Genomic DNA, 215,375 nt, shown 5'->3' with positions numbered 1-215,375 from the left:
CATAGTTCGGTCTTTCTGGTGCCCAGCCCCCATCCAGGAGCCCACCAATAGTTGCCTCATTAGAATAAAGGATGCTTTTATCACCCAGGAAATTCCAGGGAATTTATGAGCTCTGGGTCAGACAATCCTACTGCTAAGGAAATTACAAGGATTTTAGAAGCTCCGAGCCAAAAAACAAACATTAGCAGAAACCAGGGGCAACAACCAAGGTATACATTTCTTATTCTTTTACACAAGTGAATACAGAGAATGACAGCCAAGATCTGCTTACCTGGAGAAGCCGCTAGAGCCGTAAGCTGGCAGCAGCAAGCACTGAAATGGTAACTCTGAGGGACGGCTTGAGGCTGAGTGTGGGCTAAGCGGGAGACACTGCTGAGGCCAGCTGTGTCATGAGGGGGCAGAAGTAGGTGGCTGCAACTGGGGGGGGGGGGGGGACAAAGACTGTAAGCTACATCTACTGCTTGAGATCCGACACTAAAACAGGGGTAGGAGGCGAGAAAGCCTCTGGTCTCTCTCTTCCATGCTCCCATCTCTTGTTGCTACTTCCTATTAGACTAGTCAAGCCAACTGGAAGCCAACCATCAAAGAACGGAACTGTGATGCCAACCACAGTCGACCTTTTCAGGTCAGCCTCCCCTGAAAAGGGTATGTCAGGAAAATAGAGAACAAAAGCTGCACGAGATCTGCCGACAATAGATTTAGAGATGGTACAGACTTTCCACCCTTTGTAAAGCATCCCTTCCTCTGTTTTATTCTGATCACCTTCTCTTTTGGTAGTGATTCACCTGCTCTTGAACATAATCCTAATAAAAACACAAGTTAATAGTTTCAAAAACTATATTATGATAGTTTTAGCAAACTATATTGTCCAGATTAATCTTTTAAAGATTTCATAGTACTATATTTGATACTGGTTATTCGGTACTTTGTAAAACATATGTCTATAATAATTAAGAAAATATATAGTTTATAAAGAATACAAGCAAAAATTTCATCATTCGTTATGTAAAATGTTTATATATGTTGTGATGTTATACAGTTGAGCAAAACAGTATTATTTATTGCTTGAGTTTTAGAAATAATTAAATTCAACTCTCATTATGATATGGAATTACTTTTATAGGCCACTAAGGGCTCCTGAGTAAACAATTAACTATAGATCATTTATCATAGATTTGGAAATGCAATGCTCCAGATATAATTATGATATATATAAAATATTTCACTATATAAAAAGCTTATAAAGTGGCTAAGAAACAGTTAAAATACAAAGATAAATGAACAGAGTACAAATAATTAAAACAAAATAAAATGCAAACATATAAAGCTGCAACCTCACCATAAATTTAAAAGTAAATTAAAACCATTGTTATATCAGTAACTATGCATATTATTTAATCAGAAAATTATATGTACTATCATGATTCTATGTAAAAAATGAACAAAGAAAAGAAAGGAAGAAACTAAAGAAAAAAAGGAAATAGTTGACTTTGGGAGGACAGTATAGAGAAAGGGTGATGACTCTTATTCATTTTATTCAATTTCTTTTTTTTTTTTTCTATTATAGAAATTTTCTTCTCTGAGCACAACAATTTGTTTTTAAAGTTATGTAACATATCACCCTCAAAAAGCAGCAAGAATACTGCTTGGCCTTGAAAACTTTTACTGGTGATATTCAAAACAAAATAGCTTATTGTTTAAGGAGAAAATGAAATACTATGTAAAGCTGGCACAGATTTTTTAAATTGAATAATACAAAAGATATCTGCACGTGTGTGTACATAAGATACATAAGAGAGAAATAATCTCAAAGCAGCAGTAAAAATACGAAAGAACTATTGATCATATGATGAGGGAAATCAGTGCCCACCACAAACGTAAGAACTTAATACAACATAGTCAAATTTTTAAAAATCTGAACAAATACTGCTGTGACTCCCACTGTTTTCAAAAGGTATATTTGAAGTGCTTTTCCAATGCACGTGCTTGTTCACTTGTGAATACAAGGGACTCCTAATCCCACGAGTTTTAAAACAATTTCTGAAAAGGTTTCAGAGGAAGACCCTTGGGTGGTATTTGTGTATTAAAGCGAACTCATGTATCCAATGAATCACAAACTGTTGTGCAACAATCATGCAGCTATAGCTGTTGAATACATCCCTCACACAGGTGAGCAGCAAAGTTTAATAAATGTCATATTTCTTAAAAAGTCGTATTTAAAAAAACTTCAACTTTGTGGAGTTATTTTCACAACCCCCTATGCCTGGCTCCTCAGGTATATTTACTAGCACTTTGTGCTACTGCCTTTATCACAGATCGTCCATCACCGCTAAATTTGAGGGGAAGCATAATTTTTAAATTTATTCGTTTATTGATTAAACATACAAATATACTAATATTGGTGTTCATAATTTTCTAACTACAATTCTGCTAATTATTGCACATGACACAGGCTTATACGACATCCGCAAAGAAGTATCAGGCTTGAAGTGCTAAGGGTCCTCTGAATGAGGGAGGAGTTTCCATCTCACTGTTGTATCCACCTCTCTATCAAAATCTCCTGGCTCTTGCTCCTTAGAAAGCTCCAAGAATACCTAAACAGGAGACAAATAGGAAGGAAAAAGGATTATCAAGGTGCTGATTGTCTTCCACATAAACAGGAGAAATGCAGTTACTTTCACGTGAAATTTACAGGGATGATACAAAACCATACTGGCTGACTCACCTTTTCCAATGTGCAGTGAGAGAGGTTGTATTCTTCCAGGTTAAAGTTACATTTCACTGGAAAAAACAGACTAGTAGTAGGTGCTTACAATTTACTTAGATTTTTTTCCAAAGTCATCCAAGATAACAATTCAAATAATTAACATAAATAGAATTTAAAGCTGAGGAAACAAAAGCTTGGTGAAAGAATGAAATAATGAAAAGTCATAGTGTTAATATAAATACATACTAAATTCACCTTCATATTAGAATTCTCTCACATAACTTTTTGATAATATGTGTTTTACTACTTAGTATATGTGTCTTGGGGAGATATGTCAGTTCCTTGAGGAACTGCATAAGTGATCGATGTAGTCCTCCACATGAGGAAGATTTCAATTCCATCCCATTCCCTTTAAAAGGACACACTAGTTTTGTGTGACTGTACTTCAGCCAGCTCATCTTCCGTGCCAGCTCTCTACCAGGAAATCTGCATGAGACTGGTCATCAGATTTACAAATTCATGCTTCCACCATCCACCATTTGTACAAAGAGAATTTTCTATGTGTGAGCCACCCTTAGGTGTCAAGGATAGAGCAGGAGAGAAATAAGGCCAAACCCCAAATTCCTGCCTTCATGTAGTTTGCATTATAGTGTGGAGGAATATGGGCATTGAATAAATAAGCACTTAAATATATAATAAAGTAAATGATGATAGTTACTACAGAGAAACATCCAAAAAATAAACAACTCGACTGAAAAGTAGGCAGAAGACTTGAATAGGCATTTTTCCAAAGAAAACATACAGATGACCAACAGGCACATGAAAAGATGCTCACCATTGCTAATCATCAGAGAAATGCAAATCAAAATCACAGTGAGCTATGAACTCACACATGTCAGAATGGCCATCATCAAAAAGAACACAAGTAACAAATGTTGGAGAGGAGGTGAAGAGAAGGGAACCCTTGTACACTATTGGTAGGAATGTAAATTGGTGTAGCTACCAGGCAAAACAGTTTTTGAGGTTCCTCAAAACTCTAAAAATAAAACTACTGTATGATACAGCAATTCTACTCCTGGGTATATAGCTGAAGAAAATGAAAACACTAATTCAAAGAGATATATGCATCCCATTGTTCATAGCAGCATTATTTATGATAGCAGAGATACAGAAGCAACCTAAGTGTCTATCAACAGATAAATGGATAAAGAAGATGTGGTGTATGTATATATATACACACACATATACATACAATGGAATACTACTCAGCCATAAAAAGAATGAAAATCTTGCCATTTGCAACAACATGGATGAACCTGGAGGGTATTATTCCTAATAAAATAAGTCAGACAGAGGAAGACAAATGCTGTATGTTATCACTTATATGTAGACTTTAAAAAATAAAACAAGCAAATAAATATAACAAAACAGAGAAAGACTCACAGATATGGAGAACAAACTAGTGGTTACCAGTGGGGAGAGGGAAGCGGGGAAGGGCAGCATAAGGGCAGGGGCTGAAGAGGTACAAACTACTATGTGTAAAATAAATAAGCTGTTGTACAGCATAGGAAATACAGCCAATATTTTATAATAACCTTAAATGAAGCATAATCTATAAAAATTTTGAATCACTACGTTGTACACCTGAAACTAATACAATATTGCAAATCAACTATACCTCAGTTTAAAAATGAAAAAAAAAGTTAAATACAAAAAAAAAAAAACCTATCTAATTCTGGATTAACTCTTCTAAAGTTTTATTTAAAAATGGTCATTCTTACCCGCCTCTAATTTGTGAAAGGCCTGAGAAAGAGGGTGAGCGTCCTCCACGGGCAGTTTATAGGTCAAGAAGGAGGAATACCTGGAAAGAGAGAAATGTCATACTTGACCTTGAGTTTCAAGGGGAAAAATGACCATTAAAATAAATGATATTAACAGTAATTTCCTTTTTTAAGATAAAAGTAATGCAAATTAATCCACAGCTTAAATACGAAATAGCTAATTTATCAAGGACAATTCTTTCAGTGGCTTTGGTGGCTGGCTGCTAGAGATCATTCTCCTAGAAATGATCCAGTTTAATTACATTTATGCTCAGTTTAGGCAAACCTTTTTCTTGCTGAGCACAGATATTCTGAATGAGTCCCTTTGATTAGTTCAAATTAGTCTAGGAATAGGACTGAGTTATATGCCCTGACATATATATGTATCTCAGATAATTCCACCACACCTGTACTGTGCTAAAAGGAAAACAGCTGTTGTCATGTCCTGCTTCTTTGGTGTGCTTTTCCCTCCAAGAAACTTCAGATTCAGTTCCTGCTCCACCTCGCTGCCCTCCCCTTAATAACACACAGACATACACAACACACGCAGACATATATGCACACACATGCACCTTTCTAGTCTTTGTTTTGAGGCATGAAAACTGTTAAAGGGACACTCCTGGATTATCTCAATTGCTGTTTGTTTCCAATGAGGTAGATTTACCCTAAAGAGTTACATCTTTAAAACTGCCAATGTTTATATCTTTTAAATATTCATAGGGATGTCTAGGGAAGGCAGCATGGCCCCGGCTGCAGTCCTGTGTCGATCCAAGTCGTCAGAAGTTCCTTACTCCAGTTTTCCCAAGTCCTCCTCCAGAGCTGGGGACCAACCCTGGACAGCCAAGGAGACCCATGCAGGGTGTCTCCAGGCCTCCCTGTGGGAACATAGCTTTCTGGATAGCTCCCAAATACCTTATAAGCTGGAAGACTCAACAAATCAGTTCTCAAGGTCCCTAACTTGACTGTGAAGTCAAATTGCCCTGAAGTCCTCACAGAGCAGAAGAGGAGCCGCTGAGTGCATAGGGCCAACCTCGTTCTCCACAATCAAAAGCCCTTTTCACCTTTCCTGCGTTGCAGCCTGTGGGAAAAGCCTCAGAATCTCAGTGTGGACCAAAGCCGCCTGAGAAGTTTCCTTCACTTTTAGTTCAAGAATGTAATCTTTGCCAAGTTTGTTTTTCAGGTGTTGGATGGAGCCGATGAATCTACGAAGGAAAGAAAGAAAGACATGTTGGGAAAAATCTTGCCCATTAAATTTTTTCATGTTATTCTTAAATTTCAGAAGTAGGAAAAGAGGCGTCCCGAGGGAGATGAAGTGCTCTAGCTGCTCATAATGATTTTGCCCTCTTCATGGGGAATCTTGTTTTGAAGGTCAAGTTCAGGCTCTGGAAAGACACCCACCTCAGCCTTCCAGACACCAGGATGGCCACGCGGTCACAGATGGCCTCGGCCTCTGCCATGTGATGGGTAGTCAGGAGGGCGCCCCTCTCCGTGTTTTTAATGGCTGTCTGGATCGTCTGCCTGAAGTGAGCCCCCAAATTAACACCATTTTTTAAAGAGCAGGGAAAAAAAGAAGTGGAGGGGAAAAAAAGAAGTGGAGGGGAAATCTTATAGATAAAACATAGTTTATGAATTATATTTAAATCCTAATTTAAAAAAAAAACAGGGAAATGTGAGTACCAAGTAAGTTTTTGATAACATAAAGAAAAGTTACAATATTTTTAGGTATGCTAATGGTGTTCTGGTTAAGTTTAAAAAAAGAAAACTTCATATCTTTTGGAAAAACTAACTGGAATGTTCATAAGTAAAGGATACACTACCTAGTATTTGGTTCAAAATAATTAGCGAATAGGGAGAGGAAGTGGGGGAAGGTAAAGATGAAGAAAGATTGGCCTTACATAAATAATTATTGGTTTAATAGGTTCATAAATTATTCTCTTTTCATTTGTATAAAATTTCCATAACAAAGTTCTTTTTAAAAAGTTCAGAATATATTGGATAGTCACAATTATGAAACTGAATTAAGAGAATTTTATAATTCTAAATGGAAAATCCTAGATAGGAAAGTAAAAAGAATTTAAAAACAAACAAACAAAAAAAAACTAGATTGGTAAATTTGACAGATTAGGTAAAAATAGGGAAAAAGGAAATGAGAAAAATATATCAGCGAGTTAATTGTTTCGAAGGAAACAGCTATCGACATTTCAGTAATTAAAAGGCAAAATTAAAATACACTCCAAATTGCAAGACCTGAAACTCCAACAAAACACTTGGAGAGTTTTTTCCAATGTGAATACCACACGAACATGATGCAATATTAGAGAATCTACTTGTTAAATATTTGTTTTCCTAATAATCTGGATTATCTCCAGGATTAGGAACAAGTGGATTCGATTTTCCAAGATCAGTTTAAAAATGCTACCGTTACATATGGCTTGTACTCCTGGCACTGAGGGTTATGATAATTCTCACCACATTTGCTGCTGCTCTGTTGGATCCATGCCGGTAGACGGTTCATCCAGAAGCAGGATGGGTGGATTTCCCAGGATGCTCAGCACAAAGCACAACTGGAATGCAGAGAAACGCCCCATTTGCTGCCATCACCCATCAGCCCTCAGAGTAACCCCACACACCACACATACCTTTCTAGTGGCTCCTGTCATTAATTTCTGCACTGGAACATTCAGCTGTTCATGCAGTTTGAAAGCTTCCACCAATCTGACAGAAAATAGGATGAGACCATGTGACCAAGAGAGGATTTGAAGGAAAGGTAACCACACACAAGAGTAAGAGCATTATTCTAAAAACTCTAGTGATTAAAGAAAAAAAGTTTATTTTGGAACACAAAAGATTTTTCACCTCATAAAAAGTTTTTAAAAATGTCTAGAAATCTGAGTTTGGAAGTGAAATGGGTGATTATGCATGATTACTCATCTATTTAACACTGTCAACGATTTCATGCAATTATTTTTTTTAAAGATCCTCAATCAGAGATGCAGGAAACAGCTCCTGTCCTCCATCTCTGCTCTACCACTGACACTCCCTGAAAAAGTGGAGATGTCATTTCTACTCTCCACTCTCGACGAGTGAATTCGTCATTGATGGTACAGCCTCCCTGACTCTTGGCACAAAGGAATCCCATGACCACGCTGTACCGTGAAATAGTAACGGTGGCGTCCGCTTTCCTCAGCCCTTTCACGGCAGCAAACACCTCCAGATGTTCCCTCGCTGTCAGCGTGGGCCACAGCACGTTCTCCTGAGGGCAGTATCCCAGGAACTTGACACTGCCGTCCCCCCGATGATCCAAAACTGAATCATATCCTGTCAGTTCCACCTAAGAAAGTAAGCTGGTTTTAGAAATGTGTAGCCTTTTCCCTAACCACATGATTACTAAAGACCTGATATACAGCTAGTAAATTTTTAATTTTTGAGCATCAAAGAAATATTACAGAAATTACTTCATATATTTATTATAGAAAACTTTTTAACTACTAAAAATAAGTCATAAAGATACAAACTATACATATTAGGATACTTCTATTTTGGGAATAGACACCATTTCTTCATTTTCACTACCTCTCCAGCTGTGGGCTTCATGATCCCAGACACCATTCTAATAGACGAACTTTTACCAGCACCATTAGGTCCTAGTAATCCCAAAATTTCACCTGAAAAGGAATCACCAACTATCAGTGTTGGAAGTAAAATAATAATATAAACCTGTTCCTTCAATAACCTTCTGAGATACAGGTGCACCCCGTCAGTACCATTTTGAAATTTATAACGTATATGTAATCCATGTCTCCAAAACATGTTCTGTAACTCCTATAATTACATAAAATATTTTTGAAAGAGCTTGCGGATTTGTTATCAATACATGGGTCTTATTTTTTCCAGATTACTTTTTCACTGATTTTTTTTTTTTTAATAGCAGATGGCTAATGTGCTGAGTACATAAGTGATTCCTGAGCCTGGGGAGTCAGGGACATTTTTTCCATCCCAAATTCCACCACCTGTGTCTGAGTCACCATAATCATTCATCTGAACTGAATAAAAGCCTCTTAGCTTGTCCAGCACACAAATTCATGAGCAAACAATAGCCAGGGTGTAATTTTTTTCCAAAATATAAATTAAATGGTAACAAAAAGCCTCTAAAAGCCCTCCGGTGGCATTCCACTAACTTGGTATAAAATGTAAACTCTTCTGTATTCCTCAATGCAGTACCCTATCTGGCCCTGCTCATCTCTTTGACTTCATCCCTTCCATTCACAGATGCCCGCTGACCTCTCTGTTTGTGCCTTAATCATCCCAAAGACCTCCTTATGTCTCAGTCCCTGCCCTCGCTATTTCCTCTGCCTGGGGTTCCCTTATCTCTTTAACCCCACAGAGCCAGCAACTTATCACCCAAATCTTGGCTTAAATGTCACTGCTCAAGAAAAGTCTTCCCTAATCCTAAGTGAATGCAGCCCCAAGTCATTCATGTCACTTCACGTATTTGAATGCTCCACACAGAACTTGTCAATGTGACATCTGAAACTTCTCTTGATAAGCTATTTTTGTTTATTGACCCCTCTTAGGATGTAAAGTCCATGAGGTCAGTAACTTGTCTACTTTTTATGTAATATTTCCAGATCCTAAAACAGTCCCTGGCACACTCAAAAAATGTATTTTGAATGAATGAATGACTGCTTCAGCAAGTACAACAGTGCCTATAACATAGATGTTTCGTGGGCATTTCTAAAAAATAACGGTGAATAAAAAAGTGATTCTTTCAAACCTTTTTTAACACAGAAGGAGATATTTCTCACTGCTATTTTCTTCTTCCTCTTTGAACAGCAACTTTTCTTCTGGCCTGCATATTCTTTGTGCAGACAGCTAGCAATGATGACTGGTTTCTGGAATAGATGACAGCATAATTTTCCTCTTGAACTTCAGAGAGTTTACGTTTCTCTGTTCTCCCTACTGGACCATTTCTTGCCCTATATCATGAACTAAACCATATTTTGAGTTGAGGGTAACCCGTATTGCTTGTTTCAAATGTAACATGCATTCAGTGATGTCGATAATATTTATTGCTTCTAAATGGACTCAGAAAATAGCATAGTTTCATGGAAGCCGACTCCTTGTCTTCCCAGCAGTTTCTAAGCTCATGGAAACACCACAACAGCAAAGTCAAATGAAAGAATAAGCCTTGAAATCTTAATCTTCACTTGTCATTTTAAAAACAAATCTCACATAAATTCTTCAACTCATGAAATTTAAGGTTTTGAAATTATAGCTCTGCTTATCCAAGCCCATTTTTCTCAAAAAAATAAAACCATTATGATTTGTGCTCTCCTTTGAGCTTCCAGAGAGCTCCAAAGAAGTGCCTGCATGTGTAAGAATCACATAATGCCCCAAACTGTAAACTTTCAAAACAACAACCAGCCCATCAACCTCTGTTCTTCACAGTTCTTAAATAGTTCCATTAACACCCGTTTTGTCACTTGCTTTCCTACCTCCTCTATTGAAGTGGTCAGGGCAGTGGCTGTTCTTATTCTTTCTGTTTGAACGTCTTCATCTTCATCTACAGGTTCTTCTGGATTTGGTCGAGCATCTCTACTTTTAGGGGAAATTCTGCAGAGAAAATGAAATGTCCAATGTGTGGTTTTTCTGGGTGTAAAAGACGTATCAAAAACCAGCTTCTCTGTGACTCTACCTCGGTCCTCACTCTCAGTAAACAGGATGGTGATGGCTGTATGAGTACTGCCTCTGCTCTTGCCAAGAACTTCCATCCCAGTAGCCAAATCCCTTTCTTGATGTTGTTGCCATACTCCTAATGAGCATCTTTGACCTTTTCTAATGTGTCAGTAAGCACTGCTGCTTCTTTAAAAATCAGGTCACCTACAGTTTCTCTGTTAACTCTGAGCCAATGTTAATCACAACCAACATCTTTTACTGTTTACCCTTTCTAGAACTTGTAAACTCTGAACTATTTTGCTGAACCAATTCCACCCCATCTCTTCGGTTTAAGCATGTACAATCCTCTTGAATGGGAGAATGGCATATTTGAGTACTCATTAAATTTTTAAGAGACTAAGAGCTTCCTTCAGTTGATTCGTGGCAGAACTCTGCCTGGGTGTCCTATTCCTGGCAGTTAAGCCAGAAATCCACTGACCATCATGAAAATCGTCATGCTGTTTACACCATAAATATAAATTCTTATTAACGGATTGATAGTGCAGCCACTATCTATGAATATTAAAATATGATATAAAGTGTGAAATTAAGTTTTATCCCAACCTGAAAACAGGATCCTTTTGCATTATTTTATTTCCACACTTTATTTCCAAGCATCTTAGAACAAAAATGAACAGCAAAGCCTGAAAGTAAGGCTAGGAAAAAAGAAAAACAGTTACATTTAGGCCTAAGTTCAGAAATATTATTTAAACATTTGAATCAAATTTGTGGTCTTTTGTGTTCAGATAAAATAGATGTGAACCATCCTTACAAATGAGGGGAGGAATCCAGCTCTACAGTGACAATCCAGCTTTGTGGAACCTGCCTCCTGTCTTCCTCTTATATGATCTACATCCAGTCTGTCAGCAAAGTCTATCTGTTCCTACCTTCAAAACTGTCCAGAACCCAGCTACTTCTCACCCCTGCTTATGCTGCTGCCACCCCGGCCCAGGTCACTGTAGTTGCTCATTGTAACATGACAACACCTTGCTACCTGGTTTCCCTCTTCTTCCCTTGCCCCAAGCATCTATTGTCAACACAGTAAATAGAGTTATTTTTTAAAAAGCGTAAGTCTGATCATATCACTTTGCTTAAAACCCTCCAGTGACTCCTTGATTACTCAAAGCAAAGTCAAAGTCCTTAAAGTGACGCAGAACATTCTGTCACCCCTCTGTCCACCCCGCACTTAAGTAACCCTCTTACTTCTGTGACCCCCTCTCGTAGCACTCTCCCCTTGGGTTGCTCCACCACAACCACTCTGGCCACACTGGCCTCCTGGCTGACCCTGGAACAAGCCAGGGTCACTCTTGCCCCTGCTACTAGAAAGTTCCTCCCCACGCTATTCCTACAGCTTGCTTCCTTGCCTCTTTCAGGTCTTTGCTTTTAAAGTCAGTCTTTTCCTGACCACCCATCTGACACAGCATATGTTATGCTGTCTCTTTATAAGCCCCATGAGGGCAAGGACTTCTGTCTACTTTTGCTCTATGCCTAGAAAAGTACTGAAATGTATTCAAAGACAGTAGCTTTCTTCAGCCTAAATATACCAGTATAATCATTTCCCCCCTCGCATTCTTATTTTTTGACTTTTGCCTTTTATCTCTAATGCGAAGGATTGAAGTTATATTGCATGTTTTTTTTCTCTTTTAACAAGCTCTCAAATTTGGAGGGGCAGTAGACAGGGTAAATAAACATGAAAAATTATTTTTATATTGAATTCTGGACTTACGGAATCCATTCAGGCATATTAAAAGTAACTAGGATTTAGAATCATGTTTGAACTTAATTGCTTTATCTAAGCCTATATTAGAAACACTTTCAAAGTTGGCACCCAGACAAGATCACACAGTTATTACAATAAATGATAACCATCAACAAAAGTAGCTGATGAGGTAGAGAGGCAGTCTTACTATTAGGCATAGTAGAAGATCAGCTGCATTCAGATCATAATTTGGGTCTGGATAATTTATTTCGCTTTTGTGGGCTCTCTGCAAAGACAAAAAAAAAAGGCTAGAGGGAAATTCATCAATTTTCCAGTCTGCATTTACATAATAGGGAATTTCACACACTGAACACTTCTCTCATTAAGCTTGACTCCCCTATGTGCAACGGTGATAAGCTATTCCCTGCAGACGAAAGAGGGTACCCTACTTAACCCCAAACACCTCTCAGTGAGAAGGGAACCTATATCTGTTTGTCTCTTCTTTTATTTTTCTGTAATATTTTGGTTTAATGTTTGCGAAGTTTACAAAAGCACAACAGAGAGAGGTGCCTGCACTGTGGAAGATTCTAGGGGTCCACCATATTTGTCAAAATGCCCCTGATGAGTCTTCCTACCCCGATGGTTAATGTTTCCCACCACATTAATTAGCCCCATCATGGTGTTCTTTCTTCATCAATCAGTGTATTAAAAAAAATAACTCATTCCTCCTAAATAATGCATGACAGAGTCAGGTTAGTGTATTTTACCTTACAAGTCTACTCACATTTTAGGAGAGGAATGTTTAGGGAAAGGAATGAATTTCTAACCAGGAATTCCAGGCATTGCTCAATGAAGGGAAAAGAATTTTTGCAGCTGACTTCCTAGGTCCCCAAGAGCACAAATGACTGGGAAGCCCTCTCTACTTTCCTTAAAGCCATTTCAACCAGGATGAGGCAGGGCCCAAAAATGTATGTCCCAACTGAGCTGTTCTGCTCATCTCATCATCCACTTCTTTCCAACTGAAGCAGTTGGAAAGTTTCTTTAATGCCTCCCAGACTTTCCTGCATCAATGCCTTTGCTTCCCTCTACAGAACACGCTTCCCTCCTGCCCCACTTTCCCACTCATAAATTCTTACTTTTTCTTCAGGTTTCTGTTTAAACACTGCTTCCCCAGAAGAATTCTCTGACTCTCCAGAGTGCGTCAGCTAAGCTTTGAACCTTACCCTTGGCATTTTGCCCTTCTCCTTTGTAACCTTTAGGCCCCTTGCATTGACTTGCCTGAGGCTGGCCTGTCTTTGTCTCCACTAAGCTCTGTGAAAGGAAGGCCTGCGCTACCTTGTTCATCATGTGTCCCCAGTTACTGGTACAGCATCTAACACAGAATAACGTTTAATATATATTTTTGAATGAATGAATGTTATTGTATATCAGAATATCCTCTCAATGGATAATAAAGACCCATTAAATTAGGCAATGTTTTTCATTCTGGCATTACTTTTGACTAGCATTCGACAATGTTCATGTTTTGTAAAGTGCATACAGCAAAGCTTTTTAAATAGCTTTACTGAGGTTATATTTTCATGCCATAAAATTCACTTATTTTAAGTGTTTGATTCAAGGATTTTCAGTAAATTTACAGAGTTGTGAGAGCATCACCACAATTCACTTAAGAACATTTCCATCAACCCCAAAGAGACACCTTGGATGCATTTCTTGTCACTCCTCACAGCCACCCAAGCCCTGGGAAACACCTGCCTCCTTTTGTCCTTATAGACTGATGCACAGTGCTTTAACAGGCTGCATATTCAAAGTTAATGACACAATTGATAACATTTCTTACCTCTTCCAAGAAAACTACAAATCCGCCCAAGGTCATTGAGGGCACTAATATCATGCCAACAATCCAGATAGGCAGTGAGTCAAATTCAGCCAGGATGCTAAACGTGATGACTGAGCTCTACAAGGCAAGGTGAAATACATTACATGTCATACATATTCAGGTCATTGATATTTGATAAACTATTTAAGATGTGTAGGTGTTTCTCATCATATACATGAGAATTTTCCCATATGCAGAAATACCCCTTTCAAAGGGAGAAGGGAAGGGAGGAGCTTTTGTTAATGAGAACATAAGTGATCTTCAGCACCTCAACAGGAAATTCTTGGATAAAAAAATCTGGAGATTAATGTGAAAGCTAAAATGACCAAATAGACTTCCTGAAACCTCAATTTTATTCCTGAGTCTGTCACTAATTTTTGCGTTACTTTTAACAGGTTACTTATTTTTTTTCCCCTCTGTAAAATGAGGTAAATTATACTAGATAATCTTGACTTGTTTTCAAATCTGACATTCCAGTATTCCATAACTATGCAGCTTCTTTTCAATAGTGTAAAAATAAAATAGACAAGTTAATTTGAAATAGATAAGGATGAGAAATAAAAAGGGAAAATAATCAGAAATTATAAACGAGTATTGTACTGTAACACTATGATGTATTTTTTTACATTTTGAACAAAGATGTTTTTATTTTACAAAATTTAGCTTGCTTCTGCAATACTACTTTGTCTTATTTTAATTGGTAATAATTCAAAAAATAGTTGGCAACAAAGGATAAAACAGTATCCAATCATTTGTAGATAAATTTCCATTTGAAAAATGCAGTGTTTCAGAGTCAAATGTTCAGTTCTCTGCTGTGGTGCTTTTCTTGCTATAGTTTGTTAATATCACAGAGAGAACATCTTAATAATCACATTAATCCACAAACCTCATAGTAAAAGTGTCTGTATTATCATGACTTTCCTTAGAAATAACAAAGTCAAATTTCTTCATTTCATTTGTTCATTTATTCACTTGCAGTTGAGGAATTATACAAGAGGAATTCACAATAAGATAAGCAGATTCGATTCTGCCTTCTCCCACGTATTAAAGGAACTTTGCTCTCATTAGACTTTCAAGCTCTGTTACGTAAAGATTAGGAAAACAGTGGTCTCCTCTCTCTATGCCAAGAGGTGAAAGCTATTGCTCTAGCAGGTTCTGGTGTATCAAGTTCTGGAAGGTCTGTCATATCCTGTGGAACTGATACACTGAAATCCTAGAACTTGGCTGAAACAATTCTTTCCACATTTTTTCCAATCCAAAACACCACTCCAGAGTCTGCATCCCTGAGAAGAGCTCCACCCCTCTTCTGCTTCTCACTGAAAGCTGAAGGATCAGGGGCTGAGGTCCGGTCTGCTGCTGATGTTGAGCTGCCCTCATCTGAGAGACTGTCAAGTCTGTACAAGCCAGGATGAACTGTGAGTACACGGTAAACCAGGAGCTGGCTTTTCACTTGACACACAGCAAACATGCATTCATCTAGACATGCATTTATCTCAGTCTGGAATGGTTTCTGTTTAAGGAAAGCCAACATAAAGAGTGGGAAAAGACATTAAGAAAAAGGAACCATGACTTAGGACTGAAGACCAACAAGCTTAAAGAGTGTCTCTGAGGTCACTCACGGGATATTTCGAGCCTCGGTCAGGCTGACAGTCACAGAACTGTCAACAGCCATAGTGGCCAATAACCCTGACATTGCTTGACCATCAGCTCTGAAAAAGACTTTGTTCAGAGTTGAAACTACTAGAAGACACAAAGTGTGGACACGAATTCTTTGTTCACCTTTGCTAGACATGCACAAAAGTACTGACTGAAAAGAAATCAATGATTAATCAGACTGACATCTGTACTGTGGACCCAGGATGTGAATTTACATTGGGCAAAAGGAGTAAGTCTTTTGACCTAACCAAAAAAAGTTTCCAATGCAAAGCATGAATTTGGAAAGACTTTTGGTGCACCAAATCTTTGTGATTGCCTCAAAGCCAGTCTTCCAAATAAGGTAACTCTATAGTTTTTTTCTCTAACTTCTATGCTTGGAATGGGTTGTGCTGATGGTGGCTAAGAGGAATAATAATAGACACTACCTGCTGAATACAGAGAAATATACTCTAGAGAAGCCAAATCAGAATACTGTCCACTGAGAAGGGAAAAATCTCAGTGACCAGAGCAGCCCAAGGCTGATTTCTTATAGAAGTCAATGGATGATGTTAAACATATTTTCTTAGCAGATGGAATTTGGCTGGGGTCCTCTCATGTTTCAGGACTCCCACTCCAACAGGTACGAGCTGTGTTTGCAAGACAGACATTCAGCCACCAGTTGGGGTATCAGCTAATAGGCAGCTGACGTGCTGAGATTAGACACTCTGGGTCTCCTGAGCCTTGGGAATGATTTCTGTCTGAGTTTTCAGTAATCGTGGGCTTTCAGTAATCTTTCATTTATATTTACTAACAAGTCTTTTGGCACAAGTATGAAAACATCTTTGATCTCTTAAATGATGAGCATCTGATGTTAAAAGTGGCCTTCTTAAAGACCACAGGAATGGACTGTACTGTCAAACGTTATAAAGCCGTGTTTTGTTCTAGAATTACCAGAAGCCCTATATTCTGAAAGGTCCAGTAACTCAATAATAGCATCGTGAATTCCAGATCTTCTGTAAGGTTCTCCATAGATTCTAGTCAAGGGTTATACACGAATTCTCCAGGAACTTCATTGACTCAACAACATGTTACATTCCCTCTCCTTTCTAGTGTGGAATTTTAAGGTATTAATTTTCCCCACTGCACAAAGTATATGTGACTATTTTTAATGGTATATTAAAAGTTTAAAAAAGAACTCTATGTGTTTGTATAAGTACTTACAATATAGAAGCAAAATGACCAAAGGCCACTATTTTTTCTCCTCTCACGAAGGATAAATGATATCACATATGTCAGGAAGACAAGAGAAGCCGCATAACCAAATGTAATCACAGCCTGAAGATAATACAAATAAATGACATAGTCAGAAAAAGAAGTATTAACTGAGGGCAAGATTATAAATATTTTTTATGTTTCTCATTACACATGTACTTTGCATGTTTTTTTGTGTTGGTTAATGACAAAATGAAGATGAAGACATCATGATTATATAAAATATAAATACTAAAATGTATTCTGAATTACTTTATAAGATGCTGTCTATATAATGTGTTACTTACGAAAGCAAACACAATTCGACTTGTGAGATAAATGGGCAGCAGGTTTACTATGTAGAAAGTTAAATACATTGAAAGGAGAATAAAATTGTAGAGGTTGACATCCACCAGTGCCTGCCCACACCAGTAAGCAGAAGCGTGGAGGCCGGAAATCCACAGCTGGGACTTTGTTCTCCTCTGATGGGAAAACACAAGATACACATAGATTTGATTGAAATCCAAATCCAAAACAAACACGTTGGAAGATTTTTAAATATAAGCATAATCTCATATTCTAATATTTTTAAATCTTCTAATAATTTTAATTAGGTATATGCTGTTAATTAGGTATATTTGAAAATGAGTACTGTTTCATTTGACAGATTTGAGTCACAACGCTACTTTAACTCATGAAGAATGAATAGAAAAGTAGGCCTCATAATGATCAAGGCATTAATCTCCTTCAAAAAAATGTTATTTTGTGATCTGAAGGACAATAAATTCTCCATTATACGAATATGCTCTAGGAGAGTTAACTGACTCAGAATGCTGAGGGATGAGTTATTTAAATCTGATGTAACTGTTTTGCCTGGATAATAGGCATAACTCAATACAAATATAACCCCCCAAATTTTATTCTCCACAGTAGAAAGTATTCAAGTCTTAAATATTGTCCTCAATGTTCTTCCCTGTAGTTAGGAAATAATGTAGTTGAAAGTTTTGTAATACTCCCCTTTGAAGGTTTAGATTAATTTGAGTCCCTGCAAGATTACTGAACTTTTCCTGTAATTTTGGAGTAAAAAGTATTTTGTGTTTTGAGAAGTAAATTTTCTGACTTGATAGAGATAATGCTTAACTACATCATCTATTTCAAGTATATCATAAAATGTTTTCCTGTGAGGAAACAGATAGCATTTAAAACGCAATCTCTGAGGGCTCCTTCCCCTTTACTTACTTTGTAATCACTGACACTGTGCATGGCGATGTAAGGAGACAGGCTGCACACAACAAAAAACAAGAAAAAGGAGCCCTCTGGCAGCCCAGTCCAGAACGGTGCATAAATCTGCAAACATAAAAGGTACTTTATTTTGTAGGGTATATAGAAGTGGAAACATGTCACACGCATGAACCTTATCTAATGTCACAAATCAAAGTTAGCTTTAAACAAATTAATTACTCAATTAAATATATCTAATTAATTAATTAAAATAATTTAAACTAGGAATTTGACACAACATTGTAAAATGATTATAAATCAATAAACTAGGAAATATTTTTTAAATGAAACAAATACTAATCATCATAAACAAATGTGCTTCTTGAAATACTGAAAAGTCAAAAGAAAAGTGTATATATAGTTCATCAACAGCTACGCATGGAGGTAGGTGGGAAAATCATTTCTGATCATCTAGCATGAGGCTTCAACTCCTAGGGAGAAAGAGAAGTGAAAAACAACTCAGGACCCACCTCAGGGTGTATACCAAAAAGAACTGAAAGCAAGGTCTCAGAGAGGTACCTGCACACACAGGTTCACAGCAGTATTATTCACAACAGCCAAGAAATGGAAGCAACCAAATGTCCGTGGACAAACAGAAAGAAAATGTGGTATGCACATGCAATGGAATATTACTCACCCTTAAAAAGGAAGGAAATCCTGCCACATGCTACAACATGGATGAACTGTGAGGACATGATTCTAAGGGAAGTAAGCTCATCACCAAAAGACAGATACAAGTATATGATCCCACTTAGATGAAGTAACAAAAGTAGTCAAATTCATAGAAACAGCAAGGAGAAAGGTGATTGCTGGGGGCTGGCTCCTATCACTGCTACCTGTTGTCTAGATCCATCTTACAGCCAGCTGACAAAGATCCTGAAAATCCAGCCTGTGGGTATCACAGACGTAATGTAAAGAAACTGTGGGTGAGTGGAGCAGTTAATCAGAAGGCAGACAGCCCGAGGACTGGCAAATTCTTCTTCACTTCAGTGTGTCTACTACCCATTCAGTCAACGAGGGGTCCACCAACAAATTATATTGGATTTGTAGGTCCTCAAGCTGAGTGATAAGTGCTCCTGATTTCCAATTCAGTGTACAGACAGACAGACACACACACATACACACACACACACACACACACACACTCTCTCTCTCTCTCTCTCTCTCTTTCTCTCCAATACACTTCAGCAATCAAGTATGTATTTTTTCAGAAGATTCCCTAGGAAGACTATGACATAATAAAAAATATTCCCCCATGGGACTTCTCTGGTAATAACAAGTCAAAAATCATCTTTTGTTACATATAGTCTGTTTATAATGTTAGGACAAAATAATAACTTTAAGGATGAACAATCAATTATTAAGTATTTAAAGGCTAAAGAGGGAAAACAGGTTGCTTCTCAAATTCCTAATTGTTCAGAATGAGTAAATCCAATACTTACAAAAGGAAATGAGCTTCTCTCGGTTCGAATACATTGTGTATGATTAAACATTCGAAGTAGCCCATTGCTGATAACATTCATAAGAATAGGAAAACAGTGTAGTCTCTTGGTATTGCACACAACTGAAAATCTATATGCCTTCATACAAAACAAAGACAAATAAAATAATGTTAATTCTAAATCATTAGAGAACAAAGAAAAAGGTTTTGTATATAAAATCTTAACAGTGCCATATTCCTGATGTGTGACCACTTTTAACTGGCCTTTCTGAGCTACAGCTTCCACTTCTGTGAAAGAGGAAGATAAATGGGCTGTTACACTTTAAATGTGATCACATCTATTACACTCTAGCACAGTGGACAGCACAGTCAGCAATATGAGTTTTTATTAGTATTGCTAATTTTAGATCACTTTGTCCTCATTTTGTTGATGAAGAAATTTCAACTAACAGAACTTGAATGTGGCCCTGCCAAGGGGACACTGTGTAAGTTTACGGTGAGCCAGCAAAGGAACCTTGATTTTATGGGTAGGAGATAAGCATGAAATTCATAAAATATTCATGGTTACACTGTTAATGAAGCATTTTCACACTTTCTAAGATAATGGTCTTCATGTTGATGACAATGTTTCTGTGCCCATCAAGAGGCTCAATACTGTTTAAATATTACCAGTAGCTCATGTAATAAATACGTTAGATAAGTGTCAGGGGAAGCAATGCCAAGCAACGTGGTTTCCTAAAGTTTTCATAGAGATGACGTTTTTCACGACATACTAACTTCAGGTAGAACTGAACTCACTGTCCATCGTCAAAGGCTTTTGCTTTTGTTTTTATTTCCCTTGTAGCAAGAAATAAAGAGGAAGCGTCACTTAATTTGGCTTCCAGCCTTCCGCGGGGACATAGGACTCAGAGTCTTCCTTAAGGTTGGGATGTATTTTCAATAGTCTCGTTCCTTACAGGATCTCTATTGCTTGTACTCTTCTATCCAAATTGAAACATACTAAATGATAAACTGAGAACACATTTTTCTCAGAGGCTTCATGTGGCTATTATAATATTTAATGTATTTTCTCTCTATATAAAAATATTATTTGGGTAATTAGTCATTAAATAGGATTTCTTAAATTCATAACTGCATTGGTTGGTAGTTATAACATCTAATATTTTACTGAGTCTGTATAATGCAACTACATTTAGCTACTTTCAAAATGTAAAAAAAAAAATCATCTAATTCAAAAGTTAAAATACAAAATGTTTTCCAACAAGTTATTGTTTAAACTTCACAGTTTATTCAATAATAACCCCAAATGTTTTGGGGTCAGGTTGTTGTATACTAGCTGGGATGACTTTCTGCAGTTTTTAAAACTGTTAAAATGTTGCACTTTATTAATTTTTTTCATAAAAGCAAAAACAAGAGGCAAGTAGCAAGCGTACTTTTTGTTTACCAGAAACTATGATAGCTCCATTGTAAGATGGGTCATCAGTGCCATTTCTATTTTCAAAGTCATCTATTTCCAAAAGGATATTTTGATGCTTCAGTGATTGTATAAAATCTTCAATGTCTGATTCTGGTATTAAATCAATAACAGAAGACCAATTTAAAAAAATAAATCACAAACACAATTTAAAGTCAATATTTATAGAATATTAATGTAAAGGCATGTCTCTTTGGGCATCAAAATAATATTGGCCCATGAAAGAGAACCCATTTTATCATCTTATATTTATCAAATCTTATGCTGTGATAACTTTATAATTATATTTAATGCAAGTTAACATGTGACCATTAAAACAAGATAACACTATTTTCTGATTTGTGGTTAAAAAAATACATTTGAACTCAATAATTTGTGGAAATATAATAATTGCATGAGAATTACTTTAGATTGGGCAGCCTAAAATGTCCAATAATAATGCTTCCCCCTCCCTTATTCGAAATAATAGAAAAATAAATATACGTATGTGTATGTATAACTCACACATCTATTTTACGCCTATTTTACATATTGACATATGCTACATTAATATATTTTTGCTCTTAGGAAGTAGGAAGTGAAGAGGAACACTGTCCAACCACAGTTTTTGATATGCCCTTCAAGAAGCAAGCAGCTGAGACTGGTTTGATAGAGAAGAACGAGCTGAGAAAGACCTGCAGCCTAGAGCGCCCAGGAGCAGACAGCTACAAGGTAGACCAGCTTCCAGGAGATCTAGACTCAGAGTGGGCAAATTCAGGCGGCAAAGCGGGCTCTGAAGCCACGGTCAGGCTCACTGACTGGTTAACCACGCCTTGAGCAAGGCGACCACATGCCGCTTCTCATGTTCCCCACAGAGGAGGCAGCAGCTGCAGTGGTCCCCCAGGATACAGGTCCCCAAATTTACTTTCTAAGAGACATTATCTGGGGAAAACATCAGGGCAGGACCTAAGGTAACTCCAGACAATTAAAAGGACAGGGTGGAATGAGAAGGAAAAAGGAGGACTCTCATCTTTTGCTCATTTAAATTTTGAACTGGGAGGCATTCTGGGGCAGCCACACATCCCACTGCAGTCACTTTACCTTAATGGTGGCCCACATTCACCTAGGCAACCAGGGATTCTCCAATTTAAAGATGAATATTTAACCAATATTCAACAGATTTTGAGAAAAGAGGAACAAGATGGCATAGAAGCTCCAAACTTAAATCACAGAACAGCTAACAGCTAAGTAAAGAGAAGAAAAAAATAAGTAAACACAAGTATGTTGATCTCAGAGTGACTGGAGAGGAAAATGTGAGATGAAAGACTGAAAGGTGAACAATTCTAGATATTGGAAATCCACTATGCAATTAGCAAGACTTTCAGTTTTAGGGTAGCAGAGTGAATAAAATTTATTTTCTAAAACTCAAACAGAAAACAAAGAGATCAAGAATTAGAAACAAAAAGACCACCTTGGTTTAAAGATGTGAACTCTGAGTCACAAATGGATATAAAAATTGGAACATGCAGGGGGAAGTCATCAAGAGAAGACTTGTACTCTGAACATACTTTTTGACATCTTAGGGAGAAACATAAAAGCTTCTTTTTCACAATTTAATGAACAGTTAGGCAAAACCAGTTACCCATCATTTAGGATAACAAGATCATGGGTTCCAAACGGTCTTAAAAGGAATCTTCCCAGATCTTGTTGGAGGGACTTAGGGTATAAAAATGCCATCTTTATATATCAGTCAGTGAGTACAATATTTATGGACTAGGTTGGGCTGCTGTAACAAAGAGATCTAAAAATGGGGAGGTTCAGTAAATACAGTAGTCTACGTCCCTCTCACATAAGACCTTAGGATAATCAGGGAGATGCGCAGCTCTACTCTACCAGGTTACACAGTGACTCAGGCTCCTTCTAGTTGTCCCATCATGCCCACCAGGTCACAGCAAATATGCATTGTTCCTCATAAGTAGTTTTCTATAAATGAGGTTTAAATACACACATTTTCATATCTTATATTTGCCTCCCTCCCAACAAATGTTATTTAGAAATAAAAATAAATTATTTCCAGATTTAAGTGTTTGTTTTTCTGTTTACCAGTGTTATTGATGATCAATAAGCTGGTACGAAGGTCTTGGGGAAGTTGTCCAGGAGAGAGGAAATACAATTCAGGTTTAAACTCCCAAGAAGTCTTCTGACTTAATATAACATAATGTATCCTTTCCGCAATCAAAGGGAGCATTGCAATCCCAAATACGAACAGTCTACCAACAAAGAAAAGTTACCGTGTGAATCTATAACAATGTTACTCATTCAGCCAGACATTGCACAAATATTTGTCGAGTTCCATCTATAGGTGCTAGAATTTTGCAAGTCATACCTTAGTAGGCCACACAGTGCTGAGAGGCATTGCTATATAAGCACCAGGCTATCAATCTGTGAATATTAAACAGACCTCTGAGTAAGGCTTATAAGGTCCAACGTATGGTATTCCCATTGCTGGGAAAATCAAGCACTGCCTTTATCCGTCCTCTGGCAGGAGTGTTGGTTGGGTATTGTGTTCTAGTTTTAAATTTACTTCTAGTTTAACCCTCTCTTGACACTCATTATCTAACAAACCACAGTGCTCTGATACTCACAGGGTCAAAAGTGCTTTCTTTCCATGTTTTAACTTTAAGAAACGGAGTCGTGCAATTGCACAGAACTGCATCCTCCAGAGACGCATGCCACTCACAGCCTTCTGCGTTTCAGGGAGAGAAAAGCACGCTGGCTCCATTTCATGTCGGCTTCCTGTGTCCCTTATCATCTCTGCCTGTTCAAAATCTGCACACACACACACACACACACACAATATGAATGTCATCTCTGGGCATCATAGCTTCCTCTTCTTAGTAATATTAAAAATTGCTTTAGAATGTTTGTGGTTACAAAGCAAAGAATATAAGAATTATGTTTATGATGGCCACATTCAATAAACTCAGTGGTAAAATATACTGAATTCACACCAAAAGAATAATTCAGGAAAGGGTGATCTCATTATGCCCAGTCTTTGAAGAGGCATGGAAGGTTCCATATGTAACAATGTTCTGAGGGATTTCAAGAAATCTTCTCCAAAGGAAGAGCCAGTCATTGATGCCTAAATGCCCACTATTAAGCTATCAATAATTCCGACCTGTCGGTGAAAGAGTGCCAGCTCTGGAACCAGAAGATCTGTACCTGATTCCCAAATATATGACTTACAAGCAGCATGATTTGGGACAAATCACTTAAGTGCTCTCAGGTCTGAATTTCTAACATGTAAAATGGTGTCCAAAGCATTTGCTGGAAAGGTTATTAGAAAAAGATAATGCAGTAGCTACACATTGATCAAACAGACACTCCATTGTTGACAACTCATTCTTATTGTTCATTAAAATACATCTTGGGAGATTAGCTAATCCTTCTCCCCATTAAGCCTTAAGTGGAATTTTGTATTTGAACAAGCTAAGGGCATTTTTTAACCCTTAGCAGAAATATCTGGTCAGACCTCATGACCCTGACTGAGAGCCTTTCACATCCTCAAAATATCCAAGAAGCAGTGAGCATCTGGGGACAGGAGAAAACTGCTGAAATAGGAAGAAAACAGTTTCCCTACAGAAATTTGGGATATTCCAAGAAGGGATCTGTGTTCAGTCCTAGTAATGATGTGAGGAAACAATGACAGTCCCTCCCAAATGGCAGAGTCAGATCTGGAATTTGTCACGTTCCTTAGTGTGAATCATGCATAAGACATTATAAATACTAAGCTGATACATGATCATGTGGAAATTGATCTTCTATGAATTATACAAATAGATTTACCTTGTTCGGTAGTTGATTTTCCTTCAAGTTTCATAAAGACTTCATTCAGAGTTGACATGGAAATGTCATAACTCATCACACCCTGGCCAGAACCCTTATCAAGATCACTGAACAGGTCTAAGGCAACAGAAGGGAATAGATACATGTGAAATACCACATCTATAACCAAACCGAGTAGATTAAAATTTATTTAAAAGATGATGCCGACTATTGTTCAGAAGATGTATGTCTTTGGAATACCACAGTAGGCAAAAGCAAGATTTTAGTAGAATGTTCTCCCTCCTTGAAATGAGTGTGTCAGGCTTCTCCCTCCATCCTCACACTGCCTACATGCTGTCTTCTGTTCCCTGCTCATGAACTGCCTGCAAAGTCTCTGATGAAAGATGAGCAATCAGAAGGAGCATCGTCTTCTCACCTCCACATCATAAATTAGCATATATGTCTCCTGATTTTCCTTCTGTATGATTTGTAGCTGCTCCCACCAAAGACGACCTCTCTGACTTGTGTCCTGAATTCCATTCCTTTTGGGCATCTCAAGGACTTCCCCAAATAATCTCCTCTTTCTCTCCTGCATCATCAATTTCTCCTACCTGAACTGGGTCACCCCAAACGCAAAAGTGCTGTGAGGTTGCCCACTGAACAAAGACAAGCAACAGCAAACAAAACAAAACAACCTACTCCCCACATGCCCCCCTACGCACAGATGGCTTCAAAGATTTGTCTACTGTGCTGTCTTTCATTAATCACATCCGATGCACACTTACCCTACTCAAATCCTAATGCTACCCTTATCCCTCCACAGAAGCTACTCTTTTCAACGTCATCAGTGAGTCCAGGTTTTTAAATGTAATGGCCAGGTATGGTGGGGGGGTGCTTTTATTCAAAGCTGTTGACTCTTCCCTCCTTCTAGAAACATTTTCTCCCTTGAGAACACATTCTCTTGCTTTTCCTTCAGCTTCACAGGGGGCTTCTGATTTCCACTACACTCTGACTCTACTCTCTCCTGAGGATTCAGTCCTAGATCACTTCTCTTTCCATACACTGTAATCCAATCCCTTTTCATTAAATCCATCTATATGCCAATGATTCCCAAATTCAATTCTCACTTCGTTCTCTGATTTCCAGTGTCCTATAACCAACTATATACTTGGCCATTTGACGTCTCCACTTGGAAGTCTAAAAGGATCTCAGAGTAAACATTTCCAAAACAGAGCATTAATTCCTCCTTCGCCATTCTACCCAATTGTCCCTCCCATCATTTCACAATAAATGACACCACCTTCCACCTAGTAATTCAAGTCAAAATGCTGCAGGTCGTCCTTGATTTTCCACTTTCCTTGTGCGCCACAGACTGGCCATTAGCCAGATTCTTTGGCTTTATCTCCAAGTATGTTTCAAATCTACCCATTTTCAACCATCTTTCAGCTGGTACCATAGTAACCCAATCACCATCACCTTCTACCTACACCTCTGTAATGGTCCATGGCTGGTCTCCTAGTGTCCATTCATGTCCTCTATATCTGGTGTGATCTTTTATACCCAGAGAATGAAAATATACGTCACATCACATCAAGCCCCAGTGATGACTTTCAGTGGTTTCTCAATGCATTTAAAATAAAGTTCAAAGACCACACCACAGCTTCCAAAGCTCCATACGTGCAAGTCTCTATCCCCACAACCTTGCCCATCCCCACTTGCCACTCTGCCCTCTCCCTCACTACAGTCCAGACATCCTGTTTCCCTCTCTGCTTGGAATGCTTCAAACATTTTCCTCTTGTAGTTTTCAGTGACTACTCCATATAAACCCCAGCCTAACACCAGTCAAGCCCATATGTTTATTATTTTATTATACAGTTGTAATATCATTTGGGTTATTGTGTATGTCCGCTTCTCCCCACCCAATGGAATGTAGGCTTCTTGAGGGTAGGGACATATATGTCTTATTTAATCCCTAGCACGTTAAGCAGTGCCTTTTATACAACAGGTTCCCGATAAACATTCATTATGTACCTCTTTCATGGTGGGTACTTGGACGAGGATGCAAGCTTCTTTGAGAAGACTCTCACCTACCACTTTCTACAAATGGTTGCCAGATAGGCCAGCAACATTACTGAGAGGAACTAGACGAGGCCTGAGGTTGGAGAGGCACTGTGTTTCCCCACGGCCTGCACATCACATGCAGAGGCTCTGGGATGTTCTAGCAAGGACGTAAGTATGCCATGGACTGGCAGAGGCCTGGGGTCTGCATCTGAGGCTGCCATGGCTCACAAATCAACACCAGGGACTCTGGCTAAGTGACATATTCTAGTGGTGATTTCAGCATATAACTTACTATTCCTCTTCCCCAACCAAAAAAGAAGGTAAGCTAGTTGCACCTCATTGGACGTTAGTCCAAGAACAGAAGAACATAGTACAGCCCGAGGACCTGAGGACACCATCTTCCATGCTACTCTAAGGAAGACAGAAAGCCACCCTATTTGCAGGTTGAGACTAAATCTGAATTCCTGAGTACTTGTCTAATGAGAGTGAATCATCCACATGAGCCTGTTTGATCAGGCCTGCAGAAAGTTAAACCTTTAATGAAAGTAAATGTTTAAGCAAAAAGAAAGCTGTTTAAATCAGAAAAGACTGGGGCACATTTCCTCACTTTTAAGACAAGGAGAATTAGAGCACCATCCTCACCGAACTGCTGTGAGGGCTAAAGGAGTTGACATATGTGAAGCTATCAGAACAGGGCCTGACTGATGGGTAAGTACTGTGCCAAGAGCTAGTGATTATTAGAATTACTTAATCAAAGAGATCCTAGTTGGGTGGTGCTACCCAGCAGACTGGGAACCCATGGTAAATACTTGGGTAGAATAAATAAACTATGTTTTTCTCTGCAAAATAATTACATACACAATTAAATTAAAATACAAAAGGGAACCTATAGCAGCGGCCTTGATGCTCCACCCCCACCTCTTCTGCACTCACCTAAACACAGCAAATCTGCTCATTAAGAACACCTGCCTGGAGGCATTTTTACCCCCTGGGCTGTGCAGCATGCTAAGTTCATGGTGGGCACAAGCCAGAAGGGTCAGAAAACTAATACTCCTGGAAGCCCCTCTTAACCAGTGACGAATAAGGAGTAATTAAATACCCCGGCTTTCTCACCCCTCTGGTGACATACCTCTGAGCCCCTCATTCATTTATTTCTCTCAGTGGCTTCATATCTCAGTGGCTTATTGCAATAACCTGCCTGAAAATGCAAACTTCCCTGGCTTCCTCCCCTTCCCTCTCTCTTGTCCCCATTCCTTATGGTGCTTCTAAGTATCAATTACCAAACAAATCAGTTCCACTAAATCCTTCATCTCAAGTTCAGCTTCTTAAGAAACCCAACCCAAAACAAGATCCAAATCCATTAAACAATGAAAACTAATAATGATGTGAACACTGTTCCCAAATTTCACTCCATTGTGTTCATATTTGTTACCTGGAAAGTTATTTGTCCTTTCCACAGGCAAAGCATACACAAGCTTTTCTTTGCTTTCTGCCTTCAGTTTAGCATCGGGGATGTGATGCTTAATGAAGGATGTTATTTTTTCTGGATCACATGTTTCATTTCTGCACAAACTAATATGTAAAAGAAAAGACAATTCATTTGTATTTTCTCTACTGCTACCAGAAAAAAAGAGCTTTTATTGGATTTCTAGCTTTTGAGTACTACCTTACTTGGCTTTAGGGAACAAACAAAATGAGTAAATAACAATAACAATGCCATCGGTTTGAAAAATCTTATGATCTAAACGGAAAAGGTGTATAAACTCAAAACTACAGATACGTAATGTAATTAAAACTACATATTAAGCACGAAGATAAACAGAAGGAGGTAAGAACATTAGGCAGAAGAGATTTCTTAGGGAAAATAATTGTGTAGATAACAGAAAATTAGTGTCTAATAGGGAACTTTGCCCTTCATGTATGTTTTGTTTGGCCATCAGGTTTTGTTTTGCTTTTTAATTTTTTTAGCCTGGACATACTTTCTTGTTAGACACAGTCCTCTCTCTGCCACCAGATTTACTTGGTTGATACTAGCTTCTGAAAGCATTGGACCTTGTGCCCTAGGAAAGAATGAGAACACACTGCAGGATTCTACGGATCAGCTGAGGAGAACTGAGGGTGGGGAGAAGGTGGAGGTTGAGGCTGCACAGGGCGGCAACCTGGAAAGTGGTCCGGAAGAAGCCCTGCTGTGACCAGTCAGCCTAGGCTTCCCCTTTGGGATTCTGCCTACCGTTGGTCAGTGAAGATACAGGAGGCAGGAATGTGGGGAAAAAAAGCTTTTGGGAAACACTGATTAATCCAGTTCAGCAGCGATGGAGCATGAGGCCAATTCTCTCTCAGAATGGTCTCCCTTTTTGCTATACCAGTATCAGAAATACATCTACATGTCCAATCTTCCCTTAAAGTCTTTACCTTAAGTGATATCCAAGACCCCATCTTCTCTTCAAAAAGACAGAGGAGCCTGCACACTTCAGTCTCCCGCTGGACATGATCACTTTTCTATCTGAGTAACAAGAAGTAAGAGAGAGAAAAGGATAGGAGCCACTTCTCCCAACTCTAGAAAGTGTGGGTGGAGGAGCACAGCTCTGATTTCCAAAGGAGAAGAGTTCTGTGGGCATAACTACATCTAAGGTGCATTTAAAAATTGGAAACATGCATTAAAATAGATGCATTTAAAATGAGCTTATGCATTCCAGTCTTCTTCAGTGGCCCTCAACACTTCTTAAAAAAACCATAAATTATACAGGCATATTTCCTACTCTTTATGGTAAAGAATGAATGGATATTTTCAATCAAATATACATGAAAGAAGATCTGGATGTTGAAATTAAGCTGATCTGAAAAATACCACTTTTCTCATTAGCAGTCACAGTCTCGCACATGTACAGTTGCTGAGGGATTCTACAGTGGGATTAGATGCCTGTCATCCCTCAGATTCCTATGGAATAGACACACCAAGGTGATGAAAGCAGGCATCTTGGCCTGGGAATAAATATTTCCCAAGGTCTTTACCATCATGTTGGAGAAAACCAACAATTACCAGCCAGAACATCAGCTTCATCTATGAAATGTGTACTCAAGAGGATCACGCGGTCTGCTTTGCGCTCTTTGAGGAAGCTCCATACTCGATGTCTTGAAAAGGGATCCAATCCTGCAGTTGGTTCATCTAACAGTAAAATCTACAGAGGATGAAGATATATAAAGTGTGTGTCTCTTCCACGTTAATTATTTCCACAATATAATATAAGAAACAATAAAAATCAAAAAATAATAATGACTATCCAACAACTTATGTCCTATATACTTATATTCATGGCTAAACATAGTAGGTTCTCTCTTGATCCACTACAATGAAAACTCCACTACTACCAGTGGTAAAAGGAGAGCCTGACTTCTTTGATATTAATCTTAGCAATATTTTTTGGATATGTCTCCTCAGGCAAGGGAAACAAAAGCAAAAATAAACAAATGGGACTACATCAAACTACAAAGCTTTTGCAGAGGGAAGGAAATTATCAATGAAACAAAAAGTTTGACTACTGAATGGGAGAAGATATTGTCAAATGATATGACTGATTAGGGGTTAGTATCCAAAATATACAAAGAACTTACACAACTCAACATCCAAAAAAAAAAAGTTATAAAATGTTCAGGGGACTTGAAAAGACATTCCTCCAAAGACATACTGATGGCCAACAGACACATGAAAAGATACTCAACATCACCAATCATCAGGGAAATGCACATCAAAACCACAATGATATATCATCTCATATCTGTCAGAATGGCTGTTATCCAAAGGGCAACAAATAACAAGCATTGGTGAGGATGTGGAAAAAAGCAAACACTCGTGCACTGTCGGTGGGAATGTAAATTGGTACAGCTACTATGGAAAACAGCACGGAGTTTCCCTAAAAATTTAAAAATAGAACTACCATATGATCTAGCAATTCCACTTCTGGACATTTCCCCCCCCAAAAAACCAAGAACACTAATTCAAAAAGATATATGCACCCCTATGTTCATTGCAGTATTATTTATAACAGCCAAGATATGGAAGCAACCTAAGTGTCCATCAATATAGGAATGTATAAAGAAGATGTGAGATACATATACAATGGAATATTACTTGGCCATAAAAAGAATTAAATCTTGCCATTTGCGAAAACATGGTGGACCTAGAGGGTATTATGCTAAGTGAAATAAGCCAGAGAAAGACAAATACTGTATGATCTCTTTTATATGTGGAATCTAAGCAATAAAACAAACAGAACAAATAAAACAAAACAGAAACATACTCATTGATACAGAGAACAAACAAGTGGTTGGCAGAAGGGAGGAGGGTGGATGAGTGAAATAGGTGAGGGAGATTAAGAGGTATAAACCTCCAGTTACAAAATAAATGAGTCATGAGGATGCAACATACAGCATAGAGAATATAGTCAATAATATTTTAAGAAGTTTGTATGGTAACAGATGGTAACTAGACGCATTGTGGTGATCATTTGTAATGTACAGAAATACTGAATCACTATGTTGCACACCTGGAACTAACATTGTGTTGTGGGTCAATTATACTCCAAGTAAATAAATAAAGTAAAATGTAGTTTCATCATCTGTGTATACAATAAAATGTCTTTACCACACACACACACAAAAGAGCATGACTTGTTCCTGATACTCAGTCTGCATTCCTCCACACTTACTTGAGGATCTCCTAAAATGGCAATCCCAAGGGTCAGCTTTCTTTTCTGACCTTCACTTAATTGTACAGCAAGACTATCCTGAATGTTCTGTATGTCCAATTCCAATAAAATTCTTTGAACCTAGACAAGAAAATATACAAAGCTTAAAATCCAAGATGATTAACCATCCATTAAAGTTATATATATACACACACACATACACACACACACACACACACACACACATATATATAAACACACACACATACATATATTTTTTTTAAAGGGCCACATTGTCTAAATTTTATTCATAACAGGGCAGTAAATCACTGGCAGGAATTCTGTGGTCATGATTTAACTTGGCAAATGGGTGGCAGTTTTGATCAATTTGAGCATGACCATCTACCTCTTGTTCCACTTCCTGCGGCTGAATCCCTTTTATTTTAGCAAACAGCCTGAGGTTTTCCTTCACAGTGAGTGTGTCAAATTGAACATTGCGTTGAGGACAAACACCAGTTATCATTTGGATTTCCTCCAAGTCTTGCATTTCAGAGGGATTTTTATTATAGATGGTCACTGACCCTAAGAATAGAAGTTAAAAATAATTGAACATTGGTGAGATAATATATTTTATTAGTGTTTGGAGATCTTATTCAGGCAAATATTGGCATATATTCAGAAATACCTAAAATGATGACCTTATAATTTATTAGCAACTACTAATTATTCGTAACGTAAGTACATGCTCAGAATAGTGTATATTTTCCCTGGAGTATCACACAGCAATGGAATAAAGATAATGAATTTCATGAAAATCTGGGAAATATAAAATACATACAAAATCATGTAGTTCTGATAAACAACTTTAGATAAACAAACATTATTTTCTCTTAAGCAGTTAAATTTAAATCCTAAAATGAGAAGGGCATTCACATGACCTCATTCGATTATCAGACATCTTGCCTTCGGGAGATTTCTTTTTGCTTACCTTCTGTTGGAACAGACAATCCATTAAGGATGTTTAGCAACGAAGATTTGCCAGCTCCACTGCGACCCAGAATTGCTGTGATTTGACCTTCATATATGTCAAAGAACAAGCCTGTTTTCAGAATAAAATATAAACATTGTAAATAAGAAGGCATTAGACAGGGCTGGTTCTAAAAACAGAACAAGAACATTTAAATGTGTGTTCTCAAGCATCTCAATAGTTTACAAAATGTAAAATTCAGTATTTTCCTGTTTGCTAAAATAACATGCTTATTGTAGAATATTTGAGATATAAATTCAATCACTTAAGAAGATAAAAATCAATCATAATTCCAAACATTAACATTGTAATACACTTGCATCTAGTGCATATGTATTTGCATATATGAATTTGTAAATGTATCTTTACAAACTTTGATCATCCTCTTTTTTTTCTAGCCAGCCTTTTTAAATATTAAATCGTAAGTACTTTTCATGGCATTAATTACCTTCTAAAATATAGTCGTCAAAAATTTATATTTTTCCCTGTGCCCATTTTTCTATTCTTGAGTTATAAACTTTTTGCATTTATATGTCATAGAAAAATCATTTAGCTGAGAATCTTTTGAAGTATTATTTTTTGCTTTTTTGCCTTACCACCAAGTGAAAATCAAACTTTGTTATGGAAAGTTGTTAAACAAAGTAAGATGAAATTCTTAAGAATCTTATAATACATTATATTGAAAAGATAGTTCCCTTAAGCAACTTACTTTCAAACATTATTGAAATTACTTAATAGCTGGGCTGAAATTTCAGTTAATCTATTTTCTATCTGGATGATCTTGAATAAACTAAACTCTATAAGGTTCGGTTTACTCAGATATTAAATGTGCTAGTAATAATAATTATAAATAAAGAGAAAATTCTTTCTGTTGTAATCCAAACCATTAAAACCCTCGCTTACAATTTGACTGAAAGATTCTAAAGATCATTGGAAGAATAAACTCAAATAATTAAGAAAAATTAAACAGTAAGGAAATCAGCCTTGGCTATAAGATATTGAAATATACTAGAGAACTATAATAATTAAAATATTAGTAATACAGTAACACCAGTAGAGCAAACATAATAATTAAAATATTACTGTTCCACGATACACTGACCAATAGAACAGAAACTTAAAATGGACTAACGACAAGAAATAAAGATTAATGAAACAACTTTTCAAATTCATCAAAAAGGTGAGTTAATTAATAAACAGTATTGGGACAACTACACAAGACATTAACAAATTTCATGCCTGTTGTTTTTAAATGGGAAAAAAGGTGTTTTCAAGGATAAGAGAAAAGTAATGCTAGCTATCCTGGAACTGACACATATTAACTGAAAAAAGAAATATAAGTCTCAGTTTCCTCATGTGCGAAATGGGAGGCATGTTATGGATTTCATCAGATTAAAGGGAATTACCATGCACATCACTTAGCATGGTTCCCAGCACACACTCAGTAAGTACTCAATAAACTTTAAATGTGTGTTGCTATTATTACTGTTACTGATGTTGTGGTCAACTACTGCTCTTGGGAGGATGAATTTTCATAACTTTGGAGGAGAATGATTTCATGTATGAAACAGGAATCTTTTAAAAAAATGCCCAATTTGAATAATTCTGCTTCTAGAAATTTTTATTTAGGAAATAATTAATGATCCTTACAAAGATTGAGCAAGAATGTTCATTATAGCATCTTTTACGATAGTGAAAAAGTTGGAAACAAACTAAATTTCATACACTAGTGTGTTAGTTAAGTAAATCATGGTACCCATACAATGGAATGTTATCTAGCCATCGAAAAACAGGCTGTAGACAAAGGACTTCAAAAGCATATTTCCTAAAGTGTTCCAAGTTGCCACAGGAACCAGTTTCCTGGGCAGAAGGATGAGAGGGTAAAAGTCCCACCCCTGCTTCCCAAAGAACAACTCCAATTGGTTGTTTCCTATATTTTTTTAATATATTGATCCTTGATGTTTTAATTTTTTTTAAGTCCTACTACTTTTAAAAATAGAAGAAATCCTTGCAGAAGTTGAAACTGTTCACAGACATGGATGAGTGCAAAAGTAGTTCATAATGTGTTCTAGAAATTGAAATGATATATTTAAAAATATTTCCACGTATCTTTGGCTAAAACTAAATCTAGATCTAGATGGTATCTGTTAAGAATAAACTTGCTTACATAAGTACATTAAATTCTCAAAGATATAATCTCAAAGGAATAATAAGTAAGATTAAGTTAAGGTTTGCTACATTTATTAGAAAATAAATACAATATAAGTAAATTGGACCAAGAACCCTCAATTTTTGGGAGGGTCTATGGCTCTTCGTTTTTCAACTTTAAGGCTTTTGTCTCTTCTAAAAATAATTCACATTCCTCCTAAAAATCATTATTCATAAAAGCAAACTGTTTTTTATGAAATGTAACCACTAAGTTTGATGCTTGCTTAAATGTTTAGTATAAAATATGTTGGTTAACTAAAAATTATGAACCGTATTTGTCATAGGATATTGACCTGTGAAATTTAATTCGTGGTCAATGGTGTTACTCACCTTGTTTTTAGACAACCTCACCAGTACCTATAAACTATGTAAATTCCCTGGCTAGCATAAAAAAAATGATCAATTTTAAGTATAGATGTTCTTTCCTCATTGTGCAAATAAAATATTGTTTATATACCAAATTCATCTTTTAAAATGAAGTGAAATGGCATTTTTCATTGTATAATTCCATTTTTGTAGATTAATAGATCCATGAAACATTGGAAGGATTTTATATCCAGTTCTTAATCATCGTCAGTTTTCAGGTGGTGGGGCTAGATTGTTTATATATTTTTCTGTTTGGCTTTCTCTAATTTTTCACATTGAATTTTCCCCCATTTTTGCTACAGAGAAGTCAATTAAACTATGAAATATTTTTCCTTACCTTTCAATACTTCCACTTTTCCAGTCTTTCCTTTATACTCTTTTTTAACATTTCTGATTCTGAAATAAAAGAGGTGCTTAGTTAACCAACAGAAAAGTAAAAACAGTACAGATCATGAACAACCCTATTTAGAGTGACAGATGCGATCAACTTCATGAGAAATAAGGGCTGGCATAACAGTCTACTCAAAAAGACCAAGACTTTCTTCTGATCGATCACTTCCCCTGAGGGAGAAAACTAAGAGTCTCTTTAGAAAGTTACAATTAAATTACTAGTGTTTTGCTTAGACAAGTAGAATGCTGTATTGTTACCCTCACTTTCTTACTCCAGTCTTCGAACATCTGTTGCTTTGCTCTGTACAGGATGAGCTCATTCATCTGCACTCTTTAACCATCATCTCCCATCCCCTTTAGTCTTGCTCATTAACCAGACCTCTGTCACCTGCATTTTCCATAGTTTCCTCTCTGAGACCTTCTGTTTGAGTTCTAACTCTGCTTTAGATACAATCAAATTTCTCTCTTCCCCTTACCTTAAAAATTTTTTCAAAATAAAAGTGTAAATTTGCCATCAAAACTTCCTCACATCTCACTTCTTCCTCAGTCACTCTGGCTTCTGAAACCACTATCCTAGCAAATCTCTTCATACTGAAATCATTAGTGTCCTCCTAATTACCAAACGCAACAAATACTTCTCCATCCTTACTTATTGGATTGTGGGTCACTACTGAGGACTCTGTCTTTGTTGAAAGTGTCTATTTTCAAGGTAACGTTCAAGTTTGTTGCTTTTTTCTTCCTGTTTTTCAAAATGCTCTTTCTGTCTCCTTGTAGAGTCCTCTTCATTCACCAGCCCTGACCCTGGTGTTCCACGGGGCTTTCTCTATGCACATTATGGGTCTTCTCATTCTAGGCTCTGTCAGTGCATTATTTCATTGATTCTCATTGTTTCAGCACCAACACAACATTGACCTCATTCTCTGCCCTGAGCTTTAGGCTCACCATCTAAAGGTTTGCTGTTATTGCTTCATCCCAATATCTCTCTCTCTCTCACACACACACACACACACACACACCTCTAAATCAATGATTACCAAACCTGAATGCACACTGGAATTTCAAAGGAAGCAGATACAGGACAAAGCAGGAACCAGGCTCAGACAGATTATAGATGTCTTGACTATGTATGATCACGACTTTCCTTTCCTGGCTTGTCAGTGGCCCCAGACCTCCACATTAGTGAAGAATCCAGACAAAGCGAAAGGGATGCCCAGAATCAATGCAACATAGCTTTGTCAGGGCTGCAGGGTAAGGGGGACCGGGGCAGGTCGGTGAGGACATTTCACTTTTCTCTCCTTCACAGAAGTCAAAGAACAAGCATTTTTTGAACTATATAAGTAACCTTATGACTTTCTTAGGAGATTGAATCTTATTATAATTTGAATAGTAATACAATTTTTATATTTTGTGTTCTCAACTGGTAAAGAGGGAATGATGACACTGAATTTGGGGGGATTATTCGTCACTTGGCTTTGCTTTTTTGGGTAGAAGCTTTCTATGGAGCTGGGGTTGGGAGGGGCTGTAGCTTAACAGACAATAGGGCAGAATTAGAAGTCTGCTGCTTAGGTACATAAGTTCACCCTATGCTCTTCGTCTTACAGAGAAATATTTTACTTCATAGCACTTCATAGCTACAGTTTCATTTTATTCACCTTCCTTTGCCTCCTGACAGCTTCTCAGTAAGAGTATAGATCCTGAAACCAGACTGGATTCCAATATCAGTTCCTCTTTTACGAGTATGTGACACTGGACAAGAGACAACATCTCAGGACTTCACTTTTCTCATCTGTAAAATGGGAAAATAGAAGTATCTGCCTTGTAAGCTTTTTGTGAGAATTAAATGAGTGTCCAGTACATAGTAAGCACTATGTGAATATCTGCTGCATAAATGCTTAATGTTTAAAACTCTCTAATTCTTCAACTTGAGTACACATTAGGAAAATCTACAGAGCTCTTTAAAATCCACAGGTACTGGGGTTCAAGCCCACAGTCCTTGAATTAGAATCACTGGAGGTAGGGTGTGAGAGCAGAGAGATTTTTAAAGCTCCTCATGTAAGTCTGTTACAAACAGCCCTACAAAGTAGATGTTACTCTTGTTTCACAGAGGACACTGAGACTCAGAGAAACTTCTTCACTTGTTCAAGATAAAACAACAGATGAGAGGAAAGGATGGTATTAACTGCTAAGAAATTCTGATTCCAAACTTCCTGCTTCTTCTATTATACCATATAAGCCAGACAAAACCATGGAGGAAGGGATTCAGAGAAAGAAAAGAGCAGTAATAAAAGAGAGGTGGGGGACAAGAGACAGAAACAAGCGGGAGACAAGACAGAGGGTGATGCAGTAACATTTTATGGAGCTGAGCAAAGGGAATTTTCAAGTATCAGTAGGAGACGCTGATGCTGATGATAGTGAAAGACTTCAAAGTGATGCTCACAAAAACAAACTTCTTTTTCAATATTCTGCTTCAGGTTCACTCTATTCTTGGTTAGTAATCCATTCACCTCGCACCCGTGTATTAGTACACATGCGGTTACCTGATGGCTTCTCTCCCTTGGAATTCTGGAGGAACTGGTTCAAAATAATCGTCAGAAGGGTGCTCAGGATCTATTTCTTTCTCGATGATTTTGTTACTAGTCCTTTGGTGTTGGAAACAAGATGATGAGCTCAGGAAAAATAATGGAGAGTAACGGCGCTCATTTCCATCTAATTAACCAAGAGGCAATACGATACTTGTTCAGTAACAAAAAACAATAAGCAAAGAAGCCTTGTTCAGAACAGTGCAGAATATCTTGGACTTCCAAGCATCATAAAAAAATATATTTGCTTTCTACCTTCCTATTATTGAGAAGAAAATTTGAGAGTGAAGAAAACAAGGAAAATGAAAAAGAAATAACATATTATTACTAAAGTTAAACAATATAATAGAAAATTTGATGAAGTATAAATCAAAGGTTGGAGTAAAATTGTTCTAAAAGGTATTTGAAATAATGAATTAAATCAAATATTGGAGGGGGAAGACTTAATATGGCACATAAAAATGTTTGTGAACTTAAGAAATTACATGACCACAGCAATATGATTGAACATCATACTGAAATCTATATGGTACCTGAATAAAAACTACATGAAGAAATTAATTTGTTTAGGATGAATATATGGTCATTCTCCAGATTTTAAGAAATGAAATCATATTTGTTATTAAAGGTCTTTGGATATTAACCAGAAGTGATAAAAAGACAGAAATACATACAAATAAATATATGGGAACATACAAGACAAACAAATACAGTCAAATAGAAGGAACATAAAAAATAAGATAAATGAGACTGTACAAGAAAAAAAGGCATTCTGATTCTAATATGTGTGCAGGAAATCTAGCCTTTTTGAAATTTTTGGTTGTTTTCAAGATACATAAAATCTAACTGGGCAATATACTCTGTAAATATGAGCACTATATGAACAGTTTAATGCTGAAATCATCCTCTCCAATTTTCATTTGCTATCTCCTTAAATGACAGACATCTCAAATGGTCCTCCCATAAACAGGGGCAGTGAGGAAAACACTGGTTATTTCCCACCTAGGTCCTATCTAGCTGTGTTTAGTTTACAATCTACCCCCATTCTCGTAAAAATACTTATCAGGAAGCACTTCCACTGCACAATGGCTCTACACTAACCAAAACCATCTTAAGAACTAATTTATTTCCTCTTGTTCTGATACAAATCCTAAATATCACCCTTTGAAAACACTTTCAGGGATCCTTGAAAAGAGTAACATTATTTAATACTATATTACATACATTATTGTATGTTTATAATGTGTTTCACTATATTACATTCAGGAGAACAATTATTTTTATGTAATAACTCCTTCAGGCCATTAAAACTACTAAGCAGAGATAAAGAACTCATTCAACCTGTGATGGGAAATATTTCATTCTTCATTTCTTAAAATATATTTATATAACCTTAAGGAAAAAAAATCTTCAATGTGATCAGTATTTGTGGAGGTGAGAGGAAAACTCATTACTACTTACAGGGTAAGATTTTGTCCAAGTATAACGCCAACACCAAGTAGAAAAAAGCATCAAAAGCCAATATGGAAAAAGTTGCTATCATTATATACGAGTCTCCTGAAGCATCAGGAAAAATCATACCATACATATTATAATCCAGGCGGATAATCTAAGATTCAGACAAAAATAGTAATAAATATTTAAATTAAATAAATAAAAATAATTCAATGTAGCAGCAAAAATGATCATTTTATTAAGTAGCTTTTCCAAGAAGCCTTCATTATGAAGCTATTAGTGAAACTATTTCTATTTTACAGCAATCAAAGGAATGTTAGAAGAAAATACTGATTTTTTAAAAATACAATGTTTTAATAACAGGAATTTAGATTATAATTCCTTTGGTTCTTTCATAATGCCATTGCAATACTGCAAAATATCTACTACATGCAACAAAGGAATACAAATTTTGGAAAGAATATGAAGGATTCTTCGAAGTTTCTTATTAGGATAATGATAAGAGAACTTATCTCTTCCTAGTTTTCACTGTAAATAAAGATTTCTGTTTATAATTTTGCCACGTAATAAGAGCTACCATGTTCTAGGCACTGTTCTAAGTGTTTTTTGTATGATTTCGCTTAATCTTCATCATAACCCTATGAAGTAGGACTTACTGTTTTCAATCTGTATTTACACATGATGAAACAGAGGCACAGAGAAGTTGAGTAGCTTAACTAGATGAAGTCAAAATCACATAGGAGTCACAAAGCTGTAATCAGAATACCGGAAGCCCAGCTCCCAAGTCCAGTTCCTCACCCTAGACACTCCACAATTTTTCAATTTATGTTAAAATGTTAACAATTCATGACAACATTGAGTTTATTCTAGGAATTGAAAGCTGGGTCGATATACGAAGATCAATCAATGTAATTCAACTCAAAGCAGACTGAAGCAGAAATAATGTAATTAATCTAATAGATGTAGAAAAAGCATTTGATAAAATGCAGTGCACACTTATAACAAAGAAAGTCTCTACAAACTAAGAAGATAAGAGGTCTTCCTTAATCTGGTGAATTCAGTGTAGGCAGATCAACACCACAAATCATGCTTAATTGGGAAATGTTGAACTTTTTTAGCCTGCATTTCTATTCAACATTGTCCCAAAGGTCCTGATCTGTGCAGTAAGGCAAGCAAAATAAATAAATGACATAAGGACTACAAAAGGAAAAAATAAATCATCATTAATTTTAAACAACAACATTATACATAAGGAAATCCCACAAAAAAGCTCAGAAAAAGACTAGATTTAACCAAAAAATATAGCAAGAATACTGGATTCAACACCAATGTACAGAAATCAGCTGCACCTCTCTACATTAGCAACGTTTAGAAATAAGAATTTAAACATAAATGCTACTTTTAATGGCATCAAAAGTATCAAAAACTCTGGGATAAATCAAACAAAAATGTGCAGGATACTATACAGAAAACTAAAACAGTTATTAAAGGAAAATGTATGTGAAAATAAATTATGTTCTGACCAAAAAAAGGTATCAGTTTTCCCACAAACTGACTGACAAATTCAACTGCACCAAAAATCTCAACAGCTTTGAGCTCATGTACTGTGTATGTATATAACTTAAGTTAATTCTAAAATTTACATTATTTCAAAGAACCTAGAATAGAAAAGACTCTCTTACAAAAGAAAAAGTGGTAAAATTGTTTGTGCCAGATATCAAGACATATTATAAGGCAAAACAAAACCAATGTGGCAACAGTGCCAGGATAGACAGACGCGTCAGTACATGATTGGTTCAGTTGTGACATAGGAAATACTGGAATTCATTTGGGGAAAGGATGGTTTTCAATAAATGGAACTGAAGCAACTGAATATGTAGAGAAATTAATACTGCCTCTACCTATAGGTACACAAAAGTTATTTTGAAATGGATTTTATATCTAAATATAAAAGCTGAATTGATCCAGCTTTCAGAATAAAACACAGGAGACTATCTTTATAATCTTGGGGTATATGATGCTTTCTTAAAAATACAAAGCACTCTACATAAAAGCTTGACAAAATGGACTTTATCAGTAAGAACCTCTGGTCATTGAAAGCACCATTAGGGCACCAAGAGTAAAAATGCCAGCAGCAAATAACTGAAAAATGCCTCATATCCAGCATGTGTGAGTACAAAGTCATAAGGAAAAGATAGAAAACTCATTTTAAAAGTGGGGAATCCGGACTTGGATAGGCAATTTATAAAACAGAAAATCTAAAAAGCCATTAAGCTGCCATTTGCAGCAACATGGATGTTCCTAGAGAATGTCATTCTAAGTGAAGTAAGCCAGAAAGAGAGAGAAAAATACCATATGAGATCACTCATATGTGGAATCCAAAAAAAAGAACACAAATACAAAACAGAAACAGACTCATGGACAGAATACAAACTTGTGGTTGCCAAGGGGGCAGGGGGTGGGAAGGGACAGACTGGGATTTCAAAATTTGTAGATAGTGACAGGTATATGCAGAATAGATAAACAAGATTATACTGTAGAGCACAAGGAAATATATACAAGACTTTGTGGTAGCTCACAGCGAAAAAAATGTGACAATGAATATATGTATATTCATGTACAACTGAAAAATTGTGCTCTACACTGGAATTTGACACAACATTGTAAAATGTAATTAAATAAAAACTATGATATTACCTGCTTAATTCCAGCAGTGAAGGCAAAGGGGCTACAAATACTGAAAATCCACTCCCAAGGTGAAGGAAGTTCTTCATAAAATGCAGTGATTCCCACACCTCCCCAGAAGAGAGTGAGGAGAAACACGACCAAACTGGTGAGGACAGTTTTCTTTAACAACACACTCATCAGGAATGCCAAAGCTATCTGAAAGAGAGAGATGACATCTAGCTGTTACACAGATTGAGTTCTCTGAGAGTCACTGGTAGTGTGATAAAATAAGGATCTTGATACCATAACATAAATATTTATAAGGGAGACAATGATGAACAATATTAAGGTATGATTACGCTCAGTCTTCTCTCAACCTCGTTGTAAAGAGAATCCTTATTTACCCTACTCATATGGTGGGCTTTCGTTATTGAGGAAAGAGTGGGGGAAAAACTGCAGGGAGAGCTGAGGAACGATAGAAATGCAGACTTGGAAGGATTGACAGAAACTAAATTAATGTATTACCAAAGAGCAGAAAACGCCCTGCAAAGTGGGAGAAATCAGAGGGTCTTGGTCAGAGAACGAAGTGGTGGGTGACATGGGAAGTCAGAGCAAAGTGCGATGTTAGAGGGAAAAGAGATGTGAAAAGCTACCATGTGACCAGGAACCTTTGGGGAAAAAAGATGAGTCCAGCCCTTAAAAACATCCATATGAATCATCTAGAAAAGCCTTGGATATTTTTAGCGTTAAAATAGTTTGTTTCTTTTTGATGCATTATTTCATTAATTCAGACCTTTATGCAAAAAGAAGTCCAATTTTATTTAAATTACATCATTTTCTCATAAAGACTTTCTCAAGCAAACACACACACCACACGAAAGAAGCTGTTGTAGCAGCCTGCTGAGACATTACTTTTTGCAACACATGACTAAGACCTAAAGCGGAGAAAATGGCAATAAATGCATGAACTTACCAAAGATAAGCCATATGTGAAAAACAGAGCAAATATAACCATGAAGCCCGTCATGACTATAATTTGGGTGGATGTTATGGTGAGTGCAATGACTATGGAAGTAATGAAGATGAAGCCTGCATACAGTAAACCCCAGGAGAGCCTAAACAAAGACAAAAATTATTTCAGTTATTTTAACTTTCATCATAGAATATTTAAAACATAAAACACTATCTAAAGTATAATTCAGTGATTATCTTTGTACCTGCTACCTAGATAAACAACTAAAATGTTACTAATATTACACTGGCATGGCTGTGCTGGTGCCATGGCTAGGTATCAGCTCTGTATTCATACATCGTACAAACAATATGAACACTGCATAAACAGTATACTCTCGTATATATTCTTCTGCAAATTGCCTTTATCAGCAACATATACAATATTATACACTGCTGTACAGTATTTCATTGTATGAATAAAACACAGTGTTCTCCTGCCCATGGACAATTAGGTGGTTTCCATTTTTTATTTCTAATGCAACGTTGCTAAGAATATTCTTGTACTTACGTTTTTGGGGGGAGAGTATAAGAAAATTTCTCTAGGGTGAAATTGCCAAATTAAAGGGGATAAGCATTTTGCATGTTCAGCTTAACTATATATTACATATTACCAAAGTGTTCTAATTACAGAATTAGAAGAAACTTAACAGCTGCTGATCAATCAAACACCTGTGGACTGGGGGCAGGTAATAATTTGACCACTCTTGAGGATCTCAGCCAGAAGCACCTCCACTCTTCCTAGCAGTAGAGAATTAAAATCCCATTACTGCACTGAGCCCATTCCATTCTTGCTATTCCTAGTCATGATTTCTTTATTTAAACTGGTATGCACTATGGTACACCCGTAAGTGCTCACACTGTTCTGCTTTAAATGTGCTAGAGTTCACATTTTTATGAAGTGGTTATTAGAAATACCAGTCAATCTTAGATCTAACAAGCGTAGAGGGTGTTTTAGCCCAGCTTCTCATTTTACAGGTGAGTAAACTGCAGTTCCTATTACTAGGTAATGGGCCTACTCAGGGTCAACAAAGTACACCACCAACAAAGCTAACACAGCAGCTGCAGCTTTTCGCTCAGTCCAGAGCTGTTTCCTCTGCATAAAATTGCCAAATTAGAATTCAACAGCTGAAGAAAACAGCAGAAGTATTAAAACTAGGAACTTGCATCAATATGTTTCCATAGAACATGTTTAATTATTGCTTATTTGACTTTTTAAATTTTTATGTAGTTACAACTATTCAGATTGTTAGAACATCTGCGTTTTTGGAAAATAATACCACATTCTGCAGAATTCACTTCCTGAGCACAAAAGGGAACTACCATACGTCAGAACTGAAAAACCATAGGATAGTGGAACTACAAATGAAGGAAATTAAACTATTACTTAGAAAAAGGAACTCACTGCAGGGAGTTGGGGGTGTGATGGGGAAGATAAAACCATGAGAACCTTCATGATAAAAAGAAAGCAATTCAGACATCACACTTGAATAAATACTGATTACATTTCACATTTATTGCATTAGGGAAAAAAAAGGGGGGAGGTGCCATAAAACTTATTTCCAGCAGACACTCTGCTCTTACAAGAACATTTCAGAATTTTTTTCCTTCTTCGTTTTAATGACATATATTCATTTTGCTAAATTTCAGGTTAATGCATACTAAGAAGCATTTATCCTGAGAATGAACACACATCTAAATGTCCAGTGCCTTTCTGATTTTAATCTAGAGTTGGCTTGTGCCTACATGGTCTGAAGTGACTGACTGCAGGGATACTGTTCCACAGAACAAGCCTTGGTCGTTTTTACGTAGTTCCTCTCTTCCCTCCTGACAAACTTTATCCATTTCTTTGTAATTCCCAAGGTTCCACTGTTTTTTTTTTTTCTTAATCTCAAGACTCAGTTCCTCTTTTTCTATTTCACAATTCAGGTATATTAGAATTAAAACTCTCTCTGTTAATAAAATATACTTTATAGAAAATTTTAAATTTCCTAGACCATAATTTTATTTCGGGGAACATGTGTCTTGCAAAGGATTGTTTAATAAATAGTTCCTCATCCATTCCAGATAGTACCACATCCATAAAGAGAATTGTCTTGACATGGAGAGTATATGGAGAAATATCTTCCAGGATTCAACATTAGAAAAATGCTAGTTTTCTTTCCAGGTAAAACAAACAGACTATTTTTCTTTTCTTTTCCTAGACAGTACAAGAATTCTCTGCCTCTTGGAAACTTAGAGCTTATATGACTTGCATATTTATCTGTTAATCTTACCCATTTGTTAGTTTGCTAAATCTTTGTTTCTACTCCTCAATTATTTGTTTTTATTATAATACAAATATACACAGATACATATATACATACATAGTAAATATTTAAATATATGTTTATTTCAAAATCACTTTAAATTTAAATCATTTGTGGAATGGGGCAAGATATGATATAAATATATCAATATAAAATGCTCTTATTAAGTCTTTCCTATATGCCAGCCTATGTATTGCACAAGCTGGTCACATTATATAGGCTATGTGAACTCCAACATATGGTATTTAGTTGCTCCAAAAAATATATCCCTGGCGATCTAATCGCTGAACGTAAGCTAGCTAATACAGGATCATACTTTTTCAATATGAGGAAGTATGGAGAAATCAAGTGATAACTATGGGCAGACCAAGCAGGAGAGCTGCAATCAAGGGACCTGGAGTGGAGTCCCCACTCTAGCACACAGCATCCATTTGACATTAGGTCACTCTTATTCTCTGTGATTTTAATGGTACCTCTATCACAGCATTAGCTTAACACACTTATGGTGCAGAAAAAATGTGCAGCAAATTATAGTCGCTATTTTGCATAGCAAAGTTTAACAAAGACTGAATCAAAAAGTCAGAATAACAACAAAGCAGTCATCACAGCAAGTTTAAATCATGATGTTCTGAAACAGAAACACTTTTTTACTGCTTCTGAATTTCTCTGTTTATTCGTTTGCACTACTTGAATCAGTCACTCACCAGAATGCTGAATCTTGTAGACCCATCATTTTCATCGAATCCTTATACTTTTTTCTCTCTTTTGTAACATTGAGTGATAAAAAATATATAAATGGGGAGAAGTAAACCAAGCAATAGAAAATAAACATCTCATTGTGAAGGTTCTCTTTAAAAATAAAGGGTAATGTCTTCATATTTATAGCAGTAACTGACATCAACTCCTCCATCACATAGTGATCTGTTGTGATCTAAAGAAAGGTTTAAACAAACAAAATCATTAAATTATAGAAACTGGTGAAATCTGAATAAGCTCTGAAGATCATACCAAAGTTCATTTCCCGGTTTTAATCCTGTTCTGTTGTTGTGCAAGATGTTACTTTTACGAGAAACTAGATGAAGGGCACATGGACCTCCCTGTACATTGTTTTTGTAACTTTCTGACATTCTATAATTACTTAAAATTTTTAAGTTTTTTTTTAAAAAGTAATGTGCTCCTTTGCCTAAATTTCAATTTCAGCATTTGGATGCCTACTTCATTATGTAAACATAATAAAACCTGAGTAGACACTATCTTTTATCAAAATCTTGATGCCTCTGGAATTAGTTCACATTAATTATTAGAACTTTTCTTACTTGTATAATAGCAGCATTAATCGCAGTTTGCAAAGTCAGGAATCCGGTAGCCCAGTATTTGGCCAGTGAACATGAAAATTCATTAGCTATATCCCCACACTGAGCTATAAGCACAAAGAAAAGCATAACCAATATTATGGGATGAAGGCAACTGGAAAATAAGACACAAGAATCCAAGAGAAAAATATCTAGAGGATGCTCCACCAGGAAGAACTTCAACCACACAGAAAAAAAGAGGCAAATGAAAGTTCTTAATACAACAATTTTATTTGTGGAAAACATGGCATGCATAGAAAGTCTTAGAAAATAAAAGAAGATGAAAGCAAACACTCTGCTTGTACTACACTGGACTCCTTGCTGTGCCTCAAAACACCAAACACACTAGAGTACTAGCACTTTCTTTGTGTTCAAATGCTCTTCCTCCAGATGGATCTATGGCTTACTCCTTCCCTCCATCCTGATCTCTTTTCACAAATTAACTCATCACAAAGGTCTTCCCTTGCCATCATAATTAAAAGCATCTCCCCTCTGGTTTAAGCCACCATCAGCTCACTAGTACTTTTCACTGCCTGACTCCTCTGCAATCCATTCTCTGGGCTATATCTAGAGTGCTCCCTTAGGCTTAGAAATCTAACCATGTCTCTGCCATGATTAAAGTACCTTGATGGCTCTCCATTGCCTTGGGTTTTCAAGACATCGCAGGATCTAGCCCTTGAGTAACTTCAACCTCATTCTTCCAGCATGTTCCTCTCTGTATGCCCTGTTCTGCTATACCGTACAGCTCTTCTTCCATATCTACTAACAGATGCCCCTCTTCACCTCAGGGTCCCCCACCCTGGCCCTTCTGCTATCTGAAATGCAATGCCCTCTGTACCTCACACATGCTATCCCTTCCAGTGTTCATTCAAACACCACTTCTCCAGGCAGGACTTCTCTAATCCCACAGTTCATTAGAAACCCCTCGTCTAAGACCCCAAGCACTTTTCCTTGCATTGGTCATTAACTATTTGTTCACTGCTTGCCTTTCCTGCTAAACTGGAATCTCACTTGAGGCTGGGACCTATCTGTCTTCATCAACCCTGCATCCTTTGAAAATGCACTTGTGAATTCACTGTATATCTGTTGGATGGCACAATGGTTGTTTAAGAGCATCCTTTAGTGGGAAGATATGATTGACCTTGGAATAAGTTCAGCAATAAAATGTTTATTTTCTCATGCCATCAAAAGTATCTCTGTTGCCCATCCCAACCTACTCCTTATGTTAAGAACATGAAAAATGCCATAATGATATTTCATATGGAAAGTCACCTGGGTAAAGATCTTCCTTCAAAATTGTAAGGCCATATCCCTGATAAAATTCTAACTTATAAGAGAAAGTGTCATTAAAGATGACTCCCACTGCATATGGGAAATCGTCTAGAAGCATTTTATCCATATATTTTTGATTTGGTACCCCAGTGATTCTTCTTCCTGAGAATTGCAAGGTAAAAAACAGACACAGAGGACTGTTAGCATTTCACCAAAACAGAATATAACATCCAACTTTGTCATCACATATTTTCCATTGGAATTAAACTAAAATTGTTTTCCCTTTAAACTAAACTTATCCCAAAAGGGAAAAAAAGTAACTTTATTTGTTTCAGATTCAAAATCAGGAGACATTCATGAGAATTGAGTGTTTTATTTTAATAACAACAAGTATTAAGGCAAGTTTTAGGTATAAAAAAAATATGCCATGATAAATCTGTTAAGAGAATTAGGGTATAAAAATAGAGGTAATTGTAGTAGTTATTTTGCAGTCAGAGGACTCCAGATTTTAGATTTATGAAAGCAAAGGCACTTCATGTGGAATTTATCTTATGCAGGAACCAAGATCACAAAGTGACTATTTTTAACAGCCACAATTTTACCTGTTAGAAATCAAGGATTAAAGAGTAGATAGTTAGACTGCACCCATCCTGTGCATGAGGGAAATACATATTTTGGTTTTATCAGTTAAAGGCCTCATTTAGAATGAAGACTTTTAAAAATGTTTATAAATTATATGATATGCAGACAGAAAACCTTAGATTATCTATCCTTACTTTTCATAGCTCTGAAATTATTGTTTTTATAACCATGACCTACTTTCTTTTATTTATATGGTTTTCCTGTGTTGTAAATCTTAATCATTATATTTCCCTGTTAAAAATGCCCACAGCCACCAGTGGCATATTCCTAGACAATATATTGTTTTAGTTAAACTTCAATAGATATGTAGGCTTCCCTAAGTTGGAACCCCATCAAGCTAAAAGGGCTTAAAAGGCTAATTGTCATGAGAGAAAGAAAAAGCTAACTAAATTTGTATGCTATGTTAATGCCTAGATAATCAGCACAATGGATAGCTATAACTTCAAATTAAACATTTTATCAAAAATATATAAAATACAATCACTAATACTTTTTTGCCATTAGCACACCTACCTTTCAAAAAGGGAGCAAATGCCGTTTTATTCATAATCTGCTGGGTTATATTAGAGATCGGTGTATATAGAAGGTTCATAGAAGAGCTATTAAATTTATCTACCCTTCCCAGATCCTGGGAAGGTATTTCAGGAAAATGCACATTTTCTTTGAAAAATAAAAATGTGCCCATATAAAGTCCTACAAGTATTGGGAACCCCCATTCCTATAGAAAAAGAGAACAAAGTTAGGTTGTATTCCCTTAAAGAGCTCAGTCAACATCAAAGAACTATTGAAGACAAATTCCAGTTTTGCCATATGGTTGGCTTCTCTGTGCTCTCCACTCTTCAAAGCAAAGGAAGCCAATGAAAGATACACACTGAGATAGTTGTCACATATGTCATTCTCTAATATTAGAACTAACCTTTTGTACTAAATCATGAACTACTGCAGAAGCCGTAAAAGAAACTAACAGTCTGACAATCTCTGTATGCATGGGCATCTGACTCCAGGGTCTATAAGACATGGAGTATCCCAGATAGAGCTCATGGTGGCAAAAAGCAACATTTTTGTCAGTGGTTATATCTTTGTATTGGAAGTCTAAGAAAATGAGAAGGCACTGAGTGGTAGAGACAGTCTAGTGATTCACCAATATTAGTAATACATTCCTGCTTGGCACAATGCTAGACTACATTCTGAGCCTCCGGAAATTAACTGGGACCAAATGCTTGTGTTCTGGCTAACGGGATGTGGGGAGAAATGATATGCACCATTTCCAGGCCTGGCTAATGGAACCCTGCGAAACCTTCCATATTCTCTCTATCTCAGTCTTTCTACTTCCTGATCTGACTGGATGCAGAGGATCCAAAGATTGTCCCCAAAGTCTAGTTAGATGGCATAGTCTCTAGATGAGCCTGGGTCCCTCAATGACTATATGGAGAAGATTCCTCCACCTACCCAATCCACGTCACTTTTACTGTCAACCTTACTTAGACAGTGAAGAATGAAAAATAAATGGCTGTTCTATGTTAAGCCATTGAGACTAGTGGCTTTAATGCAAGCTGACAATCAGTGGTGTTGCTTAGTCATTATTCTTGGAAATAATCTCTGTGCAGAAAATGTATGGCCTTGATAATAAATTTCCCAAATTAAAATTCCTCTATTTCTGCCAGACACTATTTTTAATAGTTCTTGACTCCACTGCCCATGATAGTAGCTTTAATAGTTGCTATAACATACCATATAATTAAATTTTCAGTTACTCTCCTTTTTACAGAAATATGAGTACTACTTTGTCTTTGCAATTCTACATTATTTTTTCAAAGATTGCCGTGAGTCTCTTAATTCAACAAGCATAGCTAGAGACATTTAAAATCAATAAATGCAGTCTTCTACTTAAAATATAAAATAAGAGAATCATTAGGCAATGAAATAAAAACATACTGCTAACTATGGAAAGAGGCAAACTTTTGAACATACCAATGAGCTCTCTCTTTTCATCCTCCATTTCTTAAGAAAATTCTTGCACAAAAGTGCTTGAGTTTGTTGATACACACTCTTCTGTTTCATATGCATTTAGCCTGTTAGTTAAACAAAGACAAAGTAAACATGTGGGAGCATAAGCTAGCAATAAGAAAAACCCTGATCATATTTTGAGGAAAGATTGGGAGTTCAAGATTTACAGATACTAACTACTATATACAATAGATAAACAACAAGTTTATACTGTAGAGCACAGGGAACTATATTCAATACCTTGTAGTAACCTCTAATGAAAAAAATATGAAAATAAATATACGTATGTATGTGTATGATGGTAATATGCTGTACACCATAAGCTGACTGTACATGAACATTATAAAATGACTATACTTCAATTTTGAAAAAGAAATACAAAGAGAACTTCAAAAAATGGATTTAAAATATTATTTTACTAATCATGATTGTAAAATTTTACATCAGATATACTCACTGTGAGCTATCTGGGAGATAAGTAATGCTGGGGAAGTAGAGTGAACTATTATCACAGTTTTACAATAAGAGTTTTTCAATGGGAAAGATATAATTACAGAACCTGTAATATATTTCTCATTTTTGACATTTTATAAGAGGAATTCAACTACATAAATAGAGTAATTGAATTATATCTCATATAGTTAATAATAATTTTTGTTCTTTACACTTAAATAGAAATCCCAGAGCAAATCAAATTAACATAAAAATTCTGATCACTTAATTTTATCTAAGTAATTAATTATGTCCATTAGAAGCAATCTCAATGAAGTATTTTCTTTTGGTATGTACCTTCCAGATTGAATTGAACAACTTTTATCAAAAAAGTTAGGACATAGGATAACAATCCAGACTTAAACGACTTGAAACTTGATTCTAATACACAGAAAGAATGAAACAATTTATATGAGTTTTCTGAATTCAGAAGTCCCTGAATAACTGAGGAAACAAACTGCAAATAGAAAGAAAGAAAGAAAGAAAGAAAGAAAGAAAGAAAGAAAGAAAGAAAGAGAAATCACATGGGAAAGTAATTTTGCCCAAATGTTTGCAAATAAACAGACAATTTTTTCCGTTTTTATCATCGCAAAATTAAATTCTTTAAGATTTGAATATCAAAATCTTCAGACAATTCTCCCTCAGCTAGTACAGAAGCAAATTTTACTATTTTCCTATATTTTGTTGTTGTATCTACACAATAAAAATTGGTTGGGAAAAAGCAGAAACATTTTGTCATTAGGTCTTCAATACAAAACACAGAAGTATTTGGAAACATCTGAAAAATAGATAGATCTTAGCAGTGTCCACCCACATATTTGGCATAGCACAACAAAACAGAGCTTTACTTACTGTTAGGAAAATGAGGGGAAAAAAGCACTCTGGAAACACTGTCAAAGCACAGTTCTTTTGTATAAGGCAACAAATTAAAATTTCTTTATTGCCACTTCCTAATTTATTCCTTAAAAGAACGCTTACTCTCAACAGTTCTTACCCAGGCTAGTTTCTGAGAAGGGGTGTAGCCAGACCAAGCTGCACATGATGAACTTGTTTTGTTTTCTGTCTTTTCTTCCCTGAGCCAATTATTCTGCAGGAAAATGACTGGTCCGTGGCTGATTGGGAATAAAACAAACCCTGTGTTTGTTCACTTGGCCTTTCAACTCCAGGGATAAGAGGGGAAATAGTAAACAAGGAAAATGGAACTAGCCCTTCAGACATGATGAGACCAAGATGGGGAAAGGGCAGTAAATGAGTAACTAACCAAACAAAGCAGTTAAATTTGCACGAGAAATCTTTAACTATGTATTTTTTTCCACTACTAATGCCTAAACACAACTGCCATTGAGATATCTGAGTAACTTACACACACTCTAGAATGTGCTGGAGCTGAACTTTTTTGGCCTAACAAAAGCTAAGTAATCAATAGTCTGCCTCGGAGAAACACCTAAATTGGACAAGTAAAGAATTATGAAAAAAATTCCTTTCTCCTGCTCCTTGCATTGTGGATGTAGGATTTCATAAGGCATTTGAACAAAATAAAAGTAAGCGAATTATAAGGACTAAAAAAACGTTGAAAAAGATTCAAGTCAATTTTTATATGGGAACACTGGGGAAAAAACTGAAATGTATTCAATTCCCACTACATCGTCTATCTCTGTAAAGAGTTACGAATTTTTCGTGACCTGCCAAAGTAAATCGCTAAACAAGAAACCAAAGTCCATGAATTGGGAAATCTCAAATATTTGACATGGCTCCCAATCCACACATGTTAATAATCATAAAGCTGAGACATGTTCTGAAGAAAAGAGTATAATTAAAGAGAAAAAACTTTAACACCATGATATTTTGTATATACAGTTCTCTCTTTGGTAATTAGTTCTGTTTTTTAAAACAGTCAACAGTGAAATAGGACGTGTCTTTACATTAAAATTGGAAAAAAAAGAAAAAGTAATAAAGATGTCCTAAGTGTCTCATGGAGCAGGGTGGAAGGTCATAAACATTGTTAAAATTTTGTATTAATGAAAGGTCAATGGTCTAAACAAAAGTTCTAAGTTTCTTTTAAATCACCTGAAATACGATTCAGGTTTTTATTAATTTTATTCTCACAGTTGTTTTAGACCCTGTATACTGTATTTTAGGAATAATTTTCACTCTGCCTTTCCTACAATTGCATTAAGAGTCACAACTACAATATCAATAATTAGATTAAACATATCTTACTAGTTCTACTTCTTACTGCTATTCCTTGCATCTTCTTTGTGTTCCTCTTCCTTACTTAATTCTGATTTGGTCATTTTTCTTATTTAAACATGAGGAAACATGAGGATTTCCCCACAAATATGACCTAATGTGGTGAGTAAATGGCCAACCTCCAGCTAGAAGCACATCAGAACAGTGGGTAAAATATATCTAACACAGATGTTTAGGGGCAAAACCGAACTTAAAGAGGAAGATGAAAACAATAAAGAATCACACAAATGAACTTAGTTACAAAACAGAAACAGACTCACAGATGTAGAAAACAAACTTATGGTTACTGATAGGAAAAGAGATGGGAAGGGATAAATTGGGAGTTCAAGTTTTGCAAATATTAACTACTGTATATACAATAGGTAAACAACAAGTTTATACTGTACAGTACAGGAAACTATATTCAATACCTTATAGTAATCTATAATGAAAAAATTATGAAAATGAATATATGTATGTATATGTATGACTGAAACATTATGCTGTACACCAGGAAAAAAAAAAGAATCAATAGAAGAAATAAAGAGAAATGAAAGCACATCCCCAGGTGTTAAAAATAAAAATGGAAATTAAAGTCAAAATTGTGAATGCTATGTTAGAAATACAGCAGTTCAAAGAGGTGTTTCAATACCCGTGACCTGGATTTGATCCCTCGCAAGGTATAAAGCCAAACTTCATATCTCTGCATGAATCCAGAAGTGCCACAGTACTATTCAGTGCTGGAAATAGAGACTAGAAAAACTTTACCTACTACCTAAAGGAAAATTAAAAATACATAGTCTTTGCCCAATCTCTGGCTTGAAAAAAAAATTCTCCATAGAAAATGAAAATCCCAACTATACATAGCACAAGGCAGGTACAGAACACAGGAGAGGAATCTGAATCTATTCTCCCCCCACAGCAATGTGTCTAAGAAATGTCATAGCACTTAGCATTATGCACTCTGGAACCAAATTGAGGTTCTAATTCTGGCTCTGCTATAGCTTTGTGACCTTGCATAATCTATTTAACCTCCCCACCCCTCAGTTTTTTAATCAGTAAAAATGGAGATAACAAGTGTGTCTGTGTGTGTGTATGTATGTATTATAGTACACTGTTATACTGTTAATATTACATGTATAGTTATTGGGGGTATCAGATTCATTAAAATAAGTAAAGTTTATAGATCAATGCCTGATCCAGAAATTCCACTCCTGGCTATATAACTGAAGAAAATGAAACACGAATTCAAAAAGATACATGCAATCAAATGGTCACAACAGCATGATTTACAATAGATATGGAAGCAACCTAAGTGTCCAACAACAGGTGATTGCATAAAGATGTGGGGTGTGTGTGTGTGTGTGTGTGTGTGTTTGTGTATAACACACAATGGAATACTACTCAGCCATAAAAAGAATGAAATTTTGCCATTTTCAACAACATGGATTGACCTGGAGGATATTATGCTTAGGGAAATAAGTCAGACAGAGAAAGACAAATATTACATGGTATCACTTACACGTGGAATCTAAAAAACAGAACAAATGAATGAAAAAAACAATGTCTGGAAAATTATAAAAGCTCAAAAAATGTTCCTTGTTGTTGCTAATACCCCTTCTCCTCCTCTTCTTCCTACTATTATTATCCCGGAGCCTCGTGGAGAAGATATAAACAATTCTGTAGCAATATGTCCAGAATTCAGGGTTCAAGGCAACACAGTTTAAAAATAAACATACCTTCTGGAAGCTAAGCTCATAATTAAAAGTCTATCATGAAGGAGAAGTAGTAGACCAAAAAATGAGATTAGCAATCTCAAGAATTGACGATAATAAAAATTATGACAGAAACTGTAAAATATGTAACTAAAATGTTAAAGAATATGTTAGTTAAAATAGATGGTGAAAAGGAAGACTAAAAAGAAAATAACCCAATTGAATTTATAGACATTTAAAGAGATTAATAACAGTTAAGATTAAAAACTTAATGGATAGGTTTTATAGCAGATTAGACACAGCTGAAAAGAAAATCAGTAAACCAGAAACACCTCTGAAGAAATCATACAGAAATTAGTGCAAAGATAGAACATGTTGGAAAAATAATGAAGGGAGACTAAAGACATGAAAGACAGAATAAGGGTGTCCAGCACATGCCTAATAGGTACATTATAATCAGGAAAAGAAAAGAAATAAGTAAGAGGAATATTCAAAATGCAGGAGATTTTTGAAGAATTAAAGACATAACTCCTTGGATTAGAAAAATCAGTATGTCCTGTGCAGAGTTAAAAACAAACTATTTTAGTTCCAACGACTGTTTCACAGTGACCTACCAAGAGATGGGAAAGAAAGAGAGAGAAGAAAGGGAAATATTAAAAAAAAAAAAAACAATAAAATAGAAAAGCTAGATGGTCAATCCAGGATCAACAGGCAAAAGATGTCAGAAAACCATGATATAATACCCTCGAAGAGCTGAGAGAAAATTCTATACCCAGCTAAATGTGCATGAAATAGAGATAACTCCAGAAAGAATTATCTTACACAGCCAGGCCAAAAGAACACTAAAGGATGTACTTCAGTAAAAAAATAAATAAATAAAACAGTAGTTTTAAAAAAGGAAATTGAACTCAGACAGGGCCGAGTGCCAGAAGAGTTTGGCAAATAAGTTGCCAAAACTAAGTATTCATTGACTGTAAATAATTTTGTGGAAGAGGAAGCAGAACTTCCCATCAACCCACACATTTCTTCAGTCTCTGATGATGGAAACTTAAGAGATTTCTATGATTTTATGGAGCTTTAATTGCTAGTTAAAAACACAGATGTGGCATAGGAGTGATAATGGTAGGGTTTTTACATGTGTACTATGCCATTGTTTTCCTCTGTTTCTTGTGGGGGCCCAAAGTTATCTGAATTACTATTCTATGACTCTCCCACTTCACTTAAGCAGCAGCACTTATGAGCCCTTGTGGGGGTGAGCATTTGACAAAATATGTTCTTAACCAAGGGGGGAGGAGCTGATGACGGGATCAGGCACATAGTGCGGATGCTGGCCTCACGGAGAGGAATGCTATTTATTCACACTAACAAGGAGAAAGCCAGAGTGTATGGGTACAATGAAACCTGGCTGGTTGCTGAGGTGGTGAAAACTTGTGAAGACATTCTCTTTTAAACGCTTCCATTTTTACAGTCAAGTGGAAAGAAAGGTCTTCTGCTGAGAGCGAAAGAAGGGGTAAGAGATGTTAGAGTCTCAGAAGCAATATATAGGACTAAGTCATTTAATTAGTTATCCAATTCAGTGAAAGAGTGAAGAGGGGGATGGAGTGGAGTTGGCAGGCAGAACTATGGTGCCACTTGAAGGCAATGGTCATTCGTTTAAAGTGAGACCAGTGATTTTGTTCATGTGTATCTTTTATCAACATTCATCTCCCTCATACAGGTTTAACCAAGATTGGCATATTGTCAGGCAATTATGATGAAGCTTAAGAGGGTCGAGTACTGATGGTGTATATGCGGAAGTGGCTACTGGCTGAAATAAGCCTCTCCCCTGATGGGCTGAGGACTGCTAAGTGGAGATAGTTGATGCCTCTTCTTTCTGGCCAACTTGATTTCGTCCACCAGATCCTACGTAATGCTTTCAAGTACATGGTAGAGTGTTCTCCCTGTGTTCAGAAAGATGGTGAACTTTGGATGGGTTGGCTATCTGCGATTATATCTAAGTTTTACTGAAGTAAAACAAAGTATGTGGTCATGACTCATTGTCTAAATAAAGAAACTTTCAAGTCAACTGGAACTTAGCAGTTTGGCAGCTTATTAGAGCTAAGCACAAGTTTTCTGGAATTTTAGCTGCAGCAGGAATTTTAGCCATCTATTTCTTCTCCTTTTGCATGTTTTTCTCTTACAGCCTCTGTATTTTGCCCATCTGCTTTACAAAGGACATGTACAGACCTCCATTTGTGGCCAGAGTGACTAGGATCCAATATCAGGATTATACCAGCACTACCCTAGGACAAAATTTCAGCACCAAGAGTCTGTAGATCTCTCTGCAGAGCTACCCCAGCTGCCAGTATGTTGGTATTCACTCACACCTCTGGGACAGAGTTCAAAAGATCCTGTCTGGATTTGGCACCACTCCCGCTCCAATCTGTTGTATCCTTAGTTTGGAGTCACATGAGGCAGATGCAGCTGCTACAGGCCCATCCCGTGAGCCTGCCAAGTGGAGACAAAGCTGTCCCCGGAAAAGGGGACATAGTTGTGAGTTCAGCAAGCACTTTCAAAGGCGACTAAGAAATCTAAATACTCTGTTTAAGATCGTCCCTGTTTCTGTAATTAATTGTGTTACTTTCTTTAGAGAACTTTGCTGGTTGGTCTACTAAGGTTCAATTTCTCCTCAACAGACCAGTGATTTTTCCCATGAATGGCCCGTATTACAGAGATCTAGATTGCCCAGCATGATGGTTAGTTGTTGCAGATGCTCTTGACAACTGATCAGGTCAATGTTACTTTTTTTCCCCTTGTACGCAGTGTCCATAATGTACTGTGTGGTTATCACAGTGATGGTGTTAACCAGGCCACAGGGCCTGGTGAGACACTTTTTTCTCTGCTACAGGGATAAACCTGCCAAGCAGATGATGCAGCATAAGCAGACCAGTCTCCCCAGGCCCAGAAGACAAACATAGCCAAGTTCTAACAATCCAGCTACTCATTTCACGTGGCTACTATCAACCTGCTCGCACGTTATCATTTCTGTCTCAGGACTTTCATTACAACTTCAGTTCAGGTTGAAGTTTGCAGTCTGGCTTATACTGAATGCCTTTCAGGCAAGCTCTTCCCTAATGACATTAGGAAAAACAGAATAATCAGATGGATAAGCTGCCTCCAGATCCAACTTCAAGAAGTTGGCCTGAAGACTGAAACACCACTGATAGAAGTTAAGCTCTAATGACCTTTAATTCCAAAGGGCCTGGGTATCCTTCTCCTTATCTTCTTGATCCCTTCCTTCCAGTACTATGTTGGTACTCATCTTATTAAGTCTGCAGTGCTGTCCACTAAACACAAAAAAGTAGACATAAACATTTTTTAGTTGCATTATGCACAGATGCTCATAGGGTAGGTGGCTCAATATTTGATCAAATGAAGTAAATTTTAAAATATATCTGCTTCATCAAAATGGTGTATTTTATAAGAAATAAGACAAAAAGAAAAAGCTAAAAAAATACACACACATAAGGAAATTATAGGAACAGTCTCTAAACCTGATGATCAGTTCAAAAGTTCACGACCGCCTTAGGTTGTAACATAATTGGTAAGTGTTCCCGCTCAGATCTCTGATAGCCTCTGTCAGTGTCATAAAAAATTCAGTATCACATGAGCCCTCTTGTTAATCTTCAAAGCTGTGAACACCTTTACATCAGCTTCCACTATAAAATAATGACCTTTGGTATCCTTTATTTCTTTATCAATAAATACATGATAAGAGATTTCTGGCCACAGAACTCATAGACTTTTTTAGTTAATACGGGCTCTTCTGTTTACCAACTACTGCCTTGTTGATTTCTTTAACAGCATCATTAATTTGACAACAGGTTAAGCAAGATTTCATATATGCAGGAATACCGCTGAACTTGTTAGAAGTGACATGTGGCTTTTCTTTAGCACAATATTCCTTTGTTCTTTGGGGAACTTCTTTGTGACACTGCAGATTCCTCAGTTTTACTTCATCTGGGTCAAGTTTCTCTTCCCTTAATGAACGTTTAGGTTACTCTTACTTGAGGCAAAAGGGAGGACTGTTTTCCCTGAGATGTTCCGTATCTTTATAATTGTCTTCCAGAGTCAGTGTTCCTTGAGTAAACTGTTAATTTTTAATACTGAACTTCCAATTCCAATTTATTTAGCAGTTCATTTGCTAAAACAATCTCATTTCCTATTTTATTTCATACAGTCTTCAAGGTAAGTTCTTGGCCACAGTTTCTTACTAACAGACTTTAAAAAAAAAATACTATCAATCTTGTCATTAATATGAGAGCATAATTGTTCCAGATCTAAGGAGTCTGTTCTCTATGCCTCTCATAAAGTCTGGGAGCAAAGGCTAATGCTACTTTAAAAAAAAAAAAAAACTTTTTCCTTTTCATTTTTCTTTTCTTCCCTTTTTTGGGGGGTTGGTAAGCTAACCCTTCTCTTTGCCTTCCCCTGCCTTTCTCTCTTAAAATGAGTAAACATAAGATTCCTCAAAACAAAGGCCCTTTTCACTTAAATTGTAACCTCATCCTGGGGATGGCTTTAGCTGAGTAACCAAAGTCCTTCCTAAAATTTTTTTTACTCCGTATGACCCTCAAGTTGGCTCTGAGGAAGGAAAAGTATAACACAGTGGTCCTGGGCAGAATGAACATTTAGCTGAACATTTTCTTCCTCATCTTCCCATCTCTTCCACCACTCGCATCTCTTTGGTGATAGAACAGGCTTTCCCCTAGTTTGATCATGCTGTCAGGACTCTCCCCACTGAGGAGGGAGAACAGAATAGGGGTTTTCAAATTCTGCTTCACTTTCCACTGACCACGTTGTTCATGCATCGGCAAGGTGATTATTTGCTGACTCCTGGCATTTTCCTTTAGTTTAGCAAACAATTGTTTGGGGTGCTAACAAAGTTATTTGAGGGTTATAATAAGAGTCTAGGGCCTTTCTGAGTTCCAGTATAGATGTGTATTTCTGCTATCTTTTTTGGTTTGGGGTTTTTTTTTTCACTTTAGTAGACAGAGTAAGGGTATTATATAAATGGGCACTTGACTCGGCATAATTGCCTGCAGCTTCTAATTCCGTCCTTTCTTGGGAGATCTCTGCTTTAGAGGAGCTGACTTTCATGTGAAGTCAGGGAACTGGTTGCACTGTACAGATGAAACTCCTAGGAGATTCTTGTGTTGAAAGCGTACGCACACACAGAACCTTTGAGCCAGGCTTTCTCGGAATATACTCCAAGTGATTAAACAGAGGATCGCCAAAGATCTGCATGCAACATTCTTAGTTGCACCACTGTTTATAACAGGAAAGTTTAGAAAGAACCTATATATCTTTCAATCAATTTTCAACTAAAAATTTTTGGTACATCCAAACACTGAAATAACACAACAGACATTACAAACAATGACACAAATACATAATCAACTGGGAAGATGTGATGTTCATAGTATGTTGTTAAATAAAACAATTACCTAACAGTAGATATGCTATTATCCTGTGTATATGACAGAAAAATGTATTAGCTAAGCAAAAACATTTTCAAATTTTAGACTGATATACACTATGTGACTTTTTACAGCAGTCTTGTGTAATGTCATAATTATTTTAAATTATATATTTTTAAAAAGTGGATTAACATTGCCATTGTAATTAATCATTTTAAGTGTACAATTCAGTGACATTAATTACATTCCCAGTATTGTGCAACCATTATCACTATCTAGCTCCAAAACTGTTTCATTATCCAAAACAGGAAATCTGTAACTATTAAGCAATAACTGCTCATTCAGCCCTCCACTAGCCCCTTTTGACCTCTAACATTCTTTCCACTTCCATGAACTTGCCTATTCTAGACATTTAATTAAGTGTTCCTATTCCTACAATACTTGTGTCCGGTTTATTTCAAACCAATTTTATGTTATACATATATTTTACAGCAAATTAAAAAAATCGAAAGGAATGAGACAATGAGAATTTCTGGGTAATAAATGCCCATTCATTTTATTTGTAACTATTGGTATTTTAAAAATGTAATCCGGAGCCATCCTGCCAGATGTCCCAGGGCACTCGCTTCTATATTCATCCCATGAGCATTTTGCACTGCTCTGCTTCAAACGCTGCATGTTGCAAACATGTGGAAGTCAGTAACTACCTAAGAGCTCTGCCTCCAGCCAACCCACCAGCTCCTGCTGCCTCTGGCTCTCCTTTCAGGGTGGCTTCTGTGTCAGTGGCTTCTCCTGCCACTTCTGGACAAGCCACAGCTTGCATAGATGCTGTTTGCTTGACCTGCTGTTCCTCCTAGATGTTCCATAGGTCATTGTTAGGCTTTTTTCCTCCCAGCATTATTGAGATGTATTTGACATACAACATTGTATAAGTTTAAGGCATGCGAAGTGTTGATTTGACACATTTCTATATTGCAAAATGATCAGTTAGCTAACACCTCCATCACATCACATAATTACCATTTCTTTTCTGTGCTGAGAACATTCAGAATTTACTCTTAGCAACTTTCAGGTATATAATACGATAATGTTAACAACATTATAATCATTGTGCTGAACATTAGATCCCCAGAACTATTCATCTTATAACTGAAAGCTTATACCCTTGGACCAGTATCTCCCCATTTCTCCCACCACACCCTTTGCCCCTGGAAACCACTGCTCTGTTTCTATGAGTTTGAATTTTTTAGATTCTATATAATAAGTGAGCTCATACAGTTGTCTTTCTCTGACTTACTTTACTTAGTATATCCTTATGTTCCATTTATACTGTAACAAATGGCAGAATTCCCTGCTTTCTTGTGGTTGAATAATATTCGTGTGTGTGCGTGTATGTGCATGCACATGTGCACAACTGTGATCTTTATCCATTCATCTGCCAAAGGACACTTAGAAGTGGTTTCCACACCTTGGCTACTGTGAATAATGCTGCAATGAACATGGGAGGGCAGGTATCTTTCCAATAGCCTGTTTTCAATTCCTTCGGAATACACCCACTGGTGGGGATCGTATGATTGTTCTAACTTTTTGAGGAATCTCCGTACTGTTTCCCTAGTGGCTACACCAGGTTACATTCCCATCAGCAGTGCACAGGTGTTCCCGTTCTCCACGTCCTCACCGCTTGTTATCTGTTGTCTATTTGATGGTACAGGCTGGCTTTGTCAGGTGGGTTTCCTGGACCACATGGATAGTATAAATTCTTGTGGCGCTGTCACATAAGCATAGCTCAGAGTTTTTTTTCCATCTCTTGTCTGGAACAGCTTCTCCAGATGGCGGGCACTGTACATCAAGTCCTCTGTCCCAGCCTGGGTAGTTTTTTTGTAGAAGCTGGCTTTACACCGCAATCATCGTTCTAAGTCTTCACTTCTCATCGACTATAAACCACTTTCAGATCCTCACATGGCCACAAAAATCCCAGTCTCATGTTTGGGGGTTGAGATTCAGGCTCATTATGATGCTGCGCCACAGGTAATACAAGCTGAAGCTTACTGCTCTGATGGTATTAAAGTGGTTTTTGTCATATTTTACCCAGAATTTCAGGTATTTGCCATGGGAGGAGGGTCTGTGTAAAAGGAAATAAACTGTATGTGAGAGTTAAACTCTATATGGGTTTTATTGAATATGATAAGCATGGTTCTTACCAGCTTCATAGCTCCCTCATGGGAAACTGCTCTCCTGAGGGATGAGGCCAGGGCTGTTCTTAATATAAGGCTGACCATAATTTGTATCATGGACCCAAGACCACAGCACATTTAACCCACATGTTGTTGGTTGTAAAAAAAAAAGTCTTAGTTCAAATAGAGGCAAAGCAAATCACAAACTTTGGCTCTCTGGAAATTAAACTGGGAAATACAGAGGAAACTAAAAGTACGCACAGAGAGAGGCAATAAGGCCGAAGGGATAATGGAGGCCATTGGGTAAGTTAATGTTGATGTAAACAAAAACTCTGAGCAAGCAGAAGGGGGAGGGTGAGAAAAGACCGACTGAGCACTGGGTGCTGGAGCCACGCACCTGGGGGAAGAAGACAGACCGCACATGGCAACGAGCACAGCGAGGAGCCGGGTCTCTGGCGTGGGCTGAGAACACTCCAGTGACGTTTCACCAACTCTGGCCCACGGACGTTCCTGAGGCGGCCTTGAATCCACAAGGACTTCCAAGCAGGCTCTTTCAATCCTGTTCTTACCCTTGGATGTGCCTTGGATCACAACAAACCCCTCCTCACCTGAGTTAGCATGTGTGAATCTGTTTCTTGCAACCAGAGAAACTCCAGGAACAGAGAAATTACTACCAGGAATTGAGATTTGTGAAATATGAAATCACCAAGGATGTGGAGATTTTGAAATTAGTTAAGACATAACGGCTGAAAGCACTGGAAATGTTCTACCTATTCTAAAACTGTGTTTTCTTGGTAGACATACTATGACTTCTTTGTGGCTATGGGCAAAAGCTGCAAAGAAGCAGTTTTAAGGGTAGAAGGAAAGAAACTGGGCAGAGTTGAATGACTTTAATAGCAATAGGAAGTTTACAATGTTAAAGTCTAGGATGCCCTACTCAAAGCAGCTAGAGAAATCTCCTAGAGGAAGGGGCTTTTATCTGATAGCTGAGTGTCCACTGGCCAATAGCTGCATCAGAAAAAAATCACAGAACCTTGCTGCATATTTTTTGGTCACGGCCAATCTCTGTTTGACAGGAATGAGAACATCTGTAGAAAGTAGAAGGTATTACTTTTTACTGAGCTCTTCTTTTTGACCAATTGTGATAATCCATCACAAATATGAAGCAAACTCTCCCCCTAATATTCTCCCATGCCACCTCTGCCCCCACCTACATCAACTGATTTGTATTAATGTGGAGTTAATTGCAAATGCTAGATGTTTTATTTTCATTTCTGTTCATTGACGTTCTTATATATAACTTTGTCCAGTATTTCAAGGGCTACTAAGGATGTCTTAGTTCTCTGTATCTTCAAGGGCATACTCTATTCATGAGAAAATGTGTAATGTATATGAAACAATATTCAGCTTGAAATATATGTCAAATTTTTATTCGCATTTTAAGCATTCCTACAAGTTAGGAGGACTTGCTTCTTTTACAAATTACCTGTGGAAATAGCTGTTTGTAAGAATCAAGGTAAGGAGCCAAGCTTTACCTTAAATCAGTGCCAAGGCAGAGATAAAGGAACTGACCGCAGAGCAGAGAGTAAGTTCAGCAAATAAGCGAAGTCCGAGTCAGGAATGAGTCTGAGATTAAAAGTTCTCGGGGGAGTTTCAGAAGCTTATGATGGACACTGAATTTTTCTATGGATCAGACAACAAAGTTACCAAAATCTCATACAGCAAACGGCCAATAGTTGATATGTGAGCTACTTACCCTAAGACTGTAACAAAGAAGACTTAAGAGAAGTCCACCGCAGCTTTATTTATAAGAGATATATTTGCATGTAACCAAAATGTCAGATAACAGTAAAAAGTTAAATAAAAACCATGATAGCACATCAAAGGAATGTGATGGAGCCATTACAAAACACAAAAGGTTTATAATGACATGAGAAATGTTCATGCATGTTAAGTGAAAAAATATAAAAAATTCCTATGCTCACTGGGATATTAACTTTGGAAAAGTACTCTTTAAAAGCACATTACATACAGGTAGGCCCAAATATTTACTGTGATGTTTTACTGTGGTGATTACTGTTACCTTCATCCACATAATTTTTATACCCTAAAATGAGCATATGTTTATTTTATAATCAGAATATATAATTATATCTAAATGTTATACCACATAATTTCATCTATCAACTTACTAGATCTTCTGACAGTTCATGTCACATTGTTGGTACTTAGTAAATAATGATTTAAAAATGATTTATGTAAAAATGATTTAAAAAGCTTATATATTTAAAGTTTAGGTTTTAAAAAGCCTACAATGTTTTATTTGTAAAATGTGCTCAGTGGTCAGCCTTATTGATAGCAACAAAATACTAGTCTAACATTCTGTGGTTTCTGAATTAATATTAAGCACAAAATAGGCCTATATTAATGATTCCTATATGTCTGGTTACGTTAATTTTGTCTGCTACCTTTCCTTATCCTTGCCTCTTCCCTCCATTCTAAAATTTTAAAAAACATTTAAAACCTTAAATCATTATTGAATGCTTAAACTACTGAATGTTTTGTTTCATTAACTGCAGTAATATGAAAGATTCTTCCAGAATTATGGAAACTAATAATGTAGTAAGACCTAAAATCTAGTATTAGGAGGTTCAGGGTTTTAAGGCTCTTCCTTCAGGAGGAGTTTCCATCTAACTGTTGTATCAACTTCATCATCAAAATTTCCCAGCTCCTGCTCTTTGGAGAGTTCTAAGAACACCTAAGTAGGAGGAAATAAATAAGGAAATGAAAATGTCAGGGTACTTCTGAAAGATAGATGCACACAGAGCTCACACAAAGGTTACCCAGATGACGGGTTTGAAGAAAACTCACCTGTTCCAAGGTAGCCTGAGAGAGACTGTATTCTTCCACGTCAAAGGTCTGTTTCACTGCATTTAAAGGGACTGACTTCAGTGGCTTACAAATTTTTCACCAAAAGTATTTTCAAAATGTGCAACATAAGCAGCAACTTCAAATCCATGAGATACTATACAGGCCAAGTAATTAAATTTTCTTGAAGGATAAATTAAAGAAGAGGGCCAATATGGCTAATCCAAAGATAGCAACGGCTGCACCGAACTACACTCCCTCCTCCCAGTGTAGGAGGGCTCCCTTCTCTCCACACCCTCTCCAGCATTTACTGTTTATGGACTTTTTAATGATGGCCATTCTGACTGGTGTGAGATGATACCTCACTGTAGTTTTTATTTCTATTTCTCTAAAGTTAGCGATATTGAGCATTTTTTCATGTGCCTATTGACCATTTGCATGTCTTCACTGGAGAAATGTTTAAGTCTTCTGTCCATTTTTTTAACATTTTTTATTGATTTATAATCACTTTACAATGTTGTGTCAAATTCCAGTGTTCAGCACAATTTTTCAGTCATTCATGGGCATATACACACTCATTGTCACATTTTTTTCTCTGAGTTATCAAAACATTTTGTGTATATTTCCCTGTGCTATACAGTGTAATCTTGTACCATTTTTTGATTAGGGTTTTTTGTTTGTTATTGAGTTGTATGAGCTGTTTGTTTACTCTGGAAATTAAGCCATTGTCAGTCCCATCATTTGCAAACATTTTCTCCCACTCTGTAGGTTCTGTTTCCTTTGTTTCATAGTTTCCTCTGCTGTGTAAAAGCTTGTAAGTTTAATTAGGTTCCATTTGTTTATTTTTGCTTTTATTTCTATTGCCTTGGTAGAATGCCCTAGGAGAACATTGCTAAGATTCATGTCGGAGGATGTTTCACCTGTGTTTTCTTCTAGGATGTTTGTAGCGTCTTATGTTTAAGTGTTTAAGGCATTTTGAGTTTATTTTTTGTGTATGGTGTGAGGGAGTGCTCTAACTTCAATGGTTTACACGCAGCTGTCCAGCTTTCCTAACTTCACTTGCTGAAGAGGCTATCTTTCCTCCACCATCTTTTCTCCACATAAAATTCTTTATTAAACATATTGGAAAGGATGGTACAACGCCTAGAGGGATTCTGCATTGGGGACCCTGGAGAAAATGGATTTTCTACAGAATCTAATCATTTCAAACAAAATATCATGTTTCCACGGAGGGCACAGAATATTCTGCAACAATGTGCTTTATATGATTCTTACTTTTTTGACATTTGTTTCAGAGCAATTGCCTGAATACATTCTATTTTCTGCAGAATGTGGAAAAAACAAATGTTGGAAAAGTAAAAAAATTGTGATTATTTAAAAAAAAAAATAGCAATGCATTAATGTACAAATTACCTGTAAACCTCTTTAAATGGTTCCTTGTGTCCTGTTTCAGTATTTAGCCTTTTGATTCTTCGCATATGCATATTTTGGACTCCAAATCAACTGTGGAGTATTACTTTAGTCTATATTTATGAGTCCATGGCAGAGTATACTCTATGCTGGTTCCTTTTCAGTGAATCCCATGTTTCTTATACGTCATAGCCTCATAAATACCCAGTGTGAGCTCTGGTCAGTGTCTCTGGAACTAGTTCAGAAACCCCTCTCCGATCCTGACTTGCCACATTTCATCCCTGTGTATTTTCCAACGTAGTCATGTCACTAGTGTAAACAACCAGATCAGTGGGGTAAGAGAGAGTGCCGGCGCAGTTAGATTCAGTCATTGGCTCCATATTCTTGCTCCTCGTGCCTCTGACTTTGATGAATATGGAGATATGAGAAGCTCAACTTGCTGTTGTGTGGGATATCGTGCAGAAAGTCATCCTTCAGTAATATGCACTGGAACCAGGACAGAACATTCTGACTTATTGTATTTATTTGGGCTTCCTTGTGAGCAGAGGGAGAATCAGGTGGAGCAAACCCAAGCCTAAGGCCACCGATTCATTCCCTTCACGATTCTTAAGCCTGTTCTAGGAAACTGTCCAAGGTTTGACTAGTTATATAATTTTTCTGCTTGAAGTTATAAAAAATGTACACAATACATAAAGTCTTAAGTGTATCTAAACTTACCTGCCTCTAATTTGGAAAAGGCCTGCGATAAAGGGTGAACATCTTCCATAGGTAATTTATACGCCGTCATGGAGGAATACCTGGGGTGAGTAAAGAGTAAGATTTACTGTGTTTCAATGTTATAATACTGAGAAGGAAGTGATAACTAAAATAATCAAAGAATTTTTCGAAGTTTTCATAAATAAAAAGGTAGTTTAATTTGATAAAGCATGAATATGAGCCAAATAATTTATCTTTACTCATAAATTTGATAACAACAAAAATCTAGTTGCTCCTAATTTAATGATCAAGATAAATTCTTTTTGATAAATTTAAAGATAAATTCTTAAAAATAGCTCTGATACTATTTCACAATCAGCCTGTGATATCTTTCTTTTATGTTATATTTCTTACTCTTGAAAGCCAATCTTTCAGTGCTCCCTGGAACTGTTTTATCAAATTTTCTTTTCTGCATTTAACTTTCAACTTCTCTTATAAAAATTAAAACCGGTTGAACTGTCTCCTATTTAAAAAAAGTTCTTCCCTGACCTCTAGCCTCCCCTAAATAAGTTCATCCAGGACCTCCACCTGCACAATTCAATAAACATTCTTTAGTCCTTATTTTCTAGACTACTCAAAAGCATTAAATAAAAATGCACACATCCTCCTTAAGACACTCTCTCTCAGCTTCTGAGACAATCACACTTTTATGATTTTCCTTTTAACTTTCTAGAACTGCTCTGTTTTATATGTTAGCTACTAGGTACACGTGGCTATTTAAATTTAAATTAGCCAAAATAAGTAAAATTCAAAATGTGAAGTGCTCAGTAGCTACATGCAGGTATTGGCTGCTATACTGGACAGCACATATACAGGACATTTCCCTCACCACAGAAATTCTCTTGGACAGGGCTGTTCCAGACATGCTTCACCATTTTGTATTTGTTGTTATGGCTAATGCTGTGGTGGCAGTTTCCCCCACCGGCTTTTCTTCCTCAATCTACTCTCAGTACTGAGGGTTTGTGGGGTCCATCCTAGACCCTCTCCCCTTTCCATCTCTCTTTTTGACCTCATCCATTCTCCTAGCTTAATGGCCTTGTATCTATATGTTTAAGATGTTCCACTTTGTTTACTGACAGACTGTACCTCTCAATGACTCGTCTCTTTTCTTCTGAGCCATAGGCCCACATCTTTGTATACTGGCATCTTCACTTGGATATATCTTTATATCAACTCTGTGAGCTTTCTTTCCATCCTTTGCATGTATAGAGTTTATTCTTGACTTAAGTTCTTTACACATGATGTTTTCTCAGAAGAGTGACTCATCCCCATTATTCAACTGGCCAAACCCTGCTCAGTCAAAGTCCTACCTAATGTCACTTCTTCATTCATTTGGATCTTCAATTGCTTAATATCCTTGCCTCAAAAAGACTGCAAGCACCATAAGAACCTTGTCTATTTACTGAGTAGAAGAAGTATATGAGAAAACTTTATGTATCTTTCAATTAAATTCAACCTCATTCTGCTATTCACATGGGTTTGGTTATCCTTGCTTTTAACTCATAACTGACTTCATATAATTTTAAAAGAACCATAGGGAGGATCAAATGATTTATAATGAATTTATTTAGGAAAGAGTTCATCTTTCTGAAGCATCTGAGTCTGTTTGAGCTCTTGGTGCAATTTTATATTTGGTAAAATGCTATAAATTCATATAGAAATTCCAGCTGTCTGTTTAAAAAAATCATTAAATCAATGGTTGTTTGTCTGTACTTTTTTTCCTAACTTCTAAGTCATTCCACCATTTACATACACACACACAATCTATCCACATTTTCTCAGTATGAAAGACTCACTGAAAATAACTTTTCAATTGCTGTCTTTCTTTTGTACTTCCTCGTGACCCCCAAACAATTTGTTTTGTAATAAACAAGCAGCTGAGGCTTTCTCTTCCTGTCCAGACATGTACAACACTAAGTGATGTATGCTGGAAAGTTCTTATACCTGTCACTCAAGCCAAAAATGTCCTTTACCTTTCCCGCCGGGCAGCCTGTGGAAAAATCTTCACAATGTGTGTGTGAAGAAGCTCCATCTGAGTGGGTTCCTTCACTTTTAGTTCTAGCAAATAATCTTTACCAAACTTGCTTTTCAGATGTTGAACAGAGCCAATACACCTAGTTCAGGGACGAGAAAGAACTAATGAAAGAAAAAACATGTATCTTCTTAATTTCTTCCTCAAGTACAGAGGCAGAGGAAGGTGTTCTCGATCATAGATCAGGGAGCTGAAAGGCATCAGCTGTTCAGAATAAACAGAAACTTTCTCTCCAAGAACTTGGGGGTCAAGTGCTGGCTCTCGATAGACACTCACCTCAGCCTTCCAGACACCAGGATGGCCACGCGGTCACACACGGCCTCGGCCTCTGCCATGTAATGGGTGGTCAGAAGGGCACCTCTCTCCGTGTTTCTAACAATGGCCCGAATTGCCTGCCTAAAGATAAAATAAGGGATTGTTTGCACTTAGAAAGTAATTTGGGAAAATAGATTTATGAGAATGAGTATGAAGCCTAAACAGAAAACTTTAGATTAGGTTACAAGAAAAAGAAATCTTTGCTCTAGAGAGAAAGAAGAAAAATTGTATGCTATGTAGTTATATTACCACATCAATAGGTTTCACAGAATCAAAAGTAGAAGATTAGGAAATAGTGAGTAAAATAATGCTTGTTTAAAAAAGTTTAAGTATAGAGAAACACCACATTGTAGGATTTTCAATAACTGAAAAATAAAATAGAAGAAAGAGTCAGGAGGAAGAGTAGTAAGAGAAAGAAAATTCAACCTAATACATTCAAAAGTCCAACTGATTCTTAAAACATTTATTTTTCCTTCTTTGAGGACTTCTGAGCACCACATTGAGCTTCACTGAATTAAATAATAGAGGGTATAAAACTCAAAGGTTAATGGGGCAAATGTAAAAAATAAATGAGCAATCACTTTAGACTTATGCAACTGACTCTGACACTTGATACGACTTCTTACCACATCTGCAGCTGCCCCTCGGGGTCCATCCCCGTGGACGGCTCGTCCAGAAGCACCACCGACGGGTTTCCCAGGAGGCTCAGCGCGAAGCACAGCTGGAACGGGAGGAACCGCGTCTGGCACCGACCTGGGGGTGCGCAGAGGAGCACCCAGCCCTGCCCCTACCTTTCGCTTTACTCCCTCGGATAAAGCCTTCACGGGGAGCTTCAGCTGCTCCTGCAGCTTGAGTGCATCCACCAACCTGAAGGAAACAGTTCTGATTATGCACGAGGAACATGTCCCCACCTAAAACACGTTAGAGAACCCTAGCACTGCTGATCTGTAAACAGTACATTGAGCATCATGAACACTGTCACAAATACTAACTGGCTTATGATTTGGCTTATTCAGGTTTTCAATCATTTTATTTGCATGAAACTGAAAGACATTGTTTATACTATTCTTTCCATATTTAATGAGTAAGTTCTATATTCCTCCCTCCTACAGTTACAGTGTGAAGGAAGCTTCTCTCTGTACCCTGAAATATGAAGAGCTGCATCCTCTTTGCCCAGTCCTTTCACTGCTGCGAATAACTCCAGGTGTTCTTTCACCGTAAGATCTGGCCACAAGGCATTCTCCTGTGGACAGTACCCCAAAAACTTGAGGATGTCATCTTGCTGCTTCAGAGATGTACTGCTGCCATGGAAAATCACCTGCACAGAACAATGAATGTCAGATCCACATCTGGTTTCACCCTCATTCTCCTCCCACTTCTAAAGGAGATAAAAGTGGCCCTTAAGTTACAATCTTTTTCAGCATGCAAGAGACATTTTATAAATTCTTTCGTCTATTTTTTCTTTTTTTTTTTAAATCACTTGATTTGCTGATAGAAATAATATAAAGAGGCTACTGATATTTAAAAGGAATTTCCTCTGGCCATGAGTTTGGCTCTCTCACATGCACTTACCACTCCTGCGGTTGGTTCTGTCTCTCCAGTTATCATTTTAATAGAAGTACTTTTCCCAGCTCCATTATGTCCCAGCAATCCCAAGACTTCACCTGGAAAAATGCTCACTATCAATATTTGTACTTTAAAGGTACACTAACCTAAAATCATATTTTCTTGAAACAAAGTAACATTTTCAAACATCACCTTCATAATTTTCTATATTACAGCATTAATGGAAAGACTTTGGATTTACACAAGAATTTGATCTTCCTGATCCAAGATCGGTTTTCCTACCATTTGATTTGAGACAGGATTTTAAAGTAAAAATGTTTCTCTGATGACATCAGATATTTTTATAATTACACATTTATTAAGAGATATGAGCAGACTCAAAGAATGGAAAATTATTCCCTTCACAGTCCTAAAACTAGAGAATAAGGAATATTCTAATAGAGGAAACATTATCCAAACCTTTGTTAACACAGAAGGAAACATTCCGAATGGCTACTGTCTTCTTTCTTTTTGAAAAGCAACTTTTCTTTTTCTCTTTATATTTCTTGTGTAAACAGCTTGCCATTATTACTGGTTTCTGGAAAATACAAGAAAGCATGATTTTCCTGTTAAATGTCAGATATTTTGTGTGCTCATGTTCTACCTTTTATTTCCCAGGGTATGACCTGAACCACATTTTTGTCAATAACAATTCAGCCCCCCTTTTTAAATAAAATACTCAAATGTATGTTTATAAATAAAGACTTCTTTATCAACTCCCTATAAAACTAATTCCTAATCAAATATATCCCCTTTGTGTTATGCTAACCTTGCCTTTTGCATTAATTCCATTTCTAGTCCATTTCTTATTGATCTTCATACAATGTAAATTCACTTGCTCTTTTTCATATGCTATTTACAGATCTTGACATTACAATTTCAATGTATTGCAAAATGAAATTGAAACTCTTGAAAAAGATGTGGGATTTTGTTAAAGTTGCTAAAAATATCAAGAGTTCTCGAGTTGCACTGATGAATGAAGAATAAAACCCACAAAAAATGGAAGAAGAGAAACTTAAAAGAGTGATGATAGGACAAATACTTCAAAAGAGAATGATTTGAATATGACCTACAAATGGAAGTACTACAGAAACAAAAGTAAATTTCCACCCTGAAAACCAAGCTTATCCACTCTACAGGACAGGCTTCCCCAGCTTCAGAAATCATCAGGGGTTTGGTCGCTTGTTTTCACCTCATCCAAGTTTGAAGGAGCGAGTGCATTTTCTGTTTTCCTTCTTTCAGCTTGAACATCTTCATCTTCTTCTTCTGGCTCTTCTGGATTTGGATGACTTTCCTTTCTTCTTGGAGAGATTCTACAGAGAAAATAAAATAACATTAAAATGAAATCTAACTATACAAATACCAAGAGAATGTATCCTCAATTACTACTGTTCTTTGCTTTAAAAGAACACAGATGATTAATTTATTACCTACACCATTCCCTTGATAGTAATAATCTGCTCGTGTAGCCGCATCCAATGAAATACTCTGACTACTTCTTCTCTTTAAAATCTTTTATCTCATCTGTCTCCCAGCTCTCCAAGTTCTCTCAAATACAGACTTATCAGTCTTCTTAGTCTGTTGCCATTCAGATAATCATTACATTACATCATAAATGATCACCATAATTGGCTTTACTTGCCTTTTAAAAAAATTTCCCTGTGAAACCATTTTTCATCATTCTGTTTTCTACTCAGAAGCCTATACTTACAATAAGCTGGAGAAAAACAAGCTTTGATGCTTAACCACTGCATATACAGACGCACAAGATAAATACTCAACTTGCCTAAAATCAGTTAAGATCCATGACTTAGAAACTGCATTCAATTTAATCCTGATTTTTTGTTTTTCTTCTGTGGTTTTTTTTCCAGAATAACACTGCCTAATGGACCTAGCTAAGAGTTGGATAGTAAATCCATTCAAATAAATTAATGTTCAATGTCCTGACTTAAACATTAAATATTTGGATTATATTCAGATGTTAATGTTCACCCAACCTGAAAACTGGATCTTTCCTCATTGTTTCTTTTCCGTACTTCATTTCCAGACACCTTATAACAAAAAGGAAAATGATGCTCTGAAGAAATGGCTAAAGGCAAAGAAAAATCGTTAGAATTAGCATCATCATGGGACTCAAACTCCGTGAGCAACATATGCCTTCTATCACTGAACATTTGATAATTTTCCTATAAAATTGAAAAAAATCTTTTGAAATACTTCTCACATGGAGAAGTTTACTCAAACCAACCTCTATGTATGTTGCCTACAAGAGACTTCAGCTCTAAGGACGCACACAGACTGAAAGTAAGGGACTGGAAAAAGGTATTCCATACAAATGGAAATGAAAAGAAAGCTTGGGTAGCACTACTTACTCAAAAAAGACTTTAAAACAAAGACTGTAGTTAGAGACAAAGAAGGACATTACATGATGATAAAGGGATCAAACATTTGCAAATATCCATGCACCCAACATAGAAGCACCTAAATACATAAAGTAAATATTAACAGACAAGAAGGGAGAATTAATGGTAATACAATAATAGTCAGGGACTTTAATGTTACACATCAATGCAGATCGTCCAGGCATAAAATCAGAAAAGAAACACTGATCTTAAATGACACATTAAAACAGATGGGCTTAACAGATACACATAGATAGTTCCATCCCAAAGCAGCAGAATATTTATTTTCAAGTGCACATGGAACATTTCCCAAAACAGAGAACACGCCTGGTCAAAAAACAAGCCTTGGTAAATTTAAGAAAACTGAAATCATATCAAGCATCTTTTCCAAACGCAACATTATGAGACTAGAAATCAACTGTAACAGAAAAAAACTGCAAAAAACACAAACATGCGGACGCTAAACAAAATGCTACTAAACAAGCAATGAAGAAGGGTCACTGAAGAAATCAAAAAGGAAATAAAAAAAAATACCTGGAGACAATGAAAAGAAAAGCACAATGATCTCATGGAAACAACTTAAATGTCCATCAATAGATGATTGGATAAAGAAGATGTGCAATATATATATCTATATACTTATATACATACACAATGGAATATTACTCAGCTATAAAAAAGAATGAAATAATGCCATTTGAAGCAACATGGATGGACCTAGAGATTATCATATTTAGTGAAGTAAGCCACACAGAGAAAGACAAATACCATATGATATCACTTATTTGTGGAATCTAAAAAAAAAGATACAAATTCTGTTTACAAACCAAAAACTGACTCACAGACATAGAAAACAAACTATAGTTACCAAAGTGGAAAGGGTGAGGCGGGATAAATTAGGGGATTAACAGACACACATTACTACATATAAAATAGACAAACAACAATGACCTATTCTATAGCACAGGGAACTATATTTGATTTTTTGAAATAACATATAATGGAAAAGAATCCAAAAAAAGAAAAAAAAAGTATGCATATGTATAACTGAATCATTTTGCTATAAAACTCAAACTCAAATTGTAAATCAACTACACTTCAATAAAAAAATTTTTTTAAAAGCACAACAATCTGAAATCTATGGAACACAGAAAGAGCAGTTCTAAGAGGGAGCTTTGTAGTGATACAAGCTTACCTAAGAAAACAAGAGAAGCTCAAATTAACAACCTAACCTTAAACCCAAAGGAACTAGGAAAAAAAAACAAATGAAATCCAAAGTTAATAGAAGGAAAAAATCATAAAGATCAGAGTAGAAATAAATGAAACAGAGACCAAAACAAAAAACAGAAAAAACCAATGAAACTAAGAGCTGGTTCTTTGAAATTGATAAATCTTTAGCCAGACTCATAAAGAAAAAAATGAGAGAGTTCAAGATGACAGAGTAGGAGGATGCTGAACTCATCTCCCCCAACAAATACATCAAAAATGCATACACATGTGGAATAATTCTCATGGAAATCTAACCAGAAACTGAAAAAAGAACTCCTATACAACCAAAGCTGCAAGAAAGATTTCCACATAGCTGAGTAGGACACAAAAAGGCATAAGGTTAGGACCTTTACCCCTAATAGGGATCTGAAATGAAGAGAAGGTTAGCATGGATGGTTCCTCGCCCTAGGGAGCAAGCGGGTCGAGCCGCAGACTGGGCATCCAGGGTCCTACACAGAGGAGACAGGCCCCCTTGGCTGTTGGGAGAACCAGTGGGACAGATCGAAAGGCTGGCAAAGCCTAGAATCTACTCATGAAGAGTGTATGGGTGCTGGCTTGCCCACAATCAGGACAGAGAGAGCTTTGCACTGGCAGCTTTCACCTTGCTACTCTCCTTAATCCAAATGGAGTGAAAACCTCAGCCCAAATCACTCCATATCACAGTTTGGCACGAGATCTGGACCAGCTGGACCCTGGGAAAACAGTCTACCTACATGGAGAAGCCTGGGGCGCCTGGGGTGGGATCTGGGTGGGGTGGTGGCAGCCACTGTCAGCACTCCCTTGGGCGGCACCACAGGAGCACACTGGCTTTTATCTCCCAGCCCAGTAAGCACTCTGGCCCCACCCACTCCATGCCACAGCTTAGTGCTGGATGTGGACAGACAGGTCCTGGAAGAGTGCCATAGAGGCAGCCCATATCTCTGCCACCTCAATTCCTGCAACCACAACACCCCAACTCCCAGCACCAGCCTAGGGGATGCTCTGGCCCCACCTACCCCAAACTACTGCCTTGCACTAGATATGGGACAAACACAACACGGGAAGGGACACAACCTCGGGCTGCATTTCAGTGAAGCTGTACATGCACACAGAGGCAGCACATCAGTCCTCTGTGAGTGTATGAGTCTCACTTGTTTCTGTAATCATTCTCTTTAGGGCAGGAAACATACTCAAGAGGAACAGAGCCTGACTGAGCCTGACCATCAGGGCTTCTACTCCAAAAATTGGGGAGCAGACCACCCCTGACAGGGTGGCAACAGCCACAGAACAAAGAGGAAGTCCTGCTCACACCTTGAACAGGCTTTAGATCCTCCAACACCAACCACACCCCCTACGAAGGTGACAGTGGTCAGCACACCCTGAAAAAGATGTGGCTGGTGTCCATATCAAAATCAGCTCTAATACCAAAGACACTGGACACACACAGATTACAAAGTGTGTAGTCTGAATTCAGACCCTGAATTCAAAACGGTAATAAACATGTTAACTGAATTAAGGAAGATTATCTATAGAAACAAAGATCTCTGTTAACAAGGAACTAGAAACTATAAAGATGAAGCAATCAAAAATAGATAATTCAATTTTTGAGATAAAAAAACAATCTAGAAGTAGTGAATAGCCATCTAAATGATACAGAAAGCAAGTAAATGATCTGGAAGACAGGATAATGGAAATAAGACAATCATAGACAGCAGACAGAAAAACAAATGAAAAAAATGAAACAACATACAAGATCTATCGGATAATATAAAATTTACCAACCTACACATAATAGGGGTTCCAGAAGGACAAGAGAGAGAGAAGCCAATCAAAAATGTATTTGAAGAAATTATGACTGAAAACTTCCCCAACCTGAAGAAGGAAACAGATATCCAGGTACAGGAAGCACAGAGGGTCCCAAACAAAGGGAACCCTAACAGACCCACATCAAGACATGTCATAATTGAAATGGTAAGAGTTAAAAGATAAAGAGAGAAGTCTAAAAGCAGCAAGAGAAAAACAAAGAGACATTTACAAGGGAACCATAAGGCTATCAGTTGATTTCTCTGGAGAAACTTTGCAGGCCAGAAGGGAGTGGCAAGATATATTCAAAGTCCTGAAAGGGAAAAGCCTGTAACCTAGGCACTCTACCAGCAAGGTTATCATTTTGAATAGAAGGAGAGATAAAGAATTTATTAGACAAGCAGAAACTAAAAGAATTCAGCACTACTAAGTCTACCCTAAGAGAAATATTGAAAGGTCTTCTCTAAGTGGAAAAAAGCAAGGAAAGGGAAAGGGAAAATCACAACAGGAAAGGCAAATATATAGCAAATATAAATTACTATATATTTCACTTAAATTAGCTAATTCACTTAAATTAGCCAGTATATAGATTGAAAAAGAAAAAAATTATAGAAGTGATTATGCCTATAATAAACAATAAACAGATGAACACAAAGATGTAAACTGGGACATTAAAATCACAAAATGTGATGGAGGGGAGTATAAAAATGCAGAACTTTCAGAATGTGACTGAACTTGAATGACTATCAGTTTAAACCAAGTAGTTACTGTTATGGGTTAACATATATGAACCTATGGTAACCACAAATTACAATCATATAAAAGATTCACAAAAACAAAAACAAAAACAAAACAAAACAAAACAAAACAAAAAAAACAAGAAAGAAACTCAAACATAGAAGAACCACAATAACAACCACAAAAAAAACTAGAAAATAAGGCTTAAAATGGCAATAGGTTCATACCTGTGAATAATTACTTTAAATGTCAGTGAATTAATGCTACAATTAAAAGACATCCAGTGGCTGATCAGATAATGAAATAAGAATCTGCAATAAGCCACCCACAGGAGACTCACTTCACATTAAAGACACATACAGCCTGAAAGTCAAGGCATAGAAAAAGGTATTTCAAGTAAATGGAAATGACAAGAAAGCAGTAGTAATAGTACTCATATCAGACAAAACAAACTTTAAGACAAAAGCCATAAAGAAAGACAAAGAAGGGCATTATATAATGATAAAGCAATCAACAGAAGAAGAGAGTATTACACTCATTAGCATACACACACCTAATATAGGAGCACCTAAATACATAAAACAAACATAAACAGACATAAAGAGAGAAACTGGCAATAATACAATAATAGCAGGAGACTTTAATACCCACTGACATCAACAGGCAGATCATCCAGACAGAAAATCATTAAGGCAGTAGAGATCCTAAATGGCACAACAGACCAGCTGGACTTAATTGAACTCAACAAGACACTACATCCAAAAAAAGCAGAATATGCATTATTTTCAAGTGCACATGGAACATTCTCCAGGATAGACCACCTAATTTGTCACAGAACAAGCCTTAGCAAATTTAACAGGATAAAAATTATACTAAGCATCTTTTCCAACCACAGGGGCATGAAACTAGAAATCAACTACAGAAAGAAAAACAGGAAAAGAACAAACATTTGGAGACTAAACAAAATACTACTAAAAAACAAATGAGCCAATGATGAAATCAAAGAAGAAATCAAGAAATACCTCAAGACAAACAAAATCTTACAAAATGTATGGAATGCAGCAAAAGCAGTTCTAAGACGGAAGTTCATAGGGATATAGACCTTCCTCAAGAAACAAGAAAAATCTCAAATCAACAACTCAACCTACTAGCTAAAATTATAAAAAGAAGAACAAACAAAGCTCAAAGTCAGCAGAAGAAAGAAAATAATAAAACTCAGAGAGTAAATAAATAAAATAGAGACCAAAAAATCAGTAGAAAAGATCAATGAAAAACCAAGAGCTTGGTTTTTTTTTTTAAAGATAAACAAAATTGATAAACCTTGAGCTAGTCTCACCAAGAATAGAGGACCCAAAAAAACAAAATCAAAAATGAAAGAGGAGAAATAACAACTGATACCACAGAGATATAAAAAATCATGAGACTACTACAGTTATATGCTAGCAAACTGAAAACCCTAGAAGAAACGGACAAATTTCTAGAAAGGTGTACCTGCCAAGCTCTGAGTCAAGATCATAAACAAACTGATAACTAGAAGCAAAACAGAATCTGTAGATTAAGGGGCGAAAAAAAAAACCTCCCTACAAACAAAAATGTCCAGGACCAGATGGCTTCACAGGTGATTTCTACCAAACATATAAAGAAGAACTTATAAGGGGGATGGAGGGAGGGTATAGCTCAGTGGCAGAGCACATGCATAGCATACATGAGGTCCTGGGTTCAATCCCCACTACCTCCATTAAAAAAATAACACTAGTAAGTAAATAAACCTAAATACCTCCTCCCCAAACAAACAAACAAAAAATAACTTAAACATACCCTTTTCAAACTATTCAGAACACTGATGAGGAGAGAACACTCCCAAATTCATTCTATGAGGCCACCATTACCTTGATACCAAACCAGACAAAGATACTACAAAAAAAGAAAATAACAGGTTAGTATTACTGATGAACATGGATGCAAAAATCCTCAACAAAATATTAGCAAAGTGAATCCAACAATACATTAAAAAGGATTAAACACTATGACCAAGTGGGATTTAGCCCAGGGATGAAAGGATTTTTTTATATCTGCATATCAGTCAGTGTGATACACCACATTAACAAACTGAAGAATAAAAACCAAATGATGAAATCAATAGATGCAGAAAAAGCTTGTGATAAAATTCAATATCCATTTATGATTAAAAACTCTCCAGGAAGTAGGCAGAGAACATACCTCAACATAATTAAGGCCATATATGACAAATCCACAGCTAACATCATACTCAAGCAAAAAGCTGAAAGCCTTCTTGTTAAATTCAGAAACAAGACAAAGATGCCCACTCTCATCACTTTTATTCAACATGGTATTCAAAGTGCTAGCCACAGCAAAAATCAGACAAGAAAAAGAAATAAAAGAAGTCCAAATTGGCAGGAAGAAATAAAACTGTCACCTTTGCAGATGGCATGATACTCTACATAGAAAACCCTAAAGATACCAAAAAAAAAAAAAAACCCCAAAATACTACTAGAGCTCATCAATGAATTCAATGAAGTTGCAAGATACAAAATTAATATACATATATATGTTGCATTTCTATACACTAAAAACGAACTATCAGAAAGAGAAATTAAAGAAAAAACTCCAATTACCACTGCATAAAAAAGGACAAAATACCTAAGAATAAACATACCTATGAGAGTAAAAGACCTATAGTCGGAAAACTATAAGACACTGATGAAAGAAACTGAAGATGACACAAACATATACCACGTTTATGGATTGAAAGAAACAATATTGTTAAAATGATAACAATCTACAGATTCAATACAATCCCTATCAAAATGCCCATGACATTTTTCACAAAACTAGAACAAATAATTTCTAAAGTTTGTATGGAGATACAAAAGACCCTGAATAGCTAAAATAGTCTTTAGGAAAAAACAAAGCTAGAGGCATCATGCTCCCTGACTTCAGACTATAATACAAAGCTACAGTAATCAAAACAGTATGATACCGGCACAAAAACAGACACTTAGATCAATGGCACACAAGATCAATAGCCCAGAAATAAACCCACAATTATATGGTCAATTAATCTATGAAAAAGGAGGCAAGAATATACAGTGTGGAAAAGACAGCCTCTTCAATAAACGGTTTTGAGAAAACTGGACAGCTACATGTAAAAAAATTAAACTGGACTACTACTTCACACCATATGCAAAAAATAAAGTCAAAATGGATTAAATACTTAAATGTAAGACCTGAAACCATAAATTTCTAGAGGAAACCATAGTATGCTCTTTCACTGCAGTCTCAGAAATAGATTTTGGATATGTCTCTTCAGGCAAGGGAAACAAAAACAGAAAGAAATAAATGAGCAGATGAGGCCAAGATGGCAGAGTAGTATGATGTTCGTGGCTCACCCTCTCGCACAGATACACCAAGACTCACATCCACGGACCCACTCAGCCAACCAGAGCACCTGCGGAACTCCGACAGAACACTGTCCTCTTCAAAAGACAAAGACACCAAAAATCTGGTAGGAGAAAGGAAAAAAAGAAAGACGGAGTGACCGGCGCCAGGAGACAGCTGGTGGCCCCCTGCCCTTCCAGCAGGAACGCTGTGCTGGGAGGGGGCGTGATCTGCTTGTCGACAGGCACTGGGAACAGCACAGACGAGGGCACCAACAGAGGGCCTCTGGAAACAGCAAGCTGAGCTCGTGAAACAGGGCAAAGACATAAAGATTTCTCATTAAGGGCACACAGTCTCCAGGAGAACACCCCCCCCCCCTTTTTTTAATCTGTTTTTACCTGTTGTATTTTCTATTACCTTTTTAATTTTTGCTTTTTAAACAATTATATATCCTCCCAGTTTTAATCCCTTTTAAATTTTTTTAAAATAATATTATTATTATTTTAAAAAATCCACATCATGTCATTTTTCTCTCTCTTGGTTTTGATCTCCTGTTATTGATTATACACAGGTATCAAATATTTTTCTTCCTCTTTTCTCCTTTTATAAAGGTTTTTAAGAGACGTCTCAACCTGATTGCTATTCTGATTCACCTTGCTCTTCAATTATTCATTATACACTGTTTTCAAACCTTTTTCTCCTCCCCTTTTTCAGAATTCTCTCTTTATCATATCTTTAACGGTTCTATTTTTTATTCTCTTTTTAATTTCTACTTTATAAACAATTGCATATGCTGCTAGTTTTAATTCCTTTTTAAATTTTTCTTTCTAAACAATTGTATATGCTTCTAGTTCTAATTCCTTTAAAATTTTTCTTTTAAAGAAGTTATATTATTATTTTTTGAAAAAATCCACCTGATTTCAATATCATTTCTTTGGGGTTTGATCTCCTGTTATTGATTATGAATAGGTTTCAAATATCGTTTTTCAATCTTTTTTCTTTTTTTAAAGGGTTTTTAAAAAAGACCTCTTAACTCGAATGCTAGTCTGACTCAAATTGCACCTCTATAACTGATTATACACTGTTTTCAAACCTTCTTTTCTCCTGTTTTAAAAAATTCTCTTTCTCTCTCTCTCCTTTTTTTATTTTTTAAGTTTTATTTCTACATAGGCATTAGATAGATAAATAAATAAACTCCTTTAAGGACCACAACATATAACTGATACTTCATAAGTCACAGTGCCAGAGAGAGATGAGCAAGATGAAGAAGCAGAGAAACTATTCCCAATTAAAAGAACAAGAGAAACCCCCTGAAAGAACGATAAATGAATAGACATCAATAGCCTACTAGATCAAGATTTCAAAAAAGGGGTGATCAAAGTATTGAAGGAACTTAAAAGAGAGAGTCTTTAGAGATATAAAATACGTCAAAAATGAAATCAAAGCTATGAAGAAGAACCAAGTAGAATTGGTAAACTCATTGGCTGAGATGAGAATGGATCTAAAAGCTGTGCAAAGAAGACTAGATAATGCAGAGGAACATATTAGTGACCTAGAAGACAGGACAACAGAAAGCACCCAATCAGAACAACTGCAAGATAAACAAATAAAAAGAAATGAAAATAGTATAAGGGACCTATAGGATAATATAAAGCATGCCAATCTTCGCATAATAGGGGTCCCAGAAGGGGAAGAAAGATCAAAGGGGATTGAAAAGGTTTTTGAAGAAATCATGACTGAAAACTTCCCAAACTTAAAGAAGGAAATCAGATAACCAAGTACAGGAAGTTCAAAGGATCCCAAACAGGAAGAACCCAAACAGACCCACACCAAGACATATCATAATCGAGATGGCCAGAGTCAAGGATAAAGAAATGATCCTAAAGACAGCAAGAGAAAAGCAAAGAGTAAGTTACAAGGGAATCCCCATAAGGCTCTCAGTGGATTCCTTTACACAAACACTACAGGCCAGAAGGGAGTGGCAAGATATATTCAAAGTGCTGAATGAAAAAAAGATACAGCCTAGGATACTTTATCCAGCAAGGCTATCCTTTAGAATAGAAGGAGACATAAAGAATTTCAAAGATGAGCAAAAACTAAAGGAGTTTCCCAACACTAAACCCATGCTAAAAGAAATATTGAAATGTCTACTCTAAATAGAAAAGCAGCAGGATGCTACAGAAATGAGAAACTCATAACTGGAAAGGTGATAACTCAAGAATTACAAACAAAACAAACATGAAATTGTAAAAGAAGACATACAAATCATTAAGAGTGGGAGAGGGAGGCAGGAAAATACAGAATATTTTTTTCTTTCTTTTTTTAATTTTTTGTTCTTGGTAGGATGGGTTTGAGATATAGCGATGGGCTAACAGACTTACAGAAAAGGGTAACCACAAGCCAAAAACTTACAAGGGAGTCACAAAAACTAAATAAAATCTATAATACTACAAAGGAAAATTACCAAACCACAAAAGGAAGAAGAAAGGAACAAAGAGGAAATACCAAATCAATTGCAAAGGTAAGTTCAAAATGGCAATAAACACACATCTATCATTATTTACTGTAAATGTTAATGGACTAAATGCTCCAGTCAAAAGACACAGAATGGCAGACTGGATAATAGAGCAAGAACCTTCAATATGCTGCATACAAGAGACCCACTTTAGGGAGAAGGACACATATAGATTGAGAGTGAAAGGATGGAAAAGGATATTCCATGCAAATGGAAAAGCCAAAAAAGCAGGTGTTGCAGTACTGATTTCAGACAAAATAGACTTTAAAACAAAGGCCATAAAGAAAGATAAAGAAGGATATTTTATAGTGATTAAAGGAAGGATACAAGACGAGGATATCACACTTGTTAATATATATGCACCCAATACAGGAGCACCTAAGTACATAAAACAATTACTAACAGAGATAAAGGGGGATACTGATGGGAATACAATCATAGTTGGAGATTTTACCACCACATTAACATCACTAGAGAGAACTTCCAGACAGAAAATAAATAAGGCAACAGAGAAATTAAATTATACAACAGAAAAATTAGATTTGGTGGATATTTTCAGAGCATTACACCCCCCAAAAATAGGGTATACATTCTTTTCAAGTGCACATGGAACATTTTCCAGGACTGATCATGTACCTGCGCACAAAAGAAACCTCAACAATTTTAAGAAGATAGAAATTATCTCAAGCATCTTTACTGATCACAATGCCATGAAACTAGAAATCAACAACAGAGAAACAAAGAATAGAAAAAAAGGAAAGCATGGAGATTAAACAATACGCTATCAAAAAACCAATGGGTCAATGAGGAAATCAAAGTTGAAATTAAAAAATACCTTGAGACAAATGACAATGAAAGCACAACCACACAAAATTTATGGGACACAGCAAAGGCAGTGCTAAGAGGGAAGTTTATAGAGATACAGGCCTTCCTCAAAAAAGAAGAACAATCTCAAATAAACAATTTAACCCACCAGCTGAGAGAACTAGAAAAAGAAGAACAAAAAACCCCAAAAGGCAGCAGAAGGAAGGAACTTATAAAGATCAGGGAGGAAATAAATAAAATAGAAATTAAAAAACCATAGAAAAAATCAATCAAACCAAAAGCTGGTTTTTTGAAAAAGTAAATAAAATCGACAAACCTCTGACCAAACTCACAAAGAAGAAAAAAGAGAGAGCACAAATCAGCAAAATCAGAATGGAAAATGGAGAAATTTCCGGAGAAATTTCAACAAATAAAATAGAAATATAGAATATCATACAAGAATATTATGAAAAACTATATGGAACCAAACTGGATAACCTAGAGGAGATGGACAAGTTTCTGGAAACATACTGTCCACCACGACTGAATCAAGAAGAAACTGACCACTTGAAGAAACTGATCACTAGAAATGAAATCGTAACAGCAATAAAAAACCTCCCTACAAATAAAAGTCCAGGACCAGACAGCTTCACTGGGGAATTCTACCAAACATACAAAGAAGAACTCATACCAGTCCTTCTCAAACTCTTCCAGAAGACTGAAAAGGAGGGAATACTCCCAAACTCATTCTATGAAGCCACCATCACCCTGATATCAAAACCAGGCAAAGACACTACCAAAAAAGAGAATTATAGGTCAGTATCACTGATGAACATAGACACCAAAATCCTCACCAAAATATTAGCAAATAGAATCCAACAACACAAAAAAAAGATTATACATCATGACCAAGTGGGGTTCATACTAGGATCACAAGGGTGGTTCAACATATGCAAATCTATCAATGTAATGCATCACATTAACAAGAGAAAGGACAAAAACCACATGATCATCCCGATCAATGCAGAAGAAGCATCTGATAAAATTCAACACCTGTTTATGATAAAAACTCTCACCAAAGTGGGTATAGAGGGAACATATCTCAATGTAATAAATGCTATATATGACAAACCTACAGCCAGCATAGTACTCAACAGTGAAAAACTCAAAAGCTTCCCACTAAAATCTGGGACAAGACAAGGATGCCCACCATCACCACTCCTATTCAACACAGTCTTGGAAGTCCTAGCCACAGCAATCAGACAAGCGAGACAAATAAAAGGGATCCAAATTAGAAAAGAAAAGGTACAAGTGTCACTATATGCCGATGACATGTTACTATATATAGAAAACCCTAAAAGGCCCACACAAAAACTACTAGAGCTGATGGAAGAATTCAGCAAGGTAGCAGGTTACAAGATTAATGTTAAAAAATCAGTTGCATTTCTTTACACTAACAATGAATCAACAGAAAAAGAAAGTAAAGAAACAATCCCCTTTAAAATAGTACCCAAAGTAATAAAATACCTAGGAATAAATCTAACCAAGGAGGTGACACATTTATACACAGAAAACTATAAACCACTGATGAAGGAAATTAAACAAGACTTTAAAAAATGGAAAGATATCCCACGCTCTTGGATTGGAAGAATCAATATTGTTAAAATGGTCACACTGCCCAAGGCAATCTACAGATTTAATGCAGTCCCTATCAAATTACACAGGACTTATTTCACAGAACTAGAACAAATCATAATAAAATTTATATGGAACCATCAAAGACCTAGAATTGCCAAAGCATTACTGAAGAGAAAGAAAGAGGCCGGAGGAATAACTCTCCCAGACTTCAGACAATACTATAGAGCTACAGTCATCAAGACAGCATGGTATTGGTACCAAAACAGACATATAGACCAATGGAACAGAATAGAGAGCCCAGAAATGAACCCACAAACTTTTGGTCAACTCATCTTCGACAAAGGAGGCAAGAATATACAATGGAATAAAGACAGTCTCTTCAGCAAATGGTGTTGGGAAAACTGGACAGCAGCATGTAAAACAATGAAGCTAGAACACTCCCTTACACCATATACAAAAATCAACTCAAAATGGATTAAAGACTTAAACATAAGACAAGATACAATAAAGCTCCTAGAGGAAAACATAGGCAAAACATTATCTGACATACATCTCAAAAATTTTCTCCTAGAAGAAATAAAAGCAAGAATAAACAAATGGGACCTAATGAAACTTACAAGCTTCTGCACAGCAAAGGAAACCAGAAATAAAACAAGAAGAAAACCTACGGAATGGGAGAAAATTTTTGCAAGTGAAACCGACAAAGGCTTGATCTCCAGAATATATAAGCAGCTCATACGACTCAATAACAAGAAACTAAACAACCCAATCCAAAAATGGTCAGAAGACCTAAACAAGCAATTCTCCAAGGAAGACATACAAATGATCAAAAAGCACATGAAAAAATGCTCAATATCACTAATTATCAGAGAAATGCAAATCAAAACTACAATGAGGTATCACCTCACTCCAGTCAGAATGACCATCATTCAAAAATCCACAAATGACAAATGCTGGAGAGGCTGTGGAGAAAGGGGAACCCTCCTACACTGCTGGTGGGAATGCAGTTTGGTGCAGCCACTAGGGAAAACAGTGTGGAGATTCCTCAAAAGACTAGGAATAGACTTACCATATGACCCAGGAATCCCACTCCTGGGCTTGTATCCAGAAGGAAATCTACTTCAGGATGACACCTGCACCTCAATGTTCATAGCAGCACTATTTACAATAGCCAAAACATGGAAACAGCCTAAATGTCCATCAACAGGTGACTGGATAAAGAAGAGGTGCTATATTTATACAATGGAATACTACTCAGCCATAAAAACCGACAACATAATGCCATTTGCAGCAACATGGATGCTCCTGGAGAATGTCATTCTAAGTGAAGTAAGCCAGAAAGAGAAAGAAAAATACCATATGAGATCGCTCATATATGGAATCTAAAAACAAACAAACAAACAAACAAAGCATAAATACAAAACAGAAACAGACTCATAGACATAGAATACAAACCTGTGGTTGCCAAGGGGGCAGAGTGTGGGAAGGGATAGATGGGATTTCAAAATTGTAGAACAGATAAACAAGATTATACTCTATAGCACAGGGAAATATACACAAGATCTTATGGTAGCTCACAGAGAAAAAAATGTGACAAAGACTATATTTATGTTCATGTATAACTGAAAAATTGTGTTCTACACTGGAATTTGACACAACATTGTAAAATGACCATAACTCAATAAAAAATGTTTAAAAATGTAAAATTTAAAAGAACCATAGAATGTACAACACCAAAAATGAATTCTAACATTAACTATGGACTCTATGTGATAATGACATTAATGGAGTTAGGAAAACTGGGTATCCACATGCAAAAGAATAAAACTGGACCCTTATCTTACACCATGTGCAAAAATTAACTCAAAATAGATTAAAGATCTAAATGTAAGATTGAAAAATATAAAACTCCCAGAAATAAATAAGGGAAAAGCTTCATGATATTGCACTTGGCAATGATTTCTTGGCTATGACAGGAAAAGCATGCGCAACAAAAGTAGAAATTGAGAAATGAGACTACACTGAACTTGAAAAACTTTTATGCATTAAAAGACACAATCAACAGAGTGAAAAGCAACCTACAGAATGGCAGAAATGTTTGCAAATTACACGTTTGATAAGGCCTTAATACCCAGAATATATAAAGAACTCCCAGAATTCAACAACAGCAAAAACCAAATAACCCAATTTAAAAAATGAGCAAAGGACTTAAATAAACATTTCTTAAGATGATATAAAAATGGCGAAGGAGCATGTGAAAAGATAGTCAACGTAAACTAATCATTAGGGAAATGTAAATCAAAGCCACCGTTAGATACCACATCACACCTATTAGGATGGTTCCTGTCAAAAAATCAGAAAATAATAAGCATTGACAAGGATATGGAGAAACTGGAATTTTTCTGTACTGTTGGTAGAAATGTAAAACGGTGCTACTACTATGAAAAAATATATGGAGGTTACTCAAAAAATTAAAAACAGAATTACCATTTGATTCAGCAATCCTACTTCTAGGTATATATCCAAAAGAATTGAAAGCAGGGTCTTAAATAGGTATCTGCACACCCATGTTCATAGTAGAACTATTCACAATAGCCAAGAGGTGGGAGCAACCCAAATGTCCATGGACAGATGAATCAATAAACAAAACGTGATAATATACATACAACAGAATATAATTCAGCCTTAAAATGGAATGAAATTTTGTCACATGCTTCAACATGGATGAACCTTGAGGATATTAAATTAAGTAAAATAAGGCAGTCATAAAAAGACAAATGCTTTATGTTTCCACTTATATGTGTATCTAAAATACTCAAATTTATAGAAATGGAAAATTGAATGGTGTTACCAGGGGCTTGGGGAAAGGAGAAAAGGGGAGTAGTTGTTTAAAAGGTACTGACTCAGATTTTCAAGATGAAAAATTTTGGAGATCTATTTCACAACAATGTGAATATACTAAACACAACTGAACTAGGTATTTAAAAATTGTTGTGATAGTAAGCTTTATGTTATGTTTTTTAATTATGATTTGAAAAATCTGAAAGAAAAACGTGTATCTGAAAAATAACTGCAGTTATGTTTACGATCACATGTAATTGACTAAAAAACAAGTAGATACAGACACATGAAGCATATATGGTAGGAAGCCATGCGAGCAACTTCTGGGCCTAACCGTTAATGTTCCATGCACTGCTCTAACCTTTTCTTCCTCTGCAGAGGTAACACTGGAGATGAAAAGTTTCAGGTGGCGCAACTACAGAATAGAGGACGGCCCCACAACCCACACTACACTTCATGTGAGTGAATAATAAATGTCTGTTGTCTCCAGGCTTGGAGGTTCCTGGCTTTGTTTGCTGTGTTGGCCAGAGTTTTACATTTTATTGAATATATGTCCCAATCAAACAACTGTATAACTTTAATATTTATTAATGGTCAGAAAAAATGACTATATGGAACATCTCTGCAGTTGACAAAACAGGAAGGACATACATTCTGTGTGAAAATGAATATGAAATGTGGAAATGAATACACATTCCTCTGTGAAAATGTGCATGATTTTATACATTTATGAATTTTTTAAAATTTAGGAAATTTTCTTATTTGATTAACTACTTTTCTGTCATTAAGAGAAAACAAAAGATGTATAATCCATTGCATTTTCCCCTTCTGCCTCAGTTACCTTCTTGCAGAGAAATAAGATTTATACTTTGTTTCAGTATCTTTTTCCAGTATAAAATTCCACTTAATTTTTCCCTTTCTTCCTCATTATTCAAATTAGCTCATTTTTATCTATATTTAAATGATTTTTAGTCATATAGCATCCTGCTATTTCTTATAAACTACCTCAAATTGTCTTTGGAAACATACCATATAAACAATGTATAATAACAGCAATAAAAATAGCAATCAAGTCTTTAAAATTTCTGGTATATATTGTATTGTCAATTACTCTATACAGAAAAAAACCTTTAGGTTTTACTACTATTATATTTGACAGTAATATACAATAAGAGCAGGTATTTTGGAGATATTTAAATTTCCCATTCTTTGAATAAGATCAAATATACCACATGGTTATAAATCCTATGCACTGTATATTCATATAGAAATTTTTTCTTACTATTAAGATTGCTAAGAGGACAAAATAATCAGCAACAGTATTTCCAAAGTTCTGACTTTCGGAGCTTCTCTTATACATAAAGGACAACTGTGGAAGAAAAACAAGAGTTACATGAAAGTTTCTCTGCTTTATGAGTATAAACTTTTTACATTAAATATGCCTACATTGTACTTGATGTTCCATGGGACACTAGGGAATAGTCCATAAATTGGGATAAGATTTGTTCTCTGATACTGAAGTCTGTTGTGAGCTGACACCCTTCCTTGATTATAATCTCCAACACTCTGCTTTCTGATTCTATGTAGTAGAGATTTACAGCTTTCTTTTTAGTGTAACCAACTAAGTATAGAAATGTAAAGTAGGTGAGATTTGTCAACACTTCACCAAAATTCTCAGCAGTGCTTGGATTCTGTCAAAAGTGCTAACAGCATCATGCCTTCCTTTACCAATCATACATTCCAAAAGCAATTTACTGACTTAGTGGTGCACGTTCAAAGAGCACAACATGTCATATCTTCCATGCAGTTCTATATTTTTAGAAAAGGTAGAAGTTTCCCATTTCATTTTTTTAAGCACAATAATAACTTCAGGTATTTATCAAAATTGAAATGGAAAACTTCTACTTCATGCACAAAGAGTGTTTTGTAACAGTGGAAAAAAGTTGTTTCTAGTTGTTTTTCACAAACCCCTCTCGGAATTCAGAAGCCAAGGTTAGGCTTCCTGCTGCATTTCTAAATGGATTTACCTGCTTCCCTCTGGTTATGAATACAGGGCTCAGTGAATTTGACAACTTTCAACTTTATACAGTTTTTAAGTCTTATTTTCAGAACTTACCAGCAATTGAGTAATTTCTAAATTTTGTAAAATGTACCTGTTTCAACATTGGGCAAAGATTTTATTCATGGGCTACATAGTCAAGGTCAGTAATACAGTATGCAATATTGCTTACCTGTATCAAATATACAAAAAAGAAAAGTGAAGTATGTGAAGGCATTAAAATCATGCATATAATTAAAGTGGTATTTCCAGTAGAAGCTGACTCCAAGATGATGGCTATAAATATTGAGATCTAGAAGAAATAAATCCAGAGATATAACTTATTAAGTCATATTTAGTATTTTAAGATATTTTCTATGAGTAATCTATTTTCCTAGGAAGATAGCCCTATTTTCAATTTTCACCTTATATACAATAATGTTGTGAGGACTTCATCTTTAGGAAGCATCAGACTATCATTACAACTGAAACACAGGATTACAATTAAGGCCTGACATATGCAACTAAAAGATTTTGTACAACCTAGTATGGAAAGGCAAAACAATAAAAGGGAATGAAACATTATTTACTTTGTAAACATATAAATCTTCGTATGCTTTCAGCACCAGAATACAGTTAACATCTTGTTAAATGGTATTGCAGCTACCATTACTGTAGTTACAGAAATAAAGAAAGAAAGAAGGGAATAGAAACTTCTATTGAACACATAGTATTTACCAAGTACTTTGATGAGCAATTTACCAGCACTGTGACAGTTAATGCTCTTTGAAAAATACAATCCAAAGCCTATAAAGTACTATTGTTACTATACATATTCTCTGAGGTTCAGATAACTGAACCTAAAAAACCTGAAGTAACTTGCCCAATGTCTTACAGCTATTCAATGCCAGATCTAGAAGCCAAACCCAGGGCTGTCTGACTCCAGAGCCTAAACTCCTAACCTCTGTATACTTTTGTAAGAAGATATTCCATGAGTCAACTGTCCATACATCAAGTCAATCAGTTAACATACAATGTGTTGGGTACCAAGAACTTAAATATATGAAACTGATAAGAGAATTTAACAAGCATATAAACAGTGTTTACTCTGCAAGCACAAGAAATACTTTCTCAAGGAAAAGGTAGTATAAATGGAAATAATCTGAGGGTTCATCAGTTTATTTTATAACCTTGATCAGAATCTCATCAAATATTTACTGGCCATACCATTTATGATTATTAAAGGTATTGCTCTAGCAAAATACGTGGCACTGTATCTTCAGTCTCATAGAAACCTGAAGCTAAACTTTCTAAATCTAACAATGCAGTGAAAGAACTTATCTTTGATCATTTTACTTCCTTCCTTTAATTCCCTTTCTTTTTATTATCTCACTGCACAAATTAGCCCATCTATATTGTCTAATCCACCAGAAAAATGAAAAGAATCCTTCCTTTAACACTTCTTTCTGATAAGCAATAATGGCAACAATACTTCAGTTAAGGAATAGTAAAATACTTCCTGTTTATACTTCCCCATTCTAGGATTTACTCTTCCATTTGCTATAAACTAGATGTTACATTCACTGCTTAAAAAAACTGCGTGTTACAAGGTGTGGACTTTTATATGCAGAAGTCTGCAGGAACAGATACCCTGAAAGACCTCACCTACACCATACAGTTAAATTTGGGTTATTAACTCATGTCCTTTAAAGGCACTGCTAGTCCTAGAAAAAAAGTGAGAGAATTCTTCAAGGGCAAAAACAAAGCCTGAGACCTGACTTGGACAATTAAAAAACACTGGCACGAATAAGCATTCCAGCTCAGCGATCAGGAGGCTAAGCATCAGGCCCTCCTTAAGATCTTTCTCTGCAAACAGCTACAGGGGAATAAAATAAAGCCCTTGTCACAGGTGTTCCTTGCAAATCACATACTAAGGCATGATACTCTGAAATGGTTTATGCAATCCTAGGTGGGTTCTACACTCCACTTCTCACAAAAGTAACTGAAAATTCCTAGAGGATGAAACCATCCCCAATTTAGGATCAGGGACTTCCATACTTAAAAGTCAACCAAATATGAGCTCCCAATTAAGAAAAAAAAGTAAAACATGTAAGGCAACAAGCCACATTAAGTATGAATCAGGAGGAAGAAAAACAATAGATTAAAGTTATCTGGAGACTTCATAGATAATAGAATTGTCAAATAACAAATACAAACATTATTTTCAATTAAAGGTATAAGAAAAATTAAATGTAGAATTAAAAAACACAAGCTAGTAATAAAACACTGTGAGGAACAACTGGGCATATCTGAAAAAGAACCAAATAGTTTTGGAAAATAAAATTGAAGTTTTTAAAATCAGCCAAAGACTAAAGGTAACTTAGACACAGCTAAATAAAAAGTAAGTGAATTGGAAGAAAAGCTTGAAGCATTTCCCAGACTCAGCAAGGACAAGAATCTGTGGTGTTGGGAAAACTGGACAGCAGCATGTAAAACAATGAAGCTAGAACACTCCCTTACACCATATACAAAAATCAACTCAAAATGGATCAAAGACTTAAACATAAGACAAGATACAATAAACCTCCTAGAGGAAAACATAGGCAAAACATTATCTGACATACATTTAAAAAATTTTCTCCTAGAAGAAATAAAAGCAAGAATAAACAAATGGGACCTAATGAAACTTACAAGCTTCTGCACAGCAAAGGAAACCAGTAGTAAAACAAAAAGTCAACCTACGGAATAGGAGAAAATTTTTGCAAATGAAACTGACAAAGGCTCGATCTCCAGAATATATAAGCAGCTCATATGACTCAATAAGAAAAAACTAAACAACCCAATCCAAAAATGGGCAGAAGACCTAAACAAGCAGTTCTCCAAGGAAGACATACAAATGATCAAAAGGCACATGAAAAAATGCTCAGTATCACTAATTGTCAGAGAAATGCAAATCAAAACTACAAAAATGTTGAGATATGGAGAATAGATTGAGGATAACTAAGTATAACACTACCTCAGTGGATTCCAGGGAACAAAGAATAAATATCTTATTCTTTAGTAAGAGAGGTAGTATTTGAAGAGGTATATTATCTTGGAATATTGTTGAACTGATAAAAGAAGTTAATTCACAGATTCAGGCAACACATTTCATACGAAAAAAAATAAGTATAAAGAAATCCCCATCTAGAAACAATGTAATGAAATTGAGGACACTAAAGTCAAAGAAAGATCTCAAAAACAAAGACAGATCCTCAACAAAGGAATGACCATTGGATTCACAACAGACATCTCAATTCTAAAAACATAAGAAAAAACAATGAATTTTCAACTTGATGAGAGAAGATAGCTATCAACCAAGAAATGCATATGCAGCAAAATTATCTTTAAGAATGAAAGTGAAAAAAGGTAATAAAAATTGCAAAAGTTTATAGCTGACTGACCTTTGTAAAAGAATACATAAATAACACACTTCAGGAAGAAAAATAAGAGAGAGGAGACTAAGCTCCAAGTGTAACTGGTAAATAATGAAATTGATTTTTTAAAAGTCTACAATTTTTTTTAAGTTCTTAAAATAATAATAATGTTTATTTGTGGGATTAAAAAAGAGAGAAACAAAACATCAGAGAATGGTATGTATCCAGGATCAGCAATTATTGGTAATAAAGTTTCCAAAACATGGAAGTGTTGGAAGTAATTAGGACATAAACTAACTCTAGGCTTTGTTAAGTTTAGCATGTAAAAATAAATCCGGGGGTGTTATGGGCTGAGTTGTGTCCCCCTAAATTCATATGTTGAAGTCTTAACCCCAGTAGCTTGGAATGTGACTGTATCTGGAGAGAGGATTTTAAAGAGATAATTTAAGATTAAATGAAGCCCACTCCAATGATTATAATGACTATTGTTCTGATATAAAGAGGAAATTTGTACACACACATCCACGTACACACACACACACCAGAGAAGACCACATGAAGGCAGTGGGAGAAGACGGTCATCTACAAGCCACAGAAGAGGCCTCAGAAGAAACAACTCTGCAACACCCTGTTCTCAGACTTCCATCTCCAGAATTGTAGAAAATAAGTTTCTGTTGTTTAAGCCACTCAATTTATGGTACTTCATTATGTGAGCCCTAACAGACTAATACAAAGAGTAACCACCAAAGTAATAAAATATGGTTTATGATTTTCAAGCCAGAAGAGGATAAAATACAGAATAAAAAAAAAACAAACCAATTCAATCAAACAAAATAACAAAGGCAAGAGAGAGGGGTAATCACTTGATGTATATCACAGACATAAAGTACAAAGTAAAATGATATAAACCAGTTCAAGTTCATTAACAATTACAATAAATTCATTAAATTAAAAGCAGAGACAGACTGAATTTAAAAACAACAAAATCCATCTACATTTGCTTCACAAAAGATATACATTAAAGCATAAGGATGCTGAAAGGTTAAAAGTAAACAAATGGCAAAAAACTTACTAGGCAAATACTAAATAAAGGAAAACTGGTGAACCTATATTAATATCTGACACATTGAACTTTATGACCAAAAACCATAGGTAGAATAAATAAGGTCACTACATAATGATTCCAGACTTAAAAAACATCCAATAAAAGTCTCAAAACACATAAAGGAAAATTAATTAAAAAGTGAAACTGACAAATCTACCTTTTTATTGGGATGCATGAAGGAAAAAACAGATCAAGGACTAATTTCACTGGTAAAGAGCGTATTACCTTATTAATGACATTTAACCATCATATTAACAGTCACCAAAAAAACTGACTCAAAATGATATGATTAGGTATACAGGGATGTGACTTAGAAGCTAAGAAGCAACTTAATAGCCTTTAGGATTTCAACTGCCATAATTCTTCAACTGGTTGTATTTGTGACATTCCTATCTACATTAAATCCAACCTTTGGATATTACCCACAATGACCAGCCAATGTAATTCTAATAGTCTTAGAGAAGAAAGACCTTGATCTCTTTACCCTAATCCCTCCACCCTGTCCCCATAACATAAAGGAGAAAGGGAAGTCCAGAAGCTTTCTGAAAGAAACAGTAAAATAGGACTTGCTCTCTTTCTCACCACTGGTCCTCAAACTAAGGGAATGCCTGAAATGGGGTTGAGAAGAGAGATTTACATCATTTATGAAATGAAAGTTACCATTTGGACTTGACTGGCCTTTATGTAGTACTTAAAGCAAATCTTAACAAAATGAGACTATTTTAATATTTGAAATAGAAGGCTATGGTAATCTGCTCAAGAGGTCAACAAGGCATGGAGAAGGAGACACAGCAGAGTATACCTTAAGTAATTATTAATTTACTTAATAAAATGCTTTCATGTTCTTTGGTTATGTTATTAGTCAGTATGGGGACCTATCACAATTTTTTTTAATAAAAAGAATTACTTAGAAGAAAAACCTCACTGAGTTGAGAAGCTTGGGTTAAGTTCTAATCCTTTTAATTTTTTCCTACTCTATAAAATGAAGGGATTGATCAAAATGATCTAGTCTTTCAGCTATGACATGCCAGGATTTCTATAGATATTTTGTTTCTTTCCAAAGAAACAGAAGAGTACAAGAGAAACCTCAAAGAAGAGATGGAAAGTATGAAAAAGAAAAGGCACAAAAACCTGAAACCATGAACATGGTCCAACAATAATGGAAATGCAAAAGAAGCAGTTTCATTCTTTTCTAAGTAAAGTACGTACACTTAACTTTGCATTTGTAGAAATGAACTTTAAGAAAACTTAATGTAAATGTGCGTGTATGTATACAGATACTTACCATAAGGAAGCCAAGAGACCAAAAGCCCTTATTTTTTCTCCCCGTGGGAAAGATGAATGAAATGATGTATGTGAAGAACATGGAAGAAGCTGCACAAACAGCTATGCAAACCATCTGAAAACAACAGGATTATCAGCAAGGTTAGAGACTGTGGGTCATGTATGGGACAGGGGGCAGGGACAGAATCCGATCATAAAGCTTCAAAGACAATTTTCTTGCATATGCCTTTTGTTAATGACAAAGTGTTAATGAAAATAATTTTTTTGGTTTTGATTCTATGATTATATGTGGCCTGGGGGAAAAAAATTAACACTTACCAGAGCAAACAAGAATCCCAATGGAAATGTGAATTCCAAAAACATGAAGCAGTAAGTTAAATGCATTGGAAGAACAACCATGAAATACAACGGAATATCCACCAGAGCCTGTCCACACCAGTATGCTGAAGGCCAGAGGCCTGAAATCCACAACTGACACTGAACTTTTTGCTGATAAAGAAATAGAAAGGATACAGGAGAGGCTGAGATCTTAGGCAGAAAAGATATTTTGTTTATGTGAAAACATTAATTTTTAGTAAATTTTAGAAATAGTATACTGTAGCAGAAGCTATTTTTTTTAGTCTACTTTTTTTTTTTTGCAGTTAAGTCTTTTTGGGGGGGGGGGTAGTAATTAAGTTTATTTATTTTTTAACAGAGGTACTGAGGATTGAACCCAGGACTTTGTGCATGCTAAGCACGCACTCTACCACCGAGCTACATCCTCCCCGCTTAGTCTATGTTATTTTATACAATAAATTTGAGCTTCAGTAATCTTCTAGCCCCAGTGTCGGGAAGCAGGTCACAGGACACCTAAGACACTGATACTACCAAAGAAAATAATGTCTCTGTGACTGGAAAACAGCATCTTCCTAAGTATCTGACATCCAGTATGGAAAGCTATGGCCATTGGCTCAACAGGAAAAGACTGACCCGTCTGTAAAGCTGCTTTATTTACCCTTTGGTGTAGACAGATTAAAATAGCCATATCATAAGTTTCTGAAGCCCAATTTACAACGGCGTAGTTAAAAGTCTGGAAATGTGATATATCTTATATTTCATACTACATTTAAAAATACAAATTCCCTTTGGAATTATGAAATAACTACACACAGTCAAAAAGTAGCACATTTTCATCTCTGAAAATCTCATTTAGTATGATTCCCTTTAAAGCCAAGGTAACCTTTTATGTTCAATAGTGAACTTTCTGAACTCTTTGATATCATGACTAACCATTTAATAGAATGTATAATGAGATCAGAATACTATAATTTATGTGTAAAACATTTTTCTTAAAGGGCTATCCTGTGTGTATAAAACAGTGAAATTCTAGTTACTAAAGTTAGATACAATCCTCTCTCTCTCTCTCTTTCCCCTCCTCCCCTCTCTCTTCCTCCCCAACACCCTCTCCCTCTCCTTCTTACTTTGTAATCACTGATGCTACTCATGCCAATGTAAGGAGAAGCGCAGTTTACAAGTAACAGCAAAAGAAGATCCAAAGAGCCAAGTGACAGTATTACGTCATCCTGAAAATCCAAAACACATCTGTAAACTATTGAAATTGTTACCAATCATACAATCAAACACAGAGTACTTTTAGGGAAATAGTGAAAAAGTTGGAATGGAAGCATATACCTGGTTTAAGGAGAAAACACAGAGTAAACATGTGTTGTTACCCTTAATGGCAGACATCGTTCCCAAGAACTGTATGATTTCAAAAGAAATTCAAAATCTTAATTTTATAAGCATGTGTTTAGAGGGCATGAATAGTTTCTCTCTCATATTTGCATCTAGTCATTATTAAATGGAGACAGATATGTATGTAGCTCTTGAGAACTACACTTATAGTCTCTGAAGCACTGAACTAAGTTATTTGTCCCAGTTCCCTATTTCCAAGTAGATGAATTATAAATAAGAGCCTTTAAAACTCTAATAGTAATTGTCTTGAAGCTGTTCTTATGTTCTTATTTCTACATGTAAGATATAATCAGAGAAGAGCAAATCATCTCTTCATAAATAATTTCTTGACTTCTAGAAATGTTTAAATTAAACAATCTTTAAGGCATTATAAAGATTTATAGTCTTATTATAAATTTAAGTTATTTTCCAGACAGGGTAACTTTATTACTGCTCTAACAACAGACTAAGAAACAATAAACTAAAACAAAAGTGCAGAAATTGCCCTATTTCATGTGCAAAAAAAAAAAAAAAAAAAACCCAAACTGGAATTGGCATTATATTCTTTCCTTATTGTGAAATTTTCCAGTAAAATGTATTCTCCACGACCACTATGTGTCTACTCATAAACGTCCACCCAATTTCTGTGATTTTCCCCTTTTATCTATCATGACCACTTATGTCAGGAATTATCTGAAGGATGAGAAATGGATTAAAATCATGTACAATCAAATACTGCACTGTACTCCACAAGATATAAAACATAAAACAGCCAAGATACAAATTATAGAGAAAACTGTGTAGAACTGCTAAATAATCGTAATTTTAGGGCTGGACCATACCTTCTCATAAATCTTACTGTGGTACATACATATGTATATCCTCCTCACTTGCTTTAATCAGAGTATATGACATACTCAGCAAATTCCCCCATGGAACTCTCCATTAGATTAAGGATTTGGGTTTGGGGCTTCTCTGGGGTTCTAGGTTTCCAAGCAAATCCATTCATTCATTAACTTCAGAAAATACGTATAGGGTACCTAATAAATGTAAAGAACTATTCTGGATTGCAAATCAAACAAAGCCCAAACTATGATTCTTAAACAGTTGATGTTTCTCTGTCATTTTAAATGTTTCCGTGTCCTTTCAGATCTTGACTCTTTTCATGCTACATATCTTAGGGAGCTGGGTGTAATTACTGATTAGGCAAGATTTTAGATCTAGAAGGGTATGGCCAGCAATGAAACAACTTGATAGTGTATCAAGTGGTAATAAATGTAATGGAAATATAGATCTGCATAAAGGATCAGAAATGATAATTTACATTTGATTTACTAAGGTAAGGAATTTTATTATGTATATAAATTTTTCCATTAAATTTTTAAATGTTAATGAAGCTAAACATTAAATTACTTGAAAAGTTCTTGATCTTTCAGAATAATACCAGACATGTATGAAGTGTTTACTCTCCCTCTTATAAAATGTAAGCTCCCCAGGGTGGGGTTTTTGTCTGTTCTGTTTATGTTGTATTACCAGGACACAGCAGACACTAAAGAAATTTTTGTAAAATGAATGAAAAATGTGTATGTCAGGCTCTGTCCTAGGCATTTAGCAAATTCACTTAATTCTCAAAATAATCAGATAAAGTAGGTACGATTATTTCCCCCATTTTAGAGGGGAGGATAGGGAAGCAAGAAGTGGCTAAGAAACTTGCCCATGAGCAGCAGAAACAGGATTCAAACTCAGGTGGTAGACTCTAGAACCCTTGCCCTTTCTGTCACAGGCTGTACTGCCTCTTAGATAAGTCAATGCTATACTTACAGAAGGAAATACGCTTCTCTCCGTTTTAATAAGCTCTGTAAAATTAAAAATTCCAAGAAGGGCATTGCTAATAATTCCCATAAGAACAGGAAAACAGTTCAGTCTCTTGGTATGACATGCAACTGAAAATCTGTAATCCTAAAAAAAAAAGCATACAAATATAAGAGATCTAAATTCGTAAGAGTAAATATAGTTATTGCACAGTTTGTAAATTACCAGGGTGGAATTAGGGTGAGGAGACTATTAAATTTTCTTTGACACCTCTGCCTATTTGAATTAGTACAAGGATGTATTGTTTTTGTAATTCAAGTGACTTATTCTGTAAATGAAATACATAAACATTCACTAACATGGAAAGATGTCCAAGATTAAGATTTTTTGTGATAAAGTTGTAGGACTCATCTAATTTGATTCCAATTTAGAAAATACATTTACAAATATGAGATCATTCTATACAGTGAGTTGTGTTTTTATAAAGGAAGAGAGTGTAGATGATATTTACCAAACTTATTAACATAAACATAATATGGAAAAATAAAGGAATGAAATTATGGAGAGAATTTTACCTCCTATATACTCTAGTAATATTTGAATTTCTCTATTAAACAGTATTACTTTTTTCTGCTTTATTGAGGTATAACTGACAATAAAACTGTAAAATATTTAAAGTATTTAAAGTGTGTATTATGGTGATTGACATACATATACCTTGTGAAAGGATTCCTCTCATCTAGTTAATTAACACATCCATCACCTCACATGTATATATTTAGTGTGTATATATATAAAACATGTAAGTTCTACCCTTAGTAAATTTCAGTTACACACACAGTGTTATCAACTACAGTTATCAACCATGTCACATTAGAGCCTCAGAACTTACTTATCTTGTAGCTAAAAGTGTGTACCCTTTTACCAGCCTCTCCTTATTTCCCCCACCAGTCCCTGGCAACCACTTTCTACTCTCTGAGTATGACTTTTTTTTAAGATTCTACTTATAAGTGGTACCATACAGTATTTGTCTTTCTCTGTCTGATTTATTTCACTTAGCATAATGCCCTCAAGGTCCATCCATGTTGTTATAAAACATGTTTTGCTTTTATAACAAATAAAATCCTTAATTAAAAAATGATCCTTTTAAGAAATTAATGAAGATAAAATGTGCCCTTTAATAGGATTAAAACTTCATACCTTATTCAATTAGTGCCAAAACAGTGGTCAAGTTACCCTGATTATGGAATGACTGAGTTGCTTCTCTATAGACTAAAGTATTAGAATGTTGCAAAAAGCCATTTATGAAAAACAGTACAAGGAAGTAAACATACCTTGTGGTCACCAGACACTATGATGGCTCCATTGTAGGACGGATCATCTGAGCCATTTCTATTTCTAAAGTCATCGACTTCCAAAACTATATCCTGACGCTTCAGTGACTGTACAAGGTCTTCAATATTTGATCCTAATGTAGCCAGTGAAGAATGGCAGCATAAGAGTGAGAAAATCAATGCCAAAGCTTTAAAATAAGAATGGCTTCTTCTCATGCTAAGGAATACGCAGCATAACATGGTAGAGACCCTCACTCTTTGAGAATATGATGAAACCTATTCTGATGCTGGGACACTGGAATCCAGCCTACCATCTTGAGTGTAATAGACTCTTTTCAGAAATTGTTCATTTACTTAGTAATTCTTAAGAAGAGTTAATTCCTGAGAGATGTGTAATTCTCACAGGAATAAAACTTTCCATTCGTGAGTTTTATAAACTTGCCAGAACTCTGCAATGTTTGTAATTACATATAGTACATACAAAATACACACCTCATGACCCAGGCTTGTTCTAGTGACATAAATGAGTCCCACCCATTATGTAACCTGCTACATCTCTCTAACCTAGCAAGAATGTTTATAGTACTAGTGACTCACTCAAAACACCTGCATGAAATTAAGTGAACTTGATATTTTCCATTATGTCTTTTATTTTTCTTGATTTGAAAACAAGCTCATCAATTTCCTTAATCTGAAAATGAAGCAAGCTGGACATACACCACCTTTGTCCCTCAAGCTGTTTGCAAGATAGGTCTTTTTGCCTCTTAAGTTTGTGCTCTCCAAAGTCCTTTGATAATAAAAATGAAGACTGAACTTAAGCCCTATTTCTCACCTGTATTATTAATGATCAACAGACTGGTAAGAGGAGTTTGTGGGAGCTGTTCCGAAGAAAGGAAGTACATACTGGATGAGAACTCCCATCGATGAGTATGATGAAATACCACAAACATTATCTTCTCGCAAATGACGGGGATTAAAACAATTCCAAACACCACTAACCTAAGTAAGACAAAGTGAGAATGTGAGTCTAAAACATTCTTCCCTCTGATTAAGTCACAAACATGCTCTTTAAAGGCCAACCTATGGAAATTCTACATACAGATATGGCATTTAGTTACATAAAATAAAAGCTAACGTGAGACCAATTTGAAAATGGGCTCAAATTTCTGCATAATTCCCATTACACTAGAAGGTTCTAAGGTAACAGAACAGTAAGAGAGAAGGTGAGATCCAGAAGGTTTCTCTGTGGGGGTGCTGGTTAACCAGGACACCCAGTTTTATGGATGGAACACTAGGGGCCTCAAAGAGTATGCCCAGGTAGTTTTGAAGGGAAAGAAACCCTATTTCACACTGTGGCTTCAAGCTTGCACTGTGCACAATTTCAAGTAAAATTTTAACTTTCACCAGCTGTTATTTTCCATGTATTTTCACTTTAATGAAACTAGATACAATATTTCATATACCATTTATAGATCCTAGAACTCATTCCACCAATCACGAGTAAAACATTTCCAAGCAATCTTTCTGTTTCTCTAATAAGTAGGTGCATCCACTCTTCGCAGTAACTACCTTCTTTTAAACCTCAGGCTCTACCTCTTTCTCCTACACTTTCAGTCTCACATTTCATGGAGAAAAAAAAATGAAGTGCACCAGGTAGAAATCCCCTCTGGTCTTATCATTGCCAAAAGAAAAGAAAACACATTCACAGATACATTCATTGTCTCACTCTTCCTTTCTGCTGTAACAGGTGACACCTTTGCTTGTATCAAAGGCAAGTCCTCAGTATCACTCTGGACCCTGTTCCTTCCCATCCTCCCTGGGACCCTGCACAGTTGGCTCATCTCTCCTGCATCCTCAGTGACTTTCATTCTACTGGCTCTTCCCATCATCACTGAAGCATGTTCTACCTCCCCTTCATAAAAAAGTGCAATTTCCTCCTGACTCTCGTCTCCCTTCAGCTAGTGTCTATAGAAGGAGTACAGCAGGAATTCCCTCCATGACCAAGAACCTCAGAAGAGTTGCTGACTTCTCAGGCCTTCTTTTCCGAAACCTTTAATGACTTCCCTTTTGCCAAATACAACAGATGCTTTTTGTTCTAAACTGTCATTCGTCCCCACTTACTTGCTAATCCCCATTCATGTTTTCTACTCTTTGCTCAAATGAGACCATGTCAGTGGGGGCAACACAGATCACCCTATTTAGAATTATAATGAGCTCCAATTCCCACCAGTCCTCCCCTTCCCCTTACTCCGTTTTGTGTAACCTAGTATATAATGTATTCAGCTTTTCTACTTATTTTTTTTTATCTACCCCCACCAACTAGAAGGTAAATACCACAGGGGTGTAGATCTAATATAACCAAACCACCTAGAACAATACCTAGCACACAACAGGCTTTGATAAAGACTTGTGACATAATGAATAAATAACATTTATCAGGTAATTATTAATTGGTACTTTCCTCCCCCACAAGACAGTTACGTCTCAAGGCCTTGTCAATGGTATTCCCTACTGTAGGATAGTACTGTGGCCACTCAAAAAGACTTGTTAAACGAATGAAGAAATTAGTAGACTTTTTTTTCACATTTGAACCTTTTTTTGCATATGTGGACTAAAGAGATTTAAAACAGTCTGAAACTTACAAGGACAAAAGAATTTTCCTCTCACGCCTTAACTTTAGGAAGCGAAGCCTTGCCATCGCACAGATCTGCCGTCTCCAGAGAGTTCCAGAATTGATGGCCTTTTTCATTTCAGGAAGAGAACAGAGAGCCTGTTCCATTTCAGACTCAATTTCAGTGCCTCTGGTCACGCAGATTTCCTCCTGTCTCTGAATGCCCAAATCTAGAACCATGCGACAAACTGTTATAAGAGGCTACGTCACTTGTACTTTCTCTTTAGCAACTTTGAAAAATTATATTAGAATACTTGAAATGACACATCTAACAAGCGAAGCTATTGATATCCATAACATTGGTATTCAAAATTTTTCCTCCAAACAAATATAATGGATCCAATTCCAATAAGTGAGCAAATTAGTCTGAAGGGATGGTTTATGCTGTCTAGGAAGCATTTATTCTTTCATACCAACAACAGCTACTCCTCACTAAAGGATTTTTGCAGAGCAAGTCTTATGCGAAAACTCAAGGATAAATTCAAATAGCTGAGTTTCTAAAAAGTTCTCTTCCATCCTGTCTCCTCTGTCTCCTCCACGGGACCAGTTCGTCACTGACGACTGACATTCAGTGGCTCTTTCAAGACACCGTGGTTTTAAGTAACAGAAAGTCCATGAAAGACTCCTGTTCAAATCCCACCTGTGCCACACGCTAGCTGTCGGTTGTGGCTAGTCACTCACCCTCTCTAAATCTGTCTTCTCACCTGTGTCATGAAATTATTTATGGGAATTAAGAACAATATAACCCAACAGCTGAGCACAATGGCTGATGCATGCTAGGCTTCTAAATTATTTTTATTACAAAGTAAGGGAAGATAACATCTTATTTAATTATCTGTCAATATGTTAATTAGAACTGGTTGATTAGCTAAGGAAGAGCACATTCTTGCAGGACATAGCAAGTAAGAGACAAAACCAGAATTCAGGACATTATCAGAGAGCTACTGACGAGAAGGGGTAAGTGGGCATTGCAAAGGAATGAGACTGTAACTGACATAGGAGGTGGAAAAAATGTCATAAAGAGATTTGTTTAGCACCAAGCCTGATTAAGTAGATATAAAATAATTATACTTTTAAAAGTGGACAGCCATATTTATATCTCATATACATTCTAGGCAGAATTCCACATAAAGATCTGCAAATATAAATGAATGCATAGTCACTTTTTTTTCCTTTTTCTTAATTTTCTGCTAGACACACATTTTTATACCTGGCTCATCAACTGCTGATTTGTCTTTCAGGTTCAAATATACTTCATTCAGAGTTGTCATGGAAATACCATAATTCATTATACCCTGGTCAGAAGACTTTTCAAGGTCTCTGAAAAGATCTAAAAAGCAGAAAGTAATAAAACAATGCAATTAATATTGATAATGAGTCCACTATAATACTAAATTCTAAAGATTACTCAGGATAGATAATCTAAAAATATTTTCGTATTAGATCTACCACTAATTTAAGAAAAACATTCCCATAAGGTGTCTTCTTATCTTTCAGATCTATTTTATTATCTTGCATATCAGTTTAGTTTTATAACTTTAAAATCTCTTGAATTGCTATAGCTATGTGAGCATTATATAGGTATGTACCTGTATGTCTATTTAAAAACTCATTATGTATGGGGTAAATTGTATTTTCTTTTCTTCTTTGTATTTTCCAAATTTTTTACACTGAGTATACTACTTTTATAATTAAAAATTATAATTTACCAAGACTCTATGGAACTGCTACAAGTGTTTTCAAAATAAGGTCTTATTCAATCTGTGTCTCTAACAGAAATAAAAAGTCTCTTTTGCTTCAGAAAAGATATATTTCAAAGCTTCATTTAATGCTGACAAAGAAGGCAAATCTGGGTTTCTCAGTGAACTACATTCATAGAAATTTTAGTTGCCCTTACCTCAAAACCATATCTGGTAACACACTTCACTACATTGGAAATGGGAGACAGAGTACCTATGAATAAGTCTTTTCATGTGTGTGAGCTTGAGAACACAACTGACAGAACAGCAGAAAAATGCAATCAGCATAATCATGGACCATAGTTGTATTCTATGTGATCACACAGTAAGTTACCTGGAAATTTGTTTGTTCTTTCCAAGGGCAAACTGTATACAAGTTTTTCTTTACTTTCTGCTGTTAACTTGGCATCAGAGATGTGCTGTGTAATGAGGGATGTCATTCTGTCCAGATTACACATTTCATTCCTGTGTAAACTAATGTTTCAAAAAAAGGCATAAGTCTTTTGAATTCTTTTCCATTACTGCTGCTCATGAAAAGACAGATTTTGGTGAAATAATACATATATATTACAAGCAAATCCTGCTAACTTCATTAATCAGTTCTGAACTATTAAGTGGATTTGGAATATGATTTTAGACTTTTAGGCAAAATGCTTTATTAAAAATGATTAATTGCTTGGGGGGGACATAAATACAGATTTTTCTTATATAAATATTAGTCAAAAACGTTACATTGAAAGACACATAAACTTTAGAAATTCGCATGCTTAAGACCAAGATGTAACCAACAGAGAAAAGGTCAATGAGGGAGATATTTATAGTGTCTATTATAAATCAATTTCCCCCCAAAATTAAGCTGACTTTCTTAAATCTGTATAGGATTACATGAAATTACAATATGAGGCTCACCCTTCAGTATTTATACACTCATATTAGAAATGACACCCAGAATACGTTACCTTAAATGATATCCAATACCCCATTTTCTCTTCAGAAACAAAGATGACCCTGCACATTTCAGCTTCCCATTAGACAGAAACACCTTCCTATCTGAGTAGAAAGAAAGAAAGACTAAATTGTGTGAATTCCTTATGTGGGTATATTCTGTACTATGGAGACCAAATCTCTGACGGACTTTTTCAATATGAAACCAAACACAACACAACTGCGCTCCTGGGTATAGCATCACCTCTCACCCCCGTGCCTACCCTGAAGCACAACTCAGAAATTCACTGTATCCCTCACTGCTAACCCAATGGTACAAACACTGCAAGGAATGCCCGATTCCTCAGCTCTCCCTTCAGCCACATAATTTGTTATGTAACTTTGTAGTGTTCTTCCACTGTGGGCAAAGTGACCTGCTCCACCACGTGACACCAGCTTCCACCCTGAGACTTGCTTTGGCCAGTGGCACATTGGCAGACCTGGGCGAGCAGTGGCCTGAAATGGGCTTACGTGTTGGGTCTTGCTCTCTTGAGGCTCAGGCACTACCATCAGAAGGTGCCCAGGCTAGCCTGCTGGAAGACGTTACATACCTACATGGTAGTTGGTGTTACTTATGTCACCTGAGCCAATGGCCACACAACCACTAGACATGTGAGTGAACCCATTCAAGACCCAAAAATTTCTCCAGGTGAGCTCACGCTAAGCAGCCGACTCTCCAACTCAAGGACTAAATAAACGCTTATTCATTTAAGGCACTGAGTTTGGAGACAACATAGCATTTTTGAGACAGAAGATAACTGACATGAGAAGTAAAGTATATTTTATCTTAGATTTCATGTTGGACATTTAGAATAGTCTTATACTACACATCAAACAACAGAAATTTCTCTTCCTTCACTGAGACCACTTCTGACTTCATTTTTTTCTAGACTCTTCCTCCACAGGCTCTCCTGCCTCATTGAAACTAGTCTTCTCTACCTGCCACTATTTCCTAGGCAAAAGTATCTGTTGTCTCTCTAATTCTCCAATCTTCATACCCAACACCTCACTCAGTGAAGAAAGGATCCCCCTAAGAAGGCAACAAAGGGTTGTAAATTTAAAAAGAATTCTTCCCAGCTAAAAGTTTTTTTCCAACAATAAATATGTACATCCTATATATACAAATATATATATAGTAATTTTATATATATTAAAGGTAATGTTGGAGCTTCAAATTTTTAAAAATATACTTGTGATTAATGTAGACATTCAAGAAAGTTACAGACAAGATAGATAAAGCATGGTTCTAAGAACTCATAGGGGGAATCAGAATTCCTTGGAGGCAAAATGTATCTTTCAGATACACTCACTCAGATGGATGGCAAACATGATTCTCTTCTTTTAAAAACAAGTTAGAGAGAATACCTCTCATGTTAAATCCTTACATAACTAGTTAGAAAAAAGAAACAAAGAATCACCGGCTAAGATGTCAGCCTCATCCATGAACTGGGTACTAAAAAGGATCACGTGGTTTGTTTTGCACTCCTTCAGGAAGTTCCAAACTCGGTGCCTTGAAAAAGGATCCAATCCAGCAGTTGGTTCGTCCAGTAGCAAAACCTACAGAGGAGAAAATATATGAAAGTACCTTCCACTTCAAAGTTGAGTATCTTCAGAAAGTAGCATGGAAACCAATATGATTTCTAAATTCAAATGCAGTCCTCCACCACATCCCTAACAGGCTTGCATGGTCCTTTATTATAAATTTTCTCTCATATTTGGCAATTAAAATAGAGTTTGGACTTTAATAATAGTTTTATATCCTTTGATCAAAATTAATCTCGAAGATATTTTTCCTCTTACCTGAGGATCTCCTAAAAGGGCAATCCCAAATGTTAGTTTTCTCTTCTGTCCGCCACTTAATTTTTTAGCAATGACATCTTGAAAGTTTTCTATGTCTAATTCCATTATAACTCTTTTTACCTATCAAAAAATTAATAGAAAATATTTTACTTTAAGCAGTCTTAAATCTCTAATAATTAGAAAGAATTTATTCTAGACCTTCATTAATTAAGCTTCACTAATGAAAGAGTAAAATAATAGTTAAACAAAGCTATGGTCATGAGCAAATTAAGTAAATTATTTCCAAAGCCATCAATTATACTATGTTCAGCTACCTCTTGTTCCACTTCTTCTGGTTGAATCCCTTTTATTTTAGCAAATAGCCTGAGGTTTTCTCTCACAGTAAGAAAGTCAAATTGAATATTGAATTGTGGACAAAATCCAATGTCCTTTCTGATTTCTTCCATCTTTGTTATTTCAGAGAGTTGGGTATTGTAAATAGTGGTTGATCCTGTAGACAAAAATTTTAAAGCATTTAACATCAGGATATGAACTATGCAGAGTAATAATACAGGATATTTGCTGAAGAAATTTCCATTTTATAACTACATAATTAATATATTGAAAAATTCAGATTAGTCTTGACATAAAAATCAGTGTCCAAAGCAATGCAAAGTATATGTGGAATGTCAAATAATGCAAGAATACAAATACAAGCATTCTAATTTATGTAGATATGAAATAAACATTTCCCATTCTAAATTACTCAACTTTGTAAGAAGTCTGCTTTAGAGAAATATTTTTCTTTTACATCATCAGATTGAGGAATCTGTTTTATCAGCCAACTTGTTTTGTAAAATTATTTTCTTACCTTCTGTACAAACAGACAACCCACTAAGAATGTTTAGCAGTGTTGATTTACCAGCTCCACTGTGTCCAAGTATTGCAGTGATCTGTCCTTCATATATGTCAAGAAATATGCCTGTTTCAGATAAAATGTGAAAATCAGAGTTTGGATTATGTTCAGATGAAATGGGCTTTTAAAAAACTGAAAGAGTGAAATATATCTTAGCATTTCAGTTCATTAGTATTCTGATATGTCCTCTATAAAAGTATGTATCTAATTGTATCTATTTATGAAGACAAAGCCATCAATTTCTCTGAAGCTACTGGATCAAGACTGGGAGTATAAATTTCTACTTCCCTCCCTACCCCAAATCCTTTGAATGTCAAAGAATATATACGTTTAACATTAAAGAATAAAGCCAAAGCTACAAGGAATAAAAACCGAATAGAGTATTTGCCTCCTGGACAAAAGAAAGTTTCTATTTCTATTAAGAAATAGTCTCTCTGAGGGTCCCAGAGCTGGGGACATAAGGGTCAGGTAGAGAGGCAAAGGGGTAGTTTATTCCATGTTAGGAAGGAACGAGGGTTAGCTCAGAGCAGAGGATGGTGTAGTTTCCCTGGGCACCAGTCATTACTCTGTTTTGTATCATGGGAGTGTGGGCATGGTCTCAAGATAGGTCTGTTGGAAACAAGGACATGTCACAGGCATTTTTATACACGCATCCTTAGAACTTGACATGGTTTTCTCTAATATCTGAAAAATTATCTAACTTCATTGGGAAATAACAAAGAGTTTCATTAGCATCCCAGAAATTTTAAGAGATTCTCTGAAGACATAAAACATATGGAATCATATTGTGAGAGAATCAAAAATAAGGCAAACCAGAGCACAAAATAGATGATGAAAGTTCTATGAAAGTAAAAACAATCCAGTGACACTCCAAGCTCAGTTTGACAAATTCGTATCAAAGACTATAAACCAGCGTAAGTAATATAATACTATTTAAAATATTTTATATATAGAAAAATATGCATTATTAGTAACCATCCCTCATAGTAGAAACTTCTATTTTTTTTCTTTTTATCAATATTCATTCTCTGATTTTCCACTATGACTATTTGTATTTTCAGGAAAAAAATTTTTTTAAATTAAAAACATCAAAACTATGAAGTTTCTCTCTTTACCTTGCAATGCTTCTACTTTTTCAGGCTTTCCATTATATTCTTTTTTAACATTTCTGATTCTGCAAGAAGAATTAAGCAACTGTGAGGTAAATACAATTTCTAATAACACAGATTATGGTAACTGCCAACACTACAGTTCATGATTGAACCTAAACTTCACAATGGAGAAATTTAGTGTGAGTGCTAGGATGCTCAGTGGAAACACCAAGTGAGATGGAGAGTGGAAGTGGGACTGGTTTATAGGAGACTGGTAAGAGGCTCCATCTTAACGAGATCCAAGGAGGGCAACAGCAAAAGCCCACACCACCCCCAAAAGAGTTTTGCACAGACCTGCTTGGACTTTCATCAAGCTTGGCATTTCACATATTCCAGCTATTTCTCTAAGTTAACAAATGAAGGGGGAGCTACAATGGAAAGAAAAGAAGGAAAGGAAGAAGCAAGGGAGGGGAGAGGGGCTTTCCATCAGCCCTGCATCCTCCCTAGCAATTACTTAATTGTTCTTCCCTTCCACAAATATATCAAAATAAGAGTCTCTACTGTTTCCATTTCTTTATCTCCAACTTTAGACACATAGCTTGTAACTGTACCATGCCACTGAACCTATTCTCAACCAAGTCACCAGTGACATTCTAACCACCAAATCCAGTGGACACTTTTCAGTCTCTGTTTTGTAAACCTCATCACTGATTTGACAACTGCTCACTCTTTTCTTCTTGCAAGGCCCTCTCTATGTCCTTGGCTCTGTTCCCTTTTGGTTTCCATATTATTCCCTTAATTCTCCTTTTCAGCATACTTTCCGGGTTAAGCTGGATTCTATACTGACCAACTATTTTTTCTTATTCTCAAATCTTCGCCATACAGTATTACCCACTTTGATTCCTTCCACTCTCACCTAGATCTTCATTTTTAAATTTGTGTCTCTAGATCTTTCTTAAAAGTTTCAGATTTATCTATTCAACTTCTACTATATACTTGCACATGAATGTGAAACCCATATGGATAAAGGACTAACACGTATCCAGTTCCTATTTTGTTACAGACATATCTGCTTAATTATCTCACTGATTCTTTAAATTACTCAAGAAGAAGACATTATTCTGTGGAATTATATTACACATTTCTTATAAGTGAAGAAAATGAGGCTTAGAGAGCACCAAGTTTAGCAAAAAGTCACAAAGCTACTAATTATGAAGAAGTCTTTTAGGATGATGGCAGAAATACCTGAAAGAAAAGGACTTTCAGAAACACTTTATCTGTAACATTTCACCTGTGGTTGTCCCTGTTGCAACTTAGTTTTTAGTGAAATGTGTACATAGTCACATGATGCATTAATTACCTGATGGCTTCTTTTCCGTGAAACTCTGGAGACACGGGTTCAAAAGAACCCTCAGAGGAATCCTCAGGATTCATTTCATTCTCAAAGACTTCATGATGAGTATTTTGATGTTGGGACCAAAACGAAGACTTTAGGAAAAACAACGGTGAATGCCGGTGGCCATCCTCATCTAGTTAATCAAGATGCAATTACATACTGAATCAATCATACTGCATCAATAAAGAATGACATATGTCTTCGTGTAGCTTGATACTGATTTTTTACACATTAATATTTTTTATTAATTTTTTCAAGTTTTACTGAGAAGTAATTGACATACATAACTATTAAGTTTAAGGCATACAGCATGATGGTTTGATCTACATATATTTTGAAATGCTTACTACAACAGGTTCAGCTACATCCACCATCTTCTATAGACACAATAAAAATAAAACAAAAATTTTCTCCTTGTGATGAGGACCCTTAGGATTTATTCTCTTAACAACATTTCTACATACCATAAAGCAATATTAACTACAGTCATCATGTTGTACATTATTTATACTATAACTGGAATTTTGTACCTTTTGATCACTTTCCTCCAATTTCCCCTCCTGCCCCTGTACACCTCTGATAACTACAAGTCCGATCTCTTTTTCTACAAGTTGGGTGGAGTTTTTGTTTTATTTTTGCTTCTCAGATACCACATGTAAGTGAGATCATATTTGTCTTTGTTGATATCAATTTTGAATTTAAGTTATACTGGGAAATTTTGTTTACAATGTTAAAAATAAGGTATTACAGGGATGTTAAATTTAAGATAGTGTTTTGGCCTTTGATAAATTCTCAGCTCTGGTTCATAAAAATAAAAGTTTATCAAAGAAGATAAAGTTGCAGCTGTAGGAAATTGCATCAAGAACATTCTTACTCCCCAGATTTCCAAATACTTGAATACTTAAAAAGAGAAGTTGTGTTAAGTAGATTCCTGCCACAGTATATGAAGAAATATTATTTTGATAACATATAAAAATGAACATTGAAAATAATGAGCATATCAATCACTATAAATCAAAAGTCAACATTTTTCAAAGCTCTAAGAATAAAACAAAAGCAGAAAAATTAAGTTATTAAGAACAGAAATGTAGACATAAGGTTGGATGACTATTGTCATATAAGAAAAGGGTATGGAAAGGATGAAAATTAATTTAAGAGATCAGAAGTGGGACGCATGGGAAATATTAAAAATTCATTAGAAAAATGAAAGAAACATAAATCAAACTATTTCTGCCATGTTTTCATTTGTTTTATGTAGATTTTTTCCAACCATATTCAGACAATCCTTTAAGTTTTTAATAACTTCATAAAATTATACAAGGCTTTTTCATCAATAGTTTGTATTATTGCAAGGCAGAATGAGCTATATATGTATAATCAATTAAAATTCTTTGACATTTAAATACTTATATTTTAATGGCAAGAAATGAGACTAGAGCAACAATTAATAGAAGCTGTGGATCTAAAGAATCAAAGAAAGCAAAATGAGATGGTACTTTAATATATCCACAAAACATGAATTTACCAGTGACAAGAAGAGGAAATGTAATGGATTTTTTCAGAAACTATAGGGTAATTAAAATAAATAGAGTTTCCACGTGTAATATTATATTACAAACTGTCACTGCAAGCTAATATAATATAAGAGGATAAATCTGAGCAAATACTACCCCCAAAGAAGAGCTGAAGAGGAGGAAACACAACAGCAGAGAACCTGCAGAAATAAGAAAGTAAAAGGTGTTGGACACATGTAGAAAAATACAAGGGAAAAGTATAGCTAGAAAACAAGTGTCTTTGAAAAGGGAAATGAAAAGAATAGTGTGCTGTGGTTTTAGAGATAGAATATGAGAGAGCAGAAATGCTCAAAGGTGAAAAAAAGTTACATAGAGCCAGAGCAGAACTAGCCAGAAAGGGACATTACACTGTGAAAAAGCAAAGGGATAAGGGGGGGGGGGGGGCATTAAAATTGAGAAATAAATTCATTTTATTTTGATTTTGATTTCATTTGGAAAAGAAAAGCAAGCTAATTATGAACAAGTAGAGGACTTGATAATAAAAAGTGGAAGTGTTACCTATTAAAATATGAATCAAATTGTGAACGGACGTATTGGGGGAAAAATCATTTTTAAGGTAGTAAACCAAAAATTTAGGAAAGAACGAATATATAATGTGGCACAGAGTTGTGACTGGGAAAAATTAACTCTGGAGTATAACTCTTATGTCTTCTTCTACGCATTAGAAAGAACTCTGATTTTACCTACTAGCTTCCTGGACCTGGGAGGCTAAAAGGGTAATGAACAAGGGGTAAAAGAGAAAAGAAGAAATTCCTAAAGGAGAAAGACAATGAGAAGAGAGAGAAGAGCCTGGCCCCAGTTTTGCTGGGGGACACTCTAAGATTTTAGAGAAAAGGAAGTTTTTACTGCCTTTGCCATAGGATGAGTGAATGAGAAAGTGAGTGTGTACACAAGGAGATGAGATCAGGGATTTTAATTTCCATTTTGCAGGTTTGAGAAATGTTAATAAAGTAAATATTTTCATTTATTCAGACACCATAGTGTTGAATTTTTGACTGTGACCTGTGCCAAGGCAAGGATACATGTTAACTTGTTTTTATATGGTTAATATGTTATATACTAATTTCTGGCTCAAAGAAGAAATTTCATTTAATTTTGAGAAACCATTTATTCACAAGACTAATTTTGTAAAATAATTTTGAAGGCAATTTGCTACATGCATAAGAAATTACTTACTTCAAAATGATATATTACGAAATTTTACAATAAAGTTATGTTAATGGAATGAATAAGAGACCTAGGGGACAAAAACCCCAAAATAAAAGTGTAATGGAAATAAAGAACATGAAACAAGTAAGTCTAGAAGGAAACTATAAATATTTTTAAGCAAAGTATCTGAATTAGAAAACATATAAAGGAAGATATCAGAATAAATTGGGTTTGAAAGGATAGAAACATTCAGATTCTGACATGTGAGAAAGAATGATGTATGAGTAAAATTTGTGAATTTTATATGGGCAAAGGGAATATAAATATATTAGTTCCTGGGATTATATGTGCAGACTACACAGGAATTTTATAATAGTTATTTAAAAGTTGTTTGTAGAGTTTATTAATTTATACAACACTATTTAAAGCATTCTTGTTAGGCTGATCTTTCCACAAAAAGGGAAGAGAAGAGGTCATTCATTAACTTTACATTGTGTTTTCTTCTTCATATCTTTAGATTCAGAATAACAATTTACTAGAGCCAAATATTAGCAAGAATTTCTTAATGAACCTTATCAGTGAGTTCAATTCAGCACTAAAAATTAGCATCATTTTCCAATAACTGTTTCAGTTGCTTCTTTCCCTCTCCCCAGCTGACGCACACACACACCCTTTACCTTTATAAAAGATAAAAACCAACAGAAATGCAGGTTTTTTAAAATTAAAATGTCTTAACAAAATAATTTCCATTCAGACCATTAAATAGCCTGAGTTGAAACAGTGAGATGAAATGAAAATTCTATTGCTTTGAATATTTTTCCTTTCTATGCAATCAGAAATGCTTTTTAAATGAAAAGTCAACAAAGAGTAAGGCATTACCTTAAAAGAAACAGAATTACTTTCAGCTCAACTTTAACCACACTATTACTTACCAGGCAAAACTCGTTCAAAATATAATGTTAGTATCAAATAGAGAAGAGTGTCAAATACCAAAATGAAGTATATCACTATCATTATGTGTGACTCTCCAGAAGGATCAGGAAAAACAACACCACTCAGGTTGTAATCCAGGTGTGAAATCTGAAATCAGAAACAACAAAATAAAAGTTAGATGAACCTATAAAAATAAAGTTTTTAATGGTGCTGCATAAGCAAATAAAATTCATATTCTAATATCCTTTTCCTGAAAAATGCACGGTGAAGTTGTTAGTAGCAGTGTTGCTTTTTACAGATAAAATTATTGTCACAAGGGTGAGAAATGCTCGATTAGAAAGTAAAACAGTTGAAGAATAGAAACTTAACTAATCAATTGATCCGAAGTTTTAAAGAAGGGGATTAAGAGAAGGGGCAAGCTATCAAAAATAACATATTCTAGGAGGAGAAAGAGTGGGCAGTGAACTTGAAGGACATTTAAAGGAAATACAAAAATGCTAAGTATTAAGATGTTGCAGAAATGTTAGAACATTAAGTAAGTATGGAAGACCCAAAGAGATTAACTTTAAGCATAATAAAGATAATTAAACACAGAAAGATAATGAAGATAGTAGCTAACATTCACATAGCTTGTGTCAGGCACTGTTCTAGCATTACACATAAATAATAGCACAGTTAGTCCTCACAACTCCCCACAAGGTTAATTCTACTGACATCCTTATTTTGCAGGTGAGGAAAGTGAGGCCTTGGAAGTCTAATGACTTGCCCAAGATCATCCGGCTATTAAGTGGCAGAGCTGAGCCTAATTCATGCCGTCTGGCCCTATTCACTACTCATAACCTCCACATTTTAATGCTTCTTTCAGTGGGGACATAAACCAGATATTTCTGGGTGGTCATATAACGTGCAATTATTTTTCTTACTTAAGTTTTCTAAGATTGTACAAATGATCTGTTTTGTTTATTACTCTGATAAGAAAAAATTTTATTTAGATTTTCAAAAGAAGAATTTCTTAAAATACAGGATAGTTGATCATTCAGTTTTACGAAGTACCAAACTCTTCAATAATTCTAAAAATCTAGTAAATGAAATCATGAAATGGTGTGTTCTTACCTGAGCCATTCCAGCAGTAAAGGCAAAAGGGCTAAACAGACCTAAAGCCCACGCCAACGATAAAGGAAGCTGTCTGTACAGCACAAAGAAACCCAGACCTCCCCAAAACACAGTGAAGAGAAATCCAACCAAACTGGTAAGAAATGGTTTCTTTATCAACACGCTCAGGAGGAAAGCCAGGGCAATCTGAAGAAAGAAAGAAGAATTCCAATTGGTGTATATATATATATATATTTTTGAGCATCTTGAATAGCAATATTCATCTATTTCTCACATTGTCAAAAAACTTTCTCAAAACATATAAAAACCAGGGTACAACATGAGTAGCCGCACCCTACCAATATCCTGAAGAAAAACTACTGTTTGCTCATACATCTGAGACCTGAAACAGGTTGAGAGATTTATGTTTTGCCAACTCACCAAAGACAGGCCATACAGGAAAAAAAGTGTGAATATCACCATGAAGCCAGGAATGACTATAATTTGGACAAATTTTATGACCAAACCAATTAAAATGGACATAATGAAGATGAAGCCAGCATACATTAATGCCCAGGAGAGCCTACGGTAGAAACAAAGGGTTAATTCAAAATTTACACTCAACACGTAAATGTTTGGAGAGGGAGTACGCAAAACAGTTCACAGTACACATTCCAGAAGCAAACATCCTAGAGTCAAATATAAAATTGTGGCTATGTGCACTCTAGCTCTGTGATCAGGGTCAAGTCTCTTATCTTTTCTCACCTCATCTGTAAAATGGGGTCAATCATGATAGCTATCTCATATGGCTGTTTTGAGGATTATGGAATAATGCACATGAAGACGTTAGCTTAGCAATTATTAAAATAATTATCCTTCAATTATAGACTAACTTTTAAAATTCATATAATTATATGCATACTGATTCTTTCAGTCAGATGACTATGTAAGTGTTAATGGAAAAATAATAATCTCACCTTTAAATTCCCTTACACTAAACTTCCTTATACAATTGTTCTGAGCATTTAACTGAAATCTCTCCAATTTAAGTAAAAAAGTTAAGTTTTCATTTTTTTCATCCTTAAATGGCTTTTGAGTCAGCCACTCAGGATATTGTTTTTTAAGAATCAGAATACAGCTATGCTGTTAAGAAGCACAAAGCTAAAATAAATCAAAAGGTGTCATGTGGTGAGGGGTGTACAACAGTGATCCTACATCATAGTAATCAAGGCTGGTTGTTTCTGAAAATCTGTGGAAATAGATAGAAAGTTATGTTTTAAACAGGACAATGCCTCTCATGTTAAAAAACTGACCTTCTATGAAAACACTGATAAAACTGCCAAGTACCCTCTGGATTTATATAGGGTTTTCAGCTTGAGTTATAACTTTGTACAGATAATACATTTGAAAGCCTTTTATATACTCTTGAGTAGTACATCAATCTAAGTTGTTATTACTATCACAAGTAAATAGCATTTTCTTGTGTACTTACAGTAAACTGAAAAGATCATAGTTTCCCTTACTCTCTCAAGTTCCCATTACTTAACTAGAAATTTTTAAAAAATCTTTTACAAATCCAAATACCTAATAATTTTATTCAGCTGACTTTTGAAGATAGAGTAAATCTTTCATCTATCAAAATATCTACTCCTAATAATTAAAGGTATTTTTGAAACAGCTGGCCATAGATGGACATAAGGAGAGTATGGAATATAAAGATTTGTGAAGAAAAGAACTGAGAAAAAAATGGACAACTTTCATGTTCAATGAATTTATAAGAACACCATATACTATATTTCAATGTTAAGTATAAAGGCATAAATCAAATCAAACACAGTTATTTTCTATAATCCACGCTTTTGTCATTTATACATTGCTGGTGGGAATAAAAATGAATGTCCACTCGGGAAAACACTTCAGTAGTTCCCTACAAAGCCAAATTACCATACAGCCCAACAATCATACGGCTGGGCATTTATCCCAGAGAAATGAAAACTTATGTTCATATCAATACCCGGATGCAAATGACAATAGCAGCTTTATTTGTAATACCTCAAAACTGGAAGTAACCCATGTCTCCTTCAAAGGTAGAAGGGTTAAACAAACTGACAGCTAGCCATATCACTGAAAAGTACTCAGCAATAAAAAGGAACAAATCATTGATAAATGCAACAACCTGGAGGAATTGCCAGGGAATTGTGCTGAGTGAAAAAAAATCAACCTCAAAGGGTTGGGTACTCCATGATTCCACCTACATAGCATTCTTGAAATACTGAAACTATAGAAATGATGAAGGAATACAGTGGTTACCAAGGGGTAGGGATAGGGGACAGGGAAGAAAGAGCTGAAGGTGGCTGTAATAACGCAACAGGGGAGACCCTCGTGGTGATGGAACTGCTCTATACCTTACGTGTCAATAACGTGGCTGTGATTACAACAGTTTTACAAGATGGTATCTTTAGGAGAAATTTGGTAAAAGGTACACAGAATCTCTCTATTTCTTACGATTGAATATGAATCTACTCAAAATAAAAATGTTTAATTAGAAAATATTGTCGTTACTTATAGCACTAAGACTAAATCATGTTTAAAAATAAGAAAGTATAACATGTACCGATCATTATAGATACAGAAAAATGATAAAAAAAATTGGGCAGGATTGGAGAGAACATATGGAAAAAAGTACTTAAACTGTTTTCAGTTATTATATTGAAGTAATATTATTAGTGTCATTAGACTGTTATACGTATATTTCTGGATAAAACAAACGAATAATTAGGGATATTCTAATTTTAATTTTCCCTGTATCTCTCCTGGGGAACTAGAATTATCAGTGCATAAGGAAAAAGATACAGTTCTAATATGGAAGAGGCTAATTAAAAACCCTTTAGTACTACATTTGAATTGTAAGTATCGGCGTGAACTCATGAGACATCTTTAATGTGTGTATGTTATTCTATATATAAAATGCAGCATACACATTATTCTCTCGCTTTCTCTCCTGAAAAGGCTAGAAACAATGACCGATCCCATGGAAAAAATATTTTTAGCACACAATGGTCTTGAAATACTTTTTCTAACTGAAAGAAACTGGAGCACCTTGTCATACAAAATAGAAAGGAACCTATCAAAAACAAAACTCAGAAACCAACCTGAAGCAGCTCCCTTTGGCCAAAGATGGAACAACTGGAGTTGTAATAATAATAATAATAATAATAATAATAATAATAATAATAATAATAATAATAAATATAATAATAGTTGTTATTATTATTATTATTATTTATTATTATTACTACAGTGGATTGAAATCTATTAGACATGTTTAGATCCACGAATTCATAATGGCATTTGAAAAACTGGTCATCTTTGAAGAAATTTAGGGAAACAGTTAATTATCTTAAAAACTAATGAAGGGGGAGAATCAAGCAAAAAAATCTGTTTTTAATCATTGTTTAAATCATTTTTTCCTATTTCATCCTCTTCTTAAAAATTAGCCCCACTAGGAGCTGATCTTAATTCGTGTATATTTATATTTAAACTAAATTCTCTCAATCAAGATTCACAGAATTCAAAGTACCAGAATTTCATGAGAGAAATGTACAATTGGAAAGGGATTACTATAAATAATTTTCATGACCTATTCACTATGTTTTATAAAGAAATTACTCTCAAGATTCTTTAGGAGTTCTGCATTCTTAAACCTTATTTGGGTTAAATAGATTACAGCAAAATTTATGCTTGATCAGGTCAAGAAAGTGGAAGAAGGTAAACAGATAAGAATTTATAAGAAATATACCAGCTTTACCTTAATTTCTGGGATGCCTGCATCTGGGAAATCCTGGAAGTTAAACTGTCAAAACTTTTTAAGCATATGATTTTATTTTTAGAATCTCTATTCTTTGTCTTTCAAGAGAAAAAGGAGTAAAGAGCATATTTATACAAATGCTCTCTCCAATAACTAATGCAATGTTAACTAATTTTTAAAAATCTCTAGCCAGTGCAAACCCTGCTACCTTGGACAGTTCTATATGAGGAAAATTTCTGCTGTGTTTACCTCAATTTGGAACACTTAGAAAATTGAATGTAAATGTAATGACTATCTCAAAAACCCTAAAGACAATATGATATGCAATTCTATTGGCACAATTCACCACAGCTTTTTCTATCAAGGGGAAAATATCCCTTGTCACTAATTTTATTTTAGTGATATATTTGTTATGTAGCACAGTGTCTACAAGAATGGGGTTTTCTTGGGCAAACAGCTTAACTTTTCAGCACCTTAGTTGTTTTACCTGTAAAATGGGTTAACAGCACTATGAGCTGTGCGTGATCCTTGGAATACAGTAAATTCAATGTTTACCATTATTACCATTATTATTGTTTACTGGCTCAAAGTGTATGGGAAAAGAGACAACAGATAAATGGATAGAGATAATGGACAGAGAGAGACAGACAGATTCATTTTACTATGCATCTTAGAAGCACTGGGGACCATCTGTGCTAAGTAATTTAAACACATTGTCTCTTTTAATCCTCACCACCCAAAGAACATCTTTATTGACTAACCATATGAATTGGCTTCAATAAAATGTGGTAATTTAGTTTACTGTTTAAATTTTTCATCCCTTCTCCCACGCTTCACTTCCATGAAGGGAGTATAATTCCCTGTATTACTGATTTTGGGCTTGGCTACTTGACTTGTTTTGGCTTCGTGGTGGGCAGACTACACTTCTCTGTCCCTTGACTTGGGGTTTGTCCACATGATTTGCTGTGACTGGTGGGATCTGATCAGCTATGACATGAGCAGGAGCTTCAAATGTGCTTCTGCAGCGAACTGGTCCCCTTGTGCTTCTGTGACTGAAGGAGGAGAACATGCCCAGCAAGCCTGCTGAGCCAAGGAGGGTGGGTGACATGTGGGACAGAACTAAATGCAACTTGCATCCAAGCCCAGCCAGATCCATCCCGACTCCAGCCATACTACAGACAATTGAGAAAGAATAAATGATGGCTGTTGTGACCACTGGATTCTGGGGTGGTCTTCTATGCAGCATTTTTTCTGGCAATTGCTAACTGATACAGGCATTGTTTTTCTTCAACTCAGGGAAGCATAAGCACAATCCTTACTTACTTTCTACTGCTATTAAAATCTAATACAAGTAAGGTAATTAAAGTGAATGAATGCAAAAGCAATTCATGACTGCAGCTAATTTCATTTATAACCTAATGAGTTTCTCTATTTATTAATGTGTGATGCATAGGTAAAGCAGCAACTTGACTTACCAGAATGCTGTCCCTCGGAGACCCATCACTGTCATCAGCTTCTTACATTTTTTTCTTTCCTCTGTAATGTTTAATGATGCAGTGTATACAAAAGGAGAGAAATAAACTACACAAATAAAAATAAACCATTTGTCTATATTTTTTCTCCTATAGATGAAAGGCAGTGTCCTCATATTTATTCCAGTAGCTGATGTCAATTCTTCCATCACAGAATGATTTGTTGTGACCTAAATTGGGATGTTAACAAACAGATGTATTATGTTAACTATAGAAGAAATATATAAAAAACCATACACCTTTTGTTTCTTTACAGTTTCCTATAGAAGTATTTACATATTTCTATCAGTTTAAAATACGGTGAACTAAGATAGGTAGATAGATAGACAGGCAGGCAGGCAGACAGGTAGTAGATAAGGCTGGATAAATGAACTATTCCCATAGTTCAGTCAAGAGATGATGATGGCCTGGACAGGCGCTAGTGGCAGCGTTGAAGAGAAGTACATAGATTTGAGCTTAGAATTAACAAGGCTGGATGAGAGATGGGATGTAACGGGTGAAGCAAAGGAAATGACTTCTGCTAATTCCCCAGTTAGGTGGGTGGCTTTGGCGTTCGCTGAGATACGGGAAATTTTTAAAGTCTCAGTCACAGTTAAAGAAAAATACAAGCATACAAGTTTGAATTGCTTATGGGGCATCAAAGAAGAGTAGAGTCAGATACTTGGGACTAGAGTAGAGCAAACCTCATCTACCGCCTGCTTTTGTAACTAGAGTTTTACTGGAACAGTCGTGCACATTGGTTTACCGCTGCTTTCACATTAAAGCAGCAGAGCTGAGTAACTGCAACAGAGGAAGTTAGACCCCCAGAGCCCAGAACACTTGCTAACTCACTCTTCACCGGAAGAGTTTGCTGGTCAAAAAGCAGAAGCAGGGTTCCTGGAATTACCAGCATGTAAACTGTAATTAAGTTATGGAAATGGATGCCATCATTTAGGAAAAGTATACCGGATGGAGAAAGACGCCTAGGACAGACCCTTGTGGAACTACTGACTTGAAGACGTGGGAAGGTAAAGCTGGATGACACTGCGAGCAGCCTGAGAAGAAATGGCTAGAAATGTGAAGGAAAATCAAGAGAGTGCTATGATATTTAGTTAAAAGATCAAGTAAGACAAGGAAAGAAAAACGTCCCTTGTTAATTAACATGAGGACTGTTACTGACCTTAGAAAAATTCATCTTGGTGGTGTGGCGGGAATAGAAATTATATTAAGTTGAACCAAAGTGAAAGCAACCCTTTCAAGAAGTGGAGAATTAAGGGAAAGGAGCTAGAAGATTTGTTTGAGGAGAAAACATGGATGAGAGAAGGTCTTGATAATAAATGAAGAAATTAATAATTTTAAATATGAAAGGAAGTATCTAATTGGAAGGAGCTGAAGAAAGAGGACATGGAAGGGGTAAATCCACTGTGCAACTCTCCTGATAGTGTTGAAAGGGATAATGTTTTCAGCCTATGAACTAAGGAAGAACATTAGGATGACACCGAGAGAAAAGGGTGGGTACAGAGAGGAGCAGGTCTGTAGTCTCTAGGGTTTGTGTTGGGAAGTTGAGGGATATTCCCATCTGACAGCTTCTGTTTTCTCTGAGAATGAGAAAAATAAAAAGTAATATCTCCTAAGAGTGTAGGGCCAAGGTGCAGGAGGAGGTAGCGACTGAAAGTAAGGTCAAAAGTATAGAATATTTAAAATAGATCTTTGAAGTTAGGCACTTACTTCTATAATGGCAGCATTAATTGCGGTTTGAAAAGCCACAAACCCTTTCTTCCAGTACCTTGTCAAGGAACAATAAACTTCATCAGGCAGACCCCGACAGTGTTCTTTAAAGAGGAAGGAAGACATGCCCATCATTATGCAATGGAATCAATTAACGGCATTAAGAACATTAACTTTGGCTCTAAAGTTAAAATACCTAAATGTCAGCTCAAAGCCCATGATTACACAATCTAGAGAATTTTTTAAGCACTCTGCAAAGCTGGAAGAAAGAAGATTACTGAGTGACTGCCAAAATAACAAGACTTACACTGTAGTAAAGACTGATCATTGAATTCAGGAATAAAAAGTGTATTACTTCTTTTCTGGATTTTATGAATGTTCCTATCAGTCACTCCCAACAGGGGGTTGATGAAGTAGCAAAAAAAAAAACTGGAATCAATTCTCATGTAGTTACCTGAGTGTTCAAAGTGCTCTTTTATAATTGGGAATCTGTATCTCTGACTGAACTTCAGCTGATATGAGAAAGTATCACTGAACACAATTCCCACCACTTCAGAGCTGTGTTCTGGAGGCACTCTGTTCATGGCTTCTTCATCAGCAGTCCCAATGACTGTTCTTCCTGCCATGGGTGAAAAACATAATCAATCATAGAAACTTATTACTGAAGGATAGAAAACCAAGTTGCAATTGTTTAGATTTCCCATAAAATTACTGGTTATATACTATCCCAAATAGGCGCCTCTAAGTTAAGGCTGAAAGCCTTTTCTATTGTTTTAAGTTCAATGTAAACACATGAAAAGATGTGTATTATATATTCTTTACCCTGAACAACAGAGGTTTGAACGGCAGGGAGTCCACTTATATGCGGATTTTTTTTTCAATAGCAAATATTGCATTACTATGCTATCCAGGGATTGGCTGAATCCATGGATGTGGAACCACAGATACGGAGAAACCTCGGGAGCTGAGGGAACATAGATGCAGAGGGCTCACAATAAATTACACTCAAATTTTCGATTTTGTGCAGGATGGGCTCCCCTAGCCCTCCGCATTTATCAAGGGTCACCTGCAAATCAATCTGCAGCATATTTTTTAGTGTAATTCCCATTTTAGTAAAGGAAAAACAATTTATATGCCTATATTCATACAGAAACATATGTATAAATAAGTAATCACGTATATGCTTGTGTATATAGTATCTTAAAAAGATACAAGTTTAAATGGAAGCTATGATAGGGAAGGAAAGATGGCCAGGATAAAAGCAAAAGCTCTCTTTTCTGCTTCCTACAAGTTATATTGCTTAGCTTTTTTTTTTTAAAGCTGGCTTTTACTTTGGTAATTAAAATAATTTAAAAATTAAAAATAAAAAATACTTAAAATAATCAATAGAAATGAGAATCTGGTGAGGCTTTTCCCTGCCATGATCATAAACTGATTTCCATTTTCTGAAAATAGTACTCCAGTAGAAATAAACTGCATGCAAAGATCAGAGTACAAAACTCTGAAGTAATGTTACAGTCCACCCAGATTCTCTGGAGTCAAGAATGCTAAGAATTAAACTCATAATATTTATGAATGAGTACATTTGCAGAAGTCACCCACTCAATCGGTTGTTAACAAGTCCACTAATGATGGAAGTTTTGAAAATTTCTGAAGTCCAATTTATGGCCTCCTTTTTGAATACTTTTTATACTTTCACGTATATTATGTTTTAAAATTTTTACTAATTTTAACACAGTGTTTAAATCTCATGCAGGATGATGTCTACATGAAGAAGAAGATACTCATGTTCACAGTGAAGCTGTATCCTTCAAAAATACTTGTCCTTCCAAACAGAGTAAGGCTGTGAAACTTTATGAGGACAAGGCTAATTTCACTGATTCTCCCTAAAGTTACACAAATACCGTGGAGGCCAGAACATGCCGAACAGCAGAGTTAGATGAACATGGAATGAGGCAGTGAGAGAGGAGCTGTGACCAAGACAGGCCGGCACAGGAGCTGGAACTGGGTGTTTCTGTAAGAGAAGGACACACTCGGCAGGGTCGTGAGGCCCTAAGGGCTGAAAGCACCGGACAGCTTGCACTGCAGAGACTAGTCCCTGAGGCTTTTGTAAATGTTTCTTCATTTAAAAAGAGATGAGGAAAGAAACCAAATGGATGATGCATGGAGAGCCAGACCCAGGTAGAATCAACACTGGTCAGGCAGAGCACGTGACCAATGCGGGTAAGTGAGGCAGGCAGAAATCAGAGCTTCAGAAGCTGCAGTGAAGAATCATGAAACCGGGCAAAGTGGCCAGGGGTAAAAAGTGGAACCATCTAGAATAGGGTCCAACATTTTATCCTACCCCAACTTTACTTTTTGGAGCAAACAACATACTCACAACGATAATGACTCACAATACCATGGGTTTCAAGGATGACAGGAAAGAAGGATGTGTTTTGTTTAAAAAGCCCCAATTAAATCTTTTTCACTTTGAAAGATACACTTACTTGTAGCTCCACACCAACCCCTCACCGCTTATGAAATAAGGATCCTTGCCCCAGTTGAGAACCACTGACCCACAAGCTGGGTAAAAAAAATCAATTTGCAGAACAAACTTCAAATTAAACATGCATAGGTTACATTACAATGAAACACTGCCATTGAACAACACACCTTTCATAAAAGCAGCCAAAGCCATCTTATCCATTATCCTCTGTGTCATGTTAGTGACTGGGGTATAGACCACCACTAGATCAGAGTCATTAAATTGATCCACACGTCCCAGAACATGAGGAGGCTGTTCATGAAAACGAATAGCTCTGAAGAATTCCGAAAATATGCACAAAGACAGCCCTAGAAGCAGTGCTTCTGTCCATTCCTCCAGCACACAAAAGAAAAATGAGTCAAATTATAATGTCATCCAGGACAGTGAGAAACATTCAAACGCATCTTAAGACAGAAAGTATTGTCATTGAGCATAGTTTCATTTCACTCTCCCATTTTTTTTCTTTCCCAGTTACCATCCATCCTTTAAAGAAACCACCATTTCAAAAAAAAAAAAAAAAAACTCTGACATAGTATCAAATATGTCCATTGATCTTGACCTAAGTAACACAGCACCCCTAATAGAAGGACCACTATGGATTATATGCCCTCATACTGATTTTTTATAAGTACATAGCATCACATGAGATATTCTTGTCAAAAGTGTTTAACCTGAAGTTAATCCCATTTTTAGATCTAACTTTCTGTTTCCAAGAAACATAGACAGTTAAGGAATGAGTTAAATGACAGAATGAAAAGTACAGAACATGGATGTTCAACAAGAGAACAGCTTTGGTCTCACTGGTTCCTGGACTGAACAAACCAACCTTGAGACGTGTGGGAAATTTTAGGAAATTGAATTTGAATATGAAATTAGATAACTATACGCAATTATTGCTAACTTTGTAAAGGGTATTAGTGGTTATAAAGGGGAATGTGTCCCTAATTTTTGTAGATGCTAGCTGAAATATTTAGCAGTCAAGTGTCATGTATTTTAAGAGAGGAGTTGAGGGGAGATAGAGATGAAGCAAAAATGGCAAGATATTAACTGCTGTCAAATCTGGATTGTGGGTGAATAGGACAGGATGCGAGTTCACTGGATCACTATGATTTACTCATTTAAAATCTATTTCATTTTGCCTGGCTTTTTCTTTTTTCCCTAATACTGAAGTTAGCCCAGGGTAAATCAGAATGACTCCACAAGATTCAAATGGATTAATTATTTGGAAAATGGCTAGTTCTACTCAAAAAAGTGTTAGTTAACTTTGTTTTTCAGGAGCTGAAATATGAGCCATTTAGTTAACTTCACCTTTTTCCATAAATATTATCCTATTCTGCAATATTTTCAAGATATTATATTGAGAACCCCAAATCAACTGGCCTGTAGAATTGATGAACATAAAAAAGCAATAAAAATGGCATAATATGAAGGGATGGATTTTCATTCACTAAACATGGAAAAATACATGTTGTGAACCATACCAATAAGCTCTCTTTTTTCATTCTCCATTTTTTAAGAAAATTCTTGTGCAGAAGGGCCTGAGTCTGTTGACACACACTCATCTCTTTTTTAATCATTTTGTCCTGTTCCTTGAGAAAGAAGACAAAGTAAATAGACAGCAATAACCAGATGAGAAAAAGACCCCCCACCAAAAAAATCCAGTTACAAGAAAAGCTTCTACACACTTTGAAAACAGTCCCAGATAAACTCACTGAATGCCTAACATTTGACATAAAAACATAGATTCAAAAGGTTTTTCTGCGGATAAAGTATTCCTGAAGGTAGAACACAGTGCCAGCTGGCCTTTCTCTGCAGGCGCTACGGTTGTGAAAGATGGGGGTTTGGTGTGGGAGGTCTTCTCCCTTTTGTCTCAAAAGTACATTCTTCTGCCAAATCCTGACATTAAAACAATCTAAAGTAAATCAGTGAATAAGATGTTAGTAATGTTCAGAATCCAAATCACACTTTATACCGTTTACTTAATTTTTTTTAAAGGTGTAATAGGAATAAAACCATCTCCAGTTTTCTGTCACTCAGAGATTTGACCATAAGCAGTCTATACTTTGAATGGCATGCTTTCACATGCTTATTTGATGACATTAAGGAAACCACTGAGTGAAAGAAAGTTGAGTAACATTTCAGTCATTCCTAGAATCCCAAAGAGCTCATTTCTCCTCTTCAAATTCATGAGTTCCCTTCTAGGAAGTAAGTATGTAAGACACATACAGATGAAAGCCAAAAACATTAGTTAGCTAGTGTGATGGAGTCACTGATGTGTGTAGAACATCCTGATGTGTAGCAGTGATCCTTCTGTGTTTTTAATTTAAAATTCTGAGATGATAATTTGGTATCACAGCTCTGATTATCTAAATTCACTCGAATAAATGATGTTATATACAAATTACAGTGTTTGGAGAACTTGCTGGATTCCCTTTTTGGATAAAGGAAAAGGTAAAGTTACCAAATACCAAAATAATCTCTAAAATCCAACTTGAGAAAGATTCTAAGTGAAAATACCCATTTTTATGTTATGGCTATAGAGGTCTACGTGGAGAGCTCAGGAAGCAACCCACAAAGACATTTTATAAGAAAAAGGAAACCACAGGGAGAAGCAACTTGTCCTAATGCCTCCACAGTCCCAAAAAGTAAAATTTTGCAAGTTCTCAAAAGGCCATCAAGGGAAGTGTAAATCTGACACACAAAAATAACAATATTTATACATACCTTGAGTCTATCTTCCATTTGACTATCACACCAAAATACTACGTTATTGAGTTTAAAATATTACATCACTCATTAGGTCTATAATATAAAACAATAATTTAGAAATATCAGAACAATACAATAATTTCAACAATGTCAGTCAAGATCCTTGGTACTATGTCTTTTGTGCCTTGATTATCTTATGCAGAGTGAAAGGTAAAAACAAATTTGACTTACTGTCAGGAAAGTAAGAGTGAAGAACTCAAAAGCACTCTTGACTCACTGGTCTCTTTCTGTCCAGAAGAACAGTTAACAATCCTTCAAGGACTTTTCCACAAATGCTTGCCTCTTGTAAATCTGTTTTCATTCAGTTGGTTTCTGAAAACAGGCCATGATGTCTGAGTAAAAAGCCTGCCAAACACATTCTTTTCTTGCTAATTTGTTTTTTTCCCATGTCTTTCTTCTTGTCCAGTTGCTTCACAGGGAGGGTGCAGCTATGGATGGTTGGCTAAGCTTGTCACGTGGTATTTGTTTATTGCTCTCTCTTTCTGGCATATGCAAAAAGTGATCAGAGTCAAAAAAGGAAGAAAGAAAAAAAAAAAAAAACCTTGTCCTAAATAAGTCTATATTAACTTTGAATGATTCAATATTCAACAGCCACGCCAAAAAAAAAAAAAAAAGACAAAAAAGAAGTTGAACAGAGAGAAGGAAAACGAGTCTCAAAAATCAGAACAATTTATGAGAAAACTTTACCAAAGACTTAACTGCACTTCAGTTAAAGGGTTCTTTGCACTGATTCCTGTGTGCCAGAAAAGTATGAGAAGGGTTTAAATGAATTATTTCATTGACACTCAAAGCAAACCTATGAAGTTGATACTGTATTTGTACACATTTTACAGATTTGGAAGGTGAGACTTAAAGGTGAAATTATTTGCGGATACTCAAAAAGAGGCAGAGTTAACAGGTTAACTCCAGAATGGTGTCTGGATTCCAGGCCCCCTCATTCTTAACTGCCACTGTGAAAATTACACTAATAAAAACAATGATACCTAATATCCATTTTAATAGTTTAATAGTTCAAACTAGATGGGCAGAATGCTTTTTTTCTTTAGCTACAAATATTGGACTTCCTCAGAATTGTAAATAACCCCTGTTTCTCAACTCTGAAAATCTCCTTCCATGATTTTTTCAGTAATCATTACTCTTCTTGGGATGTGTACACAAATTAATCACCACTCATGAAAATGAAGGACAGAGAGAGGGAGAAGCACTCAGACTATTCAAGCTATTACCGTTTTCATTAAGAAGATGAAAATAAACATTTTCTTTGACTTTAATTGCATTCCCTCCCTTGTTAGTCACATTTCTCTTCTTGTTTCCTGGTCATTACTAGAAGTAAAAATCCATGAAGTGGAAACCACCAAATATTTAACCTGGTTCCAATCCCAGACATTAATGATAATATTTAATGGCTGGGAAAAAAACTACTAAGATCGTTATCATAATGCACACATACGTTCCTAGTAACTACATCTAAAGGATAATTTGTCTATTTCCATAATTTTAGGGAAACAGTATTGTAACTTCCAATACGGCACAGTAAGGTGGTTACAGGGAAGGGGTCTGAGACCTACATTCCAAACTGTCACTCACTGGCTATGCACCTTGGACAGGTGCCATAAAATCCGCAGACCTCTGTTCCATATTTATAACAGGGTTGGACCAGGCCTCTGTACATACAAACTGTGCAGAGCGGAAGAGGCCAAGACAGCGGAGTAGTAGGACACTCATAGCTCACCCTCTCCCACAGATACACCAAGACTCACATCCACGGACCGACTCAGCCAAAAAGAGCACCTGCGGAACTCCGACAGCACACTGCCCTCTTCAAGAGACAAAGACACCAAAGATCTGGTAGGAGAAAGGAAAAAAAGATGAAAAGGCAAAACAGTGCAGGACCAGTCCCGCAGGGAGGGAGCGGCAAAGGAGGCCTGGCGCTCGTTCTCTGGGTCTCCCCTCTCCAACCGAGAGGCCAGCGGGACAGAGTGGGAGCTTCCGAGGCTCGGATCTATACCGAGCAGCCCTTGTCTGACAGAACTAAGTTAAACGGGCACAGAGGGTCCCTGCGACACCCAGCCTGAGACCCGAGCCAGGAGCCGGGGGCCACGACAGGCTGCCCGAGCAGGGCAGAGGACAGGGACGGCTGCACTGAGGCAGCCCCAGTGAACTGCAGGGGGCTGCACGACGTGGATGAGTGGTTGCACAGGGCAGAACGACCCGGGCCCTCCCTGAAACAGCACAGCTTATGTGCCCTGGAGGGAAGGGTGCATACCGCCATCTCTGAAAACACACGGAAGGTTTCTGGCGAGAAGAGGCGGGGTTCAGGCGCTTGGCACCCAGGTGGGGGCGGGGGCGAAACCTGAATCCGCGCCTGGGGGCTCTGCAGCCTCAAAGGCCAAATAGTGACTTGTTTACAGCCCAAGTCAGATAGCATCCTTCAGCCCTGGTGCCTCGCAAAGTTCGCGCGGCCAGAACAAACAAGAGCTGAGTTTGGGCACGGAGTAGGGGCAGGGCTGTTCCGCGGTCTTCCCGGGGCCCGCCTGCGGAGCGCCGACCGGGGGCTGAGCGCGCAGCAGCGCAGAGCGACCGGCGCCGGCAGACGGTGGGTGGCCCCCGCCTTTCCGGCAGGAACACTATGCTGGGAGGGGGCGCAATCGGCTTGCCGACAGGCACTGGGAACGGCACAGACGAGGGCGCCAACAGAGGGCCTCTGGAAACAGCAAGCTGAGCTTCCAAAACAGGACGAAAAGAGAAAGACTTCGCATTAAAAGCACACAGTCTCCAGGAGAACACCAACCCCCTCCCGCCTTCTTTTTCTTTTTTTTTTTAAATCTGTTTTCACTTGTTCTATTTTCTATTACCCTTTTAATTTTTACTTCTTAAACAATTATATAAACCCCCAGTTTTAATCCCTTTTAAGTTTTTAAAAAATACTTTTATTATTATTTTTGAAAAATCCACAGCATTTCATTTTTATTTCTCTTGGTTTTGATGTCCTGTGATTGATTATACACAGGTTTCAAATACATCTTTTCCTCTTTTCTCCTTTTTTAAAGGTTTTTAAAGGACGTCTCAACCAATTGCAATTCTGCTTCAACTCACTCTTCTATTATTCATTATACACTGTTTTCAAACCTTTTTTCCCCCTTCTTTTAAAATTCTTTCTCTCTCTCTCTTCTTTTTTCTAAGTTTTATTCCTACATAGGCATTAGATAGATAAACTCCTTAAGGACCACAATAGATAACTGATACTCCATAAACCACAGTGCCAGAGAGGTATGAGCAAGATGAAGAAGCAGAGAAACCATTCCCAATTAAATAGTCATCGATACCCTACTAGATCAAGATTTCAAAAAAGGAGTGATCAAAGTATTGAAGGAACTAAAAGAGAGAGTCTCTAGAGATATAAAATATGTCAAAAATGAAATCAAAGCTATAAAGAAGAGCCAAGTAGAATTGGTAAACTCATTGGCTGAGATGAGGAATGATCTAAAGGCTGTGCAAAGCTGACTAGATAATGCAGAGGAACGAATTAGTGACCTAGAAGACAGGACAATAGAAAGCACCCAATCAGAACAGCTACAAGATAAACAAATAAAAAGAAATGAAAATAGCATAAGGGACCTATGGGATAATATAAAGTATGCCAATCTTCGCATAATAGGGGTCCCAGAAGGGGAAGAAAGATCAAGGGGAATTGAAAAGGTTTTTGAAGAAATCATGACTGAAAACTTCCCAAACTTAAAGAAGGAATCAGATATCCAAGTACAGGAAACTCAGAGGGTCCCAAAAAGGAAGAACCCAAATAGACCCACACCAAGACATACCATAATCAAGATGGCCAGAGTCAAGGATAAAGAAATGATCCTAAAGACAGCATGAGAAAAGCGAAGAGTGAGTTACAAGGGAACCCCCATAAGGCTCTCAGCTGATTTCTTTACACAAACACTACTGGTCAGAAGGGAGTGGCAAGATATATTCAAAGTGCTGAATGAAAAAATGATGCAGCCTAGGATACTTTATCCAGCAAGGCTATCCTTTAGGATAGAAGGAGAGATAAAGAATTTCACAGATGAGCAAAAACTAAAAGAGTTTCCCAACACTAAACCCATGCTAAAAGAAATATTGAAAGGTCTACTCTAAATAGAAAAGCAGCAGGATGCTACAGAAATGAGAAACTCACAACAGGAAAGGTGATAACTCATGAATTACAAATAAAATAATCACGAAATTATAAAAGAAGACATACAAATCATTAAGAGTGGGAGAGGGAGGCAGGAAAATACAGAATATTTTTTTCTTTCTTTTTTTAATTTTTTGTTCTTGGTAGGATGGGTTTGAGATCATGTTACTATCAGTTTAATAAAAACAATTATAGTAATGCGCTAATAGACTTACAAAAAAGGGTAACCACAACCCAAAAACTTACAAGGGAGTCACAAAAACTAAATAAAATCTATGATAATACAAAGGAAAATTACCAAACCACAAAAGGAAGAAGAAAGGAACAAAGAGGAAATATCAAATCAATTGCAAAGGTAAGTTCAAAATGGCAATAAACACACATCTATCATTAATTACTGTAAATGTTAATGGACTAAATGCTCCAGTCAAAAGACACAGAATGGCAGACTGGATAATAGAGCAAGAACCTTCAATATGCTGCATACAAGAGACCCACTTTAGGGAGAAGGACACATATAGATTGAGAGTGAAAGGATGGAAAAGGATATTCCATGCAAATGGAAAAGCCAAAAAAGCAGGTGTTGCAGTACTGATTTCAGACAAAATAGACTTTAAAACAAAGGCCATAAAGAAAGATAAAGAAGGATATTTTATAGTGATTAAAGGAAGGATACAAGACGAGGATATCACACTTGTTAATATATATGCACCCAATACAGGAGCACCTAAGTACATAAAACAATTACTAACAGAGATAAAGGGGGATACTGATGGGAATACAATCATAGTTGGAGATTTTACCACCACATTAACATCACTAGACAGAACTTCCAGACAGAAAATAAATAAGGCAACAGAGAAATTAAATTATACAACAGAAAAATTAGATTTGGTGGATATTTTCAGAGCATTACACCCCCCAAAAATAGGATATACATTCTTTTCAAGTGCACATGGAACATTTTCAAGGATTGATCATATACTTGTGCAAAAAAGAAACCTCAACAATTTTAAGAAGACAAAAATTATCTCAAGCATCTTTACTGATCACAATGCCATGAAACTAGAAATCAACAACAGAGAAACAAAGAATAGAAAGAAAGGAAAGCATGGAGATTAAACAATATGCTATCAAAAACCAATGGGTCAATGAGGAAATCAAAGCTGAAATTAAAAAATACCTTGAGACAAATGACAATGAAAGCACAACCACACAAAATTTATGGGACACAGCAAAGGCAGTGCTAAGAGGGAAGTTTATAGCGATACAGGCCTTCCTCAAAAAAGAAGAACAATCTCAAATAAACAATTTAACCCACCAGCTGAGAGAACTAGAAAAAGAAGAACAAAAAACCCCAAAAGGCAGCAGAAGGAAGGAACTTATAAAGATCAGGGAGGAAATAAATAAAATAGAGATTAAAAAACCATAGAAAAAAATCAATCAAACCAAAAGCTGGTTTTTTGAAAAAGTAAATAAAATCGACAAATCTCTGGCCAAACTCACAAAGAAGAAAAAAGAGAGAGCACAAATCAGCAAAATAAGAATGGAAAATGGAGAAATTTCCAGAGAAATTTCAACAAATAAAATAGAAATATAGAATATCATACAAGAATATTATGAAAAACTATATGGAACCAAACTGGATAACCTAGAGGAGATGGACAAGTTTCTGGAAACATACTGTCCACCAAGACTGAATCAAGAAGAAACTGACCACTTGAACAAACCGATCACTAGAAAGGAAATAGAAATAGCAATTAAAAACCTCCCTATAAATAAAAGTCCAGGACCGGACGGCTTCACTGGGGAATTCTACCAAACATACAAAGAAGAACTCATACCAGTCCTTCTCAAACTCTTCCAGAAGACTGAAAAGGAGGGAATACTCCCAAACTCATTCTATGAAGCCACCATCACCCTGATATCAAAACCAGGCAAAGACACTACCAAAAAAGAGAATTATAGGTCAGTATCACTGATGAACATAGACACCAAAATCCTCACCAAAATATTAGCAAATAGAATCCAACAACACATAAAAAAGATTACACATCATGACCAAGTGGGGTTCATCCCAGGGACACAAGGCTGGTTCAACGTATGCAAATCAATCAATGTAATACATCACATTATCAAGAGAAAGGACAAAAACCACATGATCATGTCAATCGATGCAGAAAAAGCATCTGATAAAATTCAACACCTGTTTATGATAAAAACTCACCAAAGTGGGTATAGAGGGAACATATCTCAATGTAATAAATGCTATATATGACAAACCTACAGCCAGCATAGTACTCAACAGTGAAAAACTCAAAAGCTTCCCACTAAAATCTGGGACAAGACAAGGATGCCCACTATCACCACTCCTATTCAATACAGTCTTGGAAGTCCTCGCCACAGCAATCAGACAAGAGAGACAAATAAAAGGGATCCAAATTGGAAAAGAAAAGGTAAAAGTGTCACTATATGCCGATGACATGTTACTATATATAGAAAACCCTAAAAGGCCCCCACAAAAACTACTAGAGCTGATGGAAGAATTCAGCAAGGTAGCAGGTTACAAGATTAATGTTCAAAAAGCAGTTGCATTTCTTTACACTAACAATGAATCAACAGAAAAAGAAAGAAAAGAAACAATCCCCTTTAAAATAGCACCCAAAGTAATAAAATACCTAGGAATAAATCTAACCAAGGAGGTGAAAGAATTATACACAGAAAACTATAAACCACTGATGAAGGAAATTAAACAAGACTTTAAAACATGGAAAGATATCCCACGCTCTTGGATTGGAAGAATCAATATTGTTAAAATGGTCACACTGCCCAAGGCAATCTACAGGTTTAATGCAATCCCTATCAAATTACCCAGGACATATTTCACATAACTAGAACAAATCATAATAAAAACCATCAAAGACCTAGAATTGCCAAAGCATTACTGAAGAGAAAGAAAGAGGCTGGAGGAATAACTCTTCCAGACATCAGACAATACTATAGAGCTACAGTCATCAAGACAGCATGGTATTGGTACAAAAAGAGACATATAGACCAATGGAACAGAATAGAAAGCCCAGAAATGAACCCACAAACTTTTGGTCAACTCATCTTCGACAAAGGAGGCAAGAATATACAATGGAATAAACACAGTCTCTTCAGCAAATGGTGTTGGGAAAACTGGACAGCAGCATGTAAAGCAATGAAGCTAGAACACTCCCTTACACCATCCACAAAATCAACTCAAAATGGATCAAAGACTTAAACATAAGACAAAACGCAATAAACCTCTTAGAAGAAAATATAGGCAAAACATTATCTGACATACATCTCAAAAATGTTATCCTAGAACAGTCTACTCAAGCAATAGAAATAAAAGCAAGAACAAATAAATGGGACCTAATGAAACTTACAAGCTTCTGCACAGCAAAGGAAACCAGAAATAAAACAAAAAGACAACCTATGGAATGGGAGAAAAGTTTTGCAAATGAAACCAACAAAGGCTTGATCTCCAGAATATATAAGCAGCTCATATGACTTAATAAGAAACAACCAAACAACCTAATCCGAAAATGGGCAAAAGACCTAAACAAGCAATTCTCCAAGGAAGACATACAAATGATCATTAGGCACATGAAAAATGCTCAGTATCACTAATTATCAGAGAATTTCAAATTAAAACAATGAGGTATCACCTCACTCCAGTCAGAATGGCCGTCATTCAAAAATCCACAAATGACAAATGCTGGAGAGGCTGTGGAGAATGGGGAACTCTTCTACACGGCTGGTGGGAATGCAGTCTGGTGCAGCCACTGTGGAAAACAGTATGGAGATTCCTCAAAAGAACAGGAGTAGACTTATCATATGACCCAGGAATCCCACTCCTGGGCATATATCCAGAAGGAACCCTACTTCAGGATGACACCTGCACCCCGATGTTCATAGCAGCACTATTTACAATAGCCAAGACATGGAGACAGCCTAAATGTCCATCAACAGATGACTGGATAAAGAAGAGGTGGTATATTTATACAATGGAATACTACTCAGCCATAAAAACTGACAACTTAACGCCATTTGCAGCAACATGGATGCTCCTGGAGAATGTCATTCTAAGTGAAGTAAGCCAGAAAGAGAAAGAAAAATACCATATGAGATCGCTCATATGTGGAATCTAAAACAAAACAAAACAAAACAAAAACAAAGCATAAATACAAAACAGAAACAGACTCATAGACATAGAATACAAACTTGTGGTTGCAAAAGGGATGGAGGGTGGGAAGGGATAGACAGGATTTCAAAATTGTAGAACAGATAAACAAGATTATACTCTATAGCACAGGGAAATATACACAAGATCTTATGGTAGCTCACAGAGAAAAAAATGTGACAAAGACTATATGTATGTTCATGTATAACTGAAAAATTGTGTTCTACACTGGAATTTGACACAACATTGTAAAATGATTATAAATTAATAAAAATATTATATTGTTGTTCAAAAAAAAAAAAAAAAAAAACCTTTGCAGCTCTTCTATAGGGTCACAATGCTGAAATTCTCCCAACCTGGATTTATGGGTGACCATCCTACATGATGTCAACCCAGCCCTCCTCAGCATGCTTTCCACAGATCTATTTTTTTATACTTCTTTTTTACTTTTAAGTATAGTTGATTAACAATATCACCTTAGTTTCAGGTATACAGCAAAGTGATATATATATATAAAACATATATATGTATTTCTGATTATCTTTCACTATATAATAACTATAGGTTATTACAAGATACTAAAAATAGTTTCCTGTGTTATATAGTAAACCCCTGTTGTTTACCTAGTTTGTATCTGCTAATCCCATATTCCTAATTTATTCCTCTCTCACCTCCATTTCTCCTGTCGTAACCATAAGTTTGTTTCCTTTGTCTGTTTCCGTTTTGCATATAGATTCCTTTGTATTATTTTTTAGACTCCACATATAAGTGAAATCATACATTCACCTTTGTCTGACTTACTTCGTTTAGAATGATGATCTCCACATCCGTCCACGTTGCTGCAATGGCATTATTTCATTCTTTCTTATGGCCAAGTAGTATTACATCCTATAAACATACCAGTTTCTTTATCCAGTCATCCTGATGGACATTTAAGTTGCTTCCATGTCTTGGCTTTTGTAAATAATGCTATGAACACTGGCAGGGAGGAGGGGGTATGTATCTTTTCGAATCAGAGTTTTCATCTTTTTTGAATAGACGCCCAGGAGTGGGATTGCTTGATCATACAGTAAGTCTAGTTTTGGTTTTTTTAAGGAACCTCCATACTGTCCTCCACACTGGCGGCACCAGGTGACATCCCCACCTGCACCGTAGGATGGTTCCCTTCCACGGATCTCTTTTTCATCTCCTCCTGTAGTTTTATCTTCCACGGGCTCTTAGCTCCACCTCTGCACGTCCGCTTTCAGCAGGTGAATTACCGTTTTACTGAAAACTCAGAGACCACTTGGTGGCAGGTTCCCACCACGCGTCTCTCCTCCGCGCTTCCTGCCCGGGGGACAGCAGGCAGATCCTCTCCAGACACAGCCGCGCCGCCCAAGCGCACTAACAGTTACACCAGTGCTAAAAATAAAACAAAATAAAATAAAAATAAAAAATAAAATAAAAACGCGAACCGTCAGCTGAGCCTTCTGGGACTCGTAATCCTTTTGCTGGCGGAGGGTTGGACGTATGTCAAGAATTAGCAAAACCTGAGGCAGCGACACGTGGGGAGCAGACGCTGTGGGGACAATGGCGCAGGGAGACGCACCCGACGCAGCGTCGCCGGGAACCTTCAGTTTGTAAAACAAAAAGCGCCAGGTCTGCGAGCGCCATAAAGTGAATGAACTGCGGGTTCCCGAACTCGAGTTCCTGGTGACACCTAAGCCCCGCGTGGACATGGAGGTTCGGGGGCACGAAGGCAGAGGCGGCCACGCCTGACTGGCAGTGGAAGGTTCCAGAAGTGGGGACCTTACACGCGTCCGGGGCTGTCTCGGGCGCCGCAAGCCAAGGAGCTCTCCGCACCTGCCGCCAGAATCTTAAACACGGAGACATTACGGGGCTGGGTCCCCTAATTCCGCCCAGACGGTTTCTCTCAAGGCCGCGCCCTGGAAAATGGCGCCGCCGTGGGGGCGGCGGTGCCGACAGCCGAGGGCGGGGGAGGGGTACGCAGCCCCCGTTGCCCGGATGTTGCCCGGATGCTGCCCGAGGACCGACCAGAGATCGCATCCTCTGCGTGAACCCCCTCCGGCGATATCTCAGTTTTGCTTTTATAATTTAAGAGAACTCACTTATATTGAATTTTCCTGAGCCCTAACGTGATGAAACTGTTGATCTGACTTGGGTCACTTTTTCTGTCCTTCAATAAAATGTGAGTTTTTACCCTAAGATTCTGCCATGTCTTTTGCAAGACTGATTGCTGCATAGCTAGAGTTTCCATTGCTAACGTAATAGGACTTTTTTTTTTTTTTTTTTTAGCATTTTCTAATTAATTGTTGCTTGAATAGAGGAGCAGGATGACTTTTGTATGTTAATTTGAACTTTGCTGCACTCTCTTGTTTATTCTAAGTGTAAATTTTTAAAATTTCCTAAACAATAAATGTATCTATATATTGACGGTTTTATGATTTGTTTTTTCTAACAGTTCTTACAGTTCTCTGAAGTAGAATTCCTGGGATTAACTCGACTCGTTCCTGATGTGGCCCAATCCTTGGACTCCTTTTTTATAATATCCTGTTTTTGTTTTTTTCATGATACTGTATTAATTATGTTTCTTTTGTAGTTGGTATTTTTTTAAACTTTCCCCCAAATTGCCTCTTTTTTTCTGTTTGGTGATTAATTTTAAAAGTACACAGTTAAGCCTTGCTCAGATTTCTGTCCTACACAAACCACGAGTTGATTAATGTGTGTTGTTTTAAGATGCTACATTTGGGGATAATTCGTTATTTAAAAGCAGGTAACTAATACACTTACATATTTCTGTGTAACTCCCAATATATTCTAAGCCCTTTAAAGTCAAGATTCTGTATGGTTAACCTTTATATCCCCAGCTCCTAACCTAGTGTTTGGCCCAAGGTAGGAATTTAGGAACAAAAGGAAATATTGAATTTAATCACTGCCAGGCTGACTTACTACGAAGACTGTGACAATCTCAGTCCAACCTGGGGGCAGTTCAGGATACACCAGACTCACTTTCCCAACACACACTCACACCCCTCAGAGTGATGTGAAACTTCTTTACCACAGTAAAATAATCCTCTAATTGTGGAATCCTCACAGATTTGTCTTTTATAATCCAAGTGACTCAACAGCATGGAAGTCAGGGAAATTTTCAGGAGCCCCCTGAAGGCAAGTTGCTAAATACTCCAAAGTCTGTCCCTGAAGAACTGTTCGGGGTTTGTTTTTTTGTTGTTATTTTTAATTGAAGTATAATCAGTTATAATGTGTCAATTTCTGGTGTTCAGCATAATGTTTCAGTCATACATATACATACAAATATTCCATTTCATATTCTTTTTCATTATAAGTTACTACCAAATACTGAATATAGTTCCCTGTGTTATACAGAAGAAATTTTGTTTTTTTAATCTATTTTATATATAGTAGTTAATATTTGCAATTCTCAGACTCCCAGTTCGGGTTCCACTTAAATCAGGATCTTCTCAAAGCAGGCATTTCAGATACATTCAAGTTTGGAAATCACTGCTTTAGCTAATGCTGATTCTCATTTTACCATGCATTTCACAACCAGCCCCTTCTGACTGATTATCTTCAGTTGATTTGGCAGGAAGACAGGACAAACAGTGAACCTTCAGCCACCCCCAGTTGCCTTTGGCAACAGGCACCACATGTGTGTGTGGAGGTGTGTGCACACCCCAGAGAGATCAACCTGTTATGCACGTGGCTTTCACCTAGTGAATTCAATATTCAGCAGGTATCATAAGACAGAAGCCAGATACCACACAAGGGCTAAGTGTAACTTTCTATGAGAGGAAGAGATCAAGAATATAAGCTCTGAAGTCATCCTGCCTGGGTTCAAATCCCAGCTCTGCCATTCAGGAGCTCCATGTCACTGGGTAAATCATTTAATGTCCCTGGCCTCAGATTCTGCAGCTATAGGGGAGAGCACGGGCATAAACATCCTTATTTCTCAGGGTGGTTGTAAGGATTGAATATAATCGACAACGCCAGTGGTTCTCAAACTTGCGCATGCGTCAGGATCCCCTAGACTGTTTGTTTAAACGGAGATGGCTGGATCCCACTCCTGGAGTTTCTGATTTGGTAGAACTGGGGCCACCTGAGAATTTACATGTCTGATTCTGGGAATGACCAGCATATGAATGTGCGTAAGACAGTGGAACAGGGCCTTGCACAGAGTGAGTCCTCAATAAATGTTAGCAATTAAATTTTAAAATCTGTCCTTACATATCAAGCCAGCTTTTTAAATACTCCGATATTTTGTTTTGACTCATCTTGATGCTTTCCCCCACCTGACAATTATCGTTGAAATTCTTAAGTAATCCTTTATATGGGGGAAAAAAATAACTAAGTTTTCCCAAGTATGTGAGGACCACTAGTTTCACTATTGGAAGCACAGTAAAGGGGAGAAGTAAAAATCAGACTGTGACTGTATCTTTATAATCAGTGATATCCCAAGAAATTATTTCCTGGAGGTTTTGTTTCACCAGCTCTGCCCATCCACCTCCCAGTTATCCTGGTTATCAACAAAGTTGGCTTTCAGGATACAGAAGAGTTTGGAGAGAACCTGAAAAGTTTCAGATTTTGAGGCTCCTTAAAGGGACCAAAGGAGGGATTTAAAACTGGTGATTTAAAATCCAGCCTCAAGTCCATGCTGTCACACAATTCCGGTCCTCTCTAACCTCTGGCTGTTCTGCCTTCTTCTATTTGATGAATGACTGGGACTTTTTCTGGCTCACTCCTCGTTTCTTGTTCTTTGTCCTGACAGCCTAAACCCTGTTGGCTCCTTACTGTTTCCCAGATGAACTAGTACAAGGATGGCCCTTTGGCTCGTAGAGTTTAGCCTCCAGCTTTCCAGCTGACATGCTGGCTCCAACTGTTGACTCAGCCTTACTTCACCCCGCCTTACTCCACCCACTTCTGGAACTGGGAAGGTACCCCTGCCGCACAGCCCTCTGCTGCCATCTGGTGGTTTCACCTTTTGCCCAGTCTCTACTAGGCACCTGCTGCTTTTAGCTGGCAGGATTGGACCTTAATTGAGAAGGTTGAGATAAACCGTTTTTGAATAAAAATCTCCCTGGTGTTGTCACATTTCCAATGTGAGATTCATTCTTCCCCAGCTCTGAATTGTAAATTGTTATTTAAATTTTTTTGACTGAAAGACGAGTCTACTTTCCCTTTGACTCGTCTAATTTCATTAGACTAAAAGGACCAAGAAAATTCCAGTGGCTTTTTTGTATACAATTCAGTCTTCAGTTTTTTTCTCAGTGGTCTTCTGGATGGGCTTTTTATCTTCAACTGCATAGGGACATCCACTAGGACCGAGACAAGGCCCTGGGTTTGCATCCTGCGGTAACAATATGTTTGATGATTTAAATGGCTGTCAGTCAAATAGTGCCAGTAGGATATTTCTTAAATTTCTTGCCTTGGACTTCAAAATGTAAGCCAAGCTATACAGACGGGTGGCTCGCCACACTAGCTTCTTAGACAGTTACAATCATCCAGGAAACTGTTTCTAATATTCATAATGAAGGCCTGAAAATAGTGGTGCCCCTCCCCAAAGATGACCAGTCACAAACTGAGACCCTCATTAGAGATAGCAAGATAAATAACATGACATGTATGAAGATAGGTCACAAAATAACCAAAAGATAGTGGAAGATTAACTCAAAGCAGGACTAAAAGAAACCTTACAATGTGCAAAGACTTTCAGAGTAAGTCTGCAGATAACAGTCTATCAAATTCTGATAGAACACGTTTATTTTAGGGGGACAGCTATAGCTCAGTGGTAGGGTGCATGCCTAGCTTCCTCTTTGAGGACAGATCTGGGTTTTATGCTTGTATTAGCGCTCACTTTACAGCCAGCCCTCAAGCAGTTCCAGTCATTAAGTGAGCAACCTAACCAGCATCCATCTCTTGGTCTCAAGATACCAGGAGGGAAATTTTGGTGACCTGAGATGGCCCTTTTATTGGTAAATGTGTGACCTTGGGAAGGTATATGTGTACACATGAGATAAATACTTACTTTAAATGACAGTACTGATACTTTCGGGGAATCCTGCATTTATGTAAGTGTGGCAGCAAACCCTCTAATCATGTAGTTTTGTGTACATTGTCTGTTTTTAAGATGCTTAAAATTATTAAGTTTATTTGCTTAATCTAATTTGATTAATTAGATTTGCAAGAGTTGCTTAGGTGCTTGAGAAAAATCGGTTCATTAAATTTCAAATCTTGTCTAAGCGTTGGGAGAATCCAATTTATTCAGATATCCTAAGGAAATGGATAAAATCTAAGTATATTAAATATTTGGGAATAATTTAATCTGCTAAATGTAATAAAATGTAAGTAAAAGGGATTGCTTTATGTTTTCACAAAACAGATTTGAGATTAAAAGATCAACAAAGACACCTAGTTTAAAATATGAATGTGAATTAAAACATGAGTAACTGTCAATGTTCCTTCTGTACTTGAAAACTCCCAACAGATACGAAAAATAAGTTACTAACAAATTTTAGTACCAGGTTTCTTCTTCATTTTTAATATGAGCCACTCATTATTTATTTATCAACATTCAATAACAAAGTATCCATTTCAGTGTACAAAATGAAGAGTTGTCTTAATTTTTCAGTTCTTAAAGCTTGTTACTAATAATACAATCATATTTATTTTTCTAAAGGGCAGCATTGAGAATTACTTACATATAACATATTATGAATAAAGAATAAGAAAACTTTTTACCTTATAAGAATAGCAGATATAAAAATTATTCACCTGAGAATAAGTTCTTTCATTTTAGGTAACATGTTCTCTCAAGAAAGAAAATGAAAAAATCAATGTTAGCAATATTAAAAATACATTAAGGATAAGCATTTCTATTTTTAAAAAATTAATGCATATTTATGTGTTACATAAAAATACAGCATGGTATTTCATCAAATTCAGAGTACAAAGGAAATGTTGCTGTAACGAACAGAACAAGAATAAAAGCACGACAACACTTAACCCCAAGTAGAACTGTGCTCCAATAAAACAGTACCACTAGCAACACATTTGTTATATTATATTAGAGTTAGTTATGTAAGTACCTATCTTTCCTACTAGATCGTAAGATGTTCCAGGGGCAAAGCGGATCGCTACCGTTCTATCCAAAGAACTCATTGCTTGAACCATGATCTCTAAAAGGTCTGCGGAATTAAATTACTCTAAAGACAATTTAATGACTAAAGTAAAATATTGATTTAAGATATAGTTCGGGCCAACTTAGAGGAAAAAATGCTTTTTAAAGAAAATCTATGGCCTTTTACTGAAAACATACTGGAAAAAAAAAAAATGAAGAGCCCACAGAGGGAAATGTAAAGTACACTCATCGTCACGTTCTTCATGATCTTGTTCCTACCTAACACTGCGTTAGTCACTAACCACGGTCACTCAGTAAGGTCCAGGCTTTGCTTGTAAAATATGATTGTGGATGGAAAATGTAAGCTAGGTGATACTGCTTTTTCTAACTTTTTCCTAATAGTTGTATTTATATTTATTTGTATTGGTATAGGAAAAAGTTTTGAGATCACAATTTAAGACATTTTGAAATGAAGTAATATATGTTCAAAAACATAAAGTGTACAATGTCAGCAAAGATAAACTCTTATTTGACACGTCACCTTTTCTTCCCACCCTGCTTACCCTTTGCTTTCCTAAGGATTAGTTAAATTATACTTCTGAATAGGAAAAACTTTATTATTGTGTGAAAAAACGAGAACAGAACATTCTGACAAATAATTTAATTCATGACCAAAATATTTTCACTCTAAGTATGTAAAAACTTAAAAAAAAATGCCTTTAAAAAAATGCTTGCAAGAGCACCATAATAGTAAAGTAACTGAAAGAACTTAACAGATAGGAACGTGATTATGCCTGGTCAGCATAGCTACAAAAACACATCCTGAAAGAGAAGCCCGCCAGTATTTATATGAATGTCAGACACTAAAAGATCTCTCTTTAAATTGATGACACCAGTTAGCAGTGACTTGCTTAGAAAATGCAATGTGCTACTTATTATCTACAAAGGTAAAGATTTTCTTTCAAATGTTTCTTGACTTACTCATCATGCAGTACTGAAGTTCAGTGTAAGTCACAACTTTTATTTTAGTAAAGATGTCAAAGCGAGCATCTCAGGTGAAGGATCTGAAAGTTTGGTATCACGAGGCAAGTGACTTGATAATAAAAGATTAAAAACTAGTGCCGACTAAATCATGCAAGGGGAAGCAACTTCGCTGTGGATTGCAAAATCCAAGCAGAAACTGTAAGACAGCTCGTTAAGATTAGTGAGAGGACCTCCAGATGGCAGGTAAAGTACCCACTGTCAGGAACGCGCAGTGAGGCCAAAGCAACGGAGGGAAGTATCAGTCACGTACCTCGTACTGGGGCTGAGAAAGGTACGCTATCGTACACCAGCTGCTGGAGCCTAAGATCACAGACGTCTTATACACAGTAGAGCGAAAAGTTTATTAAGTTTTATCTACGTTCACTAATAATATCACTAAAGGGTTTGGCTCTTCAAAATAACTCAGTACCAAATCCTTCTGTTGTGACTGTTGTTCTGTAAGACTTTGTAATGCAATAATCACATTCCTACCATGTTTGTTTCCGCAGAGTTAATACTTTGAGTCATCTGGCTGAAATATGTCAACTAGTATTATTTATACTATATTATACCCATAGTCCATACATGGGTTCTACGAGGAAGTATTTCTAAGATTACATTAACCATACTCTTATTTCAACTCTTCACAGAGTGTAATTCTGGTTTCTTATTAAGGAGAATTACGTATGATTTATTTCTTTAATTTTTAATTTAAAAATTTTTTTTGCATGGGGAGGTAATTAGGTTTATTTATTTTTAGAGGAGGTACTGGGGATTGAGCCCAGGACCTCATGTGTGCTAAGCATGCGTTCTACCACTTGAGCTATACCCTCGCCCCTATGGTTTATTTCTAATCCTTAATTTAACCCCCAAAAGTTTATTTATATCCCACCACATTCCAAAGTGAACTGAGGTGAGTTAATAAATAAATCCACACACTGATATATTTAAAACTCTCTAAAAGAGAGAGATTCAAATAATAAGGTTTACCAAAAATGATTACCCAACAAATTATTTTATTCTAGAACAAAATAAAACATGTTCTTTAGAAAGAAGATGACAAAATATTTATGTCTTCCATGAGGGGTGGAGGAGAAGGTATGGTTTAATTTTTGCAACTCTATAGATGTCTGTCATTCCAGCCCCAAACAGTCAAAAACTCAGACTATTACATAGTAAGATCCTAGACACAGCCTTCCACAATAATTGAAAGATCTCTGAATTTTACTGTAGGCAAAAGACTTCATATACTTAAGTTACTTATGTTTAAAATCACCTACTAGAACAAGGTCTCATCTCAGTTATTATGACTGATGAGTGCCACCTAGTGGATGTCCCTGTAAACCTCTATCTGCACTAAGACTTCAGCTTTTTATTTAGATTGCCAATTGTGATTCAGTTTCTTTTAGAAATTAAGAAGTAAAAGCAAGACACTTTTGCTTTATGTCTCTGTTCTATGTATTAATTTTGTATTTTTTTTTAAATTTAGATTGGGACATTACGTACTTATGTAACAAGATGGTGTAAACTTAAACATAAAGGTGACGGCTCAAAATAAAATCATTCTATCGCTATTTCTTCCAATCATAAATCCAGAAGCACTGTTTCTGAAAGGTGAAAAAGAAGGTATTCAACTTTATATACAGACTACAGTTCAATACACTTCAGATACAAACATGCAGTTTCAATTAATTATATGTAAGTTTTATTTGAAGAGAAGTAAAACACACAACCACATCATTTCAATTAATGATGCCAGGGAAAATCCCAATGCTTTCACAGCTCTTCAATTACCAAACAATAAACTTTTTAAACCAAAGTTAAAATAAAGTGAAAAAGAAAGAAATTCAGTTAAGCCCACTGAGCAATACAGATTCAAAATACTACTCTATCCTCCTGTGTTCTTTCCCACCAAAGTGCGCTGTTTAAAGTCCCACAACTGTTGTCTTCTTCCTCTTGTTCTTTAGCGAGTTCTACAAAAACCTAAATTAAGGTAAATAAATTAACACAGTATTCTGTACTTCGATTACCTCAAAACATTTTATTTAACTAAATCAGAAATGATACAAGGCCATATCTAATTTCAGTAACCACTTAAAAGTATCAAGAGATATACTGCCACTAATATTATTTAAACAGAATAATCTCCATTAATCACATATAAAGATGAATGTTATTTTAGAGGATTAGTAGATTATCTTTTGATTAATATATAGATGTAGCACCATCATAAAAATAATTTATAAATATTTAAGCAATGTAATTTCAGATGTGCTAATATGAAATACCATCCATCATGACTCATTTTCTTTATGAAACTGAAATCAAAATACACAGATGATGGAGAACCTCAGGTTGTTTAAAACGTCCAGAGTTTAGGAATATTCTATGACAACTGGTCTCTGACTCACAATCTCCTTCCCTCTCAAATATAAACCCAGACAATTAGATATTAGACACTTTCTTCTGCAAAGGAACTTTTTAAATTTAACTTTACAGTACCTGTTCCAACGTTGCTTGAGAGAAGCTATATTCTTCAATGGCAAAAGTATGTTTAGCTATTAAAATATAAACAGTATTTTACTTGTTAATATTTTAAATAATAAAATGGCAATAACTACTGAGTGGCTAACAATCTTTAAAAAAACAAAACAAAACAGCTTTATAATCAGTTCATTTCAAGTTGAAGCTGCCAAAGCATGTCACCTTCCTCTCTCTCTCTTCCTTCCTCTCCCCGCCCCTACAGCTCTCTGTAGCCCTAAGCACTATGTAATGGTACTTGCCTTATTCCACCTTTTCCAGCCATCTCCTCTTTACCCTCCTCTTTCTTCTTCCACATTCTTCCTTTCTTTCATGTTTCTTTTGATCCCTGCTCTCTACCTCCCATTCCCTAGTTCCAACACAGCCTGTTCTTGACTTCTTGAACCGGATTCTGGATATTGGTCATGTGTCCATATACTTTTTAATATTTATTTTAGATCCTTTTGCAATCTATTCCAATATCAAATTTCTGGTTTTCTATTCATTCCTTTAATTTAACTCTCCCTAAAGACTTCAGATGTTCTCTTTAATCATAAAGAGAGCAGCAGGAAATAGCGATTGTTCATAGTAAGGATTCAAGCAATTCAAAGCTCCCACTTCTGGACTGAACCAGTGAGGGCTAATTAAGCTGAACTTTCTCAGAGACGCAACGTGAAAAATCACGGTGATGTCCACTGAAGACAGTAAGGGTTTACACTACAAAACAACTGATCTACAAAACCCCTAGGGTATCAGTATTTACCTATAGCTTAGATAAATTAATAAAGGGTCATCTTCTTACTTACCACAGTTTCTACAATAAAAACTGAGTCCCAACTTCTAAACTTTTTAATAAAATTCTTTCATAATTTAAAAGCTACCTTACAATGTTTTTCAAATATTACTTACCTTCTTCCAGCTTAGAAAAAGATTGTGAAAGGGACTGAACATCCTCCTTAGGAATTTTATAAGCCAAAATAGAAGAAAAACTGAAAATAAAGGTAAAATATAGGAAAATTTAAAAATAACTACTATGGGTTCTGAAGCTAAAGTTCAACATTTTAAAAGTTCAAAATTAAACTCCAATAATTTATTTTGATACTTATTTAGATAAAAATTAATTATCTAAAATCTTAAAATATTTCCATGCACAATAAAATAACTCATTACTACTAAATAAGAACTTTAAAAAATTTAAACAGTATCACACAGTGAAAGATATGACATTAGGTTAGATATTAAACACCAGTTATCACACATTAGTCCAATACTGGTGATAATACAGACATTTTCCCCTAATCCTTAATACAATAATCAATTTTAATGATTATTGATCTACAAAGAAATATAAGTAAAATTTTAAAATCTTTACCTATCCTGACGGCTTGCATTTGGGAAAATATACTGAATTTCTCTTTGAAGACGATCTACTTCTAGGTTTTCTATCCAGTCCTTTAATTTAATTTCCAAAAAGTATCCTTTCCCAAATTTGCTCTTCAGATGTTGAACTGTCCCAATACATCTGTAGTAATTTTTAAAAGAAAGAGCAGATATAAAATAACTTGACAGTTTCAAAGATGATTTCTCACTTAAAGATGAGTTAAATAAAAATTCTTGTGTTGGAATTCTCATAAATTAATATAAAAGTTGTGGATAAAAGATAATACAGAAAGTCTCCATGTGCCCTCACCCAATTTCAACAATACTGTCGTCTTATATTAACAATGAAACATTTGTCAAAATTAAGAGACCAACATCAGTATATTATTATTGACTTAAACTGACTTTGCTTGGACTTCACTGGTTTCTCCACTAATGTCCTTCTTCTGTTCCAGGATCTACCCAGAAAACCACATTGCACTGAGCTGTCACGGGTCCTCAGTCTCCACTGCTCTGCGACAGTTTCTTATCCTTTCCTTCTTTCTCATGACTTTGACAGTTTTGAGAACTGGTCAGGTGTTTTCATATAATGTTCCTCAATTTGGGGTAGTCTGATGTTTTTCTCATGATTAGACTGGGGTACGGGTTTTTGAAGTGAATAACATGGAGCTGAAGCACCTTTCTCACCACGTACTGGGGGTTCGTGATACCCAAGTGGCATTGCTTGGCTGAGGGAGTAATTGTCACGTTTCTCTACTGTAAAGGTACTATCTTCCCCTTTCCAAACTTTAGAAGAAGACTAAGTCCAGACTACCCCTGGGAGAGACATAATTTGGCATCTTTCTATAAGTAGATTTACCTCTTCTCCCACATTTATTTATTCAATCATTTATTTATACGAGTATGTTGATTTATACTCTGGGTTTTAATCCAACACAATGCCTAACAATTTTTTTAAAATAGCAAATACCATGCCTGAAAACTAGGCCAATTCCAAATGCAAAGTAGCTGGCCAATTCTTGGAAAATATTAACGTATTTCCAAGTAATTCTACAGAAAGCTAACTGAAAATTCAAACAAGGAAGCATTTTTTTTAACATTTAAATTAATATGTATTACTCTAAGCTTTTGAAATGATGGCATTCAAAATCCACACCTGCACCCCACCCCACACCCCCGCCTCCTACGTGGCATGCTGCTCCGACATCTACCTTAACTGCCCAGACACCATGACAGCCACCCGGTCACAGACAGCCTCGGCCTCCTCCATGTAATGAGTGGTCAGAATGGCAGCCCGCTTCCTGTTTTTAAATGCGGTTCGAATTGCTCTCCTACAAAATGTAAGTAAAACAAAAAGAAGAGGAGAAAGAAGCTGAATGCTAATGAAAATACCTAAGTTTTTAAAAATCCAACTATTTGGTTAAGTTAAATCTATCAAGTATCAATTGCTAGAGTTATTTTATTCTGCCCAACTATGACTTTTCTCTTCTAACCCATTTTATCTTATTTTTGAAAGCTTGCCAAAGGGAAGAAATTTTGTGATTTCAAATATTTCTATGGGTTAAAAAATCGCGAACCAACTAAAAACTGCTGGCTTTTCATGTTTTAACAAAAATAGCCATAGAATTATAGGGAAACCTTAACATGCATCTAAACCAAACCTTACACTTGGAAATCTAGGCTCAAAGAGTTGGTCAACTAATTAGCACTGTGAATTCCTAGAAAGAGAGTTCTAACATAAATTCAAGAAAACATTATTATGAAAAAGGTAATTATATATGTCTACTTGCATATGTTACTTTAGAAAAAAAACATTTTAAACACTATTTAGATAATAGTATTCTCATTTTTTTCTGGAATACATAATATATTATTAACACCATAAAATGATAAAGTTTATAAAAAAATTTAAGGGGAAATCTCTAGAAATCAAAATATAATTTTTAATTATTATTTTTTTAATCTTATATAGGATTTTAAATACGGATATATAACCAGTATAAAACCTTGAGCTACAATGAAATAAAATTTTCTTTTTATTCTAAAGTACATAGTACAATGTGTCTCCAGTGTCTTCAAGGTCATACTTACCACATGTGCTGTTTGGCTTTAGGGTCCATACCTGTAGATGGTTCATCTAGCAGAGTAATAGGGGGATTCCCCAGCATGCTCAGCGCAAAACACAACTAGACGGAAAGAAAACAGAGGGAAGGGAGAATAATAAGGCCTCCCTAGAAGAAATCCTATCAAGATAGTATCAGGTACTAAGCTATCATTAAAATATACACATATTTGTTGTTTAATAAAAGTACCTTTCGCTTGATTCCTGCAGGTAGTTTCTTTACAGTTTTCTGAAGATGTTCTTTTAAATCAAGTGCATTTGTTATTCTGCAAATCAGATAACATGAGTGTACAGTGATATACAAAAACACAAATACAATTGTTTGTGACTGCTGACATTGTTTTTTTTCTAGGACAGTTATTCAGTTAAAGTTCATTTTAAATAAATATCTTGATTAAAAGGTTCACTCTAAAGTAAAATAAGTTTTATGACATTTATGGATACATTTATTCTGTAATTAAAAATGTTTCCTTTTTATTTTCGTAGCTGTCAAAATTTGCTAAAGAATGTAAGAAAAACTAATGATTATTTTACATGAAAATTCTGATCCACGGAAATGCCTGTTATGAAATTTTAAAACTATAGAGCGTAAACCTTTCTCCAGGTAACAAAAGGTTTCTAAAGAAAATTATCTTACCGATTTATGACCTCTTTCATGTCACCTGCACTCATTCCTTTCACTGCTCCATAAATTTCAAAATGTTCCTGTAATGTAATATCTGGCCACAGTGGGTTTATCTGAGGACAGTATCCCATACACTTACTGGAATCATTGTCTTCAGTTGGGTCTGAAGAATAATCTCCTAGAAATACCTATAGAAATATAAATCGATATTAAATAACTATTTTTTGCTCAACTTACATTGTAAAGGAAGTGGCACGTGGGTTAATTCAAACTCTGTCCTAGAGTCAGGGTGATACTAGGTCAGATTTTCACTCCTTTCTGATGAAGAAAGGACATACGCAGCTAAGCTGGAGTTCAGCGACATGGCCAGAAAGGGTGATTAGGAAGGCAGGGCTGTGTGGGAAGGCCAGCTCAGTTTCTACTAGGAGGATCAGGGGCCCCACTGAGAGGTGATTTTTGAGCCAAGGAAATAGTGAATATGGTCATTTGGTTTTCTATAGGGTAAGGAACACCCAACATAAAGAACACCTAAGGCAAAAGAAAAGCATAAAGTGTGCCTGGCATTTTCCAGGAAAGCAATGAGCCAGTGTGGTTGGTGTGAAGTAAGCAAGGGGGGAGAGAAGGAGGAGGAGGGGGCAGAGCAGTTCTGTGAGGTTTCCACAAAGTAGAGAGTAGTATGCTTACAGTCAACGACTAACTGATGGCAGGGTCAAGAATAGCTCCTTTATTTTCTGAAGTTAATACAATGGTCTTCTATTAAGTGAGTGGACAAATCACCCACACTTGTAATAATCATAAAAGCAGAAATTCTGTATGTGTGTGTTCTGCATGTGTGGTATGGAAATTTCACTGTGTACATTATTCTCACAGACAACCAAAAAGATCATAATTTGAATTAAGATACCCTAAAAATTTAATATTAAAAACATAAAATTTGAGCATCAAAATCCTATTTGTCACTAGGAAGTGTGTTTTAATTAAAAATATAAATCATATTCAACATATCCCAACCCTTATATCATACCTGGCCTGAAGTTGGTTCTAGATCACCAACCAGAATATTAATAATTGTGCTTTTGCCTGCACCATTTGGACCCAGCAGTCCCAAGATCTCGCCTAAAGGAATTGAAAGAAAAATCATCATATGAAAATCAAACTAAAAAAGTGAAAATTGCTCATCTGGAAAAGTTATTTAAGAAAAAAAATTAAATACCAGCCTTTTTTCACACAGAAGGAGACGTATTTATTTGCCACTTTCTTTACTCTTCTTGTAAGAAGAAAATCTTTCTTGTCATCATATTCTTTATGCAAATTGTTGACCATAATGGCTGGTTTCTAATAAAGGAAATAAGATTTTAAAAGAGTAAATCGGGTACCTATTGGTAAATGACAGGCTATCTACACCTCAGGTCCACACCACAAGAACTATATTTGCTAATAAGGGGTATTATATAACTCAATATCCACTTATGACTGAAATAATGGCTGATTCAAAAGCAAGTGGACAAAAATATTTTTTCAAGACAGGCTTTTCTCAGGTTGATTCACATGGAAAGGAGAGTATTTTTCAAAGTAACTTCTGTGCAGGAGGAACTGATCATTGTACACAGCATATGACTTAGCAATAAAGACCAAATTACCTCCTCACAACAGTGGCAGCTCATCAACTCTTTGACCTTCAGCCTTTCAGCTTTGACATCCTCATCTTCATTCTCATTGCTTGCTGGTTCTGGAAACTTCCTACTTTTGGACTTTTTTGAAAGGTTCCTAATATATATTTTCAAATGATTAAAATGGTAAGAAATTCAAGCACGACATCGAGAAAAGACTGAAGAAATACATCAACATGAGATCTGTTATCTGTTATCAGAGATCAGTTCGCTCTTAAAGGTGGAAATTACAGAGCTATTTTTCATTCACTGATACCAGCTGGAAATTATCTAAATTCATTCATTTATGCAACAATTATTTATGACCAGCATGCATCAAGCACTAACTCACAGAAAGACAAAAAGATAAAAACAAAAACACAGACCCTGCTCTCCAAGAATTCACATCTTACATCTTGGGTGCACACGAGATTGCCCAGGCAGCAGGGATACAGAGGGCTGGTCAGAATCCACAGGACACCACAAAGGTGGGCAGAGGGAAAAGTGCTTCCAGAGGAAATTCTGAAGTACTATTAAGAGAGCTAAAGAGGCAAATGGAAGTTGACGTTATGGGGCGGGGGGTGGGGTGCAGAGAAAGAGGAGAAAAGTTTAAAGAGGAAGAAGCCAATCATATTAAAGGCTGCAGATTAAACAAGTTGAGTCTTGTCTACTTGACAAGGCAAAGAGGAAGTCATTAGTTGTCTACTGAAAACAGCAGCAAGCAAGAGGTAAGTAAGTAAGACCAGAAACCAGAGGGCAGGGAGGTGAGAAACTGGAGATGGAAGCTTTCTGGCCATGAAAGGAAAGAGAGCTGGGATAAGAGCTAGTCAGGAATTCAGGCTTAAATGAAATTTATGAGTTCTGAGATCTGTTCCTTTGTTTTATAGGAGAAAGGTAACCCTCTCCCCAAAGGAGAAAATACTCTATTAAGATCTTAAAGGGAAAGATACAGAAAGAGAAGAGAGACTGAGCAACACTCTTAAGTAGACAGAACAAATGAAGACGTGGATAACAGGAGGGACACTGTCCTCTGGGACTGGGAAAAAGCAAAAAATGATGGAACATGTGGATTAAGTGTGTAAAAATTTTACAATTTATGATTAGGTGCTTCTGTTTTCTGAGACGGGTGGCAAGATCATCCACTGAGAGGTGAGAAATGAGGTGAGGTGAATTTGAGAATCTGAGCGATACAAAGAAGGCGCGGGATAACAATGGAAAAGGAGAAGGAAGGTGCTGACGAGGTAAACGTGTAGGGTTACCAACAGCGTTAAAGCAGGGCTATGTGGAACAGACATGCAATATCATTAAACTGTACTTTTATGTTATTTTTTCTCTAGCATATAATTAAGTTCACCAAAAATTATGATTCTTAGTGGACAGGTCAAAGAGATACAGAAGTTTAGGATGCTGAGAGAGGGTGACAGTGATGAATCATGTGAGCAAGGCTGAAAGAGGAAAAAGTAAAAATGGATTAGCTGATGCATTCAGGAGAAAAGAGAAAACTCGAGGGTACGAAGCTACAGGAGAAGAGTCCAACAGGACGAACAAGATGAGAAAGCTAGAAAAATAGTTACTGGTAGAGCTGGACACTGGAGTTTTAGGTTTTCCAGATGAAGTGAAGAGCAGTGATGGCACGGCTCTGATGCCAACAGATGGGGGAAGGGGAGCTAGGGTGTTGGAACGGTGATCTGTGTGGATCCTGAACTCTCCCCCAAATGACAGCAGGAACAAGGGCAAAGATGAAAAGGGCGAGCACCTGGATGTGGATGTGGGGAGCATCCGGTGGTTAACCAATAACCATCATACATTTATCAATACTTTCCAGTTTTCTACAGAATGTTAATACTCAGCAAATAAACAAATATATGAGAAATAGAAAAACAGAAATTCAGAACCAATTTAATTCCAACAGCCACATTTCAGTAAATAATTCTCCTTCAAATTTAAAACATCCTATGAAAAGAATATGCAGAGACTTGGAGAAAGTATTTTCAAATCATATCTGATAAGAGATTTGTATCCAGAACATACAAAGAACTCGTAACTCAATACTATAAAGATAACCCAATTTCTTAAATGGTCAAAGGGTTCAAACTGACATTTCTCTCAAGTAGATATAAAAATGGACAATAAGCACACACAAAAAGATGCTCAACATCATGAATCGTTAGGCAAATGCAAATCAAAACTACAATGAGACACCAATTCACACCCCGAAAAAGAGCTAAAATCAAAAAGACAAACAATAACATGTATTGGCAAGAACGCGCAGAAAACAGAACCCTCAAATGTTCCTAGCAGGAATGCAAAATGGTGCAGCCACTTTGGAAAACAGTCTGGCAGTTCTTCAAAAGGTTAAACACAGGACCCTTTAATTCCATTCCTAGGTATGCACCCAAGAGAAATGGAAACATATGTCCACACAAATACTTGTGCACAAATGTGCATCACTGCATTATTCACAATAGCCAAAAAGCGGAAACAACTCGAGTGCCCATCAACTGACGAAGAGATCAAGTGTGGTATATCCACACAATGCAGTGTTACTCAGAAAACAAAAAAAGGTCATGAAATGCTGCTACATGCTGCAACAGGGATGGACTTTCAGAACACTATGTCAAGTGAAGCAGCTAGACAAAAAGAGACCGTATCTCGCATAATTCCATTTTATGAATGTGAAACAGGCAAATCTAGAGAGACAGAAAGTAGATTAGTGGTCAGACAGGGTTAGTGGGCAGCTGAGGGAGGAAAGGGAAGTGACTACTAATGGTACAAGGTTTTTGTGGTGATGGAAATGATCTAAAATTAGATTATGATGGTGGCTACACAACTCTATAAATAAAAAATAAATAAATAAATAAATAAATAAATAATTAACTGACCTGAAAAAGGGATCCTTTCTTAGTGATCTGCCCCCATATTTTTTCTCATAGTACTGCAAGAGTAAAATCCACAGCACACACTGCAGGTAAGGCTAAAAGAAAAACATGTAACAGCTCATGACAGTCATTTGGGTTTTTTATTTTTACCTCTATACCAACAGAACCAAAACCGCATACATCAGGTTCCTTACTATCACCAGAAAAATTCACCACAATTTTTTCTGCATGTCATACAATGAGTTAAGAATCAACGTTAATACAAACCAAGGCAGATTTTTAGTAAAATGATCCTTCACGTATTTTCCTACCTCTGTAAAGTTCATTTGTTGTCAGCTTCATAAACTATAATTTTTTTTAAAAAAAGCTTTGCTTTTGTTTCTATGGAAGTCAGAATTATTATTAAACAGAATTAATGACATGTGCAAAAGCCAAGTATATTAAAGTGGACACATTCAGTAAGTGAAAGGTTTTACCAATGAAATGCGCATTAGCTAGCATTAACTAACACACTTGACATTTTATGCACCTTCATTTTTATGCAACAGGATAAAAACTAAAATAGAGTGGGAATGATAGAACCAAACTATTCTTAAGGTCACATGCTAACAGTTACTTCTTACCGATATAACAGCCACCAAAAGCCTATCCCATGGGTTGTAGGTGTCCTCACTTTTCTGATTATTCTTCCAAGAAGCCTAAGACAAAAATTTTTGAAAATTTATGTGGCTGGGTTACTGTGATATAATATTTGGCCTCTGACAACAGTTCCTGGCACACAAGTTCTAAAGCCCTTGGAATTTCCCGAGTGACAGAGGTGACAGGAGTGTCATTATTTAGGACAAGCCCCTCTCAACCTCAGCCGAGTTTATACTAATGACATTTATACTCCCGAAGGATGGAGGCAGATGGCCAGAGGGACCAGCCACAGACTGGAGAGCTGGAACTTTCAGCCCCTTTTATTCACCGCCTGGGAGGGGAGAAGGGCTGAGACAGCTTAGCTCATCACGCCTGAGTAATGGAACCTCCATGGAGTCTCACACAGCATTCCGAGTGCTTCCAGCTTGGGGGACGTGGACGCACCTATATGCTGCGAGGGCGGCACTCCAAACTGCACGGGGACACAGGCCCAGGCCTCTGCACTGGGGACCCTTCCAGACCTCGCCCTGTGAACCTCCTCTCCTGGCTGTTTATTTGTATACCCATGATGATAAACCACTGACAGTAAATAAATGGCCTCCCTGAGTTCTGGGAGCCATGATGGCAAACTACAGAACCTTCTGAGAAGGCTGTTCACGGGAACCCTTGATCTGTAGCCAAGTCAGAAAGAAGTGTGGGTAAGCTGGGGACCCACTGCTTGTGACTGGAATCTGAAGTCAGGGGGCAGCCTAGGGGACTGCATCCTTATCCCGTGGGGTCTGTGCTAACTCTGGTTAGTGTCAGAATTGCTTAATGTGAGGGGAAAACCTACACATTGGGTGTCAGGAGCCTTGTGAGCAAAGGAAATGATTTTCTTTTAGCTGCAATACGTAGAAATATTTGGATTAAAATTTTTTTAATGTATTTTGTCCAGCAAACACGTCTTCTCTGTAAACTTGCTAGTTATTAATATTAGTAGCCATGTTTTGTAGTTAGATTAAAATCTTCCCCACCCCAAAATATTCCTATCAGAGCGGGTATAAATTAAACTTATAAACTGAAGCCATAAAGTGTGGGGGGTAGAGGAGTAGGGAGGTTTCTGAGTAGAATTAATCAGCAATCATCTTTAGACAATAATTCATCAACTAAATTTTTTTCTAATTACACAGAATTTTTTTCAATTAATAAGGCAGAAGAAAACAATTTGTTTCTTCATTTTTTTTCTTGTTTTCTCTCGTCCCTTTATAGTACAATACATTGTTTAGTCCTTGAAAACGCCCCCAAAATAAATACTGACTGCAGTCAGATCATATTCCTAATTTATGTACGTTGTTTAGGGCATGAAAGAACATGTGGACACAGTCCTTCTCCTTTGAGAATTGGCAGTTTAAAGACATGCTGGAAAAGACACCACAGTAATTTCAAATTGCTGCATTAATAATATTTAAATCAAGTAGTAGCAGCCAACTTGATTTTTTTTTTTTTTACTGTTTCAATATAAGAACTAAGATCTCAAAGATTAGGCTGTATTTATTTATAGTTTCCTAAAAAATATTAAAACACCTGACAGACCTACCTTTATGAAACAAATCAGGCAACCTAGAAGTGGGTAGATCGGAATGGCGATGCAAAAGGTGTAATGAAGAACAGCTGTCACTGCGTAGCCCATAAAGTAAGTTATTTCGGTGACTGCGATGCAAGCCAACGCTGTCTAAGGCAAAAAATGAGAAGACAAGGGAAAAGACGTTTAGAAATTTCATACCAACTTACTGTGTGCCTCAGCACTAACTATGCTTTTAATCCTCTAAGAAAACACGGAGCCACAGGAGATACTCAGCCGGGAAGTGTCAGAGCCCTGGTACCAGATGTTTGTAGCCGGCATCCTTGCCATGCCAGCCGTGAAATGCATTCAGTGTCATCCCTTCATAGAACGGATGGTGCGGAAGACAAATATACACACAAAAAGGTGCTGCTAGCTAGCTATCTTAAGTTCTGCACTTAGAAAAGAGACAGCAACATTTTGGAGTATAATCATGAAAAGGGTTCACTGCTTGTAAAGAACGTGCTTTGAAAACCCGAGATGAAATAATATAAAGTGTGACTTACCACAGAATAGATAAATGACCAAAATTCCTTGGTATTTAAAATTTTTTTAAAGGTGAAAGAAGTTACATAGGTAAACAGAATAACTGACGGAACATAACCAATAAGGCAAAAAACCTGTAAAACAGAAATGTGTATTTTTATTAAAAATATGAATAGCTAGCAATATGCATGATGCAAAATACTAGTCACATTAAAACATTAAATTATTCTTCAAATTTTATTGCTCAACAAGTCACTCCAAAAACTGAAATTGCGGTTACTCGAGCAGCTACCATCCACATTTCTCCTAAATTACTAAAACTCACGCTTTTAAAACTGTTAACCCAAGCTTGAATAAGTCATTTAGACCAAACACTATTTGTAGCTCTTTTTTATGTCAAGTAAAATGCTATCCAGAGTTGGTTACAACTTTATCAATCTCAATCAAGTATTAGCTAACCTTTAACATACAGCGCTTAATGCATTTTATAAATTATTAAGAAAAACATTTATTAATTTATAAGGTAGACATTAATATGCAAAGTCAGTATGCTCTCTGGCAAAACTGCTAAGTTTATTTTTAGCAACCGCAGCCTACCTAGCTGTTTTCTTTTTTCTAATATAACTCATAGGAAGGGGTCCAGTATCATTCGCTGACATATGAATATGAATGCAAATTACACTCTTCCTTACTACCTAAAGCCATATTTTAAACTATGGAATAAAGGGGCTTCTTTGTGAAACTATTTTCAGGCACAGAGACAAAGAAGAAGTGTTTAAGTACGCCTGATTACACACAAATAGGCAGTTTACATGAAAAACCACCTTAGTTTCAAGGAACTATTTTATAACAGTAAATTTATGTTTCCAAAAATTGCTTATAGCAAAAATAGATTTAAAAAGATTTTTTTTAACTATACTAAATATCTTGCAATAACTTTTAATGAAAAAGAATATGAAAATGAATATATGTATGTATATGCATGACTGGGACACTGTGCTGTACACCAGAAACTAACACACTGTAACTGATTGTACATAAATTTAAAAAAATTTTAAATATATCAAAAATTGCTTATAGCAGTATAAATAGCATTGATTTTAAGTATCATATACAATAGTGAAATAGATGCTGATTCTATTTTTTGTTAAAAATAATATCAAAATTACTCAGCCAATTGTCACATTTCTGAAGATTTAGTTTTATAAATTAACATTTTAATTACAAATAGCGTGAGTATAACGGATGTTAACTTACCACAGAAAGGAACTTTGCAGGATAAAAATATAAACCATAATGAAATGCAAATAAACTTCCTAGCATCAAAATAAGAACGACAAAAAATAAGGGGATATCAACAATAGCTTGTCCAATCCAATATGCAGATGGCAAAAGACCCGAAAGTTTAAGTTGAGTATAAGCTTTGATCTAAAAAGAAAAGGGGAAAATTGATTACAGCTTTAAACCTCTTCCAAACAGAAAGCTCTAGCAAATTACTGTAGAACTCTTCATTTTACATCAACAAAAAACATCACATTCCCAGTCGACACCTTACAGCTAAATGTAAATTCCACTCAGCCTTTAATGTTGGCTCATTATTTCTGAAGTGCAACAATCTCAAAAATTTTTTTCAGCGTCAGAATACAGCAGTGCTTCTGACAAACACAAAACTAAGAGGGAAAGGTGTCACGGGGGTTACTGCTGTGCAAAATACACCTGCTTTTGAAATTCTGTGGAAACAGAGAAAAAATATGTTTAAGAAAAAGGATTCTCACTTTTAAATACTGACCTTTCACGAAAACACTAGTACATGGCCAAGAACCCCCTGATTTACACAAGGCTTTCGGCTTAAGTGTGAAATTCTGTGCTGATGATGCATTGGAAAGCCTTTTACTCGATCATGTGTAGCACAAATGTTAGCTGTTACTACTACACAAGTGAACAGCATTTTCATCTGTACCAACAGTAAACTTAAATGATCACAGATTTCCTCATGCTCTCATGCTCTCATTATTTAATCTAAAATTGTTTAAGTCTTCCATAAATCCAACAATCTATTCAGTTGATTTTTGTCACCCATAAAAACTTCTACTCCTAAAAATTAGGGGTATTATATGAAAGAGCTTGTCATAGAGGAGGTGAGAGAGGCACGGACTGTAAAGATCAGTTAAGAAGAGGAGACACGATTTTTAAAAATGGACAGCGTTCGCGTTCAATGAATTAGAACACAAATGTAAATTCCAACGTAAGTCTAAAAACGTAAACCAAGTAAAATACAGTCATTCTGGATACCCCACGCTGCTGGCATCCATACACTGCTGGTGGGAATGTAAACTGGTTTATCCACTCTGGAAAATAGTTCAATGACCTCTTATAAAACTAAATATGCAATCACCATATGACGCAGCAACGGTACTCTTGGGCATTTATCCCAGAGAAATGAAAACTTACGTTCACAGAAAAACCTGTCGCAAATGTTCACAGCAGCTTAATTCGTGACGTCAAAACTAGAAACTAACCCAGATCCACACCACAGAATACCACCCAGCAATAAAAAGGAATAAACTATTGGTACACACAAATTAAGATGAATATCCAGGGAATTACGCTCAGTGAGAAAAGCCAGTATGCTATGATTCCCTTTGCACATTTTTGAAATACCAAAATCATAGAAATGGAGAACAGGTCGGTGGTTGCCAGAGGTCAGGAAGGGAGTGAGGTGGATGGATGTGTGGGCTTGGAAAACACAACCAGAGGGACCTTTGTGGCAATGGTGCTTCTCTGCACCCTGACTGCGTTGATGTCAATATCCTGCTTGTGATGCTGGACTACAGTTTTGCAAGATGCTACTACTGGGGTACAGTCAGGGGGTCAGGGTACATACGATCTTGCTGTATTACTTCTTACAACCTAATATGAATCTACAGTTATCTCTAAATAAAAATTTGAATTAAAAAGCATTTAAGTTGAAACAAGTAAGAAAAAATGCAACTGGCTAGTAAGTTTCAAGTCTGAGTGGTGGGGGGTTACGGATACTTTTAATTTTCCTAATACTTTCCTATATTTTCTAGATTCCTATATATATTACATAAATATGTATATATTTATAACAAAAAATCAAATGTACTTTAAAAAATTCTCCTGAGACTCATGTATTAGTTTCACACTACAGAAAATTATTAAAAGATGTAACTGTCTGCTATGAGGCTTAACCTCATTAATAATCACCCTGTGTAAATTAATTCACATAAATTTGCTACCACTGAACTAAGAACAGACATGGAGAGAATGAGAATTTTGACTGGAAGAGTAAGATGGAGCCAATCTCAGCAGAGTGAAAGGGGGAAAGGCTTTGAACAGCCAAAAGAGAGGACAAGATCACTACCTGCCTGGTGGACGTCCAAAGAGAAAGAAGAAGGCAAAAAATAAGCAAACAAACAACAATGACAACAAAACACCAATGCTCTGCACACACAGCAGTTTTCTGAGGCCCTGGTGATCAAAATCATTTTCTACCTAATTTTTTTTTTCATTTGACAAAAACTAAGTGCCTTATACATTCAATACATTCTTTGAAAGGTTAAAAAAAAAGAGGCAGTTCACTGTACCAACTAAGAACTTAAGGATCACAGTCAGTTCCTAGATCTACTACTTAAACAAGCTACGTCAACACATTATATGAACGCTCCATCCACCATCTCCTGACCCACAAGTGGGTAACAGAAAACTCACCTCACAGTGCTGTAAGGATGGAAGGACATAACATTTAAAGCACACGGCTACTGTATAGCACTGGGAAATATATTCAATATCTTGCAGTAGCTCATGGTGGAAAAGAATATGAAAATGAATATATGTGTGACTGAAGAATTGTGCTGTACACCAGAAACTGACACAACATTGTAAACTGACTATAATTCAATAAAAAAATAATAATAAGGTACATGGCAAGCACCCAAATAATAAGTGATAGTTATTACTATTACTATAATAAGCATATTTATATTCCATTTACTTACTCTTGAAATAATAATTGCATGTAAGTCTTACACCCACACAAAGCAGGTTAATTTTCTAAGATAAGCAAAGTGTACCGGTAATTTTTTAACTGAGTCATTACCTTATGATTCTCTGCATTTTCCATGGCAAAGTAAGGTGGCATTGCGGTAACAATAACGCCAAGTAAAGCTGCTTGAAAATACAGCTCAACTCTAAAAACGATGTCTGTAATTTCCTGAAAGACAACCCACAGAAGAACAAACTGAGCTGGGAATCACTTTACGTCAAATTATTACTTTCGGAAAGACTATCAAAACCTCTGAAGAAGCACATCTGGACATCTATCCCAGACAGCAGTCTACGTGAAAAAACACGTGGCAGGGTTAAGATGCAGCGAGCTACAGAACCAACTCTGACACTTACTAAATAGCTACATGATCCTGAACAAATTATTTTCTCATAGGAGTATACAGAATAATAGAGCGTGTAAACTGAGCTCCCCCATCTAATGAAAAGTAAGAATGTACATGAAGAGCAGTTAACATGTCCACCAGCAGTTCTATGCAATGAACATGACTCTCTCAGAATGACCTTTGATGCCTTCATTGGTTGCCTGGACTGAACTACGAGCCAGCTGGGATCGTGGCACCCTCTTCTTCTCCATTGGGAAAAGTTGTCCCCAAGCTCATCTTCCTATGGAACTAGGAACTTCTTATTCCCAGCAGAGGAGACTATAACTCCCACAGGCCCATGGATCCAGGTACAGGCAGCATGCCTTCCCAACCGGGTAAACATCGGGTGCCCCAAATGCAAACTACCCAGAACCACCCTCAACAAGGCCATTTCCTCACCCTTGTTCTTGAGCAGATACACCCACGGGACAGGGAAGGCACTCCAGCAGGCACACTGGCCCTGGTACACACGTTCCCCTACCACACGATAATGTGGAGACAGAGTGCATCTTGTTTTGAGTTTTTAGCAATGAAGCCAATTTCTTAATTCATGCCATACGATTCTGGACACTTTGCCTGAAACTCTGGCACAGTGCAGTAAAAGACCCAGATAGAATCAACAAATATGTAAGCTGAGCAGTGTAAGAAACGGAGGTTAATGAGATTACAGCTGAATTCAATTACATAGAATCTGATAAAGTAAGGGGGAAATGTGGAACACTGATAAGACTGTATCTTATTAGGAAAATTGAGCTTTAAAAAGTCTCATTTCTTTCCCTCTGGTTTTAAAAGATGGTATAGTATATGTCAATGAGTGATGGAAAATACAAGCTGCAAGATCTTTTGTAAGAGTTATGGATACATACAAACGTAGCAGCATCGTAAAAACATGTACGGGAATTATACATTTTGAACTGTGGTTACTTCATGGAGGAGAGAAAGAAACAAGAGGGATACACTAGAGATTTCAGCTGCACCTTTAAGAAAAAGTATGACAAGATACTAACATTTGAAATATTTGGGTAGTAGATACACGGTTGTTTATTTTCTGTAGGATTAAAACATTGCACAATAACAACAACAAAAATCCCAAGGGATGATCTACAACTTCAATGATTTCTACATCACCTACGCACCGGTGACTCACAAGTATTTACCTCCTGTCCAGAAACCTCTCCAGATTCATACATCCAAATGCCTACTACATGTCCATCAGGCAAATGCCACCAGGACAGCCACTAACTCCGTAGGCTCAGAAGTGAAGTCAGTTATCTCCATTCCATCAAAACGAAGCCAAAATCCCTCTTCTGTCTATACTCTCAAAATTGGTGAAAGATACTACTATGTACCACTTTTCCCAAAACTGTAAGAAATCTGAGGATTTCTTTTCTCCACCTCACAAATACAACAGTGATAAAGCACGCCACATATTGTTTAACATCTTTTTCCTCTGTCACTGTTGTTAGTGTCACTGCATGAACTCCGACGCTCCTCTCCTCTCATCTGAACTATTTAGTAAAAGAATCTCTGATCTCCACACCTTCCTTTCCTCTCCTCCACCACAGTTCCCTCCACAGAAATTCCCTGGCCTCCCTGGTGCCAGTGATCTTTTTAAAATGCAACTTTGATGTTCTTTGTCCCCATGTCTATTTAATCTTCGACGTGATTTCCATTTAAAAATGGCAAGAGTTGGGGAGAAGGTATAGCTCAAGTGGTAGAGCACATGCTCAGCATACACAAGGTCCTGGGTTCAATCCCCAGTCCCTCTTCCAAAAAATAAATAACTAAACCTAATTATCCTCCCTCCAAAAAAAATTTTTTTTTAAATGGCAGAAGATTAAAATACACTAAAAAAATTCGGGTGTAGATTACATAGCCATAAAGACAGAAAGTAGATTAGTGGTTGACTAGGGGTGGGTATCAGGGGAAACAGGGAGTGATTAACTGATAAGTACAAGCGTTTCTTGGGAGGAGTGATACAATATGAAACTGACTGTTGTGATAGTAGCAAAACTGGAGCATAATGGAAACCACTGAACTGTACATTTTTTATGGGTAAATTATATGGTGTATGAAGTACATCTCAATAAAGCTATTAAAAAACAGTATGAGGGGAGGATATAGCTCAAGTGGCAGAGTGCGTGCTTAGCAAGCACAAGGTCCTGGGTTCAATCCCCAGTACCTTCTCTAAAAAAATAAATAAATAACTAGACCTAATTACCAGCCCCTGCCCCCCAAAAAACAGTATGGCAACAGAAAATAGAAACCGCTATTACAGAAAGATATTTGTCCACTTATTTTTCAATAGATCAAAAACAACATAAGGATTGAGAGAAAAATGTTGAATATTTTTCTGGAGACTTAAGTGAACTTTCATATCTATAACCCAACAGTCCTATCTACAGGAAAAATGACTGTGTGGCTTCTCAAGGTTCAAAAATCCCAATATCTAGATTTTAGGTGAACAATATTCATTTTTAATTATCTAAATTTTTTTTCTGTGATTAACATAAAAAATATTCACACTTTATAAAAACATCAGTACCAAGACAGAATCTCCTTGACCCTGAAGTAAACTCGTACTAAAGAATCCTAAAACCAGGATGTGAACCATCCCCAGCTCAAGTTTTCAGACTAGGAGACATCACGAGTTGAACTTCTACAGAGTTCATCTGTGACTGTCACTTGGCTTTTAGTAGTTATTTTACACATACACACGCACACACACACACACACACTTTTAAGTTTGCTTACTTGAAAGAATGGGGTATTCCAGACCTGGATGCTTTCAGTCACATTGGAATGATAAAGATAGTAGTTACTAATGATATTCATCAATACAGGTAAAGAATAAACCATAGTACTGTTGAAAACAGCTGTAAAAACATAGTCCTACAATTCAAAAAGAGAGAGAGTTGTTACAGACTACACAGAAACACAAATGAACACATGTGTGATTGCTACGTACCAAGCTGCTCTCACCAATCAAGGTAATTCTCACTAATGACACTGACATCTGATTCAACAAATCACAGAAATAATGCCCAGTAAGAGATAAAGGCAACGTGGTTTGGGATCTGGGTATTTTGATATTTGAAACAAAACAGACAAAAAAAATAATAATTAAATTCCTCATAGGTTTACACATTGGTCCTCCACTAGGGCATAAAATACGTCATAAGTCAACACAGCTATCTATTTCCAGAAGTAAATTTTAATTTCCAACTAGTGAGGTCAAATCTGCAAATGATCACTTTGAGAGGAAGTATCTTAATGTTTCTTAACTTTCAAATGGGTATTCATTCATTCATTCACATACGTTCCTCTTACCTTTTCTGCCTGCATCACATTTAAAGCTGCACTATGGGGAGCGGCGGACACATAGTCACTGTCATTAAACATCGTCACCATTATGTTCTGGTTTGTGAAAAAGCTAATAAGATCACTGATATCTGAGTCTGGTATCAGCAAATAAGGAAATAATAAACAATCAGTTTAAACGAGAAACAGTCTTCGAACAACATTGGAAAGAGCTCTCTTTTAAAAAGAAATACTGTTATCTTCACTAGCTAAGACATGATTATGAACACTGGCTCTGGAACCAGACAGTCTGCATTCAAATCCAAGTCAATACATACACAGGCCTTAGAACTGAACGCGGCAGGCACGCAGTAATTGTGCAAATTTTAGCTGCTACTGCTACTAACAGTACATTGAAAGTTTACCCGTAATACTCACATGAAATCTGGTTAAATAGTGAGAATAAAAATCTATCTGGTAATTTTTTATAACAAGGCTCAGAAAGGTAGATGCGAGGGTGCGGAGTTAGGTAACATTGCTCCTTTGAGGATTTCTGTATGCTCTGAACAGACAGATTTTATAAATGTCATCTGCCTTACAATATTAAAGCATATAGCCAAGTCTCCACTTACAGTCTTGTAAAGTGCCCGGAGCCAAGGGAGAGACTTTGAATCCTGTCGGAGGTTTAAATCTATGCCAACATGCCTGATGAATGGAAATAGTACCTTGTCCATCGCCACGAAAGCCAGGATTCAAGGAAGGTCAAATGTGACTTTGAGAGAAATCAAAACCCAACAAAGGAAGACACTGTCAGTAACTGGGCTGTACGGCAGGGTGGCTCGGAGTCAGCACCAAACGTGAGCGTCAGAGAGAACGGTGCCTTTAGTGATATGCTTTTCACTCCTAATCTAGTGATCGCTCACCTCCAGATGCCAGCGTGGCCCTGTGCTCTTGAGAGAGAGCTCTATTATAACGGAAGGAACTGAACCAACTGTGAGACCAAAAGCTCTGCAAGGAGGGCAAGATCTCACCCAGTATATACACACAAAGGCCAGTGACTCCTAAAGGAAACGTGCCTTCAGGGCCAAAAAGGCCCAAGAAAAGATGAGATATAGATATATCTTATATATATATATATATATATATATATATATATATACATATATACACACACACGTATATACACACACACGTATATACACACACACACATACGTATACACATATATATGTGTAAACAACTCCAGAAATACTAAAAAATGACATACGGGACAAAATTTTGAAAATACTAGCATTTCTGCAGATTAGCGAAAGTGAACTCAAAGCAGAAATACTTGAGACACATGTAGGATTCTCCAAACATGCAAAAACGTCACAGTATCAGAGTGTAAGGCTCCCTGTAGTACTACCATTCAGCAACATGAAATGTATATTAAAGCAAAACAAAAATTCTAATGAAAGAAAGAAATTGAAAACCATGACATTTTCTATCCAAGAGTGTTTTCTATCACAAAATACATTCTTCCTCCAAAAGAATAAAGGTTATATCATAAACTACAGCTACAATTTAAGAGTGATGTTTTTAACAGTTATTTCTAATTGTCCCTAAGCATGACTATTATTTTAACACTGGGCATAGATTTTCAGTTAACAGTGAATCAAAAAGGAAAGATATTAGAATATAGGTGAAGTGCTGGGAAATGTTAAACTGCCAAGAATTTGTGAATATTGAAAGGGTTATATGAAATGCAAATTTCCAACATATTTCAGTGAGATAAGCAAATGAGGCCACTTTTGTTTTTACTGTAAATTTGCCAGAGTTAGCAGCTTTAATTTTCCCTTCAAGAACTTTGGGACTACAATCCATCTATGCAGATGGGAGATGTTGTAGGAACATCTAATTTACGTAAAATTTTGATCTAGGTTAATATTTTGAAACTCAAAATCCAGTATCAGGTTTTAAAAATTTTATTCTGAACTTTTGCTCAAAGCAAAATGTTTTAAAATCTTTTCATATTTGATAATTATGTAATAAGAGTCAATAGCAAATCCAAAAATATCCATTACAGACTTAATGTATCTGATTACAGATATTTATATCTAAGGCAATTTTCCTTAATTCTGATTTTTCAGATAGTCTTTAAGAATTCTTTAAACACTACTATTTAGATATGTATCTGCATAAATATATGCTGTACCTCTTTCTTTGTTATTATATTATTTATTTTGGCAGGAGGGGAGGTAACTAGGTTTATTTATTTTTAGAGGAGGTCCTGGGGATTGAACCCAGGGCCTTGTGCATGCTAAGCAAGCGCTCTACCACTGAGCTATACCCTCCCCTATAACTCTGCCAAAAAGAGGGTTCTTCAACTTCTGAAGTTTATTTTGCTCATCATAAACTTTTAGATGAAATACACTCTGAGAACAATCTTGCTACTCTTAAAAAAAGGAAATTCTATGGTGATAAGCAGCTTAAATCAGAATTTTTTTAAACTGTCATTTACACTTAAACCAAAATTTCATTTCTGCAATATATTACTCAACATCAAGAAGGACTTTTATTTAGATTTGTGCAGACAGACCATGCCTTTACCTTACATATATTTCTAAAATCCAAATCTCTGGTCTATATCTACCCCTCACCCCCAGGCCCCAACCAACACACATTCACAGACCTTCACACACTCTCACCAGTAGAATTTTGAAGAAGCAGACTTGTTCTGTATTTATCAGGTTTATCTCCAGGTCTTAGGAAGTATAAGTCTGGAACAAGTTTGATGGGAACCACGGCATTCTTAAAAGAGTGATGCACCAGAAACATAAAAATCTGAACTGCAAAAAAAATTAAAAGCAGAAGCAACCTGAAAGGAAAAAATAATAATATAGTTCAAGGTACACTAAAATGTAAATCTACAAAAAAAAAAAAATCTTTCACATGACAGTTAAAAAGTACTCACTTTAAAAAAAAAAAGGAAAAAAACCCTGAAAAAGTAGCACTTGGGAGTAGAATTTCTACTTTCCAAAATGGTCTCATGACAGTATTGGAGAGAAAATCACTATTCAATGATAAAATCAAAAGTTACAAAATTATATTTTAGACCAGAGCCACCTTGAAATTTTTATAGCACGTGTAAACATGCAGTTATAACTTAAAAAAATAGACATATGTCAACATTTACATCTCTATTCTCCTGAAAGAACTATTTCCTGCCCTACTTCTTATTTACTCTCCATATATTTTAGAAAATATATAATACAAAAATATTTTAGATAAAAGGAAGAAAATAAAAAATACAGTGAAACTTCAAATGACTGTTGTCTTTAAAATTTCATCCTAACCACATCAATTTCCACTTCTCTTCTAGAGACAAAGATACACACAGTCAGTTAAAAGGATCATCATTGGCAGCTGGTCCAGCACATAATTCTATTACCCATTCAAAATGCCCTTCTATCTGGAAGGCAGATAACCTTCTGTCTTAGCCTGCAAAACACCTCGCATTATACGTGATCGGTGTCAAAACAAGTGGGTAGAGAGAGCTTAGATGATCACACTTTGGCATTTTATAATTTTCAGAAACCCTATAATTTTAAGTAATTCTTAAATTATTGAAAGTAGACCTAAATCAGCACTGCCAAAAGCATACAGCATTGACTCTAACTTCCTAATAAGTTAGTAAGGGTTTTAGGTTAAAAAAAAATTCATTGGAACCTCTGTGAGTTGAATCATTTCTTGACCATAGAACTTCTCATGTGTTCTTGTGTGCTAATGAACAAATCTTTCAGAGAGACAATATAAGATACAATATTTTCCAAATGCATAGATGGTCAAATATGTATTTGACCACAGGATACTTTTTGTAGTGGACTCAATGTCTGTCACCCTCCTCCCAAATTTATATGCTGAGGTCCTAATCCCCAAAGGGATGATATTTGAAGATGAGGGCTTCGGGAGGTAATCAGGGTTAGATGGGGTCATGAGGGCAGGGACCTCATGATGGGATGGCACCCTTCTAAGAAGAGGCCCCAGAGAGCTTGTTCTCCATCTCTCTTCTTTCGTGTGCACCAAGAGGTTCCGTGAGCACACAGCAAGACGGCGGCCCAGCCAGGAAGAGAGTCCTCATCAGAATCAGACCATGCTGCACCCTAACTGACCCGCAGCCTCGGGAACGGTGAGAAATTTCCATGATGCAGGCCACTCGGTCTATGTTATTTTGTTGTGACAGCCAGAGCTAAGACACTCTTACTGTTTTTCAGGGAGAATTTCATGAGAGCAGTATTCAATTAAATAAACTGAAACATGCCGATTTAAATCAATATTTTTCTTTCACTAATGCTGACCCAGGAATAAATCAAATATTTGATTGACATTTCTTTGCCTTTAAATAAACTTGCGCAAAAAAGTAAATGAATTCAGCATATTTCAAATATATAACAGAACTCTAATTCTTGATTATTAAGTTTTTTTTCTACTGCCATTTTGGCTCTAACAAGACAGTGCAGTATATGAAAGTACTTAATGTTATTTCTAAGTAATACAGTGTCTAGAAGCCCATGGGAACCTAACTGAGAGACACAAAGCCAAGTGGAAAAGAAGTCATTTTGATCCCAATTCTACTAGCTATAAACTTTTCTTTATATTTCCGTTTCTTCATCTGATAAATAAGAATAAAACTTATTCTTCTTGCTGTTTACAAAAAGTGGTCATAAATATTAGTAATAGAGGGGGAAAAAGTGTGAAAAATATAAATGCAAAACAAAATTTAAATACAAAGACAGTAATTAAAAAATTACACAATTAGAGAATATTATTTGTCACTCCCTCATTTTATTGATGATACAAAAAGTGTTAGTTTTTAAAAAGAGTAAGGCTCTAATGGTATTCAATGAAATTACTCTAGGCATAATTTCTTTTCCCTGACATTGTGAAATTACATTTTACATTTTAATCTTTCAAAACTATACAGATTATTTATATATGTCTGTATTTTAAAGATTAAGACGGTAAGACCAGTTTGTATCCTTAAAAAAAATTCATCAGGCGTAAGAGTGATTATACTTACACTGACCGCACTGATTTGCTTTCACGTTTCAAGGTAAGGAAATGAAACTTTGCTATTGTATACATCTGCTGTTTCCACAGGCTCATGGTGCTCACTAGGGACGCCTTGGTTTCAGAAAGAATAAGCAAGCTCTGCTCCATTTCATCAAAAGACTTTGAATCCCATTCTTCCTCTGGTGGCTGCTGAGTAAATACGCTATAATCTATTTGCCAAAACAAAATGATTGAAAATTATGGTATATTCCTTAAAAAGATGAAAACCTTTCTGAAGCATATAAATTTCAAAGCAGCACACATCTAGCACTGCTGTAGGACAGAGGGAACTGTCATATACTTTGGCAATAGCTTATGACCCAGGAAACTCTCTGTAAAGTATAAATCCAGCAGAGATATGTACAGAGGTTCACTGAAACACATGCACAAGAATATTCTTAGCTAGTACCCCGTCCAACAGCCATACACTGGAAAGAACCCAAACGGCTATCAACAGGTGAATGAGTAAGCAGGCTGTGAAATATTCCTGTAACAGATACTGTAAAAGAATGAAAATGAACAAACTACTGTACAACTTTAGTAGTCTGACCTTACAAACATTATATTACGTAAAATAAACCGGAATATGTATAAGTACAAGAGATATGCTATATAACTAATTCCATTAGATCAAAGCCAGACAAAACTTCTCAATGGGGATAAAAAATCAAGATACATTATTTTCAAAACAATGATTCAATTTAAAAGAGATGAAAAATAATAAAAAGAGATGAAAACTGGCTTCAGTATGAAGAAGGACTTCTTAGACTTATGTTAAACTTCAAAAAAAATGAGTAAATATGTAAAACTTTTAAAGAGTGGAACAGAATAATATATAAAATAATATTTTAAATAGAATACAATCTCTCTCTTTTGGTATCTTACCAGCTTAACAGTTTTGATGAATGATTTAGTAACATAAACAAGTCCAATTCCTCTCTTCCCCTGAGATACAGAGGACTAATCAAAATAAAAAATACTGTATACCACAATCACATTACTCAATGAGCATCACTTTATCTTCTGCGGAATTTGATATGTATTCACCTTTAAAAAATAAAACAATTAAAATTGGCCAAACTAAAAGCAAACCCATGTTAGAGGCAAATTTATTTTGTATAATGGACTTAAAGGTACTATGGGAAAAAGCCAATATACCTAAACAGAGCGCACCCTTCCCACTGCCCAAACATCTCTAGAAACCATCGTAGGCCTCAAAACACTTAGCACCACCCATACAAGCATCTTCTTCCATCTAACTGTCTTCCATCATCCTAAGTATTACAAACATACTCACTGATAACACATTCTGCATCCTGACCTCTAACTTACTTTAGCTTTTCTATTCCTGGACCTTTACTCAATGTCATCAAACTGGATGCATGCCTGGGCTGATCTGATATCTGAATCTGATCTCATGTCCTCATCATAAACTTGACTTTTATTGTTCCTCCATGTTTGAGAGAAACATCCCCATCTCCTTCACCTTCCTGACCTATCACCAGGACCATCTTTCTAACCTTCAATTATAAGAAAAGTTTCCTCCACCCACATTCTCACCTGAAACCACACAGATCTTGACCACACCACTGAAATTATTCTTGTCAAGGTCACAGCTGGCTTCCAGGCTACTGAACCCCCACTGTCTTCTATGTTGCTATCTTCTCTTGTCATCTTACTCTTCACAGCAGTCAGCAAATAACTGTCCATGCCTTCTTTCCTAAAATACCATTTGTCTCAGCTTCTACATCTCCTTTCGTGAAGAAAGACCACGATGGTGCTTTCTCCGTCAGCCCTTCTTGGCCCTTCGTTTCTCAGCCTCAGGGCTCACCCTCTACTCTTATCTGTGCTCTCTATACCTCACCCAATCCCACACTGCCATCTATATACGAACAACTCCAGAATTTGTTAACTTCAGCCCTAACATCTTCACTGAGCTCCAAATGCATTAATCAAACTGTCCCGGTACACATCCACTGGTATGTCTCACAAACACCTCAAACAACAGAACAGAAATCCATGCCTGGACTCCTTCTTTCCACAAACCTGCTGTTCCCCCATTCTCAGAAGATGGCAATTCCATTTCCAGTTCTCAAGCCAGAAGCTTAGAAATTATTCTTGATTCCTCCCTTTCCTCAACCCCTAATATGAATCCATCAGCAAGTCATCACCAGTACCACAAACATAACCCAAATCTGTTCATGTTTCCCTTTTCTCACAACCATCCTAGTTCAAACTAAGATTAACTGTAAACTTCCCTGATCTTCCTGCTTGCAAACTGTCTTCACAACCCATTCATCAAAAGCCAGAATGCATTTTTTAAAAATGCGTATCAGATCATGTTACTCCTTTCCTTTAAAATTCTGATAGCTTCACATTACAATAAGAAAAAAAAATCAAATTCTTCTCCAGATGTTCAAAGACTAAACATGATCTGGCCCTTGCCTACACCCCTGACCTCAGTACACACTACCCTACCCTCTCCCTGGCTCTCCATAGTGGCCTTTTTTTCAGTCATCAAAAACAAGCAACTCATTCCTCAAGCACCACCTCTGCAGCAACAATTCCCATTATTTGGAAGGCTCCATAATAAAATCTTATTTTTCTTGCCATCCAGATCTCAGTTTAAATATCATCTCAACAAAGTCCTCCCTGAAATATAGTCTAAGTTATCTGCCACCCAAGACCACCCCAACATTACCTTCATAACTCCTATCACTAACAGTAAATATCTGAATGGTTTATTTACCTATTTATCCCTACCCTTTCTTCCTCCAAATATAAATTTCACATGCTTATATAATTATGTTTCTTATTCACCATCTATCTGATTCATTGCCTAAAATGTTTTGCTAGTTTTGTTTTTACCTGCTTGGTCAATTTCTGCTTCAACTTCCAGCTTTAAGAATACATCTTCCAAAGTTGTCATGGAAACACCATAAGAAATAATCCCCAAATTGGAATGAGTGTCTAGAGCAGAAAATAAACCTAAAAGAAAAAAACAAAAGAATGTTGCACAGTTAAGCATCCTATCATCAATTATTCTAAAGTATCCTCTAAAAATTTACTAAATTTACTCGGCTAGCACAGCGGTTCTCAAACTTTTTGGTTTCAGGACCCATTTAACATTCTTGGAAATTGCTAAGGACCCCCAGGAATATTTGCTTAGGGAGATAACATCTATTTGATATGTATCATATTATAAATTAAAACCAAGAAATATTTTATAGACAGAATGACAGGCAGAGTACGTTAAGTTGACATATGTACTTCAGCTAATCATTCCTTCTTCTTGAAAGAAGCCAATTAAACTAACAGAAAATTTCTACCTAATCGTAGGGAAGCAATGGGAATTCTGCACAACATATCTATGACAGTAATATCATTTTGGTTATTAAGAGATCTCTAAATGGACAAAGGAGACTGAGTTTGAGTTCTTCATCAAAAAGCAGAAAACCAATGCCACGAATAAAATAATTCCAACAGTTTACCACATAATAATACAGTTCGTTATGAAGTCATGAAACTGTATAAGAACTTGAGGACATATACAAATAACTATATTTGTGTATGTGTGTGTATGTATATATGTGTGTATATGTCTGTTTATAATCATATTCCCAGGAGGCCTACAAATAAAGGGAGCAATTCATTTCTTGACAACAACACAATTATTTACTCAGGTTAACGTATTACTTGCAGTTTCTTACATGCCATTTATATAAAAAAGAAATGCACTAGCTTCTAGTATTTCTGACTTTCAAAAGCTAAATAAAGCAGAAACGGAGTATTAACTCTTGACTACCTGGGTGCATGTAGATACTACACAGAAAAGCAAACAACAAAGTAAATTAAGAAAACTCAATCCCAATGCAAGATCCTCGTTCAGCAATCAAGAAACTGAAGAGAGAATACCTGAAAATTTGTCCATGTCCTTGAAAGGCAAGCTGTACACAAGCTGTTGGTCAGTCTGTTGTAATGAAGTAGCTCCAGGTATGTGTTGTTTAACCAGAGAAGACAGAGATTCTGTGGCACAGTATCTGTCTATGTACATGCTAGAGAAAACCAAAAGCCATAATTTTTTATGATTACTCAGTAAGCAACCAAACGTAATTTCTGAATGCTTTAAGTTAAAGTTGGGGCCATTAAAAGCAGCCAAAGCACATTACGGCAATCCCTAAATATAGAAACAATAGACCAAGCATATGACAAAGAACAAGTCAATAAAGAATGAACGATACCTCAGGCGGTAGCCAATCCCCCATTTACTTTTGAGAAAAATTGAAGAGCCAACACATTTTAACATTCCTTGTGATATGACAGCTTTCCTATCTGCAAAAAGAGATTTGCATGTCAATTTTTAAGTCAGTAACAGCATTAATGATTGTAATTGGCATTTATACTTTACGGATTATCCTATGAGACATCAGTGAATTAAGTGAATTAGCTCATTAAATTATCACAGCCTTCTGAGGAAGGTACTAGATGATCATCACCTGCTTTTTAGACAAGAACACTGAGGCAATGAGAAAATACACGGCTTGCCCACGTTTCACATGGCTACTAAGTGACAAAGCCAGGATGACACCCAGGCAGTCTAATTCTGACTCTGCTTTCCTAACACAGCTCCACATATCTCAGGCTCTTACTATAAGGCTCATTAACAGAAGAACTTTCACAATTTCCTTAATAACCAAATGTAAAAATGACAAGAAAGCAACAAAAACAAAATGTTAGCTTTTTAACAAAAAAAAAAAGATACTACTGAAAAAATGAATGACATGCCCAACGTATTAGACTATATTATAAACAGAAAGAGGCTGCTGTAGAATCTCAAACTCTTGGATCTTGTCAGTTACTAAAAAAAATCGTGTGTTGGCTTAAAACTGGATTCTTTATATGGGTGAATACATTTGATGCTGTATGGAAAACAGTCACAACAGCAGGCCTGAAGCCGCTAATCTTAGAAAGGCCTGCTTACCAGGTTGGCTCTTGACTGGTGTCTGGAAACCTCGATCTGAGGAGGGTTCTCACCATTCCCAGAACAGGCAAGGGTGGCTCACTGGACCTACACTGTGCGGACAGCGCAGATAGTATTTGCAACAAGCTTTCCTTCTGTGCATCTGGAATTTGACACATGCTGGGCAGAGGGTGCCTACGTGACCAGCACCCAGGAGAAACCTTGGCACAGAGTCTCTGAAGAGCTTCCCTAGCAGACAGTTTCCCATGTCCTGGTGACAACTCACTGCTGGAGAAACTGGAGGCATCCTGCATGACTCTGCCAGGAGAGGATTCTTGGAAGCTTGTCTGGCTTCCCCTTTGCTGACTCTGCTTTGAATCCCTTCTGTTTCACTAGAATAACCCACACCCATGAGTATGACTATGCTGAGTACTGTGAGTTTTCTGGCAAATTCTTGACCTGGAGTGGTCAGAGGGACTCCCCAACACAAAAATATGTAATTTAAAAAAACCTGTAATACCTTTTTTTGCGAAGAACACACAGATCATTTATTCCTCAGAATTTAGCATTTGTATGTCCAATCTCCCATTTGGCCCCATGACCTTATCCTTGAAAAGTAAAGTAAAAATCTCACCAGCAAGAATGTCAGCTTCATCCATGAAGTGAGTACTAAACACTGTCACCCGACTGGATTTTCTGTATTTCAGAAGATTCCAAACAATATGACGAGAACAGGGATCCATTCCAGCTGTTGGTTCATCTAGCAACAGTATCTGTGTGAAAAGGGGTGGGGGAAGGACATGGAATCCTCAGGATAACTAAAATACGTAAAACTTACATGGACCCTGAAAGGCTTCCCCATTCAGGGTTACTAGATCCAATCAGAAATAAATTAGATCTGAATTTTCCACTCATATTTGAGTCCGCATCAATTTTAAAAATTAAGTTTGGCATAGGAATACTTTTCTTGGTTTAATTTCAAAAGATTAATGTCTGTAATATATGAGACATAAGTATAATAACAATCAGAGAAATTAAAAAAAAAAAAAAACACTAAGTACATTGCTTTTACCTGAACAATTCGACTGCTTGTTAGAGAATTGTGTTCTATATCGGTTCAGAGAAAGCAATTTATTTTAAGGCTGTTTTTAATTTCAAGATTTGGTGGTGGGGATTGGGAGAAAGGTAAGTTAACACAGAGCCAGAACCCAGAGTCCTCCCCGAGCTACAGCAGCAGGGGAAATGTGGCAGGATGGTGGGAATCCAGGGGGCTCCCAGCTGCAGGCATGCACCTGGCAGCTTCCCAGCACTGTGCAGAGCACCGCATCAGCTGGCTGGCTGCTTCTACAGGGCAGGGAACAGCATGAAACAGACACAGACAAAGCCACGAAATACACAGACAAAACCAAATCAGCGGAATAGGGAAAACCTGGACTATCCTTTTGATTTCGTTCTTATTTTAAAATGCTTATTATAACCATTACAAATATATAGAGAACTAAAGAGAATAAGATAGCCACCACTGAAATTTAACAAGAGTTATTTTTATTTCAGATCTTTCTCAAAGAAATAAAACACTGTGGATATAACTGAAGTCTGTCATATCCACTCCCCTTCCTAGACATGACCATTATCTTAAAGATGCTGTGTTACCTTTCTTACTTTGGTTTTAAAACCATATTACTATAATTACATCCATAACAACATATTGTATGTATGTTTAAAATTCATATAATGTGTGTACGTATGTATTTCTTCAACCTGCTTTTTTATTCAACATAATTTAAGATCATCTCATCAATGACATTAACATTTGCTTACCTTTGGATTCCCAAGAACAGCAATTCCCAAAGACAGTTTTCTTTTCTGACCACCACTTAGCTTCTTAGCTTGATTATCTTTGATAGCCTGCATGTCTAAATCCAGTAAAACCTTCTGTACCTATAAAAGGAAAGTGGGAATAATGTTTATTTTTAAATCACACCATTTATGTAATTACCAATATTAGTTTTTAAGTTTTCCAATTTTAACATCAACTTTTAAAACGTTCTTTTGGTACAAAATTTAATTTTGACATTATTTATATATAATTTTGAAATAACAGATAAACAGATTCCTGATGGAAAGGTCTGTTTTACTAGTGTGACCACTGGGTAGTGTGGAAGGGGTCAGTGTGAAGGCGGGGGACGGGCAGGGGAAGGGGGCAAATGTGAAAAGAAAAAGAAAAAGAAAACGTCTATATTGAGAAACTAGTATCTTCCAAATGAAACAAGGACTACTTTATATGCATTAAAACTTTTCTTCCAAGTTCTAATTCTTTGTAATAACTTTGCTTGCTAGCTCAGAGCAAGTTTTATATTTAGATTTTCAAGCATATTTTTATTACACAAGTTGTTGCAAAAGGTTATGAATTTACAGGAAATAAAAGTAAAGATTTCTATATAAATAACATACTTCTTGTATTACATTATTGGCTGGTATTCCTTTGATTGAAGCCAAAATGGATAAATTTTCTTCTACTGTCAAAACGTCAAAGTGTATATCTAACTGTGGACAAATGCCAATCATTTTTCTTGCTTCAAACATTTCATCTATTTCTGAGACTCTGTGTCCATATATAGATGCAAAACCTAAAAGCAAAATATATATTTAAACTTATATTAAATATATTAAGTGTCAAAAAGTATATATGCTTTAAGATATACTAATAATTTAGGCATTTGTATGTAACAGACATATAAAATGAGAGTTAATAAAAATTTGGAAGATACAACACATCCTCACTTCCATACTCTGGGTGATTTGCTTTCACTTATATTCCAATCTCATTTTTCTTCATTTTCAGATCATATTACAAAAGAGTGGAAAGAGCCAGGAACCAGAAGCTTCACACCAAACACAGTTTTCATCAGTGCATTAATTACACTTATATTCCAGTAACAATTTTTCTTCATTTACAGGCATTATGCAAAAGTGAAGAGAACTAAGAACTTAATATTTACCCCTAACTAGCCCTCTGGTCTGGAGAAAATCACTTAATCTAAATTCCAGCTTTTTTCCTCGCTAAACTGAATACTAATATATCCTACTTTACTTAAGAACCGTTAAACCAATGTAACAATGTATGGAGAGTCGTATCAAAAATAATAAATTCTTACATGAATGTAAGAGATTATAACTACCATCAAAGAGTGACACAGAGACAAGCAACAAAATCAAACTAATTTTGAAAGTTAAACGACATTTAAAAAGATATAGATTCAACACATGGAAATTCAGCTGTTACTTAGAGTACAATATTTACTGTACTGCCACTCTATTAGGTGACGGTAAAAAAAAAATGGAGCTGCCAGATTGAATTTTCACATATAGGACAATCACATATAACATTTACATGTTTGACGTATTGCTCTTAAAACTCTGTTTTAGGAGATGGTACTGATATTTATCATTCTTTCCTTTTGAACTATTGTATGCTTAGCAATCTTTGTTTTCTCAACCGAGATGTCTATAGGCTTCATTTAATTTCAAATTAATTACCAATTTATCCTTCTTTGCAAATGAAAAATAAACACACAAACACAAAATATCTGATAAGACAGCTACCAATTAGATCCTTTTTACTTTATTAAATATAACTGAATCATTTTTATTTTCTATTGAAGAACATATAAATGTGTGTAATCAAAAAAAAAAAATCTTTATAGACACAGAAGTTGATCCCAAATCATTGACAAAAACCAATCAGCACATATTTCAAGGATAAATAATTATATCATCATACCTTAGTTAGTAACACTGATAAAACAAAGTAAGACCATTTTTTTTTAAGTCAGAAAACTCTCACCATCAGAAGGCGGGCATAGTCCGCAAAGAATATTCATCAGTGTACTCTTTCCTGTTCCACTATGGCCAAGTAATGCAGTAATCTGACCCTCATATATGTCAAATGATAAATCTAGTTCAGGAGAAAAAGGAAAGACTCCAATGTGATTTTTATTCCTCTTGAGCCATATAAGATAGTTCATGATACTCGAGCAATCTTGAAATAAGTCAGTACATTTAAAGATAGATTTAAAGTTACCAGCATACTTAATAACGTAATATTTAATATTGTAACACAATAATAATTCTTTGTTACAGTCAAATGGTCTGAACAGTAAGAAAAATAATACAAAACAAACTTTTTCTTTTTTTGTTACACTAACAGATGCAGAAAAGGCACAAAATACTTGGGGGTGGTTTTCTGGGTACCCACTTTGGGGAACTTCCAAGGGAATTAAAATAAAAGGACAAATAAAGATTTGTTCCCAAGGGTATTTATTGGCATGTCCAATGTCCTGGTAGAAAACTAGAAATTAACCAATAGCATGGGGAAAGCTAAGTAAACGCTTGAAGAGTTCAATTTAAATAAAAGTAAAGTAGAATGAACAAGTATCATTGGATGGATGTGTCAACAACTAAAAGGAGACAGCAGACAGGGATCTAAAAACCCAGCTTCAAATAACTGTAGCCCCTGATCTGATGAAGGTGATCTGGGCTATGAGTATCCCTAGCGCTACAGGCCAGAAGCAAAAACAAATCCTCTCCAGAGGAAGGTCACTTCATCCAGAGCATCAAATAATCTCCACAATTACTCATAAGCAATTTGTATTACTCAGCCAAAAACAACCAGGCAGAAGAAAGAAAGATAAGACCAAAAACCAACAGAAAAGACAGGCAACAGAAAGGGACCTAGAAGAGATGTAGATATTGGCACCACATGACAAGACAGCACAATAACTAAGCTGCCATGTTCGCAAGAGAATGTTGGCAAAGCATGAAAAACCATATAAAAGAACCAAGTGGAATGATAAAAACTGGAAAAGAGAAGTGAAAAAGATTTCAATAGACAGTTTATCAGCAGATGAGAGCCAGCTAAAGAGGGTATTAGTAAATGGCAAGAAAAGTCAGAAGAAACCATCTAGACAAAATACAGAAACAAACGAAAAGTCAGAAGTCATCTACATAAAACAAAAATACGTAAAGCAAAACAGTAACGATACACAGAGAGAAAATAGACAAATTCACAATCATAATCGAAGATTTTTATCTTTAATTTCTCCCTCTGAATAAATGATAGAAGCAATTCCACAAAAGTAAATCAGTAAACATATAGAAGATTTCAAAAACACAATTAGCCAACTTAACCTGATATGGAAACACTACATACAACTGCAGAATATATCTCTTGTACAAGTGCACACTGAACATGCACAAAACTGACCATGTGCTGGGTCATCAGATTTCAATAAATTTCAAAAGGCTAAAAAGAATCATAAGACTATGTTCTCTGACTATTAAGGAATTAAGATAGAAATCTAAAACAAAAAGATAAATCACCAAATAGTTAAAAATCAAAACATATAAATAATCCACACATCAAAGAAAAAATTATAGTAGAAATTAGAAATATTTAAAACTGAATAATAATGAAGACAATCTGTCAAGACTTGCATAATGCGGCTAAAGCCATGCTTAGATGAAAATTTGTGTGTGTGTGTGTATGTATGTGTGTGTATATCTATACACACACACACTCTTTTTCAGAGTCTTTTCCATTATAGTTTATTACAAGATATTGAATACAGTTTCTGGGTTCAATCCCCAGTACCCCCATTAAACAAATAAACAAATAAATTTACAATGAGCTGACTTTAAGTAAAGGTGATTACCCTCAATAATACTGGTGAAACTCATCCAAGCAACTGAAAGCCTGAAAAGCAAAAACTTAGGTTTCTCAGAGAAGGATTTCTACCTCAAGACTATTGCATTTCCGGTCTGAGTTTCCAGCCTGCCCTATGAATTTTGGACTCAAGACTGAAACTTCAATTCTTGCTGGAGTTTCCAGGCTGCCAACCTGCCCTACAGATTTCACACCTGTCAAGCCTCACCATCAGGTGAACCAATTCCTTGAAAATAATCTCCCCTCTTCCCTCCTGCCCCTCCCCTTCAGCCCTCCCACTCTCTGTATGTATGTGTATACACATATTCTATCAATTCTGAAGCACGCTGGCTCACACAATGCTAAATACCCCATAATTCTCAGGACAGTTCCCCACAACAAAGAATTATCAGGCCCCAAATGTCAACAGGGCCAAGAATGAGAAACTGTGTGTTAGGATAAAAGAAAAAAGAAAGTATAACTAAGATGTATACATGAGCATAATAATAAAATAAGAAAGGACACAGATTTGCTCAAATAATTGACTAATTTTCATCTTAATAGATACCACATTTTTCTTTTACTACCTCAATGTTGTTAGTTTTATTATGACTATTAATTACATAAACAAAGTATCCCAAAAGGAAAGACAGAAAATTGTGGTAAAGGAGTTTAGGTTTCCCACAAACTATGCAAATTGTTTTTCCGTTTGTACTTTAATACTATGGACTGAACACCAGGAAAGCTACTTACTTCTCAAAGCCTCCACATTTTCACCCTTCTTTCTGTATGTCTTTTGAATACCACTGATTCTGAAAAACACCATTTTCCATTTTAAGATTTTAAAGCAATTAATAAGGGTGTGTTTCCATGTATATTTTTTATCAAAGCTTTCATATTTAGTATAAATAATAATAAAGTATCTTCTTATTAAAACAATAAACCAAAGAAACCTGACAGTAATAATAAATTTATTTACAAGAAAGAAGTATAGTATTCCTCTCCATTTTAAGTGTCATTCATTCATTCTTCATGATAAGCCAACTTCTAAAAAGAAACTGAAACATGTGACTCAAGCAATCTATCGATTTCTTTTCATATTAGATTCCTTTCTGTCTATAATTAATCAGATACTTGTTACATCAGTTAGGGGAGATTAAAAACCAAACGGTATTTTACCTCAGCACCCATTTCAAACTGTCTCTAAATGTGAAGTGATTCTCTCATTCCATTTTAAATGTTTTACATAATCATTAAAGGAATTAATGGTTTTGGTCATCAGTTTAAAATTTAATCCTAAAAAGGCAGAGAACCAGCCCACTGGTTGCATCTTAAGTATCTAACTCTCCCTTGCTTTTTATACATTTCTCTTAAATTTAAAAAACATAAATTATACTTCACTTTTTCTTTTACTTTTATTTCTTTCCTCTTTCCCATTATTTTTTAAATTTGGTTTTGACTGAACAAGTAAGAAATACTGAAGAATTTCTGTTGTTCAAAAAGTTATGCTGATGTGACATAAGTTAATTATGTCCATTTCTAAGGGTCTATGAAATTAAGAGGACAACTTAATATGTTGTACAACTCAGACAATGTAGCCTGAATACAATTATAAAGTTAATATTTATTTTCTCAATTTATTTAATGGAGAAACTTTAAAACAGCTTAACTGTATAAATACTAGGTTTTATTACTTTTAAAAATTTCTATTGAACCATAAAATTTCAAACCTAGCAACCTTATTCTAAATGGTTACAAAGAAAATAAAAACTTAAAAAAGAATTAGCCTTTAATACTGTTTTTTAAAAATCATCAAATGTGCACCAAATCTCTTAAGATACTATACTTACACACATTATTTAAAAGGTAGGATTTTAAAATATAAATAAATAAAATAAAATAAAAGATAAGATTTAAATGCATCCATTCCATCAGCAGTTCTTATACCTAAACTGCCAAGATTGAATCATACCTTATGGCTTCTTTACCTATAAACTCTGAAGAAACAGGCTCGATAATTTCACTAAAACTAATATTCCCATTAGCATTGCCCTCTGATAACTCCTTATAATTTCTTTTGCTTTTTGACCAATACGATGGCTTCAGAAAATATAAAGAGGATCTCCGTAAGCCAAATTCTCCTGAAAAATAAAAAAATACTAAGACATCGTAACAAATTATTTCTGAAAATTAGTTTTTAAATCATAAAGGCAGTATATGACACCGATGACAACTCAGATCTAAAGTTTAGACATAGAGTACTTAATATTGTGTGAAAAATGAAAGTTTTACTGACAAATAACTCTCATCCATAAATAGATTCAGAGTTGCTGAGCATATATGCAGCATATATATGGTAAGTAAAGCACATTTTCTGCGCTAAAGGAACTTACATCTTTATGAGTACACGTACATAGCCAGTGGCTAAACCACAGCGTACAGCACGAGTCATGTCATGCACAGTGCTAATAAGAGTTCAGAAGAGACGTTTCTATCTGGGTATCCTGAAGGCTTGAATGAATATCATCTCAGACAGTCTTTGAAAACAGGCAGCAGTCAGGAAAGTGGATACAGTTCACAGAGAAGACTTTATAACACAGCAACAGGACCCACATAGGAGACTTAGATCCAACAGAAGGTGACGGCTGCCCACACAGCATGTGTACATTTTCCCCAAGAAACCGACACCCCCACATCTTCTTTAAAATCTACCCCTCCTCTAGATGACCACATGTTTCGGGGGGATGTGATCCCAACTACACAGAGATCCTAATCGATCTCATCAGTACCCGGCATGCTCTGGTGATTGCTACTGCTCCAGTCATAAGTATGTAACCAATCAGACAGAAGCAAAGGGCTTGGCTGGGAAAAAGGTTCACTCTCCCTCTCCCACTGGACGTGAACAAAGAAGCAGAACACCGTGTAGCCACGAGGAGAGCAAGTCTACCAGACTCTGAGACAGAAGTGGCAAAAAACCTGGAGAAAGCGGGTCCCTGATGACACGGTTGAGCAAGGTAGTCAACTCGGAGTCCATCTAATCTCCGGACTTCCTTTTAATTAAAACAGCTGATTTCCTTCTTGTTTAAGACAATTAAAAAGTTCTCTGTTACAAGTAGCTAAAAAAAAAAAATCTGATTGATACACTGGAGATGTGTTTAAATAGATAAACAGGACCATATGAAAGAATGTAAAATACAGTAAAGAGGGGGAAATTGGTAGGAAGAGATTAAATGCATCACAGTATTGTGGAGGACATTCACAACGAGTTTCTATTTAATTTGCCAGCATATGCCCAGCAAGGTTTCCATGTATGTGATTAACTTAATTAAAGGGAATGGTGAAGTTCTTAGACAGACTTGAGCAGGTAATCAGATGAAAGCTACAGCAATGGTCTAGACTAGACCAGTCTAGTGCCGCCCAATATAACTTTTTGCAGCAATGGAGATGTCCTAATCTGTGCTGTTCAACATGGTGACTGCACCACGTGTGGCTACTGAGCACTTGGAACGTGGCTTCTGCTGCTGAGGAAATGAATTGTTAATTTATTTAAATCTAACTAATTTAAATTTTAAAAGCCATATGTGTCTCACCATATGTGCCTCACAGACTAAATTAATGAGGAACTCAAGGGGAAACTTAATGAGGGTGCTGCTTATTTAATAATACTTTGAATCTACACAAGTTTGTTGCAGACGCAGAATAAGAGACAGGGGAATGGTATGAGTTAACAAGATTACTCCATAGTTTTGGACCATAAAGGGTAAAATAATGAAACACATCAGTCAAAACGACTGACAGAGGATTGAGTTAAGAAGGTCAGTCAGGGGCTTAAGGTTTTCAGAACAAACTGATCCCTCTTCACTCCATCTCTTCACATTCACTAGCAGTTAAGGCATATGGAACAAAATACACTTATATAAAATTACACTAAAATCTGTAACAGTGAGTATGACTTAGGGTACTGTGGTTAGAAAAAAAGATTAAAATTAAGTTGACTTTATGTGTGCAAAATAACCTGAAAAAATCTTTAAAGTAAAATGCAGTAACTACCTGCATACCTGGAATGACCTGATCAAGATAGACAGCCGAGAGGAGATAGAAGATGCTGTTAAGCGCCAGCATGATAAGTGTAATAATCAGCGGGTACGGGCCTTCAGTCAGATTAGAAAATAAAGCACCTTCATTAAAATCTTCTAAATTCATGACCTGAAAAACAGAAACATCAACTTTATTATGTAAAAAAATGATAAAAATAAGCAAAAGCTAACACTTCTTAGAGTTACTTACTAGATCCAGAGTCAGTAAATTGGGCTGTTTAACAGATTAAACAGTCTACCAAATTAGTAACATGAATTCATAAAGAAAGCAATCAAAACTTGACCGAAATAGGAGTTTATCACAACAATCCCTTCCAATCATATTTTTAATGCTATGCTTATAAAACTAGCATGCACCTACTCTTGGGGCATGTAATTCTAACACTATGCTTATCAAATGACATCAAGACGAACACGAACAAAAAAGGGTATGGCCCGCAGAGAATTCAAACAAATTAAGTATTAGAGGATAAAATTATGGTCAGCACCTTTTCAACTCTGAGAAGGAAGAAGGTACTATATAATTAGTTAACATAATTATAAAATTATTCATAGTACGTATATGTGACAGAGCAGAAAGACAGGTACTATAGAGGTTGAGTCCTCATTTACTGCCATTAAGTGCACAAACCATAATTATACTGCTCTGGATTTCGATCTCCTTACCTGTGAAATGAAGATGAATTAAATGACACTGAAAGTCCCTCCCACTCAGCAAAAACCTATGAATCTACAATTCCAACCTTCCTAAGTGAAGGGAGAATGAGTCGACCAAAACATGTAACAACAGCTGTTAGATCTCAAATAATTAAAATATGTTTAACTCAGTGTTCATAAACAATCTGTCTTACGTCTCACAAATCAGAAGTCTATCCGGCTGACACAAATAATCTCTTATATTAAGCAATTACATTTTTCTTTACACATTAACCAAATCCATCTTCTAATACATAAAGCAGTTTCTTATAAGAATTTTTCCCTTAGAACCTGACTGCCCCTGTAAAGATTAATAAAAATCAAATTTACAAATCTAAATACTATTTAAAATGAGAATCCCATGAATCCTGGACCGATAAAAACCACCAGGTCCATTTATTTCACTCCTACATTCATGAAAAATTTGTTCTGCTTCACATAATCTCAGATGAATTTACAGTAGGTCAAGAGCAATCTAGATTTCCTGATGCTGAAATCTGTAACTTCTAACAAACAGGTTACTGCAGTAGAATAGATTATCGAAACACAGTAAAGCAAAAAGCGGAGAACTTATATAAAATGTACTGAAACATTCAAACACCACTCCTTTCTCCTATTGAAATTTTAAAATAACTTTTTTGCAAACCAAAGGCAGTATTCATGGTATATAACACGCTGCATGGAAGTGGAGAGAAAATATTTAGTGAAAGTAAGACGACTGTATTACCTACCTGTGCAATACCAATCAAAAAAGTACACTGACAGAAGGGACTGAAAAGCCACACCAATGATTTGGGAAAACTTTCCATGAGGACTATCAAAAGGCCAACAAATCCAAAAGCCACAGTGACCAAAAATTCAACTATTCCCACATGTTTTGATTTTTTAAAAAGAGGTGTCAGCATTAAAGCAAAAAATACCTATAAAATATAAATATTAAGGTTAATACACTGTTCATATACACTGGTTTAAAAACAAAATTAAGTTTTGCTTGTGAAGGAGTAAGTTATTTTCATTAGAAAATTACATTCATTAGAATACAATTAATTTCTAAAGGCCATGGTAAGATATTTAATTTTCATACAAATAGTGCAATATATTAAAATTCTAAGCTGGCAAATATTAAAAACTGCATTTCATCTATGTAACAGGCAAACATGATCACCTCAGCACTATAGGAACCATAAACAACCATGTGCTTCTGCAGTTAGATGTGTATATATGAATAAAACAATAAATCGATAAGATTTTAAATACAGAACCCATCTCTTAAACTTTAATGTGTTGATAAGAAACAAAGCCGGTTACAATTACATAGAGAAATATACAAGTTACTTGTAAATTATCCTGTTAAAGAACAGTGGTGATAGTCAAAATACTTAACTGTTACAGCATGGGCACATAAGCCAATTAGAATGGAAACTGAGACCACTGAAAACATAGGCTGGTCGTTAACAATCAGCATCCAACCAAAATATGCAATGAATGTCAACACTGTCAAAGAGCTACACTTAAAAAGACGTATCTTTACACAATATCACCCTACAACATAAATAAACTTGAAACAGTCAGGATTTCATAAAAACAAAGGAAAAAAAATGTCCAATACCGGACAGTCTTAATTACATACAATTATATGAAGATAGAAAAGACAAGCTCGGGGAACTGTAAGTGAAATACATCATACGAAAACAAGTTAGATTTAAACTTGAGCCTATTTTGTATCTTTCCTAAGAACATGGAGGTACAAGATGTATAAATACACAACTCAGTTATCAGTAACCTAGTAACAGGCTGTCCTTCACAGGAAATCGACTGTAAGTAACCCAAAAATTACGACTTTGCTATATTAATCAAGTATTTTGACAGTTCATCATACCCACTTCAAGTTAAAATACTTACAGATGATAACCCATACAGGAAGAAAAGTAGAAATATCACCAAGCAGCTACTGTGAGGGAATAATGAAGAAGCTGTTGCAATGACTGCCATAAGAAGAGACATAAGAAAAAGCAAGCTTGTATACAGAAGAACCCAGGAAAGCCTAAAATGAGAACACAAACACATGTACGGTTAAATACATCAGTTTTAACAATTTAAAAAAATCATTTTAAACAAAACTTCAGCTTTATTGCAGCCATTTTACTTTTAAAATTAAGCCAATCTATTCATTTCTGAAAATCAAAGCTCTTACAAGTAAAAAAAAAAAAAAATACAGCATTGATTAAGTTGTAGGTAAAAGTATAATTTGATAAAGAGATAAAATGGTGATTATCTTTTCAAGAGTCAAAAAAAAAAAAAAGACTACAAATTTATAGCAATTCATGATTAATTTAAATCTAGTACTCCCAAAAGTTCAATAATGCACAGCACTTCTGATTGTCTTAAAATACGAGTTTAACGACTGACAATTTTTTTTACGGTATATGCAACAATTAAACCTCTGATGGTTTTTGGTACTTTAAACAATAAAGGCTACCTTGCTAATCAAGAACATAATTACTACACATACACAATGTGAGATTAAGAAGATAAATAATAGATTCACTATGGGACTCAGAATTTCTCCTCACATCAGAGCTCAATGAAACTACTACAATCTTTAGTTTAATTTTAGTTTTATTTTTCAAGTTAGCAAATAATTTAATGTATGCTATCATAAAATCACTAAAATAGGGCCAAAAGATTTGTAAACTAACAAAATTAAACTCATTGCTTTACGGAGGCAAAACTGAAGCACTAAGAAACAGATTTGCCTAAATTCTTCCAGCTATTATTTCCTCACAAAATACTTTAACAACTCAATATATCTTAAAAATCAATCACTAGTAAAATGACAGGAGGAGAAAAAGGAGCAAAGAAGATATGTTACACAGAATGACGACATTATGTAAAGTGTTATATTTAATTGTTGCATAGAGCTAAATGGAATAAAATGGACTATAACAACAACTCTCATGCACAATATTCACTTTTCCTCCAACATGAGATCAAAATAAATGTTCTTGCTACATAGTGGAAAAGTAAGGAAAATGTATGCAGAATTATTTATAAAAATGCATGCCTCTATGTATGTATATGCATGACTGGAACATTGCTTTGTGCACCAGAAATGGATACACTGTAACTGACTGTACTTCAATTAAAACGTTTTTTTTTAAATGCATGCCTCTATAAAATTATCCTTGTATAAAAATGCTAATACGCTCATTTGTGAAAACTTTTTTCATTTGTTTCTCTAGGAATTATCTGTATATTTTTATCATAAAAAATTCACATAAATAACTTTTTCCAGGAGGGGAAAAAAGCCCATATGCTTCATACACAAACTTCAGTCATTTCAATTACATTTTTAATCATATGTATAGGCTATGATACTTGAGGAAGATTGTATCAGGCAATTAATTTCTAACTTTCCAAGATCTCTTATTTTCTATATGCTGAAATACATGCAGCATGCCACATCAATTCAAACAAAATATGAAACAGAATTTAAACTTATAATATCAACATGATCTTTCCAAATCCCAGCACCTCCTTTATGTTAAAACAAGCCAATGAATTGCTGAAGCTTTGGGGTAAGTCTCAAACTCCAAGACAAAGGCCATCACCGTGAGAAAACAGAAACAGCAACTCATCGAGTCAGGTGAGTAACAGCATTATAACTGTGAAGATTTGTATATTCAATACAATTATTAATCCTGCCAAACAACAAAGTTTTAGTAACGTACCAAAAGGCAGTGTCATGAAGCCCCATTATCTTTAAAAATTCTTTTAACTTTTTCTCTTTTTCTGCTACGATATGAATTGCCAAAAAGTATCCAAAAGGTGAAAATGCTATAACCAGGTAAATTAAAATTACTCCTCGGGGAAAGGTATCTATTTCTATAACGGCAGTTTCTCCCATAATAACAGCTTTAGTTGACTCCAGCTCATTCCAAAAAGAAACATTGGTCTTCAACTGTAATTAGAAAATGTAAATACATTCAATTAATTTAGCTGATAGTAACTCCTAATAAAATGTGACAATTTATACCCCCAAATTTAATCAATAACCTAGTACAAATATAATCCTCAAAAAATTACACATCTGGAATAGAGTGAATGACCCCACTATCACGATACAGCATAGAATATGGCTTTTATTCATTCTGAAAGCATGTCATTAAGTTTAAAGTCTGAAGTTAGGGAATATACACATTTTGATGAAACAGTTTGTCAGAGAAAATAAAACTGCACAATTATCATCTTAAGCTGACAAGTCTATGCATCTTAATAAAAATATGCATTTGTAAAATTGAGGAATTAAGGAATGATTACTCGTATCATGAAAGAAGGATTCTCTTTTGAAAATGTTCTCTCAGGTAGTATGTCTCTCTATCGTTTTAAAATCAATATACGCAGCATGCAGAGTCAGAACAATAAAACTATTTTTGCCGTATGATACACTTCTAGCTAACATCATCGTCAAGCTAACATGAGACCTGCTCTACCTGTTCATCCAGTGTGGTCTGGGCTGTGGATGACTAAGGTCTTTGGCCAAAACACAAACAAGTACCTTAACACCATCAGTGTGATATACCCTGTATTCCACTGTTGTTACTTTAAACTGTGTTACTGAATATTGTATCTACAATACATTTATACCATGTTGTGAGGATTTATAAGAACCATTCTATATATACCATCTTATTTGGTTCTTACAGCAACCCTGTTAGGTAAGGTACTATTTTTGCAGTCATTTCACTACACAGCAGTCTAACAACTATAGAGATAGGTCTCCTTCCCGTTTCTATGAAAATGTGAAACACTGGACCAGGTCTAAGCATGTCTTTAGAATGGAACTGCAACATTAATACACAATCTTAGCGGCAGTACAGAATTAAAATACAGGACTGGGAGCCCCAAAACAAGGTCTGAATTAGCTTTGCCACTAACTAACTGTGTTTTGGAAAGACAAAATCTCCCCGTGCTTCAGCTGCATATGTAACAATAATAGGACCAGTCTAACAGGGGAGTTAAAGATTAAATGAGTTAATACTAGCACATAAGTTAGTAACAATGTTTGGCAAATAAGTGATAAAGGTTGGTTAAACAAAATAAAATCTACCACTATGATTAAGATAATAAAGATACTCACTTTCCTTAAACTAAGTTATTCAAGGGGAAAACTCTCCAAATACAGATCTTTCATAAATATTATCTACGGTCAACACAGATAAAATAATCTAATATACAGAGTGCTGAATCACATATTAGAAACCATCAGATAAAAGTAGATTTCAAAAAATTAAATCAGAAAATATGACTTCTTCCTTAGCTTTTTTCTTAAAGGAGTTGCAGTAAGTTTTGTACTTTGTACATTTGACAGCAGTCAAATGAAATCCTATGGTAAAGACTTAAGGTGTGAATGCTAAAGTATGATTTGGATTTATTTTTCTTCCTTTATCATATTTACCTGTATAATGGCAGCATCTATGGACGCTTGTAAAACTGTGAACCCTGAAGACCAATACTGAGCGGCCTCACACGATTTTGAACAGCTAGCTATGGAAAAAAAGAAATATGAGACATAAGATTCTGCACATATGCAAGTGCTTTCTTTTAAAGACAGTATATGGAGAGTTAGCAAGTAATATAATTAATCAATCTCTATAGGACCAAAGAAAAGCAGCAATTGCCCTCCAAAGGCAAACAAAATCAGTAACATTCCTGACTGTTTTCCTGAAATTTTTTAAAGTAAAGAGTTACATGTGTTAGGATACTGGATGATAAATAAATATAAATGGAAAGAAAGAAATTAACAGTAAACATAGTTACTTAAAACAAGTCACCTTTCTGTTTCAAAGTGTTAAGTCACTCTACAATAACTTATCAGCTTTAAAGGTACAAGGACAAGTCCAGGTTAAGAGCACAGAAAAAAAGAAAAATGCTCTAAGGGCTTTCTGGAATCAAGTCACAAATACTTCACACAGTAACTTTAACATTGTTCAATAAATGTTTGTGGTTGGTATTTATCTTTTCAGAGGTTTAGGCATTGAAGACTGTTTTCCATGTTTCAAACATAAAACCGATAAAGTTTACTGGTGGAAGACCTTGAGATTTTAAAGACAGGTACCACACCATATATATGAAAACAATTATATGGAGAAAAGAAACTTAGAAACAGACTTAGAAAGTCATGTAATTCAAGAAAAAATTTTGTTTTGTTACTGTAATCAATACATATAAATGTACTAAAATTTAAGTGGATATTAAATAAATTATACCTATATTTATAGATGCAGATAGATATACCTACGTATTTTTGTGTTATACTTGACAGTTTTCTTATTTGAAAAACTGTAGTTAAAAATGCCAGTGTTGGACCCCATAAAATTTTGCATATGAACAGAGAACAGCAAAAATACGCATTTAACTGATTTTCAATGATTATTTAGCGCTATTTACCTCTTGAATCCATATAAATAGATGATACTGGAATTGTATCAGGAAAAAAACGGAGTTCATAGGACATGAAGTCTTTAAAAACCACACCAACAAATTCACTGGACTGAGAAAGACTGGATGCTACCAATTCTTCTTCATTTGCATATTCTTTAGTACGTATGACTATAAAATATTATAACAATATAGTTAACTCACAAATTTAAATATTTATTATAATCAATAGACCAAATTTACCATAATATTTGATGAATGCAATATTTTATAAGCACTTTTGTTTGATGCTCTTACTTCTGAGAAAATGAATACAGCTCTTCTGAAAAAAACTAAACAGTAATGAATATTAAAATAGTGCAATTTTACAAACATAATTTCTTAGGTGTCATTTCATTATATAAATTATGTGTCAATATAACACATAAGTTATTAATAAGATAAAATAGAGTATATACTTCATATGCAATATATGTAGTTCGCTTAACTATCTCAAAGTAAAATCATACAAATAACTCGTTGATAAATGAATAGATATTTTATTTTCAAATATTTCTTCTTATGAAGAAAATTCCATAATCCTCCTCAGAAACTAAATATGTATTTTAGTAACTATGACACAACTCTTCTTTGAATAAAGATTTCCATTTAAACCCAATATTGTTTGCTCCTCTCTTAGAAAATATATGGAGAAAACACTGTCATCATCATTCAGCTCCTCTCACATCAATCATCTTAATTTTTAAACATTTTCTTTAAGGAGTATTTACAAGCAGAAGCTTCAGAAGATGTGATGAAATGGAAAAAAAAAACATAGGATTAGTACTTATCTTTATTATTTATTAGCTGTGTGAGAACAAGTAAGCAATTTAATTCTCTGAACGTTAGCACCCTCATCACAATACCTAGATGATCACACTCTGTCGAATGTAGTTACAGACAGGAAAATGCTCTGTAAATTGTAAAGCTTTACTTAAATGCTAATTATCAGGATTTTCCAGACCCTTAAGGAGTACATGGAACCCCAACATTGATCAGAAGAAGGAGTCATGCTACCACGTATGTATGTATGTATATCCCACTTTCAGACAATTCTCCTGTTAGTAAGATAAAACTTAAAAAAATCTACATATATTTCTGTTTGGCATCTAAGTTAATACACACCAACTTGGATTTCTTTGGTGCATATACTTTTCTCCTACTCAGAATGACCAATGAATTTCACACTGAACATTTCTGATGGGGTGTTTCAGCTGACATGCTAAATTCTTATGGCTACCCATGCTGCTTGTGCTTAATGTGGTAAGCCAACAAATACATACCAATGAGATCAAAATATTAACTAGTAATAAGACGGAAAGAAACCAATGCGGAAAGAGTTACTTAGCTCCTCATTGTATAAACATCTTTTATTCAGTGACACAGTATCCAGTGTGATTACAACTATCCTATATGACAGAAGATAATATGTTAATCTATTATTTCTTACAATTGAGCATCTCATTCAATCAATCATCACTGGATAAGCATTACTCCAGTTTTTGCCTTAAATTTTCTCATAGCCACTTTAGGGTCATTCATACCTCACTCATTGCTTACACCGTCTTCTAGTCCATTTCTCTGTGAGAAGTACAAACTGAGAAAAGCGGACGTAGGTACGCAGCCACAGTCATGGTCTCCAAAGCTAAGTACTCCTCCAGGCTACACTACATATCTCTATAAATCTGAAAAGATTACTGCTTTATAATCTTTGCCATGTATTTCTAGCTTTTTAATTGTTATATGAGTCAGAATCAAAATGAAATATCCCTTCATATCTTTCATCCTATACAAATAGACTTATTTTATAAATGGTCTATGAATCAAATACAACATATTAAAACATAAAATATGCTTCCTATTGCCAAGAATATAAAGCTTCACAAGAAACATAAGGTAGCAAAATTAAGTGATTTCCGTATTTTTATAAAACTGTATTTTGGTGAAGGGCCATGTATCTAAATGCTGAGAATGGTATTTATTCAACAAAGCAAGCAGAAAAATGCTGAAGAGGCTTTCAGCTTTCAAAGAGAATGCGTATATAAGCTCACAATACCATCAGGAAGGTGATCAGTGGAAACCTTTTCCATGATGTTTCTTGTAATATTAGTCACTGGAGTATATCCAAGAATTAGGTTAGAGAGAATAGATTTGTCCATAGGGTTAAGTTCCATATCAGGCACTTCTTCGTATTTCTTATTTGGATGCATCATGCTAATTAATATTAACCAAAATAAAAAAAATAGTGGAAAAAGAATCTCCTATAATAAGGGAAACAAACAAAATGATTATAAAGTATAACAATGGCAGCAAAAAATCATAAAGAGTTCTATGCAATAATATAACTAATACTAAGAAAAAACTTGAAGAATTTGGGTTTCCTTTTTTAAGTACAAAAAATAAAAGCAATTCTATCCTAAAAAAATATGGTGTTAAACATCTCACCTAACCCAATAGCACATTCACTTTTCCTGTATGTTCAATTTTACTGAAATACTTTAAATTCAAGTCACCGTAATAAATTTAAATGATATAAAAGCTAATATTTCAACCTCTTAGGTTGCTCATGTAAAATATAATAATAAATTTACTCACATATGACTTTATTTAAAGTAACCTACCAAACACCTGTAATAGGGATCACCATAAAAATGTCTTTATTCAAGTCTGAATTAGAACTCATGTTTTAATTATACCTAAATTTCTACTACTAAAACTATACTCAGTTAAATTCAATAGTCAACTTTAATAGAGAGGAACAGTTTACTGTTTCACCTTGCCGTTTTGCTTGCTTCAGGAGATCAACGGTATCTCTCCATCCCTTAACATCATCATTAACTGGTTAGCTAGAGTTCTTACTTTCTTTTACCTTTTAAAGTAACGTATGCTTGTGGGAACAAATATGTGACATAATTTTAGTCATCCTGGGCAATTCAATCCAGAGTCCAAAAGCTGGGAGGTCATGGAGAGATGTGGGATCATGTTCCATAAAGTTATTTGTAGAATTTATTTTTCATTTCATAAAACTTGGGAAATGCATGCCTCAGGGTTTAAAATTAAGTACTGATATTAGAAGTTAATTAAATTTAGAAATCATTACTAAATTTTTTTAACATTCAGAAAATATCAGGTAATTTAGGTATTTTTCTGAGGCTTACACAAGTTTTTACTTTCACAAGCAAATTAATGGGGGATCCAAAAATATAAAAATATAACAAAAAAGTATTCAGAAAAAAAATCATCTCTTAAAGATGAAACATATTAATGCAAAATAAACTGCAATATGGCAAAACAGTCATTTAACTTACCTGAACACTACTTTTTTTAGTCCTGCATTTAACTAGGTAATTCTTAAGCAGGAGTGTTCTGGTCTGTCTCCAAACTCCAACTTCCCTAATTGCAGTAGTAGCCATGTTTTCGGATTTGTCTATTACATAAGGAAAATTAAAAAAAAAAAATGTAACCACACAGTCAAGCACATGACATTTTTAATGTCGAAAACAGACAGACAGACAGATGTTTCAGTCTGAGTTTAGATGGAGTTAAGCATACTCCAGGCTGTCTCTCCTACCTGGACAGAATGCATGGAACAGCAATTTGAAGATTCTGAAAAGTAAATAGTAGCATGTGAAACAACGGGGAACCAGAATCCCAAATACCACCACCAACCAACAGTGAGCTTAATGCTTTTTCTTTTCCAGTATCCTCTACACTGAATGCTCTGGAAGTAGGCACTGGGGCACAGAGAAAGCTCTAGAAGACACTCTAGCTTGGGCCTGGTCTTCTGCTCAAGGAGAATAGGGAAATACTCAATCTTTTCTTCGTGCGTGCTCTTGTCCCCAAGCAATCCCGTGATAGCAGTATCAGACTATAGTAATGAAAGCTTAATGCAGCCAAACTCTGAGGCAGAGGAGCCTTTCTCTCTATTAAGTGGATCTCCGGTTCCAAGAGGGTGGGGTCAAATCCCACTGCTTTCTGCTCTACTTGCTGACACAAGGCTCTGAATGCAGTGGGTGCAGTTGCAGAAGTGTGTGACCCAATGGGGCGACTAGAGGAAGATGGAAAAGAGGAATCATAGGGAATTGAAAAGTAGCAGGAAGAGCAAATAAAAAGGGGAGCTCAGGAAAGCAACATAATCAAGTCATTTATTAACTCCCGGACTAACCCCCACGCTGAGTATCCATAGATCTAATCCTATTCCGTGTACCAAAGACTTGAGGAACTGAACTAACAGACAGACCACCGCCCAGATCCAGACTGGTCACTGGGTGGCACACAAAGGACAGATCCAAACTGCACTGCAAGGGCTTCTGAAAACTAAACTGAAATTAGAGCCACAGCTCAAAGAATGTGGGTGGAAACCTAAGACCTGAACCTAACCAGGTTAACAGCACACTAAAAGAAGATATCAATCCTCTCTGTAGGAGTAAACAAAAACTGGTCTCATACAATCCAAAATTACCCCGTTAAAGAAGCACGTGGAAAATTTCAATTCTATTAAGAAAAGAACATCAACAGATGCCAATGCCAAGGTGACACAGATTTTGAAATTATCTGACAAAAACTTTAAAGAAGCTATTTAAAATGTGCTCCAGCAAACAATGGCAAGCACTCATGAAAACAATGAAAGATCAAGTATCAGTAAAGAAACAAGACATAAAGTAGCACCAAATAGTAATTTTAGAACAGAAAGACACAGTAACAAATAAATAAAACCCATAGAATGGGCTCAAAAGCAGAATGGAGATAATAGGAAAAGAGTCAGTAAACTTGAAAGATCAATAGGAGCTATTCAATCTGAACAGAGAGAAAAAAAATTTTTTTTAACAACAGTGCCTCAGAGAACTCTGAGACAATAACAAAAGGTCTAATGTTCAAATTATTAGTCCCAGAAAGAGAGAAGTGTTAAGTGGAGGAAAAATATTTAAAGAATTAATGGCTGGAAACTTTGCAAATTTGTCCAGAGATGAACAACCTAAGAGTTTCAAGAAGCTTGATGGAAACCCAAACAGGATAAATCGAAGGAAATCCACACTCACACACATCATAATCAAACTGCTAAAAATTAAAAGCAGTGAAAAATCTTGAAAGCAGTCAGAGAATAACTGTGCATTACCTACAGGGGAATAACGATCTGTCTGAGAGCAAATTTCTCATGAGAAACCGCATGGCTAAGCTGGAATACTCACACCCTGCTGGTGGGACGGCGAAATGGCTCAGCTGCTGAGGAAACAGTTTGGCAGTTCCTTGGAAAGCTAATAATAGAATTACCATATGATCCGACTACCCCACTTCTGGGTATATACCCAAAAGAACTGCAAACAGGGGCTCAAACAAGTGCACATTTCATGCAGGCTCACAGCAGCATTGTTCATAACTGCCAAGACACAAAAACAGCCCAAATGTCTATAAGCAGACGAGTGGATAAACAAATTGTGGTATATGCACATAATACTATTGAGCCATAAAGAGGAATGAAGTACCCATACATGCTACGAAGTGGATGAAACTCCCAAACATTATGTTCAGTGAAAGAAGCCAGACACAACAGGTTAAATATTATGTTTCCACCCATATAAAATTTCCAGAATATATACATCCACAGAAATGGAATGCAGGCTGGAGATTGCCAGAGACTGGGGAGAGAGGAAATAGAGGAGAAAGTACTTAATGAGTAAGGGGCTTTTACTCTGGAGTGATGGGAACAGATTTCACCTCAATATTTTACTTTTGAACTGTATGATCTAAATCACTGCATCACAGGTCCGGTGTCCCACCAGGGTAAGTTTACTCTCTGGGGGTCCCTGGAACCCCTTCTGAGAGTGGACCTCTGTTGGAGCTATCTCAGTTCTTCAAAGAGGTTATATGAAAGGAGAAATCAAAGTAGTCAGTCTCAGCTGTATTCTCCGTGGTCCCTATTCCAATTTGCTTACCCCCATAACCCAGACTCCCCGCATACCAAAAGGTATTGAGAGCTTGGAGGAGACTAAGGTCCCGCTAAGCCTTCTTCCAGAGCAAGTTGTGTTGTCTTGTTTTATAGAAACCTATTTGATGGGAGCCACTAGTGTGGCTCCCCTCCAAAACAAGAACCATCCTTTCCAAGTCGGCTGACCATCTCCACCTAGATAAAAAGCAGGCAACTTTTTAAATGTAGCTTTTCTTACCCCAAAAAAGTAAACATATATAACTAAAGTTCAAGTCAAATAAACATCCTCTTCACATGCACAGAAGAAAGACAAGAGAGATGTATTTTGAATTTTACAATGGCAGAATAAACAACTTTTATTTTCTTTGTGCTTTTTTTCTATATTCTCAAATTTCCCACCAATATGTGTTCCTTATATAGTGGGGGGGGGGAGCAATTATACAATGAGACATACTGTAAAAATATTAAATAAGTAAATTAAAAACAGCAAAAGTAAAGCTGTCAAGAAATGAGGATACATTAAAAATAAATTCTTCCAACAGCCTCATTAACGTTACGTCAGATTTTGTACAGAATTGGTAATTATCTTTAGGCCGATGGAAGAAAGGAAGAAGGAGGGAGGGAGGGAGACAGATCAGATTAACTACAAAACAAACATAGAAACACTAACCAATACAACAGCAAGAATATTCTCAAGCTATCTGCCAAAACACATTGATTTAGTGGGCGCCAATGAATTATTCAAATTGAATGCTGCATGCTTAATTCCTCATTTTCAGAAAATAGGCCCCTTATAAAGTAGCTGATGAACTCACAGTATTTTCCTTCTTTTGAGAACTGCTCCCTGAACTCAAGGTTCAGTCCTCAATAGCCTTGGCTGAAGTCCAGGAACCTCTGCAGCAACCCCACTCCTAGTCAGAGCTTTTTAAGGCAGAACTTACCCCTGCACCGCTACTCACCCGTCATCCCAACAGACACGCAAACCCCTACCGTCGCCACCACTACCACCCCCACCACTACCTCTGAGCTGCTATCAATTCAATTTTCTCCTGGCAGTTTGGAATTTTTTAACTAAGAGACCCAGAACCTGGGAGTCATGGAACCAGCTACATTAATGGAAACATTTAAGAAAATTCATACATTCTTGGGACTAAGCTTTCCCATAAGATTTGGTACCTACTGTGCTGAAAGCTTGATTTTTCTTCCTTGGAATATGCGAAATGCCCTTGTGCACCCAATATATTTTATTTCCACTTCAGCAAGCAGGAATCAGATTCTGTTTCTTGCAATCAAAGGCACTCAACCAATGTAACAGCATAATGTGCTCTTAACTCCATGTTTATAATACTTATAAGGACAACAGTAATTTTCAAAGTGAAGCATGGCAGGAACAAAGAGAAATGCTTACAACCTTCCTGCCTCCACTCTCTACTAAATATAGAATTCCACTGATACTAAAGGGAATGAGTGTGTAGGAGCAGAAAAAGAGCTGAGAACCACTTTAAAGTTTCTAAAATAGTTTTAAAGTAACAGTAACAGGGAAATGTTTCTGCAGAAGATAACATACAATGACTAAGCAAAGAAGTCACTTCAATGTCCACTCAGCCTCAGACTTGTCCATTCTTCCAAAGCACAAAGACCCTTCATAAGCGAAAGGTGCTTTCATGCTGTTTTCCTTTTGCCCCTGACCTCTCTCTATTCTAGGTAGGCAGTTCTTTGTCATCATTCTCCCTTAGCCAAAAACGTCCTTTGCCACTTTGTGCCCAGGGCTCTCAGGGAGTACTTTCTACACATTGGCTGGAGACTCTCCTCAAACTGAGGTTGAGGTGATCTACCCCTGTCATCCCTCTCCTCCAAAAAACAATCAAAATCAATGCAAACATAAACTGAGTGAACAGTTTACTCAGTATTCATAAAAAGGAGATAACCACATCTGCATTTTATTTTGATACTTTAAAAAGATTTCTATCTGGAATGAAAATAACACCTCATTAAGAAGAGCTGACCTGTCAAGTGAAATTCCAACCTTAGCTCTTCACCTACTTCAGTCTGGAGTAGTGGGGGGTGTGTACTTATATTTGAAGACGCAGTGCCAACCCTTCGTGACTTCCAGCAGCCTGGCATTATTCTCCCTGCCCCCAACACACACACTCAAAGGGAACGGTCTACAGTAAACCCAATCAGCATCTTCAAACATGTTAAAAGAAAATGGGATCGGTCAACATTTATGGAAACGCCATATCATGAAGGAGAGGCACCAAAATCAACAAAGATGGGAACCAGGAGCTCCTGAAGTGTAGAGTGGTTAAGGGGCTGACCTCTGGAGCCAAATCAACTAGACAAGAATCCTGCCTCGCCACGTACCGGCTTGGAGACCTTGGGCAAGTTACTTAATTTTTCTGTGCTCATCTGTAAATGGAGTAATGACAGTACTCACATCTTTGGGCTGTTAGAATGACCAAAAGAATAAACACACATAAAGCTGAAAATGGAGCCTGGTACATGACAGGTAATTATACCTGTTGATCAGCACTGTCTATAAAAGCAGTATAATGAATATTCTCAAAGGGATATCAGAGAATTTCATATTCATGAAAGCAATTAAGAGAATACTGCTGGAGGACTTGGAAATGAAGCCGACAAATGGAAATAAAATTCTCACTAGAGAGGGTGAAAGGCATCTGAAGGCAAGTTACTGAGTTAGAATGAAGACTGAGTCAAGGAAATTCCCCAGAATGGATGGCAAAAGGACAAAGAGAAGAAAATGACGAATGGAAAATATGCAATCTGTAATGAAACATGCAGATGAATCAGTATTATGAGTGACCTGAACAAACTGATGTTTCTAATATTCGTAAGTTCTAGTCTAATCATGTGAAAACTGTTAAATTTCAATAACTTTGAAATTCTATCTATTAAGTTATTAAAGCAAAACATCTTAAAGAAAACTCAATTGACAGCTTGTTTTCTTCAAGATATGAAACACCTGATTTGGCTGTTTGACAAATAAAGTGAAACATTCCCTTGACACTGATTCTTCATTAACATTTAGTTTAATGTTCATCTAAACAGTAACTTCAAAGCTGTAGTCAGGTTTTCGTTAACTGACACGGTGAACCCTCAGCACCCACACCCCACAGTGTCTAAGCGGGTGCAATCTGAAAAGGGTTATGGGGAATGAATTAAGTGAGGACCGCTCTGCATAATAATAGGAAGGACTAACTCTACTGTAAAAGATTCTTTGCAAACTGCAGGAGCTTAGGAAAATATTGTGCTGCTTCTTCAAGTGTTGAGACCACACTGTCTCTGGCGAGAAGACAGAAGATAAAAGAAAGATTAACTCATACCGGTAAGGTGATCACAAAGTCCCCTCTGCTCACCCCCACCCACCGCTGTCTTGCAGGGTTTGGAAGGGGGAAACGGATGGAGGATGGATGTGAGAAGACAGCACTTTCTACACTGAAGAACTCGGCCAAAGACAAAGATAATGAGACTGTCTGAGCTGAGACCAACCCCTAAGGGTAGGGCAATGAGGCTTACTGGAAGAAAGGTGGGGCTGCTCCCCTCTGCAGAGGTGACATGAAAGTAGTTCTTCTGACGGAAGTGTAGAGCTGAAAACAGGACCACAAAGTTAGAAATGATGTATGGCCAGCAAGGCGACATCTGTAAAGAGTTTAACTTGTCCTGTGCCTTTTCCTGAACCATAAGAAAACCCACATTGAGCACAGAGCTCTAAATTTCCTCTTTCTATACCAGACTTCCCTTAATTATCCCAAACCTTGGAGCCTTATGTGGTGGCATCCAAAAGGGTAAAAGGAAAAGGCAGTAAAGGATGCCCAGCCTGCCTCACATTTAACATTGGCTGTGCCAGTATCGAGGAGTTCACTCACTCGTGGTAGAGCTCACACAGGCACTGGAAATGCAGAGGAACATACAACACTGAAAAGAAAGCAGCTTTCTGAGTAAACAACATATGGAAGACCTTCTCTTTTGCAACGTATATTAGAAGATGATCCTTGAAAGCAGAAGTTAACAACTGAAGTACAATAAAACTTCTACTGGCATATTTTTTAACAAATTGTACATTTTGGAAAACCTGTAATACTTGATAAAGTTCCAACTCAAAGTCTTATCAATGCAGTACCTTTATGACTCTTTAACCAAGCCAACTCTTAACTGCTAAAGAACTATGACACAGAAATAAGGGTACAAAACTATTTTTAAACCTCTTTTAAAGTCACTGTCCATTGCTCCACAGCATACTGGGGAATAAGTTACATTTGTTATAGAGATTTAAATAATGATGAGATACATTTTAAACACCTAATATCACTAAAGGAATAATCATGTATTTAAGTTTCTTTTGGAGGATGGAGAGAATGAAAAGTGCCCAATGAACTGAGAAGGCATCATGAAACCGAAAAGCGAACTGAGGCAAAAGAGGCTCTTGATGACTCTAAAGACAGGCTGGAAAGTGGGTGTGAAATACCTGTGCAAAGTTAGATTAGACACCTGTATTTTGTGTACCCATATTTCCCTGTCTGCGCTTTTCATACCTAAGAATAACTGTTTTAATTGCCTGGCAATCACATATTTCACTAATCCATTCACTCTCCTAATCCCAAACCTCCAAAGCTTCCACTCACAGCATCACCATCAGATCATATATAAGCTTGATTCCTACTTCACTGAGAAAACTGAAGCCATGAGAAGACACTTCCAAAATGCCCCACCACCCCTTCTATCCACCTACCTACAGCTATGCCTGCAGTAACATTTAGACCTTTCAACAATGTGCCATTTCAGCCTAAACTGAAGACTCTTTCTCCATCAGAACTCTAAGCGATAAAAGCTTAAATGGAATCTGGCATTGACGACACCTTAAAGATTTATTTTTTGGAAGAAGAGGTTAAGAACTTATTTGGCAAGTGATGTGAAAGAAACTCCTCCTCTGCTACATCACTGGCTTCACAACTAATAAAAGCACTATTAAAATCAAGACTTTTAACTTACTAGGGGATAAACTATAAATGTTCTCTTCTCTAGTGTTTCAAAACCTGCTGAAGGTAGTGTAATAATCAAACAAAATAATAATCATCAATATGATTTAACCTAAATTTTTATGACAGTATTTCTCACTGAATAGGAAAATAATGCAATAATACCCATGTGACAAGTTATCCAATACCTTTTCTCAAATATAACAGGTTCCTAAACACTTATGCTTAAAATTATTTTAACCCAATTAATTCATACACTAGTAAAAATTACAATTTATGAGAAAACTACAAAATTCTTTTATAAAATCATCCTCTCAAACTCAAGGTCAGAGATTATAAATTGTATTCATTTTGGTACCCGAGGAACATAGTTTAGTATCTGGAATACAAAACACACTCAAAGAAACCTGTAATGTATCAATAAATTTGCTTTTACCCTAAATATAAGATTTCCCTACACTAAATCTTGTTTGAAGGAAAATACTCACACAGCACATATTCAAGGATTAACGCTTTATTAGTTTACTTTTAACCCATACACCCCAGAAGCTCTAACTGCTCTAATAATGTTCTGTTGTATAGAGTCTTCCCTAAAAATGTGTAATATCACTATCTGGGAAGAAACAAAATATAGTGGATAAAGCACCAGAATTTAGAGTCTGGCATCCCTGGGTTGGACTCTCAGCTCTACCTTCTTCCTAGTTGGGACCTTCATAAATGACTTAACCTCACTACCCAACTAGAATAAAACCCCTCCAACTTCAACAGGATGCTGTCAGGATTAAATGAGATAAAACTGAGCCTGGCTCATGGTTGGGAGTCCAATATATGCTCTTTTTCTCCCCTTCTGTTCCTTCAGCGCGTCCTCGATAGAAAGTAAACGTGATTATCTTTATTTTTTTCAGACATTTATTTAAAAATGTCTATTAAGCCATAGGACCATAGAAGAAACCCTTCTTCACCTATTATCGCCTCAAACCGAGATCGATGCCTCCATCCTACCTAGCTTTCGCATCTGCTGAAATATTTTCACGCTTTGAGCTTTTCTTGACGTTTTAGGCATCAGAGCATTTCCCCCCAAATCGTGTCACGAGCTCTGCGCATTTTCATCTCTCCCAAACTCCTTTTAACTAACACGCAGGGTAATGATGATCAGCACGAAGCCCCCAAGGAATAACCAGTGCTAATGAGCCAGCTGTTAAGAGGGAAATTTACTTCTACAACGTTTTCTCCCTCTCTAACGACGCCCTGATGATGGAAACGACCCCGTCCAACCCAAGGCAGCCCGGCCGTGGTCCCGCGGCCGGACGCCCCTCGGCGCCCCGGGCATCCGCACGCCAACACCCTGAGAGGGGCCAACAGCATCCGCGACAGGACACGCCGCCAACCGCGTTTCCCCCGACCTCGGGGACCTTGTCCTGCCCCAACCTGGTCGCCGGTTTGGCCCCGTTCCGAATCCAGCTGCACCCCACACCCCAGACCCCGGACCTCTCCTGCTGCCCCTCTTTCGCCGGCCCCTCGGCGGGCCCCGCCGGCCTCCCCTGCTCGACCCCTCACTCCCGCAGCGGTGGCAGCACGCCGGCGAGCCTCAAACGCCGCAGCCCTCGGTGCCCTCCCCACCTCAGGGCCGGAGCCGCAGCGCCGTCAGGCCGAGACGCTCAGAGCCTGTGGGGACCATACGCATGACGGAGCTCGGAAATGTGTACGGGAGCGCGGCCGAGTGCGCGCGCCCCCGGCGCCGCGGGCCGGCAGTGCGCCCGCGAGGGGAGGGCGCGGCGCCGGAAGCGACACTCCGCCCCCTGCTGGACGCACCTGAGGGCGGGGCTCCCAGGGTACGGAATCCGCGGACGCGCGCGCTCTCGCCGCTCGGCCCCGCGCGGACGCGGGGAGTGCCCCTGGGGGCGGGGCTCTGAGGGGGCGGGGCGAGCGGGGCGCGGTCCCGTGGGCCCGCTTGGCCCTGGAGCCCTGGGAGCGTGGCTTTTTGGCTCAGACCCAGGGCCCTCTGCGGCTTGGGCCTCCTCTGTGGGGACCTCGCCACGCTTCCAGCCTCGAGGCAAAGGAGAAAACAAGGGGCTTGAAGTCAGGGACTCGGGTTTGTCTGCAGTCTCCTAGCGTGTGACCTTCGTCCACTGCCCTCTCCCGTCTGCCTCCCGCGTCACATCTACTTTTAAGAATCCTTTCTTTCCTGTTTCCCGGCTTTTGAACGGTCCTCTCTGAGAACTACATTACGTAGCCCCTCTTCTTCTCGCCGCAGCACGTGGGCTGCAGTGTCCTCATTTTCGTAACTGCTGCCCGGTTCCCCCATCAGACACCGATCTAGGACATCTGGACATTAAGGATGCTTTAGGTTTTGAAGTGTCCTCATGAGAGTCTGGGACACGGCGGATCCTGAATCTTACAAATGGCCTGAGACATATGGCATCTGTGGGAGATTCCATACCGCAGTTATTTGTTTTAATAATGTAAACTGGTGTTTTGAGTTTCATTGTCCAAAGTGACCTAAATGGTAGTAAAAAGTTATTGTAAAGGAAAGAAAAGCTCACAATTGATTTTGCTCACAACAGATTTCTGTATGGCCACATTTCTTTGTACAGTTTTTTTTTACTTTTGGGGGAATTTTAACTATTTAAAGACTATTTTAAAAATTCTGTCTACCCTGTATAGTATACACCGTGTATATATTTTACTTAGCTTTTCTACTTCTTAAATTTAAACCAGATCTCCGTAACAGTCACTCTGCTAAGTTCTACAAATAAAAAAATCAAGGAAACAAGTTCTATTTCTCCTATCGAATACGGATTAAATAGGAAAATCAAAAAGCTTTAGCAGAATCCATTGGCAGTGAGGATCTGGGCAAAGGGAGATGGAATGTCCTAGTAACTACACCAGAAAACTGAAGAAGTCAAGTGGTGAAAACTATACCTGATATATTTTTCTGTTTTGAAATACCCAAGACATTTTTAGTTAACACATTTAGAAGACTGCATTCTTGATGGCCTAGGATTTGTGGGCAAGTAAGTGAATGGAAGTAAAAAATAAATCTGCTTGTAAAAATGTGTTGCTGAAATAATACATTCGCCCCAATTCTCCAACTATACTTTTCACTGGTAGCCTCCACCTGCTTTAACTTCAGAAGTATACGCATCATTTCCATCACAATTCTAGGCATTTGTTTCCTGAGTTTCTTATCTTTGCAATGTTCTCGGTCATTCAGTCTGCTTTTACTTCTATTCTTGCTTCAAGATAACATGACCAAAATGCATAAAACCCTCATCAACGCAAACAAAATGATCTCACTTTCTTCTCAGCTACACAGATGCTACCATCTTGTTCACATCATTTTGCTTATGGATTGTCTCACCTTCAATTCAATGTAAGTAGTCTGAGATTAAGAGCTTTTTCTTATATCAGTTCAAATTTCCAGGTGTGATGCATCGTGATGGTGTGCAGTAAATGTTGTGGAAAACACTGCTGATGAGAAAACACATGTACAACAGTATGCAAACACTGTTGTCACTATTATCCCCACAAAAACGTCACCAATCACTCCTCAAAATCTACCTAATAAAAGAAAAAAAAGATATTAAATTCTTCATATGGATGGATGACAAAGTTACGGCTAGAATATAGTTCGTAGAATAATGTAACAGAGAGAATACTAAAGAAGATCATGTTAAATAAAAAGACTACTGCAAAGTAATGTATTGGCCCTGCCATATTTGACTGTCTCTTTGAGCCAGCTACTTCTCAGACTGCATGTACCTTGTAAACAATTTAGCCGCAGCATCTCAATCTAAATTTCCATAGTTACCAGGTCTCAGTACTAAATAAAGCAGCTGTAGGGAAGATGTTCCTTTCCAAGCTTCTGTATCTAGGAAATAGCAAACAAGCCGTACTGCTTGGTTGTCATGGTGGCAACCCAAATCCCCATATCTCATTAACAGATTCCTAGACAAATGAATCACATGGGAATACATAGATCATAGAAGTCGTAGATTGAGATGTAACAAGTCGCCTAGTTGAACAAAATAAATGAGGACAAACCAGAATTTTGACAATATTTAATGCAGGGAAAGAGAATTCAGCTTGCTTGCTATTCTAAACGTAAACCTACATCCTAACCTCCTGCTGGTGAACAATGGATTCTATTTGTGTTGCTTTTTTACTTGCTAAAGACCAACGCCTTACTTAATGGCTTTCTTATGCTATTTTATCCAAAATTAAGAGCAAAACTGCTAAGTTGTTAAGGCATTTTTTTCTTTTCTTTTTTTCACTGAAGTATAGTCGATTTGCAATTTTGTGTTAATTTCTGGTGCACAGCTTAGTGATTCAGTTGTGTGTGTGTATATATATGTGTATGTATGTATTTTTTTCTTATTCTTTTTCCTTATAGGTTATTACAAGCTATTGCATCTAGTTCCCTGTGCTATACAATTGGACTTTGTTGTTTACCTATTTTGTAAATAGTAGTTAGTATCTGCAAATCCTGAATTTGCAATTTCCCAGTTTATCCTTCCCCACCCCCTTCCCCCACCTGGTAACCATAAGTTTGTTTTCCATGTCTATGAGCCTGTATCTGTTATGTTAATAAGTTCAGTTGTCTCAATTTTCTTAGATTCCACATATAATGATATCATATTGTATTTTTGTTTCTCCTCCTGACTTACTTCACTTAGTTTAATGATTTCCAGGTTCATCCATGTTGCTGCAAATGGCCATAGTTTATTCTATTTTATGGCTGAGTAGTATTCCATTGTATACCCGAACTTTGCAGGTGAACAAAAAAATGTCAAGAAACCAACAATTCTTCTGAAACCAAAAAATAATAATAATAATTAGAGAACATTTAATGGACAATAATATCTGTTCCATTGTTAAACTCTGTGGTGCAAACTATATAGTATTATAGAAAAAACATTGCAGGCTAGAGTTACTTGGCATCTTCAAGAGGAAAAAGATGGGGAGATTGCTTTAACCAGAGTGGAGACTGTATTAGAGGACACAGAGAAATAAGCCTGCATAGACTTTTATAAACACAAAATCATCAGTTTACTGAAAAGAATAATCTATAGGCTAAAAAGAGGGCTGACTCAATTGTATATTCTTTCCCTCTTCAGTATGGAAAAGGGACTTGAATGTGGTAAAGGTGAAACAACATAAGAGAACTGAAACTTGAGATGATTGAGGAGACAGAAAGAGAACACCCATCTATTTCAAATAAGTTCATGTTTCCAGGAACAAATTACACCCCGCAGCTGTTTATGGGTAACCTAAGACCTATGGAGTTGCTGATAAGATCAGAGAAACTGTAAAAAATGAAAGAGACAATAGGTCACCGGCTTTAAAAAAAAAGAAAATTGGTTAAAAGACACTGAAAACTTTGGAACAGGAAAGTAAAATTCCAGAGTACATAATTAAATATATTTTATGAACATTTAGAACAGAGTTTGGTGGTCACAAAGAACCAGAATAACTAAATTATGGATAAGTCATACTACTTTTTTGATTTGATCTTTGAATTTAAAATAGGAATTATATCAGCATGATATAAGTTAATTTCAGCAAAGCCTTTAATCTAGTCTTTCATGACATTTGTGAATGAGACTCTAAAGTAAGGGCTTGACATAATTACAATTAAACAAACTTAAAGTTAGATAACTGTAGCCAAATTTTTGTTTATAATTTTTCATAACTTACATAGGTTAGGATATAGAAATCATTTTCTGGTCAAATCAGAGTATGAAACAACACCTATATAGCACAGAAAATATGATTGAAGACAGAACCGGAAAACAAATTTATTTTAACAATTTGAACTCTGATCTAAAACCTAAAAGATAAAATTTAACAGAAATGTGTAACAACCCCTACATTTCTTCAAGTTGAAAAAAAAAAAAAAAAACCTGCAGAAATACGAAACAGGATAGTCTGGTGTAGCCATGTAAAAACCATCCAGAGGTTTTAGCCAAGATCAATGGGAGTTAACAGCGTACAGCAGGTAGCTTGCAGTGATACCTCTAACACTTCCATTTTGAAAATACTATGGGCACAAGCAGCTACCCGCTCCTTTCATTTGGGGATCTCTTTGCGAGCATTCCCCTTAGAATTCACTATTCCTCTCGAACAGGCAGAGTAATGCCCCCGTCCACCCAAAGATGTCCACATCCTGATCCCTGGAACCTGTGAATATGTTACTTCACACAGAAAAAGAGGATTAAGTTTGCTAATCAGCCGGCCTTAAAATAGGGAGATTATCCTGGATTATCCGGGTGGACCCAGTGTAATCACCAGGATCCTTAAAAGCAGAAGAGGAAGAGGACTTCAGCAGGTTGTGATATGAGGACTTAACCCACCCTGGCTGACTGTGAAGATGGAGGAAGGAATGGGTAAGAAAGGAAACACATTCTTCCCTAGAGCCTTCGGAAAGCAGCCCTGCCATCCCCTGGTGTTATCCCGGCGTGCACTGTGTGTTGGCCTTCTAACCTACAGAACTGTGACACATTTGTGTTGTTTTAAGTCACTGCGTTTGTGGTAATTTGTTACAGCAGCAATAGAAAGATAATACACTCCTTAAAACTTATTTCCAGTCTCTGCGAGGCAGCCCTGTAATCATTTAGCATCCAAATGTCTTTCTTCTCTCCCTCTCGGTGACCCACACGGGGACACAGAAGGGACAACGAACTATTTATTATTCAGTGTGGATTCAGCAACTGAATAACTGATGTGACTCCATAATCACGGACGCATATTAGCCTCTGTCATCACTAGTTTTATAACTTGTAAAAAAGAATTTTAAAGTACCTGCCTTCTTGCACTCTCTGAGTTGCTTCAAGGAGTTTATGACCTGAGGTGTGTCAAAGAACAAAAGCCAATTATTAAACACATAATATGTGCTAAACACTGGTCTATGTGTGTTATCTGTAGTCATTTTTATTTAATCTCTACAATAACAATATGAGCTATGCTCCTCTGTTTTTAAAACATTTCATGTTTAATTGTTTAAAATACTTAAGTATTTAGTATTTTAAATAGTATTTTAAAAAAATACTATTTTTCCCTCCACCAAGATAGACAGAAGTACTCTGAAAATTATAAAGCCACAGAGATTACGAGTAAATGGGCATCATGTGCAGAATCAACATACAATGAAGAAAAAAAGGTCTTTTCTACTAATAATTTTCCTGAAAATATTTTCTTTTCTAATTTAAGCTTTGCTGACATTAACTTTCAATATTGGGGGCCCTCGAACATTTCCATCACAGTTATTCTCTTCATTAACCTGTCCATTTATTTTGCAAATAATATTTGTGCCTATTGTATGTCAGGTAATATCCTAAGCCTTAGGGATAGAATAGTAAATGAAGCAGGCATGGTACCAGCTGTTAAAGAGTTTAAACTGTAATGAGGTCTGTAGATAAAACCGTGAGTGACAGTGGAGTGTGGTAATAGCGTCGGGGAGAGAGCAGCCAGTAGGAGGACATACGTGCTTCATCTAATACATACCTGAGAGGTCAAGGAACATTGTCAAGAGGAAGTCACGTCTATATTAAGATCTGAAAGCAACGTAGGAGTTCGGCACAGGAGGGAGGAGAGAATACTCCGATAGAATACTGTTTGTTACCTTCAGCATTTCAGACTCATCCTCATTTACACCGACTTTCCTTTTCTTGACTCTCTACAAACCCAACTGGATCCTGCTTTAAAGTTCACTCCAAAGTCCAAAGTAACGTTAAGTCCCTGACGTGAAATTTTCAAATGTTTGATATTGAAGCCCATTATCTATAGCCCGTTTTTGCCTGATCCCGTATTCTCTGAAATCAACGATCAAGCAGACTTGTTTGAGACTACTTCATTTCCCCATCCCATCGGAAGATGGCCCACTTTCATTAGCAATCATGATATAAACAAGTGGAAATTAAACAGATGTTTTCTGTATAGATTTTCATTCCTGTGGTTACCTTTTTCGCCACTAGATGGTACTTGTATGTTGACAGATAAGAATGCTGATTCAGTTTGCCTATTGAGAAACTAGTGAAACTAGGCAATCAGAAGATCACAGCACTGAGGAGAGAAGACTGTCCAAACTGAATTTTAAGTGATCCTGGTTCTTAAATTTATCCTTAAAAAAGTAAAACCCAACATCTTCCTTTCCTTTCAGATAAATAAGACAGTAAGAAATTTTAAATTAACGTTAAATACCTGCCTGTCTCCTTCCACCTTATCCCGACTCATGCTTTGTCTTCATTCCTTTTATTTTTACATTCTGATAATACTGTCTTCTGACACCCTAACCTGGCAAATTGGACTACCTGCTGTTCCCTGTGTGTGCCCTCCACTCTCGCACCTCCTCTTCTAAACTTACGCTCTTCCCTCAACCTGGAAGAGACACTTCCTGTCTTCCGAAACTTCCCCCTCCATTATTACTTTTAGAAATCCTATTCTTCAAAGCACATTTCAACTAGCACTTCTTCCATGAAAATTTTCCTGTTATTGCCACAAGAAAATGCCTTATTTTGATTCCCCTTTCATTCTTTGATTAGCTTTATGACTTTGTTTAGTAAGTGTGACATGTATTATTGCAAAGCTGCATGCATATTGATAGCACTTAAAGATTTTCTGCCTGCCTCTTGAGTGCAGAGGTATTTTAGTCTTCTTTATATTTCCTGAAATATTTAGCACAATATTATTTATTGAGTTGATTTGAACAATAATATCTATAAGTTTTATTGTCAAAAACTCTAAGAATCAAAAATGAGATGATGATTCTTAGGGACAGGATCTTGAACAATCTGGATGAAGTTCATTAGCAAGATTCGTGGGACCAGATCATCTTTCTACCTAGAAATGACAGTCATGGCGTGAGATTCCAAAGTTTTAGAAATGATGGATACAGTGTAACTATTTTAAAATAAAAAGCTGAGCTCAAAGTAGAGAAAACAAAAGCTTCAGAGGACAGAAATAAAGAAGAGATTCAAAGTCACAGGTAAGGTTCAGGAATTGCGGTTTTAACCCCGTGTCAGAGCAGCCCTAGAGCCACTGAATGAGAAGCTGGAACTGAAATCCCTGTATAAATTAGGACCCTAAAGAGGTTTTCACCTTTTGAAGGCCAAGGAAATTGCCAAGTTTATCCTGTACCCAGTTGTCTCAGTTGGCTAAAGGTGGAAGGTGATGGTTCCCATGAAAATTGAAAGTCCTATTCTATGGAAGTACAGTTTTACATTATCATTTGAAAACAGAATCCCAAGCCTAGAAGCAGAGAAACTGTTAGGTCCCCAAAAAAGCAAATAAAAAAACCCTCAGTGAGGACACTTGTACAACTCAGGGCACAGAAGAATCCCACAAAAGGAACAATGTTCACTGAAAATGAACTCTCAGTAAAATCCCCATGCCATACAAGGGAACCACCTACCACAAGTGAGAGTCAGCAGATACACTGAATTGAAAAAACAAAATCTGTGCCTTTAATTAATAAAACAACCTGAAAGTGACTACAAAGAATGAAGCAGTTAAAACACAAAGGAAACACTATAAAATAAAAATGAAATAAAAGAACAAGATGAAAACCAGAAATATGTGAAAAAGAATAGAACTCTTTTGTTTCATTAATTCTTTTAACAAATAGTTATTGAACAGCCACAAAGTCTCAGCCCTGTTCTAGGTGCTAGAGATAAAATGGTGA

General features: G+C 36.3%; 3 protein-coding genes and 2 pseudogenes across 12 annotated transcripts; all 5 read right to left on the bottom strand.

Annotated features, from left to right (window-relative positions):
• Positions 1-1,003: 1,003 nt before the first annotated feature.
• On the bottom strand, positions 1,004-64,444 carry LOC105085698 (ATP-binding cassette sub-family A member 6). Of its 3 annotated transcripts, none has more exons than XM_064495614.1 (39): positions 63,201-64,444; positions 50,702-50,802; positions 49,244-49,448; positions 48,089-48,250; positions 46,781-46,884; positions 46,169-46,395; positions 43,118-43,259; positions 42,175-42,360; positions 39,484-39,631; positions 37,981-38,149; positions 35,391-35,449; positions 32,441-32,551; positions 31,859-32,034; positions 31,474-31,593; positions 29,808-29,946; positions 29,180-29,270; positions 28,200-28,339; positions 24,728-24,844; positions 23,527-23,710; positions 22,985-23,151; positions 20,862-20,995; positions 19,430-19,567; positions 17,946-18,053; positions 17,015-17,188; positions 16,677-16,790; positions 13,782-13,898; positions 12,150-12,227; positions 10,807-10,898; positions 10,023-10,140; positions 9,302-9,419; positions 8,101-8,192; positions 7,680-7,858; positions 7,167-7,242; positions 6,997-7,091; positions 5,926-6,045; positions 5,589-5,729; positions 4,489-4,568; positions 2,726-2,781; positions 1,004-2,594 (listed from the first exon to the last, which is right to left on the bottom strand). In XM_064495614.1, exons 2-39 carry the CDS (start codon positions 50,795-50,797, stop codon positions 2,493-2,495), a joined length of 4,875 nt encoding a protein of 1,624 aa, XP_064351684.1. In that variant the 5' UTR covers positions 50,798-50,802; positions 63,201-64,444; the 3' UTR covers positions 1,004-2,492. The 3 variants fall into 3 exon arrangements, with proteins under 3 accessions (XP_064351684.1, XP_031324814.1, XP_031324813.1); XM_031468954.2 differs by lacking the exon at positions 63,201-64,444 and adding an exon at positions 52,224-52,667; XM_031468953.2 differs by lacking the exon at positions 63,201-64,444 and adding an exon at positions 52,082-52,211.
• Positions 14,785-16,532, bottom strand: LOC135323174 (protein transport protein Sec24A-like; annotated as a pseudogene).
• LOC105085720 (spindle and kinetochore-associated protein 1-like) lies at positions 58,771-61,452 on the bottom strand (annotated as a pseudogene).
• Positions 64,445-64,587: 143 nt separating the features above from the next.
• On the bottom strand, positions 64,588-129,974 carry LOC105085697 (ATP-binding cassette sub-family A member 10). Of its 6 annotated transcripts, XM_010975958.3 has the most exons (39): positions 129,718-129,973; positions 128,259-128,366; positions 126,906-127,110; positions 124,705-124,869; positions 124,251-124,354; positions 122,487-122,713; positions 117,645-117,786; positions 117,225-117,410; positions 116,111-116,258; positions 112,420-112,588; positions 111,084-111,142; positions 109,924-110,034; positions 109,388-109,563; positions 109,074-109,193; positions 108,692-108,830; positions 107,249-107,339; positions 106,624-106,763; positions 105,761-105,880; positions 104,522-104,720; positions 102,712-102,878; positions 101,880-102,013; positions 100,555-100,692; positions 98,481-98,582; positions 97,339-97,509; positions 97,022-97,135; positions 91,409-91,528; positions 90,460-90,546; positions 73,787-73,878; positions 72,982-73,102; positions 72,210-72,327; positions 71,757-71,848; positions 71,327-71,502; positions 70,976-71,051; positions 70,811-70,905; positions 70,146-70,265; positions 69,811-69,951; positions 67,799-67,878; positions 65,675-65,730; positions 64,588-65,561 (listed from the first exon to the last, which is right to left on the bottom strand). In XM_010975958.3, the coding sequence occupies exons 2-39, from the start codon at positions 128,352-128,354 to the stop codon at positions 65,463-65,465; spliced, it is 4,896 nt and encodes a 1,631-aa protein (XP_010974260.2). In that variant the 5' UTR covers positions 128,355-128,366; positions 129,718-129,973; the 3' UTR covers positions 64,588-65,462. The 6 variants fall into 6 exon arrangements, with proteins under 6 accessions (XP_010974260.2, XP_064351680.1, XP_064351681.1 ...); XM_064495610.1 differs by lacking the exon at positions 126,906-127,110; XM_010975960.3 differs by lacking the exons at positions 64,588-65,561; positions 65,675-65,730 and adding an exon at positions 65,804-67,567 and having other exon boundaries at positions 129,718-129,974.
• A 17,110-nt stretch (positions 129,975-147,084) lies between these two features.
• On the bottom strand, positions 147,085-207,434 carry ABCA5 (ATP binding cassette subfamily A member 5). Of its 3 annotated transcripts, XM_031468964.2 has the most exons (40): positions 207,317-207,412; positions 198,342-198,376; positions 198,079-198,197; positions 196,827-197,031; positions 194,741-194,902; positions 193,749-193,837; positions 192,022-192,251; positions 190,193-190,334; positions 189,022-189,210; positions 187,556-187,703; positions 185,470-185,638; positions 184,251-184,309; positions 181,641-181,751; positions 180,248-180,423; positions 179,615-179,734; positions 178,428-178,566; positions 177,075-177,165; positions 176,749-176,888; positions 175,702-175,821; positions 172,802-173,003; positions 170,430-170,599; positions 167,770-167,897; positions 167,194-167,331; positions 164,109-164,222; positions 161,246-161,416; positions 160,009-160,122; positions 159,479-159,613; positions 157,887-157,961; positions 157,267-157,358; positions 154,376-154,502; positions 153,953-154,070; positions 153,760-153,851; positions 152,748-152,923; positions 152,301-152,376; positions 152,080-152,174; positions 151,200-151,319; positions 149,981-150,130; positions 149,518-149,597; positions 148,591-148,646; positions 147,085-148,071 (listed from the first exon to the last, which is right to left on the bottom strand). In XM_031468964.2, the coding sequence occupies exons 3-40, from the start codon at positions 198,181-198,183 to the stop codon at positions 147,964-147,966; spliced, it is 4,932 nt and encodes a 1,643-aa protein (XP_031324824.1). In that variant the 5' UTR covers positions 198,184-198,197; positions 198,342-198,376; positions 207,317-207,412; the 3' UTR covers positions 147,085-147,963. The 3 variants fall into 3 exon arrangements, with proteins under 3 accessions (XP_031324824.1, XP_031324826.1, XP_064351679.1); XM_031468966.2 differs by lacking the exon at positions 198,342-198,376 and having other exon boundaries at positions 207,317-207,417; XM_064495609.1 differs by lacking the exons at positions 147,085-148,071; positions 148,591-148,646; positions 149,518-149,597; ... (2 more) ...; positions 152,080-152,174; positions 152,301-152,376 and having other exon boundaries at positions 153,949-154,070; positions 207,317-207,434.
• Between the last annotated feature and the right edge of the window lie 7,941 nt (positions 207,435-215,375).

Source organism: Camelus dromedarius, chromosome 16 (genome assembly GCF_036321535.1).
Source record: "Camelus dromedarius isolate mCamDro1 chromosome 16, mCamDro1.pat, whole genome shotgun sequence".
Classification (NCBI taxonomy): domain Eukaryota; kingdom Metazoa; phylum Chordata; class Mammalia; order Artiodactyla; family Camelidae; genus Camelus; species Camelus dromedarius.
Note: the sequence above shows the minus strand (reverse complement) of the source record. Positions and strands in the feature narration are given on the sequence as shown.

Excerpts from the sequence above, each read along its gene's own strand:
- LOC105085697 (XM_010975958.3), bottom strand. The coding sequence starts at position 128,354 with ATGATTAAAAAAGAGATGAGTGTGTGTCAACAGACTCAGGCCCTTCTG. Across the intron at positions 110,035-111,083 it reads AAAAGTAGAAGCATTGCAAG|GCATATTTCTTGACATATAT; the intron begins GTAAAGAGAGAA and ends TATCTGAAACAG. Across the intron at positions 100,693-101,879 it reads TAGTGTCTGGTGACCACAAG|GATTACAGATTTTCAGTTGC; the intron begins GTATGTTTACTT and ends TTTTTTTTTTAG.
- ABCA5 (XM_031468966.2), bottom strand. The coding sequence starts at position 198,183 with ATGGCTACTACTGCAATTAGGGAAGTTGGAGTTTGGAGACAGACCAGA. Across the intron at positions 184,310-185,469 it reads ATAGGTAAAGAAGCCATAAG|AATCAGTGGTATTCAAAAGA; the intron begins GTATGATTCAAT and ends GGTGTTTTTCAG. Across the intron at positions 170,600-172,801 it reads AGCAAATCAGTGCGGTCAGT|GTTGCTTCTGCTTTTAATTT; the intron begins GTAAGTATAATC and ends TTTTCCTTTCAG.
- LOC105085698 (XM_064495614.1), bottom strand. The coding sequence starts at position 50,797 with ATGCATATGAAACAGAAGAGTGTGTATCAACAAACTCAAGCACTTTTG. Across the intron at positions 20,996-22,984 it reads ATTGATCATCAATAACACTG|AATCAGACATTGAAGATTTT; the intron begins GTAAACAGAAAA and ends ATTTAATACCAG. Across the intron at positions 9,420-10,022 it reads TGACCACTTCAATAGAGGAG|AAACCAGTCATCATTGCTAG; the intron begins GTAGGAAAGCAA and ends CATCTATTCCAG.